Genomic DNA, 288,358 nt, shown 5'->3' with positions numbered 1-288,358 from the left:
TTCTCGATAGCCAAGGGCAAGACAGAGAATCAGTATTAGGGTTCAGTTTTTACTGATTCAGCCTAAGGTGTCAACCATTCTAGTGTGCCTGGGACTCAGGACTTCCAGGACTTCAGGACATGGGAAGGTGGGTGCCAGGAGGGTGCCGGATGAACCAGGACAAGTTGGTCACCCTAGTTCAACCCACTACAAGTGCACCTACTCTGTGCTGGGCTCCTAGGTGCTAAAAAATATGGAGATGAATAAGACACAGTTCCTGCCCTCAAGAATTTCACAGCATAAGGGAAAAACAAACATGTAACCAAAATAAGTCCTGGGCCCACCATGTACCCCTGTTTGATTAAGTGGTGAATTCAAAGAAACAAGCCCAACAACTAAAATTAATTAAAACACAATTCTAATTCCTATTCATATCTCTCACAAAGGATATCACAGGAGATCCAGTTCCTCACCCACATTCCTCTTCTTTTTTAATCCCCCTTTCTCTCATCTCATCTCCAAATCTCTTTAAACCTCAATGTGCCTGAGCCTCTGGGGCCTTCCTCACACTCAGCGCCCTGCCCGAGGTTTCCCTGGCATCCTAATTACAGGGACCTTCTTCCTTCTCCCTTCCCTGGACATGTAACACAATTTCCCAACCAGAAGTGGCTGCTGGGACTCTTTCTGGGTCATTCCAGAAAGGCCAGAGACCCGATGACTCCATAGCCGCAGTCTTCCTCTCGGCCCAGAAAGGAGCAGAGCAGTTGTTTTCTCATGTGGTTGCTTTTCTTGCAAGAAATTCTCCACCTCATTTCTCTCATATAAGCAGATCATTTCCAACTGCTCTGGAAAGGGCCGTGATGAGGGTAATGTGTGTACAGGGAGGTGTGCGGCCACAGAGGTGGGCACTTAGCTCAAGAACAAAGCAGAAACTTTGTCGTTGGAACCAAATCAGGCTTTGTCCTACAGATTGGGGCTTTCTCACTGTTGCAGACCCAGAGGAACTAACTGTGTGTGTGTGTGTGTGTGTGTGTGTGTGTGTGTGTGTGTGTGTGTCCTACAGATTGGGGCTTTCTCACTGTTGCAGACCCAGAGGAACTAACTGTGTGTGTGTGTGTGTGTGTGTGTGTGTGTGTGTGTGTGTGTGTGTGTGTGTGTGTGTGTGTGTGTGTGTGTAGGGGAGCGGAGATGAGGCTTTAAGGCTGCATCCATCCAACCCACAAGCAAAGTCGAAAACAAAGTGAAATGCACAAACCAAGCCCATGGTCCTCTATTTTCCAAATCACTCAAGAAAAAGAGCTTCTTAGAGGGGAGTTAGGGATAGGGGGTAGCTAGGTCTGCCCGGGATCATCTATTTGGTCACTAGAAATGTGGATTAATTCTGTCCTTAAAGGAATAGAGCCTCACTACAGTGAGTGCTAGCGACATATTGTTTTGGGGGAGGGGGCTTTTCCATAATAGTTCATATTTATACCTTCAAGGCCCTTTGTCATTGTCCTTCATGGAGTATCATCGTAACCATGAGGCTGCACAGACTGGTATGGAGCCAAACTGCCTGACTATTTGTGGGATCCTGGACAAGTTATTTCACCTCTCAGTGCCTCAGTTTCTACCCCTGGTAAACAAAGACAATTATATTACCTACCTCATAAGAATATTAAACAAGATAATATCTGCAAAGTACTTAGAACAGTGCCTGGTACATAGTGAGCATCACATGAGTATCTGGTAAATGACTATCATTTTTAGTACCATTTAATTGGTACTCACTGCATGCCAAGCCCTATTCTCACAACTATTCTCTCCAAAAGGCAGGCAGTTTAAAATTATCTCTTGTTTACAGCTAAGGAAACTGAGGCTCTGAAAGTAAAGTAACTCACCCAGATCACATGGTTGATAAATGGCAAAATCAGAAGCTAACTGCATGTCTGCCTGGCTTTGAAGCCCATGCTCTGGGCTCTTTTGCCATCCTAACTCCCCAAACCAAGTTTTGGAGAACTATCCCTCCAAGAGTTTGTTTAAGACCTGCCTCCCCACCACAGTCCCTCAGAAGTCTGGGAATGGGCTTGGAAGAACCTCTGGGAGCTACAGTTTATCCAAGGAGAGGCAGAGACATGGGGCTGGACAGCCTCCACCTGGTTCCAGGCAGGTGGGGTCTCAGGCAGGACTCCATTGCCTAACAATCAGCACACGCCCCCAGCACCCGTGTGGGACCCAGCACCACCATCACTGCTGCTGGAACAATCTGCTCCCCTCCAGCCTCCCCACCGGTTGCTCAGGAAAGTGCCTCCCCGGGAAGCCCTCGCATCTTCAGGGCCAAGTGACTCAAAGAAAACCTTAGCTCCCCGGAGCCTGCTCCGCCTCTGGCCAGTCCTCCTTCCTCAGGGGAGGAGTGCCACCTTTGACTCTGGGGACAACTCAGAGAGGTTCAGGCAGGACAGAGGACAAGGTGATTCCCCAACCTAACGCCACAGCTGTGTCCACAGATCAACAATAAGAATAGTAAATGTAACAACGAATGTAGTGGTTATTACACATGGAAATGGGAGCTAACTGAAGGAGTTACTGTGTGCAGGGAGCTTTTCTGAACAACTTATGACACACATCATCTCATATACTCCTCACAATAACCCTTAAACATCTGTAATATACCCACCTTACAAATGTGAAACTCAGACCCAGAAACAGGAAGTTACTTGCCCAAGGCTCCACAGCTAGTGAGTGGCAAAGCACCCAGGTCATCTGATTCCAGAGTGTGTCAGTCTCTTTCCCCTTCTCCACAAGACCTGGCCAAGTTGAGGTACCACCAGGCCATTTTTCCCATAACTCCGGGGATCTAACTTCTAAGCCATACGTTTCGTTTCTCTGTCCCGCTCCTGCCCCATGTCTTCCTGGACAAGTTGAAAGTGCCAAAGAATTCTTCAGAGCACATCAGACTAAAGTATGGAGTGTCCAAAGCAAATAATGTTTCAGGATAATTTAGTTAAGTAAACGTTCCAAAGTGAAACTGTATCAAATCTTCCCCTGGGGAACATCAGGCCAGCTTTGCAAGCTCAGCAATCAGGTAGGATCCCGCTGCTCTATAACGGCCTCTCCTTCTAAGTGCTTCTGACTATCACCCAAATGGGCCTCATCAGGGCATCTGCACCTTGCTGCGGTCCTGGGCTGAGAGGCACGTCCCTAGGATGGCTTGCACCCTCTGCTTTCTCTCGCACTGCCTTGGCCTATGCCTTAGATACCTTTGCTCTTCTTTTTCTGGTCCACACTGAGAGGTTTCTACCCAAGGCTTTCCTGGGGGTACTGAGGCACACTGCAGCATGAGCAACCCTGACACTGGCGCCCTCTGCCTGGTATCCAGCCCCTTGGTGGTGGCCACAAACTGCTGTCTATGATAGGCCAGATCATTCCTCCAAAACAAGAAGGAGTCCATTAGGTAAGGGAATAAGTCCTCACAAGCAGTTTCTCAGAAGACAGAACCACTACTGGGCCTCTTCCTCTCCCCTGGAGCCAACACCCCAACTCCTCGCTTACTCTCCTGGGATGCCCCAAGGTTGGGTGGCTTATGGTTAGGAACAAAGGCTTTGAAACCAGATAAAGTTAAGTTCTGATTCCAGCGAGGCCATGTGCTGATTGTGACCTCAAACAAGTTGCTTTGCTTAGCTTCTCTAGACCTCAGTTTCTTCACTTATAAAACAGAGGTAATAATAAACCCTACCTCAAAGAGTTGCCACAATGGTTGAATGATTTAATGCACACAAAGAAATGAGCACAAGGTTGGAACAGAGTTAGCACTCAGAAACTGGTGTCTGTCCATTCCATGTTGGTTGCTAACTTCTCAAGGTACCAACCTCCTCATATAGGCTGGTGACTTGAAAGTTTGTATTTTCATTACTCACTGCCTCCTGGGCCTCCATGTGTGAGGGTACAGGTACCTCAGTTTCAAAATATCCACAAAAGAACCCTCCTCTTCTCCCCAAATTAGTATGATACATAAGACCTTCACCACCTCATCCATTCCCATCCTGGACATACACAGCTTTAACTCTCACGTCACAGGACAAGTTACATTTTTCCAGAAAGAAAATACTATGTTTCATGCTATAGGTATATTTCATACCTATTTTACCTACAGAGGTACCTTTGTGTGGCTTCTTCCTCTTCCTGGAATACCGCTGCCTAGTTTCTTGGGCTAACTCACTCCTACTGCTTTCCATTCAAGCATCACCCTCTGAAAGCCTTCCCTGACACCCCCTCCCTCCCACCCCAAGCTGGGTCAGGTGACCTCTTATGAGCTTCCACAGAGCCCTGTCCTTCTCCCATCATTGCCAGTATCACACTGAATCAGAATGGCCTGTGTGGCAGAAAAGTATCTGTCTACAATCTAAATTATGCACAAAAAAACACACCTTTCCTCTGTTGCTTGACAATTGAACTTAATTTCCTTTCAAGCTCCCAAATCATAATCTCAGTCACTTCGGGTAATATTAGTTAATTTAAGATTTTCTCAGCCAATTTGGCCCCTCTCCCAAGCCCCACATTTCCCCAGCTTGAGTATGGGCTCTGAGAGCCTCATAGAGTGCAGAAGCACGGGTGGGGTAGGGAGAGAGATGGATGGGGCATCTGTTCCTCAGCTGCCATCATTAACTCATGTTGACATCTGCTGAGATGAAGCCCAACCCACCTCTGATCCTCTGTTATCAACCTACAAAGGTCTTAGCTCTGCCCAAGATCTGTCTTTCCATGTCCGGTATTATCTGGTTCCTTCTGTGTTTCTTTGGGTACATGGGAATCATTTTCCTGTTCTCCATGCAATGCTGAGCTCTAAGAGGCCGTCTCAAGGCCACCTGCCCCAGACACTGCACATACCCATCTCCACTGCCCCTGTGACCTTGAGTGTTAAGGAACAACGCAGGAGTATTGTCATCCTCCCAGGTTCCACCAAGAAAATTAAGTGCAGATACCCTCCCCGCCAGGTTGTCCCCAAACCAACCTGGATATACTGTCAGTTTTCTCACCCATCCTCCCTAGAACTCAGCGCTGAGAGTCTTGGGCCCCATCTGAGGGAACAGCACCAGTGTTCATTTCTACTGCATTCCCTCCAATTTTCCTCTTTTAGACCAGAAAATCTTTATCTTCTATGGAGGACGGAAAAAAAATCCTAAACTCTGATTGGTTTTATATCTTCTAGCCTCTGAGACTCTTCAAGGCGAAGATTTTTGGAACCCTAAATTCCTAAGCTTTTGGAAGACCCTTTGAAACTTTTGGAAGTTTCCTTTGAAACTACTGTCTGTGCCTTGAGTTTTCAAACAAATTTTGAAACTCAAAAGCCAAGACTTGACTCTTATCTTTCTGTGTTCTGCTATAAAAACCTTTCCCTGAGGCAAAGAATACCTCAAGGTCTAATCTGAATAGGGAATGTGCAGTAGGACCAAAAAAAAAAAAAAAAAAAAAAAAATCCTTTCCCGAGGCAAAGAATGCCTCAAGGTCTAGTTTGAATAGGAAATGTGCCATGACCAAAAAAAAACCCCACTAACCAGACACAGTAGTAAATACACCAAAACAGTATCTCACTCCCCTTAAACTGCCTGATTGTTCAGCAGACTGAGCTCTCTGAAAGCAATTATTTCATTTCGTTCACTAATACCTACCATGTGCTCAATAAATTTTAGTTGAATAAATAATATGTCTATTTCTGTTCACAGTGTTTGGAATTTTAAGAAATAAACAACATACTGGACTATCAACTAGTTTGTGGAAAAGTGAGGCAGAGGGAGCAAAGCTCCCTGTAGCAGAATGGTAAAGCCAACAGAATGGATCTCTTGGCTCTTCCATAGGACTTCTTTTTTTCAGCATTTACTAAACAGTTATGTGATCAGACACTGTTAAATATTTTACATACATTATCTCACTCGACTCTCTCGTAGAAATGAGAATGTGGAATCTTTTAGGCGATAAGTCCTAGCGCTTGGGGCTCAGTTTTTTCACTAGAAAATAGAAGCGCTCTCTTCCCACAGAATAGCCACCAAGCACAAAGGCTTATCAGTACAGGTATAGTGAGATGGGGAACATGGGAAGTTACAGAAAATGAGCATCTTTCCTGGCATCTGTGGCTCTTGCAAGTGAGAAACCAGTGAACATATTTATCATTTCATGTTCTGTATTATCAACCCTCGCACTGAGATAAATTCATGGACGTTAATATGGGGAAACTGGTAATAATTTCAGGAAGGCTCTTGGAAACCTCATATTGCCTTTGCCCTGAGGCTCATAATTCGACTTTCAATCAATGAAGCTGAAATATGTGGCATGAAAATTTTATAACAAAAGGAAAATGTGTGTGCCAAGAGGTAACCTCCTTTATGGGTTAATTATTTACCTTTAAAGGGAAAATATTGCAGCATAAATCACAGGTGCATTGTTCCTCAGTGTCTGGCTGGAGTGTGGAGATAACTGTGCCCTCTAAAATCAAATGGGTCATTTATTCAGATTCATCCTAAAGCTACTGCTGCCCAGCTGTATTGCCAAAGTGGAAATTAGGAAGGAGGCAATCTGGTGCAGGGGAATGACTGCTAGACTTAGACAAAAGGCTTGAGCCCGAGCCAGGACTCTCTTTCTTCACTTGCTAAGTCACTTATGACTCTGACCCTGTTTTCTCATCTTCTGGGAATAATAATATCGACACTATCTATAGCATACGGTTGCTGTGAGGACCAAGTTAGTTGTTACATGTGAAAGAGCTTTGTAAACATTATGCCCTTATGAAAGGAGAGAAGGTAACCTGGCTAACAAGCTTACACTTCCTGTCCCTCTTACAGAAATAACAGCTGGCACCCCTGTAGTGCTCACCGATGTACAGGGACTGTTCTAAGTGTGAACATTAACTCATTTAGTCCTCAAAAACCCAACGTGGTAGGTTCTACTAATATTCCCACTTATAGATAAGGAAACAGAATCAAGGAGAAGCTAAATCACTGGCCCAGGAGAGCAAGCTGTAAAGCTGGGATTCTAAGGAAGGCCATCTGGCTCTAGAATCTCTGCTATTAATACCCTTGGTAAGGATGTCTTTCAGTCCACCTTCAAGCCTCCCCTCAGATATCTTCATCCTTTGATCCTACTGTAAAGCCATACTTCTTTGGGCCAAAAAACAGCTAAAAGGAGTACATCTCTCCAGAAAAGAGTCTGCCTTGGGATCTGGTGCTCCTTCCCCACTTAGTACTATATTTGTGTGTCCTATACAGATGTAACTTCTGCTTTCCAGTCCTCCCTCTGCCCTCTGAGCTCATGCAGAGCAAGGTGAACCCCTTCCACATGGAAGCAGTCCAAATACTGAAGACAATCCTCAAATCTACCACAAGTCTTTTCTAAAAACTAAATGTCTCTTCAATCCTTTATCCCATGGAACAGTCCTGGGAATTTTCCAGATGCTCACTGCCCATTTCTGTATTCCTGATTTTCTCCCCTAGAAATGGGCTGTCTGTGATTGGGACTTTAACCACAAGGGCGGTCTGTCCAGGGCAGAGGCCAGGACTGGCATTTCCTATAGCCAGGACTATACCCCCAACACTAAAGCACAGCTAAAAATCATGCTTAATTTTCACATGCTGCTATATCTGTCTGAGCTCAGCTTCCCTCCAGCCTGGTGTTTGAAAATCCTAAGATATGGAAACTCTTTCTGCAGAGAACAACTTTCCTGACCGAGGAACACTCAGCCAAGTCCCATCACCCAGAGATAGATTATTACTTTTTTAGATTATTCTGCTCCTGGATTATTCTTCTCATTCTCCTTCATTTAGGCCCCCTTTTTTCAACTCTTCTAGTCATTTATTAATTTATTCGTTCAACAAGTATTTAGATCCTATTAAATAACTGGTACTCCAGAAGCTGGGGTCAGAAAATATTAGAACTGTTGAGTAGTTCTGAAGAAGGTGGAGATTCAATACATCTTTTGGAAGTCTTTTGGGAATTTGCACAGATCTCATTCAGACTCCCTCTCTCTGCTTATACAGATATGATTCTACCTTTACTTATAGTAAGTGTTCAATAAGCACTTGCTAAATTGAATTAAAGGTGTATAGAGGTATGATATACATATGTATGAAGATTCATGACATGTCCAAGTGCCTGTTCCAAGGAAGACAATGGAGAGGTATATCCACCTTACTTTGTAGGTTCTAACATTTATGTTTTCATCTTGCAACTGCATTAAGAGAGTAACAAATCGGGTAATTTAAAAGGAAATGTCTAAGTAAAGAAAATCATTTGTAGATTTTCTCAAGGACAACTTTTATTCTGGCTTAGCTGTTGACTTTGGGGAGATTTTAGGTACCAAATGGTTAATTTTAATAATTTCCATAGATTAAGGTCCTCTTTGATTTCCTTGGTATTTATGACATTTCTCTGTGTAATAAATTGTTAACTTTTACTTATAAAGAGTTACGAACAATCATAAACAAGTGTTTTAGGCCTTGACTTTTAATAGAATTTTCCTCTGCCTTTATATACTGCATCACTTATCCCCTGCTGTATCACACAGCACTCCAAGACTCAGTGGTTTAAAACAGCAGCCGTGTTGAGGCTCACAGCGTGGGTTGGCTGGGTTCAGAGTGGATGGCTTGTGTTTGTTCCACATGGAGTCAGCTGGGATGACTCAGCTAGCAATAGAAATCCAAGAAAGCCTCATCCACACATCTGGGAGCTTGGTGCTTGCTTGCTAGCAGTGGGCTGGGGCGCCCCAGTTCCCCTCCAGGTGACCTCCCTCTCCAAGTGGGCTCTCTGGAGCAAGACGGTCTAGATTTCTTTACATGGTGGTTGGGTTTTGAGAGCACAAGCAGAAGCTACAAGGCCTATTAAGGTCTGGGCTGCAAAATTCCAGAACAACACTTCTACTACATTCCTCTTGGACAAAGCAAGCCACAGGGTCAATCCAGAGTCAAGGGGTAGAGAAACAGGCTCCACCTCTTGATAGGTGAGACAGCAAGTCACATTGCAAAGGGGCAGAGACACAAGAAGGCATAACTCACTGCATGTTATCTTAAAGAATCCATTACACGTAGGCTCGCCAAAGAGATGGAATGATATCACTCAGATGACAGTAAGAGGGACTCTTTCTGCCAAATCCCAGTGAGAGGGTGACCTGGAGTGTTTCACTGAGCCCACGTACGCCCACCAGAATCAAAGCAGTCATCAAGGAGGAGTGATGTGACTGAAGAAGGTACTCCTTGAGGTCCACCCTGAGTCTAGTAGATGAAATGAGGACTACTGTTCAAAGCCCAGTGCATGGACTGGGCAGCCTAACAGACATGGGTTCAAATCCCAGTTTTGCCATTTGCCAGTCCTGGCAAGTTCTTGACCTCTATGATCCTTTTTCTCTCAAGCACAAAACAGGCATAACATTATTAGGGGCCTCCCAAAGACGTTTGTGAGAATTAAACAAAGTGTTTCAGATGAAGTGCTTAGCACAGAGCCTGATAAAGAGTGAGTGCTTAATAAACAAACAATAGCTCCCATTTCACCTGGAAGGGAAGCTTTTTCTTCTCATGAAAATGCCCCTCCTATCTCCAGGGAAGAAGGCAAGTCGGGCTTTCCTTGGCCAGGAAACAAGAGTGAGATTCAAAACCCTGAACGACCTGTGTGGCCCTGGACTAGCCATTCAGAACTGAAGCCAGTCTTAGGGCTCTGCCGGTGCTGAGCATTAACCCTTTGGTTGCTGGATTAGGAGAGATTTAAGAGATCCCAGGGGACAGGCCAGGGCAAGCAGGGTGGCAGGGAAGCCCATGAAGGGCTTGGAGCAGTGGCTATTTACCAGTAAATACAGAAAGATTTCAATGTTATGACCCCAAGGACGGACACACAGGCGTGGACCAGCTAAAGCAACAGCCTCATCTAGGACAAGAAGTGCCAAGTCCCCTTTTCTGCAGGTAATTTGATTCGTACAGCCAGCCTGGAAAAGAGGAGCCAAAATCTCACCCTTCCTGCCTGAAGGACTGGGGTTTAAAAAGCAATTGATGCTCAGCAGTGATTCAAAACAGGGAACAAAAGTACAATTCTGCAAATCTGTCCAGTGGCCTGGCAGCCGGTGCTGGAAGCTGGACGGCAGCAAGGAAACAGCACGTGACGCTGAGCATCAGAGGGAGCAGGTGAGGAGGGTGTGAAAGCTCTGATACAAGTAGACGCTAGTAAGGCAGGAACACAAGGTCTGCATCTACAAGTAGCATCACGCCAGGTCAACCAAAGAGGTGGCGCTCTTTAAACTGAGTAAACGGAAGGAGAAGCGCGTTTCGCGGGAAATATTCACACAACTGCTGTTCGTCCAAAGGTCTGCGCTTAGTGCTGTGGGTGCTGAGACAGCGAGACTGTGCCCGCCCTCGCGGGGCCTGTGTGCACAGTGACCAGAGAGCTCACCGCCCCAGCCGGAGGTGGGGGCACCCGGGAAGGCCGGTGACTGTGATGCTGACAAGCAGGAGGCTGAAGGGGGGACTCCAGAGAGAGCGGGCACAGGATGGAGGACACAGATGGACGTGCTCTCGGCAAGAATACGGTAAGTGGGTGATGGAGCCTGCCCTGGCTAGACCTTGGAGCCCTGGGCAACTGGGACGGCCTCGAGAGGGATTCACCAAGCGGCTCGGGTAAAAGTCTCCTAAGCCAACCGAATAAGGCCCTACTTCCCCCCAAGCCTACAGTCAAGACCCTCCATAACTGGCTCCAACTTACTGTACCAGCATTAAGTTCCCCTAAGTGGAACTGCATGGGATGGGGAAATGAATAGCACAGCCTTCATAGGGTAGTTATGAGGAGTCAGAAAGTTATTATATGTGTGAAGCATTCAACACAGAGCTTGGTCCTCACTCATACATGTGATGATTCTTTCTACCACCACGTACACTTCAGCAGTTGTGCACTGCACAAAGTTGTCCAGTTGCTCCAACTCACGTTCCCATAAGGTGTCTGCCATTTTCTCGTTCTCCAGAACTACCGCATAGGCTAGCAGAACCCTGATTTCCTCATAAGGTTTTGTGGGAATGAACTGAGATTAAAACTATCGTGTGTTTAGCTCAGTGTTTGACAAGAATTATACGTTCAGGAAGTGTTCACTGTCACTGCTTTGTTGTTGATGATGATGATGTTTGGTGTCCAATCAAAAAAAATATTTCCTTTCCTATTAGACCAGTTTGCCCATTGCCTGCTGAACACGGAGTGTGCACTGCCCTCCCAAGTTTCTCATCGGCCTGTCTAGTGCACCTCCAACGGTCAAAGCTTTCCCATGCCCCAAATTCCTCTTCAGTTCCTGCATCCTCTGTAAATTCCCTTACAACTTTTGCCTTCCTCTTTTGAACCCCCAGAGCATCAGCCGTCAGCATAATTCCCTTGGCAGTTAATTATTCTGTGCTTTGCCGCAGCTCTCCACTGTGGGTAAGCCGAGGGTGCTGAGCTGTCTTTGTACCTTCCTACTGCCTGTGTCCTCACACACCCCCAACCTTTGGATGTCCCTGAAGCACCTAGTGCAGGATCTGGTTCCTAGGAGGAGCTAGGTAAATTCACTTGGAGAACGAGACGAGACATGGCAGTGACTTGAAGAGTTAAGAGCCAAGTGCCTATGGAAGGTTCTGGGATGATTATAAAGAAACGTGCAAAAAAGAGAATCAGCACTTCAATTGATCAAAATTATCTACTTCAGGGGCTCTGTGTGGACAGAGTCTAAACAGGTGTCTAAACATGCCTATGTGGTGCTCCTCTTCCAGGCTGCTCCCAAATGAAACTCAGAGTCTCAGCGAGCCCCTGTGAACTCAGTGCAGTTCTGAGAAACTGTTTGCTAGTCAAGGGAGGAGGGGAGCCTTGGGACTAACTTAATACTCCTTTTGAAACTGGGGAGAAATGAACTCTTGCTTCATACATTGTGACCCCCTCCCTTACCTGGGACCCTATTCATCAAGTAAGAATGTACTGAGCATCTGGCAAAGCACGGAAGATGACACAGGGCCGAGATGAACGAGTCACAGAGCCTGGCCTGAAGGGGCTAAGGGACCACAGGGAGGAAGTTCACACAGGAACAGTAGATGACTCTTGCTCAGCCAGTACCAAGGGCCAGAACCCACCTACATGAGGCGCCAAATGTGCAGGAGGGCGCAGAGGAGGCAGATGGTCCGTGTGGACCCCACTCCGTACCCATACCTTTCACCAACAATTCCTTCCCCACCTCTGAGACTCATTCCAATACCAACTCCTTCTGGGTTTTTTTCTGGATTTTCCAGTCATAGGAATTGCTCCCCTATTAGGATCATTCACCCCTTTTGGTCAATACCTGTAGCTTCCAAACTATCTCACAAAACATTCTGCATCAATGTTGCCAAAATCCCACCAAGGTTTCCTTCTAGTTTAGTAAGGTGCCGAAGTAAATGTGAGTCTGGGAGCATCACCGTAATGCCCAATTTCAAATATTTATGTTCCTCAAAGTGGCCACACCGATTGACTGTATAAATGTATAAACAAATGGTATAAACATAAAATCAATCGGTATTAATAAAAAGATTTTATCCATCTTAAAATGTATGTGATCTTGTTTGAAAATGGGTCCCACTGCTGAAAACAAAATAAAACACAAGTCTGAAGAAGACTGCTTCCCATCATACATCTGGTAATTAACCCTTAATGTTCTAAAAAAATCTTGGGCATTGTTTTCCTATACTTTCAATATGTGTTGACCACATATTAATTATTAATTGTGGTGGGATTTTTTTAATGTTCTAGAAATTGAGTTCAGTTCCAGAGGCAGCAGGGAGCTGAAGCTAGGCATTCTGTGATTCTGACAGAAGCAGTCCAGCTATTCCTTGCCTTTCTCCAGTCTGAGGAACTGGACTCAAACACTTCAGAGGAGTGTGCACCGAAGACAGGAGAGGTGTTGATACCATTTTCTAAGCTTTTACACAGATGATGTTCATCTGCTCTGCTCTCCAAATCCATCCTAACACTGATAAAATCGGTGATCCCAAAGGGGTCACTGATGTTCCACCTCCCCTGGCTGAGCTAGCTCTTCTTGATCAAACTGGTATTCTAGATCTCCTTCTTCTGAGGAGCCTGCAGTATGTTTCCAGGTTTGCAGAGTCCCATTTGAGGACTGTTGGGATCTGTGGGCTGCCCAGAGTTCTTCCAGTCACAGAGATCAAACACCATGGGGTGCCACGATCTATTGTCATGGATGTTTCAAATCACTTAGAGGAAAGAGTTTAAGTAAGAGTTAAAATACTACAAGGCAGTTTAGCATAGATGATAAGCACATTCTGGAATTCGAGTAATTATTATTCCAGGCTTCCCCACAGATTTGCTGTATGACCTTGGGAAAGTGACTTAACCTCCTTGAGCTACAGTTTCCTCTTTTTTTTTTTTTGGCTTGAGGCATCTTAGATCTTAGTTCTCCAAGCAGGGATTGAACCGGGGGCCCTCGGAAGTGAAAGCGCAGAGGCCTAACCACTGGACCGCCAGGGACTTCCTGAGTTTCCTCATTTTAAAAAATATATAATATTAATACCTGCCTCTTAGGCTTTCCGAGGATAAGCAGGACAATATATATAAAGTGCTCAGAGAGTGTCCGTCATTCAACAAATGTTAGCTGTTATTTTTAATTAGTGAACTTTATACATTATTTGCTTTTAAAAAGTTAAATGAACAAGGCCTCACTCTAACTGATGCACTTCTAAAATGCATTCCTGAATGCCAAGGAAAGGCTGGAGGTGCAGTTAGCCTATGCGAAATTGCTCACAATATCAGGAATATCAAATAGTATGCCATGCACACATAAACATTCATCATGTATTGGGGAGGATTCAGACATGCTTCTATGCCTAAAGCCAAAGGCATTTCTTTAGGTGTGAAATTCTCAAGGCTTAGTGGTGGTGACTCTTTCTTTTTAAAATGTAAGGACTTGGAGATCATGTCTAGAGCCCAAAGATGTCAAGATGCACAGCAGTAAGAAGACACAAACTTTGGAAGCACAGAGATACGGGTTCAGAGCCTAGCTTAACCACAACTCATGTGACGACGGGCAAGTTAGTTAAATTCTATCGTTCTCTGTTTTTTGTTTTTTTCTGTAAAATGGGACAAGGAAAAGATACCCTTGTGAATTGCTATAAGGATTCAGTTAAAATATGCAAAACACATAAGCTGGATTTTTTTTTCCCTTTGTGACATTAAGCAAGATAACTGCTAAACATCAGTTCCTTCATCAATACATTGAGGATGAAAATAATCTCTCCACGTTGGTTTTTTTAATACCTTTATTGAGTCATAATTGACATACAATAAACGGCATTTACTTCAAGAGTACAATTTCATAATTTTTTTAATACAACAGGTTATTATTACTCATCAATTTTATACACATTCATCCCAATCTCCCAATTCATCCCACAAACATGCCCCACCCCACCACTACCTCCCCTTGGTGTCCATGTTTGTTCTCTACATCTGTGTATCAATTACTGCCCTGAAAACCAGTTCATCTGTACCATTCTTCTAGGTTCCACATATATGCGTTAATATACGATATTTGTTTTTCTCTTTCTGACTTACTTCACTCTGTATGACAGTCTCTAGATCCACCAACGTCTCAACAAATGACCCAATTTCGTTCCTTTTTATGGCTGAGTAATATTCCATTGTATATATGTACCACATCTTCTTTATCCATTCGTCTGTCAATGGGCATTTAGGTTGCTTCCATGAACTGGCTATTGTAAGCAGTGCTGCAATGAACATTGGGGTGCAGGTGTCTTTTTGAATTGTGGTTTTCTCTGGGTATATGCCCAGTAGTGGGACTGCTGGGTCATATGGTAATTCTATTTTTAGGTTTTTAAGGAACCTACATACTGTTCTCCATAGAGGCTGTATTAATTTACATTCCCACCAACAGTGCAACAGGGTTCCCTTTTCTCCACACCCTCTCCAGCATTTGTTGTTTGTAGATTTTCTGATGAAGCCCATTTTAAATGGCATGAGGTGATACCTCATGGTAGCTTTGATTTGCATTTCTCTAATAATTAGTGATGTTGAGCAGCTTTTCATGTGCCTCTTGGCCATCTGTATGTCTTTTTTGGAGAAATGTCTATTTAGGTCTTCTGCCCATTTTTGGATGGGGTTGTTTGTTTTATTAATATTGAGCCTGCATGAGCTGTTTATATATTTTGGAGATTAATCCTATGTCCACTGAATCATTTGCAAATATTTTCTCCCATTCTGAGGGTGGTCTTTTCGTCTTGTTTATGGTTTCCTTTGCTATGCAAAAGCTTTTAACTTTCATTAAGTCCCATTTGTTTATTTTTCTTTTTATTTCCATTACTCAAGGTGGTGGATCAAAAAAGACCTTGCTGTGATTTATGTCAAAGAGTGTTCTTCCTAAGTTTTCCTCTAAGAGTTTTATAGTGTCGGGTCTTACATTTAGGTCTCTAATCCATTTTGAGTTTATTTTTGTGTATGGTGCTAGGGAGTGTTCTAATTTCATTCTTTTACATATAGCTGTCCAGTTTTCCCAGCACCACTTATTGAAGAGACTGTCTTTTCTCCATTGTATATCCTTGCCTCCTTTGTCATAGATTAGTTGACCATCGGTGTGTGGGTTTACCTCTGGACTTTCTATCTTGTTCCATTGATCTATGTTTCTGTTTTTGTGCCAGTACCATATTGTGTGGATTACTGTAGCTTTGTAGTAGAGTCTGAAGTCAGGGAGCCTGATTCCTCCAGCTCCGTTTTTTTCCCCCAAGACTGCTTTGGCTATTTGGGGTCTTTTTTGTCTCCATATAAATTTTAAGGTTTTTTGTTCTAGTTCTGTAAAAATTGCCCTTGGTAATTTGATAGGGATTGCATTGAACCTGTAGATTGCTTTGGGTAGTATAGTCATTTTCACAATATTGATTCTTCCAATCCAAGAACATGGTATATCTATCTGTTGGTATCATCTTTAATTTCTTTCATCAGTGTCGTATAGTTTTCTGCATACACGTCTTTTGTCTCCTTAGGTAGGTTTATTCCTAGGTATTTTATTCCTTTTGTTGCAATGGTAAATGGGAGTGTTTCCTTAATTTCTCTTTCAGATTTTTCATCATTAGCATACAGGAATGAAAGAGATTTCTGGGCATTAATCTTGTATCCTGCAACTTTGCCAAATTCATTGATTAGCTCTAGTAGTTTTCTGGTGGCATCTTTAGGATTCTCCCTGTATGGTATCATGTCATCTGCAGTGACAATTTTACTTCTTCTTTTCCAATTTGTATTCCTTTTATTTCTTTTTCTTTTCTGATTGCCATGGCTAGGACTTCCAAAACTTTGTTGAATAATAGTGGTGAGAGTGGACATCCTTGTCTTGTTCCTCATCTTAGAGGAAATGCTTTCAGTTTTTCACCTTTGAGAATGATGTTTGCTGTGGGTTTGTCACATATGGCCTTTATTATGTTGAGGTAGGTTCCCTCTATGCCCACTTTCTGGAGAGTTTTTATCATAAGTGGGTGTTGAATTTTGTCAAAAGCCTTTTCTGCATCTATTGAGAGGATCATATGGTTTTTATTCTTCAATTTGTTAATATGGTATATCACATTGATTGATTTGCATATGTTGAAGAATCCTTGCACCTCTGGGATAAACCCCACTTGATTATGGTGTATGATCCATTTAATGTGTTGCTGGAATTTGTTCGCTACTATTTTGTTGAGGATTTTTGCATCCATATTCATCAGTGATATTGGTCTGTAATATTCTTTTTTTGTAGTATCTTTGTCTGGTTCCAGTATCAGGGTGATGGTGGCCTCATAGAATGAGTTTGGGAGTGTTCCTTCCTTTGCAATTTTTTTGAAGAATTTGAGAAGGATGGATGTTAGCTCTTCTCTAAATGTTTGATAGAATTCACCTGTGAAGCCATCTGGTCCTGGACTTTTGTTTGTTGGAAGATTTTTAATCACAGTTTCAATTTCATTACTTGTGACTGGTCTGGTCATATTTTCTATTTCTTCCTGGTTCAGTCTTGGAAGGTTATACCTTTCTAAGAATTTGTCCATTTCTTCCAGGTTATCCACTTTATTGGCATAGAGTTTCTTGTAGCAGTCTCTTAGGATGCTTTGTATTTCTGCGGTGTCTGTTGTAACTTCTCCTTTTTTGTTTCTAATTTTATTGATTTGAGTCCTCTCCCTTTTTCTTGATGACTCTGGCTAATGGTTTATCCATTTTGTTTATCTTCTCAAAGAACCAGCTTTTAGTTTTATTGATCTTTGCTAATGTTTTCTCTGTTCCTATTTCATTTATTTCTGCTCTGATCTTTATGATTTATTTCCTTCGGCTAACTTTGGATTTTGTTTGTTCTTCTTCCTCTAGGTCCTTTATGTGTAAGGTTAGATTATTTATTTGAGATTTTTCTTGTTTCTTGAGGTAGGCTTGTATAGCTATAAACTTCCCTCTTAGAATTGCTTTTGCTGCATTCCATAGGTTTTGGATTGTTGTGTTTTCATTGTCATTTGTATCTAGGTGTTTTTTGACTTCCTCTTTGATTTCTTCAGTGAGCTCTTGGTTATTTAGTAACATATTGTTTAGCCTCCATGTGTTTGTGTTTTTTACATTTTTTTCTCTGTAATTGATTTCTAATCTCACAGTGTTGTGATCAGAAAAGATGCTTGATATGATTTCAATTTCTTAAAATTACTGAGGCTTGATTTCTGACCCAAGATGTGATCTATCCTGGAGAATGTTCCGTGTGCACTTGAGAAGAAGGTGTAATCTGCTGTTTTTGGATGGAATGTCCTATAAATATCAATTAAATCTATCTGGTCTATTGTGCCATTTAAAGCTTGTGTTTCTTATTAATTTTCTGTTTGGATGATCTGTCCATTGGTGTAAATGAGGTGTTAAAGTCCCCCACTATTATTGTGTTACCGTCGATTTCCTCTTTTATAGTTGTTAGCACTTGCCTTATGTATTGAAGTGCTCCTGTGTTGGGTGCATATATATTTATAATTATTATATCTTCTTCTTGGATTGATCCCTTGATCATTATGTAGTGTCCTTCCTGTCTCTTGTAACATTCTTTATTTTAAAGTCTATTTTATCTGATATGAGTATTGCTACTCCAGCTTTCTTTTGATTTCCATTTGCATGGAATATCACTTTCCATCCCCTCACTTTCATTCTGTATGTGTCCCTGGGTTTGAAGTGGATCTCTTGTAGACAGCATATATATGGGTCTTTTTTTTTATCCATTCAGCAAGCCTGTGTCTTTTGGTTGGAGCAATTAATCCATTCACATTTAAGGTAATTATCGATATGTATGTTCCTATTATCATTTTCTTAATTGTTTTGGTTCTGTTTTTGTAGGTCCTTTTCTTCTCTTGTGTTTCCCACTTAGAGAAGTTCCTTTAGCATTTGTTTTAGAGCTGGTTTGGTGGTGATGAATTCTCTTAGCTTGTGCTTGTCTGTAATGCTTTTGATTTCTCCATCGAATCTGAATGAGATCCTTGCCGGGTAGAGGAATCTTGGTTGTAGGTTCTTCCTGTTCATTACTTTAAGTATATTATGCCACTCCCTTCTGGCTTGTAGAGTTTCTGCTGAGAAATCAGCTGTTAACCTTATGGGAGTTCCCTTGTATGTTATTTGTTGTCTTTCCCTTGCTGCTTTCAATAATTTTTCTTTCTCTTTAATTTTTGCCAATTTGATTACTATGTGTCTCAGCATGTTTCTCCTTGGGTTAATCCTGTACCGGACTCACTGAGCTTCCTGTACATGGGTGGCTATTTCCTTTCCAATGTTAGGGAAGTTTTCGACTATAATCTCTTCAAATATTTTCTCGGGTCCTTTCTCTCTCTCTTCTCCTTCTGGGACCCCTATAATGCGAATGTTGTTGCGTTTACTGTTGTCCCAGGGGTCTCTTAGGCTGTCTTCATTTCGTTTCATTCTTTTTTCTTTATTCTGTTGTGCAGCAGTGAATTCCACCATTCTGTCTTCCAGGTCACTTATCCGTTCTTCTGCCTCAGTTATTCTGCTATTGATTCCTTCTAGTGTAGTTTTCATTTCAGTTATTGTATTGTTCATCTCTGTTTGTTTGTTCTCTAATTCTTCTAGGTCTTTGTTAAACATTTCTTGCATCTTCTCGATCTTTGCCTCCACTGGTTTTCCGAGGTCCTAGATCATCTTCACTATCATTATTCTGAATTCTTTTTCTGGAAGGTTGCCTATCTCCACTTCATTTAGTTGTTTTTTGGGGTTTTATCTTGTTCCTTCATCTGGTACATAGCCCTCTGCCTTTTCATCTTGTCTATCCTTCTGTGAATGTGGTTTTTGTTCCACAGGCTGCAGGACTGTAGTTCTTCTTGCTTCCACTGTCTGTCCTCTGGTGGATGAGGCTATCTGAGAGGCTTGTGCAGGTTTCCTGATGGGAGGAACTGGTGGTGGGTAGAGCTGGCTGTTGCTTTCTTGGGCAGAGCTCAGTAAAACTTTAATCCACTTGACTGCTGATGGGTGGGGCTGGGTTCCCTCCCTTTTGGTTGTTTGGCCTGAGGCAACCGAACACTGAAGCCTACCTGGGCTCTTTGGTGGGGCTAATGGCAGACTCTGGAAGGGCTCACACCAAGGAGTACTTTCCAGAACTTTTGCTGCCAGTGTCCTTGTCTCCACGATGAGCCACAGCTACTCCCTGCCTCTGTAGGAGACCCTCCAACACTAGCAGGTAGGTCTGGTTCAGTCTCATATGCGGTCACTGCTCCTTCCCCTGGGTCCTGATGCACACACTACTTTGTGTGTGCCCTCCTAGAGTGGAGTCTCTGTTTCCCCCAGTCCTGTCAAAGTCCCGCAATCAAATCCCACTAGCCTTCAAAGTCTGATTCTCTAGGAATTCCTCCTTCCATTGCCAGACTCCCAGGTTGGGAAGCCTGACGTGGGGCTCAGAACCTTCACTCCAGTGGGTGGACTTCTGTGATATAAGTGTTCTCCAGTTGTGAGTCACCCACCCAACAGTTATGGGATTTGATTTTGCTGTGATTGTGCCCCTCCTACCATCTCATTGTGGCTTCTCCTTTGTCTTTGGATGTGGGGTATCTTTTTAGGTGAGTTCCAGTGTCTTCCTGTCGATTACTGTCCAGCAGCTAGTTGTGATTCTGGTGTTCTCACAAGAGGGGGTGAGAGCACGTCCTTCTACTCCGCCATCTTGGTTCTGGGAATTTCATAATTTTTGACATATCTATACATCTGCAAAACCATCACCACAATCAAGGTAATGAACACATATTCACCCTCAAATGTTGCCTTATACATCTCTGTAATCCCTCTCTCTTCCCCCTCCCCATTCTACCCCCACCTATGAATTCAGGCAACCAACCATTGGCTTTATTTCTATCATTCTACATTAGGTTGAGTTTCCTAGAATTTTAGATAAATGCAATCATACAGTATGTACTCTATTTTTGTGTGACTTTTTTCACTCAGCATAACTATTTTGAGAGTCATAATAGTGTGAATCTGTAGTTCATTATTTTTATTACTGAGTAGTATTCCATTGGACAGATATAGCATAGTATGTTTATCCTTTTGCTTGTTGACAGACATGTGGGTTGTTTTCATTTTTAGACTCTTCCAAATAAAGTTGTGTGGAACATTTGTACACAGGTCTTCGTATGGACATATGCTTTCATTCCTCTCAGGTATATTCCACTCCTAAGAGCAGAACGGTTGGGTCATACGTTATAGGTAATGTTTAACTTTTGAAGAAACTAAAAAACTGTTTTCCAACGTGCTTTTACCATTTTACATTCCAACAAGCAGTGTATGAGAATTCCAGTTCCTCCACATCCTCACCAACGTTTGATATGGTCAATCTAATATTAGCCATTATAATCAGTGTGTAGAAGTACTTTATTGTGATCCTCACTTGCATTTCCCTAATGACTAGTTATGTTGTTCAGGTTTTCAAGTGCTTATTTGCCATCCATGCATCTTCTTCATTGAGATGTATGATTACATCTTCTGCCCATGTTTTTATTGGATTGTTTTCTTATTTTTGCATTTTCAGAGTTCTTCACCTATTCTGGATACAAGACTTTTATCTGATATCGGTTTTGTAAACAGTTTCTTAGACTCTAGCTTGTGCTTTCAGTCTCCTACAGTGTTGTTCAAAGAGCAGAAGTTTTAATTTTGATAAAGTACAATTTCTCAATTTTTTTCTATTATGGATCATCTTTTTGGTGTCATATCTAAGACATCTTTGCTTATTTCAAGGTTACAAAGGTTTTCTTCCATATTTTCTCCTAGAACTTTTATAGATTTAGGTTTTACATTTAGGTCTATGATCTATTTTGAATTAATTTTTCATATGGTGTGAGGCAGGATCAAAGTCCTTTTTTTGTTGTTTAGTTTTATTTTGCATATGGATGCCCAATTGTTCCAGCACCATTTGTTGAAAAGACTACTGTTTCTCCACTGAATTGCCTTTGCACTTTTATTAAAAATCAGTTCCTCATATATATGTGAGTCTATTTTTGGATTCTCTACTCTGTTCCATTTTTCTCTTTGTCTGTCTTTGCAGTGATACCATACTATATTAACTACAGTGACTTTATAATAAGTCTTAGTTCACCAATTTTGTTCTTGTTTTCAAAATTGTTTTGCCTATTTTAGGTCCTTTGAAATTCCATTAACATTTTAGAATCAGTTTGTCAACATCTACCATTTAAAAAGAAAAAAAGCCTGGTAGGATTTTTATTGGGGATTAAGTCTATGAAATAATTTGGCAGAATAGTCATTTAACAACAGCTGATGACCAATGGTATTATATTAACAATGGTATTATATTTAGTTGCCTAACCCATAAATACAGTATACCTCTCAACATTCTTAAGACTACTTTAGTTTTTCCTGATGTACTGATTTTTTCACCTCTTTTGTCAGACTTCTCCCTAAGTATTTTCCATTTTTTGATGCTATTGCAAACAAAATTTTTTACTTCAATTTCCAAATGGTTTCTTCTAAAATAGAAAAATAATTGACTTTTGCATATTGATTTTGTATTTGCAAACTTGCTAAGCTTACTTGTTAGTTCTAGAAGCTTTTTGTATATTCCACTGCATTTTCTACAAAGACAAAAATGTTATCTGTGAATAAAGACAGCTTTACTTTTCAATATGGATGCCTTTTTACTTTTTCTTGCCTGTTTGCACTGGCTAGAACATCTTGTACAATGCTGAGAAGACACGATAAGAGCAAACATCCTTGTCTTGTTTCTGTTGTTAAGGGGAAAGCTTTCAGCCTTCCATCATTAAGTATTTGTCTCTTGTAGGTATTTTTGTATACATCTTTTCAGTTGAGGAAGTTGTAGTCCATTTCTACTCTGATGAAAGTTTTTATCAGGAATAGATTTGGGATTCTGTCAAATGCTTTTTCTCATATACTGAGTTGATCATATGGCTTTTCAGTTTTAAGATATTAATATGATGAATTACATTGATTTTTAAACATTGAACCAAATTTGAACTCCTAGGATAAAGCCAACTTGGTCTCTTTTTATATATTGTTGAATACAATTTGCTAAAATTTTGTTTAAAATGCTCATATAAGGGATATTGGTCTGTAGTTTTCTTTTCTTGTAATGACTTTCTCTAACAAGATAATTGGTTTTGCTAACAAGTTAAGGGTAGCCTCAAAGAACTAGTTGGGAAGTGTTTCTTCCTCATCAATTTTCTGAAAGAGTTCATATAATATTAGTACAACTTTTTCCTTGAATGTTTAGCAGAATTCACCAGAAAGCCATCTGAGAGCTAACTTTTCTTTATGGGTAAGTTTTTAAGTAAAAATTCAGTATCTTAAGTAGGGTTATTCAAGTTTATTTGCTTCTTATTAAGTGAATGTTGGTATTTTGAGTCTTTCAAGAAATTTGTCCATTTCAACTATGTTGTCAGATTTATGGGCATAAAACTGTTAATAACATTTCCACATTATCCTTTTTAAAATTTTTATTTTATTTAATTTATTTTTGGCTGCACTGGGTCTTCGTTGCTGTGTGCGGCTTTCTCTGGTTGCGGCGAGCGGGGGCTACTCTTCGTTGTGGGGCGTGGGCTTCTCACCGCGGTAGCTTCTCTTGTTGCAGAGCATGGGCTCTAGGTACACAGGCTTCAGTAGTTGTAGCACACAGGCTTCAGTAGTTTTGGCATGTGGGCTCTAGAGCACAGGCTCAGTAGTTGTGGCACACGGGCTTAGTTGCCCTGCAGGATGCAGGATCTTCCCGGACCAGGGCTTGAACCCATGTCCCCTGCATTGGCAGGAGGATTCTTAACCACTGCGCCACCAGGGAAGCCCCCATATTATCTTTTTAATAGCTGTAGAATCTACAGTGATGTCATTTCTCTCATTCTTGATGCTGGTTAACACATGTCTTCTTTTCCTCTGATTAGTCTGGCTACAGGCTTAATTTTATTGATATTCTCAAATACATGTAGTATTATATTTCATTTTGATTTTTCTCTTTTTTTGTTTTCTTTCACTGATTTCTGCTTTAAACTTTATTATTTCTTTTCTTCTCCTTACTTTAGTTTAACTTGCTCTTCTTTTTCTGCTTTTGTTTTTAAGGTGGATATCATTGATTTGTGTTTTTTTCCCTAATATAGATGTTTAGTGCTATAAATAGCACTAAGTAAAATACTGTTTAGCAGCATCCCACAAATTCTCATATAGCGTTTTTTTTTCACTTTAATTCATTTCAAAATATTTTCAAATTTCTCTTTTAATTTATTCCTTGATCCATGTGTCATTTAGAAGTATGTTATTCAGTTTTCAAACATTTGGGGATTTTCCACAGATCTTTCTGTTACTGATTTATAATTTAATTCTATTGTGATCAGAGATCATATTGTAATCCTTCTAAATTTATTGAGACTTATTTTATGGCCCAATAGTCTATCTTGGTAAATGTTCTGTGTGAATTTGAAAATAATGTGTATTCTATTGATATTGAGAGAGCCATATAAATACCAATCAACTTAGGTTGGTTGATAGTGCAGTTCAAGACTACTATGTCCTTGAGGAATTTCTGCCTGTGTGTTTGAGTGGGGGTATTAAAATCTCTGACAATAATTGTGCTTTTGTTCATTCTTCCTGAAGTTTTATCCGTTCTTGCCATGTGTTTTGAAGCTGTGCTGTTAGGCATGTAAACATTTAGGACTGTTGTGTCCTCTTGATGTATTGACCTACTTATCATTATGAAATTACCTTCTTTGTCTTCTATCCCTGGTAATATCCCTGGTTTTCTGAAATATACTGTGTCTGATATTAATATTGCCATTCCAGCTTCCTTTTGACTACTGTTACCAAGATATACATTTTCCCATTCTTTTACTTTTAACCTACTTGTGCCTTTACATTTCTTGTAAGCAGCATATTACTGGGTCTTGCTTTTTTATCCAATATCATAACCTCTGCTTTACTGGAGTAGTTACATTTAATATGAACTATTAGGTTTAAGTTTTTCGTCTTGCTTTTTTATTTCTATTTGTCCCCTTTGTCCTTTGTTCGCTTTTCTTCTTTTTCTGCATCTTTTTGGATTGAGTATTTTTTTATAATGTAGTTTTATCTCCTTTGTTGGCTGATTAGCTGTTACTCTTGCTTTGCTGTTTTAGTGGCTTCTTTGGAGTTTATAGTACATATCTTTAACTTATCGTAGTTTATCTTCAAGCGATATTATACCCCTTCATACGGAGTATAAGAACTTAACAAAAGCACACTTTCATTTCTCACCGCTAGGTTTTTATGCTATTTTTGTCATATATTTGCATATGTGTATATGTATTATAAACTCCCCAATTCATTATTGTTTTTGCTTATGTCATCAATTATCTTTTAAAGAGATTTAAATAATAAAAAATCATATTTACCTATATAATTACCATTTGTTGTGTGCTTTTTCCCTGTATATACATTCCATCTGGTATCATTGTCCTTCTGTCTGAAGGACTTCTTTTAATATCTCTTGTATTGGAGGTCTGCTCATGGTGAATTCTTTCAGCTTCTGTATGCCTGAAAACATCTTTATTTTGCCTTCATTTTTTTCCTTAAATATCGATATTCTCCATAGGATTTACTTATTTATTCATGTCTTTTTTTTTTTTTCTGGCCATGCCACACAGCATGTGGGATCTTAGTTCACCAACCAGGGATCGAACCTGCACCCCTTGCAGTGGAAGCATGGTGTCTTAACCACTGGACCGCCAGGGAAGTCCCTATTTTGCCTTCATTTTTGAAAGATACTTTTACTGGGTATAGAATTCTAGGTTGACAGTATTTTTCTTTCAGTTCTTTAAAGATGCTTTTCCACTTTTTTCTCACTTTCATCGTTCCTGATGAGAAATTTTCTGGTGTCTTTATTTCTCTGTACATAGGGTCTCATTTTCCTCTGACTGCTTTTAACTTTTTATTAATGATTCTGAGAAAACTGATTACGTGCTGTGCTATAATTTTATTTATATTTCTTGTGCTTGCAGCTCATTTATTTTTTTGGATTTGTAATATCAGATGAGGAACATCTAATCTGGAGTTTAAAATGAAGTAGTAGTTTGCATGACCCAAAAGGTCTTAAAGATAAGGCAACTTTTAATATACCAATAGCAAATCTGAAAATTTTTCTTTTTTATCTGTCCTGGATCAAAGGCTAGAATCAGGGATGGTATCTGGCAAATAGACTTTGTGGAGAAAGTGTCTCAAACCTCTTTTTCTGGGGTCATTCAAGTATCATAAGGCTTTCTATTAATGGGAGATACTCCAGGCAGATTCTTGTGTTTTATGAAAAGGAAAGAATGGAGAAAAAAATAGAGACTGGGTATAAGGAAATGAGGGAGTTTCAGCATTTGACACACCAAATTTGGAATGGAATTTCAAATGGAAACAAATATATTGTATCAAAGATATCTCAAAAATGCTTCCCCACAATGACTAAATTTACATAATTCTCAGGTGGATGTGTTCTGTGGTCTATACTTTTCTAAGAGTTTTAGATGTTAGAGTGCAATAAAAAATCTTAATGCAAAAAGAAGAGGAGAAGGAGGTGAAAGAGGAGTATATAGGGGAGGGGAGGGGAGGACAAATGTTCAAGCTTATGACTGCATTCTAAAATCTTGGTTTTGCAGATGTAATTTAAGAATACCTCTGCTGTCATTCCTGGTCTCCTTTCACAACTCTACATTCAGCCCTCTAGAAGAGCTGAAAATAATTCTTCACATGCACCAAGATACCTGATATAAGAAAAGCCTTTTGAAAATGGCTTTATCATGGTAAGTCACCATACAGGCTGGTGTGGAAGAAACAGAACTATGTTTAAAAGAGAGGGGAAATAATTATATTTCTAAACTGTAAACTCTGTATGTCTTTTTGAGTAAGAGGAACAAACTTATAAATAGAATAGAACTCTAAAAGGATTTCATGAAGAACACATTCCTGTCTGCTGGCAGACTGAACAGCCGAACTTGGGCAAAGCAACATGACTTTATAGCAAAGCACTGAATCCCAGAATAGGCAAAGTCAATACAGATGGGTGGCAGTGGCTTCTTGTGACACTGTTGATGCAGAAAAGCCTCCTTCTTCTATAAAATCATAGAAATGCTTGATAAAACATTCTTCACAAAATTTAAAATTCAAAATGTAAAATTCTTTCACAAAGATCAATGTCAAAGACACAAAATGAAATCCCCAAGGTTCAGAAATGAATAAGCAAAGCAGTAAGGGGAAGGAACTGTCATGGTGGATTAAGGGAGTGTAAGACCATACATAAGCTTTAGGGACTGGGAGTTGCGGTTTTAAGATCCCCTCAGGAACCCAGGGTTCCTGAGGGGGACACAGCCCTATATTATAGGGATACAGTATTCCATGGAACAGAGCTGTCACAGGGATATAGAATCCCCGCTACCTAGTATTCCATTGTATAATTACACCAAAATTTATTTGTTCATTCTCAATTGATAGACATTTGGGTTATTTCTGGTCTTTATGAATACAGACATTGCTGCTATGAAAAGCCTTATACAAGTCTTGTGGTGCACTAAAACAAGCATTTTTTAGGGTATATATACATATGCCTAGGAGTGGAATTGCTGGGTCATAAGGTATTGTAAGTTGTTTACAAAATGTGATGTTTTCAGATGTTTTAATTTTTACTAACTGATGGATATAAAATGGTATTACTGTGGTATTAATTTGCAATTGTTTGATTACTAATAAGACTGATCATTTCATATGCTTATTGGCCACTTAAGGTTCCTCTGCTGTGATATATCAGTTTATCTTTTGTCCATTTTTCTACTGAGTTTTTGAGCAGTTATTTATATATTCTAGACATTAATTCTTTGTCAAGTACATGTATTGCAAATATCCTAATTTTGTTTATAGCAGGTTTTGATGAACAAAAAATTTTAATTTATTGTAGTCAAATGTAACAATCTTTCCTTTTTAGTTTGGAATTTTTGCCACCATTTTAAGAAGTCATTTCCTACCCCAAAGTCATAATATATTCTCCAATATTGTCTCCTAAAGTTATACGGTTTGAACTTTCATCTTCACTTATTGTCATATTTTAGGAAGGAAATCAATATGTAAATGAGCCCAGTACCATTTATTGAAAAGCTTATCCTTTCCCCCGCTAATCTGCAATTCCAGTCTGTCTGAAAACAAAGTCTATTTCTGGATTTTCTATTCAGATTCATTGGCCTATTTTTCTATCCATATACTAATAACTCACTAAATTACTTTTTATAACTTTAAAATAAATCTTGCTATCTGCTAGGCCAATCCCCTCCTTTGGGATGTTTTAGCTATCGTTGCCTTTTTGCTGCTCTGCATAAATTTCAGAATTAACTTAATTCCCAAAACCAAGCAAAGCACCCCACCACACACACACACACACACACACACATACATACACACACACACACACACACACATACACACACACACAGACCTGTTTTTATAATATTTTTAAAAGTTTGGTAAAGAAAGATAAAGCAAGAAACTATTAACAGAAACATGATATAATAATACTGATATCAAATTATACTAAGGCAAAATGCATCTTTAGGGATAAAACAGGATCTTACTTAATGATGAAACTTAAAATTCATCAGGAAGATATGACAATCCTGATCCCGTATAAATGAACCACATAGTCACTTATTTTATATAAGAAAAATAAGTAGACTCACAATGAGAAATTGATCAAAGAATCATCATGGGATATTTTACCTCATCTCTCTTGGAAACTGATAGATCAAGCAGGCAAAAATAAATAAATAAGGTGATAAAAGGTTTGAACAGCAAAATAAACCATATTGATCCAGCAGACATATCCTACAAATAAAGTAGATGCATTATTTTCAAGTACATATGGATAATTCAAAAAATTGACCATGTTCTGGACCACAAAAGAAGTTTCTACCAAGCTATCGATACAGAACAGTGAATTCTCTAACTACAAGGCAATAACATTAAAAACCAATAGCAAAAGGACACCTTTTCAAAGTCCATACATACAGGTCTCACAGGTTTTTCACAGCTTACCAAGCTCTTGGAAAGAGAGCCAGTGAATGGCCTCTCCCATGACAGTAAAGAAAAGTCACCTAACAATGTAGACTATGGACTCAACCAGACCCTAATGGGGATTCTAACTCATTATACCAGCCTGTGACCTCGGGCAAGTGAAACAGTCTTTCTGTGCTTCTATTTCCTCATAGTTAGAAGGGAAAAAGTGCCTTTCTCATAGGGCTGTATGAGGATTAAGATAATACACAGTACTATGCATAAAGACTACAAAGAAATATCTAATGTTTGGGGTGTTTTTAGGTTTTATTTAATTTTGTTTAGCTATTATCACTGGTATTATTAATTTAGGAACATTTGCTTCTCAGCATCACAAAGTGAATTTCTCTTATGCTTTCTGTCCTGGCACAGGCACCCTTTTTCAAATCTGAGCCACTGATTAAAGTTCAAACCCAGCATTACAGTAGAACAGGCCAACCAAAGTAATAGCTTCTAGTTTCTCCCACTTGGTTTCTCTGGCAATTCATGGCTCCCAAGGAAACTCTCTCTCCAATTTCCCTATTTAAAACAGCTAAAGAGATCATTCAGATTCGACTACCTTTTACCAAACATATGGACGAATGATTTTTTTTATTATATTTTATACTGCATATCTTATCTTGTAAAAGATACTATTTTTACATGTTATGTTCAAAATGTGAAAATTGGCAGTCTGACACACAGACTGTATAAATCATTCAATGTCTGTATTAGAAATTACCAAAGTAACATCTGCAAAGTTTTGTGATATTTTGTCACCACATTAGGAAAGCCTATCATTATAGCTTGTAATCACTGACGGAGCAAAAACACCATCTTAGAATTAGTCTGATTCAAAGGAGTCAGAATTGAAAATAGACATATTTCCACATACTATACAAGGAAGGAGATCTTAAAGGCCCAGGGACAGAGCCTCATTTCTTACACCCCAGGAAATGGTCATCTTTTACTGAATTGTCCTAGTCACTGAGAGATATCAAGCCTGATCTATGCAGCTCTGATGAAACTCATTACCTGTTATATCTGACAAGGTTCTATTACAGAAGCAAAACCACTATGACAGATCAGATACATTAAAAGATGAATCAGAGATTTGACTTTACACAACTGGTGGAACAGGTTAAAGAGTCTATGTGAAACTATTCTACCTTCTTCTGGTACTAGAGCCTAAATCTGCAGACAAGACCATCAGAAAGAGAAGACAGATGGGAAATGGGGGAAGTAAGGAAAAGTTGGAACCTATGAGGATGAGCAGAAAGGACTAGTACCCACTGCAGTCTCTCACTGCCTCCAAGCTCCTACTCTGATGATGGAGGTATCCTGCAGGGGAAGCTGGCACCCTTCATCAAAGAACTAATCACATGTCTGGGTCCAGGAGTTAGAGAAGCATGAAGGCAGTAGGAGCTGGAGGTGAACCAGATCAGCTACAGCATGTGAGAAGATGCAGCGGGCTATACCAGTACCATGCCCTGCACTGACCTTCTAGGCATAAAGAACATGGCTGCTGCTTCACTTCCACCCACCACACCTCCTGTGAAATGCCTCACACGGCCCAAATGATTTAGAATTATACAGGGAAAGGAATTCTGGGAACTTTAGTTTTAGCTAAATTGACACAATACAAAACTACCACACTTACTTTTGAGGGCAGATCTAGCACAAGAGGGGAGTGATCAGATAGTTCACCTGAGAAAATGTCACCTTCGATCTTCTCAACGCAGTTATTAGCATTCTGTAGGCAGACTTACTTTGTTTTTTCAAAGAAACAGTGATAAGTTAGTAAATATCAATAGTTGACACTGTGGATTTATATCTATCACCTTAGTTAACTCTTATGGTTAAAATTATATATATTAGTCCTATTTTGGAAACAAATGCAATGAAGCTCAGAGAAATTATCAAGCTTACTCAAAGCTACACAGTATGTTGCAAATTCCATAACTCCTGCCCATCACCAATTCACTCTGCTCCTCCTGTGGCATAAGCTGGAGAAAATCTTTTCAACCACTGCCTTTTATGAACATCTGAGAAGAGCTAGACTCTTTATTGCATTGGTATAGCCCTACTTCCTTTTTCCTGAGTGGACCCTGAGAGAAAGTCAGAGACCCATAGAGACTTAGAAATGGAAGGGAGCCAAGAGATGGCCTACCCCCAGAAAGAATGAAGGGGAAGAGGAAAGAAGAGGATTAAAAGTTCAGGAAGAAAGTAAGAGAAGAGAATCATGGGCTTGTAAAGGGATTATCCTCAGGCAGAACTAAGGTGGGAAGAAGAAAGATGTATGAGCAGAGGAAGAGAAGTACTTCTGCATTTTCAAAAGGAGAAGAAGGATTTGTGTAGAGTCATGAGCAGACCAAGGGAAAGTTGGGAATCTGAGTGAGGGCTGGGGTGAGAACACAAGTTGCACAGCTCTCAGTCAGACCCCTGTAAATCTGCATTGTCATGACCAAAATGGCCTTATAATTCCTCCAGCTTAACTAAACTTCAGATAGGCTTCCCTTTTCCTAGAGCATTTACTTTTGAAAACTTATCATTGCAAACCCTTTCTCTGCTTCTTTGAGATGTAAATCTTTTAAAAAGCTTCTTAACCAATTTTACAAGCCTGTACTATCTTTCTCAAGGACCTCGGAGCCATCCCTTTGAAATATAAACATCAGGGGAGACAGCTCCCTTATCTCCTAGTTTCTGTGGGAGGATGGAGTCTAACTTCCCATGGACACCCTGTTCCAAGTTGTAGAACTACTTTCTGCCATGAAGATACAGAAAGTTTACTTTTCCTTTGGGTAAGGTCAATTAGCAAACATGGATGGCCTATGACCCTCCCCACCCACCATCCCAGCTCTTAAAATCTTTCCAGCCCTTTGTTTCAGCGGAGTAGAACTCATTGGGTTCTAGTCTCTCTTTCTTACTGCAGTAACCTTGAATAAAGTCTCTCTTAACTCTTTAATTTTTGCTCTGACAGTCATAAGCCCGATACGGAATGGGCAGAAGTTTAACTTTAGTCTACCTAATGGGGAAAACATTTATTATGCAAAGGAAGGTAACAGTATCAACCAAAAAATTAGGAATTCAAGCACTTGGGAGGTCAAAGTAAGAGAAAGATGGGGTAGAGGTTTAGAGCTCAGGCTTTGGAGTTCATGAGACTCAAGTCTGAGCCCCTGAGCCCCCTCTTACTGCTCTTACTACTCTTGCAATGCTGGAAACATTCTTTAACCTTATTTTTCTCTATGGCACAGCAAAACAGTGATGATAACAATAGTACTGGTCATGCTGAGAACTAAATCAATGTACCTGACGCTTTTATTAGTAGGGTCTAACTAGGAATAATGAAAATTACCCTAATTATTTACACAGAGGGAGGTTTTTTCCCCCAACTTTTCATTCTGAAATATTTCAAACCCAAGGAAAAGTTAAAGAATGGTACAATGAATAACCACATTCTCTTTACGTAGATTCACCAATGTCTATACTTGGCGTCTCTCTCCCTCCCTCTCTCTCTCTCCCCGCCATTTGAAAATAAGTTGCAGACATCATGCCTAAATACTTCACCCCTAAATACTTCAGCATCCATCTCCAGAGAATAAGGATATTCTCTTATAAGTAAAACTGAAATGCATTATCACACCTAAAAAGATTCAATAATATCATCTGTTATTCAGTCCATATTTAAATTTCTTCAACTGTTCCCAAAATGTCTTTCATTGTTTTTTTTACTTTCTGATCCAGGATCCACTCAAGGTTCATATGCTACTCTATACTTCCATTGTTTTTCTACTTTCTGATCCAGGGTCCACTTAAAGTTCATATACTTTACTGTTTTGGCTCTTTAGTCTTTTTAAATCTAGACAAGTCTGAATGTTTTTGTGTATTAACTGTTTTTTTACACCATTAACTTTTGAAGACTCCAGGCCAGTTAGTCTGTAGAATAAACCAGATTCTACATATGCCTATTATTTTCCTCATTTTAGATTTAAGTTTTCAGCAGCTGCAGAATACACATTCTTTTCAAGTACACATGGAACATTTGCCAAGGTAAGTCATATGTGGGGGCCATAAAACAACTCTCGAAAATGTCAAAGGATTGAAATCTTACCCAGGATGTCCTCTGACCACACTGGTATTAAATTAGAAATTAATATCAAAAAGATATTTTAAATTTTCTCAAATATTTGAAAATTAAGCAATACACCTAAACAATCCATAGGTCAAAGACAAAATTCTAAGATAAAATAGAAAATAAACTGAATAACATTGAAAACACATCTCAAAATTTGTGGGATACAGCTAAGCACTGCTTAAAGGGAAATTTATAACTTTGAATAGTTATGTTAGAAAATAAGAAAGGTCTTAGGTCAGTAGTCGAAGGTAAAGTCAAACCCAAAGTAACCAAAAGGGTGAAATAATAAATATGCATAGAAACTGACAAAATTGAAAGAGAGAAAATTATAGTTAAAAATTACTTGAAAAAAAATTGGCAAACATTTACTAAGACTGATCAAGAAAAAAAGAGAACACAAATTACCAATATTATTAATAAGAAGTATTATACATCACTGAAAAATCTACCGATGTTAAAAGGGTGAGAATATTATAACTTTATGACAATAAATTTGACCACTTAGATGAAATGGACAAATCTCTCAAAAAATGCAACTTACCAAAACTGACCTAAGATTTAGATTAAATATTTTTAGCAAATATACTACCTAGATGATGTTTTATACATCTCAGTTCATCACTTCAGGAGGCACATAATGTTAGCTTATTCCATTTTTAGAGATGCCAGGTTTGATTACTTGGTTAAGGTGTGAAACATCAGATATGTCCATTATAAAAGTATATTTTTCCTTTTACCCCAAATAATCTCTGGGATGTACTTTTAGACCACATAAATATCCTATCCCTCAACAATCTCTAACCCAATAGTTTCAGCATTCACTGATCATCCTAGTTGGAATAACTAATAATTAATTGATAACTAATAATTTATTAAATTGGAGTGAAAACACTTATTTCCTAATAGTGTTATCCCACCTACATTTATTAGCTAGCATTCTTTTATAAAAAGAGCTTTTCTTCTCTCTCAGTCTCTCTTTGTATCTCTCTCTTTCTCTCTTCCCAACGTGAGGAACTCATGAATTCAGTTTACTCAACATGTTACAATCAATTATCATCATTCTTTTTGATGTGTAACTTGTCTCAAGCCAGCTTTTGCACTTTTCTTTGTAATGAACCTATTAGTCCTTGTGCACTTACTTGCTTTTTGATATGAGATTTTTCAGTTTTACCTTGTAAATTCCCTGCTCTGGGCCTGGAAATACCCATTTCTCTAGGAAGCACTTTAGTGGTGACTGGTATTTAGAAATCCAGATCTAGGTGCCAGCTGTACTCATTGCTACTGAAGCAGATTTGCTTAAATTCCTTTCAGCAAACAGAACTAGGAAGTGTACAAGTGTCCCTGTTATCTATCAAAAAATATACTACACTATAATACAATACATTTTGTTGGCCAAAAAGTTCATTCATTTGTAAGATGTTACTGAAAAACCTGAATGAACTTTTTGGCCAACCCAATAATATAAATAATGAGCTCATATTGGTATCTCTTATTGAAATCCAACACTAAGTTAGTCCTCACTTATGAAAGTAAAAACTTTGCTTCCCCAAAACATCAATACATTTACTCAATTGCTTTATCCTATTATACACACAAAACAATTTCAGAATTACACAACCAAATACTACCATCAAGAACAAAGCTGCTCTGCATGGCACAGGGATATTGGCTCGGTGCTTTGTGACAGCCTGGAGGGGTGGGATGGGGAGGGTGGGAGGGAGGGAGACGCAACAGGGAAGACATATGGGAACATATGTTTATGTATGACTGATTCACTTTGTTATAAAGCAGAAACTAACACACCATTGTAAAGCAATTATACCCCAATAAAGATGTAAAAAAAATAAAAAAAATAAAAAAAATAAAAAAAATAAAAAAAAAAAAAGAACAAAGCTGCTAAGCAAATGTCAATAGTTCTTTGTATCGATAGTTCTTTTTTACTTTACAATACATTCTGTTTAGGGTATACAGTCAAAGTCTTGTGTTCAGGTTACTTAATTCTTTTCTCTGTGTGATTGTTATCAATTTGACATAAAGTAGGTTATTTCTCACTTATTCAAATTTAATGTCCGCCTTTTCATGTTTTGTTAGATTTTTTAATATTTACTATATTCACATGTTCGAAATTAAAACCACATAAAAATGGTCTACTAAGAGAAATCTCACATTCAGCCCTATACCCTCTCCACACCATCCCAACATACCCTGTAAGTAAATATTGTCATTGATATCTGGTTGATATACCCTGTTTCATTTTGGAAGAATGAAGAATTTCCCCTTCTTTCCTACATGACAGGTAGCCTATTATATGCACTTCATTATATCGTGGATTCAGAGACAGCTTCCTCATTCTTCCTCTTCGGCCACATGGTATACCATTGTCTGGAGCACTGTATTTAATTCGATTACTTTCCTTTGAGTGGTCATTTAGATTAACTGGAATGTTTTGCTATTACAACTCATTCCTGAATGCAAACCTTACACATATGCTCTTTCATATTTGTGGAGGTGTTTCTTCAGGACAAATTTCCAGAGCTGGGATTTCTGGTTCAAAAGGTAAATGCATATATAATTTTGTTAAATATCATCAAATTCCCTTTAGGGGGGTTGTTGTCATTTTGCATTCCCACCAGAAATGTATGAAAGTAACTGAATTTCCACAGCCTTGACAAATGTGTTATCTAGATTTTGACATGTTTTACCATTCTGATAGATGAGAAATGGTCCCTCAATAAAGTTCTAATTTGCATTTTATTATGAGTAATGTTGAATATCTTTTCTTGTATTTAAGGGCCATTTTATATTTTTTGTGAACTGTTTGGGGTTTTTGTCCACTTTATATCATATTTTGTGATTTTTTTATTGATTTTTAAGAATTCTTTATTATTAGAGAAATCAGCCCTTTGGCCATAAATCTTTTGATTTTTTATTAGTCTTTTGATTTTGCATGTGGTATTTTGCCATGTAAAAATTTTTTTATTATTTATTTATTATTTATTAATTAATGGATATTATCAATCTTTTCTTTTATTGTTTCTAGATTTGGGATTATAGTTTGAAAGTTTCTTCATGCCCAGTTCAAGAGATAAATCACCCTTGTTTTCTTCTATTATTATATGGATTCATATTTTACATTTAGATCTCTGATCCATTTGGAATTTGTTTCAGCAATTGGTGTGAGATATAGGCTATTTTTTTTTCCAAATGACTATTCAGTTGTCCCCAAACCATTTATTTTAGAAGTCCATATTTTCCAAAACAGAAGGAATTTGAGAATTAGTTTTATGAGTGATGGATGAGCTGAGAAGTCAAACAGGGGGCAATGAAACGGCTCAGAGATTGGTAACCACAGGAAACCATCATCAGCTCTGGGGTAAAGCATCAAAGGAAAAAGAAAATGTTCCTGAAATCCAGCGTTTAGGGCCACCAAGCAAATATAGAAACCATAGCAGTCAGTCCAATGAGACCTGAAGCCTTCCAAGAGCTGCACTTGCTGCCTAAGCATAGAGACAAGCATAGAAATGTCCCTGAGCTCCTGCCCTCAAATCTCCCACCAGTGATTCTGATTGGCCACACCCAGATGGAAGCCAGCTAATGGGAGCCTGAGAAATGCATCCTGCAGAGATTAAATCCCTTGCAAAATAAAACGGTGATGGAAAAGGGGGAAGAACTGCTCTGAGGGCAAAGTGCCAGCATAATACTCAGTGAAAAATATAAGAATTCTTTATCTTTTCATTAAAATAAATTCCCAGAAGATATCATGTAATTTATTAACATTCCAGCAATATGTAAAGTAAATAAATGTAAAGGCATACATGGGTTTGAAGACAGACTGTAATACAATCTTCTTCTTAGTTCAAACCATTGCTCCTGAAATTAATCTGAATCAGTGAGGTTTTTATTATATATAATTGGCCCTCCATATCCTCGGGTACCAAAATCGCAGATTCAACCAACCAAGGATAGAAAATACTCAACAGAAAAATTCCAGAAAGATCCAAAAAGCAAAACATGAATTTGTTGCATGCAGGTAACTATTTACAAGGATTTATATTGTACTTACAACTATTAACCTAGCATTTACATTGTATTAGGTATTATAAGTAATCTGGAGATGATGTAAAGTACACGGGAAGATTTACGTAAATTATATGCAAATACTACACCATTTCATATGAGGGACTTGAGCATATGTGGATTTTGGTAACCCTGGGAGTTCTAGAACAAATCCCCTATGGATACCAAGGGACAACTGTATATGTTTTGGATAAAGAAGGATCGGGAAAATCAAGAGTGTGGGGATGGAACTAGAAAGATTTAAAAAATAGAATTAGCTCTGCAGAAATCAGAAGCATCCAAGAAACTGAAAATGAGATAAAAAAAGTAATAACTGGAAACAACTGAATAAAAAAGATTTACTTTTCATTTTAAAAGAATTAAAACTGAATTTAAAAAAGAAAAATTATAAGCCATATACAATGAATGCAGGAGTTTAGATACTCAGAGGCAAAAACTTCTTTTTAATCATTTAAAATTTCTCTAGGTGCTGCATTTTAATGTAATGTTTTTAGAAATATGAACTTTAATAAATCTAATGATCTATTTTATACCCCAAGAAACCCATTACACTACTTCTACACCTAATCTAGCAAAATCCAAATATAACCCCAGTTTTGAAGGTTTGTTAGTTGCCATAAAAGAAATACTTTGATTTTTTGAAGGAATGATTTATTCTCAGAATTAGTCCAATGAGATAAGATCACTTTCTTGTAAAGAAACCGGTAATGTATCTCTGTTCAATAGAAAATCAAGGGCTCAAAATCAAACGCTTTGCTGACTTGTGATTCAGGTACTCAAGAAAGAATTCTCCAGCTGTAGGATTCTCTGGGCCTTTCAATGTTCCACTTATTTCTTCTCCTTTTTCTCCTCTTCTTTCCTCCCTTCTCTTACTTGCCTGTGTCCTCCTCTGCACTGAACAGCATCACCATTTGGGGGAAGGAGAATCAAAAGGGTAAATAAGTCAGCTCAAGCAAAAACATTCTGGTGCATAGGAGGATGAAATAAATAATAGTGCATGAGGCACCATTAGTCATCGTGGTTCTGCACACTCCATCTCCAATAAAACCATCTTAATCAAACACCCTTGGATAATTGGTCCCAATGACTAATACATGCCCACTGATCCAGAGCCTGAGGAGCGTGAGTGACAAACCATAAACCTGCTTAGGATAATGTGATTGATTGTAATTCCATTTAAGATAAATGTAACAAATGGGGATGCGCCACCTAGTTAACCATGCAGCACAACTGTAATTGTTAAGGTTGTTCATTTCATTACACAGTGTCCTTTCTCAAGAAAAAAACAAAAATTTCTACCCTTAGGATGAGGAATTGTTGCCCTTCATCTGATCGCATGGTTTCCCCTGGCTACTTGGCTTTTTATTTCACTTTGGCTTCTAGAAGACCTGGAGCCTGTCTATAGCCTGTGAATAGGACTCAGAGAGATATCTGCATGTTAGCTTAAATCAAGCAGTTCATGTCCTATCCTTATTACGTCCTATTCTTTTTCGACTATGTCTAATTTTGATTCGTGATTTATTTATCCCTGTAAATCATCTGTTGCAGGTTCTCTAGAAACAGATCAGAGATAGCGTTTGGGGTCCAAGATGTTTCTTTGTAATAAATACTTGTGATGAGATGAAGGAGGAAGTAGCACTGGGCAGACGGAAAATGCAGGCCTGATCAAACCTTTGCCAGCCTAGCAGGGCTCTGTGAAGTGGTGAAGTGAGTACAGTCCTGTGCCAACCCATAATGGCTGGTAGACTCCCCCCCAGTCAGTCACCAGAAATAGGTCCCCTCCGCCCCCCACAAGGACGGGAGCTCAGGCAAGGTGGGCCTCTAGAGCTGAGGGAGACTCTGATGGAGCTGAAATGTGGAGACTGCTGATTCTAACACTCTCAGCCGGCAGCAAGTCCTTCCTTGGGGAAGCTGCCATCCCCACCTTTTTCTACTCCAATCCCCTACTGCACACAGGATGGAAGAGAAGCTTCTCCAGGGGTCTGGGGTGCCCCTCCTCCTAAAAGAAGCTTAGAAGAGAGATATTAATGCGATAACTACACTGCCTGAAGTAGAAGTGGGTCTCAGAGTCCCAAGAGATACTCATTCTTTCCTCCTTCCACTATCCTTTTTAGATTCTATTAACCATCAACCACCACCTCTGCTTACCTATTAATGTGCTTCAGACCTTCAGCCATAAAGACCGGAACCTACGGTTACCATGCCCTTTGGCTGGGGTCACTGTGCCAGCTCACTTACAGCGCACTAGGCAAGGGAGTACTAATATAGGCCCAAGCGGACCAGTTCAGTTCCACCCATACTGCTCCCTTCCTCCTTTGTGTAATACCAGCCCTATCTCCTCCAAATGATCAGTCAATTACCCCACCAAGACCGGGACTCCTCTTCTTGCTTTTGGTCCCTAAACAGAAGGAAGTCAAAGTGCCCAGGTGAAAACTAAAGCTTATAATTCAATGGGGTTCTTTCTGTGTGCCCCTGAGAAAGTGTGCTCCCTTTGGGAAGCAGGAGCTCTAACCCAGCAGAACCCAGAATTGTGGGGAAAAGAAACACAATGACCCTCAGTAGGTCACTGAGAGTGATAGTAAATGGGGTCACTACTGTTTCCACCCCTTGATTCCTGTGTTCATGTATTCTTCCTACTGGACACAACGCCATATAAAGGTCATTAATTCAAAGCATTCTAAAAGATGGCATCTCACTCCTGTAGAGCATTGCCTCTGAGCTTCCAATGATCTATCAGGCTAGCAGTTTATGAGTGGAGTAGAATGTGATATGGCCAGCGAATCTCACGGTCAGACCCATTCATGAACCTCCTTTGCTAAAAAGGGGGGTCCTTTGGTCTGAGGCTATGTTACACAGGATCCCATGCCAATGAATCAAACCCTCTATAAGCCCTTGGACAGTAGTGCTGGGTGAGACCATACAGGCAGGAAAGGCAAACTCATACCCAAAATACATGTCCATTCCTGTGAGACGTGAAAATAAACAGTGAATCCTTTCAGAATAAAATGAGTTCAACATAGTCTACCTGCCAGCTACAGGATCATTGGTCTTCTTGATTAATGGTGTCATTTTAATATTATTCTCTGTTGCTCGCACACTGGATATTAAGCAGTAGCCATAGCTAGACAAGCCTTGGTAAATGGGGGTCCAGGCTGTTGAGGCCTTGCATATCCTTTGTTACCATGATTTATGTGTCCATTGTGTCAGCACTGAGATGGCTGATGACAGAGGCTGGCTGCTATCAGCTGGACAGGTCATTTTGTTTACTTGTTGTTTAGTATCACTGCCATGGTAAATACTACCTGGTGGACATCAACATGTGGTACGATGACCTTCACAACTCATACTCACTCTCATACGTCCATTCATACCCCTCTACCCCAGACTTTCTTGTCATCAATCTTGCATTCTTTCTCCTTCCAGGCCCCTGATCAGCTGGCCAAGCCACTCCTTACTGTCCATGAGTATGCATACATTTAATCTCAGGTTAGTTCTCTTTCCACGCAAAAGGGGTAACCAGGTCCACCAATCCTCTGTGCACTGAGAGGACTTCCCTTATCTTTCAAGGCCATCTTTGAACGAGATTCTGGTGTAGCTACCATTTTTGACTTGTACCCATATATGAAGCCAACTCATCTGTACACTGAATTCAGGTCTCCTCCTCTTCTTTCAACTGGTATATTAAATTCTCCATATAGCCATTGGTATAAGCTGAGGAAGGATCACTTGTGCCACACTGGGGGATGCCATGGGGATCTGAGCTACTGCTCATGCTCATGCATTTTGCATGTGTCTTCTGGTCCTGATATTACTCAGTCCTGGATATACCACTTTCATTTTTCAATGAATTGTTCCTGGGCCCATCTGACCTTATGATTTGTGGATCTGATAGGACCCAGTTCATGATGGACAGTTCTGGACATAAAGTCAATTAGTTTGGCCATGATCCAAACTAATGGATCCAAATGACCCATCACTGCCAGGACCCAGTAGCATGCCAGAAGTTGTTTTTCAAATGGTATAAAATTTTCCGCTGCAAATGGCAAGGCCATGCTCCAGAACCCGAAAGGTTTACATTATGATTCTCTCACTGGGGCTTAACACAAACTATATATGACATATTTTCCCATCAATGATAACCCCTAATCATATTTGGTCTGCCAGAGTGTGTGGCCCAAGAGTGGGGCTACTTGCACTACAACCTGGTCCTGCTGTAGACTTTTCCTGCTCTGGGATGCACTCAAAGCTGGAAATGTTTCATGGATCCTGGGATATACTGGGTTAGCAAAAAAGTGCCTTTGGTTTTTAAGTAAAAATAAAAGACACATTCTTCATTTTCACCAAGAACTTTATTGAATGATGTATTCATCCTTTTCTTCCATTACCTTCTGACATTTTTCAGGCAACTTCATAATTCCATCTTCCCAAAACTTTTTATCTTTTTGAGCAGAGAACTATGCCAGGTGCCTTTTACAGTCTTACAGGGAATTGAAATTTTCTCCATTAGGAGAATTTGGTAAAGACCTAAATGTATGGAAATCTGAAGGTGCAATGTCTGGTGAATATGGTGGATGAATCACAACTTCCCAGCCAAGCTATAACAGTATTTGCCTGGTCATCAAAGAAACATGCAGTCTTGCGTAATCCTGATAGAAGATTATGTGTTTTCTATTGACTAATTCTGGACGCTCTTCATTGAGTGCTGCTTTCAGGTGATCGAACTGGAGGCAGTACTTGTTGGAATTAATTGTCTGGTTTTCTGGAAGGAGGACTCCCTTCCAATCCCACCATATACACAACATGACCCTACAAGCAACTCTATGCCAATAAAATGGACAACCTGGAAGAAATGGACAAATTCTTAGAAATGCACAACCTGTGAAACTGAACCAGGAAAAAATAGAAAATATGAGCAGACCAATCAAAAGCACTGAAATTGAAACTGTGATTAAAAATCTTCCAACAAACAAAAGTCCAGGACCAGATGACTTCACAGGCGAATTCTATCAAACATTTAGAGAAGAGCTAACACCTATCCTTCTCAAACTCTTCCAAAATATAGCAGAGGGAGGAACACTCCCAAACTTATTCTACGAGGCCACCATCACCCTGATATCAAAACCAGAAAAAGATGTCACAAAGAAAGAAAACTACTGGCCAATATCACTGATGAACATAGATGCAAAAATCCTCAACAAAATACTAGCAAACAGAATCCAACAGCACATTAAAAGGATCATACACCATAATCAAGTGGGGTTTATTCCAGGAATGCAAGGATTCTTCAATATACGCAAATCAATCAATGCAATACACCATATTAAACTGAAGGAGAAAAACCATATGATCATCTCAATAGATGCAGAGAACGCTTTTGACAAAATTCAACACCCATTTATGATTAAAAAAAACCCTGCAGAAAGTAGGCATAGAGGGAATTTTCCTCAACATAATAAAGGCCATATATGACAAACCCACAGCCAACATCGTCCACAATGGTGAAAAACTGAAAGCATTTCCACTAAGATCAGGAACAAGACAAGGTTGCCCACACTCACCACTCTTATTCAACATAGTTTTGGAAGTTTTAGCCACAGCAATCAGAGAAGAAAAAGAAATAAAAGGAATCCAAATCGGAAAAGAAGAAGTAAAGCTGTCACTGTTTGCAGATGACATGATACTATACATAGAGAATCCCAAAGATGCTACCAGAAAACTACTAGAGCTAATCAATGAATTTGGTAAAGTATCAGGATACCAAATTAATGCACAGGAATCTCTGGCATTCCTATACACTAATGATGAAAAATCTGAAAGTGAAATTATTTACCATTGCAACAGAAAGAATAAACTATCTAGGAATAAACCTACCTAAGGAGACAAAAGACCAGTATGAAGAATATTACAAGAAACTGATGAAAGAAATTAAAGATGATACAAATAGATGGAGAGATATACCATGTTCTTGGATTGAAAGAATCAACATTGTGAAAATGACTCTACTACCCAAAGCAATCTACAGATTCAATGCAATCCCTGTCAAACTACCACTGGCATTTTTCACAGAACTAGAACAAAACATTTCACAATTTGTATGGAAACACAAAAGACCCAGAATACCCAAAGCCATCTTGAGAACGAAAAATGGAGCTGGAGGAATCAGGCTCCCTGACTTCAGACTATACTACAAAGCTACAGTAATCAAGACAGTATGGTACTGGCACAAAAACAGAAATACAGATCAATGGAAGAGGATAGAAAGCCCAGTGATAAACCCACGCACATATGGTCACCTTATCTTTGATAAAGGAGGCAAGAATATACAGTGGAGAAAAGACAGCCTCTTCAATAAGTGGTCCTGGGAAAACTGGACAGGTACATGTAAAAGTATGAAATTAGAACACTCCCTAACACCATACACAAAAATAAACTCCAAATGGATTAAAGACCTAAATGTAAGGCCAGACACTATCAAACTCTTAGAGGAAAACATAGGCAGAACACTCTATGACATAAATCACAGCAAGATCCTTTTTGACCCACCTCCTAGAAAAAGGGAAATAAAAACAAAAATAAACAAATGGGACCTAATGAAACTTAAAAGCTTTTGCCCAGCAAAGGAAACCATAAACAAGACCAAAAGACAACCCTCAGAATGGGAGAAAATATTTGCAAATGAAGCAACTGACAAAGGATTAATCTCCAAAATTTACAAGCAGCTTATGCAGCTCAATATCAAAAAAACAAACAACCCAATCCAAAAATGGGCAGAAGACCTAAATAGACATTTCTCCAAAGAAGATATACAGATTGCCAACAAACACATGAAAGGATGCTCAACTTCATTAATCATTAGAGAAATGCAAATCAAAACTGCAATGAGATATCATCTCACACCGGTCAGAACAGCCATCATCAAAAAATCTAGAAACAATAAATGCTGGAGAGGGTGTGGAGAAAAGGGAACACTCTTGCACTGTTGATGGGAATGTAAATTGATACAGCCATTATGGAGAACAGTATGGAGGTTCCTTAAAAAACTAAAAGTAGAACTACCATATGACCCAGCAATCCCACTACTGGGCATATACCCTGAGAAAACTATAATTCAAAAAGAGTCATGTACCAAAATGTTCATTGCAGCTGTATTTACAACAGCCAGGAGATCGAAGCAACCTAAGTGTCCATCAACAGATGAATGGATAAAGAAGATGTGGCACATATATACAATTGAATATTACTCAGCCATAAAAAGAAACAAAATTGAGTTATTTGTAGTGAGGTAGATGGACCTAGGGTCTGTCATACAGAGTGAAGTCAGAAAGAGAAAAACAAATACCGTACGCTAACACATATATATGGAATCTAAGAAAAAAAAAAAGGTCATGAAGAACCTAGGGGCAAGACAGGAATAAAGACACAGACCTACTAGAGAATGGACTTGAGGATATGGGGAGGGGGAAGGGTAAGCTGGGACAAAGTGAGAGAGTGGCATGGACATATATACTCTACCAAACGTAAAATAGATAGCTAGTGGGAAGCAGCCGCATGGCACAGGGAGATCAGCTCGGTGCTTTGTGACCACCTAGAGGGGTGGGATAGGGAGAGTGGGAGGGAGGGAGGGAGGCAGACGCAAGAGGCAAGAGATATGGGAACATATGTATATGTATAACTGATTCACTTTGTTATAAAGCAGAAACTAACACACCATGGTAAAGCAATTATACTCCAATAAAGATGTTAAAAAAAAAATACGTTATAGCAGAATCCTCAGATGTGGAACTTGCTGCCTTCAGAATCCAAAGTGGCCTACCCATCAATGTGCTTCTTTCTTTGGATAGAAGACCGCAAGACACAGTAATTTGTTTTTACTTGAGAAGGAATGTACCAGCATGCTCCTGATTCTGGGACCCCTAAATATGTTATATACATGGAAACCCATAAATCTTCACAGTTTTCATCTTCTACCTTCTGGAATACATGTGTCTTACCAGGACCTCCAACATACTGACCACCTGTGGCTCATCTGGCCCAGTAAACATAATATCTCCAATCCAATAAATCAATATGATGTTCTGCAGTATGCTTAGGGAGTCCAGATTACTTTGTTCTACGTTATGACAGAGAGCAGTAAAGTTAATATAAGTCCTCAAGTAAAACTACAAATATATACTGTTGTCTCTTCAATGTGAATATCTAATCCTCTTTCATGATTTGGGATAGAAAATAATGTATTTTCCAAAACAATGACAACCTATCTGAGGCCTATTAATCTACCCCAATAAAGATACCACATCTAGTACAGAGGCTGTGATCGGGACTACTATTTGCTTGAACTCGCAGTAGCCTACAGTTGTCACCCTGGGACCATGGGCTTCTTCAGGTGCTAGACTGATCAATTAAATGGAGGTACTTTGAGGGCTAACACCTCTGTTTTTTAAATCCTAAGGAGTTCTATTAATCCGCACTACTTTTCTTCTCCAGGATGCCCTATTGCTTTTTACTTTACTATCTGTGTAAGAGGTATGGGGGACAGCTTCAAGAACCTTCCACTTGATTTTCCCTGCTGTGATAGTTCTTACCCCACATGACTACAGCCTAATGTGGAGGTTACATCTGCCAAGTATGCCAAACTCACTTAATATCCTGGGACCAGGGAAATGGCCATCAGGTGGGTTCATGGACCCAGTGGATCTCCTATAAGCTCAGTGTTGGTCAGTACTCCATTTATCGCCTGGTCATTATATACTACCTCTCTAACAAGGGGGCCATGATGAGGCTTTGGGTCCCTGGGTGTTAATGTCAACTCAGACACTGCATCCAGCAGACAAAATGCCTGGGCATTCATTCCCATTTCTCTTTTCCCTAGTGCAAAGCTGTTCAGGTAAATGACCACAGGACCCTTTCGGGAAGGACTAGAGGAATCATTACCATGTAAAGATCCTAGGTGTTCTTTCCCACCTCTTTAATCAGTGGGTTCCAGGCCTGAAAATTGGATCAGATCCAGAAACTGGGTAAGGAATCTTGACCTTGTTTTTTCTTTTTTTTCCTTTCTTTTGCGGTACGCGGGCCTCTCACCGCTGTGGCCTCTCCCGTCGCAGAGCACAGGCTCCGGACGCACAGGCTCAGCGGCCATGGCCCACGGGCCCAGCCGCTCCGCGGCACGTGGGATCCTCCTGGACCGGGGCACGAACCTGCGTCCCCTGAATCGGCAGGCGGACTCTCAACCACTGCGCCACCAGGGAAGCCCTTGACCTTGTTTTTTAAAAAATTATATTTTCTAAAGCAGTTTTAGGTTCACAGCAAAACTGAGCAGAAAGTACCGTGTTCCCATATATGCCCCGCCCCCACACATGTACTGCCTCCCCAACCATCACCATGCCCCACCAGAGTGGTATATTTGTCACCACTGACGAACCTCCACTGGCACATCATTATCACCCAAAGTCTACGGCTTACGTTAGGGTTCACTCTTGGTGTCATGTATTCTATGCATTTTGACAATTGTGTAATGACAAGTATCCACCATTACAGTATCATGAAGAATAGTTTTACTGCCCTAAAAATCGTCTGTGCTTTGGCTATTCATCCCTCCCTCCCTGCTAACCCCTGCAAATCACCGATCCTTTTACTGTCTGTATAGCTTCGTCTTTTAAAGAACATCATATTGCTAGAATCATATAGTGTGTAGCCTTCTCAGTCTGGCTCCTTTCACTAAGTAATATACATTTAGGATCATGACTTTTTATTAAAGTATCATGACTTTTTATTAAAGTAACACACTCAGCCTACTAGTTATCCCTTCTTGATTGTTCAACAGGCACAAACTGAATAGCATCTTAGTCAGCTACCCATCTATTTTGTCCTTACAGGTACTGTTTTCTATTAACAATTTCTATAACTCTATAGGTTATACTCTGGACTGACCCTCCAGTCTTGCTGGTCATTACAATATTGCAACAGCCTGGCTTGGGATGTTTAAGTACACCTGACTCCATTGTTTCAGGGTTCTATTAAGCCCACTGCTATCAGCGAGCCAAGTTCTATAACAACTACCCTACTACCAGCCTTGGTCTACAGAAAAGAACCACACTGAAAATTTTAGTGATACTGGTGCCTTTCTAACAAATGCATTCCTTATGCCCTTAGTAAAAGATGTGTCCTCTAGATCCCATGAACATAATCATATCATGGGCTTTCTATCCAAACAATAGTTACGGCATCCCCACATCTACAAGCTTTTTATTCCCTTCCTCCAACCTCTGACATGGAAATTCTGTCATTTCAACTTTGTGTATTGTGAGCCATTGCTTTTTTCATGTTTCCAGGGACCAGCCTAGTAGTAACTTCATGACATCTCCTGGGATCCTTGCCAGGATGTTAAATCCTGTAATTCAAGAGTCAATAAACTCTTTACTACCCAATTTTTATTTCAGGCCCTCTTGATCAAGCACCCTCAGAATGCAGTCCCACACGTACTCCCCTGAGCCCTTCCAGTATATGTTGGCTAGTTCTTGTACCTCCTTTGGAGCATCATCCCTTTCCTGCTTTATCTACCTCAGAACATCCTCTGCTATATTATGGGTCTCTAGAATTAATGTCAACTCAGATCCTGGGTATAACTTAACCCTAGTTATAGACCTTGTGGGCAATAGGGAAAGTGGTGTGAGTCCTGAGGCAGGCATATGGTACCCTCAGGGGTGAGGCCTATATATGCCTTCCAGTGTGAGATGGTGGGTACTTGCTCTTAACAGGGATGAGTGGGCCACGTCTGCAGTCTCAGAGGGTTCAGAGGTGTATGAGAAGTCACAATCTTCAGAGAAATCTATGCAGACATCTTTATCCCATCAGAGTCCTGGATTTTCACAACCAAGGTGCTAACCTCAGCATGACAGACCTAATTTCGTTGGGCGTTTAATCATCTCTGAAACTTAGTCCTCTAAGTATTAATGCTAGGCTCAGACCTTGACTTTCTCTACCCTCCCACTAGAGTCGATAAGAGCTTCTTTGGTATGCAACCAAGAGGTCCTCTGGCTTTTACACCTGGATTTCAATTGCCTATTATACACCCTCATCCACTCATTATCTTTTTCTTGGGCATCAGTGGCATTTATTAACAGCCATCCAATACCTGTAAGTTTCTCCTGTAAGTTTCAAATACATTACACATCACACCTGTTAATGTATTCTCTTCTACCAGTACAACCTCCCAATTCAGCACAGGTGAAGTTTAGGACCATTACCTTGTTCCAGGAGTTGTATGTGCTTCACATGTGACCCACGATGGGGTCCACACTGACATCTGGATAGTGGTGATACAGCTTCAAAATCCATTTTATCACCTACTTTCTTAAACCACAGTTGTCACCAATTAGTGCAGGTTGTATTCTCTGGGCACTGAGACAGCGTTTGAGGTAAAAGATACTTATTAGAGATCAACATTTATGAAAGGAAGAGAGAGGAAGAATGACTGGGCAGAGGGAGAAATCAAACTATGATAATTTGGCCAATATACCAGTGAGCTATGGAATAAGTATTGCTCAGAAGAGTGTCCCTAAAATGGCCTGTATACTCCCAACTCGCTCAGTCACCAGATAAAGGCTGCTGAAGAAAATATGTGGCCTCAAATAAGATGGCTCTTTGCAGCTGAGGCAGACCCTGAAGGAACTGACAGCTGGACTCTATCAGCTGACTGCTATCTCCACTCAAGTCCTTCCTTAAAAGAGTATTCCTGTGTGTTAACAATCATTTCATACTAGCTTCTGTTTGGTTTTTAAAGAGAACTTTCATAGGCTACTGGTCGATTACTGCTGATATAAATCCTGTAAAGGTACAACCACTGAAATCCAAAAGTTACAGCTCAAACTGGAAGGTCAGTAATTTGCCATAAAATGCATAAATGAATAGGATTAGATCAGCATTATTCTCATCATCACTTTGAGATATTGTGCCATTTCTAGTCACTTCCCACCTGCTTGCAAATAAAGACACAATTTTCATGGCTTGAGAACAGTCTAGAGCATAGGATTTTGACTACATCTTGTGCTCACTCTGCAGAAGTTTTGTAGTGATACTGCCATCAACCAAAACAAGAAAGAGATCCCCTGTTCTTTTTGAATATGAGCTTAACATAGTGACTTCTGGCAATTTCAACCAGGATTTTTTTTCTATGAGACTGATCTGCATCACTTTCTTAAATCAAAAGTATAAGAAGTATGCTTATATTATATAACAGTATATTGCTGTTCCTATCAAGGATAAATAGCCAGGTCTGTCCAACAACCAAAGTAGCATGCACTATTAAGGAACATTCTGAAAGGGGGAAAAAAGAGACAATGTGTGTCTCAAAGAATTCAATCATTTGAAATAGACTTTCATATTCATGGCTGTGGTTTCTGAAACAGCTTAGTCTTCCAACAGACAAGAGCAGTGTTTCCTCAAAGTATGATTTATGAATCACCTGCATCAGAATCACCAGAGGATCTTGGGGAAAAATGCAAATTCTCTGGGGAAGGAGCACCAGACATTTGTATTTTTATATTTTTAACAGGCTGGAGCATACGAAGTCTGACAACCACAGATCAATAGTACATTCACTGCTCAGTTATAGACTGAGCTGTTAAGCAACAATGAAAGCTGACAGGAGGGGTCCAAGATGGAGCTGTAGGAAGACCCTGAGTTCACCTCCTCCCACAGACACACCAAACCTACACCCACATATAGAGCAATTCTTCCTGAAGAAGAACTGAGGGCTGACTGAACAGCTACTGCACACAGAAGAACCACATAGAAATGGGTAGGAAAGGTGGAGGCATGGTATCCAAAGGAACCTCATCCCTAAAGGAGACACCCTGCAGTAGGGAGGAATATTGCTGAGGGGCCTGAGCGCAGAATCACTCACCCTGGAACACAGGAAAAAAAAAATAGGGGTTTAAAAGGCACCTAGACTTCCTGGAAGGTAATCCACTCACTAACCCCAGAGCTTCTGCCAACAGGCAGGGAACTTCTAAAACCCTCTCCAGGGCCAGAGGCACCAGTAAGCACCACTGTTTGAGTGCCCCTGACTCCCCCCAGCCTGTGGCCACTCCAGCTCCATCCATCCCATCAAGGTGGCCTTAGGTGCAGTACTCCCCAGCAACTGCCCCTGGCCCCAGCCCCTAAAAAACTCTATCCAGTAAGATTATCATTCAGAATTGAAGGAGAGATAAGGAGTTTCCCAGACAAGCAAAAACTAAAGGAGTTTATCACCACTAAACCAGCATTACAAGAAATGTTAAAGGGTCTTCTTGGAGTGGAAAAGGCCACAGCTAGAAATCAGAATATATACAAGAAAAAAATCTCACTGGTAAAGGCAAATATATAGTAAAGGCAGTGGATCCACCACTTAAAAAGCTAGATTGAAGGTAAAAAGGCAAAAATAGAACAATCAACTCTAACTACAATAAGTAAAGGATTGACAAAATAAAAAGGTATACAATATTACATCAAAAACAAAGGGAAGGGGCTTCCCTGGTGGCGCAGTGGTTGAGAGTCCGCCTGCTGATGCCGGGGACACAGGTTCATGCCCTGGTCCAGGAAGATCCCACATGCCATGGAGCGGCTGGGCCCGTGAGCCATGGCCGCTGAGCCTGTGTGTCCAGAGCCTGTGCTCCGCAACAGGAGAGGCCACGACAGTGAGAGGCCCACGTACCGCAAAAAAAAAAAAAAAAAAAAAACAAAGGGAAGGGAGTAAAAATGTAGTGCTTTTAGAATGCCTTCAAAGAAGTGACTACCAGCTTAAAATAGATAGCTACCTTTACAGGTCTATACATATGAACCAAGCCAAAAACCTATAATGGGTACAGAAAAAAATAAAGAGAGAGGCATCCAAACACAACATTAAAGGAATCCATCAGACAACAAAGGAGGAAACCAAGAAGACAGGAACAAAGAAGAATGACAAAGACAACCAGAAAACAGTTAACAAAATGGCAATAAGTAGATACCTGTCAATATTAACTATAAATGTAAATGGACTAACTCCTCCAATTGAAAGACAGAGAGTAGCTGAAGGAACAAAAAAAATAAGACCCATCTATATGCTACCTACAAGAGACACCTCAGCTCTAAAAACACAGACTAAAAGTGAAGGAATGAAAAAGACGCTCTATAAAAATGGAAAAGAAAAGAAAGCTAGCAATACTCATATCAGACAAAACAGACTCTAAAACAAAGACTGTAACAAAAGACAAAGAAGGGCATTATATAATGATAAAGAGATCAATCCAACAAGAGGATATAACATTTGTAAACATTTATGAGCCCAGAGGAGAAACATCTAAAAATATAAAGCAAATATTAACAGAAATACAGGGAGAAAGAGAAAGCAATACAATAATTGTAGGGAACTTTAATACCCCTCTTACATCATTGAACAGATCATTCAGACAGAAAATCAACAAGGAAACATTCGCTTTAAATGACACATTAGATCAGATGGACTTAACAGATATATATATAGAACATTCCATCCTAAAGCAGCAGGGTATACATTTTTTTCAATTGCACATGGAAGTTCCACCAGGATTTTTCACATGTTAAGCCAGAAAATGAGTCTTGATAAATTTAAGAAGACTGAGATCACATGAAGCATATTTTCTGACCACAGCAGTATGAAACTAGAAATCAAATATAAGAAGAAAACTGGAAAAAACACAGACATGTGGAGACTAAACAACATGCTATTAAACAATCAATGGATCAAGGAAGAAATCAAAGAGGAAATCAAAAAATACCTTGAGACAAATGAAAATGAAAACACAACTTTCCAAAATCTATGGGATGCAGGAAAAGCAGTTCTAGGAGGGAAGTTCACAGTACTAAAGGTCTACCTCAAGAAATAAGAAAAAACTCAAATAAACAACCTAACTGTACATTTAAAGAAACTAGAAAAAGAACAAGCAAACATAAAAACTAGTAGAAAGAAAGAAATAATAAAGATCAGAGCAGAAATAAATGACATAGAGACTAAAAACCAATAGCAAAGATCAATGAAAGTAAAAGTTGATTCTTTAAAAAGATAAACAAAATTGACAAACCATTAGCCAGGCTTATCGAGAATTAAGAGAGAGCCTAAATAAATGAGATCAGAAATGAAAGAGGAATTACAACTGACACCACAAAAATACAAAAAAAAATCACAAGAGAATACTATGAACAATTATATGCCAACAAATTATACAAACTAGAAGAAATATATAAATTCCTAGAAATATATAATTTTCTAAGACTGAATCATGAAGAAATAGAAATTTGAATAGATGAATTACTATCAACAAAATGAAATCAGTAATCAAAAACTCCCAAAAAATCCAGGTCCAGATGGCTTCACGGGTGAATATACCAAACGTTTATAGAGGAGTTTATACCTCCCCTCAAATTATTCCCAAAAACAACTGAAGAGGGAGGAAGACCTCCAAGGCCAGCATTACCCTGATAACAAAACCAGACAAAGACACAATAAAAAAAGAAAATTACAGGCCAATATCCCTGATGAAAATAAATGCAAAAATTGTCAAAAAAGTATTAGCAAACCAAACTCAACAGTACATTAAAATAATCATAAACCATGATCAAGTGGAATTCATTCCAGGGTTACAAGGATGGTTTAACACCCATAAATCAATCACTGTAACATACCACATTAACAAAGGATAAAAATCATATGAGCATCTCAATAGATGCAGAAAAAGCACTTGACAAAATTCAACATTTCTGTTTGATAAAGACTCTCAACAATGTGGGTATAGAGGGAAATACCTTAACATAATAAAGGCAATAAACGGCAAACCCATAGCTAACATCATACTCAATGGTGAAAAGCTGCAAGTTTTTTCCCCAAGATCAGGAACAAGACAAGGATGTCCACTATCACTACTTTTATTCAACAAATTATTGGAAGTCCTAGCCACAGCAGTTAGGCAAAAAAAAAAAAAGAGAAAGAAATAGGCATCCAAATTGGAAAGGAAGAAGTAAAACTGTCATTTGCAGATAACGTGATACTGTATATAGAAAACTCCAAAGACTCCACCAAAAAACTATTAGAACTAATAAATGAATTCAGTAAAGTTGCAGGATACAAAATTAATACATAGAAGTCTGCTGCATTTCTATATACTAATAATGAAATATTAGAAAGAGAAATGAAGAAAACAATCCCATTTACAACTGCATCAGAAAGAATAAAATACCTAGGAATAAATTCAACCAAGGAGGTTAAAGACCTTTACTCTGAAAACTATAAGACACTAAGGAAGGAAATTGAAGATGACACAATTAAATTGAAAAATATGCCATATTCATGGATTGGAAGAATCAATATCATTAAAATGCCCATATGACCCAAAGCAATCTACAGATACAATACAACCTCTATCAAAACACCAATGGCATTTTTTACAGAACTAGAACAAATAATCCTAAAATGTGTATGGAACCACAAGAGACCCCAAATAGCCAAAGCAATCTTCAGAAAGAAGAACAAGGGTGGAAGTATCATGTCCCCAGACTTGAAATTATACTACAAAGCTACAGTAACCAAAACAGTATGGTACTCACAAAAACAAAGATCAATGGAATAAAGACCCCAGAAATAAACCCATGCTCATATGGTCAATTAATCTACAACAATGGAGTCAAGAATATACAATGGGGAAAAGACAGTATCTTCAATAAATGGTGGTGGAAAACTGGACAGCAACTTCCAAATGAATGAAACTGGCCCACTTTCTTACACCATATACAAAAGTGAACTCAAAATGGATTAAAAGCTTAAAAATAAGACCTGAAGCCATAAAACTACTAGAACAAAACATAGGCAGTAACCTCTTTGACATCTGTCCTAGCAATATTTTTTGGATATGTCTCCTCAGACAAGGGCAACAAAAGTAAAAATAAACAAATAGAAGTACATCAAACTAAAAAGCATTTACACAGCGAAAGAAACCACCAACAAAATGAAAAGGCAACCTACTGAACTGAGAAAGATATTTGAAAATTACATATCTGCTAAGGGGCTAAATTCCAAAATATATAAAGAACTCATAAAACTCAACTATCATAAAAGTAAACAACCTGATTAAAAAATGGGCAGAGAACCTGAATAGACATTTTTCCAAAGGAGACATACAAATAGACAACAGGCACATGATAAGGTGCTCAACATCACTTATCACCAGAGAAATGCAAATCAAAACCACCTCATACCTGCTAGAATGGCTATTATCAAAAAGACAAGAAACAGCAAGTTTTAGTGAGGATGTCATACACTGTTGGTCAGAATGTAAACTGGTGCAGCCACTATGGAAAACAGTACAGAGTTTCCTATAAAAAACAGAGTTTCCTAAAAATAAACTACCATATGGTGCAGTGAGTCCATTTCTGGGTATTTATCCAAAGAAAAGAAAAACACTACTTTGAAAAGATATATGTACCCCTATGTTCACTGCAGCACTGTATACAATATCTAAGATATGGAAGTAATCTAAGTGTCCATCGATAAATGAATGGATAAAGAAGATGTGGTGTGCATACACACACACACGCACACACACACAATTGAATATTACTCAGTCATAAAAAAGAATGAAAAATTGCCATTTGCAACAACATGGAGAAACCTACAGTGTATTACGTAGGTGAAATAAGTCAGAAAGAGAAAGAGAAATACCATATGATTTCACTTATGTGGAATCTAAAAAACAAAATAAACAAAACAGAAACAGACTCATAGATGCAGAGAACTGGTGGTTGTCAGAGAGGATGGGATAGAGGAATGGGTGAAATAGATGAAGAGAACTAAGAGTTATTAAAAAATAAGTCACAGGGATGTACAGCATAGGGAAAATAGTCAAGAACAGTGTATCAACTTTGTATGGCAATGAATGGTCACCAGACTTACTGTGGTGAGCATTTATATAAAAATATCGAATCACTATGTTGTACAGGTGAAACTACTCTAATATTGTATGTTAATTATAACTCAAAAAATTTTTTGTTTTAAAAAAAGAATGGAAGCTGACACATGCTGAGCTCTGACTTTGTGCCAGGCATTGCTATAAGCATTTTATGTGAGTTCTCTCATTTTATCTTCATTGTAACTCTACAAGTGAGGGACTCTTATTACCTTCATTTTATAGGTGATAAAACTAAGGGACACATTGGGGAATGGAATATTTGGAATTAAAACACAAGAAGTTTGACAAGAAGTGCTATGTACTCTGCTATGAGCCTAGGAAAAAACAAAGCTCGAGACCTTACACAGGAACCTTAGACATCTATCATCTTCGGAACTTTCACTGTTGATAGTAAGAACCTAATTACTTCTGCATTTTACATATTGAAAATATTTTGATATGTACATAAGTTTTTTCAGATTACAAGTATTTACCCATTGAACCAAATGTTGTGTATAATATCCTCCAGAAGTGATAAAGCTCTCTAATAATGTGTACACTGCAAGTTAGATTCTTCATAAAACATCATCTTATCCCATCATTTCTGAAGAGCTGATTCTGACCTATCTTCAATTATATATCTATAAAATAATTAGCTCATTTCCTCCATATATATGACTGTTGTACTGTCATTAGCACATTTTTTAAAATATGCGGGGTTTTTTATGAGCTCATCATAAGTGGAAACAAGTACATAGTTCATGTCACAATTTATCTTGGTTATGTATTCAAAACAAATATAATAAGAATTCATCTCCATCATTATCAACTAAAAGCCACAACCTAGTAGTCTTCATTAAGTATTTTATAATTAAGAGTATCTTATTCTGTATTGCTTCACTGATCATGATGAAGAGGATCCCAATCAAAGGAGTATTATCAGTGTCATAGCTAATCTTCTAACTCTGGGATTGTGTAAGACACTTTTGTTGGCTTCACATTTTTTTTCTACAAAAAAATGTAATACTAAATAGCTCTTAATTTATTAACATTTTATTCAAAATGAGTTAAATGTATTTGTTGCTGATTCTAATTAAAAATAACATTCCCTTGCCCTCAAGACTGCAAAATTTTTAAAGAAAAAGTCTTCATGTTAAGGAAATTTCTTTTTAAAATAGTATTTTATCCAATAAACCACAATCATTAACATTGGAGAGCTTGTGTAGAGGCTTATAGGAATCAAATTAGTTTGTTGTCAAGCTTTTTAGAGTTTTAACTAGATAATTAACTTCTCTTGAACAAGGAGGGGAGGAAGAACAGTCAAACTTATTACGCATCTCTTAAATGCATGCATTTGGAAAAAAGCATTGCTACCCATTTTCACCCACCATTTACATACAAGAAGACTGAGATTCAGTAAGGTTATTATGCTCAAGGTGACACAGTTAATAAGTGAATCAAAATTCCGGGGTCTTTTCCCACATACCATGTTATATGCAGAGAAAATGCTAGTAGCATGTTAATGAACCAATGTAATCTGATTTGCATATAAACCTAGAATGACATTGTGCAAAATATATTGAAGCCAACTCTTTAATCCTAAGTATACAGACTGTCAGTTGTTAACCATGAGTTGGTTTCAAACAATAAGCCTTCTGATTCATTGTTCAGTGACCCAGATAGATCCTGGGAGTAATCCTGGTTTCTCTCACACAGGTAATATTTCAATTAAGGAGGTTTCTCTCCATTGAGGCCATCAAAATACCTTGGTGTTTAAAAATCATAGATCATTTGTTAACAAAGCAACTGGTGAGAGGGTGGAATGTGGGGAAATGGGTTTTTGCATTAGGAATTTCCTTTCAAAAAGTGGAAAGTTACAAATGAAAGCTAACCCTTTTAAAGTCTTTTTACTAGTATCAGACTTGCTCTACATCACTGACCTCTTCCTGACCCTAGACAATGGCTAAAAGATCAAGAAACAAAAGGTTACATTTAGAAAATGCATCACTCACAGAAGACAAAGTGGGGTGTGACCTTAAAGCTTATTAAAGTAAACCACTTCTGTTATTCTTAAGGTTCCTCTGGTTTTAGTTTTCTTCTCAACTCCTTCCCTCTGTAAACACACACAGATACAACAGGTAGAAAACCAGTTCATTCCTCATTTTTCATTTAACAGATGAATATTCTGCTTCGGGAGCCAGAACCTGCTACCTTATATAATTGAGGTGTGTGTGTGTGTGTGTGTGTGCATGCGTGCGTGTGTGCGTGTGTGTGTGTGTGTGTGTGTGTGTTATGTGCCGTTCTGGGGCTTGAGTGGGGGCCGGCAGAAATCCTTTGGAGCTGTGGTAGGAAGGCAGAGTTGCTACCTCCCTTTCAAAGCTACTGGAGAGGGGGTGGGGACTATAAGAACCCATCACCACACCGCGTGCCAGTCTCACACACGGATCCCTCTCCGTCATGTTCCCTGGGAAATCTCCCCCAGATTAGGAAAAGAACAGTAAAGCGGGTCTGCCACGGAAGGCAAGTTTTTACTATTACAACACAAAGGACACTGGAGTGCGCTTTCACATCCTCTCAACTCCACTCACTCGACCAGCTTCATACTTCAGCACCACGGAGAGTGGCATCTATTCGGCAAACCACCCATGGGGAGCCAGATTCCCACGACTCAACACCGGATTCCGGTCATCTAGAGAAGGACAAGCCTGCGTATTCCACCCTCAATGTAAGCAGCTATGATGATTCTTTCATAATGATTTTTCCAGTACAGCTTGTTTTCTCGCTGAAATATGGAATTAAACTTTTATTAGCCCTCTCCCTCTTGTGCATTGCTTAGATTTTTAGATGTAAATCTGGATCTAAAGTCTCTTATTTGCTGGGTTGGTAGAGAATTTTTTTGTTTACTTTTTCATTGAAAGTCTAAGTTTACAAAGCCTTTTAGAAATAGGCAACTCATGCTGGTAGCCCAGCCGTTTTGTGCTAGAGTGTAGTTTTATTCCTATAAGAGAGTATGCATGTTGTCTCTTCTCCTCCTACTTCACTACTGAGAGCTTTTTGATTTTTTTGTGGTTGTATTTATCTTAATATAAATACAGGGGTATGAGGAGGAAAAAGCTATATCCTAATAAGTTGCCACCACTAAAGAACTACAGGTGGGAAGGAGACTATTACCTTTCGTTCCTTTTCGTTGTTGAAAGCATGTCCTTTAGACAACCATTTCAGCATAACAAATATGCTTTTCTTAAAAGAGATGTAATCTGTCAGGGCTTTGGCACAAGCTTTGAAACTCTGGAACACAGAACCTCCCTCTTTAACTTTGAAGTTGTAAATTCACTTAAGTATAATTGGGTAGACATAACCAGGATGCTACTGCCATTAATTGCGACTTAAAGGCTTAATGGATTTAGGGTAGATTTGAAAGAGGCAATAATGAATGACCCTGTCTGGTGGCACTCAGTGAATTTTTGCCTCAGAATGCCACCTGCTGGTGGGTCCTATTTCTGAAGCACTGGGCACACATCAGATTTATGAATGAATTCACATTAAATCCAGAATATTCATTATGGATATGATTCAAACTCACTCTCTAAGATCTTTTAAACAATGACATTGGTTCAATTATTTAACAATTTACTAAGGTTCTATGTCACAATTATAAGTTCAAAACAATTATTTCTAAAAACACTTGAGCTAACTCCTTTAGGCAGTAATTAACCCAGAAAAAATTCAAAACTATGTGAAGCCTCATTGAGGCTAATTACACATGCATGTGGTAGCCTGGATGAGAGGATCTCTTGCTTAGGAAACGCAATCAACACTGCCCCCCACCCCCAGATAAATGTTCAGCATGTTACTTTTCTCAGTATTGCATTTCATGATTTAAGAGCCTCTCTTACTTTTTTGGTACTAGATGTTTATTTCAGACTCTTGTCACAGAGGTCAATAAACAATCAAAAGGTTACACATATCTATTGTATTCCAAGACAAATCTTCGAAGGAAAAAAAATATGTAACTATTAGAACTTACTGTTTCAGCTCTACCTGGAGCTATACACAATGAGATATAGATATTCAGTTTCACAACTCCCTAGTTCCAAATAGACCACCGAGGATTTAAAAAGAAAAATGAAATAAAAGAAGCACACACAAAGCACTAGTTATACTTGCACGGCTAATACATAGGGTAGTTTGAAAATACTGAGAATAACCTCTTCTCTAAATGATGGTATTTGGTGAAAGATAAATGGATGATAAAATCATTTATTAACATTCAGGAACACTGGATAATGTTTTTCAATCCAAGATGCAATGGCAAAAAAAAATGCCAGATTAGCAGAAGTGTTTGGAAAGTATGTCTCAATATCATGTATTGTAATGAGTAGCAGAAGGATACTTTGCTTCTTTCCTGTAGGACCTGACTGGCAAGGAATATGAACTCACGTATATTCATGGAGTAAATAAGTGAATATCTTTTTTACTCAAAATATATGTGTTGCACAAGCAAATTATTTTCACTAGCTTAGGTGGGAACTTGAATGCTTTGAATCCACAGTTATTATAAATGTATTAAACTAAAATAGTTAATATTATTCAATTATTACTAGAGCACTTACTAAACTGTAATTTATACGTACTATCTCACCTCAGCTTTGACAAAATAAGGAAGATGATACTTTAGAAATAAGTTGGATGCCTTTAGAAATACATTAAAAAACATTTAGGAGTATTCTGAAGCAGTGGGAACGCCTGCTTCAGTCATCTGCCCAAGTCACCCACAAGACTAAATACAAAAACAAACAAACAAACAAAAAAAAAGACTTAATATACCCTCTGATATGAGCAGTCTCACCTAGCAACTTATGGGCCATTATTTATAGTGCAGCTAATTGGAAACTAATTTTTCCTTTGCAACTCATACCTTATTTTAAAAGTTGTCAGTTACAAATAGGAAACAGTATTTATAGGATTACATGGCTCCTGTATTTCTAAGAAAGAGGACGCTAGTAAACATTAATACCTCTGTTTTATTGGCCTTCTTTAATAACCAACCCAAAGTCAAGTATTTAAGAATTACGTTATTTGACCATGCACCATATGCCAAGCATCGGGTGCCAGGTACATATACCATATAAACAAGTAATTCCCCTGCCCTCAAGGATCCTGCACTCTAGAGGGAAAATTTACAGTCTAAGGAAATTTAGAAAAAATGCATGAGGAAGATGGATGGCAGTGGCATACCAGCTAAAAGCACAGGCTTTGAAATCAGACAGATTAGACTCCTAACAGTAGGTCTACCACTCACAAATCATTCAGCCTCACAAGTTGTATAGGCAAAAGTTAATTTACCTGAGCTTCACTTTATCACCTGTTAAATGGGAATGACAATAGCAAATATATCATACAGTTTATGAGGATTTAAAGTGATAATGCATGTAAAGTACTCAGCATGGTACCTGCAATGTGGTTAATGTGTAATAAGTGTTAATCATTAGGATTAGTCATTAAGGACAATAGCCAAGCTTATCATACGATTTGTGTGAATTTAAAACAACTCATAAAGCAGTTAGCACAGTATCTGGCACATGGCAAATGTGTAATATATGTTACCTCTAGCTATTATTTAGAAAAATAGCTAAGCTTTATATATCAGTGTAGAGTAAAATGTAAGCCAATTTATAATCATTTACTTAAATGTACTGATATGTAAGGTGTTCATCATTATTGTCATGGACATTTGTATAAGGCTTTACAGTATCCAGGGCATTTGATACACATTATTTCATCTTGACTGTAGTCTTGAGGCCCATGGAGGGTGGATTTTAACACTTCCTTTCTACTGGCAAGGGAACTGAGGTTTAGGAGAAAACTCGAAATCACTTGACTATTTCATCACTGTTGCTCTGAACTAAAACTCACAATATGTACACTTGAAAGAGGATATACAGACCAGAACTAGGTTTTCCTGGATGGCTGACCTGACTCCTGGATTTTATCTGGTTCTAAGTTGTGGAATGTTACAGACTAAATTCGTTTCAGGCTTGGATAATTTCTACAAAGACCTACGGTGCATGTAGCAATTTTATAAAAACTACAACAAATATCACTAAAAAGACATTGTGATTAAGTGTGGCCTTTGCTTCATCAGTAATTAACCACAGTCCCTGTCTCCAAAAGGCGCTGTGGTCATGCTCTTTTGCAGCGGGACTTAGGGTGTAGAATTCATACTTTTTATGGATCACTGACATCTGGCTTCCTTCAGACTGGCTGATGCATCTGTAAGAGCAGCTTGATAAAAATAGCAACCAAGGGATCAAGAGGGAGTTTAATAATCAGTCCTCCTCTCAAATATGGTTTTGTTTCCACTGAAACCCTTCTCAATGACATCAAATGTCAATGTATGCATTTATGGAAAATGGAAAAGATACACAGTATCTTAATTGAGGTGTTTGATGAGTTTGATCACTTATCTCAATAATATATGCAAATAAAAAGGCATGTGCATTCAAAGTTCATTTTTAAGAAAAAAATTAAAGAAGGAGCAATTAAATGCTAACTGCATTTTAGGGAGAATCATTTTGCTCATTATTGGCAGTAAAACTGACAGGATCCCCAGAGTCCAACAGAGCAACACATCTGATTCATGAGTGTGAGCTTTGTCCTCCAGCTATTGTGGACCAAATGACTATCTTTCTGACATATCATCTTTTGTGGAGTCTTTCCAACCCATATGAAAAGTATGGCTAAAGCCTGATTATCTATTGTGTCAAGATTAAATGGCAAAGATGCAGTGGCTAAATATTTTCATAGGTATATAAATGTTTAAATGGGGGAAATAGGGAGAGGTTGGTAAAAGGGTACAAACTTTCAGCTATAAGATGAATAAGGTCTGAAGATCTAATGTAAAACATGGTAACTATAGTTGATAACACTGTATTATATAATTGAAATCTGCTAAGAGAGGACTTAAATGTTCTAACCAAAACATATAAATATATATCAAATCACCACAATGTGGACTTTAAATATTTTATAATTTTGTCAATTACACCTTAACAAAGCTGAAAAAATAAAACAAGTGTTTTGAAAGTATCATTAGAATAGAAATCGGAGCTAATAAGACTCCCAGTGAGGTTAAAAGGCCTCCATCAATATCTGAATCAATTCACATAGCTCCAGGGTTTGCTGTGAAACCCCTTATGTTAAGAGTAATCCCATGGAGTAGGAATGTCCCAGTATACTCTTGTATGCATACATGATTTGAAGGCCCATAATGTTTCATCAACACCAGATTCTGTAAGGAAAGGAGCTGAACTGACAATTCTGTGAGCATCCAAATGTAAGTCAAAGCTGAGGTATTTAAGGATGGGAAAGAAAGGCTTGTTTATTTCTTGCTATATCTGAGTGTCTGCTTTCAAAGTCATTCAGGAAAACGCATGGGAAGTAATAAAGACATTTTAACTTCTGACAAATACTAGCCACACACATTTTTTTTTCTTTGATAAAACATGATTATTACAGAAACATCAAGATTTATATGATGTGCAACTCTTGCACAGAACTTATCTGCCCTGAGGTTTAGTCATTTTGCTTCATCTACCTCAGTTTCTCCACCTGAAAATGAGAACGTTAACACCTTGTTTTTTATGTTTGTTTGTTTATTTAATGAAGGGAATTAACAAACGATGCTTTAACATCCTTTAAGTTTGTAGGCTACAGCGTCTATGACATCCATATGGACTCTGAATTTAGATTGGGTACTTATGTGTTCCTTGAGAAATTTTTCTCTGCTCTGACTTGGTTCAGTAGTTATTATATTTCCTTTGAATTAATCGCTCCACGGCTCACTGCTGTGTAATAGTTGTGTACTTTTGACCTTGGCACCTGACCTATTCTCCCTCCTGAGCAGACCTCCAGTGGAAAAGTGATGTGGAATGAAGCTCAAGCTCCGGCTCCTGCTAGGACAGTTACTGTTACGTCTCTGAAACACTGCTCAGGTGCTCTTGAGTCTTTTCTCAGGTTGAGCTGTGACGGCAAGTCCAGAGAGGTGCTCCTGAGAAGGGAGAAGCATCATCACAGGACAGGCTGAGAAATTCCATGACAAAGAGTTTTAGTCTTTTGTGGGCTTAATTCCCACCTGAGTGTGTGTCCCCAGATAACAGACCTTGAAACTGAGTTCACATCCTCTTCTGAAACAAGGCCCTTTGGGGACACAAAAGAGATGACTGCTTAGCTTTCAACTCAGTTACCTCCTCTCCTTCTAAAAGAACTTATAATAATAAACACTGTGCCCAATTTGTGAGTCTTTCCCTCTCCTGTAAAGATCTCCTTTGGAATCTCAATCTACGGTCTGCATTGGCATCAACGAGCACCCTCCCTCCCTGGAATGATGGCATTGTTGAGAGAAATGGGCTCATAAACTTGAATTCTGGGAATCCTCCCTAGCAATTTTTTATCAACGTACAATTTAGAAAAGTGGATGGCAGTTCAGAAGCTCTTCCTAAAGAAGAGAGGAGCACTCTATCAGGATTTATCACCCACAGTTGCCATTTTTTTTTTTTTTTTTTTGTGGTACGCGGGCCTCTCACTGTTGTGGCCTCTCCCATTGCAGAGCGCAGGCTCTGGACGCGCAGGCTCAGCAGCCATGACTCACGGGCCCAGCCACTCCGCGGCATGTGGGATCTTCCTGGACCGGGGCATGAACCCGTGTCCCCTGCATCGGCAGGCAGACTCTCAACCACTGCACCACCAGGGAAGCCCCCACAGTTGCCTTTTGAAGGAGTTGCCCACCATTATTCCTTTTACTTTTTTGCAGATGAAGAAGCTGCTCCACTGAATAGTTTAGCAGCTTCTCCCAAGAAGTGTGACTCAGGCCCAAGCAGGATCAGAGTACAAAGTCTGACCTCCAAGTCTCTGCTTTTTACCAGATTGGGGCCCCAAAAGGAGCTAACACCAGAAGGGTTTGAGCACGTCAGAAGGTAAAATGAGCAGAAAACTAAATAGAGCCCAAATTTTTAAAAATCACAAGACTGAATGACAATACTTTTTTTTTTAATCTCAAAATACCAGGTATATTTTAAAAGCCTTCTTCTGTGATTACTTTTGTTTATCTTTTACAAATGACTTCAGTGAAGTACTCAATGCATGGAGACATGACCAATAACAAAAAGACAACTAGGAAGATGGAAAATAGTTCAAAACCAACCCCCAAGTGCTTACTCTTTAGAACAGATACTTTCTTATTGAAATGTATGCCATTTTAATATTATTTGAATAATATGAGTGTGGGTAGACTAGAAAAAGAGGCTAGAAAATGTGGGTAGGGCCAACCGGAAAATAAAAAAGTTTGTGGGTAGAGACTTAGGGACCTGGTCCAGACTCTCTATTTTACAGTTAAAGCATCTTGAACTGGGAACCTGCTCAAGGAGTCCAAGTGAGCTAGAGATGGGATATCCAGCTCAAGCTCAAATTACACGACAGCTATTATTATCCCCAGTCTGCCATTTTAAAAGCCTGACAAACTAAAAGGTTCAGTAACTTGTCCAGAGTCACAAGGCTGGCAAAAGGTGGAGCCAGGATTCCAACTCTAGACCTTTCAACTTGAAAGCCTGTCTCTCAGCCCCACTTGTCTCAAGATCTTCGTCTGAGATTGCTGTGAGCGGGAGCGGGCAACACGGAGGCTCAGAGCATGGTCGGAGCCCAGACCTGCCAGAGCCGGGCGTGGGGTGGCAGCCTCGGGTCTCCCGGAACCATGGTGAAGGTGGGAAATAATTTCACAGAGAAGGGCACCAAGCAGCCGCTGCTGGAGGATGGCTTCGACACCACCCCCCTGATGACGCCCCTTGATGTCAATCAGCTGCAGTTCCCGCCCCTGGATAAGGTGGTCGTGAAAACTAAGACTGAAAATGAACCTGACTGAAATAAAGGCAAAGCACGTCCTCCCAAGATACCAAGTTCACTGTCAGCATCACTGAGGGTGTTACCAAGAGGTTCAAGGTGTCTGTGCTGGTCTTCTTTGCCCTGGTCTTTCTCACCTGTGTCATCTTCCTGGTCGTCTACAAGTTGTACAACTATGACCGTGCCTGTCCCGATGGCTTCACCCTCAAGAACACCCAGTGCATCCCAGGAGGCTTGGAGAGCTACCATGCGGAGCAAGACTCCAACGTCCGGGAGAAATTTTACACCGTCATCAACCACCACAACCTGGCCAAGCAGAGCATCACCCACTCGGTGTCGCCGTGGATGTCAGTTCTGTCCGAAGAGAAGCTCTCAGAGCAGGAGACTGAGGCTGCTGAGAAATCTGCTTAGCGAGATGGGCAGGTTCCTTACAGTGTCACTGGAAGGTAACAAAGGGACTCTGAGGGACATTTCATTAGATAGAATTACTGATAATTTAGAGGTTACTCAAGTATGGTGCAACTGCTTCTGTTTGCTAATGCTGCTTTGCAAATACAGCTTGCTGCAGACCACCATGGCATAAAATCAAGGGCATATCAGCATTGCTAAAAGAGCTCTGACACCACTTGCCATGTTAAAGAATCTTAATTTAGCGACTTTACTGGGATTTATTGGATGCTGTCAAAAAATAAATTTACACTGGATATGCAAGGGATTCGACTTCAGATAAATATGCACTTTGTGGGATAGATTTTTTTTTTTAACTACCTTGCCGTTTGCAAACCTGACTCCATAGCCATATCTAGAGTGATCCCTTGCTTTGCTAAGACCAAGATGTACTGCACGTTTCTTCCTACCTCCCGCCAATGGCAATAGTGCCAATGGTCAAGACGCACCATAGTGAGCAGCAGAGGGAAGGAAGGAAAGATGCCATCAGGTCGCAGTTGTGCCCTCGCCTGCCCCGTGCTCACTACTGAGTGTGCAGGCGCTGCAGCAGGTCGGCTCGGGCCGTGGTCACTGCTGCGGGCAGAAGGCTCCCTCTCAGTACAGAGGGTGCCCACTGGGCAGGGGAGCCATGTTTCCCTCAGTGCATGTGGACTGGGTCAGAGCATGTGAGGTGGGGACTCTGGGAAGAAGGGATCCGGGGCCACAGGTTGCAGAACCCATCTCCCTGTAGCTAGTCCGTCTGCTCTGTGATGGGCTGAGTAGGAATGAAACCTACTGGCCCTTTTGTTCACATCTATTATGAATAAGTTGGCAACAACAGCCGTATTAGCTACTTAGTTTTAATTAGCTGGGTGAGAAAAGTGAACGTGTAACTGCTGGTAAGCCAAGGCTACTTTAATTTTTATTTTGTGGGACAGATGTTAACTCCTTTGATGTAAGAAACAGGCAGGAAGAGGGGGAAGATGGCGGAAGAGTAAGACGCGGAGATCACCTTCCTCCCCACAGATACATCAGAAATACACCTACACGTGGAACAACTCCTACAGAACACCTACTGAATGCTGGCAGAAGACCTCAGACCTCCCAAAAGGCAAGAAACTCCCCCACGTACCTGAGTAGGGCAAAAGAAAAAACAGAGACAAAAGAATAGGGACAGGACCTGCACCAGTGGGAGGGAGCTGTGAAGGAGGAAAGGTTTCCACACACTTGGAAGCCCCTTCACGGGTGGAGACTGCTGGTGGCGGAGTGGGGAAGCTTCGGAGCCACAGAGGAGAGCACAGCAACAGGGGCGCGGAGGGCAAAGCGGAAAGATTCCTGCACAGAGGACCGGTGCCAACCAGCACTCACCAGCCCGAGAGGCTTGTCTGCTCCCCCGACGGGGTGGGCAGGGGCTGGGAGCTGAGGCTCGGGCTTCGGAGGTTGGAGGTCGGATCTCAGGGAGAGGACTGGGGTTGGCGGCGTGAACACAGCCTGAAGGGTTAGTGCGCCACGGCTAGCCGGGAGAGAGTCCGGGAAAAGGTCTGGACCTGCCGAAGAGGCAAGAGACTTTTTCTTCCCTCTTTGTTTCCTGGTGCGCGAGGAGAGGGGATTCAGAGCGCCGCTTAAAGGAGCTCCAGAGACGGGCGCGAGCCGCGGCTAACAGCGCGGACCCCAGAGACGGGCATGAGACGCCATGGTTGCTGCTGCCGCCACCAAGAAGCCTGTGTGCGAGCACAGGACACTACCGATACCTCCCGTCCCGGGAGCCTGTGCAGCCTGCCACTGTCAGGGTCCTGTGATCCAGGGAAAACTTCCCCGGGAGAACGCACGGAGCGCCTCAGGCTGGTACAACGTCACGCTGACCTCTGCCGCCGCAGGCTCCCCCCTCAATCCGTGCCCCTCCGTCCCCCCCAGCCTGAGTGAGCCAGAGTCCCCGAAGCAACTGCTCCTTTAACCCCATCCTGTCTGAGCAAAGAACAGACACCCACAGGCGACCTAAACGCAGAGCCGGGGCCAAATCCAAAGCTGAACCCCCGTAGCTGTGCGAACGAAGAAGAGAAAGGGAAATCTCTCCCAGCAGCCCCAGGAGCAGCGGATTAAATCTCCACAGTCAACTTGATGCACCCTGCATCTGTGGAACACCTGAACAGACAACGAATCATCCCAAATTGAGGAGGTGGACTTTGGGAACAACGATATATTATTTTTTCCCCTTTTCCGCTATTTGTGAGTGTGTATGTGTATGCTTCTGTGTGAGATTTTGTCTGTATAGCTTTGCTTTCACCATTTGTCCTAGGGTTCTGTCCGTCCAGTTTTTTTTTTTCTTGTTTGTTTTTTTTACTTAAAAAAATTTTTTTTCTTAATAATTATTTTGTATCTTTTATTTTAATAACTATATTTTATTTTATCTTACTTTATTTTATCCTCTTTCTTTCTTTCTTTCTACTTTTTCTCCCTTTTATTCTGAGCCGTGTGGATGAGAGGCACTTGGTGCTGCAGCCAGGAGTCAGTGCTATGCCTCTGAGGTGGGAGAGCCAACTTCAGGACACTGGTCCACAAGAGACCTCCCAACTCCACGTAACTTCAAACGGCGAAACTCTCCCAGAGATCCCATCTCAACACCAACACCCAGCTTCACTCAACGACCAGCAAGCAACAGTGCTGGACACCCTATGTCAAACAACTAGCAAGACAGGAACACAACCCCACCCATAAGAAGAGAGGCTGCCTAAAATCATAATAAGGCCACAGACACCCCAAAACACACCACCAGACGTGGACCTGCCCACCAGAAAGACAAGATCCAGCCTCATCCACCAGAACATAGGCACTAGTCCCCTCCACAAGGAAGCCTACACAACCCACTGAACCAACTTTAGCCACTGGGGACAGACACCAAAAAATATGGGAACTACGAACCGGCAGCCTGCAAAAAGTAGAACCCAAACACAGTAAGATAAGCAAAATGAGAAGACAGAAGAACACACAGCAGATGAAAAAGCAAGGTAAAACCCCACCAGACCTAACAAATGAAGAGGAAATAGGCAGTCTACCTGAAAAAGTATTCAGAATAATGATAGTAAAGATGATCCAAAATCTTGGAAACAGCATAGAGAAAATGCAAGAAACATTTAACAAGGACCTAGAAGAACTAAAGATGAAACAAGCAACGATGAACAACACAATAAAGGAAATTAAAAATACTCTAAAAGGGATCAGTAGCAGAATAACTGAGGCAGAAGAACTGATAAGTGACCTGGAAGATAAAATAGTGGAAATAACTACTGCAGAGCAGAAAAAAGAAAAAAGAATGAAAAGAACTGAGGACAGTCTCAGAGACCTCTGGGACAACAATAAATGCACCAACATTCGAATTATACGGGTTCCAGAAGAAGAAGAGAAAAAGAAAGGGACTGAGAAAATACTTGAAGAGATTATAGTTGAAAACTTCCCTAATATGGGAAAGGAACTAGTTAATCAAGTCCAGGAAGCACAGAGAGTCCCATACAGGATAAATCCAAGGAGAAACACGCCAAGACACATATTAATCAAACTGTCAAAAATTAAATACAAAAAAAACATATTAAAAGCAGCAAGGGAAAAACAACAAATAACACACAAGGGAATCCCCATAAGGTTAACAGCTGATCTTTCAGCAGAACTCTGCAAGCCAGAAGGGACTGGCAGGACATATTTAAAGTGATGAAGGAGAAGAACCTACAACCAAGATTACTCTACCCAGCAAGGAACTCATTCAGATTTGATGGAGAAATTAACACCTTTACAGACAAGCAAAAGCTGAGAGTGTTCAGCACCACCAAACCAGCTTTACAACAAATGTTAAAGGAACTTCTCTAGGCAAGAAACACAAGAGAAGGAGAAGACCTACAATAACAAACCCAAAACAATTAAGACAATGGGGATAGGAACATACATATCAATAATTACCTTAAATATAAATGGATTAAATGCTCCCACCAAAAGACACAGACTGACTGAATGGATACAAAAACAAGACCCATATACATGCTGTCTACAAGAGACCCACTTCAGACCTAGGGACACATACACACTGAAAGTGAGGGGATGGAAAAAGATATTTCATGCAAATGGAAATCAAAAGGAAAGTGGAGCAGCAATTCCCATATCACACAAAATAGACTTTAAAATAAAAACTATTAGAAGAGACAAAGAAGGACACTACATAATGATCAAGGGATCGATCCAAGAAGATATAACAATTGTAAATCTTTCTGCACCCAACATAGGAGCACCTCAATACATAAGGCAAATACTAACAGCCATAAAAGGGGAAATCGACAGTAACACATTCATAGTAGGGGACTTTAACACCCCACTTTCACCAATGGACAGATCATCCAAAATGAAAATAAATAAGGAAACACAAGCTTTAAATGATACATTAAACAAGATGGACTTAATTGATATTTATAGGACATCCATCCAAAAACAACAGAATACACATTTTTCTCAAGTGCTCATGGAACATTCTCCAGGATAGATCATATCTTGGGTCACAAATCAAGCCTGGGTAAATTTAAGAAAATTGAAATTGTATCAAGTATCTTTTCTGACCACAACTCTATAAGACTAGATATCAATTACAGGAAACAATCTGTAAAAAATACAAACACACGGAGACGGCTTCTCTGGTGGCACAGTGGTTGAGAGTCTGCATGCCAATGCAGAGGACGTGGGTTCGTGCCCCGGTCCGGGAAGATCCCATATGCCGCGGAGCGGCTGGGCCCGTGAGCCATGGCCTCTGAGCCTGTGCTCTGGAGCCTGTGCTCCGCAACAAGAGAGAACACAGCAGTGAGAGGCCTGCGTACCGCCAAAAAAACCCAAAAACACATGGAGGCTAAACAATACACTACTTAATAACAAAGTGATCACTGAAGAAATCAAAGAGGAAATCAGAAAATACCTAGAAACAAATGACAAAGCAGACAGGACGACCCAAAACCTATGGGATGCAGCAAAAGCAGTTCTAAGAGGGAAGTTTATAGCAATACAATCCTACCTTAAGAAACAGGAAACATCTCGAATAAACAACCTAACCTTGCACCTAATGCAATTAGAAAAAGAAGAATAAAAAAACCCCAAAGTTAGCAGAAGGAAAGAAATCATAAAGATCAGATCAGGGCTTCCCTGGTGGCGCAGTGGTTGAGAGTCCGCCTGCCGATGCAAGGGGCACTGGTTCATGCCCCAGTCCGGGAAGATTCCACATGCCGCAGAGCGGCTGGGCCCGTGAGCCATGGCTGCTGAGCCTGTGCGTCCGGAGCCTGTGCTCCGCAACAGGAGAGGCCACAACAGTGAGAGGCCCGCATAACACAAAAAAACAAAACAAAACAAAACAAAAGATCAGATCAGAAATAAATGAAAAAGAAATGAAGGAAACAATAGCAAAGATCAATAAAAGTAAAAGCTGGTTCTTTGACAAGATAAACAAAGTTGATAAACCATTAGCCAGACTCATCAAGAAAAAAAGGGAGAAGACTCAAATCAATAGAATTAGAAATGAAAAAGGAGAAGTAACAACTGACACTGCAGGAATACAAAACATCATGAGAGATTACTACAAGCATCTCTATGCCAATAAAATGGACAACCTGGAAGAAATGGATAAATTCTTAGAAATGCACAACCTGCCGAGACTGAATCAGGAAGAAATAGAAAATATGAACAGACCAATCACAAGCTCTGAAATTGAAACTGTGATTAAAAATCTTCCAACAAACAAAAGCCCAGAACCAGATGGCTTCACAGGCGAATTCTATCAAACATTTAGAGAAGAGCTAACACCTATCCTTCTCAAACTCTTCCAAAATATAGCAGAGGGAGGAACACTCCCAAACTCATTCTACAAGGTCACCAACACCCTGATACCAAAACCAGACAAGGATGTCACAAAGAAAGAAAACTACTGGCCAATATCCATGATGAACATAGATGCAAAAATCCTCAACAAAATACTAGCAAACAGAATCCAACAGCACATTAAAAAGGATCACACACCATGATCAAGTGGGGTTTATTCTAGGAATGCAAGGTTCTTCAATATACACAAATCAATCCACATGATACACCATATTAACAAATTGAAGGAGAAAAACCATATGATCATCTCAATAGATGCAGAGAAAGCTTTTGACAAAATTCAACACCCATTTATGATAAAAACCTTCCAGAAAGTAGGCATAGAGGGAACTTTCCTCAACATAATAATGGCCATATATGACAAACCCACAGCCAACATCATCCTCTATGGTGAAAAACTGAAACCATTTCCACTACGATCAGGAACAAGAGAAGGTTGCCCACTCTCACCACCCTTATTCAACATAGTTTTGGAAGTTTTAGCCACAGCAATCAGAGAAGAAAAAGAAATAAAAGGAATGCAAATCGGAAAAGAAGAAGTAAAGCTGTCACTGTTTGCAGCTGACATAATACTGTACATACAGAATCCCAAAGATGCTACCAGAAAACTACCAGATCTAATCAATGAATTTGGTAAAGTAGCAGGATACAATATTAATGTATAGAAATCTCTTGCATTCCTATACACTAATTTGAAAAATCTGAAAATGAAATTAAGAAAACACTCCCATTTACCATTGTAACAAAAAGAATAAAATATCTAGGAATAAACCTACCTAAGGAGACAAAAGACTTGCATGCAGAAAATTATAAGACACTGATGGAAGAAATTAAAGATGATACAAATAGATGGAGAGATATACCATGTTCTTGGATTGGAAAAATCAACATTGTGAAAATGACTCTACTACCCAAAGCAACTACAGATTCAGTGCAATCCCTATCAAACTACCAATGGCATTTTTCACAGAACTAGAACAAAAAATTTCACAATTTGTATGGAAACACAAAATACCCGGAATAGCCAAAGCAATCTTGAGAACGAAAAACAGAGCTGGAGGTATCAGGCTCCCTGACTTCAGACTATACTACAAAGCTACAGTAATCAAGACAGTATGGTACTGGCACAAAAACAGAAATATAGATCAATGGAAGAGGATAGAAAGCCCAGTGATAAACCCACGCACATATGGTCACCTTATCTTTGATAAAGGAGGCAAGAATATACAGTGGAGAAAAGACAGCCTCTTCAATAAGTGGTGCTGGGAAAACTGGACAGGTACATGTAAAAGTATAAGATTAGAACACTCCCTAACACCATACACAAAAATAAGCTCAAAATGGATTAAAGATCTAAATGTAAGGCCAGAAACTATAAAACTCTTAGAGGAAAACATAGGCAGAACACTCTATGACATAAATCACAGCAAGATTCTTTTTGACCCACCTCCTAGAGAAATGGAAATAAAAACAAAAATAAACAAATGGGACCTACTGAAACTTAAAAGCTTTTGCCCAGCAAAGGAAACCATAAACAAGACCAAAAGACAACCCTCAGAATGGGAGAAAATATTTGCAAATGATGCAGCTGACAAAGGATTAATCTCTAAAATTTACAAGCAGCTCATGCAGCTCAATAACAAAACCCATTCCAAAATTGGGCAGAAGACCTAAATAGACATTTCTCCAAAGAAGATATACACATTGTCAACTAATACATGAAAGAATGCTCAACATCATTAATCATTAGAGAAATGCAAATCAAAACTGCAATGAGATATCATCCCACACCTGTCAGAATGGCCATCACCAAAAAATCTAGAAACAGGGCTTCCCTGGTGGTGCAGTGGTTGAGAGTCCACCTGCCGATGCAGGCGACATGTGTTTGTGCCCCGGTCTGGGACAATCCCACATGCGGCGGAGTGGCTAGGCCCGTGAGCCATGGCCGCTAAGCCTGCGTGTCCAGAGCCTGTGCTCTGCAATGGGAGAGGCCACCACAGTGAGAAGCCCACGTACTGCAAAAAAAAAAAAAAAAAAATCTAGAAACAGTAAATGCTGGAGAGGGTGTGGAGAAAAGGGAACACTCTTGCACTACTGTTGGGAATGTAAATTGATACAGCCACTATGAAAAACAGTATGGAGGTTCCTTAAAAAACTACAAATAGAACCACCATACGACCCAGCAATCCCACTACTGGGCATATACACTGAGAAAACTATAATTCAGAAAGAGTCATGTACCAAAATGTTCATTGCAGCTCTATTTATAATAGCCAGGAGATGGAAGCAACCTAAGTGTCCATCAACAGATGAATGGATAAAGAAGATATGGCAAATACATACAATGGAATATTACTCAGCCATAAAAGGAAACGAAATTGAGCTATTTGTAATAAGGTAGATAGACCTAGAGTCTGTCATACAGAGTGAAGTAAGTCAGAAAGAAAAAGACAATTACCATATGCTAACACATATATATGGAATTTAAGAAAAAAAATGTCATGAAGAACCTAGGGGTAAGACAGGAATAAAGACGCAGACCTACTGGAGAACGGACTTGAGGATATGGGGAGGGGGAAGGGTGAGCTGTGACAGAGCGAGAGAGAGTCATGGACATATATACACTAACAAACGTAGTAAGGTAGATAGCTAGTGGGAAGCAGCCGCATGGCACAGGGATATTGGCTTGGTGCTTTGTGACAGCCTGGAGGGGTGGGATAGGGAGGGTGGGAGGGAGGGAGACACAAGAGGGAAGAGATATGGGAACATATGTATATGTATAACTGATTCACTTTGTTATAAAGCAGAAACTAACACACCATTGTAAAGCAATTATACCCCAATAAAGATGTTAAAAAAAAAGATACATTGAAGGAAAAAATAAAAAAAGAAATGAAATTGAGTTATTTGTAGTGAGGTGGATGGACCTAGAGTCTGTCATACAGAGTGAAGTCAGAAAGAGAAAAACAAATACCGTACGCTAACATATATATATGGAATCTAAGGAAAAAAAAAAGAAAGGGTCACTAAGAACCTAGGGATAAGACAGGAATAAAGACACAGACCTACTAGTGAATGGACTTGAGGATATGGGGAGGGGGAAGGGTAAGCTGGGACAAAGTGAGAGAGTGGCATGGACATATATACACTACCAAACGTAAAACAGAGAGCTAGTGGGAAGCAGCCGCATGGCACAGGGAGATCAGCTTGGTGCTTTGTGACCATCTAGAGGGGTGGGATAGGGAGGGTGGGAGGGAGGGAGACGCAAGAGGGAAGAGATATGGGAACATATGTATATGTATAACTGATTCACTTTGTTATAAAGCAGAAAGTAACACACCATTGTAAAGCAATTATACTCCAATAAAGATGTTAAAAAGAAAAAAAAAAAAGAAACAGGCAGGAAAGGCTAGGAGGAGGGCTGGTGTCGCACCTTGCAAGTCCAATTATGACATTTTCATTCACAATCTTTTTAAGATAATTATGTTTCAACCTGAATCTTGACAGTAAAGTATATGTTTACAAAATTGCCAGTTAGATAAACTAAGTGTGTAAGATGATTAAACAGAAAAAAGACATTCATGGACATTTTTTTCCACGTTATTTAAATGTGTTGTTTCTGGTGGACATGTCAAAAGTTTCCCCGGTTTTTTAGATCAAAAATAAATGACAAATAGTGCAAGATCTGTTGCGAACAAGCATGGTGGTCATGGCCAACTCCATTACTGTTTCCTGAAATGTGCTTCCAAAACATACAGTATATATGTGGAATCTAGAAAAATGGTACAGATGAACCAGTTTGCAGGGCAGAAACAGAGACACAGATGTAGAGAACAAACGTATGGACACCAAGGGGGGAAGTGGGGCGTTACGGGGGGGATGGTGGTGGTGGGATGAACTGGGAGATTGGGATTGACATATACACACCAATATGTATAAAACTGATAACTAATAAGGACCTGCTGTATAAAAAAATTAAATTAAATTAAATTTTAAAAAAAAGAAAGAAATGAACCCAGCATATAAATTAACCTGTTTTTCTATCCACATAAAAATCTAGGTTTGATCCTAAGAAACTGTGGCTGAATTTCCTCAGGAAGGCTGCTTCAGCGGCCATCAGTAAGCAGCAATGAGTCTAGGCCTGCTCCGTGCAATACTTGCCCTTTAGTAGGGGCTCAGTCTGCATGGGGACGAGCACGAAAGCACAGTCCCGCTATAGTATAGCACTGAAACAGAGGTGTGTGGCCATGCCTGCATGTTGCTGCAGTTTTGTCATAGTGTGGGAGCTCAGTGGGGTAATACACCTGAAGCAAAGGCAGCAGCATCCATGGTGGCCATTTCTGTGGCAGAACCCCTGAAGAACTAGGCACATCAACAGGCAGGAAGGGACAATAAAACTAACATGGACTGAGTACTTTCTACATGCACGTTACCTCATTTAATCCTCCTACCGACTCTATGGCCCACAAAAGTTATCCACATTGTACAGGTAAAAGCACCGAAAAGCATTGTACTAAAGCACAGGGAAGTTAAGTGACATTCTCAACTTTGCACAAATGGAAATAAAACATACAGCCCTTGGCCTGTTTCCGCCACATCATGACCTCACACTCTCCACGTCCACCATTAGCTTGGCCTAAACCCACATTTCAGCTTTTCGGACACTCCTCCACCCAAGGCGGATAGACTGCTGTGTAACTTAACCAATATTCTTCCATTAGTATAAGAATAGTTTGGGTTATGAAATTTGTCTTAATCTCAGTGACAGGACAATAATTTCTAGCAAGATTTCATAACTTCTCAAAATATACCAATCACGATATTCTTTTTCATCTCAACAATTTTTGTTTGCTCTGCCCCTGGGGAACCTGCAGGATCCTGGGAGAGTAACTAGCATCTTTGCCTTATCACCCCACAGGTTGGGAAGCAGCACCTTCAGAAACATGCAGCGCCGGCACACGACACTGAGGGAAAAGGGCCGCCGTCAGGCCATCCGCGGTCCCGCCTACATGTTCAACGAGAAGGGCACTAGCCTGACGCCCGAAGAGGAGCGCTTTCTGGACTCGGCTGAGTATGGCAACATCCCGGTGGTCAGGAAAATGCTGGAGGAGTCCAAGACCCTCAACTTCAACTGCGTGGACTACATGGGGCAGAACGCGCTGCAGCTGGCAGTGGGCAACGAGCACCTGGAGGTCACTGAGCTGCTGCTCAAGAAGGAGAACCTGGCGCGGGTGGGGGACGCGCTGCTGCTGGCCATCAGCAAGGGCTACGTGCGCATCGTGGAGGCCATCCTCAGCCACCCGGCCTTCGCGCAGGGCCAGCGCCTGACTCTCAGCCCGCTGGAGCAGGAGCTGCGGGACGACGACTTCTACGCCTACGACGAGGACGGCACGCGCTTCTCCCACGACATCACGCCCATCATCCTGGCGGCCCACTGCCAGGAGTATGAGATCGTGCATATCCTCCTTCTAAAGGGCGCGCGCATCGAGCGGCCCCACGACTACTTCTGCAAGTGCAATGAGTGCACTGAGAAGCAGCGGAAGGACTCCTTCAGCCACTCGCGCTCCCGCATGAATGCCTACAAGGGACTGGCAAGTGCTGCCTACTTGTCCCTGTCCAGCGAAGACCCTGTCCTCACCGCGCTGGAGCTAAGCAATGAGCTAGCCAGACTAGCCAACATTGAGACTGAATTCAAGGTAACTCTCCCACTTACCACCCTGCAGGCAGATTGCCCTGTGGGCTCTTCCAGGTGTGTCCAGGAGCCAAATGGGTTGTCTTCTGGTCTAACACTGGGTCTTGCCTATTCAGGCTCACAGGGAGGAAGGGAACTTCCTCAAGGTGTGGCAGATGTAGGCCTGAAGGAAAAGCAGCCCATTAGGTGAAATATTTGAAACCACATAAATGTGGTAAAGAGGTGACGTAAATGCAAATCCATACAGTAAAAGACATGCAGCACACAGGCAAGATTATACTGTGGTTCTAGTATAAATGTCTCAGCTCTGCCCCAGGCAGCTCAGGAATGTCTAGGATACTTCTGGTTGTTTCCTAGTCCAGGTCTTGGACTTCTTGATTGTCTCACCTGTACAGTTTTCACATTTGTTTTGTTCATAGCTCTAACCCATCCTAGACTACTGTGTTGATCCTAGATTCAATAGCAATAGCTTGCTGAATTGAGAAAGGCTTGCAGTTATGTCAAAGGGCTGAGGAGGAGGTACACCAAAATAAAAATAAAACTCTCTGTAGAGTTGGGCTTGTCATCCCAGTAGATGGGCCCAAGGCGACACCCCCTGAGAATGCTTGGAACTACCAGGTTAGTCCAGGAGATGGAGACCCAGCTCCAAAGTCCATTATTCAATAGTGGTCCTGTGCCTTTACTGTCAACTGTCACTCCCCCTGAAAGAGAAAACTGGGACCTAATTCTTTTGACAGTTTAATAATAAATTAAAAGCAAATATTTAGTGGGCACTTACTGTGTACCAAGCACTAAGTTCCTTACCTATATGATGTTTAATCCCCTCAACAACCATTGGTATGGGTACCATTATTGTGTCCATTTTATATGAAGGCACAGAGGTGGAGAGGTATCATGTAGCCAATAAGTAGTAAAACCATTGTTTTAATCTAGGCACTCAGACCCCAGAGCCAGCTCTTAGCCATTCTGGGAAGTTGTGAGTCAGAGGCCTTATTCACACATTGGGCTTCTCAGAGTTTCACTTGTCTCTATCTGAAAGATACCTTCCACTGCAGAAGGTGTGGCTGAAAGAGTAGAAAATACAACTGGGCTCATAATTTCTCATCCTGCCATTCAGTCAGAGCCTATGATGCCATGAAGCATGCAAAAAGGTTTCACATGTTGGGCTGACACAAGATGTCACCGGCAGGAAAGGAGTTCATTGTCCAAATAAGATGTCAGGGCAAGAGTTGCCCCTGCATGGGACACAATTAGGTGGCGAAGGATTGGTACCAACTCACAGCAAAGGAGGCCTCATGGACCATCCTGTTCAGGAAGATCTCAAAGGAGGAAACAGAATTGGGCTAGGCTTTAATGAGCAGAAGGAACTGAATCAGTGGGAAGAGAGATGTAGGCATTCAGAGGAGGCAAGTGAAGGTGAGGTCCAGAATGGCCCACAGCAGGCAGGGGACTGATGAGATACTCCATGTGACTACAATAAAGACTTCCTGTAGGGGCACCAGAAGGAAAGCTGAAGAGATGAGTGGGCAGACCTCAGAGGGCCCTGCATGTCAAGCTGAGCAGTTTGGATATTATCCTCTTAGAAATGGAGAGCCCCTGAAAGTTTGTGATTAGGAGACTAAAATGAAAGCTAGGGTTTTGGAAATTTACTTGACTGGTAGGTAACATGAATTAGAGGATTTGGAGTGTGAGACACTGAGACTGAAGAGGGGGACAATTTAGTTGTGCATGCATGAGGCCACTGAAGCCTCTCTGTAGGAATGGGATCACCCAGAGCCAGGCACTGAAGAACCAGGCTTACAGGAAGCTGCAGGGCACTGCAAATGATGAATAGATGAAAAATCCTGTAATTAAACTAATTTCACTCCATCTGTCCCCTTACCTTGGATCCATCTACTGAACTGGAGCCACTTCCATAAACCCTGTAACATTCATAGCCTCATCTAGAAAAATTGGTGGATGTAGATGTAGAGATTAACCAAAGAAGAAGCGCCCAAGGAATGTGGCTATTGCCTCTCATTTCCTTGTTTCTGTACAATAAACTCCACCTACCAGCAATAAGTCCAGTGATGTCCCAAGGAAGCTTAGTGGAATTTTGCTTGTTCCCTAGGCTTCAGACTGAATATGCACAAGCATATAAAAGAAATGGCTAAGCCAATTAACTTAGATATTTCTGCCCAAGAAAAAAACAATTCAAGCAAAAAAATGTTTTTTGGATCAGATTATCTGGATAATTGCCCAATTCTCTATTTATCTGGAATCTGGGAGCATGCCAGCCTTACTAAATAAAATGATGCTAGACTAACATTTGGAAGTACATCTGAGCCATTTGTTTTCTTTACTAAAACCCAAAGTCTGGCATATTTTAGTATATATAATAATCTAAAACTGGAAGTTTGTTGAAAGCATCTACTATGATATTTTGATTTAAAAAGTAAATTATGGGGCTTCCCTGGTGGCGCAGTGGTTGAGAGTCCACCTGCCGATGCAGGGGACACGGGTTCGTGCCCCGGTCTGGGAAGATCCCACATGCTGCGGAGTGGCTGGGCCCATGAGCCATGGCCGCTGAGCCTGCGCGTGCAGAGCCTGTGCTCCGCAACGGGAGAGGCCACAACAGTGAGAGGCCTGCATACCGCAAAAAAAAAAAAAGTAAATTATGAAAATTATGTACAATTAAGAACATGACTAACATAATGACAAATCTTTTCTACAATGCAATGAATAAGAGTTAGCATAAATACATTTGCTGGCTATTAACATCCCCCTAGTTACCTTTGTTTGAAATAATGTCTTTCAGATTGTCGACAAATGGTGCATTATAAATTAACATAAGCCTTCCTTTAGAACTTTATTATTTATTAAATTGTCCTTACATGTGCATTCCTGGCATTATAAATCTTCCCAGAGAAAAGAGCAGCTTATTAGCAAGAGGGAAGTCGAACTGCGATAAAAGAATAAAGAGCAAGTGATGTGTTCTAAAATGGACTCTCCAGGAGTCTGTTCTGCTTTAGAGGGACTACACATTGATGAGTGCAGCCATGTGGTATGGAGATGACCCAATGCCATCAACTGTATAAAAAGGCTATCAGGTTCTCACTGGAGATGTCATAAGTCGTCCTCCAGATCCTCTAAAACACTCATTCTGGGAGTGACTCTTCCTGACTAGAAAATATCATGCAGGAAAACCTGGATTCAGTTGCCCAAGCTATCGGGTTTTTTTGTTTGTGTGTTTTTTAAAGATGATGTTGGGGGTAGGAGTTTATTAATTTATTTCTTTATCTTTGCTGTGTTGGGTCATCGTTTCTGTGCGAGGGCTTTCTCTAGTTGCGGTGAGCGGGGGCCACTCCTCATCGCGGTGCGCGGGCCTCTCACTGTCGCGGCCTCTCTTGTTGTGGAGCACGGGCTCCAAACGTGCAGGCTCAGTACTTGTGGCTCACGGGCCTAGTTGCTCCGCGGCATGTGGGATCCTCCCAGACCAGGGCTCGAACCCGTGTCCCCTGCATTAGCAGATTCTCAACCACTGCGCCACCAGGGAAGCCCCAAGCTATTGCTTTTAGAGTCTTTTTAATTTACCACCAGAAGAAAGTTTAGTCATTAGCAATAAGTAGAGCCAATGTCAAGGTCTCCAGTAAATTCTGGCTGGAGTCAGGTGCCTGCTAGCAAGCCATTATTTGTAGTGTGGAAATTATGCACATATTTTCTTACGTCTCTCTAATCTTCTTGGGTCTACAAAGATATTAAAACTTGACGTGGCAGTGAGGCCTCCCTAATGCCATGAATGGTGCCCGGTAATCTAGTAAGCACTCCATAAATCCTTGAATAAAGGAAATCCTGGAAAGATAATCGTATCACTGATGAAGCAAGTGATTACTTTTATCTATGATTTAAACTCTTCCAACAACTATGGATTTAACAGAGGTATGTGACGGACCTGGTGAAATGAGGAAGCTCTAAAGATTACAAGGTGGTTGAAAACTAACACACGTTAAATAACTGAAGACCAATCATATGCTGCACCGTCTGGTGTCAATGACCACTCAACTCCTGGAGGGCAGAGAGTGTTTTCCTGGTCTTGCCCACACAGAACAGAACACGTGTCATCTTGGAGCACTGCCCACAAATGGCATTTTGGTTAACTGATTTGTCTACACAGTAGGAGACAAAGGAAGGGAAACTCTATCGGATAGACTTTTCAGAGGTGTTTCATCCTGATGGAACGGGCTTTCTGTGTAGAGGTGCCTGGAGTAGCCTGGAAAAATAAGGAATCTGCCTATCTCAGTTGAGTTACAGCTCTGCCACCATGAACACAATAAGGTCTTTACATTTCTCTTGAATTAGCCTGCATGGTTTTCTTCACTGATCATCCTTCTGATAAAATTGCTCAAGGTCCCCTTTATTTTGCTGGTATCTTCTCAGTCAAATTCCTGGGCATCCTGTCTAGGTGTATTGTTTATCTGTGGAGCTGTTATTTCAAAAGGATTACAGATGTGTTTCAAAAGGATTTCTCTTTCTTCCAACTTAGAGTTATGCCAACAGCAATGTCTGGTGGGAGTGGGGAGGGGATGGGGAAGGAAAGTATGACAAAGGAATACTGTAGAGGGAGGTTTAGGGGTTTGGAAGGAAAGAGAAAGCAGGATCAGGATTGGAGGTATTCCTCTTGCTTTCTCACCTTTTGCTTAAATTGAAAAAGTACCCAGTGTTCCCAAGTCAAGAAACTGTGGAAGCCCAACAAACACTTTACCTTAGTTATTTAAGATTTGGTCATTCTGAATAATAAGCTGCAACTAAGAAGGCTTTTCCTGTTGACAACACATCAGCATGGCGGCTGCAGACTGTGCTTCAGATACAAGCAATTTATTCTTAGAGACCACAGAGGGGAAGAGTAGGGGGGAAAGAAAGCTAAAGCTATAACTTCATCTTGCTTGAAGTGCTGATGATTTTTCTGTTTGTCGATGGGTTGTTAACTACATGCATTACGAAAAACAGATAATGAATTATGTATCAAGGCTTCTGTTGCCATTTTAAGACCCATAAAAAACTCTCTGGGCCTAAAATACCACAAATTAAAAATGCAAATAATGATAAATCGGACCAATTTGCCACCTGCTACGATCTCTAGTGAGATCCCATTGTGAAGGTAAAGATGTTGAGATGACAGTTTGCAATTTGCTTGCAAACTTATCAAAATGGAAAAGGGAAGAGAAGGGGAGAAGGTGAAGGAGTGACTTTGTATTGTGGAACACATCTGAACCCTGGAGTCTGGAGCCATGAAGCTTGAGCAAAGCCCTCTCTGGGCCTCGGGCAGTACTGAAAGCTGAACAAGCCCATTGCCCCCAGCCTCCGGAGGAATCTGTGTTTGCACCTGTTTCTCATATGCTTTGAATATTTTTAGGATTTTTAAATTTTATAGACCAACATCCTGGGAAAATACACTTCCTTGAAGTCTGAAAGCTTGGCTGGTAGTATAAACAAATGCCTGCTTAATATGCAGGAAATGACTTGAAAATTGTTTCCTTTTCCTTTGGGAAATATTTTTAAGCTGTGAAGGCTACAGGTCTTAAAAGCAAGTTGTTTTTGCTGTTGTTTAAGAGAATCAGGCAGAAACCTCCTCAAAGCACTCATTTATATACCATCCAAAAGACCCTCAGGGATCTGACTGTGTCACCCAATCCCTCTGCTTGAGCATCTGAGGATGCAGAATGTAAGCAGAGAAGAGACAGATCACAGATGTCAGGTGATGAGCTATAATGGGACAGCCCCCCCACCAAGCACGCACAGGTAAAATGCGGCCAGAGCATGTGCGCTGGTCTCCATACCTGAGAGAAAGATCCAGGGACTGGCTTATCCCAGGAGAAGAGACAGGTGATTCTGCCCACGTTAGCTTTCTCTTTTTCTATTTTTCTACCTAAGTGTCTGGAGGAGCACTTTCACCAGAGCATTCATTAATGAGTCATCACAGGAAAATGAGCTAATTAATGTGTCCTTTAATGACAGTTTTTCATTGGGTCACAACTAATGCCTTAAATGATTTTTCCTCTTCTACTCTTTATGCCAAGAGTATTAGCCTCTAAAATACAGGGAGACAGTGTAAGTTGGGTGACGGGTATTCAGATGGGAAAAAGGAGGCCACTATGCTAGACGAGGACAAGGACAGGGGACAGGCTTTGGGTGAGCACCCAGTGCAGCCATGCTTCATTTTCTCAAGGCTATGGAGTCGAAAGCACAGAGCTTGGCTCCAGAAGCAGAATGACCTGGGTTCCAGTTCAGAGTCTTCTCCTAGCAACCATACAATCTTGGGCATCTGTTGGAAGTTTGTTTTCTTATTTGCAAAATGGAGATGGGGGAGGGAACAAGTGTTAGGAAAGAACTGCAACGTGTGGGAAATGGAATGTTTGTTTTCCCCACCCAAACACTTGCCCTTACCCTAATCTCTGTAAATGACATCTCGATTCACCCCATTGTTATGAGCTTTCAATGCCTCATCCTATTCAACCTCCAGAATGTCCTGGCACATATTAGGTACTCAGTAAATATTAGTTCAGTAAAAAATGAGTCAGTGAGTGAATTAATGAATAATGACCTCCGAGGGTGTTGGTGAGGATTAAATGAGATGAAGAATATAAAACTCTTTGAAGAGGACCTGACCCATAGTAAGTACATAATTTTCCCCAGAGATCGCAGTGGGGATCCCTTTTTGTTCCCCAAAGCCCACTGGATTTTCAGCACCACAACTTTTCTTCCCAATAAACACAACTTAAATTTCAACACCTCCTCTGTTCAGAGGGTCTTCCTGATTTCTGCTAATCCCTCCCCAATCCCAAAGATATTTCCAGAATAAGAAAAAGTACAGGCTGTACGTATGAGCTCCATGATTAACAATAGGTCAAGGGAGTATTCTCCAATTGGAAAAATGCAGACCACTGAAACTGAAGAAGGCTGGCGTGCTGCTAAAATATTGCTGTGAAAAGAAGCAACATGGGCAGGAAAGACAGAGGCTGCAAAGAGGGGGAGGGAGAAAATGGGCAAGCTGAGCTCCTGCCAAGTACAGACGGAGATTATTTTTTGAAAAATATCTCTGTGTTAAAGATTCATCACTACACACAAAAAAACTGAGAAAAAATCATTTCCTATACAAGTGCAACTATCAGTCTGAAATATCAGAGATATGGAGAAAATGGAGGCAGTTCTTAGAGGATATCAGGCAATGAGTAGTAGCACAAATTATATCAAAAGGAAATGATGAAAATGTAGAGTTTTTCCCTGAAAAAAAGTTACAGTTCTATATATAAATTAATCATAATATACCAACAACAGGGAGGCATGCGTTTTACTAGCAGCAAATTCACATGTAGATTAAATGTGGAAAATATATGTCAGGAGGGTGGATGGAAATATGGTCTGTAGACCTGTAGAATATCAGAACTGGATGGACCCTAGTTACAGAGCTATCTGAAAATTCAGCATTCATGCAAAAAATACTTAATTAAGCCTCTAGTATGAGCCAGGCTCTGGGCTGGGTGCTGGGATGAAATGATGAAAAGATAAGTTCCTGCCCTCAGGACCTTACAGTCTAGTGGGGGAGACAGGCGTTCTTCATATAATCACACAAATAGCTTTACAAATCATGCTGAGTGCTAAGCAGTAGAAGAGCAATTTTAAACGCACTGACTTACTGGGACAGCTGACTCTGTGTGAGTGTGTGCATGTGTTGAACGATTTCTCAGAGATGACAACATTGAAATGAAAATGGAGGGTATGAGACAGCTAGACAGCAGGGAATGGGAAAGATGGTTCCAGGCACAGCAACTGCACGTGAAAAAGCCTAGTGAAGAGAGGGAAAAGAGAGGCCTGTGTAGAGAACTGTGACTAGCTCCCTATCATAGGGAGTAAACAGAAGAGGTGACAGGTGACAGAGGTGCTAAAGAACCACTCAGCCGTGGCCTTACCCCTTGGCAGCCTCGGTAAGAAGTTGGAATTCACTGTAGGGTGAATGGGGAGCTATCTGAAGGTTTCAGCAGGTGAGTGAGTGACTCAGCTTGGGAAGATCCAGTCTGCCTAGGGTACTAAGTGGCTGGGAGGGGACAAGACTGGCAGGAGTTGGACAACTGCTGTAGGAAGGGGCAGTCCTCCCAGGAAGGGGGCGGGGGGAGTGGCAGAAGGACCAGCACATCTCAACCAGCAGGTGACTCACTGCAGTTGGAGTGACAGCACAGTCAGAGAAGGAGACGGCTCCTGGCTGTTTCCAGGACAGCTGTCTTATCTAGGAGTTCCCAGGAACTTCTTCTGTCCCTAGGGCCTCTCAGTGCTCTCCAGAGAGACACAGGGAGGGGAGGGAGCACAGAGCCAGTTCTTTATTTCTTCTCCAAGGTGGAAGCCCAGTGGAGTAGCAGGAGGGCAGGACAGTGACGAGGATTCTGATTTTCTACCTTGAACTTTGGAGGTACAGAAGGGTGTGCCCCAGGCTTGGCCAAACTATTCACGGCATAGCACCGCCAGCAGAAAGGTATCGGAAAGTGGGTTCAGAAGTGATAACCCCAGTATAAAAAGTTTTCCACTAGATTTCAATCTTTCCACTGCGCTTTTGCAGATTCTCAAGACATCTTTCTCCCTGTGCTTGCTGCATGGCCCAAGTAAAGTTTACATTAAAGTAGAGGAAAATATCTAATCTCATCTCTGATTTGTGTTCAACTGGAGCTCATTTTATCACAAATAAAGGCACAAAGGAGACCGCTCCCTCGTCTTCCTCCAAGACTCTGGATGTTGAGAATACCAGACCAGGAGGATACTGCAGGCAGATGAGGCTCTTCTGGGTACCCAGAATCCTCCTTGGTGAAATCCCAGTTGAGTCTAGGTGGATATATTAATTTCCTAGGGCTGCTGAAACAAAGTACCACAAATGTGGTGACTTAAAACAACAGAAATTTATTTTCTCATAGTGCTGGAGGCCAGAAGTCCAAAATCAAGGTGTTACCAGGGCCATGCTGGCTCTGAAGGCTCCAGGGTAGGATACATGCTTCCTTGGCAATCCTTTGCCTATAGATACGTCACTCCAATCTCTGCCTTTGTTGCCACATAGTGATCTCCCTGTGTGTTTGTCTCTTGCCGTCTTCTTGTAAGGACATTCTTAAAAGGACCAGTCATTTTGGATTAAGGGCTCACTCTATCCCAGTAGGACTTTGTTTTAACTAATTATGCCTGCAAAACCTATTTCCAAATAAGGTACCATTCTGGAGTTCTAGGAAGGATGTGAATTCGGCGGGGACACTACTCAACCCTATACAATAGGTAGCAGCAGGTTGAGAAACTGAGGAAGGCTGACACCAGGAATCTAGGCAGACCCACAGAGCAGGGCAGGATAAAAGTGCAAAGGTCAGTTATTCTGGGAACCAAAAACAGTCCTAAAACTAGGAGGTCGTTCTGGAAGAAAGGACAGAGACTACTGATGCGTTCTACTGACCAAGGCACAAGCTGAGACAGGCTAATTCTGTAAAAGACTCTGTGTGTGTGTGTGTGTGTGTGTGTGTGTGTGTGTGTGTGTGTGTGTGTACGTGTGTGTCTCCGTGTGTGTGCACGTGTGTGTGTCTGTGTACGTGTGCACGTACGTGTGTGCGCATGTGTGCATCTTTACGTGTGCATGTACGTGTGTGCTTGTACGTGTGCACGTGTGTGAGCGTGTACATGTGTGTATGTGTCTCCGTGTGTGTACGTGTGTGTGCGTCTGTGTACGTGTGCGTGTACGTTTGTGTGTATGTGTGTGCGTGTTTGTGCGTGTGTGTAGGTTGTGTGTACGTGTGTGTGTGTGTGCGTGTGTGTGTCTAGGAGAGGCAGGGTGGCTAAGAAGTGGGAGGTAGCTGACAGAAGCAATAGGGGAGACAGTAATGGGCCACGACCCCTATCCAGTAGGAGAAAAACATTTTCAAGTGTTGGGTTTGGGGATAATGAAAATAAAACACACGGATTAGAAAACCTTTAGAGAATATAGAAAAGTAGAGGGAACAAAAACGTCAGCATTGGGCTTCCCTGGTGGCACAGTGGTTGAGAGTCCGCCTGCTGATGCAGGGGACACAGGTTCGTGCCCCGGTCCGGGAAGATCCCATATGCTGCGGAGCGGCTGGGCCCATGAGCCATGGCCGCTGAGCCTGCGCGTCTGGAGCCTGTGCTCCGCAACGGGAGAGGCCGCAGCAGCGAGATGCCCGCGTTTCCTCCTAGTGCTCCCTCTACCCCCAGGTACAAAAATTGAATTAATACTACAACTACTTGATGGATCATTACTATCATATTTTTGTTTCCCTTCATACTTCACCCCCTATTCTCCCTCAGCCCCAAGAAAAGCACCCACTTCAATGTATTTAATGTATTTACAACGAATATTGTGGCATTCCCCCATGTGATATCAACACATTACAAATAACAGTTCCTAGAAAATTTTAGTGTCATGTGTCCTGAGGAAAACTTTTCCACTACCATCTTAGGTTGCCATGGTTGGGGGCCTGTGAATTGACTAACAAAAGACAGATTAACGGGAGAAAAGACCGAGTTTATTCACACGCACACAGAAGTGCATAAAAGAAGTGGCTCCCTAAACAGCTAAAGACAGGGGTTTATATACCAACCTAGCAGGGTAAGGAAGAGGAGAAAAGGGTTTAAGGAAAAACAGGATGTTTAGGAAACACATGGGCTTTTAGGGATACAAAGGGAAGGCTTGAGAGTTCGTGAAGTTTGTTCTCATCCAGGTGGTCAGTCTCCTTTCTGGCTGTAAACCACGCCCCCAGCCCCTCCACAGAGGGGATTTATGGCAACTGTATTTTTGGGAGGCTCTCCTCAAGTTAGCAAAAGAAGTTTAGTTACTGTTTGTTCAGATGTTTTTAACTTAAAATAATCTTCATGTCATTTTGATGATTTTGAGAGTGCCTACACGTACTCATGAAAACTAAACCTCTGAGCCCCATCACAGAACTCCTGTGGACCAGTATGAGGTGAAGCTGGGCCCCAGGGACTAAGGAAGGGCCATGTGAAGAAGGGTTTCTGAGTCGTGCCCAGGGAGAGACAGATTTGCCTGTGTAGGGGAGGAATTTTCCCTCCACCTTTCTGAGTGCAGAGCTGAGACCCCTGTGATAAAGACTAACAAAAGAAAAACAAACAGAAGTACAGAGAAGCACATATACCTTGTGTATACATGAGAAATACCCAGGGAAAAATGAGTAACTCTCTGAAGTGGCTTAGAACTCAGGATTAAATACCATCTAATAGGGAAAGGTATGGAGGATGGGGGCAGGGGTGCAGGCCTTTTAGGGGAGAGTAAATGAATTTTAGGAAACACGAATGGGCGCGTAGAAGAATAGATGGGAGGTATGATAGTTTGTGACAAAGTCTGTCTGGGTATAGTACCTCCTCTCCTGTGACAAGAGCCCATCTTCCCTGGTTCAAGAAGCTCCCAGGGAAGGGATTTATGGCCATCAAGTTCCTTCTGGAGGATCTGTCTTGAGGCAGAAAAGGGGCATTCAGAGAAAGCCTCTCTCTGCATTTGCTGTTTTTTCAAGTGTATCATGCAAACAGATGAGAGAACTCAGAGATGAGTAACTCAAAGGGGTAGTTAGAACTTGGGCTTATATAACATCATAACAAAAGGATAAATTTTTAGACACATGACAAGACAACAGAAAAGAACTCTGAGCTTCTAGGGGCATTAAATTGTGGGAAGGTAAATATATGGGGAAACTAATGGTAGATGAGAGCTAGTTTTAACAAGGTTGTTGCGTAGATACCTCTGGTGCTGTCTCTGGGCTGGTAAGGGTCTAGTCTCTGGTGATTAACATCTGCTTTCCTTGTTAGAGAGCGGAGGAGGGACACCCTTTACAAATTTATGCTCTGCTTTTAGCCAAGTAGGAGAGGGCAGAGAGCTTTTCTTGTATCTGCTTCTTCTTAATTGCCTTTAGCTGAGAAGAATCCTTATGACAAAGCAGCCCATTTTAGGGTGGCAGATTCTGCTACCCTTCAAGCCCATGAATTGTAAGAAGCTGGAAAATACCATAGCAGCTCTTGGATTCCAGGTAGAGTTCCATTTAGTACCAATTAGGAAAACGGAGAGAACTGCATTTGATTGCAAAGGGAAAAAAGTTTCCATTGTTCAGAAATCTCGCTAGGCATTGATGAACTAGTGTCTCTCTCTCTCTCTTTCTTTCTCATTTATAAACTATGTGATCAGTACCTACCGTAAGTGTTATACACTCAAACACAGTGTAGGGATAATAAACACTCTTTTAATATCCTGGCACAGGCTTCCTTTCAAAACGTGTATTACCTTAGCACTAGGAGGCCATGGACTTTTCCATCAGCTCTCAGTAAGACAGATCGGGTGGTATGGTACCGTCTGCACTCTTGCCGACCCCAGGAGCCTGGAGGAGTTGGAGTACAGGCTCTGGTCACCGCAGATGCAGAATGGTATAAGGCCCAGGAAAAATAAGGAAACTAATCTTGTGTACCTAGTCCTAAAATTACAGTGATGTAAGAATGACTGAGGCTAAAATTTTCTAAATACTATCAATTCTCAAACAGAAAAGCACTCCCCAAATGCTTGGTAGCATGATTATCTTTCATATTATGATGTTCTTTCCATCTCCCATACCTACAGTGTGAAATTAATAATAATGACCTGTTTTTCTGGGCTACAGAGCAGGTTTACTAATTACTGATGGATACGTGCTTTGAACATTAAGAAGGGCCATGCTGAGATGCTAAGCTTCTCTCTCTCTTCCTCTCTTCACCCACACACACACATCCTGGAAATACAATACACTTCCATTTACAGTAATACAGGTGCTTGGACCTGGGGCATCAGAATTCATGTTTGCATTTTGGGGAAGGATAGCATGCCTTTTACTGATACATGTTGAAGACCAGGGCTTTGCCTGTTGAGTTAATAGCTCTCTCCAGCTTCTCCTACATATACTTTGAAAGCAGTAGCTCAAGAATCTTTCTGATGACAAGTTCTCTTTTCTGGTGATTATTAATTTTGCTTAAAGTTTATTCTCCAAAGAATTCACCTAATACCTTCCCGCAGCACATCAGAAACTTGATTTTTTATGTGCTTAAACCTGATATTTTTAATGTAAGCATGGAGATGAGAGCCAGGAAATGTGGAAAATATGTTTTAATTTGGCTTAAAAAAACTAGGAGCAAGAGTTTATTTCCCCAAATGGTATTCCCTCTAAGATTACAAAAGTAGAAAGCAGATTTTAAACACAGGGTTGGATCTTTTCTTTACCTAAAGCAAATATGTGAGGCATGTGCTCACGGTAGTCAGATTTCAGAGACTACTTGAGGGAACCAAATAGCTTGGAGCCTTGTGGTCATACTCTGCCCAGGGCACAGCATATGTCACACAGGTGATTTGCCACCATAAAAGACGATCCTCGGGGGCAATGCTAGCATGGGGGGCGCTGAGTGAGGAGACCCGGGGCTCCACCAGGAACTGACTTGTGACCTTGGCTCAGTCACTTTACTTCTCTGCAGCTCATCTTCCTCATGCATAAGACCAGGTACTTTTACTAACAATCCCTTGTTGAGTCCCCACTTCTCTAGGCCTTTCTGCTTCTCATTTCTACAGGGCATTTTCATAAACAACATCTAAGTTGAGATTTAAGAAGAGATGATTATTCCCATTTTACAGTTGAGGAAACGGACTGAGAATGGTTAAATGGTTTTCAGCAAATGGTGGTCTTCTTTCTGTGTGCCAGATACTGCACTAGGTACTAGGGCTACAAGTGCGGAAGAGACCTGAACTCTGTCCTCAAAGCAATGGGAGAGACTGGGGTGTTGAGGGATAAACAGAACATAGTAGAGTAGGAGCAATATGCTATGAGAACACGAAGAAGAGCGCAGCAAACTGCCTGGTGATGTGAGATAACGATTCCTGGAAAAGATGATATTCTGAAGTGGTTCTTGAAGGATGAGTTTGGCAAATGGAGAAGGGAAAGAAAGACATAAAGGCAGACAAATACCATGTGCAGAGGCGTGAACGGCCCAGTGTTCTTGGTGGACAGGTGCAGCTGGATGGGTTTAAGGGAAGGGGGCTAATCTTAGGGAAGTATATTGAAATATGGTAATAAAGATGCATGGATTTTATCCTGTAGCTTTTTAACCAAGGGGATAGTGGTTTGGCATCAGGGTAGAAGGAACTGTTGTCGGTAAACAGTCCAATCAGGAGGCTAATTCAAAAGCCTAGAGACCAAATTCTAAGGACTTGAATTAAGATCACGACTGTGAGTGTGGGCAGTAGGGCTCAGACAGTAGAGATTGTTTAGATCAGAATCCACAGATCTTGGTAACTAATTGGCAAAGACAAAGATGAACCCAGGACTTCTACCTCAGGAGGCTGAGTGGATGGGGACTCTATTTCCTGAAGCAGAAAGCAGAACATCGGGTCTGGATGTTTGGAAGACCCATGTGTTCAGCTTGGGGCATGCGGAGTTTGAAGTGTGTGCGGGACTTACCAGTGTAGACGACCACTTGGCAGTTGGATATTGAAATCTGCTCCTTAGAATACAGGTTGGGGTTGGAGGTAAAAACCTGGGACTCATCAGCACATAGGTAACAATGGAAGCTGTAGAGAGAAATGAAAGCATATCAAAGCCTTGGTCTCTCTCTTTTTATATTTTTACAAAACAGCTTTAAGTCCTACTTCCAAGTGTTATTAAGTCATTCTTTGGAGAAATCAGTCAAAAAACTAGAATCTTATTTTCCTGATTAGATTTGAACTTATTTAAATGCAATCACTTACTCATCTTTTACCCGTGTCTTCCGGGACTTTTAGAAAGTCAGTGCAGTTTGCTATGCACAAGATAATGAGCCTTGAACAGGCAAGTCTGGCTCCAAGACCATCTCTGAGAGCCAAGAATAGACCCCCATTCGCACCTCCTAGATCTGTTCCCTGGTAGCCACACACCAGCACTTACTTGTGCCTCAGCTTCCCATAAATAAAATTCTTGAATCAGAGTATATGTATGGTCATTTTATGCAACACTTATCAAGTCCTATAATGTGGCATGCCCTGGGCTGAGATATACAAATGAATGAAGTTAATTAGTCAAGTATGAACATGTCATACCTGTCAAAGAGAGCACTTTGACAGGTCTACTGGACCCCAAGAATAAAATGCAGTGGGTGCCCAAGCATGAAACAGTGGATTTCCCCAGGGATATCAGGAAAGCCATCCTGGAGTTACCTTCCGCCTGGTCTTAAGAAGAGTAGGGTTCTTAGAGGAAGTAAAGAGGAGCATCAGTCCAGACTTGGGAACACAACGGACAAAGGCACTGAGGTGAAAAGAACGGTGTATGCTCTTTTGATCAGAGAAATCATAAGTACTGATGTGCCTAATTTGGTTTTGGGGTTTTGTTTTATAATTAGCAGGGCTCTACGTTTTTTTAATTCCTACCTTGCCATCTAGTCATTAGACCCTCTTAATCAATAGCATTTTTCAGCAATCACAAGTAAATTTTTAAAAAATTACTTCTATACATATGCTGTGCTATAATTACTCTTTAAAAAAAGTTTCCTGAACATTTACTATTCTGAATCTATAATCAGGTGAATCATGACATAATCCTCTGGAAGGGTATGTTATCTGCTAATGCCAATTCTAAATTAGTGTTTCTCTGAAATGTTTTCACAATATACGGTAAGTACAAATAAGATGCATAGGTCATATTTGCTCTGAATCTCATTTTGGATCTCCTTTTAATTTGATATTTAAAAACAACAAAGTTATTAGATATCAAATAGACAAGACTGCAGTCCTGGCCAAGACAGCACCAAAGGTGAATACTCCTCTCCAGCACTGAGATTTAAGGGTTTAGCAAATTCACCCAAAGGAAAACAGGCAGGTTTAAACATTATAACTCACTCAAATTTTTTTGCTTACGTTGGTAAATGTGCAATTAATGTAGAAAATGAAACTGTTTATAAGAAAAAGAAAATTCACCTATAATCCCATCAGATACTACCATGTTATAATCCCATCAGATACTAATTTCCTTCCAGCGTTTGACATCCAAAGCACACCACATACTGAGTTCTTGCTTTCCTTCTGTACCTTAAATCCTGCTGGTACTAAAACTTAAAATATATCCCCAATCCATTTTCATCCCTACATCCTTACCACCACTCTTCTTGATCAGATGATCACAAGAGCTTCCACCACATAGGTGAAGCTGTCCTCCACATAGGGCCAGAAGGATCCCACTGAAGTGCAAATCAGACCGTGTCTTTCTCCCACTTAAAAAGCTTTGGTGCCTCCCCACTGCCTGTGGAATGAAGTTCAAGCTTATTATCATGGAGGACAAAACCTTCCATGGCCCTCCATGGTCCTGTCTACTTCCCCAGACTCATCTTCTGCTGCCCTGTGCCTCTACTTGCATAGTTTCCTGTATATTCATATAGCATGTTTTTTGTGCTTTTGTTTATGCTATGTCCTCAACTTGGAATACGCTTCCTCCACTTCTTGAACTCAGTAACTCTGATTTATCCTTCAAGATCCAGTCACAACTTATTCTCTCCAGGGCAACTTCCCTGAATACCCAGGCAGGGCTAAGAGCCCATCTTTGATGATGATGTCCCGAAGCACTCAGCCTACTTCTGTCCCTTTATCATTCAGTTATTGCCACAATGATGTTGTGTAACAAACCACTCCAAAACGCAGCAGTCTACATGTCAACATTTATTGTCAGGTTCACAAGTCTTTGGGTCAGAGGAGGAGGCTGCTCTACATGTCTTATTCTGGGATCCAGGCTGCATGGACAGTGGAAACCAAGGGCACTCCAAGGGCAGAGGTCAGAACTCCCACAGAGACAACGGAAAATACATGATGCCTCTTAAGCCCTAAGTTTAAGGGTCACACACTGTAATTTCATGAACTAAAGCAAGTCCATGACCAAGTTCCCTACCAATGGGGAAGGAAGTGTGCTCGTCTCAATGAGATGGGGAAGGAGGAAGGAAACATCTGCTAAACAAAGAGCTCATCTAACACAGTGCTCATGTCATAAATGGTAACTATCTTTCCAGTTGCTTGGTCCAAAAACCTCATTCATCCTTAACTCTTCTCTTCCTTTTTCTTGATGTCCAATCCATCAATAAATCCTCTCGGCTCTATCCTTCGAAGACATCTAGAATTGTATACTTCTCTCCCCCTTGAGCACTTACTTTTCTGGTCCAGGCCACCTTCATCTCTCCCTTGGATAATTGCAACAACCTCTTACTGGGTCTTCAGGCTTCTGCTCTTGCCCCTTACAATTCATCCCATCCCAACAGCCAGGGTGATTCCCTTCAAGCATACACCAGAAGATCCTGCTAACGCCACTTCTTGAAACCCTCCAGTGACTCCCTATCTCACCAGAGAAAAAGCCACAGTGCTACAAGTGCCTCTTAGGGCTTTGGCCATCTGTCTCCTGCAGTTGCTCTGGCCTCACCTCTTCCCTCGTTCTCCTCTTCACCCACTCTGCCCCAGTAGTTGGCCTCCTCGCTGGTCCTCAGAAACACCAGATGCTCTCCCTCTTCTGCTTTGCACTCTTCTCCCTCTTTGTACCGGTGACCCTCTGTCTGGAGTGCTCCTTCCTCATATATGTCTACATAGATAGCTCCCTCCTTCACCAACTCTCTGTACAAAATCACCTCTTCAGGGAGTTCCTGCCTAACCACCAATGTAAAACAGAAACCTGAAGTCCCCAGGCCCCCAGTAAAACATAAGCTCCATGAGGGCAGGGAGTCTGTTTTGCTTATGGCTGTATTCAAAGATTGAGAACAGTGCCTGGAACAGGGTGGGAACTCAATGACTATTTGTTGAATGAGCGGCCAGCACTGCCATATAATATTAGAACAACTGAGTTACGTCTAGTCTCACCATGGGTAGGCAGTGACCACATCTCACTTCTCCTTGCATCTCCAGAGCTGGGCACAGCTTCTAGGACACAGAAAGCACAGTAAGCACAGGCTGAACTGGCTGGAACATTTTGTAAGGATGGATTACTGGAAAGCACTCAAGCTTTCCATCTAACAGACTCTTACTGTTTCTACTGCTTGCCAGCGGGGTTTATTTGGAAGGTAATGTTTTTCCAGGAATTACTATGAGGCTGAATGTAAAGAAACGCAGGTCTAATGGGCAGAGACCATGCCTGCCTTGCTCCTCATTTATCTCCAGGATGCTAGCACAGTGCTCGGCATGGGGTAAATGCGCTATTCATTTCTGTTGATTAAATGAATAAATAAATGAATACATGAGTTCTTTTATGAACCAATCCACGGACCAAAGTGGCTTAGGTGTGCTTGTGGACGAAAGCTTTGGAAGGATCGAGGAACAGAGAGTTGTTAACTCAGCATCACTCTGCAGCTATACAGTATGCCTCAGCTCCAACACAGTAAACAGACCCGAAAATCATGCTTGCTAAAAGCCAGTGCACCATGGACAGCAGTCACCGTGCTGCCCACTTTGGAATTCAGATGGCAAAAGCAATGCAGCCTCATCCCGCCACTCTCAGTTTCTCTGTGTATCTGAGGAGTGAGCTGCAAGGTGTCCCAGCCACCGCAGGGGGAAATTCTGCAGACCCTCTGCTTCCCACCCATTCCCATAACTTCTCACCATGAAGACAGTGGTCCTGCATGGGGGAGGGGGGCCTGTTACAGAATAGAGGTGGATGGCCCCTTGGTGAAAGTCATAAGACTGAAAAGGATGTGGGGGGAGTGGACAGACTGGCACTTAAATAAGAGGCTTAGGGCCTTGGGAGCAACAGGAATGGCACATCCCATTAGGGATGGCTTCCCCCAACATTCTGATGCCAACGCACCTGCTGGTAACTTAGAGCGCGGGGCAAACTCAGCTCTCTGGGCTCAGCCAGTCTTACTCCCGGCCTGCCCCTGGGTGTGGATACACAGGGTATTGCCTCACACGGTTTCAGCACCTTTGACTCTTAGCAACAGGCCCTCATCTCTCTCTTCCTCTTCACCAGGAAGGACCCTGAACCCGCCCCTTCAGGGTCGCGCTCAGGGCTTTAGAGCACATGCCAGAGCAGCTGGTATTTTTATCAGATGAGCACTTCCCAGTGTTAGTATTATGGATTTGGAGCCAGCCACACTCAAGTTCAAATCCCAGCTGCCACTGAAGTCTCCCCTTTCTATAAAGAGGAATGATAACTGTATCTACTTCCTAGTTTGTCATGAGAATGCAATGAGCTAAATATGTAAAGCATTCGGCCCAGGGTCTGGCACATAGTAAACATTCAGTAAATAATACCGCAGTAGCAAAAACTCTAAGAGTCATATGCTTTAATACTGTCTCCCATTCTAATGGGTACAGAGACCAACCAATCATGCTTAGGTCGACCCCATGCGGGGGTAGGACAGGAAGGCAGGGGAAAGGTGGGGCTGCTTCTATGTAAGCTAACCATGGAGCTTCCTGAGGGTCCCTCCTTCTCTTTCAACTCACACCTCTTGGCTAATTTCCTGAGTCACAGCTTTGAGCAATCCCTCTACCATGGAGCACTGACCTGTGGTTGACAGAGTGATGTGTGAGAAAGAGAGAGAAAGGGAAAGGAGAAGGAGATAGAGAGACAAAGACAGAGAGTGTGCAGAGCGAGGAAAGAGAGCCCTGGAGCCTCCAGGGAGGCCTGGAGCTGTGAAGCGCTGGGGTGGGGCAAGGTTCACACAGGCAGACCTGCCTTCCTGTGTCTGTTCCCTGTGGTTCCAGCTGAAAAAGCAGAAAGCTGAGGAAGGGCTCTTCTGGGAGCTCAGCAAATGAGAACCAAGCAGCATCTTTAATCTGGATTCCTCTCTGGATACATGAGCGTGTTCGTGTTTATTTAATTATGAGAAGTGTATGTGAATTCCTCTCTGGATACATGAGCGTGTTCGTGTTTATTTAATTATGAGAAGTTATGTAAAACGCTGGATAATGTGCATAACCTATGCGTAACCATCTGTGGGTAAAGTAGCTGATACCCATCACAGTCCACCTGTTGGTGAACGTTCTCTGGCCTCTGGGCCTTTGCACTTGCCAGCCCCTCTTCCTGGAACGTCCATTTCCTGTTACTCTCCTCCCCACACCTGCCTCACCCCTGTTAGCTTCTACCCATCCTCAGGGCTCACACTCTGCCTCCTCTTAGAAGTCCCCCATATTTGTAGTTGGGTGGCATATCCCAAGACACTTACGTCACCCTGTGGTCCTTACCTAGTCACTTGTCATTCTCTCTAGCAAGACCCTGAGTTCCTCAGAGGCAAGGATTGTATTTTATTTAGGTCTCTATCCCCAGTGCCTGGCACACAGTGGGTGCTCAAATATACCTGCTGAATTAGAATAAAATACTCGAGTTGCTCATCTGTTTCCTTGAAAGACAGCCTCTATTCTCCTTAGGCAAGCCTCTGAATCCATCAGAGGGGACTTGTTATAAAACCAACAAGCAGAGCAATCCATGACTTCTGGGACTTCACAGCGTCATGGTGGTGGCTTAAGGAGCCCCTTAACGATGTCAGTAGCTGCCAGTTAAGTAAACCAAAAATCAGGATGGAAGCCAAAGTGTCAACAGAGACACTGTCAACACTGCCTGGCTAAGAAAGGCGGTGCAGTCACCTGCAGATTCAGCTCAGCACCCAGGGGCCTGCACCTTCACTGTGAATTATCAAGGACTCTGCTCCAATGCCCTGCTCCGAGCTTCCGTCCTGCTACCTGCACCTTCCACCTGAGGACTGACACAGGTGAAGCTGCGAAATTAAATCCAACAATGGGTGTGTCTGCTTTGTTAGAAAAGGCACTTGAAGACCAACACCCTGAAAGACAAATTTTCCATGTTTACACTCTCTGCTAACCTACAAGCCACATGTATCTTAATATTGCCTGATACTTGCCACATATTGTGTTAAGCAACTTATATGGATTATCTTATTTAGTTTACAACAACTCCATGAGGCAGAAAACAGTATAATCCCCATTATACAGATTAAGCCAGAACACAGAGGAAGCTTAAGTTATACACGCAAACACAAAGACAGTATGCAGCAGAGCTGGGATTTGAATTCGGACACGCTGATTCTAGAGCCCAACCAAACACTAATCACCCAGTCATCTCCCTCATGCAAAGACTGATCAGCCCCGTCCCAAGAAATTCTAAGATCACCAATGGCTCATACACAATCACCCTTCCCAAATTCTGAAACACTTAGGACACAGAGAACCCATTAGGAAATGCAGGGAGTAAGTCTAGGATGAATAAGGGGAGGGCTCCTGCAGAGAACAGATAATAAAGTCAAGGAGGGAGGGAGTAACCAGTGTCAGAGTTTGAGAGTCACGCCTTTGAGAGGGTCACTGGAGCAGGGAGCCAGCCCTACCCACCCCACCCTGGGGTCAGAACCCTGGATTCTGAGGACCTAGGGGCTGTGTAAAGCCCCCTGGGAAAGCCAAGGCAAGAAATGCTGGCTAGCTGATTCATGTGCTGGACTTGAACCACCTTTCTTGGATCTGAGCTCCTAAATGGAAATTAAATGCTGAAGGATATTTGCCTTTTATGATCCTCCGGAGCCCGGGCTTATTTATATGGTGAAGGTTAATGAAACAATCAAGTGTATGCATGAAAGCTAAAACACGGATTGAAACTCTTCCATTTTCATCTGCAATAATGAGCACTAGGCTCAGGTTCTTACCCTGCATTTCACATCCATTAATTATTTCAGTGACTCCAGTTACAATTAATAAGGATTCAGCCATGTGTGTTAAATCTTAACATTCAGTTTTCTCATCCATCAGCTGAGTGGGAGATGTGCAGAAGGGAGGGCTGGAGGGCAGGATGAGGCTCTGAAGTCCTTTCTCGGCTAAACTGTACTGATCCAGACCTATGTGCCCAACACATGCCACGCACTTCACCTGCTTTACCTCACTAAATCCTCACAATATAATTTCAGTAATTGTTTTAAACTCCCTTATGTCATTGCTGCCTCCCAGGTAACCCCTCAGAACCTGCACTTGATTCTCCACAAGGCTCCTCGTATACCCCGCTCTGTCCTCACACCCCGCTTCTTCATCTCCAGATACGCTCCTACTTCACCCTCCAAAAAGCATAGTCTCCCCTCAGCAAAACCCCCCGTGTCATTGCCCCCTGCTCTTAGAGATGTGTCACCTTCTTGCTCTTTCTGCAGACAGGCTCCCCTAAGGACACACTTCCCCTGCAGTCCTCCCAGGCGGGGGGCTGGCTTTCCTCTCACAGTCCTCATACCACTGGGCCTAGAGAAGGGGGGGAGGGAGCACATATCTCTCTTGCTGTTCCTTATGACTTCCAGACCTTTCTCCTTCTCTCCTCCCTAAGAACACTGAGTTCTGAACCGTATTTCATCAGACTATGTCACCCATAATTCCATATCATTGGAATCTGCAACAATGGGTCAATCCCTGTCATTTCTCCATGGTTTTAGTTACTGCTATTTAAATTCTTGATGCTCTAATATATACATAGACCATCCTTTTAACGCCCTGACTCACTTTTATGAGCTCATCTCCTCCAGTGGTCTTACTTCAGTCACGATGAGCCTACCTGAGCCTATACCTGTCATGATCAATCAATGCAAACTCGCCATAATCTCTGACTACTAGCTCAAATTTTTATATCTCCCTCTAATATCCCAACTCTGTCAATCTTTTGCCTACCCCCAAGACTTCCAACTCACTAATCTAACCATCTTTTTTTCAATAGACCTTATATTTTAGAGCCGTTTTAGGTTCACAGCAATATCAAGCAGAAGGTACAGAGTGTTACTGTATGCTCCCTGCCCTCACACACGCATAGCCTCCCCCATTATCAGCATCCCCCATCAGAGTGGAACACTTGTTACAACTGATGAACCTACACTGACACATCATTAGCAGCCAAAGTCCATACTTTATATTAAGGTTCACTCCAGGTTTTATACATTCTGTGAATGTGGGCAAATGTATAATGACATATATGTACCATTGTGGTATCATGCAGAGTAGTTTCACTGCCCTAAAAACCCTCTATGTTCCACCTATTCATCCTTCTCACTCCCCAACCCCTGGCCACTGTGATCTTTTTACTATCTCCATAGTTTGGCCTTTTCCAGAATGTCATATAGTTGGAATCACACAGTATTTTTTAGCCTTTTAAATTGGCTTCTTTCACTTAGTTATATGCATTTAAGGCTCCCCCATGTCTTTTAATGGCTTGATAGTTCACTTCTTTTTAGCACTGAGTAATATTCCACTGTCTGGATGTACCACAGTTTATTTATCCATTCACCTACTGAAGGACATCTTGCTTGCTTCCAAATTTTGGCAATTACAAACAAAGCTGCTATAAACATCCGTATGCAAGTTTTTGTGTAGACATAGTTTTCAGCTCCTTTGGGTAAATACCAAGGAGCACGACTGTTGGATCATATGGTAAAAGTATATTTCATTTTGTAGGAAACCACCAACTTTATGTTTAAAGTGGGTTTCTTGTAGACAACATATAGTTGGGTCTTTCTACATTCCTTCTCCCCTGGAAGTCCTGTCTCCCTTCATACCAGCCTCAATTCCATGGACTATCATTACAATCTTCCCCACATACAGCTCAGTTCCACTGCCTCTCTCTTGATTTCTTCTATCTTTTGGCAAAAAAATACAATCCTGGTAAAATCTAATTGTCTGCTGGCACCCAGGGAGGTGAATGTGGTTACAGAGAATCAACCACATTAGCTGGTCTCATTTTAAATTTCTAACCATGAATTTCAAATGGGCTCTTACTGTTCTTCAGCAATAATATCCTGTCTCCTTCATCAATTCACTCTTAAATCTCCCTAAAATCTATTTCAGACCTCCTCTCTTCAAACTTCCATCACTTTCTCCCCAATTCTTACTCTCAGCTGATAATTTTTCTTTCTATTTCACTAGAAAAAAAATTGAAACAATAGAAAGAAAATGTCTACAGAGTCCTACCACCAATGCATCCATCTACTAGCATCCTCACTCACATACTTGACCTTCCCTCCCACCACAGATAAACCATATGTGATTCTATCCAAATTCATTCCTCTATTTATACACTATACCTAATCTTCTGTCATATACACTGTTGAATTACTGGATTCATACAATGATATACTGATATCATATACAATGACCAGCATAATTATCTACTGGAAAATTCCCATCAACATAAAAAATATTATGGTTTCTCCCATTAGGAGAAGGAGGGAAAGAAGGAAGGGAGGAAGAGTGAGAGAGAAGAAAAGAGAAAGCTTCTCTTGACTCCACTTCTCACACCAGCTACTTATCCATTTCTCTGCCTTCCTGTTTAATAAAACTCCTCTCTGTCTGTATTACTGGCTTCAATTCTTCTCTCTCTTCCCATTCTTTAATCCTCACCAGTCACACCCTCCACTCAAAACTGCTCCCATCAAGGTGACCAATGACCTCCAAGTTGCTATATCCAATGATCAATTCTCTGTCCTCCTCTTATTTGGGAATAATATTATACTATCAGCTTTATAAGGTAACTGTAGCCATTTAATGAAATACTACAATGCTTAGAAAACTTTTATTGTAATCATTTCTTAAAAACTCAGCCTAAATGTCAAAAACAGAAAACAAAAACACAGGAGGACACATCTGAGACCCTGTGTTAAAAAAGATTTCTTAGCTTATGACACCAAAAGCATAATCATAAAATAAAAAGTGATAAATTTGGACATCATCAAAATTTAAAACTTCTATTTTTTGAATGATACTGTTAAGAGAATGAAAAGATAAGCCATAGACTGAGAGAAAATATTTACAAACCCTATCTCTTACAAAGGAATTATATCCAGAATATATATAAGAACTCTCAAAACTCAATAATAAGAAACTCAGTTTTTTAAAAAAACTAACAAAGGATTTGAACAGACACTTCATCAAAAGGATACAAAGATGGCAAATAAGCACATAAAAAGATGCTCAATATCATTAGCCATTAGGGGATGCAAATCAAAACCACAATGAGATACCACAACACAGAAAATAAATTGACTGTGGAGAGAATACGGAACTCAGCCAGAACTCTCATAATTGGTTGGTGGTAATTGGCAGCTCTTCTAAAATTAAACATATACTTGCTATATACTCAGCAATCCCACACTTAGATATTTACCCTGGAGAACTAAAAACTTATCTTCACACAAGAACCTGTACATGAATGTTTATAGAAACTTCAGTCATAATTGTCAAAAACTGGGAATAACCAAATCCTTCAATGAGTGAACGAATAAACAAACTGATACGTGCATGCAGTAGATGTGAAGTAAAAAGAAATGAACTATTAACATACACAACAATATGGATGAATCTCAAAGGAATTATACTGAGTGAAAGAAGCCAGTCTCAAAAGATTATATACTATATGACTCCACTTATATGGCATTCTGGAAAAGGCAAAACTCTAGGGCCTCTTTGTTCCATGCCCAGCACAGCTACAGCTCACGGTCCCAAGAAGCACTGCAGCATGTAGCAGCTTCAAAGCCCTTAATCTGGACAAACTGACTTGTCTGCTAACTCTGTGTCCATCCAGCAGTCCCCACAAGCTAAGAATGGTGGTCCCTTGTCACTTTCTTTAAGAAGAGACTTGAGTATGCCCTAACAGGAGATTAAGTAAAGAAGATGTGCATAGAGCAATTCACTGAGATGGATGGCAAGGTCCACACTGATATAACCTACTCTGCTGGGTTTCTGGATATCATCAGTATTGACAAGACTAGAGAAAATTTCCATCTGACTATCACACCAAGGGTCACTTTGTTGTTCACTGTATTACTCCTAAAGAGGCCAAGTGTAAGTTGTGCAAAATGAGAAAGATCTTTGTGGGTACAAAGAGAGATCTCTCATTTGGTAAGCCGTGATGCTGACACTACCCACTACTCTGATCTCATCAAGGTGAACATCATTCAGACTGATTTGGGGACGGGCAAGATTACAGATTTAATCAAGTTCAATACTGATAACCTGCATGTGGTAACTGGCGGTGCTACCCTGGGAAGGGCTGATGTGATCACCAGAGATGAAGAGAAGTGAACAAATTCAGAGTATATTTTTAATATATGGATTAGACATGAGTGAGAGAGAGAGAGAAGAATCAAGGGTTTCTCCAGCATTTTGTGTTCTCCTCTCCAAGGGCCAGTCTTGCTCCCAGTCCAGTAACTAAAAACCACAGAAAGCAAGAGGTCTAGAGTTTGAAATCAGTGGTCAAAATAAGGTGGTAACTAATTAAAATTACCATTTACAGGCTTTATTTTTATTATCAATATTTATTTAGGTTTTTATTTATTTTGTTATTTGTGTTATTTCCTGTTAACTACACTAAGTATTTTACATTGTTTTGGTATTGATTCTCCCAATCATTATACGGTATGTATAGTATTACAGATTAAAAACTGAGATGCAGAAGAGTTACATGGCTTGTTCTATTTCCCACAACTGACAAGTAGTAAAAAAAGAAGTTCAAACTCCAGGTCTTTCTGACTTCAAAACCTGTGCACTCATCTACTACACTACAGAATCTGCTGGGTGTTCAAATATCCATATCCCAGCCCACCCTTTATTTCTCCAAGTTAGTTGAGAGTCAGCCCCAATTAAGTCTCTAGTTTTAAGTGTGCTAAGTAGAAGGGAACACGCTGCTCACCAAGAGGAGGAAACATGGTGAGAGGGAAGAGCACAGGATTTGGGTCATACCGACCTGTCTTGAATCTTGGCTCTACCACTTAGTCGCTATGTCATCTTAGACAAGTACACTGCTCCAATAGACTCAACAAGCATTTACTGAGTGCCTATCATGTTCCAGGAAATATCCTAGGCTCTAATGATATATCTGTGAACAAAACAGCAATGATTCCTGCCCTCGAGAAGCTTACATTCTAGTGAAAGATATGGACAATAATTATAATAAATAACATGTATGGACGTCATATAGTCATAAGTACTATGAAGAAAAAAGCAGGAAAGGGTGATTGCAAATGGAGAAGGGTTACAATTTTTTAAAGACAGTCAAGGAAGTCTTCTGAGAAAGTGACATTTGAGCAAAGACTTGAAGGAGTTAAAAAAGTTGTTCATGTAGCTACCTGGCGAAAGAGCATTCCAAGTAAAGAGAATAACTAGTACAAAGGTCTAGTCCATGCCAAGTGTGTTTGAAGAATAGCAGGGGGGTCAGAGTGGCTGGAGTGGACTGAGGGAGGGAGAAAACCGCAGGAAATGAAATCAGTGAGAGAATGGAGAGGCTAGATAATGTATGTCCTTATAGGACAGTATAATGAATCCACTTTTACTCTGAGTGGATGGGGAGCCACTGGAGGGTTTGAGCAGACCAGTGCCATGACCTGACTACTTTTCCTAAATGTCTGACTGATGTATGGAGAATAGACTATAGAAGACCAGGACAGAATCATAGAATCAGGGAGGCCAGTTAAGAGTCTCTTGGTTAGTCCAAGCAAGAAATGATGATGGCTTAGACCAAGGTAGAAATAGTAGAATTGGTGAAAAGAGGTCAGATCTTTTATATATATATAGATAGATAGATAGATAGAGATATATTTTTTTAGAAGGTAGAGCTGGTAGGATCTGCTACTAAATTATATGTCTGTTTTGAGAAGAAGAGAGGAATCAAGGATAAATCCAAGATTTTTTGTCCTGGACAACTGAGAAGTTGGGGAATACTAACAAGGTGGAGAAGACCAGGTCCAGAGTTAGTTTCATTAAGTTTGAAATGCCTATTTGGCATCCAAGTGGAAATACCAAGATGGTAGTTGGATATATTTGACTCAAGTTCAGGAGAGAAGGCCGAGCTAAAGACATAAAATTTGAAGTCCTCAGCATATGGATGGTATCTAATGATCTTAGACAGGATCACTAAGGCAATGAGTGTAAACAGACAGGAGAATTCAAAGGACTGGGCACATCTTTGGGGCATTCTAAAACTAAGACATCAGGGACATGAGAATTAATCAACAAAGATGCAAAAGTACTCATTCAGGAAGAAAAACCACAGAAAAGTATGTTATGCTAGAAGCCAAGTGAAGAATGTGTACCAAGGAGGAGGAAGTGATCAGCTATGTCAAAGCACCTAACAGGTCATGTAAGATGAGGACTGAGAACCAACCACTGGATTTAGCATATGAAAGTCACTTGTGACCTTGGAAGGACAGTCTCAGTGGAGGCAATGGGTAGAGGGTGAAAGCCTTACTGAATGGAATAAGAAAGAGTGTAAGGAGGACAACTGTCAACTATGAGTGTAAACGAGTCTAATGAGGAGTTTTTCTATAAAGTGGAACAGAAAACTAGAGTAGTAATTGGAGAGGTAAGTGGAGTCAAGAGGAGTTCCTTCTTAAGACAAGACAATAGCAACACGGTCGTATACTAAGCCAACAGAGAAAGGGAGAAATTAACAGTGCAGGGGAGAGAAAGGAAGAGCGCAGGAGCCATGTCCTTGAGTGGCGTAGGGGACTGATATCCAACACACAAGTGGAGGAGCTGGCCTTAGATAGGAGCAGCAAGAGTAAGAAGAGGGAAGAGAGTCCATGAGCACAGATGAAAGTAGACTATGTGGATGGTGCGAACATGTGAAGCTTCTCTTCCAATGAGCTCTATTTTCCAAGTAAAATAGGAAACTAGGAGGGGGATGAAGTGTTAGAAAACTGAGACTAGAGAGGTATGAAACGCTTGTTTGGGACAGGGGGGAGGGTAAGTTGCCCAGGAGCGCCGTGGACTGCTTGAGGTTGGAGGTAGTGAGTTTACAGCACGCCTGCTCGGTGCAGGTGTGTGCTCTCCAGCCGTGTTAACTATGCAGAGGCGGGAGCAGAGTAGTGGAGAGCTAGACGCAACCAAGGTCAGGCTTTCATCCAATGAGGAGGACAAAATAGGAGGGTAAGAGAGTTGCTGTGTGCAAGGATGATGATAAAGACTACCCATAAAAGAGAAGCTCTGCAAGGAGGGAGACAGGGACCTGAGGGGGATGAAAACCAGTGAAAAGGTGGTGTGGTCAATGGCTTGTAGGTTTCATGGAATCAAAGGACTGCTAGAATTAGGATCCCAGATGAAGAAAGCTGGACATATAGGAGGTAGTGGTCAGAGAGAGGGAGACCTAAACTTAGGGTCGTGGAGGAGCTGCAGTTACTGGGAATAACTAAGAGAATGAATGGTTGAGGTGGAGTTGAGGATAAGGTCACTGGAAAAGATGGTGTCAAGGAAATGAGAGGGCAGGGTAATGGAAGGGACATCTTCTTGGGTACTGAAACCACCAATAACAACAGCAGTTAATGTTGGGAGAGCGACAGTAAGACAGAAGCTAAAATCTTCAAGGAAGGTGACAGAGTAACCAGAGATGAGTAAGTGACCAATATAAGGAAAAGTGGATTCAGCCTGTTAGTTTCTCTCTCTGAGTCTCAGTTTTCTTGCTTGTGAGCTGGAAATGCTGACAGTCCTTCTAACATGAGGTTTTTATAAGGATTAAGTAAGATGATCGAGGTAGAACAGCTGTCGCCCACTGGGCCTGGCAGACTTCAGTGTGCAGGAATATGGAATTATTTGTAAAAGGGCACCTGTGAAGTCTTAGGTATATGTCTCATCTTTCCAACTCAAGTTGAGGAGTGTGGCTCAAAGGCTCGCTGAGCTCAGGGTTGACCCATTTCTCCTAATCATCACAACTCCGCAGAGATGTGCACCCATAGCTCTCTCTGGGAGGCCTGGGCCTGGCATGACCCTCCCGTCTGCATCTATTCCATGTCCCATCTACCCATGTCCATGTCATCTCTGTCTTCCTGGCAGGCCCAGGCCTGCCTCCTCCAGCCATCTGCAGACACCAGGCATGTTGCCTTGCAGACTGATACAGAAGGCAAAACCAAACCAGCCGTTTGGGTTGCTCTGGTGTGTCTCCCTTTTTTATGGCCCGGCTAGCTGAAAGAGCCCAGGGAAGTGAAAGTCTCTAACGAAGTGGTACCTTCTGTTCTGAACTGCACTGAACCCAGAAATGCGCAGAGGCTCTGGGACGGCACAGTCTGACTTGCCCATGACAGTCTGCCTGAGCTGAGCGTCATTTTTCTACCCAGCATTTCCAAAACACCCTGCTTATCCCTAAATGATATATAGAAATGAAGCGTAGCCACTCTTGTCTGAAAACATTTTCTTGACCCTTTTCCTTTTAGCAAACAAACATTTATCAACACTTACTTCTTTCTCTAACGTAAAGGGACATTTTGAAGCAGCAGTGCTGCAAGGAGAAACGAATCATTAATTTAGAAAAATTGTTGAGCTTCTGCAGTTTTTCAGTCTCCATCTATGTGCTGAGGAATCCAGGTTCTGGAAAAGCAAAACTGAACTCCTATCTACCAACTACTATTTACCACTCTCAGGGCTTACGACATTGATTAACTCTGAAAGTGACATTTGGTTCTTGTGTTGCTTCTGAATAGACTTGTTTCAACTAAGAAACCAATAAGGAAGCCTTTAGGGGAAAATATTTTGGGGGCGTAGTGGTTTGAAGGTGACATGAAACTCTTTTGTCCAACATTTCGGATCATTATCTGGAATTGAAGCAGTGTGTTTTAGGGGAGAGAGAAGTTGGCATGTCACTAGGAAAGGCAGTCAGCCTCTGAAAGATAATTTAGAAACGTATGCCTAGGGAGGAGATGAGAGAAACCCAGAGGCAACTCATTAAAAAAAACCAAAACAAAACAAAAAGGAGGTCAAGGTCTGAAAATGATTATTCAACAGGCAAGTAATTTAAGGTGTCATGATTTGCTGTACAAAAGGATCTGTGGTAGGAAACGATTCTGTTAGATTTAAATTACATTTGATTTTTAAATTTATAATTTACAAGCAGATTTTCCAGCACGTTAAAAGAAAGCACACCTGTGTACATTTTTCCCCCAAATTTAGCCTATCAGCCGTATCTTTCCAGTAAACTTCCTGCGTAGAGCAGTTGCCATTACAGATCGGTAGTAAATGATTTAAGTGATATTTCCATCAGCCTTAAAAGTGCATTTCCTTATCACTCCTCCCTCAGATTTGGCTCAAAATTAGGCAAGGAGAACTGCTGCTTTCAAAGAGCTCAGGGTGGGCTTTGGCAGGCTTCAGAATTACTTAGAGAACGAGGTTAAAAGATTCCTGGGCCTCATCTCCAGGAATTCTAAGTCAGTAAGTCTGCAACAGGGCCTGGAAATCATAGTTATAGCATGCACCCAAGGTCACTCTGATAGAGGTGGCTGAGGAGCACACCTTGACGAATCTTGGCTTAGAGAAGATGCCCTCTAGATTGTTGTGTCAAGAGAAGTTGCCCTGCCTTCTGGATCCAGCATACCCTCTGGTTCCAACGCACTCTAAGCTCGCGCTTGGTGCACAGCTTTGCTGAGCGACACTGCTATGCTAGGCAAGCCCACCTGTGGGGCTCAGTGTGACACACCCCTGATTTCTCTTTATTCTGTTAGAACGATTACAGGAAGTTATCTATGCAATGCAAGGATTTTGTGGTGGGCGTGCTGGACCTGTGCCGAGACACAGAAGAGGTGGAAGCGATTTTAAATGGTGATGTGAACTTCCAAGTCTGGTCCGACCACCACCGTCCAAGTCTGAGCCGGATCAAACTCGCCATTAAATACGAAGTCAAGAAGGTAAGCTTCCCCACCTCCCCCGGCCTTCCCAGCTCCAGGGCTGCTGGCCTACCTTTGTGTTCATGCTTGTTTTCTGTTCCCACAAGGGGATGGTAACAACACTGAGTACCCGACTTGCCTCTAGACAGGGAACTTCCAGAACTTCCAGACTTGCAGGACTGCTCAGAGCTCCTTCCTTCACCCCCAGCCCACCAGGAGAGAGAAATGAATCATGACAGTTACTCCGTGAACAGGCTTCAAGCCTGGAGAACAAAAGAGCAGATTCTCAACCTCCAAGCCACTAGCAAGGACAAGATTACAGTGAACGCTCCCATCAGCTAGCAGGCCGATTCCCAAGCTTTCATGAAAAACATATCACTCAGCTCTGTGAACGGCATTTATTGAGCTTTCCCTGTGTGCCTGGGGACTTGTGTAGAAAATGTCTTAGTGTAGAGGATTTGTGGGATCCACGGTTCTGGGAGGCTCAGAGGAATTTCACTCTCAAGGCTTATGAAAAGCTTTAATAGGAAGCATGACTAGACTTTCAAAAGAGTAAGTCCCAGCTCCTCAATCAACCTCAAGGTGTCTTTAATGGCCACCAGCACCCAGTAGCCCTCACACCCACAGTGGCTGGTCAGACTGAGTCCCTAAGGAGCAAAATTCAATTAGGGTTCCACTTTGGATATACTCTGGATTCTTTAGAATCTGCTCTTATGTTAGACGACATCATTCATCCTGATGAAAACTGCAGAGCTCCAAAGACCCATATGCTTAAATACCAATGTGCTTTCCACATAAGCAAGATGGCTGATCAGTCTTCAAGGGCTTGGTTTTTTTTTTTCCAGCTCTTTTACAGGGTGACTACTGGGGGGGATTTCCAATGCCCCCAAATTGGCCTCTTGGCATTTCTCCTCTTGTCTGATTATCTTAATTTGTGTAGGATGAACCATCCTTCAAGAAACCATGTATATCTGTGGTATTCATCTAGAGAGAGCTTCCAAGTTTGATAAAAATCTTCCTGTCCTTTTACTTTTAATAATAATCAAAACTTCTAGGAAAAAGAGCTTTTTTCAAAGACTCTGAGTCCTGAAGATAAAATTGATAAATCATGGGAAATGTGGCCTTAGATTAATCTTCAGAAGCATAGAATTACAGGAAGGGAGGAGTCGGGCTGCAGTTTAAAGTATGTACAATCCTATTTACTTAGTGTAGGGAAACTCACTTTTTAGCTTATCTCAAGGGCTCACTGAGGCGCTTCAGCAAAGCACAGCAATCCCTTCCTAAAGGTGCTGAGATATCCATGATCTTGGGGTTCAAAGAAACCCTGCGGAAGAGACTGCTTGGTAATGAATGGTAACAAGCCTGAGTTTCTAGCATTTCCTTCCTTCCCCAAGCCACAGTATTCTCCTGCTTCCCAACACAGGGTGAAAGGTGAAGATGTATTTGACACCCCAAAGAAAAGACGATGTTTGGCATTTGCAGATTTACGTTCACAGTTTTGGCTATTCACAAGCAATTCCAACAGCCCATGAAAATGCAAGCATTCACCATTTTTCTGAAACATAAATCCAACTGAGCAACACAGTCACTGAGGGCAAATCACTGAGCAAGTCCAGAGTTTGGCTACCACTTCAGAGCCTGTATGTTCCTTCTCATTGTCAACTACCAAGTACAAAACAGCCCTGGTGATGGATGAGAAGAAAAAGTGAAAACACTCTATGAACATGACAGTTTTGGTCAGAATAAAGAGGTTTTGTGAGGGAAATTATTTACTCTAGTGGTATTTGCTAATTAGGAGAATCATAAAGGTCTCAAGAAACACTCATCATGAATGTCAAGTGTCTGCTGCAATCCATAGGTAGGAAGATGATAAATGACCTGCATAAAATGTCAGCCTTGCTCATTTCAAAAATCTCCAATAGGTAATTCTCTCAAACCACATATGCCATCATAGAGAGCAGACTCACAGTTTTCCTTGACATTTATTCTATCGTGAATTACCAGCGAAAATACATAATATTTTAAAATCTTATTGATATTATAATGAGATTTCATTTTTAATTTATGAACTTTAGAATGCTTGCATGGGCACAATCTAACCCTGGGTCTTTTAATTATGAAACAACTAGCACCAAGGCTTATTTACACCTGACATATATATGTGTCATAAGGCTGGAATATAAAGCCATAAAAAAATTCCTAAGTCTCTGCCACATATCAAATCAAACCATTAATTCAGTGATTAAAACAAACTAGTTGTTCTTGGTAGTTCCATGAGCTGCTAATAGGTGACCTTAAAAGAAGTTTTTGTGTTCAAATAAATTTAGAGACCTTGAGTTAAGCAGAGTCAAAAAGGTTTCTTTGCTTAAAGACATTACAGAACCTTGATCATGCATTGCTACTCTAAAAGAAGAAGGGTACAATGTGTATTACTTGACCACAGAACTCCCTTTCTCATGGAGCATCTGGTAAAACTAGTTTTCCATGTAACAGTATTTGGGAAACTCTAATACAGAATCAGCCTTTATATTTATGAAATGCATAGATCTGAGTGAAATGGGTGCCACTCTGTGGCTGGCACTGCACCCAAGATCATGTCCTTCATTTGAATGTCTGCCTCTCTTCGGGCATCACCCTCATGTCTGGTCCTCTGACTGCCTCAGCCATAATGTCAGTCTCTGTTACATAAAGACAATTACCCCACCATGACACGAGGGACCACCTGGTAAAGAGGAAGGAATGATGAAGGGGATGTCAGGAGATGTCTAGCATGATTCTTACATTTAATGACCACATGGTCTTGGATAAGTCTTTGAAGCTCTATGGGCCTCATTCCCCTTCTGAAAAATAGGCATATATGCTTTTGCTTCACAGGGTTTCTGTGAACTTTCAAATGAACTGATATGAGGGTAAATGCTTTGGAAACTGAAAAGGTCTCTACAGCTCCATAGGAAAGCATCATCACTGTCATTCAGTAATGCTATGCTCCCCCTTCCTTGGGACTAGACGGGTCCTTTTATCCCCAGAGATATTCCCTAGCTTGTCCTTTGTTATCTTCCCAGAGAAGGCTAGAAATGTCCCCCTGGGTAAGGACATCATCCCTATAGCCTAAAACTCCTTCCCCAAAGACCAAAAGGCCTTGTGAGGATATGGCTGTTCTCCATGACTTCTGCCTTAATTAATAGGGTGACTCAGCCTTCCCACTGTGTTTGGAAGGCAGTGTTGGAGAAGTGGCTAAGAAGGTACCCTTAAAAGTTAATCACGGTCCAACCACTTATTAATGGGGTCACTTAAGCAAGTCACTTAGCCTCTCTGTGTCTCACTTCCCTCATCTATAAAGCTTGGTTAATAATGCCTACTTTATTGAATTGTTATAAGGATCAAATGGAATAAAGCATGTGTGCCTCAAATAGCCCCAGGCCTCACCAGCCTGTGGGTATAAATGAGGCAGTATGAATACACACATTGCACTGGCTTAGAGTCAGTGTTCACATTACTTAAGACATTTCTGTTATCCACCTCAGTCCCCCTAAGCCTTTGCAGGCCACAGTCCCTTCAGAAGCCAAGCATGCCTCATGAAGAAGCAAGGATGCTTCTTCCCCATACTGAGTCACAGCTAAGCCCAGAAGCAACTCTACCTACGCTTCACGGATAAAGAAAACAATCCCTCCAGCTTTGGCCCTACAGCCCCAGTATATATACAGGCCTTGGTCTTCTCCCCCAGGGCCAACCTGAGTGACAGACATCTTGCAGACTCCTCCATTTCTAGCTCTGTCTCCAGGGAACATGCATAAATATCCTTCTTAAAGACTCTCCCCTCCCCCTGCATATCAACTCTAAATAAATGCTTGGGGACTCTGAGTCACACCAACTGGGAAGGCCTAACCAGTCTGTGATTCATTCAGGTTCAGCTGGCCCAGTCTGCACCCATAAAGAAAGATCAGTGCAGTGTCTGGCACAAGGTCATTGCTGACTGACTGCTTACAGAGACAAGATGCTTCGTGCCCTTTTCAACTTGTCTAACTGAAGGCTCACCTCGGAGCCCTTCACTCTCATCCCTTCCTCTCTCTCCTCGTTATCGCTTCTTCATTTCTAGGCTTACAGTGAGGCTATTTTCCTTTCTCTCCCCTATGTCATCTCTTCCTCCTTCCTGACTTCAGGTCGGCCTTAATGGGGATTAGGTGCATCTCCATTCACTGAAAGAACTTTGTCGGCGTGTGTCCTCCAGGTTCAAAGCGCCAAAGGAGAGTGAGACAGGAGACCTGGAAGGTCCTATTTGCTACAATAGAAGCCTTAACTCCACCTGTAGAGGAGATGGAGGCCCCTCTGGACATAATTAAGCCAAGGTCTGCTACCAAACAACATGCGAACACATGAATATTTTGTCCAAAATTATATCACTGTCATTGCAGAAAGCATGTCTATTGTTAGGCAATGTCACCAATAAGGGTGGTTAGTTTAATCTGACAAGTTGTTTTAGCCATGGCCTGTAAGCCCTACAGTCACTGACCAGCCTGCAGGGGATCCTGAGGAAAGTAAGACACAGTCTTGCCCTCAGAGAGCCATCAGTGTGGGGGGTAAGGTGCAGACAGACAGGCTCTGACCACAGCAGCAACAGCCTCTGCACTTTGCTAGCTGCGCAAAGCAGAGTTCACAGCAGTTGCCTCTTTCAGACTCCAGGTGGCCCCCAGTTCTAGCGTCTTGACATGTGGCTTGATTTGGAGGATGCAATTATGGTACCAGCTATCTTTCCTTCCAGCTGATGAGACCCACCCACTCTCCTCAAGAAGCAGCACCACTCATCAGAGCCTTCCAGATCCCAGAATTTCAGAGGTGCCCTTTCCTGACTCTGCCAAGCTCCTGGGTGATTCCTGGACCAGAAAGCTAGTATCACATGAAATAAAGACCTGGGACAAGACCATGGGAGGGGGAAGGATGCAGGCGGAACCCTCACTAGCCCTACTTAGTAACACAGTTCCCTTTTTCTTCACACTGCTGTACTCAGGAAATAATATCCCCTGTGATTTTCATTCACTGGCTGACTCATCATTTAACTAACATTCACTGATGTCTACTACATCACCAGCTCTGTGTTCAGCACTGGAGAGACTGAGAAGACCCAGGCCTTGTCCTTGAGGGGGGTTCATGTAGCACTGGAGAGAGATGTGTGAACAAAGGGTCACAATCCTGTCTGAGCAAGGCAAACAGGAATGGGAAGGGGGCAGCACGGGGGTCAGAGGAAGCACTGACCAGCTCAGTCTAGACCTCAGGAAATGTTTCCCAGAAGTGGAAATACTTGAGGTAGGGCTTAAAGGATGAGAGGTTCTGGAAGGGATGGCAATTTAGGTAGAGAGAAGTTAAAGTTAAAAAGCCACAGATATCTTAGGAAGAGTGGCACGTTTATGAAAGGAACATGTTTAGAGGGGGATGTGGCTGAGGCTGTGCTATTGTGGGAAAGAAACAAACTGGAGAGTTTGTCAGCAGCAGATCCTTGAGGGTATCATATGCCACGCACAAGGAACTTGGACTTTATCCTGCCAGCACTATCCTATAGAATTTTCTATGATGATGGAAATGTTCTGTTTTCTACCGTCTAATATGGTAGCCACTAGCCTCATATGGTTAATTAGCACTTGAAATGCAGTTAATGTAATTATGACTCTGAATTCTTAATTTTTTAATTAATTAAAATTTCAATAGGCACATGTGGCCAGTGGTTACTAAACTGGACAGTATGACTATATATCCTCACTCATGCATTTAACAAGCTTTCTCTGAGTGACTACAAAGTGTGCTGTGCTAATCACTGGGGATGTGGTAGTGAATAAAAATGACGTGGTATGAACCATGGTGGGGAAGATGGATATTAATCAGAACATCACACCAATAAATTGTAATGTTCCAACTGAAGTCAGTGTTATGAAGCAGAAAAACATGGTATTACAACTTCTAAAGGCAGATATGACCTAATTGGGGAGGTCAATAAAGGCTTCTCGGAAGAACTCAATGCTTGCTCTGAGAAAAGTTAGCCAGAGGTGGGGAGGGCATTTCTGGCAGGAAAAAACATGTTCAAAGCTGTACAAAGGCCCTGTGGTGAGAAGAAATACAGCCTATAAGAGGAAATGAAAGAATGTGAATGTGGCAGAGTCAGAAGGCATGAGGAAGAGTGGGGTGTGGGATGAGTCTACAGAGGCACCCAGGAACCAGAGGCTTGCAGACCATGCTGAAGGATTTTGGTTTTGTTCTTTTTTAAGGAATAGGAAGCCATCAGAGGAATTTAATCAGGGGTGGTTTTCTCAGGATAGAAAGCCTCTGAGAAAGGCTGAAAAGCAAAAAGGGTGGGTATGGGGCTTCCCTGGTGGCGCAGTGGTTGAGAGTCCGCCTGCCAATGCAGGGGACGCGGGCTCATGCCCCGGTCCGGGAGGATCCCACATGCCGCGGAGCGGAGAGGCTAGGCCCGTGAGCCACGGCCGCTGAGCCTGCGCGTCCGGAGCCTGTGCTCCACAACGGGAGAGGGCACAACAGTGAGAGGCCTGCGTACCGGAAAAAAAAAAAAAAAAAAAAAGGTCGGTATGGATGCAGCAATATTGTTGAGCAAAAGGGACAGACTATTAATCAAGGCAGGTGAAGTTATGCTGCGTTAACAAGCAAAACCAAAGTTGTATTGGCTTTTAACACACACACACACACAAAAACGTTTATTTATTGCTCATTCTATTTCCATCTTGCAACAGAATTCAGAGGAATTCACTCAGGAACCCAGGCTAATAGAAATGCCCCCATCTCAAATGTTTCCACCCTGCCAAAGGGAAATCCAGCCCTGGAGAGTCTCACATCAGCAATTAAATGCTTTCACCTGGAAGTGACACACATTGTTTCTACTTACAACTCACTGTCAACAATTAGTCACATCACCCACCCCACCACAAAAGGGGCCAGGAAGTGAATAATCCTGCCATGTGTTTGAAAGGAGAAAAAAAAATGGAGCTATTTGGTAAACAGCACTAATGACCACCAACAGGAAAAAAAGTTGAGGAAATTAATATTAAAAGCATCAACGTCTCTATAAATCGGAAGCAGAATCACCCTCTGAGGTAGAAGGCAGCCTGAAAAAATTTTCTTTAAAAAGGTTTGAGAAAAATTCTGTGGGAGATGGGAGGAGAGAGAGCTGAACAGTAGACCCAATAGCCCAGCCAATACTACAGACTGTAAATTCTTTGCAACAGCATGTGCTCTCAACAAAAATGGAAAATCTCTACAAAAAATGGTAACATACCAAGTCAGTGTCCTCCATGAACCTCAATTCCCTGCTGTGAACTTCATTTCAAGATTCCTTCATAGAGATGGAGCCCAGAAGTGCACAAAATGTGCCCACAGAGGAGAATACCAAGGAGGGAGGGGCAACCTTAGAGGGGAGGGGTGTGGGGGGAACATTCCCCCAGCATCACCACCCTGTCTAAAGCTGGGCCAGGGCTTCTAACAACAGCGTAAGTCTGTTTGTTCTTTCCTCCAAAAATCACCATCTTGTGCACATTTGACAGTCATGCCATAAGTTGGCCCATTTTTCTACCTGGAAAAACTCCCATAAGAAGAAAACAGAACGTGTTGTGTAGCAGTTTATAGTGTCATGGCCAGGAGCATGCCGGCTCACACTCTCCACTTACTAATATGTGGCTTTAGTAACCTGTCTCAAATTACTTAACCTGCTGGCCTGCAGGAGCCCCTTGGATAAGGCAGATGCTACTCCAACCCTCAAAAGCCTCCTGGCCTAAATCTGTGCTAAGAGAGACAATGAGGCTCAGCAGTAGATGCACAACTGGCTGAAACCCCTCACCCTAGTGTGGTGACCACAGGTAGGGACACTAGAGACAGCAGCTGACCTCTACTGGGGTTCTGTTTCATTTCCTCCGCCTGCAGAGAGCACAGGGCCAGCGAGCAAAGGGAATGTGGGGACACTGGGGCTTTCTAGAGGACGCCTGAGAGGCCAATCAGACGCTCACATGCTCTGAGCAGACATTCTCCCACTGTGTTTTCCTGCTGAGGCATCATTTCAACAGATGCTCAGAGTTAAGAAGACCAGAGCTGTCACAAACACAGTCTGGCTGGTCAGGCACTACCCCAAACTGTGCTGCAGGATGTCCAGGAGCTGCCAAACGCTGCTGGAATCCATCGGTATTGAAAGCATCAATCAGTGTCCTCTTCGGGGATTCCTCTCAGCACTTTCGTGGCCCCAGCTGGCACAAAAATGACCAACGTCCATTAGTCTCTTGGCTCAGAGCGGCTATCTTTTGCCGAGGAAAAGTAGTCTTGTTTTTCTCAAGCAACAGTCCTAAGAAGAACTAACGCAAGTATGTATGTACCCCTTTTCTGCCTGGAAAAACTCTCAGGAGAAGAAAAATAAAACCTGTTGGGCAGCAGCGTACTGTTATGGCTGGAAACCTGACTACACATGTGCAAATCCCAAGTCCTTCATTTACTAGATAGGTGGCTTTAGATAAGTTATTTCATCTCTGGGGCTCAGTTTTCCTATCTGTACGGTGGGGACAAACAATAGTACCTAATAAATGACAATCAATGTTTATTAACACATAATGTAGCTAGAACACAGTTAGTGCATAATGCTAGCTAATGGAAACTATATGCCATGTTGGTTTCACAAGCAGAAACTACCCTTAAGACAAAAGCAGCCTTTTTCAACCTCAGCACTGTTGACATTTGGGGCCAGGTAATTCTTTGCTGTGGGCACTGTCCTGTGCATTAGAGGATATTTAGCAACATCCCTGGCCTCTACCTACTAGGTGTCAGTAGCACCCTCCTCACAAGTTTTGTCAACCGAAAATGTCTCCAAGACACGGTCTCTAATGTCTCCACAGGAAGACGTGGAAACAAAATCACTCCCTGTTGAGAATCTCTGGGATAGTTTTCAGGATCTAGGCTATAACCCCTTAACTGGAAACCACTGAGGACAGGGATTGTAGTTCCCCAAGGATGCACTGCATCTGTCTAGACCAAACCCAACGTTAGATCGAAATCAAACTCAATGTATCTCCCTAGAACAAATTAAGTTCTCATACTTAGCTACATAAAGGAAACCACTTGGGAGCTTTGTAAAAAAAAAAAAAAAAATGTCAGTACCCTACCCACAGAGCTTCTAATCCAATTCTCCTGTGTGGGAGCCCAGGGACTGTGTTTTTAAAAGGCTCTCTAATGATGCTAAATTTTGTAAAGACTGAGTTCCTGGCAGGTGGGACCTCTCCTCATTCATCTTGGTCTCTGGAGACTGAGAAATAGTACTCACCCTACACATCATGTGCAGTCTCCATGGTGAGCAAATGAATAGACAGATGGGTGTAAAATGTGAAGCCATAGGCTTTAATGTACTCTAAACATCTGTAATTCCCCTCACGATCAAAAATCCATACAACAGAATTCAGATGATGTCCCAGGCTGGCCTGAGAGTATGGGGCCATCATCTCCATGCCCTCCATTGCCGACCTGTGTATCCTTTTGGGTTTGTAACTCTGGAAAAGAGCTCTTCCTATGCAGAGATGCTGTTAACAGTGGTTCTGGCCTGGCAGTCTTAGGGATGGCGGAGAGCAGCAGGTGGCTCTCCGGGTGGCCCCGCACGGCAGGGAGAGGCAATGGGGCCTCTGTCCTCCACAGGGGAGCTCAGCTCACTGAGTGTTCCACAGTGAGTCTCAGGAGTGCTCCTCCACTCACTGGCCTGAGTTGCTGATCTGCCCACCCCCCACCCCCCCGCCTGGCTCAGCTTTACGAGGGAAAAGCAGAGCGTCTGATGCCTCCTCTCTGCCCTTCCTCAGGCCTGCTGTTGAATCATCTGACACAATTTTCTCTAAAGAGCAAATACTACTGCACATTTGCAAAAGAGATTTCACTTCCTCAAAGTCCGCACAACCAGACAAAACAACTACTGCCTTTTTGGTTATTCTGCTGCCTTCTGTTCAGCTCTTTGAATATATAAATATTTGCATGGAAGGATAATCCTTTAAAGCATTTTTCTTCTTCTCGGTTATCATGTTTCCTAAGCTGTGCAGCCTTAGTTTACCTATCCTTATATCCATCATGTGATGCATTTGTTAAGGTATTCAGAGGCTGATTATTATTACATTCTGAGTTAGGGACTAACAAGAAGAGAGGAATTTGAGGAGCATTCAACGAAGGAACATAAGTCGCCACTGCCTCCAAGAAATGGACGCAAACCAAATGCAGTTACCAGCCCAAAGTGGAAAGAACAAGAGTCATTTTCAAATTGTCACTTTTATCCCCGTCAAACAGATCTTAGAAATTACAGTCCCCCCAGCCCAAGGACCTGTAACTAACTCCAGCAATTAAGCTAAAGACCAACTACACATTTCCGTCTCATTATTTCGGTACTAAATGCTCATATATGGATTCAGAGTCTTAACGAGCATTTAATCTTTTATATATTCCTCCCATTATGTACCATAATGCATTATTCTTTTATTAACATTCATCTGCCTAAGGTCACCTACAAATTTCTTGATGGAAGGGGAGTCTTGTAAGTGTAACTGTGGATGAAAACCTTTGCTTAATAGAGATGTTTTAATTTATATAATCCAAGCCATAGTCCTGTCTTGCCTGGATTACTACAGTAGCCTCCAACTGATCCATCTGCCTCTGACCTCACCCTCCCCTCCTCCTCACCAACACGCACAAGCAACCGTCAGAGGACTTTCTGAAATAGTCAGATCACATCAGCCTCCCACTTAAACCTTCCACCTAAAAGTGAACAAGAAAGGCACAGTCCCTGACTCCAGGGAGTTCTGAGGCTAGTGATCATCACTTCCAGAAGCAGAGCTGGAGACAAGGGTCCTTGTGCAAGTGAGTGAGAAGCCTGCAATGAAGGGGCAGAAGCAGGACGAGGCAGGAGAAGCTAAGCTAAGGCGTGGTTTCAGTGCAGCCCCACTGAGTAGCACGGCAGACGTGTTGCCCTGTGACTCCCTCCCTCATCAGCCACTCTCTATCCCAGTGCCCTCTTCTGTAGCAAATATCATTTGTCATTCGTCTACTTGTTTATTGTCTATTTCCCTCAACACAGTAAGCTCTGTGGTGGTAGCTCACCACTGTATTCCTAGCCTAGAGCAGACCCAGGCAAGCAGAAGATACTCAAAAATATTTACTGAATAAATGATTGACTGAGTGAATGAATGTACCATACCTGAGTTTTCCTCCAGTTTTCATTTTTCTCAAATACAACAAAATCCCACGTTCAAGGTGAGATGCATTCCTAAAAGCTGTTGAGGAAACTCAGGGTTCTCTTGAGAAACAAAATGAGATAAATAGGAAGTGAGTCCATGATGAGCTACTAGACATTACGCATGGTTTGTCTCATTCTTAAAGTCCTACAACTACTGGCACAAAGTCCACGGAAACTCAGATCATAACTAATAGCCTTATTTTATTTAAAACTAAAGGTCATTTAAATACAAAATACCATTGTTTAATAAAATCAGTAGCAATTTGGCCAGCAAGTTGCATCCTGAAGAAATTACAAATCAATTAATCTTTTTTTTTTTTTTTTGCTGTACGCGGGCCTCTCACTGTTGTGGTCTCTCCCACTGCGGAGCACAGGCTCCAGATGCACAGGCCCAGCGGCCATGGCTCACGGGCCCAGCCACTCTGCGGCACGTGGGATCTTCCCGGACCGCGGCACGAACCCGCGTCCCCTGCATCGGCAGGCGGACTCTCAACCACTGCGCCACCAGGGAAGCCCCAATTAATCTTTTTATATGTATTACTCCAAAATAAAACCATTGGATACATCATCATCTGACTGCTTTGCTTGCTTCCCCTCTGATAGGTGTTAGCTCTTCCTGAACAGGCCGACTTGCAAGCTTGAAGGAGGGAATAATCATGTGACACCTATTATCAGCTAAATCTGTAGATACTAAAAGACCTAGCCCCTAGAAGATGTGGTACATATACAATGCACTATTACTCAGCCATAAAAAGGAACGAAATTGGGTCATTTGTAGAGACGTGGATGGATCTAGAGACTGTCATACTAAGTGAAGTTAAGTCAAAAAGAGAAAAACAAATATCGTATATTAACACATATATGTGGAACCTAGAAAAATGGTACAGATAAACCTGTTGGCAGGGCAGAAATAGACATAGATGTAGAGAACAAACGTATAGACACCAAGCGGGGAAAGTGGCGGGGGGGGGCGCCTGTGATGAATTGGGAGATTCGGACTGACATATATACACTAATATGTATAAAATGGATAACTAATAAGAACCTCCTATAAAAAAAAATTTTTAATAAATAAATAAAATAAAAGACCTAGCCCCTGCCATCAGAAGCTTACATCCTAAAGGGCTACACACTTCTGACTCCAGCCCTCTGTCTAACAAGGAAAGGAAAGATTAATTTAGACAAAAAATGATGTTGGAAACCCTCAGGGAGGCAGAATAGGTAGCTTCTGAGTCAGACCTTGAAAGGTGGGTCAGAGCGCCAAAGAAAAGGGGATTCCCGATGGAGAAAACAGTGGGGCAAAGCACAAAGCTGTGATAATGTTTGGAGAATCAGAGGTGGTCAGGGTAAGGACACATGGGAAGAAAGGCTGGGGTGAAGGGAACAAAAATGAGCGGGGGGGCGGGGGGGGCGTTGTTCAGGAGACTGGGCTTGAAGGAAATACGACCTGCTGGGGAAGCAGGGCCAGCTCTGATGGGCTGTGAAGAAGCCATGCTGAAGTGTTCCGCCTTCATTCCGTAACAGAAAGGGAATCCTTGAGTTGTCTTTGCAGTTTACCTTGATAATTTTACTTATTGTACAAATAGCATTTTAACAATAAGAAAAATATTTAAAAGGAAAGGAATAGACTACATTCATATGCCTCATATGTCAGTTGCTTTCATTTGTTTAACATTCTTCCCATTCTTTCCCATAGTAGGCATGTATTTATAATACATACTTATAGGGTAACTAATTTTGTGGTTGGATTTACCAAGCATTACAAAGTAAACAGTTTCCTATAATTATCACATTTATGCCAGCATAACATTGATGTACCACTGTTTATATCTTCTCTACTGGTAAACATTCACTTTTTTTTTAACATCTTTATTAGAGTATAATTGCTTTACAATGGTGTGTTAGTTTCTGCTATAACAAAGTGAATCAGCTATACATATACATATATCCCCATATCTCCTCCCTCTTGTGTCTCCCTCCCACCCTCCCTATCCCACCCCTCTAGGTGACCACAAAGCACCGAGCTGATCTCCCTGTGTTATGCGGCCACTTCCCACTAGCTATACATTCACTTGTCATTATTTATATTTTACTATCATCTCCATACATGTCACTTTCTTTCCTTCTTTTCTGTTATTTCCTAAAATTGGATTTCTGACAGTGAGGCTACCGGGTCAAAGGACATAAATATTTGTGAAACACACTGAAAAATTATTTTCCCAAAGGGCAATACTATTTCTCAATGTCAACAGTATTATACAACTAAACTGGTTTCATCAATACTTTGCAAGCATGAAGTATTATTAGGATTTTTTCTTCTAATTTAAGAGATGTAAAATACTATCCTATGCAAATTTTTAAATTCATTCCCCTGGTCACTAGGCAGATAAGCATTTCCTACGTGAATTCCCCCTGCCCACAGCCACTCACTACACCACACCACCAATATCCTTTAGCATTTCCATACTGGACCCTTCATCTTCTCCGTGTTGACGTATATGGCTCTTGTGCAATACAGAAACTTTTACACATGTGTGGCCAAGTCAATGGTATGTCAGGACTGTAGGTAGCAAGATGTGATGGTGTATACGAGACGGGGACTACCTAAGATGCTTTTAGATGAACCAGGGGGAGGTGATGAGGGCCTAAATAAAGTAAGGTGGTAGCTATGACCAAGAAAGGAAGGAATCTGTGTAACTGCTCTTTTGGAGGTAAAAAACAGGACTTTGTAACCCAGGGCACAAGTTTAACTTAGAAGCTTCTGTGGGAGTCTGGCCTGCCATAGGATAAATTGCTTTACTCAGATTCTAAGTTGCCCTAACAGAGATTTCATTTAGGTGAGGGATGAAATTGGAGGCTATTTAGGAGCTTGGAGGACTTTGCAGTAGGATGGGGTACCTCAGAGCCCTGGGCCCACACGGATGGAGGGAAGGACTGGGCAGAGGACGGGGAAAAAAGAATCAGGACCCAGAAGACAAGGAGAGAAGATGCTCAGAAAGAAGGCACGTAGAGGGCTTCCCTGGTGGCGCAGGGTTTGAGAGTCTGCCTGCTGATGCAGGGGACGCAGGTTCGTGCCCCGGTTCAGGAAGATCCCACATGCCGTGGAGCGGCTGAGCCCGTGAGCTATGGCCGCTGAGCCTGTGCGTCCCGAGCCTGTGCTCCGCAATGGGAGAGGCCACAACAGTGAGAGGCCCACGTACCGCAGAAAAAAAAAAAAAAAAAAGGGCACGTAGAGTAGCTCTGTGGCATTGAGTGCCAATCCTGTTCCCACTTGTCATTTGCATGCTGCATACTCACAGAAGCCTCAGTCATGTTTTCCCCATTTAAATGATGAAGGAACCAAGGCCCAGAGAGGGAGAGTAAGTCACTGAAAATTAGACAGCTGGTAAGAAGCAGGCAGGGACTTCAACTTACATGCCTGGTCCCAAAGCCTCTGTTCTTAACTACCACACTGTGCTGAGACCCACAGGGCTAAGACCGGCTCTCTCTGCCTAGGAGGTTACCAGTGGGATCCCCAAAGGGGAAGAGTGGGGAGCACTCTTAAACATTAAAAGAAATTTTTTAATGTTTGCTAATTTGGAAGCTGCTTTCAGTGACCATCAGCCTGGCATTTAGTAAAATTAAGACCCATTAGGGAGGATTTATAAAAACAAAATTCCAACAACCAAATCCATTAGCACTAGTTACAAATCCTTAACTGATAACAGACCACTGCCCAGTGAAAACCGACAGGGTGGGAGACATATACATTACATATACATATACGTATATGCAGTGTTCTATTATAATTGTATATTCGTAAACAGTGTACACATATCCTAAAGGTTCTTTACGTGGTTGTTAAAGACTTCTTCCTGAAATAATTGACTCCCTTCCAGATAATTAAAGAATGAATGTTTCTACTGAAAAACAGACCTTTCCACATGATGTGGAAAAAAACATTCTGTGTGGCGCAGTGGTTAGAATCATGAGCTGTGGAGTGAGACAGCCTGGGGTCACCCTGGCAAATCACTTAACCTTGCTCTTCCTTCATCTCTAAAGCAGGCGTAATAATACTTGCCTTATAAAGTTCCAGTACGTAGTAAGTACTGTATAAATGTGGACTAGTATAGCACATTACAAATGTTATCTTTCAGGAGTTATCCTGATCTGTAGCAGGTACTAGTAATTAGGGAGCTGGCTACGTATTACCTGGTTGGCAGACAAGGCACAGCTCACTCCAAGTTGTTATACTCTATTACTAGAAAACAAATTATCTATTTCTAACCATAATCTGTTCTGTCAGAATTATTTTATTATATTACTAAAATTTTACATATAGTATTATACATGTATATACAATATTAAGTTATGTAATTAGTGAAGAAACAAGTATAACCAGTATGAATTTGCTTCATGACTCTCAGGGGTAAGAAATCTCACATCTTAACTGCTACTTGGTATAGAAGAAACTCTGGAGTGAGAGTTCCTGGGTGGTTCACATCCTGGCTGTGTGATCTTAGACAAGTCATTTAGCCTGTCTATGCCTCAGTCTCCTCATTTGAAAAAAAAAGTTAATCATCGTATCTATGTCACAGGATTATTGTGAGGATTAAATTAATTACTTAAAAAATGTCTGGTGCATCATAAATGTTGGCTCTTATCATTTTTAAATTTTTCTAAATCATGTCAGATCTAACCCAGGGTCTCCTACACCCAGGTTGACAGGAAATCCTGCCTCAGTCAGTCTAGGGCATCCTCCTCTGTGTCTTATCACAGTCCTGAAGACTCACCTGTATACCCAAAGAGGGCTCTTAGCCTGTGCCCTTCTCTTTGCGGACACCTGATACCCCTAAGACGCACTGATCACCTCCATCTGTCCACAAGCCGTGGCTCCATCTTATTCATTCAACAGTTTGTTTTTTGAGCACTGTATCCCAATACTATAGCAGGTGCTGGGAATATAATAATAAAAACAAAACAGACAAGAATCCCTGCCCTCATGGAGCTGCCAGTGAAGCAAGATCTCTAGGTCAGACTGATGCCGGGACCCTCTCCTCAACTTCCATTAAAAAAGCCTCTTGGGGGCTTCCCTGGTGGCGCAGTGGTTGAGGGTCCGCCTGCTGATGCAGGGGACAAAGGTTCGTGCCCCAGTCCGGGAAGATCCCACATGCTGCGAAGCGGCTAGGCCCATGAGCCATAGCCGCTGGGCCTGCGCGTCCAGAGCCTGCGCTCCGCAACGGGAGAGGCCACAACAGTGAGAGGCCCGCGTACTGCAAAAAAAAAAAAAAGCCTCTTGGCCACTGTCAATACTAGCACTCTGAAATTACCCCTATTGGGGGTCCTTCTACCTCCAGGGCAGACAGTTCAAGTAGAACCTGATGCCTACACCCCACAGAGAACTCCCAAAGCCCACTCCCCTCTCCTAGTCTCAGGAAGTATCTCTCCACCACCAGGTACCCTCCTCCCCTCTAGCCCTTCCCCTTCACTGGGCCTTGATCCGAAAATAAGGCCAGCATATGGTCTTCAAAGCCATCCCTAAAGCCCCCAGAAACTGTGAATTTCCCCCTGAGCTAGGACCACTTGGTTCACTAGAGCCCTCCTGGCCACCTCCTCTGGAGGTAGAAGGCAAAATGCCACTCATTCTCCCATGATGAGCCTTCAGCCAGGAAAACAAGACAGGCTCGATTCTCCCAGGCAGGTTATATAGACACCCAGTGATACAGAGGGGGTCCCATTTATGATTCAGCAGGCGGTAGGCTACGCCTGGACTACAGAGCTGTCAGAGGGAAGGAAGACACAGAACAGACACGCAGATCGGACAAGGAGAAGAAATTTTGAGAAATCCATTGCAGCAGGGTTCAGGAGCCAGGCTTCAGATGGTCAGGGAGCCATAGGGAAGGTCAGGAACACAGGTGAGAGCACAGCTGTGATTAGGAGAGAGGCTTCTTCCTCAGAGAACGGAGAGGAGCAGAGGATGAGCATCAAGGCAGAGAAGAAGTGAGGACCAAGGAGAGACTGCTTGTCTAACACTCAGTGACCTGAGGATGAGAGTGCAAGAATGATGGTGGATTCTGTAACCTCCCCTCCCCCATCTCCCCAAGAACAAGGAAGAGACATTATCTGGCTAGGAAGGATGGATTTCTGCTAAGAACTGAGCCTCCTTCAGCTGGACAAGAGGCCAGACCAATAGTGCCCACTATGCTTAGACAAACATCACATTTCTTCCCAAGTCTATCAGACTTTGGATAATCTAGCTCTTGCCTACTTCACATCCTGCCACTCTCCTCTTTGTTCATTTTGATCCAGCCCACTGGCAGCCTCATTCTTCCTGAAACACATCAAAGCCTTCCTTGACCACCCTGACCAAACAGAGGTCTTCCCTCTGCTTACCACTCTGTCCCTTCCTGTCCCTTTACCCAGGTCACCTGGCTTCCATTCTAGATTCTCAGACCTTAGGGTAGTGTCTTTGCTATACATTTGACATTACAGTGACTAGAAGCTATCCAAATTTGGTATGGAAAAAATGTAAAAAGTATTCTGCATAGCTCCAGGTGGCTTTGTAAATTAAATTAAACCCACAACTGGCCCAGGAACTTTCCCCATTATTGATCATTAACATTTAAAGAGGTTGCAAAATGAATCCTGGACATTATTTTCATTGTCTATTAGGCAGGTTCCATGAATCAGGTGGCCCTGGAGCCTTTTGAAACTGACGATGTAATTTAAATGACGTTGTTCTGCTCTTTGGTAAATGAGTGGACAGCAGGGGCGTAAGTGGGGGCAAATGTGTGTGCACATACAATCTACACTATGGGCATCTGGCCCATATATCTAAAAATGAAAGTCTATTACAACTCTCTCCAGCTCCCCAGGTACCTGCTTTTCCAAGTCATATTTAGTTTCCATCTTAGCATGAGGCAAGACCCCTTCAGAGGCTCCCATTTCCCATCACTCCCCAGTGGTCTATTCACCCTGAGATACCTACACCTCTCCTGACACACCAGGCTCCAAGGCATCACTAATAATAACAACAACCATAATGTATTAAGTGCTTAATCTGTCCCCTTCACCATGTGAAGTGTTTTGAATGCATTCATTCCATGTAAACCATCAGTACTGCCATCCCCATTTACAGATGAAACAGATTCAGCTCAGAGGCAGAGGTGAGATTTAAATCAAGATCTATCTAATTCCCGAGCCCAAACTCTTTGCAACTGCTTCTCTTCAACATGCCCTTCCTGACTCTCTCAGTGGCCTGGTTATAGCCTTCATGGCTCAGCTCAAGAATCTTTCCTCCAGGAAGCCTTTTCTCACTATCCCTCCATATCCCCTCTTGGGCTGCTATATCACGGCATGCATGGCTAACCCCTGTTATGGCACTGATTGAGCTACACTGAATTTGCCTGCTTACCTGTCTGTTTCCCTAAGTAGACTTTGAGGGTCTTGAGAGCAATACTGAGAGACATTATTTGCAAACTTTGTGTTCCTGCTATCTGGCTCAGTAGGTATTTTCTGGATGGATGGATAGATGAACATAAATTTATGTACACATAGGTGTAACCTTAAATATATCATGATAACTTATAAGACTCAGTTTCCACTTCTAAAGAATATGAACATGCTTAAAGAGATTTTATTTGCCAGAGGTTGATAAAAACCAGCATTCAAAGTACGACCAAAATTAACTCAACCTATCAAGAAATTTTCTATATATATATATATATCACTAGCCCCTGAATGACAAAGGAGACGTCTGTCTCTTCAAATACCAAACATATTGTCAAGGGGACCTTTGCATTGGTTGCTGAATATTCATACCCCTCATTTGACATCTAAGAACACAGAGCCAGCGGTCACCTGCCTGACCAGAATGTGCCTTCACCAGAAATTAACGCTGCATGTTTCCCAGTGTTTGGGGTGTGATGGATTTCCACATTTCCGAGAGAAGGGAAAGGACCAACTGAGGATGTTCAGGCTGGAAGCCTTGGGTGACAGCAGGCACCAAGAGAAAAGAACCCAACATTTACTAATTATCTAGCTAAGGTATGTGCCCGGCTTTTTGTCTACGTACCAATGTCCTTTAAAGTATCAGAGGACAGAAAGAAGCAGTATGACATATGGGATTAGGAGACACCCTTTAAAAGTTCTCTGTGTGCTCTAGATGGGAACAATTACGTTGGTTGTTGGGGAGGGGTGCTCATAACAGACACACCCTATTGTCTGCACAGGGCCCAGAGCCACATGGAAGAGCACTTGAACACTGTCTACACGGGACTTAACTTTGTAGGTCAGGTCAGTGCCAGAAGGTGGAAGAGCAGGAAATAAGGTTAATTTTTAAGGAAGGTCTGAGAGAAAAGTTCCTAGAAGAGAGGAGAAGTCTGGCCAAGACCTGAGTGTGAGGGATAAGCAGGGGTTCTGGGCTCAGCAGACGGTGGTCCTCAGATCGTCCCTGGCCTCCCCACAAGCCAAGATGAGCTGTGTGTAGGGAGCTAAGAGTACTGGCTCAGGATTGACACCTCTCTCCATCCAGCTTTCGGGAGGCTAACTCATATAGCCAGATGGAGGTAAAACGAAATATGACAATGATCCTCCACTTAGGATCTCAGAAGCAGAATCAGGCAGGCCTGAACCCTGAGAAGGAGAAACTGCAGGACAATGGAAGGTATTACTTCACCCTAGGCATCACTTCCAGAGACTCTGTTGGGGTGCTGCCCTCTAGAAAAGATGAGCGTGAGAGGAGACAGACATTTCTAGGGTAAACAGATGGAGATCTGGAGACAGGCATGATGGAGAGCAAGTGGTCATCTCTGCCAAGGAAGCAGATGTCCCATCTGCCAAGGAGACATTCAAAGTCCTGAGGAATTCAGCGCTCACCACCAGGTGGGAGCCCACCAGCCCAGAGGCAGAACTACAGGAGAAAGTCAGCCCCTGAGAGCAGAGAGCGGAAGGATAGACACACTCTTCAGAGGCATGGACCAGCCAGGAGGCTTCAATGCAAACAGAACAGGAGATCAGAGAGCTGATGGTGGGGCAGCCAGAGCAGGGCTGCAGAGGCCCAGGAACAGCTGTGCCTGTGCACTGGACCAGCCACCGAGGAACAGTTCAGAAAACATTTAGTGACGGATAAAGTGACTTGTGTAGGATACTGGAATCAAGCAGAAATATATAGGAAGAGGCAATCAAACAAAATCCCTGCCATCTAGCTTGAAAGGGCTACGAACCATCAAGATCTGGGAATTAACAAGCTTCCCAAAGGCAGAGGCCTTGACCACCTGGCTCACTGCTGTGTCCTCTGTGTCTGAAAATGCTTGGTGCACAGTATCAACTGGCACTTACTATCTGTCTGGTGGATGAATGTAAGCATGCCTACCGATAGGGCTAGGTTTGTGCTCGCCAGCTGCCAATACCTGGAACATGTGGGTCACAAACATGCTACTTCTAATCCTCCAACCAATGGTTATGCCATTATTTCAGCATTTCTCATTATCATCAAAATACTGGTAATACTAACATTCTTTAAGTGTTGAGAATTCATAAATTTAAAAAAGTGACACAAAAATCCTAAGCATGTGTCAAATTTAAAACTATATAGAAATAAAAGCATCAAGTAAAACGAAAACATGGGCAAAATACATGTTACACATACATCAACAATATATTTGTAGGAGAGAAATTAATTTTAAGTGTTATTTTTAAATAATTACATAAGAGTAAAACGTAAAGTGTGATTTTAAAAAGCAAAGTGTATGAAATAAATCATTGCTGAGTTATATGCACATTACTCTGCAAGAGAAACCTGGAAATTTGGGAATCATAATAGAAAGTTATAGGTAAACTCAAGACAGTTCCCTCTGATTCTTTCATCTGCAACTGATCTAATATTTCATTCCATAATTGGAGAAAATTTTCTGGAAAAATGTATGACTACTTCACCCTACCACTTAGCACTAGCTCCATCAACCTAGGACTACAATTTTTTATTGGCTGGAAGCTGTGTTTATAGTTCAAGAAAGCATTTCTGGTCTTTGTCTTCTTTTGTTTAATTGAGTATATAAATGTTGATTTCCTGGATCAATATCAATACCTTTGGATGTATGTTCTCCTAGTTGATGAAGTCTTTGAACTTGAGTTAGAATTATTCTTGCAGGAAAACTTTGCTGTTATTGATAATCAAATTTCTTTCTCTACTTAAGAATCATAAGAAATATATAGATGAATACTCTGTAAGTGACATACTTTTGAATGACTAAAAATTTTAATGCATGACATAACTCTTTGGACAGGGCTTAAGATAAAAATGATTTACATTTCTGACTTTTAATACAGAAATAAAATATTGTATTGACAACAACAACAAAACAGTATTGTGGCACTTGAAAACTGAACCATAAGCCAAAAGCTGGAAGTGCATTTTCTGAACCCTTGAAACCTCCTTTGGGTTAGTCATGCTTATGGTCATTTTATAAATGGAGAAACTGAGGCCTGAAAACTTAAGCTACCCTGTCCCTTATCAGTGGTAAAGCCAAGACTGGCAGCCAGGTGGGCTGACTCCAGACCCTGTGCATGTTCTACGACCTTGCACCTAAGGGACAAGAGTTACGGATCCAACTTGGGAATATTATCAAGTTCTCAGGCTCAAAGAATTATCTGAAACTACAGCTCTTCCTAGTAAAATGTCAGCATCAGGTGGGATATGGCAAGAGGCTGGAGATCCTAAAAAGATCCTTTAGCAAAGCGGGTTTTTGGCTGGAGTCTGTATGTTTCAAGGCTGTAAATCAGGGCTTAGGTGACGTCCACATTAACCTGGTTCCTAGCAAAGTGCTGACCAGGCAGTTGAGCCACGGCTGAATCAGTTGTTGCCACTCTTGTCTGTATGCAGGAGAGAGAGCCCAGGATTTCATCTTTAGCATGATGACTCGCTCCTTTTAGGAAGATGAGGTTGTCGAGGAAGCTGGCTTCAAGCCGTTCCCCTTGCGTATTCCTGATTTTTATCTCTACTGGCCCTTGGCTGGCCCACAGGCAGAAGCACAGAGAGATCAGAGGTCTAGCAACAACTTGAATCAGGAGGTCCCCTGGCCTCTGTAAGCTTGGAGAAATCACTGTGGTTCCTCATGCTTTGGTGTTTAAAATCTGCCTTGTGGAAATACAGGATAATAGTTCAAAACATTGTCTTTGGCTTCAAGTCCATACCCTGTTATATCACCTTCGTGTTTATAGGCAAGTTACTTAATTTCTCTGTGTCTCATGCTCCCATATTTAAAATAGGCATATAACAATATCTATCTCAAGGAATTGATATGAGGGTTAAATAACAGCGATTGTTAAGCAAAGAGCCTGACACAGAATAATCAATAAACATTAGCTACTCTTTATAATGATAATAGTTATTACTATTTTTATTACATAAATATTTTCCAGATTGATGTCAGTTTGGTAATGCCATACATAGAAATTAAACAACCCTCATTCAATCCAAAAGAGAATCCTCGAACCCTATTTCAGCCTCCCATTTCAATCTTCTCCTGCACAAGAAGACAAGAGCCTGGTTTAGTTTTCATCATCTCTCCCTGTCTGCCCTCTACTAAAGATGTGAAGACAGTTAAATGTTCATCAGACCCTGAGAGTAAGAGAGGATGTGTTATATTTAGAAATCATTCTGGGAATATGAGTCACAGAGAAAATGACGGAGCAGATCTTAGAGGCTTCAGAAGAGTACAATTTATCACTCAAAATATGTTTACTGAGTACCTACTATGTGCAAAACATAAGGCTGCACACTCCTGGGGATACAAAGACAGTTGGTTCCCTCAAAGAGCTTAAAAACAGCAGAAGAGATCAGATGTAAACACAATAATACAGCTGTTCACAGCTTGACCCATGACCATGACTGTCAAGTGAGTTGGCTGTACAACAAGACCCAGAAGAGTCCAAGGTATCTCAGGGGGCTGAAGGACTTAGTAGGACTTGAAAGCAAAGAGAAACTTGGATGTTGAAGGTTGATTAGGAACTGAACCAGAGAGAAACTAGATGGACCTTCCTTGAAACAGGCATGAGGGCTACTACACAGGCCATGTTTAGGAACAGTATGTAGAGCAGTTTGGGTGGAAGGGAGTGATCGGGAACGTGAGTAGTTAAAGATAATCCAAGAAGGTTTGCTAGAAGCTGCTTCCATTTCTCCTTTAGTTTCAGGCTAGGGCACAGCCCTAAGTGGGGTCGAGAGAGTCACTGCCCAGGAATGGAGAGTGGCCTCTTTGTGACACTGTGAAAGAGCAGAGGCAGTCATCTGGAGCCAGCTGGAAGCTCACTCTGCGTCCACACACAGTGTGACTCTGGCCATGACAACACAGCCAGACTGGAAACCAAGTCACTTCATCAGCACCCTCAGGGCTCAGTGCTGTGGGAGGACTCCCAGGAGCACTAGAAAATCGCACAGTCAGCATTCACCTCCAGGAGGGCCAGCCAAGGCCCGCTGCCACTGTGTCTGCACTCAGGAAATGGCTCGCTCAGAGCTCTGGGAGAAGCCCAGAACCATTTGTTTGGGTCACTGCACCCCAAAGACTGAAGCACAGGGTGCTTCATGAGAAAATCATGTCACAGATAACAGTCCTCAGAACCTACCAATTTGGGGCATTTGTGTAAGTAATCCCTATTGATCCAGAAAATTCAAGCTTTGACTAATTTGAGGTCGAGGAATTTTCCACGTCCTGCTGACCCTGGGAAACAGGAACAGAGAGTTATCTTTGGGAACAACAAGCAAACTACTCAACTGAAAAGACGGTATCAAATCTCTGTCTCTGTGGGCGCGAAGAGTCTTCAGAAGTGCCCATCTCCTCTTGCTGCCCTGTAGACTTCCAGAATGGCTCAATCAGCAGCTACCTGGCAGGACCCTCCGCTATGTAAATAACCAAGAACACGCCAGGGTTGGCTGGGCTAGCAGATGCACAAGTGGAAGAGAAGGTAGGGGAAGCTGGAATCGAGTGAGAGCCATCTGTGCAGGCATCCAAATGGAATCTCCCAGCGAAGAGGGGAGTGTTTAAAACACACTCAGTTAGCAAATGGGGGATTCTGAAGACAGCGCTGCAGAACAGGTGAGGAGAGGGAGGCAGGTGTGGAGGCAAGGCACGTGAAACACAGCAGCAGAACTCCCCAGGAGCTGAGCTCCAATCCCCGCCTGCCTCCCTGGCTCCACTCTTGGGCACCTCCTGCAGATGATGGTATGAATTTTTTCCTGGTAAGATCTTTGAACTCCTAGCTCAGTTACCTCTGGAAATGAAGAAGTTGTTGTTGCTGCTGTTGTCGTCATTTTCCAATCTCCTGGCACTTCTGCAGTGAGAACAACTTCAGTGGAGACATGAATTCAGTCATCTATCTGCTCATCATGTCTCCTGGATAGCAAGCAAACTTTCAGCCTCTTGTACCCATGTGTGTCTTCCAGATGTGGTCACATGGCCGCAAGTGCTGGACTCTGCCACACCACAGGGACCATGTTTGGAAGGCCACTCTGGTCCTCTAGATGGCGCCAGGTTTGCAGTCTGAACTCGGAGAACTTCTTGCTGCACCATTCACTCGTTCAGATGACACTGTCTGAGTACCCATGCATTGAGCACCACCCTAAGGACCATAAGAGCCCTCCAGAGGGGTTTTCTCTCCAGTAGAGGGTTACACAGGCATTATAACTACGATTAATGAGAGAGACTACAAATGACTTGAGAGGAGAGAAAGAAAGATTCTCACCTGAATGGGCAGGGTAAACTTTCACGGAAGAGACAGTTATTGAGCTGGACAAAACTTGGCTATGGGGGGATGAGAAGGAAAGCACTCCAGGTTGCAGCGATACCTTGACCAGAGGCTCAGAGATGGTCAAGCTTGGGAAGGCTCTGAGAACAGCTTTGCTGGAGTTTGGCCAGAGACTAGGGATGGGGAGGAAATGAGCAGAAGCTGGAACAGCAGCTGGAAGTCAGGTTTTAAACTCTATCTCTTACTCTCCCATCCTTTGCTCTGTTCTTCTGTTTCCTTCCTTTCCCTCCCTTTCACTTGCTTCCTTTCTCCCCAACCAAAATCCCCTCCATCTAACCCTAACCCTCCATCCTCCCATCCAACCCAAACAGTGCAAATGGAGTGGATGTGGGATTATCATAAAACATCTACTGCTCTGGAGAAGGAAGTCAGAGATCAACTGTCCTCCCCAAGAGGACACAGCCCACTGCCACAGGGTGAAAGGAGACACCCAAAACTCTGGCTGGGGGTATGAGCATCTCTGCAGCACATGTGAAATCTGTAGGCTCACAGAGAGGCCCTCCTGCTTGGCAGATAGAATATGCCAGAGACCTGACCCAGAAAAGACGCAGGAAACGTCAGTTGAGAGAGGCGGTATAAGGAAGTGGTTAAGAAATGTCCACTTTGGATCTGACAGTCACAGTGCCATCAGCTCTATAATGGGCATAATGGATTAAATGAGACAATGTTCATAATGTGCTCAAGCAAAGGGCCTGATCCATATGAGTGCTCAATAAGTGTTTGCTTTTACTGTTTTATTTATGGTAAAGAACTAAGACTGGGAAGGGCTAGAGTCCAAGCCAACCAAATCAAGAGAATTTCAGAGGGAGCTTACACATGAAAAGACCTCAGGCTTTGGAATCAGACAGACCTGAGCTGGAACCCTGACTACACCATTCTCTAGCTGTGGGACTTAAATTGACCCAGCCTCAGTTTCGTCAACTGCAAGATGGGTATGATAATACATCCTCATTTGTATATGAGGATGTAGATACTACATCCATTTGGGGAGGGTTATTGTGAAGATTACAGATAACATAACCAAAGTTCCTTCATAGACTAGGTCCTAAATTATTAACAGTAAAAAAACACTCAAGCTGTGATTTTAAAACATTTTACTTTGTCTAGTGCCCATGCTTAGAGGCTACTTGAAAGAGGTATGAATTGTGGGGTTACCCACCCAAAGCTCCAAGCCCCACACCTTTTCCTTCTCATTCTCCACCACCATTTACCCAGAACTATCCTGGATCATACTCTTGTAGTGGCCTCTCAGGAGCTGCATGGCTAAATAAATAGGTTCAGTAGGCATGGTGGCAATGTTGGTTCTATATTAGAATGCTCTATTGATTGAAAACTTAACAATGGCAACTTCTGCTTTCTTTTTTACTGTAATTAAGCATACTAAGTTCTTCAGGAATGTTTAACTCTAAAATCACATGGTCACTCAACACTCTGCTGATGGATAAACTCAGCAAAGGGAAGAGCAAAGAGAACTATTTTAAGCCCTGGAGGGAGAGCAGAAGTGGTAGTAGGAACAGCAGCAGCAGTAACACCAATGTCCACCTTAAAGTGTAAGTACCAGGCCACGTACTGAGCATCCAACACATGTTTTCCTCTCTCGTAGATCACGAAGCTAGGAGAAGTGAGGTGGCTTGCCCAGGGTCACACGGCTAGAAAATGTCGTATCTGGGATTTGAACCAGGATGGTCCAGCCTCAGAGCCTGTGCATGTAACCACTCTGCTAACTGCCTGCACAGAGAAGAAGAGTCTGAAGGTTATCAGTGTAGACAAAGCAACCAGCTGTGCCAAGGATGTGGGGCTCTCAATAGTAGGTCTCACAAGAGGGAGGGACCCAGGAGAAAGCACACTGATGGGATGAGCATTTGGTGTTCACTCATTCATGGAAGGCTTACTCCGTAAACTGGTGGGTGTTACTGCTCAGCCCTATTCCATGCACAGACTCACAGAGCTGAGAGCTCCCTGTGGACAAGGATTGCAACTTCTCTGTATTTCCAGTGCTGAGCACAGTGCCTGGTAAGGGGCAGCAGTGAGGAAAAATATGTTGAATGAATGAATGAATGAATGAATGGACAAACCAACAAACTAAACTAGTCAACAACTGACATTTCCATTCCTCTTCTTCCCTCGTCAACTTCCATGACTTGAGAGCTTTGCCAAGACAAAATGGGAGGGAAGAACATTAGCACCATTGAACCAAATCCCATGAGATGCAGCAGACAGGAAGTGGCACCACAGAACTATACTAATTCAGTCTCACTGTCCACACTAAGAACAGCCACTTGACAACTGGTACAGTATCTGTCTCTTTTTGCCTATGTAGACAGTTTCCAGAGGGAGGAAAAAAAGATTTCTAGATGGAAAGGCTAGTGATGAGCTAAGTGGAAAATCTTGACCACAGTCACATTGGACATCAGCCTTTGATGGTCTATCTGTATAAAATAAGTCATTTTCTCTATAAGCATTGGATTTCATAAATTTTTCTCCAGCTAATTTATTCTTCGGCTTATCAGATCATGCATTGCCACATCTCATTATTCTGTAAATGAGGCCCAGTGTCAGAGGAAAAAATCTGTGTTTAAGGATTATGGAAATCATGCAGCCTCGAAGCCTCAGCTCAAATGTAGCCCTCTTCCCCTCCCCACTAAACGGGAAATGCAGGATTTAACAGCTTTTAAGGTGGAGGAGGGGAGGGGCATCGAGGACGGAGGAGAAGTACTTCTGCAGGTTCAGGAACCTGTACTGCGCCTCACTGATGGAGGGCTCCAGAGTGGAGGGGGAGCATCAACATGGAGCTGAGTAGACTGGATGGTGACCCTGACTGCCCTAGCAGAGACCAGCCCATTTTTACCTAATTGCCTGGATAAAGCGCTTTCATTGGAGGATATGGAGGGAGGTACTGGATAGAGAGGGAGTGGCCTCACGCACCTGTCAGGCTACATGAACCTTTCCAAAGGCAACAACACTTCAAGAAAATCTGCCAAAACAATGTGGAGGTCAGAATAAAGATAAGGAGGGTGGAGTAGAACCTCAGGGAGTGAGGAGGAGGACAGAGAAACAAGAGAAAGAGGGAAAGGAAAAAACAGGAAGGGAAAGGAGAGTCACGGGCTTATTTTTATTTATCAAATACTAATACAGCGCTTACTATTTGTCAGGTACTGTCCTAAGCACTTTACAAATCCTTATTCACTCAATCTTCATCATTAGCCTCATTTTACAGAAAAAGGAAGTTAAGCATGGAAAGAGTCAATGATCGAAGGGCATATGGCCAGGGTGTGGCAGGACCTGGACTTGAACCCAAGCAGCCATGTACCCGTCCACACGCTTAAACACCCCCCATCAGGAAAGTCTTTGCCCTGTTGTAATATGAATGTATGGCCCAAGGGTGTTAATATTCCATGAAACAGCCCTAAAAATACTCAATAGTTACTTAAGGAATGTTGATAGCTCTTCAACAACTATCTATTCTTAAAATATCAGATATTTCCTTATAAATGAATACAAAGCAGGGAAAAGAATGAAGGGGATAATTTTCCTTCAGGCTATAGAAGAAAAATAGTAGCCCATGGACCAACTGAACACAAAGAAAGAGCCAAGATTTGGCCAATATGCCCAAAAGTTCCCATATGCCAGCATTATATTCTCAGTGTCACCAGGGTCTGGGAGGAATAGGAAGTTTAGGTGAGATATTAACAGAAAACCAGCTTTGGGTACAAATGTTGTTATACTAAACATGAAGGCTGGTCAAACATGCCACCAGAATAACTGGCTTGAGATGGACTCAAGAACCGGCAGCCACATGAATTCTAGGCCCTCCTGACCCTCAGGTCCTGTTTTCCAGTCTCCTTCTCCATTACAGGGAATTCTGTCTCAGAGCTCCCTCCTATCCCTCTGCAATTTAACTTCTTAGCTCCCCGCCCCAACCCAGTCCTCTGGAACAGTCCATCCCAGCTGTGGGTCTGGTCTGACGTGTATTCTCTTGATAGGCTGCTCTGCTCCATGTAAGCCTACCTTAACAGTCTCAGCTCCAGGCCACTACTCCCTACTAGGAAGAGTGTGAATCATGTCGATGGGAAAGCTGAGGTGGTCAAACCAGTTCTTCCCTTGAAGAACTTTCATAAATGCGTACCATGCTCTCAGTCCAGAATGGTTTAGGGGCAGGAATGGCCTGGGCAATCCTCTTGTTAGGATCCAGATCATTCCATCCTATTGTGAGGCAGATGCCAAAGAAATCTGGCCCAAGACAACACTGATTTTCTGAGTTCCCACTCTGTTCTATCTAGCTGTGGGCTTTCCTTCCTCTGTTCCTCTCTGACCCTGCTTTTAAAAACCCTCCCCCTGCTCCTGCCTTTGTTCCGTGACTGAGTGCCCTTCTGGTTAGGGTGTTCTTTGTGTCTTGATGGTGTGCCTCGTGTTACTCTCATCTTCCTTGGGTCAGGAATGATGTTTCTTTGTGCTTCAAAAGCACAGTGGAGAAAAATCCTCTGATACACATTGAACTGTGCGTCACGAAGTTATCTTTGAAGTCCTGCTACCAATACAGAAAAGTGCCCACATAAAGATAAATAACAATCTGGGCTTCAGCTATCAGCTGCTGTCAGCTTACTGGGAGTATTATAAAGTCTGTCTACAAATAAATAGCATGTTTGGAGCTAGGTTGCTTTATTATGGAGGAAGAAAGGCCACTGTGGAAACTAACAAAGGTCTAATCAGAGGCCAGAGTCTCAAGAGAGACCCCCCTGTTTTAGTCGGGACCACTGTCCTCTGAGGCAGGTAAGGGCGAGTGGGAATTGTTCCCACTGTGTTCCCTCTCAGAATTCTTCCCCTCCTGCTCTGCTGCCCAATTTGTTGTGCAGATTTGTCTGCAGGAGGCAGCAGAAGAAGCATGGATGGGCTTCTCCCCAGATAAAGACAAAGAGGCCAAAGGCAGGGGTCAGGACGGGAGTCTTTCCAGAGCAGCTACAGTGCAGGGAGCCACAGGGTGAGCCAAGTGGTCTTCCATTCCTTCATGAGACTGTGTGTTTCTCCAGAGCAGGACCATTTCAGCACCGAGGGAAGGCTAACTGTTGAAAAACAAAACTGACTGCCCCCCCTCCAGGCCTGCAAGTTGACCTGCAACGGGTCGACTTGCTGGGATCAGGCTCTGAGAATTACTGAAACATGTGCATGACGTTCTGTTGTTTGCTCCACTTTGTTGTGAGCCAGAAAGGGCACAGGAAAGCATATGAGGGCCTGAGGGTTCCTACCTGGGTTGAGGAGAATCTGTTGCTCTTGTTCTTGAAGGGAAAAGCCACAATGGTTGACATGAATCCAATAATGCTACCCCAAAAAAGCCTCATTTGCAGCTAATGATTGAGTAACAGTATCACCAGGGGCTGCTGCAGGGCCAAATGAAGCTTTGATAGCATCCTCGCAAATCATTTGGTTGCTACTGTGAGTTCCCAGAAACTGGAAACAAGAAGATGTTGCCATCTGCGTTGAGAATTTTTTAAATAGCTCTATTTATATTGTTCTTATAATGAAAAGGGAATGTTTTGCATTTCCCAGAAATTGCTGCATATATCCTCTTAATACCCAATGAGGCAAATGGGATGAAAATTGGGACATTATGATCCAGGGTAATCTACTGAAAATGCAGTCTCTTTGAAGAATGCCCAGTCTGTCTGCTCTAGTCCATGCGTCCCAGCTCCTACGGCATATGGTTATCCTGACGGGGCCAAAGAGCAGGCTGCCTAAAGCAAATAATGGCTTCCCTTTGTCACAGGGAGGAAATAAGCTAATGAGCATAATTTTCTCAAGTGTTAACTTTATTCCCATAAATGTTACTTACATATTGCCTATTACCAGTTTCTACTGGCCAAGACTCAGAATCAACTAAAAACAAATGGCCAAGTAGCACCAAATATTTGCAGAAAAAGGATGTTTGGTTACAGCAACTCAAGTCAACCTGCTGAATCAATCAGAAAAAGGAAGATGCTGTATATGAATCTAGGGGTGTCTCGTGGACCATGTGTGCAGAGTGGAGCTGGACCTCAGAGAGGGTAGGACACTATAGAACCTCTTTCTATACAACTTCATCCTTCTTTCTCTCTTTTTAACTGGCTTGTTTTGCTACTAAGTCTACACAGTGGAAGGGAGCTGCCCAGATCCCTGAAGGTTACATGTTAACTCCTCAGTAAATTAAAAGACTGCCTCTCTCGATCACAGTCTCAAGTAGCCTGGGCATATACCCTGAGAAAACCATAATTCAAAATTATGTGGAGACATGTACCACAATGTTCATTGCAGCACTATTTACAATAGCCAGGACATGGAAGCAACCTAAATGTCCATCAACAGATGAATGGCTAAAGAAGATGTGGCACATATATACAATGGAATATTACTCAGCCATAAAAAGGAATGAAATTGAGTTATTTGTAGTGAGGTGGATGGACCTAGAGTCTGTCATACAGAGTGAAGTAAGACAGAGAAAAAAACAAATACCATATGCTAATGCACATATATGGAATTTTAAAAAAAAATGGTACTGATGAACCTAGTGGCAGGGCAGGAATAAAGATACAGACATAGAGAATGGACTTAAGGACACGCGGGGATGGGGAAGCTGGGGCGAAGTGAGAGTAGCACTGACATATATACACTACCAAATGTAAAATAGCTAGCTAGTGGGAAGCAACCGCATAGCACAGGGAGATCAGCTCAGTGCTTTGGGACAACCTAGAGGGGTGCGATAGGGAGGGTGGGAGGGAGGCTCAAGAGGGAGGGAATATGGGGATATATGTATGCATATGGCTGATTTACTCTGTTGTACAACAGAAACTAACACAACATTGTGAAGCAATTACACTCCAATAAAGATGTATAAAAATGAATAAATAAATAAAAAGAGGAATAAAAAACAAAAATAGCCAGCTGAGAAAACCTAATGGACCCAGTTGAAGTCTGGGTTCCAACCCTAGTCCAACATATATCAAGAAGGGTGAGGTCAACAATACAAAATGTCCACAAAAGGCCCACCTTGTAACCTGGCATGAGGGCAAGGCAGATCCAAGAGAGGGAGGTGGCAGTGAGAAGCTACTGCATGGGGATACGATGTGTCAGCGCTCCAGCATGCTACAATAAGCAACCGGGATGCAAGCCAAATACCACTGAAATCCAGTGCGGAAATACTGAGGAGTTTTAACATGTCCTCTGGAAACTCCACTGCAAGAACTTTTTCTTAGACAACAGAGGAAAAGAGAGAGGAACTTTTCTACAATATCTCATTTAACTCTACAAGACAATGTGACAGGCTCTGTTTTGCAGAGGACAACATTGAGGCTCAGAGAGGTGAAGTAGCTGGCCCAAGGCCACCTGCCTAGTAAATGGTAGAGCAAAATTCAAACGCATGTCGATTCTAAAATCCCATTCACGCTCCATCCATTCCAATATGTTGACTCCCAGATGAACTCTGCCCAGAGATAAGTCTCCTCGGATTGGAGACAAGCATCTACCCAGAAGCTGACTGTCATTTTCTGTGCCTGAGACTTCTCAAGGCCCTCAGCTTACCAAGCCCTGATGCAGCCAGTCCTATGAGGGCCAATCCTATGAGGGCTTATAGCACAGAGACCCCCAGCATCCCCAAGTCAGAAGGGCCCAGCAGGTACCTGACCTAGCTGCTCTGGCTCGAACACCCAGGCCACCCTCCCCAGGGGAACATGTCAGCCCTGAGCTACTCATAGGTCATATACTGTTCAAGTGCTACTGATGCCATTTTCCTGTTTGCATTTTGTTTCTGTTTTTGTTTTGTTTTTACAGTTCGTTGCTCATCCTAACTGTCAACAGCAATTGCTTACCATGTGGTATGAAAATCTCTCAGGCTTACGTCAACAGTCTATCGCTGTGAAATTCCTGGCTGTCTTTGGAGTCTCCCTAGGCCTCCCTTTTCTCGCCATAGCCTATTGGATTGCTCCGTGCAGCAAGGTACAGACTGCTTAAGGTGCATGTCTTTGCGGTTATTTCTTCTCTCTACTTAGCATAACCTAAAGTCCATTTTGTCCAAACATGCAGCTGACCATTTCCCACATTTAAAGAAAATAGCCCTGAGAGACCCAACAAAAGTAGAAAACCACTTAAGAGGGAAAATGCTAAGATTTGCCTTTTAAAATCATTTTCTTAAAAGACAGAGGAGTGATAAAATGGAAACTTTTGTACACACAAGGCATAATCTGATCAATAACAGAATAAAGGGGGAATAAAGGCACTTTTCCTTTTCTGATTATGCAATGTCCTAAACATGGCCTCCAAACCCATAGTAGTAATAATTATAATAACGATAATAGGAAAAGCCAACATTTATTGAGTACTTCCTTTTCGCTAAGCCCTTTTCATGCAACACGTCATTTCACTCTCTCAATTACATTATGATGCACACACTTTCTAAGCAGGTTCAGAAAGGAGAAACAACTAGGAGCTTAGAGTCAAAGGCTTCTCATACTAGGGCACTGCAGACCCATCTCAACATCTTCCTGGTTTCCTGGCTTCCTTGTCTGGGTTCTGGCCCACATGGGCAGCTAAGTAGGTCACTAGAAGGAAAAAAGACAAAGGAAAAAGGAGGAGAGCTGGAAAGGTGCAAAGCTGGGTTCTTTTCTCACAGGAAGGGGGAATGTCTGGTGCCCGCCTGTAATGCAAGGAGTGGAACCTGCAAGAGCCAAGCTGCTGCCCCTCCTGTTCCACCCTCCCTACAGCCCATCTGACCCAAAGCCACAAAAGGCATCAGCAGTCACTCCAGCTTCAGGCAAGAGCTAGCGCCTATAAAAACAAATCATGTCGAAATTCGGAAATATATTTCGTAGGTTAAGTGGTCATTAAAGTTTCCAAAGCTGCATTTACTTTGTGATATAGTAAAAAAAAGCAATTAAGCTTAGGTAATCAACATTCAGTAGAAGAAATATGACTACAGGGAGATTAGTTCCACAGGGAATTTGATCAGCTAAGGCAGTTAATAAAAGTGTCATCAGTGAATGGATCCTCTTGTCAACTCCACCAAGACAAAACTCATGCCAGGACGATGGGCCCAAGACTTCAATCTGCTAACGAGGCCACCTAACCAGGCAGGCAAGGAACTGACTGCCTTAGAGTAGGAGGGGTGTCAGAGAAAGAAATCAGGACTCAAACTCCTTCTTCTGTAGGATAGTGTTAAAAATAAAAGTCCTCATACTGAATATTTGTGGTGTTCAACCTCATATCTATTGAGGATTTTGTTTCTATGGCACTCTACCATGACACAGATTTCTAAATCGGTATTCCCCAAATGATACATATGTAGGGTAAGGCTATTTTTTTCTGTCCTTTATCATGAGCTGGAAAAAGCACAGTGAGTGAAAAAAGACTAACCAGATTGAAAACTGGATTAGCGCTGGTCATTTGTTTTAGGCACTTGTTTTCATAGTAGTATTATCTAGTCTGTACTGCAAGTTAGATCATTGCCTTCATCCAGAGATGGACAGGGATGCTGCCTCCACACTCTCTAAGCCACAAACTGATTCTAGGGCATCAATCATTAAAATAACAGGCAAACACTGCCAATCCTCACTTTTGCTGTAAAACTAAATGTGACAGCTTCCAGGGAACTGGGACTAAGCAACACCAGCAAATTGGTTTGCCTCTACCTGCCTGGGGAAATATTCAGAAAGAGATGATATGCCAGCTGCTGACTAAATTTTTTAGATTTTCAGTGGGTCTGAGAAGAATCTTGGCCAATATCATGCAGATGGGATGCAAAAAGAAGGATGTGTGGACGGGGGAGGAACCCCAGACTTTCTGGGGACCCAGTAAATTCAAGAGACTGATGCCACCATGGAACGTAGGGGTGAGACCTATGGTGTCTTCTGGAATATTCTAGAAGTAATGATTGCAGGAAAGTTTGGCCCCATGGCTGCTGCTTCCTCTCCTCTGTTCAGAGACTATTCTGACATTTTGTGTCCCTGGAATGTCCAGTAAGACAAAAAAACAGCTTGTACACTAAGCCCTTGCTTGTGGCCACTGGCAGCTGGTGGCAAGAGAGGGTGGCATTTGATGAGGAAGACTGGAAGTTCAGACTGGGGAGAGGTGCTGGAAACTCTCTGGGTGCTCTACTGCAGTCATGGCCTACCTTGTGGGCAACTGGCTACCAGGTCCCAGTTAGGTGCTTACACTTGTGGGCTAAGAGCCCAGTGCCACAGAACACAGAGGTGTGTCAACAAGTAAAAGCAGGTGTCCACCCTGAGGGCTTGAGAATGCAGTTCATTTGGAGCTAATTCAGGAGCACTACTCAGTTATCTCATATTCACCTATTTCCCAGAGTAAAAGAATAGTACCCAGGAAGTCTGGGCTTGAGCCAGAGACTGAGTACAGCAAGCCTGGACTTCCCGATATGTTCTCAGCTCATAAGGGCCAAGTAATGACAGAGCTGCTTTAGCCCATGTTTCAGACTCACCAGTTTTGCTCTTCAGGCAGAGGAGGACAAGACCTACGTCTCCCAAAGCTCTACCATCTCTTTTTATACCTAACGCTGTTACCTGACTCAGCGTTAATGATTCCCCAGCTAAGAGCTGCTGGTATATATTGGTTGACTTTTCTCCTTTCTTTTGGTTCACTTGGTGGCCTTGTGAAAGGAGGAAGTTTACCCCAAGCATAATTTGCTTCAAAAAATTGAGATAAATATGGAATGTCACAAAAAAAAAGAAAAAGGAAATCCCTGAAATGATTTGATCTCATCTGACATTTATCAAAGTTTTACCAGTTAAAAAGATGCTTTCAAGCCCAGAAGAAAAATAGGAAAGGTGCATCAATTCCTAACCTCGTTTTTCCTCCCTATGGCTTAAATCAAGTGGGACTGAGCCCAGGTTAACCTTCTACATCACTGCAGGGCCTTATCAGGGATTTTTCTTATCGTCTGCAATAAATACAATAATTTTTACATATGCATCTTCTGCCGGAAGATAACAACTTGAAGGAGGGAACAAAGAGAACATTAAATTCCTCAAAGCAGCTCTTATGGGGAATCCCAGGGCCAGCATGGGCACAGCTGCGTGCAGATTCCTGACATCAGGTGCCTTGCCTAGATGAGAAGATGGAGAGGTGTCCCCAGGTCCTCATCCAGGTAGTCATTGGAAGATGCTACATAGAGCCCATTGATAAAGGGCTGGGGAAACTTGGCCATCAATCCCTTAAGAGCTGTGTCTACCTCCGTGTTCTCCACCTTTTTCTGACATTTCTGGGACCCTGCTGGGACACACAGATCTGGTATCCCTTGCCCTCTCCTCAACCTTTCCTCTCCCCACTCTGCAGTCATTCTCCAACTTACCTCGCCTCTCACCACTACCTCAGCTAGGACACAGTGACAAGAAACAATGCAATGACTATCTAAGGATGTCGTCTGTATACACCAAAGTATCCCAGCATCTTGGTTGGGAATTGGGGCTCCAAGATGCCAACACAGTCAGATAAAATGTGGAAAAATTCAAAGTATGTATTTGACATCACATAGGTCAATATGAGACATTGTTTGATTCCGTTTTTTTGTTTTTTTTTACTGAATTTATGTAAGGTATTTTATTTGTCCTTATATTTAATCTCTACATTCTGAATTAGTACATCTACCTATGGCTAAAAATAATCTACAGTCCCTATTTTGTAAATAATAAGGTTAAACACTACTAAGAAATGTCATTTGTAAGATGTTTGTGGGCCCCTTAGTTTTCAGGTAAACATCTTTTTCAACACTTCTGAAGTTATTCTAGTGCCATATGACAATTTGACAATGCAGGTGAATCCGAACAAGTTCTTTCCAGCACAAATAGGGATTTCCAACGCTCAGACTTGAAACGCAGTCTTTTTTAAAAAAAAGATTAAAATTATCTTTTTAAATTTCAACAGATGGGTTCTATGACATTAGAGCGTTACAATAATTACTGGCACCATTAACGTGGATGATTAGCATACTGAAGCCTACTGAAAGAACATCATCAAGCCATCTGATTTATAAATGTTATGTTGAACATAATGACAGTTAGGGAAATTTTACCAGGAGAAAATCCTATAGCTGATCTTTTGCTGAACCAATACTCTGCATGCTGGGTGACATTTCACTCTAGGACTCCTGAATGAGGCAGAACATGAACATCAATTAACTAGTCACTGGCTATAACTGAACATTTGCCCTGGAGAAGGAACTGAGATCCAGGAAAGACTCCCCTCTTTGCTCTTGCCTTATCAGTATACCTGGTGAGGGGTTAGAGTTGGTGTTTAGGTGAGGGTGACAGCAGTGACCTGGAAGAGACCCAAGTGAATTCATTTACAGGGGTCAGCAAAGACTGACTGTGCAGCCCCCAATTTAGTCCTCAAAAGTCCAAGTGGCCTTTGGATGGCAAGCCAGGGATAAGAAGATGTGACCAATACCTACTCCCTAAAAGGGCATCTTTTGGATCACTTCAGGCTCACATGGAACAGCTGCACAAGTTAATCATGTACTAGGCCACAAAGAAAATCTCAATAGTTTTAGGGTAGTATCACAGAAGCTATGATCTGAACACACGCTGCAATAAAAACAGGATTTTTTAAAGCAAGGGGGGGAAAGTCCTGTATATCTGGAAACTAAATAACCTCTGAGTTAAAAATGAAATCAAACGGGAAATTATAAAAATATTTATAACTGAGTATCAAGGAAAATGCTACATGTCAAAATTTATAGGAACATAGCTAAAGCAGTACCTAGTGGGAAATGCATAGCTTTAAATAAATTTACCAAGATATAAGAAATATGGAAAATAAGTCATCTAAGCTAAAACTCAAGAAAATAGACAAAAGAGCAGCAGAGCATATCCAAAGTGTTTTTTTTAAAAATTCTGAACTCTATTGAAACAGATTTTTTTTCTAGATTCATAAGGCATAAAATTCATACCCACATGGTTGGGGGTAGCTGTGCAGTCAGATTGTAAAATGATGTTGTAAAATGATGTTATATTAGTGTGTTCTACTCCTTTCTCTTACCACTCCCATTAAGTCTTCTAAACAGAAAAAATTAAAGTGAGTAGAAAAATGGATTTGGTCAAGCAGCCTCTCACATAAAAGCTCTAGAGAAAATGTCTGGGTTCAATTAGCAGCTTCTGTCCAAAACTGAGGATTCTCTGGTTCAACTTTCAGCAAAAGCCTTTTAAAGAGAGCCCTGAACTTGCCTGGAGCTGCCAGATTAACATGTCTTGTATATCTTTTGTTTCCAGCTAGGACGAACCCTGAGGAGCCCTTTCATGAAATTTGTAGCACATGCAGTTTCTTTTACCATCTTCTTGGGATTGTTAGTTGTGAATGCATCGGACCGCTTCGAAGGTGTTAAAACCCTGCCCAATGAAACCTTCACAGACTACCCAAAACAGATCTTCAGAGTGAAAACTACACAATTCTCCTGGACAGAAATGCTCATCATGAAGTGGGTCTTGGGTAAGCAAGTCACTCTTTTAATGTCTCCTCCCCTAATTATAACAGGACATTATTAAACCCTAACTTCAGAAGCTCTTCCTCTCCTCTTGAATGCACTCTTGGCAGACAAAATGCTGAGGAGATGACCAGCAAGGAAGCCAAAGTCAACTTCTGTATGTGCTGGTATAAAAGATGCACAGAACTGTAATATAAATCCCAATTTTGAAAGGAGGTGTTTGGGGGAGATTCGTTCTGTACCTTTCCTTATGTGTGTACTGAAAGTGACTGTGAAGCGTGGGGGGGGGGGGCATATGGTTTTGCTCATTTAAATATAGTCTACTAGAAGCCTTAGGAAATCAAGTTCTGCCTCTGAAAAAAAGTATAAGATTGCATAGCTTCCAAGATATTTTTTGTTACCACTGAATACTGATACATAGTAGAATAGTAACAATACAAATCTAAAAAGTTAGGGGAGTAACGTGTTCTCATTATTTGTGTTAGTGAACGTAATGAAACTGTGGAATTCCTCTTTGTGGTGCTATTTTGTGCTGCCAAGGTCTGCCACTGGAATTGCCAAGGAAATCCTTCCAAATTACCTCACTGACTAGTCAAGAAAGGCTATCTCTCTTTTGCCTAACTCACAAGAACTATTACTAGTAGAAATAAGCAAGATAAGATAAAACTGGCAATGGCTAAAATTGTACATGGCCAACTGTGTTACAGATTTTTCTAACACTGAAAACTGCAAAATTTATTGGTAAAAAAATCAGATTTCGTTGGAAACAATAAAAAACTGCAAAAACTATAATCAGTGATATTGTAAATAACCAAAACTTGATCAATAAATTATAAGATTTACATCAAAAAGATCTGAATTTGATGGGAATGTTTTGAGTAAAACAAAACTGAAAATAAAAAAGGCAAAAAATATATGCAGTATCAAGATTTTATCAATTAATTAAACTGTCCTAATGGTATTTGCCCCCAATTGCTTTTCTTAACAAAAATTCAATATTGGCATAATATTCATTATGTTTATGTTCACAAACATTGAGTCAAAATGTATTCAGGGTCAAAGTGTCTGTACTTTCAATCAACAAATTCACAAAAGAACAAATACCTGAAAAGAAAGCCCAGTACATGCCCCGTGCTAATTAAATGATATTGCCTAAGAGAGCCACGAGAGTTGAACCATTGGAGAATATCCCATAGATCCCCAAACTGAGAACAACTGTGAGTATGGTCTCTAACCTGGATCTCTCAATAGGCAGAAGGTAATGAGGAGAAGCATGGTTTGACCCAAAGGGCAGAGACAGGAAAGCACACCATGCTTCCCAGGTGCTTTTTTTTTTTTTTAACATCTTTATTGGAGTATAATTGCTTTACAATGGTATGTTAGTTTCAGCTTCACAACAAAATGAATCAGTTATATATATACATATATTCCCATATCTCTTCCCGCTTGCGTCTCCCTCCCTCCCACCCTCCCTATCCCACCCCTCCAGGCGGTCACAAAGCACCGAGCTGATCTCCCTGTGCTATGCGGCTGCTTCCCAGGTGCTTTTTTAATCAACCGGCAAGTCTGTAGCCAAAGGTTCATTTTGTAGAGTCACTGGTACTCAAGTTGGAAAGGAACATTAAAGCCTGTTGCAGAGTAAGTTCTGTGGCTTCACTTTCACAGTTGAGTCTACCCCAATTCTCCCTAGTATACCGGCCCCACCTTCAATTTAACTAAATTAAGCACTTTAACACTAGGCACTTTACAATGGACTCAATGTTTATATCCCCCAAAATTCATATGTTAAGACCCTAGTTCCAATGTCATGGTATTAGAAGTGGGGCCTCTGGGAGGTGCTTAGGTCATGAGGGTGGAGCCCTCATGAATAGGATTACTGCCCTTTAAAAGATATCCCAGAGAGCTCTCTCGCCCTCCCTGTGCCATGTGAGGACACAACAAGCAGTCTGCAACCTGAAAGAGGGCTCACACCAGAACCCAAACATGCTGGCACCTGATCTTAGACTTACAGCCTCCAGAACTGTGAGAAACAAATTTCTGTTGTGTATAAACCACTCAATCTGTGTAACTTTGTTATAGCAACTCAAACTATGACACGGTTAAAAAAAAAACAAACAACTCACATGTTGGGTTTATGGATAAAACAAAGTATTTATGGCACCAATCGCTCACCCGTCACATTTCCCCACCTGGGCTGCAAATAGAAGACAGGTGAGTCCAAGCATACTCCCCATTCAGTGGGTGCTACCATATGTTAACCACGGTACTCCTACTGACCCACGACTTCTTCCTGCATCCTCATACTTCTCTTCCTGGGTGTCAGAGCATTATCCCAATAAGAGGGAAGCATCTCTAGCTACAGAGGTCCCAGCTTTTGTAGTCTGGTCCCAGCTTCTACCCATCAAAGCAAAGCTGAGTTTTCAAGACCATTACGTAAGAAGTATTGTAAAGGGGAAGACTTATTTTTCATTGACCTACTTCCTGTTACATTTTATACAGAAGAAAGATTCTAACTACTTTTTCTTACTAGATTATATTTTTCCAACTTTTATCATGAATAATTTTAAGAACTGCAAATGTCGAGAGAAGATTATACTGAACCCTTTGGACCTATCGCTCATCATCAACAATTAGCAAATCAAAGCTAATTTTTGTTTCATCCTACTTCCCTTCTCTCAACCCTGTAGAATTTTGAATCCAATCCCAGGTATCATAAAATTTCATCTACAAACATTTTTGTGTGTATCCTAAAAGATAATTTTCCTTTTACTTTTCTCTAATCTTTCTGTGCTGCAAGTTCACTGACATTTTTTCTCCATTATCTGTGACTTTAATGCCCAACCACTGAATTTTTCATTTCAAATATTATATTTTTCAACCCTTTAAGTTCCACTTGGTTCTCTTTTATATCTTTCATTTCCTTCCTCGTGATGTCTGTATTTTCCTTTAAATCCCTGAACATAATGTACATATTTATAGTAAGAACTGTTATAAAGTCCTTAACTCCTAATTTCATCATCTCTATGATTTCTGGGTTACTGACTAAACTTTCTCGTGACATGGATCATATTTTCCCACACCTTGGTGTGTTAGTAATTTTTGATTGAATGATGGGCACATTACATGTTATACTGGTGAGCATCTAGATTTTGTTGTCTTCCTTTAAAAGTTTTTTTGCTTTATTCTGACAGGCTGTTAAATTCTTACGGATGAGTTTGGTCCTTTTCAAACTTTCTTAGAGTGGACCTGGAAAAACTTTACCATAAGGATTGATTATCCTTGTACTATAGAGACACACATCTGGGTCTCTATTAAATGCTCAGGGTAATCAACAAGGATTCTCAGCTGTGGATGGTCAGAGCTCAAACATCTTTCCACTCTGGGTGAGCTCTAGAAGTTCAGCTTGCAGCTCTCTTGCCGTTCAGCTTGCAGTTCAGCTTGCAGCTCTCTTGCCGTTGTTTGTGGCGTTTTACTCTATGCATTCATGACTTAGCATTCAGGGAACATTCAAAAGGACACCTGTGTACATTTCTGGACTATTTTTGTTTGGGTTTGGTTTTGGGTTTTGGTTCTGTATAGTACCTTTCTCTCTGGAACTCTGCCATATAACATCTAATCACTTCAGCCTTCCTGAACTCTAATCTCTGTGTCTTCAACTCATTGGGATCGCCTTCTGTGCTTCTGGAATCCTTCTCCATACCCTGCAGACTGAAATGTGCTTCCAGAAAAAAATAAAAGACAGGGCTATCATGTGGCTTACCTTGCTTGTTTCTCTTAAGGATCACAGTGCTCTGCTATTTCCAACGTCTGAAAATAGTTTCTTTTTTTTTTTCCAGTTTACTGCTCCATCATGACTGGTAATAGAAATCAGGATTCTTTTCCTAAAACAGAACTACAAACATAAAAGAAAACTAATCATTTCTTTTCAAATACCCAGTCAGTATTCAAGTTTCTTTGCCTGAGAAGACAAGTTGAATAAATATCCTAGCTTGCTTTCTCTCTTCCTTAAGGTCTCTGTTCACATTTTACCTTATCAGAGTAGTTGAGCAGGTAAGAGCAAGCTCTCGTACCTCCCTCCTCTGATAAGGTGAAATGTAAACAGAGACCTAAAGGAAAAGGGAAAGCAAGCTTTGCAGACATCTGGGTGAAAAGCATTCCAGAAAGACAGATCAGCGTGTGTTAAAGGCCTGCATTCAGGAGCAAGCTGGACAAGTTCGAGGAACAGCAAAGAAATTAGTGTGGCTGCAGCAGAATAAATAAGGGGGAGATGGCAGAGATGAGGCCACAGGATAGGCAGAGTCAATCATGCAAGGCAGTGGAGGCCATGGTACCGAGTTTAGATTTTGCTCTGAGTATGACTGGAAACAACTGGACAGTTCTGAGCACAGAAGTGACATCCTACAACCTCATTTTCTAATGGATCACCGGCTGCTGTGTAGAGAACAGATGATTCTAGGACAAGAGCAGAAGCAGGGAGACCAGTTAGGAGGCCACTGCAGTAATTCAGACAGGAAATAGCTGGGTTTGAGGAGGTAGTGGACGGTTATTATATTTTGGAGGTAAAATCAATAATATTTACTACTGGATTGCCTGTGGGGTGTGAAAGAAAGAGAGCAGTCGAGGAAAATTCCAAGTTTTTTAGCTCAAGTAATGGTATAATAGAGAGTTCCTCTAAGGCAGGAAAGACCAGGGGAGGAGCAGTTTGGAGAGACAGTAGATATGGAAATCAAGAGTTCGGTTTGAGATTATCTATTAGATCTCCAAGTGGAAGCATCAAGTAGCAACTGGATACAGATGCTGAAGGTCAGAGAGGATGGGGCTGGAAACATAAATTGGGGCATGTCAGTCTACTTAAAGTAAACTGTATGCAATGCCTCAACTGTGAATGTGGACAGATGACCCGAGGACCAAGCCCTCGGGCACAGCAATATTTCAAGGATGGGAAAATGAGAAGTATCTTACCCAGCAAAGGAGACTGAGATAAGAGAGTGGTGTCCCAGAAGCCAACCAAAGTCACTGTGTCAAGACCCAGGCAGTGATCACTTATGTCGAGTGTTGCCGACAGATCAAGTAACATGCGGCCTGAGACTTGACCACTGACTTTGGATGCGAAGTTCCTGAGTAGCAAGAGGGGATGGGATCCACCAGGCAAGCAGAGGACTTGCCCTTAGCAGGAGTGTGGACACTTCATCTACTCTAACAGGAGGAAGGTGGAGTTGAGGGCACAGAGCAGGTAGCTTGGTAAATGCAGTGCTGACTACAACGTGCAAGTTTTCTGATAGTGTTGTTTCTATTTTCTCAATTTTTTTCTCCATATTTTGTAGTTATTAAGCATTGTATTATGTACCAGGCACTGTGCCAGATACTGGGGAAGCAGCTATAAAATAAGACTAATACTATCTTGCCTCTATTTTCTGGAGCTCTTTAATTGTAAAATACTGCTAATTATAATAACAACTTTTAAGAGGAAGACACTGAGCACTGTGCTCACTGTGCTCTTCGTGCTGGCCCACCCTAAGGTCCACAACCTGATATGTTCTGCTCAGACACGGAGAGGCTTGAAATGGTAACAGGCCCTTACTGAACGAGTCCTCACATGCTACTCCCGGGCACTGCCAGGAAGGCCTTGGAGCAGCTAGAAACACAACGCACAGTTCTCTTCCCCCATGACTCACGAATGCAGTCCTTTGGACAGACTGGCTATACAAACCATGACTGCCTTGCCACCAGGAGCAGCCCTAGAGCTGAACAGGACTTTAGGACCCTAACAAGTTCAAACTGGTCCCCCAGTGATGGACAGAGAGGTTGACCTCTAAGAGATGAAGGGCCTTGTCCAGGTGTCCTTGCTTCTGCCCTTCCCACCCTGTGCCTCAGTAGATGCTCAGCATAGGAGCTAGAGATCCATTTAAAATGTAATCAGGTTTTGTCACTCTTTGCCTCAAAACTCTTCAGTGATATCACATTCTCCCTCAGCATGACAGTCAGTGTCACTATAAAGGCCTACAAAGCCCTCCACCTCTCTACCCCACCTCTATGCCCTCATCTCACATCACCTCCCACCTCATTCACTCTCTTTCAGCCCCACTGGCTTCCTTGCTTCAAACGGTTTCTGCCTCAGAAACTTAGCTTAGGCTGTCCACTCTGCCTAAGATTTCTTCCCACAGGCAGCACCATGGCTCACACCCTCACTTACTCAGGTCTGTGTTCAAAAGTCTCCTTCTACCAATCACAAGCACTGAAACTGAAACTGTGATTAAAAATCTTCCAACAAACAAAAGTCCAGGACCAGATGGCTTCACAGGCGAATTCTATCCAACATTTAGAGAAGAGCTAACACCTAACCTTCTCAAACTCTTCCAAAACATAGCAGAGGGAGGAACACTCCCAAACTCATTCTATAAGGCCACCGTCATCCTGATACCAAAACCAGGCAAAGATGTCACAAAGAAAGAAAACTACAAGCCAATATCACTGATAAACACAGATGCAAAAATCCTCAACAAAATACTAGCAAACAGAATCCAACAGCACATTAAAAGGATCATACACCACGATCAAGTGGGGTTTATCCCAGGAATGCAAGGATTCTTCAATGTACGCAAACCAATCAATGTGATACACCATATTAACAAACTGAAGGATAAAAACATATGATCATCTCAATAGATGCAGAAAAAGCTTTTGACAAAATTCAACACAAATTTACGATAAAAACCCTCCAGAAAGTAGGCATAGAGGGAACTTACCTCAACACAATAAAGGCCATATATGACAAACCCACAGCCAACATCATTCTCAACGGTGAAAAACTGAAACCATTTCCTCTAAGATCAGGAACAAGACAAGGTTGCCCACACTCACCACTATTATTCCACATAGTTCTGGAAGTTTTAGCCACAGCAATCAGAGAAGAAAAAGAAATAAAAGGAATCCAAATCAGAAAAGAAGTAAAACTGTCACTGTTTGTAGATGACATGATACTATACATAGAGAATCCTAAAGATGCTACCAGAAAACTACAAGAGCTAATAAATGAATCTGGTAAAGTAGCAGGATACAAAATTAATGCCCAGAAATCTCTGGCATTCCTATACACTAATGACAATAAATCTGAAAGAGAAATTAAGGAAACACTCCCATTTACCATTGCAACAAAAAGAATAAAATATCTAGGAATAAACCTACCTAAGGAGACAAAAGATGTGTATGCAGAAAACTATAAGACACTGATGAAAGAAATCAAAGATGATACAGACAGATGGAGAGATATACCATGTTCTTGGATTGGAAGAATTAACATTGTGAAAATGACTCTATCACCCAAAGCACTCTACAGATTCAATGCAATCCCTATCAAAATACCAATGGCATTTTTCACAGAACTGGAACAAAAAATTTCACAATTTGTATGGAAACACAAAAGACCCCAAATAGCCAAAGCCATCTTGAGAAAGAAAAATGGAGCTGGAGGTATCAGGCTCCCTGACTTCAGACTATACTACAAAGCTGCAGTAATCAATACAGCATCACACAGGCACAAAAACAGAAATATAGATCAATGGAATAGGAGAGAAAGCCCAGAAATAAAACCACGCACATATGGTCACCTTATTTCTGATAAAGGATGCAAGAATATACAATGGAGAAAAGACAGTCTCTTCAATAAGTGGTGCTGGGAAAACTGGACAGCTACATGTAAAAGAATGAAATTAGAACACTCCTTAACACCATACACAAAAATAATCACAAAATGGATTAAAGACCTAAATGTAAGGCCAGACATTATAAAACTCTTAGAGGAAAACATAGGCAGAACACTCTATGAAATAAATCACAGCAAGATCCTTTTTGACCCACCTCCTAGAGAAATGGAAATAAAAACAAAAATAAACAAATGGGACCTAATGAAACTTAAAAGCTTCTGCACAGCAAAGGAAACCATAAACAAGATGAAAAGACGACTCTCAGAATGGGAGAAAATATTTGCAAATGAAGCAACTGACAAAGGATTAATTTCCAAATTCTATAAGCAGCTCATACAGCTCAATATCCAAAAAACAAACAACCCAATCCAAAAATGGGCAGAAGACCTAAAGAGACATTTCTCCGAAGAAGATATACAGATTGCCAACAAACACATGAAAGGATGGTCAACATCACTAATCATTAGGGAAATGCAAATCAAAACTACAATGAGGTATCACCTCATTGGCAGAATGGCCATTATCAAAAAATCTACAAATAATAAATGCTGGTGAGGGTGTGGAGAAAAGGGAACACTCTTGCACTGTTGGTGGGAAAGTAAATTGATACAGCCACTATGCAGAACAGTATGGAAGTTCCTTAAAAAACTAAAAATAGAACTACCATACGACCCATCAATCCCACTACTGGGCATATACCCTGAGAAAACCATAATTCAAAAACAGTCATGTACCACAGGCTTCCCTGGTGGCGCAGTGGTTAAGAATCCACCTGCCAATGCAGGGGACACAAGTTTGAGCCCTGGTCCAGGAAGATCACACATGCCACAGAGCAACTAAGCCCGTGCGCCACAACTACTGAGCCCACATGCCACAACTACTGACGCCCGTGCACCTAGAGCCCATGCTCCTCAACAAGAGAAGCCACCATAATGAGAATCCCACATACTGCAATGAAGAAAGGCCCCTGTTCACCACAACTAGAGAAAGCCCATGAGCAGCAACAAAGACACAACACAGCCAATAATAAATAAATATATATTTTTTTAATTCAAAAAAAAAGGAGTCATGTACCACAATGTTCACTGCAGCACTATTTACAATAGCCAGGACATGGAAGCAACCTAAGTGTCCATCAACAGATGAATGGATAAAGAAGATGTGGCACATATATACAATTGAATATTACTCAGCCATAAAAAGAAACAAAATTGAGTTATTTGTAGTGAGGTGGATGGACCTAGAGTCTGTCATACAGAGTGAAGTAAGTCAGAAAGAGAAAAACAAATACCATATGCTAACACATATATATGAAATCTAAAAAAAATTGGTTCTGAAGAACCTAGGGGCAGGACAAGAATAAAGATGCAGTCATAGAGAATGGACCTGAGGACACGGGGAGGGGGAAGGGTAAGCTGGGACGAAGTGAGAGAGTGGCATGGACATATATACACTACCAAATGTAAAACAGATAGCTAGTGGGAAGCAGCCGCATGGCACAGGGAGATCACCTCCATGCTTTGTGACCACCTAGAGGGGTGGGATAGGGAGGGTGGGAGGGAGGGGGACGCAAGAGAGAGTGGATATGGGGATATATGTATATGTATAGCTGATTCACTTTGTTATACAGCAGAAACTAACACAACATTATAAAGCAATTATACTCCAGTAAAGATGTTAAAAAATAAATTTAAAAAAAAGAAGAAACTGAGAATGAAAAAAAGAAAAAAGAAAAAAGTCTCCTCAAAGTGAAGACTTTTTTAAACAACCTGTTTAAAATTGCAAGTTTGTCCACCCTCACTGTCCTCCCATTCTCCCTTCTCTTTTTCTTCCTAACAGTTAATATCTCTGACAATAAATACTACACACTTTCCTTTGTTTCCAGCCTGTCTCAATTAATATTAATGTTTCTCTAATCATACAAATTGTAGTTGATTGTTTTCATCTTCTGGTAGCTCTTGCTCCATGTAGGTACCTGGTTTTCCCAAGGCCCTCTCTCAATGGCCACATAGTGTGACAATACTCTATTACTTCCCCAAACCCCTACTGGATATGTAGGTTGTTCCTCTTCTGCTGTACAATTCTGTGGAAGGGTCAAACCCAATCAGAAATATATTCTTCCTGAACTCCCGATGCTTTACTTGATTACTAGCAGAATTTTGAGAAGCTTCTAGATTGTAAATGCAGGAGATTTAAAGCAAGGGCAGAGGAGGTGGAAGCCACAAAGAGCCTAAGACCACATGCAAAGGTAGAAGAAAAACCAGGACACAGTATGAAGGAAGCCAAGAGGCACTTCCCCAGTGGCACAGTGGTTAAGACTCCATGCTCCCAATGCAGGGGGCCCGGGTTGGATCCCTGGTCAGGGAACTGGATCCCACATGCATGCCACAACTAAGAGTTCACGTGCCAGAACCAAGAAGCCAATGAGCCACAACTAAGGAGCCTGCCTGCCATAACTAAAGAGTCCACGAGCCGCAACTAAGAAGAAGATGAGCCACAACTAAGACCTGGTGCAAACAAATAAATTTTTAAAATTAATTAATTAATTTTTAAAAAACTTAAAAAAAAGGAAGCCAAGAGAAGAGAGTGACTGAGGAAGGAGGGGTGAATTTGCTAGCAGGCGTCTGTGTTCTCCAGAGCTGTAAGACAACTTGCTTTGGGGAGTACCAAATGAACCAGAGATCACAGATTCTTCTGCCTGGAGAATCTCCAACATCAGTTCATACCACAGGAATATATCTTTCATGCCTGTATCATGAGCAGCCACTCTGGGGTAGAGGAAAGAGCTTATAATACAGCCTGTGACTTGGAGAGTGTGTCTATACAGACACTCACCAGAGGACTGTGACAACATTAGTGGTTCACACAAAGCCATGGAGCTTGGAGGGCAGGAAGCCTCTTCACCACGCATGTCATTTCTCCATCTAGGAAGAGAATTATGTCATGAAGACTCTCTCAACCCAACTCTTACAGAGAACCTGGCAGTGTTTTCTTAAACAGATGCCCCAGTTGAAAGCTCAATTGATGGAGTGAGATGCAAAGGCCTAGCACAGTAGGAAAATACACTTAAAGAGAGGGAGAGAAGGAAAGAGATTGGGACTGATTATCAAGAAGCCCAGTCCTGACTGTGTCCCTTCTGCCTTGGTGGCTCTGCCTCTCTGAATTTCAGCTTTCACATGTGTAACATGTGAGGATCAAGATGCTCGTTCACGTCACCAAGGATTACAGACTCTTCGAGGTCAGTGCTAAGTCTTAGCTCCAGAATCACACATCTAGGTTTGACCAAGAATAAAACTGCAAAATCAAATGGGCTGTGTTCCTCACCTAAATCATTCTTTTGATGGTTTCCTCACTTATCTAGGTAAGATTTCCAAGTAGACTACTGCAGCCGACCTGCCAAAATTTCTCCCCGCAAGTCAGACCACGTTGCTCCTCCACTTACCACCTCTAGGAGCTAACTAGCTTAGGGTGACACACGGCCTGAAGGAGGGCCTTTCAGGATCTACTGGGCCTTCACTAAGCCTCCCTGCTGCCGACCTCCAGCCCCAACCCGAACCCCCACCAACCCGAAACCATACTAAGCCTCTTGCAGTCCCCTCCAACAGCCTGTTCTCCCTCACATCCACAGCCACTATGTGGAACACCTTTCAGCCCCAGCTACCTCCTGGTTCCTCATGCCAGGTGTCTCCTCCTTCATTCAGTCAACAGATATATGTTATGCCAGGCACTCTGCTGGGTCTCATGATTGTAATACTGACTGCTCTTATCACTGTGTATCCACAAACAGTCCCCTGGACGTTTTTATTACAGCATCTGTCACCCTACAGCACTACTGTTTGTGGACACATCTGTCTCTAGCACTAGACCGAGCTTGCTGGGGAAGGGATAGCATCTTCTTGGTTGTGGTATCCCCAGAATGGTGCCTGGCACAAAGTCAGAGCTCAACACTGTCCGTTAAGTGGTAAATGAGTTCCTGACCAGTGAGAGTAAGTCTGTGCCTAGTAGAGGCCATGGTGAGCGACAGCACAGTGGAAAGAAGGTCCTGAACCGCCTGTGTGACTTTGGATAATTTACTTGCCATCTTCATACACGAGCCTGTTCATCTGTAAAGTGGAGATAATGACAGTCGGTACCTATCAAGCTGGAAGGAAGCTTTAGTGTTGGAAAAGTGTTTAGCACAGGGCCTAGCACCTAGCAGGTCCTCAACGATGGTTAGCTACTAAAATTAGAGATGGGGATGAGATTTCTTAGAAAATGTTTGCATCTATTAATATCCTCTTCTTGCCTGGAAAACAAATGAACCCTGAATGTGTGTGAGGCCCAGATCTGTTGCAAAGGACCTGCCACTGAGATGGTGTTTGGATGTTAGGGCCTGAGGATTGAGGGCTTCTAGGGATATTCTCCCACCTGTGAGTTAACAGAACACCTATATCCTGACCCAATGATCAGAAGTTGACCCAAAACAACAGACAAGCCTCCCAAGATGTGGTTAGGGGGCGTTGGGACAGTGTAGAGAAGCCCTATCTAGAGGAAGGGGCTATGACCATTTAAGGAATGCACACAGTTAAGTCTCACAGGACTTTGAAGGGGGATCCCTTCTGAATAGCATCTGAGGCAGGAATGGGAGTGAACCACTTTTGGAACTGTCTCAGCAGCCTGCATGCCGTTACTTAGAACCTGACTAAATAAAGCTACTTATTTCCCTCAAGGCCTCCCAGCATTTCTCAACCTGTTCCTCTGCTAGTCATCCTCATTAATTATCAGTGACCATGCTCTCTGCGCTCCAGGCATCCCTCAGTGAAGGGGAGTTTGCCTGAAGGAGGCTCCACTGCCCAACATCCTTACTCTCTAAGCCCCTGGACTCTATATACTCTTCTGATTGACATGCTAGAGGCAAAAGTCCAGGGGGCTCAGGTTGGATATAAAATGCTGAACTACCCTCAGCACCCTGGAAGCAGGGGACCTAATTTCACTCACTGAAGTACTTAATTTCACACATTTCTTTTTTAATTAAGCATTCCTGCTGCTCAAACCCTTGGGCCCATGCTACTTTTACTCATGGACTTGGAATAATTTAAATTAGTCTGGGTAAGTTAATATGTAAATCTAGGAAGACTGATGTGGGCATTGGACCAGGGAGGAAGTGATTTGCAATGCCCAATGAGGAGCCTCTGTATTGGTCAGAAAAGTCAGTTTACTGTAAATAATTTGCATTTCAGATTCATAGAGCTTTTAGTGCTGGAAATTACCCCAAAGCCTCAAGAAAATCAAGGGACTTATCCAAGGTCACATACCCACTAAGAGTGACCAAGGTAGAACTGAACCCAGGGCTTCCTGAATTAAAATAATTGATAACCTGTAATTCTCCTAGTGCTCAGCAAAAACCAGTTCCACTAAGACATTAGGAATTTTAATTGGGGGGCAGGGGCATAGAGGAAAGCAACAACATTTTTTCCAGCCTGTAATGGTTTTTCCAATAACATATTTTAAATATCTATTTGAACAGGCACAGATGAAAGTACATTTCATTGTTAAGGAAATTTTACTTCACTGAATTACCACAAAAATTTTCAAAGTGTAAGCTTGGGAAGTATGGCTTTGTTAAAGAAAAAAAGGGGGGAGCAAGGTGTGTGTGGTGCGGGTAGTCTTGTAAACAGACCTGCGATGTTTGGGGACACTTCCTGCTGTCCCCCTCCAATTTGATACAGACATGCAGCTCTTAGAATCTGTTTCATCAAACAAAGCCACAACTTCTCTAAACAGCTGTGGAAGAGGCAGGAGGAACCTGGGAAGGCAGGCCATGATGTCTGATGCACGAGAGCCAGGGGAGTGCCGAGGGGCTGGCAGTGTTAACCTTTAGGGGATATGTGGTCAATGAGCTGGAATTGTTTCACTAACCAATCAGTTACTGATTCTTTTACCATATTAACCTTCTAAGTATGCAGGTGAAGTGTAGCACGGCGTAACACAGAATGGGCTAGTTCTGCATCAAATCTTTCCTACGTCTGAGTAGCTGTAAACTCTCTGATGTTAATCAGAAAATATTCAAGAGTCTTTTTTCTTCATTATCTGCTTTCAACTCAATTCTATTTCCTGGAGAAGCAAAGAGCATAGTGGTCAAGAGCATGGGACTCTAGGAGGAGACCTTCTGGACTCAAATTTCAGATCTCCTGCCTCCTATCTGGGCACATTACAATTCACTATGTCTAAGGAAATATTAGCTGTAACACTGGGATAATAAGAGAATGTACTTCATAGGGTTACTGCAAAGATTTGAGGGAGTTAATATGTACACATACATGTACATAATGTGTATATATTATAACAGATATAATATGTACACATAGTAGGTGCTCAAAATGTTACCAACTAATTTTTAATAATCTAAACTAATTTAATAATCAATGAAGATAAAGGTAGAGAATAGCAATATTCAATAGAAATACAAGGCAAGCCACACCATAAGCCACATATTTAATTTAAAATTTTCTAATAGCCATATTATAAAAAGAAAGATGTGAAATTAGTAATAAGAGATTTTATTTGACTCAGTATATCTAAAATATCATTTCAGATTTTAAAATGTTGAGATATTTTACATTTTTTGTAAAAAGTCTTTGAAATCTAGTGTGTATTCTACTTATTCGGCATCCCTCAATTTAACTGGCCACATTTCAATTGCTCAGTATCCACATGTGACTAGTGGCTACGATACTGGATAGTACAGGTATATAAGGATACACACCCAGTTGTTAGTCTCAGCTACCTCAGGAGGCTGGCTTAGGGGTGGGATGGGGGAAATAGCAACATCTCGTTGACTTCTACATCAACATGTAACAGTGAAGACATATGTCTTTAAAATCCAATAAGTTATAAAAGAGTAAGGAAAAGAAAAACTAATAACCCAAAACTAATGTTCACTGAAAAATTCGTAGAAATATAAAGGAAAGCATTCTAATCAGGGAGTTAGGAGAACTGGGTTCTAGGACATATGTGGGACCTTCAGAAAACCCTTTCCCATTCCTGGACCTCAGTTTCGTTATACCTAGTTTAGAACTGGATGATTCCTTATAACCTCCCAGTTCTTAAAATATATAAATGTCAGCCATTACATTTCTCCTATATTTCCTCTAAGAATCTATCAATGGATGAGAACTCTCTCCTCTCACCTGGAGATGGTTTATCTGCAAGCAGAGAGACAGGTGACACGAATTCTTGCCGTCTGTGGGTTTCCTGACTATAAATCTGCCTTTGAAGGCGTGTTTTCGTTTGCTGCTGGCTCTCAACGTTCCCAGCTCCAAAGAACCTACATTTACATCTGTACCCTGGTTCCCTTCGTGCCCCCTATGGTCACACACGCCCGGAAATGCAAAATGAGCCTCACCTTCTCACTCTCCCGCAGGAATGATTTGGTCCGAATGCAAGGAAATCTGGGAGGAGGGGCCGCGGGAGTACGTGCTGCACCTGTGGAACCTGCTGGATTTCGGAATGCTGTCCATCTTCGTGGCCTCCTTCACCGCAAGATTCATGGCCTTCCTGAAGGCCAGCGAGGCCCAGGTGTACGTGGACCAGCACGTGCAGGACGACACGCTCCACAACGTCACACTTCCACCAGAAGTGGCCTACTTCACCTACGGTGAGTCCAGTCGGCGGCTGTTCGGCTACGCCTTCCGCTCCGCGCGCTTCCGGGGCGTGGCCAGGGGCCGTCAGCGTGGCTTGTCCCGCAGCTGGCGGTTTGTAACATGGGTGTGGCCAACTTTGGTGGTTTCTACTGTCAAAGCAGACACCGCCCCGCCACCCTCCAAGAAAGCCCTAGTCCCTGCAATACAACCAGCTGAATAGAACGTGTAATTAGTGACTACGAGAAATGAATCGTTTTGTGTTGGAAAGGATGGATTTGTTTTGAGAAGGTTCTTGGAGCGTTTCGGGGGCGATCCTTTTATTTCTTTTCTTTTTTAAAGAAATCTCATTTCTGATGTGGATCCAGGAGCTTTTCCTTACATATTGGATCCCTGTATTTTCTGCAAAAATAAGTCTTGCTTTCCCAGTTCAAAAGTTATTTTCTCATGGCGAGATAGGTTCTTAGAAGATGCCTTAATTCTTTCAAACCACAAGGCCATACAGTGTGAGATGCTAGATTGAATTTTTAGTAATAAGAGTTAAAGCATCCATTTATCAAGGATCCTCTGGGTGTCAGGAACTGTATAGACATTTTACACCATAAACTCCAATCATTGCAACAGCCCCACAGAAAGGATTTTGTTGTTGTTGTTCCTATTTTATAGAGGAAGAAACAGGTTTTCATGGCATGGCTTACAATGTTCCCAGAAATACATTACTGCCTTGGATAGCAAGGGATCCTGGTCCAACATGAAATGAAAACGATGCAGAATGGCATAGTGTTTATGTTCGCAGGCTTTGGAGTTAGAGAGACCTGGATTCAAATCCTATTTCTGTAGCTTACTGTAAGGACTTGTTTACTAAATTTTTCTGACCCTCTGTTTTCCCATATGTAAAACTGGGATAATACATGTCAGAAAGTTTGTTTCGAGGGTTAAATAAGATAGTGCACATGAAGAATTTTGCACTGTGTTCTGAAATATTAAATGCTCACTAATAGTAACAAGTTATTATCACTACTACCTCTGGGGTCATTTTCTGGCTCAATCACTGTAGCTTCTGTACTAAAAGAAAGATGAGTGGGGAGAAGAAACAATAGATATTTGTTGTTACTGGTAAATTAGCTGGACATTTAATAGGCACTCACTAGTGGCAGGAAAGGTTTGAGTGTCAAATGTCCCTGTTAGATGGAAGACACGAGGTGTGTGTGACCACAGAATCTTCATGATCAGGTACAGCAATGATCTCCAGAAGCTTGGCCACGTAACACAAAACTTGAGTTGCTGCCCATATTCAATGTAGATTGTGTTACACACATTATGTTACATGTAAATGTGGTAGGGAACCCCCCACACACACTAAGAAATGGAGAGCCTTGTAGTATTACAAATCATCCACTCTTCATTTGTTGGTTTAGCAAATCCAGACATTTTAGAAGCATGGGTTTGCATAGTTTCCCCTCTATGCTGCTCAGGGTTCGTTAAGGAAAGATGAGAGAATCTTGATACTGCATTGAATACTTTTCTTAGGGCTGTGATTCAAACCACAGTATTGCCTCTATTCCTTTTCTGGAATAGAATAGGAATTTTCCTATTCCTATTGCTTCTATTGCTTCTAAAAGGACTCCTATTCCTTTTCTGGATTGTATTAAAGTCTCACCCAACCCAAAGCTTTGCAGTTTATTGCCCTTGCATTGTGGTTCACCCGGTACCCTTGAAATCTTTTGCATCTCAAAGGGTTGGCTTGTGCCCCAGTTATGGAGGCAGAGCGCCCTCTAGTGGTCAGCCAGGCAATGGTTCCCTTCCAACCTCTACAGCACCAAGTAGGCAGGTGTTTTCCAGGTTATAATAGGGCAATTTTTCTCCTAGAAACAGCTCCAAGGGGAAGAAAATCCCTTTGTCTGAATCATCAAAGTGCTGTTTGCTTTTACACCCATCAAAATTCTTACAAGCCAGTCAAAGTAGAGTACTTTTCACTAAAAGTCCTGACCGGGTCACCAGGGTTTGACAACAGCTAAATCTATCTTAATATATTGATTATAAGAATGGCTTTTATTATTACGACTGAGGTTTAAGATGATAAATTATAGGGGAGAGAAAAAAGGAATTCCTTTTGGCCTCTGTTTGAAGAATCTGAGTCCTATTTCATGTTATCCAAATGTGTTATTTATCCATGGAGGGCAACAGATATATTGGAAAAATACATTTGTTCCCCTTACTTGTCTTTCTGAGTTTTATGACCTTGATGAGAACATAAAGTCTATAACTTTATATATTTCTGCATATAATTTAGAATGCACTACATGAGAGTCTGTGTCAAATGGAGGCCTGGCTCCCCTTACTAAAGATCTCTCACTGCTCTTTATGATTATAATTGTTTAACAGAGTCTAGCTTTGAAAATAAAGAAGAAAATTATTCTCTTCCATCTCCCTTGGGGTGCCAAGAATCACTATGTAATATCCTTGCTATCTGCATTTACCTGGCTCTGAAAAGGACCACATACCCCAAATCCAGTCTTTAGAATGGCAGTAATAATACCTCCTCTACAGGGCTGTTGTGAAAACTGCAGCTAATATAAGTGTAGGGGCTAATTTAGGTTTCTCTATGTTTCTCAGTTTAAGTTTCACTTAGTATTTCTCAACAGGGGCACAATTGACTTGTTCAGCTGGGCAGTTCTTATGGAACAGGTCTGTCTGGAGCATTGCAGGATATTAGCATCCCAATAAGACTCCTACCCACTCATTGTGACAACCACAGATGCCCACACACACACTCTGCCCCAGGAGGAAGGTTCTACCCGCACTTGAAAATCACTGTATGTCTTGACACATAGAAGGCAGCTTATTAAAGAAAGCTGCTGCTCCTTGCACCATTAAAACTACAATAGAAACACTTTACAGGTTTGCTCTGCTGAAGGAATATACCCAGGGCAGCTCAGGCCCTCACCAGTGACCACAAGCAGAATCTCCCCAGCACGAGACAGGTCCCAGGACTCTTGCCACCTGGAACAGGGATGTCATAGCAAACCTGGACGACTGGTCACCAGTTCTGGGGCCTTAGCTCAGTCAGGGAGCAACTCGCAGACACACACTGCCTGAGGAACCAAACCCAAGAGCATATTCTCAGGCAAGAACCTTCAGATTCCTGGCCCCCGTGTGAGCTCATTTGTTCTGATTTATGGCTAAACTTGTGGTTAGGATTTCATTCGGCCATTTAACCAACATTTATCAGCACCTGCTGTGTGCCAGACCCTTGTCCCCAGGAACCCCTGAGTGGCCTGCAATTTGTCTTCCAGCTAAGCACTTTACATAAATGATTTCATTTCATCCTCACCACATTGATATTATCCCCAATTTGCAGATGGGGAAAATGAGGCTTAAAAAGTTAATTGGACAGTGGTGCTGGGAAAACTGGACAGCTACATGTAAAAGGATGAAATTAGAACATTCTCTAACACCACACACAAAAATAAACTCAAAATGGATTAAAGACCGAAATGTAAGGCCAGACACTATAAAACTCTTAGAGGAAAACATAGGCAGAACACTCTTTGACATAAATCGCAGCAGTATCTTTTGATACACCTCCTAGAGTAATGAAAATAAAAACAAAAATAAACACATTGGACCTAATGAAACTTAAAAGCTTCTGCACAGCAAAGGAAACCATCAACAAAACAAAAAGGCAACCCACAGAATGGGAGAAAATATTTGCAAATGATGCAACCAACAAGGGATTAATCTCCAAAATATATAATACCAACAGCTCATGCAGCTCAATATCAAAAAAACAAACCACCCAATCAAAAAAATGGGCAGAAGATCTAAATAGACAGTTCTCCAAAAAAGACACACAGATGGCCAAAAAGCACATGAAAAGATGCTCAACATCACTAATTATAAGAGAAATGCAAATCAAAACTACGATGAGGTATCACCTCACATAGGTCGGAATGGCCATCATCAAAAAGTCTACAAATAATAAATGCTGGAGAGAGTATGGAGAAAAAGGAACCCTCTTGTTGGTGGGAATGTAAACTGATACAGCCACTATGGAGAACAGTATGGAGTTTCCTTAAAAAACTTAAAATAGAACTACTATATGATCCAGCAATCCCAATCCAAAATATATCCAGAGAAAACCATAATTTGAAATGATATATGCACCCAAATGTTCATTGCAGCACTATTTACAATAGCCAAGACATGGAAGCCACCTAAAAGTCCATGAACAGAGGAATGGATAAAGAAGTGTGGTGTATATATATATATATATATATATATATAGAGAGAGAGAGAGAGAGAGAGAGAGAGAGAGAGACACAATGGAATTTTACTCAGCAATAAAAAAGAATGAAATAATGCCACTTGTAGCAACATGGATGGACCTAGAGATTATCATATTAAGTGAAGTAAGTCAGACAGAGAAAGACAAATATCATATAACACTTATATGTGGAATCTAATTTTTAAAAAAGATACAAATGAACTTATCTATGAAAGAGAAGCAGACTTATAGATATCAAAAACAAACTTACGGTTTCCAAAGGGGAAATGTGGAGGGGAGGTATAAATCAGGAGCTTGGGATGAACATACACATACTACTATTTATAAGATAGATGACTGACGGGGACCTACAGTATAGCACAGGGAACTCTACCCTGTGATAACCTATATGAGAAAAGAACCTAAAACAGAATGAATATCTGTATATGTATAACTACATGAATCACTTGGCTATATACCTGAAACTAACACAACACTGTAAATCAACTATAGTCCAATAAAATTAAAATATTAAAAATTTTCTAAATGACAATAAAATATTTTAAAAGCAAAACAAAAAGGTTAATTGACTTGCCGAGAGTCATATTTTACATACAGCCACTGCGTAGAAAGGCCACTTTCGACCTCAGGTCTGTCTGACTCTAAGTCTGTGTGCCTCCCCACCACCTCCTTGTGAATGGGACAGCCCCTGCTTGTGGAGCTCAGACACTGGGAAGGAAGATAGGATAGCAAGCAGCATGGCGAGTGCATGACAGGAGGGCACACGGGATACTGTGGGAGCAGCAACGGGTACAGGGAGGCTGCCCCAGCCTGTGGGGGGCACAGAAGGCTTCCTGAAAGAGATTACACCTGAGCAGAGTCTTGAAGGGTGACTGGGATTGAAGTGAGAGGAGAGTGTTCCAGGCAGATGGGCCAGCATGTTCCAAGAGGGAGGGTGGCACCTTCAATGTATTAGGATTAATGTAAAGACAAGGGCAGGAATGGCAAGGGATGAGGTTAGAGGCCTCTGAAGATGCCTAACTGGTTTCTCTTCCAGAGCAGATCCTGTTTCCCAGTGAGTAACCCAGATCGTTTTCTTTTAGCCAGGGACAAGTGGTGGCCTTCAGACCCTCAGATCATATCGGAAGGGCTGTATGCGATAGCTGTCGTGCTGAGCTTCTCTCGAATCGCGTACATCCTGCCAGCCAATGAGAGCTTTGGGCCCCTGCAGATCTCCCTGGGGAGAACTGTGAAAGATATCTTCAAGTTCATGGTCATTTTCATCATGGTATTTGTGGCCTTCATGATTGGGATGTTCAATCTGTACTCCTACTACCGAGGTGCAAAGTACAACCCAGCGTTTACAACGTGAGTACCCCTTTGCTCTCTCCTGAGGGGCTCTGCGGGCTTCCCAGGGATCCTTGGCAGCCTCTTGCAAGTGTCTCCTCACAGAGACTCGGGTTTCCTTGGCATTTCTAAAGCTTAAAGGCAACTTTATTCAAGGGTGGTTTCGAGTTCAGGTTCTGGAGTTGGAAAACCAGAAGAGCTGGGTTTAATCCTCACTTTGCCACTTACATGCTGTGTGGCCATGAGCATGTTCCTTAACTTCTCTGAGTCTTAGTTTCCTCATCTTTAAAATGAGGCAACTAATAATACGTGCTTAATAGGGACAGTGTGAGGATTCAATGAGCTGATTTAGCTGCCACAGAGTAAATTAAATAAATGGAAGGAATTATTACTGTTATGATTGTCTTAGCTATGTTACCTAGAAAACAAAGCCCTGGGCAGGTGTTGCATGCCAATATTTCACTGGAGAGAGGGAGCTGTAATCCAAATGAAATAAGATCAAAGGAAAAAAGGAAATGGCGTGTGTGGGGGGAGGGAAAGCACATAGAGGTTGCTGACCTGGCCACCGTCTACCAAGGCATACAACTTGGTCACCACAGACTTCTACGGTGAGACATATAGTACTACGTCTCAGAATAGCCCATCAGGATAGAATTAGATAATTTATCAGCCAGACCTTCTCCATCGGCTGCCTTTTGTCTTTCATTACTCAGATTCACTCCACAGAACGTTAGTGTACCTACACTTCTAGGTCCGCCCCCGGGGAAGCCATATCTGCACAGCATGGGAGGTAGGTCTGCCTGTGGGCACAGGTCAGCAGCTCTCCGTGCCTGGCTGGGCAAACCAGTGCTGTACACGGGCACCGAGCAAGTCCTGCAGGACCACGTGCCTCAGAAGCAGAAGGGAAGGCCCAGGCGAGGGAGGCTAGAGGCACGCGGTGTGACCGAGTGACAAGGCACTGTCAGGCCGACTGACTCCGGGGTCCCGAAGGAGCTGCCGCCTCCCTCACAGGGTGGTGTCGGAGCTCGTTGAGCCTACGTCCACAAAGACCCAGAGCTCCCCCGCTCTGGGGGATGCCAGGGGGTCTCCTGGAGGGCCATCAGGAGCCGTGAGCAGTGGTCTAGTAGAAGGATCTGGCAAATCTGAGTTTACAGTGGCACAGGCATTTCATAGCTAATGACCCTAAGCCAACAAGTCGCCTTGGCAATGCCTAAAATGGGATGCGAAGCTGCGAATAGGATTTGATTGAGCTGAGCCTCCGCGGCCTCACCGGCAAGATGGAAACAAGACTTCCCACCCTTGCGCACAAATACCTTCACACACACACGAAGGGATTCTGGAAAGTGCCTGAAGCTCAGACGCGTTTCCAGTCCAGGTCCTGCCCCAGGCTCACCTGGTCCCAGAACTGCTCCCTGCCTTCATCAGGCTCCGGCCCAGAGTCTCGCGGGAAGGACAGTCAGGTCTCCAGCCACAAGCATGGCAGCTGGAACCCACAGGGCTAAGCACTTGCGGACACTGGTCCCCAAGAACCCCTGAGCGGCCTGGAATTTATTTTCCAGCCAGTGACAGTGGCGGAGCCGTACCGTGCAGGCTCCTTGAGCGGGTCCCACCTTGCAAGGGGCCTCCACTTGACCCTTCTTCCAGAGAAATCACCCTTCAAGGGACGGTCCATGACTCGAAAAACCCAGACCAAGTGCGATGGACCCTGTGCCCCTCAGCTCAGAATCGTGGACAGCGCTGCCCTGCCCGAGGAGAACTGCCCAGAAGGGTGGGCCTCTGATGCTGCTGAAGCACAAAAGCTGTTACTCGCGGAGGCAAAGAAGTAGTTTGTGTTCACAGAGAACAGGTGCCTGGCCAGCGCTGAGAAATGCACCCGAGGGGCGCCTGGCTCTGTGTCTCAGCACACCACACACCCCTGGCTCAGACAGACTAGGTTTCAGTCTGAGCTCTCCTCTTACTGGCTGTGTGACCTTGGGCAAGTGTTTAAGCCCCCTGGGCATTCATGTCCCCAGCTCTGAAGTGAGGATACCAAGATGGCCAGCTTCACAGGATTGTCGTAAGGATGCAAAAGGAAGAAATCAGATTGAATATAGTGCTTGGCATATAATAAGCCTTCAATGAATAATAGTGATCATAATGGAAATGATGAGTAATAAGGAGGAGGGGGCAGGATGAGCTGTAAGAAAGGACACCTGGAGACCGACTGGCTCTATAGGACCTTTCTGGACAGGGACCTAGCCTACCAACTGTCCACCAGATCAGGCCAAGTGCGTGAGTGGATCAGTTGGACTACTTTATAGCACTCCAACACTCAGTGATTAACTGTTGAAGGAATGAAATAAGCTTGAATCACCCCAAAGCAAATTTGCTCTGGATCTGCTAGAGGCAAAGCTAACTGTACACACTCAGTGTGGGATGCATCGTTTATTGATGTCAACATGTCAGTCAATACACAAAGACTCTCACCCTCCGTGGTAAGCCCTGATGTCCCTCCTGTGTTTCCAGTCTAGCACGATGTCTTGTACGTAGCATTGCTCACTAAATGCTTCGTAAACGAGAATGAGGGAATCAACAGGAGAAAGGAAGCCAGATTCGAGGCAGTAGGATAAGCAGTTGACTAGGAATCTGACCATGAGGACCTCTGTCCCATTTCTCCTGCCCTGGGTGTTCTGTGCAATTCCCCTTTGCTCCCCCTACAAGGAGGCTGTACTGTCAGCCCACAGTCCCTCCGAAAGTTGGTAGCGCGACACATGAAAAATGAAAAACGTCATGACTTAAGAGCAGGGCTGTCCAGGCCACAGATCTCAGCTGGACACAGCACAGCCAATCTATAAAGGGAGTCTCTGGGATCAGGAAAAGTCATGGGGAAAGGTAACAGCAGGAGGAAGGGCCAAAGCAATTGGCTTGTCCCATTGCTGGGAACTGAATGGAGCTTTCTAGATGTGAGAAACCCAACCAAAGAGGATTCAGGCTCTCCAGGATGGGCAAGGGAGAGAAAAAGGCGAAAGCAAGCACAGTAAAGAAAGGACAGGATATTTATCGCCTTGGCAACTCCTAAAATGGGATGTGAAGCTGTGAATAGGATTTGATTGAAGAGGAAAACAGTCAACAGAGTGGTGAAGTGGAGAGGAAAGAATGGATTTTTGTAAATGTCATCTCTTACCTTTTGACTGCTCTCTGGAGCGTATCGCCCCCCACCCCCAGCCCCCAGAGATCTTCTCTGATAAGCAAAAAGCCACAGGAGGATAAAGGATGCTCATGCTTGAGGGGGACGCAGAGCTATTCTGAGCGCCAGCAATGTTGATGATGAAGTCCAGTGACTCCCTTGGTGAATGCTTCATAACAGCCCACACCCGGGCCACGCTGCCCAGCTCAGGATCATCCCTTTGGCCCACCCCCAGGGCGCCCTCTGTCTGTGTGTGGAATTTAGAGCTCTAGGGTAAGATGGTCCTCTCAGCTGCTTCTATAGAGTCAGAAGACTCAACGCTCCAGAAAGGAAATCTGGGCTGGAGCACACTGTGGGTACTCTTCCCCTATCTTGGCCCCCCTCACCCCCACCCCAGCCATGTTCAAGGACAGCTTGGGTCCCTAAGGGAGTCCACTTTGAAAGTCAGCTGTTAGGAACCAACAGACAGCTAGCTGTCTCACAAGAGCCCTGTTCACCTAGGGGTGTGGGCCCAGGCCAGCTCACAAAAGCCAGTCCCACCCGAATCCCACTGAGTTATAGTCCTGTCCCAGATGGAAGGGGGGAGACAACCTGGGACAAAAGGAAAGAGAAGAAGAAAGGTTTCTCCACCAGCAACAGACCCACAGCCCTCAGCCAGGCCCTGCCCTAACCTCCAGTGTGTTCCAGTTCCGGAATCACCATACCTCCCTCCCCACCCCCAAATTCCCATCCCGTCCATCTGGCAGACCTCAGTGAGGGGAGGTAGAGGAAAACAGACAGACTGAACTGATTCTGCCCAAGGTATGAATAAACACACAGTATGAACAGTCTTCACTGAGACCAGCGTTTCGCAGGCCACACCGGAATCATCCAGGGAGATGGCTAAACCTGAGTCTTCCCGGACCCCACCCCTAAGAGAGCCTAGTTACCTCCTTTCCAGGTAGGCCTAGAAGTCAGCACAAACAATCCACTGGGGGATTCCGATATAGGTGGTCTTAGGACCACACAGGGAGAAATGCTGACCTGATTCTACCTCATCATTACTCAGATGGGGAGACAGACCACGCTCAGCTCTGCGCACTGAAAAACAAAAAGAGCTTGTTAACCTAAGTGAGTGTGTTATTGATAGGATTTCAAGCTCTGTGCAGTCAGAATACGTAGCCAGATTCCAGCGGAGAGCATGGTCTGCAGTCAAATCCTAGGAGCAGTTAGGAGGCAACTTTCCAGCCTCCTCTCCCTTCAGAACCAAAGGTCTGGTTATGTTTCACAGCTGCTTCAGTGTCGGGGGCTGGCGTGAAGGGAGGAGCAGGAAAAGGGGCACGTGTGCACATGGGTTATTGGGTGGTGAGCTGGGCCTGCCTGCGCGTGACAGATGGGCACCAGCTGGCAGCTCACTGTCTCTAAGTCACTTCTGTTAGAAACTGCAAAATGACCAGAGGTGAGGAGGAGAAGGTGTGCAGACCAGTTTTATGCTCCCAGAGTATAAAATCTAAGTGTCCTGAGACGGGGGTAAGGAAGTGGAGGTGAAATCGCCTGAAAATGCATTTTCTTTCAAAGAGTCTTAAAGTTCTCAATTCCAACTGTTAGAAATTTTGTTCTTATTGGGAACATACCTTTGATTTTTATCATGGAAGTCAGTAGACAAATAGGATTTGCTTTTTGCAGTTTTGTTTTGTAGCCACCTTTGCTGGAATGCACATGTTCCATAGGCAAAGGCTTTCTGCTTAGAGATCATATGGAAACCTTGGGGTCCAGCACTCTAGTTTCAGTGTTGGAAAAACAGAGACAAAAATCCTTGGCTCACTAATGAAATACAGCTGGGTGAGAATGTGTAGGAAAAGGGTGGCCTTCCCTATACTCGGACTGGTGACCATAAGAGGACAGGTACACAAAGAAGAATGGGAGGGGCTGGGGGCAATGAAGGGACCCAGAGCAGGGAAGTGAAGGGCTCTCTAACATAACCCAGGATGGGCTACTGGTCTTCTCTTTGGGTGAACTTGGCCTCCCCCACTTAATTTTGACTGGAGATTAAATGTAGGCCCTGGGCTTCCCTGGTGGCTCAGTGGTTAAGAATCCGCCTGCCAATGCAGGGTACACGGGTTCAAGCCCTGGTCCGGGAAGATCCCACATGCCGCGGAGAAACTAAGCCCGTGCGCCACAACTACTGGGCCTGCACTCTAGAGCCTGCAAGCCACAACTACTGAGCCCGCATGCTACAACTACTGAAGCCCGTGCACCTAGAGCCCGTGCTCCGCAACAAGAGAAGCCACCGCAATGAGAAGCCTGTGCACTGCAACGCTCGTCGCAACTAGAGAAAGCCGGCGTGCAGCAACGAAGACCCTACCCAGCCAAAAATAAATTAAAAAAAAAAAAAATGTAGGCCCTGACCCTCAAAAGATGATCCCAGCCAATCTTTTCTAAAGGCTGTTGTGGAATCAGCTTCATAGCATAGCCGGGTGGAGACATTGCTAATCAAAAAATACCTCTCTTAAGGTTATTCCGTTCCCCAGGGATCATTTTAATGGAAGGAACTTCAGCAGTGCTAGGCAAAATTAGAAGCTTCTATTTTCCATGACAGTCATGGAAAATTTCCATACCCTACAGAGAGACTCATATGCACACCAGGGGCAGAATGCACTGACTCAGCTCCACCCACCTCAGTGGGGCTGCAGGAAAGCCAGTTCCTCCTTCCAGTGAACCTGGAGATGGGCACTGGGGCTGAGGCAGAGGCTCCTTGAGACTCTGCCCACACATACACCACCCCAGGACCACCGCACCACCCTGCTGTTGAACAACTCATGACAGACACATGATCTGCCCTTTCGTTTAATCCACACAACAACGGAATGACATAGATACTACCACCAAGAACCTGAAGCTCCGTGAGATATTGGACTTGCCCAAGACCACAGAGCCAAAAGAGGATTTGAACCCAGATCTGCATGGCTCCAAGCCTGTCGTCCACCTTTTTACCTGAAATTCCCCCACTCCCATACCAGGGCCTATGCTCTAAGGTAGAAGCTGAGTGCCTTTAAAAGTTGCGTCACTTTCCTGTGACACGAAATTCTAAAGAATAGCATACTAAATTCAGATTTTGATTATCATTGAGAACCTGATGACTCTGCATCTCAACTCTCAATAATCAGCCTGTGATTGTCCCCTGGGTAAAGCAGGTTTCTTTTCCAAAGTGTGCTCATTCATTTGACAAACATTATGAAGCAGCAACTCCATGCCAAGTTCTGTTTTGGCCCTGGCGTCATAGAGATTAATAAGACAATCTTCCCATCCCTGAGGAATGCACAGACAAGTAGGGAATTCCAAAAAAAAAGGGGGGGGTGCATCAGTTATTTTACACCATGTGATCATCATCAAAGGGTACTTGGGCAGCACGGTGAGGAGGAAGCACTGAACTCTGCCTGGCAGGGTCAGGGAAGGCTTCATGGAGGGGGTGACCCTAAACGGAGGGTCTTGGAGGAGGGCACTCCAGCCTGTTTAAGGTAAAGGAGAAGGGCATTTTTAAGTGAAGGAGAAAGCAGCTGCCTCATTGCCCAGATGTGGATTTGTTCAGGTGTTTCAATGCCTCATAATACGTGAAAATTTTCTTAACAACAACAAAAGCCGCTTCCAGTGGCAGGGTCTGAGGAAGGGACAACAAACATCATGTCTGGCCACAAAGGTGGCAAGAAGAAGCCCCTAAAGCAGCCCAAGAAACAGACCAAGAAGATGGATGAGATAAGATATTCATGCAGAAACAGAAAGAGGAGCAGAAGAAACTCTAGGAGCTAAAAGCAAAGGCTGAGGGGAAAGCCCCATGGCCAAGGTGCAAGTAAGAAATCTGCCCAAAAGTAAGCTCTTCCTGGGCTTCCCTGGTGGTGCAGTGGTTGAGAATCCGCCTGCCGATGCAGGGGACACGGGTTCATGCCCCGGTCCAGGAAGATCCCACATGCCGCGGAGCGGCTGGGCCCGTGAGCCATGGCCGCTGAGCCTGCGCGTCCGGAGCCTGTGCTCCGCAACGGGAGAGGCCACAACAGTGAGAGGCCCACGTACCGCAAAAAAAAAAAAAAAAAAGAGGAAGCATGGTCGGATCTGCCCTCAGTAAGTGTGCTGTGGCAACGGTGCAAAGGATGGGTTGGAATGGATGGGAGAGGATGGGAGGGGATGCCTGAGCTTGGTGCTGGGGGTTTTACGAGCAGAAGCATAAGAAGTCAGGATTCCTCCCCTCATGGAACTTGCAGACTGGTTGGGAAGACAGGTATTAATCAAATAGTCACAGGAATGAGGGCTCGTTTACAACTGAGCCAATGTTGTGAAGGAAATGCAGCCCCAAAGGGAGCTGATAGATCCATGAAGAGGCTGTGGACAGGGGATGGAGAAGGAGGCTGAGGTTAGAGTGGATGAACCACGGTGACTGCCTGCACGTGGCTGGGGCTGGGGAGGGGGGGAGAAGGAGGACGTTCTCCAGGTTTTGACATCGGTAAGGCCCTAAAAGGATGTGGGGAGGGAATCAAGGAGAGCATGATGGGTAAGAGGGCAAGGTCCCGGTGATTCAGGAAAGATATAGGGGCTTTGACCTTCCCCAGGACCCATACCCAGCAGAGCTGAAGTCAAACACTCAGATCTACCTCCCAAAAGCATGGCTGAAGTGGTCCATATCCTAAAGGACTGCAGGAGCAGTGGGGCCTTAAAGAGGGCCCATCCTCAGCACCAAGGGACAAGCAGAGACTTGCTGAAGGGGTGAATGGGGCCCTTAAGCTAAAAATGCCATGTTGTGTTTTACAAACAGAAGAGCCTGAGACTACCCTGGCCCAAGGAAGGGAAAAAAGGGAGATGGTCAGGCGAGCCATACAGGCCCAGAAACATCCAGAAGGGAGTGATGAGACAGAGGGGCCTTCTGACAGCAAAGGGCCACAGCCCCAACAAGGATTCACCTGCAGAGGAGGTCCCACTAGGGCAGCCAAGGCTGGATTATACTGTCTGCCCTCATAAAACTCATTATAACCAATGGCCAGTTAAGAGAAATCAGCACAGCATCATGGGACCGTGGCCTCTGCATGCTGAATGTGTGTGCAGGTGCGAATGTGGAATGCAGTCAGCCTCCTGGGCTTTAACGAGGAGAGATTTTCCCAGGATCCTGGGCCCGTGTTGAAATATGGGCATCCCTGATACAGAAGCATGATCATCATACTTTATCATATTTGAAAGTTATAATCTCACCTTTCATCTTATGAATTCAAGTTAGGCATAAGGGTTTGGGGGGAATGAGAGAACTCTTTATGCCCATTTTCATGTGGAGAAACTAGCACAGAGAGGTCTGAGACTTGATGGAGGAGATGGCAGTGGTCAATGCTGTGGCCCAGGTCAGGCTCATACAGGCTGGGCATCTGGAAATGACCTTTATGTGTCAAAAAGATAGTTTGAGTCTAATGTAATTTCTTATCTTCACATAATTCTCCAATAAGTGATAAAAATATAGATCTTTCCCTGAGCTACTTTAGAATGATTGTACCTATTACAGCAGACATTCTACTATCATATAATGTTTATTTATACCTTCTCCTCATGTTTATTCATGACATGAATTTTAAAAGCCTGGTACCTTTGCGCTTCCGGAACGGGCTGAAAGCCCACAAAGTTTTGAGGAAAAAGACCTGATGGTCCATAGAAAATGTGCCCTTTTGGATGAGGCCTTCACAGCATATTTGCAGGCACTCCCCTCTATCTTATCCTTAAGGGACTCAAGTCCTCTATCTTATTCTAAGACTGAGTGTAGCATCTTCAACGGGGAAATTCTGACCTTTTATTCACTAAAATTCAATTCTAGGATGGGAATAAGGTTTAAACTGTCATTCTTCAAAGTGACAGGGACAGGAAACTGGACTGTCCAGGGTTCGCTCTAGAATATTAGCAGAAAAACAGCTGTTAAGTGGGTCTGAGGCAAGCTAAGACCACATCACCCCGTGCCTCAGTTTCCCAGCTTCAATCATTCATTGAAAAAAGATGTTTCCTGAGCCCCCACTGTGAGCCACACATTGTTCTGGGCACTGATGGCGGAGCCGTGAGCCAGTTGTGATCTTGTGGAGGTCACAATGCTCTGCGAATGGGAAAAGAGGCAAAATAATAACAATGATGATGATGATAAACAAATAGACAAATAAGAACATCTTAGGTTAAGTGCTGACAGCTAGGAAGGAAATAAAAGTGTCATGCAAAAGAATAATTAGAAAGGGACCTCCTTCAGACATGGTCGGAGAAGGTTGACCTGACCATGTGACAATTAAGTTTAAAGTCAGGGGCACAGCACCCCGAGTGAGGGGCGAGCCAGAGTGAGGTCAGGGGAGCCTTGGCTGGGTGACTAGGTTTGACTGTTAGCCTATGGAAAGCTGCTAAATGACAGAGGCAGGATCTGATTCATATTTTTAAAGGATTATTCTGAGAATTGATTGTAGGGTATAAGAGTCTTTCAGGCACTGTGCCAGGCAGTGTTTTAGGCACCCCTCACAAACATTCTGTTAACTTATTTACAACAACCCTGTGAAGTAGAGATTATTGTTTTCCCATTCCGCAGCTAGAAAAAAAGAGGCACAGCGAGACAAAGTTATTTAGCAAAAAGCTCACAGTTAAACCCAGAACCTGTACTCTGCTTTACAACAGCCTCACCTCAACACTGGGATCAGGAACAGGGAATCAGAATATGCAACGGGGACTCATTCATTCAAAGAACAATGAATTTATTTAGCACCTTCAGTGTGCCAGGTTCGGCACTAGGTTTGGGGTTTCAAGGGGGAAGAAAACATAGCTCTGCCCTCAAGGAGCAACCGGGCTATCAGGGGGAGAGTTGGACCCTCAGTATGAATAAATCCGGGCTTTGTGCATCCCAGTTCCTTGGCCCTGATGCTGGGGCCAGACTCTTCTACTTCTGGACCGTCTAAATCACGCCTCATTTAGGGCCCAGGATAAACCAAGAGGTGATTCAGAGGACCATGGTGGGGGTGAGGTCCAGACTTCCTCAGGCATTGGACACTCTTGCCCTGACTGCCCTCAAGGCCGGTCCAACTGCTCTCAGTCTCCAGGTCTGGGCATTAGAGAAGCACAGCCCTGGTGCGGAGGTCTTTCTAGATTCCAAACACCTTCTAGCAGTCCCCACTGGGATGGCAAGTGAGCATTGCTTCTGCTTCAGCAGAACTCTAGCTCAAGGCCAGCTATTGTCTTCGAACTTGAGAAGACAGCCTTTCAGGAGCTGATTCCTCCTGCTTAATTTGAGGGTGCTACTTGCAGATTTGGGTAGGTAACCCCGAACTGAACTGTTTGGGGTGGGGGGCAGAGTTCCATGACACTGAGGGGAGGGCCTCATGGCACCCCGAAGCAGCAGCAATTTCCATAACAATTGCCCCAAACCCTCACCTTGTTAATCCATTTGTTCTCTGAGGCCCATACACAACTGCCTCTTCAGACAACCTGTTATTAAAGTGCTGTTATCCAGGCGAGACAGACCTGGTAGAGAACGGATTACCTCGCTCCTGCCTTCTGCATGATAAGTCAGCCCCAACCTTCCCACACACACACACACCCCCCACCGGGTAAGAGGAGGGTGAATCACAGGTCTATTCAATATCACTCTCAGGAACTTTTCCCCTTTGACTTCATTAGGAGCAGTTCTTAGGCTAGGGTGGCCTATTGATGAAACCTCAGCCCCTTCCACTGCAAGCCAGAAGTCAAACAATCAAAGACAGCACAGGCTGGAGAAATCAGAAAGAGGATTTGCATGAAATCAAGGGTTGGTGATGATCCTTGCAGATAGGAAGGAAAACGGGCCTTGTTCAGAAAAGTCAGTATGCAGCTGAATTGTTAACTCCATTCAGCCCTATGTGGAGGCACCTGAAGGTTGATGGGGTTGTACGTGTTCCTGGGTAGGGCAAGGCGACCAGAGCATCCTTGCCCACAGCCTTATAGCACTGGCTCACACCAGCGGGCTTGCTTTAGACTGGGACCTCCACAGAGATAAACAAGTTCTGTGCCCCCTGCATCCTGCTCTGTATGGTGCCTGGCACATAGCTGGAGTTCAGTGAATGTCTGGCAAATAAACACATGAATAAAAATAATAGGTACCATTTATTGGACTCTTACTCTACACTTTAAATGGGTTGCTCCATTTAATCTTCACAGCAACTTAATAATAAGGTACTATGATCCCTTTCATAGACAAGCAGACTGAGGCTCAAGCAGGTTTTGTAACATGCCCAAGCTCATACAGCCGGTACATGATGGGGCTGGGATTTGAACCAGGTATGCACCTTTGCTTCCTTACTCCTCCGGCTATCTCTGTGAAGATTCCTGTGACTGACGCAATTGGAGGAATCTGTGGCAAACTTGGCAGAGAGCCAGAGTGGGTGGGAGGAGGATATGGAACGAGCAGCCACCATCTCTATCAGTAAAGAACCTCAAATTTAGCCTAGAGACCAGCTATCTGACAATGGGGACTTTTTGTGAGACAAGTGGCTTCATGGTGAATATCATCTACGTCAACTGCAAGATACTTTCTTCTTGAAAGACAGTCCCAGACCTCTTCAGTGACTGGTCTTCTGCACCATGCCCTGTATCCCATAGCTCCTGAAAATTATGGGCGATGGCTGGAACATGACTCAGAGAGTATCATTACTTCACAAGACATTGGGGCTCACTCCAGTGCCCAAGCTCTTGGGATGAGGAATGTACTACTCACTCCTCTCCAAGGCCAGCCTTCTCTCTAAGCATATATTATTATAGGTTTCCAAGGTCAACATAACACAACGCAGTGAGGACACGTTTCACTTATTTCCCACTACATATTAAACCAGAAGACACCACCAACCTGACCTATCAAGTTACTTGTGGAGCTCTTGTAACCACAAAAATCATCAAGTTTTCCTGAAAGATTTTGTCTTCCTTTTATTTTTCCACAAGGATGTCTATCATTTCATATTGATTTATAAGAGCTCTTTATGTAAGAAAGACATCATCCATTGTCATATGTGTTGCAAATACAAATCCTTTCCTCAGTCTTTTGCCTTATATGTTTACTTAATATGTTTTCAATATCTACAAGTAAAGTTTTACGTGAGCATATCTTTCAAACTTTCCCTCTGTAGTTTTGAAACGTCTCCCAGGCCAAGATTATATAACTACTAATATTTTACTCTGGCTTTGACTATGTAGTTTTTAAACATTAAATGCTTCAATTCCATTTAGAATTTATTTAGTTAGATGGTTTGAGCTATGGATAAAATAGTGTATTGCTTACCACTTAGCCCAGCTAACTGGACATAAACTCAGCCCATAATGTCCCCTCTGAGAAACAACAACAGCAAAAATAGTGTATTCAGTTAGTCCACTGAAAGTTCATGTGACGGGGCGTGAGTACAAATGAAAGTCCCAAGAGACCCCAAAAGTGAATCTAGCCATTGTGGATGATCCAAGACAATGAACCCAGCTTTTCCTTAAAGGAAGTCTTTGTTACTGCAACTCATTTTGCCCCATGATAAGAGGAAGCAAGGGCTATAGACACTCCCTAAAGAACTTAGAAGAGTTTGTTAAAAAGGCATAGTTTGGCTAAGATCCCCTCCTGCCCAGCCTGATGCAGAGGATTACTGCTTTGGAGGGGGGTTACTTCCACTCAGGCAATCCCAGTGAGTCTGGGCCACTTGTAATTAGATTCTCTTGGAGGTCATGACCAAAGACTAGTCCAGAGGTGAGTCCTGAAGCTATAGAATAGAAATGAAACAGGTGTGAAGACTGTCTGACACCCAGACAACAAACTGAACAGATGAGCATTCCAAGCCTTGGGAGTGGAGGTGGGGTGTTAGAGGAGGGGCAAAGGCATAGGTTTAGGGATCTGTAAATATTCTTCTTTTACTGGAACACATACTGCTTAGTGGGCTGGCTCTGTCCCCTCCAGATTATTAACACAGAATGCCTGAGGGAAGGCACCAGGGATAAATCAGAGCTTAGTAACAAAATTCACAGCAAGAAGCAAATGAGAACAAAACGCATGCCGAATCTAGGCCATTTTCCCTCATCAAAATGCAGAAGGTTTTCCCTGGATGCGTTCTAGAATTGCTTAGAATTGCTTGCTTCATTTATGTCAGCCAAAGGTTTGTGGGGTTCTCCAAGTTAAGAAAGGGAAAATGAATTTCTGTTAAATGTCCCTCAGTTGGATGTATCATCCACTTCTTAAGTTGTTCCTGGTAAGTACATTATCCTGCACCAGTACCTGTTTGCCCAGCCCCTCCCTTGGACAGCGTGTCCTCTGGTTTTCACCTGACCCTGCTAGGAAGGGACCAAGTGTCAGAGAAATCATGTCCTGCCATCTCCTTTCAGTTTTGATTTGGGGCTCATTCAGTGGTTTTAGATTCTCTCTGCCACTGTCCCCTTCCACTAGGGTGATAGATGAAAGATTGCTTCTTAATGGAAGGCAATACCTGCAGTGAATCATGCCCACACACGGAACGGCATCTTTTTCACACAAAATAGACGCTGCATCTCAAGTGAGGAAACAGTTTTGCGCCTTTCTCAGAATAGCATCAGGATCTGGAGCTCTAAAATCATAGCTCGATACCCAGTCTTTATTGCTAAATCCCTAACTAAATTCCTTCTTACTAAAACTAAGATAAATTAAATAGTCCAAACTCACAGATTTAAAAGAAAACAAAAACAAATAATGACAACAAAAACTCAGTTCAGTGTTCAGTTTTCAGACTCTGAGATGCACAGGGAATGAGCAAACAGCTGGCTAGACACACACACACACACACGTACACGCACACACTCACACACACATACACACACACATACTCTCTCACACACAGGAGAGCTGAAAATTCATGCAAGTCAGTGTTGGACTTTTAGCCAAAGTGACAAGTACTAGTATTTTTGTACATCTTGTCAAATAAATACCAATCCTTAAAAAACGCTGATTTTTTTTTCCCGAGATCTAGCTAATCCTGGCCATTTGTGGTAAGTGCTAAAAATCTGAAATGTTAAAGAGAAAAAAGAAAGTGCTTTCTCATAATAGGACCCAAACTCTGGATGCAAACTAAAAGACCTGCACTTAACCATTCAGATATTATCACACACAGGCATGTTCTAAACCACCCAACCAAAATCCAGCTTTCTAATTGAATTCTGTGTCACAAACCTGATATAGGGTCAGAGCCACAAAGTATAGACTGTGAGACGTGCTTGGGCCTTACTCTTAAAACCAGTGTATTTGGTGACTTGATAATCTCAAGTGTCAAAGAGCAGTGTCCTAAAAGCCAGCTCTTCCCTGGGCAGCCCTTACAGTACATGCAGTGTCTACCTTGAGTGAGCTGCAGGGTGAGGTTTGGGCAGTTACCTGGTGAATTTGATCAACATGGACACATCAGACTCATCACTCTCATTCCTGAAAATTCATCCCCAGTTTAGAGCACCCGATATATGTGGCTGGCCTCACTACCCAGAGCCAGGATGGTGGTAAAGCATAGTGGTTAGAAGGACCTGCTTTTGAAAACCTCTGACATGCCTGGATTTGCACCCACCTGCCAGCTGAGCGCTCCTGGGAAAGGCATGGAAGGCTCTGAGCGTCAGTACTTCCAGCTGTCAAATGGAGGGAATAAGCCAGCCCACCACAGAGGTGGTCACAGGGCTTAAGCGCGCTGTCCTGTGTCAAATGCCCAGCAAGCCCCAGTCGCCAATGATGCTGGCTCCATTAGCGAACACCATCCTCTTCCCTCTCCTGTGGGGCTGCGTAGTCTGAGAAGAGACACTCAAGAGACTACTGAAGGAAGAGTGTGCTTTCTGAAGCTAATAACCTACAAGGACAAACATTTGCCCTGGTGGTTAATTTTAAATGTTTAAGTAATTGCAACAAGATAAAAACTGATGCTGCAGCCAAGGGTCCCAATAAAAGGGTTGAATGGAAAAGAAAGAGTCTACCCTTTACCATGTTCTTTCAAAGTCTTCTTAGAAACCTGAATATCTCATGACTTCAGAGTACAGATACCAGCTAGCAGCCCCAGCCCTACTCCAGGGTAACCACGGATGTCTGGGTAGTGGCAACTCTCCTGTGAGAAGTGTCAGCAGATGCAAACCTCCTGAGAGGACTGTCTGTTTCCTTGCAGGGTTGAAGAAAGCTTCAAAACCTTATTTTGGTCCATCTTTGGCTTGTCTGAAGTGATCTCGGTGGTGCTGAAATATGACCACAAATTCATCGAGAACATTGGCTATGTTCTCTACGGTGTTTATAATGTCACCATGGTGGTCGTGCTGCTCAACATGCTAATAGCCATGATCAACAACTCGTATCAGGAAATTGAGGTAAGACCAGTTAATTGAAAATGCTCTCTCTCCCTCGGTTTAATTTGCATCACTGTTTTCAGCAATGGGGTAATGATGTCAGAAGCTCATGTGTTATTAAATGTGAAGCCAGAACAGCAAACAACAGACATTTTCCTTGGATGGCTCCAAGAAGCACTTCCAGTTAACCTGCCATGACACACGGCAGGCACCATGCATGCAATGGCCCAATGAGGGCAGAAAGAAACAGGGTCACGAATCTTTCCTCTTTTACATGTGTCCCCTCAGGACAGCATGCAGGTGACCCATGGCAAATGGGAATGACTGTTTCTTCCACCCTACATTCACTTCTGCCTCTCCCGAGTTATTTATTAAGTACCTACTTAATAAAGCCAAGCCCGTGCTAGGCACTGGCGATACAGAGATAACCAAGACATGATCTCTGCCCTTGAAGAGATTCTCACTCAGTCCAGTGAGAGAAAACAGATACATCAATCAACAAATTACAGTGCAGTGGGGCCAGTGCACCCAGAGAAGTCCTAGAAGGTGTAGGAGGTGCAGAATAGAGAGAGTGCATGACGATGGGGGCGCCGAGGCTTGCAGAGGTGATACTTGAAGGCCGTTCAAAGCCTTGTTTTGCTAGACAGACAAAGGAGTCAAGACAGTATATCAGGAGGCAATTTACCAAAATCTAAAATGCACAAACCGTGAACTATTGATTACAGCCTTGTTTGGAACAGCAAGAAATGAAAAACAAACTACATGAGCATTACTAGGAATCTAGTTAAATAGATTATGATGGATCTGAACAGTGGGAAACTGTGCAGCTTTTAAAAAGGATGAGGACTTTCTCTATCTTCTGATGTGGAAAGACCTCCAATTATAATGGTAAGTAGAGAAAAGGCAAGTTGCAGAACAATGTATATATTGTACTCTATGTAGAGAGGAAGAAAAAGGAACACGTATTCCTTTTTGATCACATAATCATTTGAAAAAGAAAACTAACCTGGAAGGGTGCACAAGAAGGGCACAGCAAGGGGCGCCTGTTGAGAGGTAGGGGTTAGAGGTCATGGTGGGTTTACAGGCTTTCTCTTTATACGCTCTGATGCTTAGAAATCATGTCATTGTTCTACCTATTAAAAGTCAAATAAATAAATGCAACATTAAAACAAAATAAAATGCACTGACCCTTTGACTCAGCAAATCCGTGCAGACATATGATTTTACATAGATGTTCATTACAAGAAAAACTTGGAAATAGTCCATCAATATAGGAATATTTAAATAAACTGATATAGCACAGACTTTAAAATACTGTTTATAAACATTGAGAAAGACCTTTCTGTGCTGACAGAGCAAATCTCTATGATATTGTTAAGTGAAAAAATGCAAGCTGTAGAAAAATATCCATAGGCAAGTCTCATGTACGTAATAATACAAATGTGCAGACACAGAAAGCAAAGGTAGAAATAGGGTATCCTCTGGGGAGGGGAGTGAAACAAGAAAGGAGATTTGAAAGGACTTTTGCGTTTGCTTGGTATACCTCTGTACTTAAGTCTTTTATAAGAAACAATTATCTGTGTATAGAAAAAAATTAAGACTTCCATGTATTTGTTTGCTAGGGCTCCCACAACAAAACATCACAGACTGGGTGGCTTAAATAACAAAAAGGTATTTTCTCACAGTTCTGGAACCTAGAAGTCCAAGATCAAGGTACTGGCAGGACTGGTTTCTTCTGAGGCCTCTCTCCTTGGCTTGCCGATGACTGTCTTCTTGCTGTGTCCTCACAGGGCCTCTCCTCTGTGTATCTCTTCCTGTCCTTATGATGACACCAGTCATATTGGATTAGGGCCCCACCCTTACAGCCTCGTTTAACCTTAATTACCTCTTTAAAGGCCCTCTCTCCAAATATAATCACACTCTAAGATACTTGTGGTCAGGGCTTCAACATATGAATTTTAGGGGAAAGCTTTGGTCCATAAAATCCCTCCAAAAGAGTATTCTAAACCGTAGGAACAGCATGTGCCAAGGCAGGGAGGGATAGAACAATGTGGTATACTCAGCACTGCGCTGCAAGAGTGTAGGCTGAGCAAGAAAAAGAGGTAAGAGGAGAAAGGAAGAGGTGAGCCAGCGTGCAGCCTTAGTCTTAGCCCCCAGCCCCACCACCCTGCCACCCCGCCACCTACAGGAGAACGCAGCACTGTGTCAGCAGACAAACAACATATATATATATATACATATATATATATTTAAGTGTTTTACAGACTTGGTCACCTATGTGAATACTGAGCTGTTGCTAACTAACCCTCCCTGCCCTCCTGGGCCTCAGCTTCCCCACATGTAAGAGAAACCAGATGGTCCCCGGAATACATGGGTTTCTGGAGCACTCGCCCCAGATGTTCTGCCCCATCCTATCGAGCACACTGTGCGTTGGTCCAAATGAACATAACATGGGAAGTCACGTGATTAGCATGAGTGATGCCCACTAGTTTGGGGCAGGAGTGAGCAAGCCCACGGCTTATGACGTCAAGTTATCCACCACAGGGCGGTGACAGGTGACAGAGAGAGCCCACTGCAGCCCACTGGGCGCTGGGCTTCTCCTTGTCTGGTGAGAGCAAATGTCCCCACCGTCTCACTGGTGATTCGTGTACAAGAACCCTAAGATCGGCTGCCGGGACGTGCCTAGTGTTCATGGTCATGATGAACCTTAATGAAGCACGTATTTGTAAGTTCTTACAGGAGAACACTTATTTATTCAACAGATCTTGAGCACCTACATCCGAATCCATGGACCTGCCTGCCTCTGTGCCCGCCACACCCCCCCTCCCCCCCGCCCCCGCCATTGTCCTCCTGTAGGCAGACAGGCCTTCTCCCCCTGAGTAGCCCCAGCCATGCGCCCTGGCCCCCTACCCTCTCTCCTCCTCGGGATCAGCCACTGCACATTAGCCCTCCCCACCTACATCCTCACCCTCTCCCCCTCTCTAGCTAATCCTGCCTGTCAGCATTTAAATGCATCTCTTGATCTTTTTTTTTAATAAATGTATTTATTTATTTATGGCTGCATTGGGTCTTCGTTGCTGTGCGCGGGCTTTCTCTAGTTGCGGCGAGCGGGGGTGGGGCTACTCTGTTGCGGTGCGCAGGCTTCTCATTGCGGTGGCTTCTCTTGTTGGGGAGCACGGGCTCTAGGCGCACGGGCTTCAGTAGTTATGGCATGGGAGCTCAGTAGTTGTGGCTCACGGGCCCTAGAGCACAGGCTCAGTAGTTGTGGCACACGGGCTTAGTTGCTCCGCGGCATGTGGGATCTTCCCAGGCCAGGGCTCAAACCAGTATCCCCTGCATTGGCAGGTGGATTCTTGACCACTGTGCCACCAGGGAAGTCCCATCTCTTGATCTTTAAAAAAAAAAAAAGTAACTACAAACAATCCTCCCTCCATTTCACTTTCCAGCTCTGAACCTCTTTGTCTCCTGCTCTTTACTGCCTACCAAGAGTTGTTTACATTTCTCACTGCCTCTCCACTAATTAACTGCTACTCTTCTCCACCCCAGCCCACCCGCACTTGACCTGGTTGAGAACTACTCACCCCTTGGATCTCAGCTCAAATGCTAGCCCTCAGGGCAGCCTTCCCTGACCCCAGGGGCAGGACCCCCAGAACCCAGCGCCTCCCCCAGCTCTTAGCCCAGCTCTAGATACAAAGAGCTGATGAGTTAACATACTCGTGTCATTGGCCAGGCTGCATGTCCCAGGAGGGCAGGATTGCCATCCCCAGTACCTACCTCGCACGGGCCAGGCACACAGTAGGTGAGCGCTAGGTGGGCACACAGTAGGAGGTTTGCTGAATGACTGAAGGTTGAACATCAGGCAATGTATTAAGCTATGGAGATACAAATAATACTTACTGAGGGTTTACTAAGTATCTGACATTGTTTTCCCGCATTAACTTCTTTAACTCCCACAAGAGCCTATGAGGTAGGTATTATTATCCTCATTTTACAGGTGAGGAAACTGAGGCTCAGAGCAGCTAAGTCACCTGCCATGGTTACACAGCTAGTAAGGAACAGAGGCAGGGTTTGAACCCAGCCAGGCTTCGGAGCCTGTGCTCTCTCCAGTGCATCACCCTTCCTCTCAGGTCGGCAGTCCCTCCCACACCTCTCTGCTGTACAGCCGAGACCAGGAACAACCCCAGTCCTCACAAAGCTTCCAGTCTAAACGACCTGTATAGCATGTCCCCATAGAGCAGGCCAGGTGCTGAGGGGGTCTCAGTAAAAACAAGCCTGCTGGTAATGACCTTATACTCTCCTGGCACATCCCAGCAGCCTCATGTGGGCCCCTGCTGGGCTCACAACCCTTTGAAGTGTAGCTCAGGCCCGTGTGGAGAAAAGCCCACTGCCCACAGCACACATATGCAGTGCCGACCTCAGGGCTGCGGGAAGCAGGCTATCACCATGAGCAGAGGAGCGAGCCCAAGACCACTGCCTACATCACACAGCTAGTAGGGGTCTAGCTGATTCCAAACCCCACGCCTCTTTCCTGGCCTCAGACTACCCTCCTAGGACAGGGGCCCAAGGCGCCTCCCTACAGAAAACACACACCTGCTACCTCTCAGGGGGGCCCACTCAGCGTTTCTGGCATTGCCGCCAACTCAGAAGTAACAGATCTGGGCTTTAAATCTACCACCACCACCACCAGGGAAGAGGGCATGGCCAGACGACCTGCTGCCAGCTCATCAGGTTTGCTCCCCTTGAATGACATACACTAGACCTCGTAACATCGTTTGACGGCACTCTGACCCATGAGAAATACACTTTCTAATAGGAAACACATGATGGTGTCTGACATGGTAGCCACGAGCCACACATACTGAGCACTCGAAATGTGGCCAGTCCAAATTGAGATGTGCTCTGAGTGTAGAATACATGCCAATTTCGAGGGCTTGGTATGCCAAGGAAATCTGAGCTATCTCATAAATAATTTTTATAAAGATTACATGTTGAAATGATAACATTTTGGATCTATCAGATTAAATAAAAAAAATCACTGATATTAATTTCACTTGTTTCATTTTACTTTTTATAATGTGGCTCTGAGAACATTTAAATGCCCTTGTGTGGTTCTCCTTTGCGGCTGACGTTACGTGCTGTTGGATAGCACTGCCTCTGATGGTGTGCTGTTATTTTCCTTGCCTCACAGGAGGATGCAGATGTGGAGTGGAAGTTTGCCCGAGCAAAGCTCTGGCTGTCTTATTTTGATGAAGGAAGAACTCTACCTGCTCCTTTTAATCTAGTGCCAAGTCCTAAATCATTTTATTATCTCATAATGAGAATCAAGATGTGCCTCATAAAACTCTGCAAATCTAAGGCCAAAAGCTGTGAAAATGACCTTGAAATGGGCATGCTGAATTCTAAATTCAGGGTAGGTAGCGTGGGACTTACGGGGCTAGAGAGGCAGCAGGAGGGGGAGGGGGAGCTGTGTGTTTGATTCAGATGGTGCCCCTGATACAAAGGAAGTCAGGAGCCCGGAGGGACCCCGTGCTTTCCAGAATCAGCCAGCGCGTCAGCAAAGCTGCAGCCCCAGCAGGGGCAGCCGGCCGGCCGTAGTGCCCCTCCTCCTGCGGGCCGAGCCGGAACTCCACTGAGGGACTCCTTAGTGGACTGGGAAGCAGATTAGCTCTTCCCAGAAAGTATCTGGATCATGATGACTGGGAAGAAAGGTTCCCTGCCCATTATCTCCTGCTCCTGGAGATTCCCAATTATTAGCATATTAAAATCTCTGGGGAGTCTTGGAGGAAGGACACACACATCACTTTAACTGAGTGCTTTCCAAATAAAGCTGACCAAACAGTAATTTGTAACCCACTGACATCCTACAGAACTAGAGGCCCCAGGAACACGTTCTAGAAAGCCAAGCAGCAGTGGGTATAGTGACCTCCTGAGGGTCCTCATTTTAGAGACAGCCCCGTATGCAGGTCCTGTTCGAGTCCTAGCATGTATGTATGTACAATCGTGTATCATGGATTATGTATTATATATTATGTATTTTCTATTTTTTTTTCCCAGAAGACTCGCTACCAGGCTGGCATGAGGAATTCTGAAAACCTGACAGCAAATAACACTTACAGCAAGCCCACCAGATATCAGGTAACCACCCCTTTCCCAGGTATGGGCAGAAGCGGACTCCGTTCAGACACCAATTAAGTCACATGGCTGTGTCACTCCCCCCAGAACACAGCTTCATTCTTTCCTTCATTCGACAAATATTTATTGAGTGCCTACTGTATGCCAGGCACCATGCTGCTTCCTGGGGATACAGACATGGTTCCTATCTTACTGGCACTTCCAGTCCATAGAGGGAGAGATACAATGAGCAAGTAAACGCACAAATAAATATGTAACTTCAAATTGATAAAAGTGCCAAGAAGAAAACAATCAGATGTTAAAATGGAGAAAAATAGGGAGCCCCTGCTTAGATATGGCTGTCAGAGGATGTATCTTCAAGGAGAGGACAGTTAGCTAAAACCTCAGAGATGAGAAGGAGGCAGCCACGTGGGGCCTTCCAGGCAGAGGAAGAGCAGCAGCAAAAGCTAGAGGGGAGAAGCTTGGTGGGTCCACAGCGGCTAGAGCTCTGAGTAGGGGAGAGGGGAGGGCAATGAGGTCAGAGTCCAAATCAGGGGCCTGGAGCAAGGTCAGGAGGTGGATTTCACTCTGATGTACCCAGGAAGGCAGTGGGAGGAGTTTAACTTGGGGGAGGGAGAAGATGATAAAATTGTATTTATGCTTTAAGAAGACTACCTAACTGCTATAATGAGAAGAGACCAGTGAGGACGAGAGTGGAAGCAGGGAGACCAGTGAGGAGGATGTGACAGTCACCCAGGTACAAGGAATGGCGACTTGGAGTGTGAGAAGGGTGAGGGAGAAAGACTGACTGACTCAATATACTGACTGACTTAATATATATTTATATATTTATAAATAAATATACGTTTGGGATGCATCGCCAAAGGGACATGATGCAAACCAGCGGGCACCGGGTAGGGAGAGGCAGGCACGCAGGATGGCTCCCAGGGATCTGTCTTAAGCAACCAGGTGGATATTGATGTTTCCGGTAAGCACCTGACCTTAGACTGCCCGCAGGCAAAGTCTGTTGTTATAAAAATTAGGAGAACTTATGTGCGTACAGATCTTGCTTTGCTTTTGGAAATTAATGCAAAATCTCTGTATCCGTTTGCATCAGCCAGTGATAAATGGTTATTACTAGGTTATTGATTATAAAAGTGCAGACCATTCTTTTCTTGCTTGCCCACTCCCAATGACCAGCAGTTTTACCCATGTTGACCATCTCCTATCAGATGTAAATCTGAAGCTGTCCTGAGTGCTCCTTCAGGCCAAGGTGATATGACCCTGGTGCCACTATCGCCGAGGGAGCCATTACAGACTTAGCATCTTCCAGACACAGGTCTCTAATTGAATCTCCATCCATATTTCAGAAGCCAGCTGTGCAGTTAGGAGGAGTTAAGTGTACAATTAAGAAACAGCTCATCCCTCATAGTACTTATAGTTTTAACAGATGACATGGGCTAAAAATTGGCAAAGGGCAAGTCTTGTCTTTAATTGTGCACAAAATTGGACCTGACCAGTTTGATCTGCTTTGATTTATTTTACAGGACCAAATCCTTTGGTCAGGGGAAGGATTTTTATTTCTTAGCTTCTCGGAGAGAAGTAGAGATTATCTGTGCCACAGAAAAGATAGAAAACCCTAGCAGGGGCTTCCCTGGTGGCGCAGTGGTTAAGAATCCGCCTGCCAATGCAGGGGACACAGGTTTGAGCCCTGGCCCGGGGAAGATCCCACACGCCGCGGAGCAACTAAGCCCGTGCACCACAACTACTGAGCCTGTGCTCTAGAGCCCGCGAGCCACAACTACTGAGCCCATGTGCCACAACTACAGAAGCCCGCGCGCCTAGAGACCGTGCTCCCCAACAAGAGAAGCCACCGCAATGAGAAGCCTGCACGCCGCAACTAGAGAAAGCCCACGTGCCGCAATGAAGACCCAATGTAGCCAAAAATAAAATAAATAAAATAAATTATTTTAAAAAAAGAAAAGAAGAGAAAAGAAAACCCTAATGGATTAGGGCCAGATCTCTCCTGGGTTTTGAGCAGAATCAGCAGCTGATATCAAGGAAGGCAGCTGATGTGGTGAGTGTCTATACCCAGGATGAATCCCTTATGAACGAGGCCCTATTCCACAGCAGTCTTGAGCAATCCCATTTCTGTCTTTCATCATCACTGGCTGAGTCCCTGCAGCCTTCAGTCTCCCGGAGAGCTTCCTGCTATGATTACACAGATTAGCCGGTTTGCAGCTTCAGGCTACTGATGGCCTGGGAAAGCAGGCTCACCCTGTATTTTGTGAATCCAGCAAGAAAAGCCTCGGGCGACTTATTCAAATCGTTATCACCAGAAAGAAGACAGAAAAACTGGGCCAGTGGGCGTCAGAGGGAGAGGGCTGAGAGGACAGTGGATGGAGCAGAAAGCATCTTGCATTTGTACATTGGCACCTTGCTCAGTCCTTCAAGGTCAAGTCTGGGCATCTTCCTGAGCTATCATCTGCTCAAATAGGAGTAAACGTTGAGTTGACACAGACAGGCAGCTGGATCAGACTAGACACTAGGGCATGTGAGAGAGGCAGGGTCTGTAACCCCCACTGAACAGATGAGGGAATTCAGGCTTCGTGGCAAAGGTCACACCGATGGTTGAAGTGAGATCTGTCTGACTCAGAAGGGCACCCCTCTTGCACCCCATCACGCTGCCAGGGCACTGGCCCCTTACTCCTCTTCACAGTGTCAGAACCTGCCCTGTCTGTGTCTGACAGGCCCTGGGAAGAGCTCTATCTGAGCCTGTGGGGAGGAAGCTAGGAACGGAGGGTGCTTTTGCTATCACGGGGCAGCAACCGGTACAGAACGAAGGATTTGGGCAGGGATCTAAAAATGGCTCAACCGATTTCTTGGGCCCACTGGTGGCCTTCCACGCTGTATTGCTTTCCTCTCAAAGCAACTTCCAAAAGTGCCAAGAATGTGAGGAACCCAGTTCACGCCCTCTTTCTTACCATCCAGGCTGCACCCACAGCCTTCAACTCTCAGAGCCCGTATGCTGTCAGCCTCTCACTATCGAGGTTCTGAGACACTCTGCAGCAATCCCGATAAGATAAAAGCCCCGCCGTTGATATGTGTGTAGTTGTTAAGCTTGTTTCCTTTGTGTCTCTAGTGCATCTGCTTGACTGCTCACCCTTAGCAGGTTGGGTGTTTATTTTAAGCTTGTCATTCCTTCAACTTTTTAGGGCTCTCTGTTACAAGGGGAGGCAGTTCCTGCAAACTCCAGAGGCTCTCTGTGCTTTGCTTTTCTTAGGCTTCCAGGGGTCTGAATTGTCATTTTTCACAAAATTGCTTCCTTGCTTTTGTAATTTTTTTTTTCCAATCTGGGCTCTGTGGACATGAGACCAAACAATGGAACAAAACCATGATACCAGCAAAATGGCCAAAGTGTGCTTCCTATCAAAGCTACCCTTGACCTGTTCCAAGACATCTGGCATGTCCACCTGTTGGGGTGTGTACAGACTTCATATACTCAGTCTCTGAGGATACATTTCATTCATGGGCAAAGCAGACGAGCTGCATCACAAACGCATCGTAGAATCTAGGCACAGTCCATCACTGAAAACAGCCCCAACTTTTATGATGCAATCCCTTCCCCAAAGCCCAGTGGGGAGTCCTCTTTTTTGCCTTCTAGATGACCTTTTCTGTAGAGATTAAAGCCAACAGGATAGCCAGCTTGCCAGTGCTGATTTCTTCCATTCTGGGGTCTGATAAACCCCAGTTTAACAGATGACTTGTCCTGTGATCCATTTTGTCCATTCTCTTCCAAATGTTCCTCAATTTCTCTGTTCCTAGGTGGCAGCATTGCCTTCCTCGGGATGCTACTTTGTTTGCCATGTTCAGCATGTGTATTCTCTTCCTTGTCTCTTCAGCTGCCCTGGCTGCACAGAGCGGTCCCTTCCATTCCCTCCTCACCAGCAGCAGCCAGAGGCCACCTGGCTCTTGGAGTCTGGGCAGAGCAACTGTGTGCCTCCCTCCCTGGATGTGGGTCTCGGTGTCACAACCATTCTTACCCATCGGGTACCTCAGTATTAGTTATTTTTCCTGAGTAAGATCACTGAATATTCTCATCTCCAATACTTGCTAAATGCCTCAGGGCAAAGTGGGCCAAGTTGGCACTGACGAGGGCGTGTTAACTTGGGAAAAGTTTATTATCTCCATGAAGTGAAAACTCTGTGGAAGATGGCCAGGAAGGGTCGCAAACTCATCACAAAGGACCATGCTTTTTTTCCACATAGTGAAGTAGGGGAGGCTTTTGATGTCCATCTTTTCTGCAAACAGAGATCCTCTGTAGCATCCACGTTAAGAGAACTTTGGTCATTTTCTAACCATTTCAGACTTGCTGGGGACGAGACTGGCATCTTGCTCCCACAGATCCTAAGTGGTCTAACATGCACATGCCAGAGGGGAAGCTAGGTCATCATCAGAGCATGAAGTCTCTGAGCAACCAACAGGTGGTCACACTGTTCTCGCTTAAGGTACATGTCACTCCTGGGGTGCGGAGGAAGGTTAGAGGGTCCCTGCATGTTTGCTGTGCTCACGCGATTCTGCTTCCACATTAAGCCTCTAAAATCCTAATCTGTGGTGAGAGGCTTAAAAGCAAACCCTTGCTGCTCTCCCCTTTGGAGCTGCAGATCTGCAGAAACCACAGCTCAGATCAAGCATGCCAGGGTTCAAGAGCAAGCCTCGGGCATTTAGGACAATGACATACCAGTGACCCTCTTCTGCGGGCTAGCAATCCATCCTCTGAAATCTAGCTGAGGCTTCTTCTTGCATAAAAGACCTTGTGCTTTGTAAAGGACAGACTGGTACCCAGAAGTAGTCCAAGCCCCCTGGGACCAACAGGAGCCAGTTTCCTGCACCTCATCTCCAAAACCATCGTGCACTTAACCTTTTTCTGAAGCTTGGACGAAGCCCCAGCTTTGGTTTCCATTTTGGTTAAATCCCAGATCTGCCACTTTCTGGCTGTGTGACCCTGGAGAAGTCACCTCGCTCTCTGAGCCTCAGGGACCTCATCTGTAAATGGAGACGACAACCCCTATCTCACCTGGTTTCTGGGAGGATTCCATGAGGTCATTTTGTCAAGGAGGATAACACAACTCCTGGGCTGCAGGAAGTACTCAACAAATTTGTCTTAATAATAAACACATACTATGAAATCTTTTAAAGTCATCAGTTTAATCATGTTGCACTAAAACACAATGTGTGCGTGAAGCCAGGAGGATGACAGCTGCTGCCGTAGCTGTGAAAGGAATCTGCTCAGCTCCATCACAGAAAAGGGAGCTCTCCACTTCCATTCTCTGGTTTATAATTTTATGTCGTAAATATACAGTCTGTTTAATTGACGGATCCAGAAATGGAAGGACCTCTAATTCTTGACGTTTTCCTTTAAAAAGGCAACAACCTTTAACTAGATCCCTTTGTCTTATGTCGGCCTGAAAGTTTGCAGTAGAATACTTCCAAATTTCTTATTCAGTAAGAATGTCAGATACTTGGGTATCTGGTTTGTTGGGGTTTTTCCCCCATGAGAACTGGTTCAGGACAAAGTTGATTTTGTTTTGTTCTTCCAATTCAAAGTGAAAAGAGCATCGAGTCCCACAAAAGGCACAGATTCTTAAAACTCAGGTGACCTGCCTTATTGACTACGAGACCATTGGTGAGAAATCTAGCGTTGCAGTTTAACCACCAACAGGACAAGACCCAGGCCTCTCAGAGAAGCAGCAGCATGAAGGCAACTCGCTAATGAACTGTTCAGCCTGAAATTAGAGCACGACCCAAACCACAGAGCCAAGCGGACCACCAGCAGGGGCTGAGGAGGGGCAGAAGTGGCCCACGGGAGCTGGCTCAGAGCTCAGTGTCCCGGGACACCAAATCATGGAATCACAGGGCTGGAGACGCCTCCTTGGCAAGGCTGTCACCATTAAAGGCCCTGTGGGGACCACCAGTTGGTGATAATAATGAGATCCATCCTCCAGCCCTCTGCATCCCGGCAGCTCACTTCTCTTCTACTTGCAAGAAGCTTTTCCTGAGCCCAGGTAGTCAGAGAGAACTTAGCCACCTGCTTGACCTCACACAGCAAAGCTGGGGACAGAATTCGGGGCCCTTCAACCTAGCAAATGCCACCTCTGTCCCCTCGGTCCTCAGAGCGAGCAGGCCAGTCGGTCACCAGAAGGGATGCCGAGGAGCAGGGAAGCCCCCCCTTCACGGTGCTGCTTGGCTCCTAACAGATTCAGAAGGCTCGGCCACCAGAACATTTTTAAATCCTGCGATATCGCAGGAACCCTGGGCCGACCAGCTGGCGAAATCCAAAGTTCACCGCCTGCGGTCTTTCTTACACTTGGCTCTATTCTTGGTGGCTCTCAACTGCGTGTTCCTGCCTCCTTGGCTCATAGAATCTGCATAATAAGTGGGACCTCCAGCGTGACTGACAGTGTGACAGGGTTGGGCATGTGGTGAGACTTCAGGGAAGCGGTATCTTGGCCAACCCTCCCAAGGCTGTATCTGTCTCTACCTCTGGTAGGAATTTTCCAAAGTACAGTGGACTGGTCCTCCGTGCCTGGTCCTGACTGTGGGCTAAGCGAACCTCCCCTCCTGCCCAGCAGCTTGACGGAGGCGGCTCCACCGGCACTGGCCTGCTAAGGTTTCCTTACTGCCCCGTGATCGCATCAGTTGTTGAAATACAAGAAAGTGTTTCGGAGCTCAGGCCCCGAGAAGAGGGCATGATGGGCTAAGGTCACAAAGGCCAGGGTACAGGCAGGCCTAAGGACCCTCAAGCAGTGCCCGTGGATCTCAGGTGATTCTGTCTCTCTCCGTGGCTGGCCCTTCTGCCACTGAGAGTACCCTGTTTTCACAACCCGGGCTCAGGTGGTATTGAATCCAGAGATACTGGAAGCTTCCCCACTAGGCAGGGCACCCCTCGAAAGTGAGGCATCAGACAAGGGAGGACCCCCGTGCTGACAGGGGCCCTGCAGGAGGGAAGGCACTCACACCTACAGCACAGGAGCTGGGCTGGTTTGATCCCTTCCTTATGTTCACATTTCAGAAAATCATGAAACGGCTCATAAAAAGATATGTCCTGAAGGCCCAGGTGGATAGAGAAAATGACGAAGTCAATGAAGGTAAGCGATTGGATCCATCTGCTGCAGGGCGGAAGCCAGACGTGGTCTCACCAGGCTAAAGTCAAGGTGTTGGCGGTGGGGCTACGTCCCTGCCTGGAGGCCCTGGGGAGGCTCGTTGGGCTGTTGGCAGAATTCAGGTCCACGGAGTTGTAGGACTGGGGTCTCTGTCCCCTGGCTGACCATCAGCTGGGCCTGCCCTTAGCTCTGACCTTAAAGCCGCCCCCCAGTCTTGGCGTGTAGCGCCTCCATCTCAGCACCAGCAACAGGGCGTGGAGCCCCGCTCACAACAGCTGTTCTGCCTTGTGCAGTCATGGCTGCCGTGAGTCGGCCTCATGTCCCTGGAGCTCAGGATGGCCCCGAATTCTTCATCCCCTGAGCACACATACAGACAGCAGCAGACTGTACACCTCTTTCAGATTCTGCGGCAGCCCCGGTTCTAGCTAGCTCTGTCCTGTCTCACTTCCTGGCTCTAAGAAGCTACCAACCAGCAGTTTCTCAAAGAATCCCCCACCTCAGAAGCACTTGATAAAAATGCGGATCTAGAGCCCACCGAGACCTAATGCATCGGCGTGGCCTGGGGGTCTGCATCGTGATAAGGATGCCAGGTCATCCTGATGCGCACTGAAGTTTGCAAACTACATTATTTTCCCCGTGTGGGTTATCTTCCAGTCTATTTTAAGCAGTTACTCTTAAACGAAAAGCAAATTACCATACACCAGGTAATTAATCTTCATGAGACACCTGGGACAAGTATTTGCCACCTAGAAAGAGCCTCCCGCAAGAGTGAAGTCATGAAGTCTCTCCCTTGCCAGGGCCCCAGGGGCCTCCGGAAGGAGCCTAGTCATTGAGTGACCCTCTGCTTCATCCTGGGACATCCACAGTGCGGCCTCAAGGTCAGCAATGACCGAATGGCCCCGGGGGCTGACACTGTCTAGGAGCCGAGCAGCAGCCCACCTACCCACCCCTACTGTTGGGTCTCAGATACAAAACTGCCGGGTGTCATGGCAGCCAGCTCCCCACAGCGTGTAACGTGATTGACAGGAAGGTACCTGATCATAGAAGGTGGGGCTGCCCAGGTTCACGCCACTAGAATCACACCATGAAACTGGGGCCCAAAGAAGCCCCCATGGAAAGAAAATAGGGGATGTATGCCTTTGTCAAAACTGGCCAAACTGTACCTTTAAGACCTCTGCATCTTCTGTGTATAAGGCATACTTAAAAAACACGCATGGCTAATGTGACACTTGAGCCAAGTCCAGTATCTCTCAAACCAGGAGAGAACCTTTCGACTCCCTTTGTGCTTAATAAGAAGATTCCCACAGCCCAGGCCCATGTGGATTTCTAACCACACGGTTCGCTGTGGAAAGAAGCGGAAGACCCTACCTGTGGTCCCTTGCTAGAGAAAGAGGAGAAGGCAGGCCTACCGTGGTGCACCGGTGAGGGATGCTGATTGCGTGGTGCGGACAGACTCTGCCCCTGTGAGGAGGCCTGGCTCCACAGCCGCAGCCACTGTGCTGAGCTGATCCCCTCAGACACTTGGGAGTTTCTCCTCCCTGAGACGACAGAACAAAACATGGAGCATAATGAGAAAAAAATGTTTCAGTTAACAAGGGTGTTGCCTAGAGTCTTGAAATCTGCTTCTAATGGCTCCAAAACCAGCATTCTAACAACCGTGATAAATCGGTGTTAGCAGGTCACAACCTGATCTTGATTCTTCCATCTACCCCAAACCCCTAATGGAGAGCGTGACCAGGAATGGGAGAGGGGTCTTAAGCAGATGAATGAATGGTCCTTTGTCGGTAGAAGCTGAGTGGGATTTAGGTCAAAACAGAGCTCCCGTCCCCTCACCTCCACCCTTGGTGGGCTGGACCAGTAGCCTGACGTTCTGTGGGAAGGATGCACGCCCCAAATGCCTATGGGCTGAGCCCCTTCAGCAGGCTCATCTCACCAAAATCTCATCTGTCCTTGCAGGCGAACTGAAGGAAATCAAGCAAGATATCTCCAGCCTGCGCTATGAGCTTCTTGAAGAGAAATCTCAAGCTACCGGCGAGCTGGCAGACCTCATCCAACAGCTCAGCGAGAAGTTTGGAAAGAACTTAAACAAAGACCACCTGAGGGCGAACAAGGGCAAAGACATTTAACAGCCTGCATCGGCACCTGTGACTTCTACCAGCATTCCAAGGCCAGGTGGGAAGCCCTGGCCACCAGCCCTGGTCGGGAGGGCCCTGGGCCACTCCTCTAGGACTCTAAGGGACCAACTGGCTCTGTCCTGATCAGCCTTGCTGACATCTGCAGCCCAGTGGCCTGCCTGGACCCAGAACTGTTGTGAATCTAGGCTGTTGGGTGAGAAACTAGACCACAGGAGGAGGGGAGGAAGTGCCCCCCCGATGCATGTGACACCTTCAGGCCAGTCACAGTGACATATGTCCCTGTGGCCAGCGCAGGAAAAGGCCATCTCGGATGCACACTCGTGCCCTCCCACTGCACACGGACTGCAGCGCTGTCTGCATCCAGGAAGCCATCCTGGATGGCTCATGGCTCATGAGGCCATCATGCCTCATCCCATGCAGCCCTGCTCACTCCCTCCCCGCCACCCACATACATCCAAAGGAACTGGGAGGTGACCTGTGATCTATTCTTAAGTGCCAGATGAGAACACAGATAGCCTAATAGCAAAAGCGCTCTATTTGTTTATATTAAAAAAAGGTTTAAAAATCCTAAATCAAAAATTGTACTGTAGGTAGCACTGTTCAGAGAACAACGACAAAATCCAAATGATGTATTTTTACCTTTATTAAAATTATCTTGTATTTACTATTTTTACCTGAAATGGAAAGAAATAAAATTACCTCATAATAGCCTGGGAAGCCTCTGTGGATGCGCTGCCCTCCTGTTGTCCTGCGTCCTCTCTGGAGGTGGCCTTGGGCATCTGCTGCTCTGGGAGGAGAATGAGCAAGTGGGAGGGGGCAGGTACCACCCATGGGAGTCACGCAGCCAGGACCCCCACCTCCAAGCGTCTCCTCCTGTCTCCAGACCTAGTGACCCCCAACCTCCCCAAGGTCAGGAAGGAGGCAAAGGAAATGGTGAGGGAAGCGGAACATTTTCTCCCATCCCACCTCTCCCGCTCTCCCCTTGAGTGGCAGGGGAAGGGGAGCCTGATGAAAGGAGCCTAAAATCTTTCCGGCGGGGCCTAGGTGTGAGTAGGGAGAGCAGCCACAAGAGGGCGCCCCAGTCCCGAGCAACGCCCATTCTGAGCAGGCTAGAGGAGATGCCACTGGGCCCCAAGGATCACTTACTAGTAACACCAGCTGGATGTGCTGAGTGAGCACTTGCTGTGTACCAGGCACTGTGCTGAGGGCTCTGCATGCATCAGTCCACTGAACCCTCACAGGAACCCTATGAGGAGGAAGAGTATCAGGTCACAAATTCAGATGCCTTGCAGACAACCTGGATGGGCCAAACAGGTATGTGCGTGTACATGTGCATATATGAGTGTTTTCTATATGCATACGTATGAGACTTGTGTTTTGTGATATGCAGTATATCTTCAGAGATAAAACTGTTTACTTAACTCTGCTCTAAGAAAAGTGAAGATCAACTGGGGTGATAAACAGAACTGAATTGGTCCCAGCATTGAGGTGGCGGGAAGAGGCCCAGACAACCCAGACAGCCATGCCCTACCTAAAGCAGGCACAGACACCAAGCCCAGCTAATTGTTGCCATAAGGAATGCAGGCCCAGTGTTGCCAAATCTTCCCCATTTCTAGGGGGAAAAAAGCCCACATTTGTTGGGCCTTGGCAGCCAAGATGGGTGACTGGAGAAGTTGCCCTGAAATGGGACTCCAACCCAGGCCTTCCTGGCACCAGTACCCAGTGCTCAGCAAGAAGGTAGCAGAGGCGTCCGACAGGGATCGGGGGCACGTGTATGTGCAGGGGGCCTTACAGATGTAAACTCTGGTCCAGGAGTTTTTCACCTGGGGTCTATGTGAGGGTCCATGGATGGATTTCAAAGAACCTGCGAATCCTGAAGTGCCCATCAAGTTGTGAGCTTGTCTTTGTGAGGGTGCGTTGTTATGGAGAGAATACCTGCAGCTTTTCTCAAAGGCTCATCCATGCTCCACCACCCCCACCCCCCAAAAGCCTGCAGATGATGACTGAATCCCTTCAGCAGAATCTCCCGGGTCCCTTGCTAAGTATCGGGGATGAGACACATATGTGTCCAGTGGGGGATACATCAACTACTCTTCCCACAAAGCACACCAGCCTCCCTAACCAGGGGACAAATGACCAACGCTTGTGGAAGATTTCCTTTCAGATCCCTCACTTATCATCATCAGAATGCTAATAAACATTTCTAAGATGCATTATTCAATTTCCCTATCTGCCTTTTCTACCAGAGGCAGCTGGCAACCCTATTTTTCAAGTCCTGGGGTGATCTTTTCCTATCAAACCCAAGTCTCCAATTTGCCCCTTAAGGAGATAAAGGAAAACAAGTCCCACTAAGTAACTGAAAACTGGGAACGAAAACTAGCAGCGCCCGTTAGGCCCTGGCTGCCACATCTAGTGGGGGGTGACGGTAGTCCAGGAATGGATTCATGGCTGCCAGAGGGAGGTGGAGGCGGGGAGGGACGTCTCTTTCATGGAAAGCTGCTGGAGAGGCCTTGGGACCGAGGGCTGGCAGAGCTGGCAGCCTGGAGGCAGGGGCTTAGTGGTTTTCCAGGCACTGACAACCTCCCTTACTTTCCCCCATTTCCTTGGCTCCTGTGGAATTAGCCAGGCAGGAGAAGCAGTTCTTGGAGAGACGAAACAGGAGACAGAGGAACGGAGTCTGGGAAAGGCACAAGTACAGAGAGGGGGAGGAGAAAGGGCCCAGGCCCCCCCCAGACTCACACTTCCCAAAGCACCCGATCCGACCCCTCGCAGCCCTCTACACAACAGTCATTATTTAGTCTGTAACTTTAGTGTGTGCTTGTAACCTGTCTCCCAGTGCTGTGGGGCTCCGGAGAGGCGGCCCTGTCCAGGTTTCTGGGTAACCAGCGGTTAAGCGTCAAGGTCTCCAGCGACTTGTCACCTTCCGATGGTTCCTAGTAGGACCTGACAGATCCTAGTAACACTTCCTGGGCAAAAACCCCCAATTAGTACCCAGAGCTATTTCTGAAGCAGGAGAGCTCACACACTTGAGAAAGCACAGCCGGCCTCCTCTGCCCATCACAGAGCACCTCCCTCCGTCCCAAGGAGGCCCAGGAGACAAAACACTGGCCAAAGCAGCCCAGGCCGAAGGAGATCCCCTAACCTGGGTGCGACTCTGCAAATGTTCCTCCCAGCGGCTGCAGGCCTGGGAAGCCCGGGACAGACACCTCCAGGTCTGCTTGCCTCAGGGAGATTGAGACACCTTGTCCCACTCAGGAGCTCAGCCTCCGTTGTCTGGTTAAAAATAAGCAGCCTCACGGCCTGTCACTCCTGAAAGCACTCATTAATGCTTCTGTAAAGGGTAGAGCCTGAGGCTCTGGGGGGCTGACAGGAATTAGGAGTTTTGATCCCGCTGTGGCAGGCAGGCCACGCCCCATTCTATGTTTATCCCATCCCTTCCTCTTATCCCTTGAAGGGTGATCTACTAGCGAGAAGGGACTCCAGGAGAAGCTCGGGACCTCAATCAACCCAGGCTGGTTAACCAGGCAGCAAACCCCCTTCCGCCCTCTCTGCAGACACAGCAAGCTTCCGAGGTTCCCCAGCCTCGAAGCAGAGGCCGCCTGGCTGGCTCTTCCTAGGTAAATGAGCCGGGTTTCTCCCTCTGCTTTCCCACCGCGGTCAAGCCACAGGGATGTCCCAGGCCCTTTACCTCAGGGAAAAAATGACAGAGACGCAGGGAAAAAAGAAAGGTGTCTAGGTCTTAGGTTCCCAAAGGCCTGAGTCTTTAAAGAAGAGAGAGCATTGAGGAAAGAATCAAAACGTTTGAGAGAAGCGGTGTTTGAGGAGCTAGGGCTCTCCCCTACCCAGCCCTGCTTCCCTCAGAGGGGGCAGGAGAGGGATGGAGGGGAGGGCCTGAGAGCTGAGAGGCCAAGGCAGCCTGGTCCTGCCTGTGGAGGAACAGTGCTCAGGGCCATAGAGTTGGGACCACAGCTGGAAGGCCAGGTCCTCACCCAGCCGCCCTCCGTAGGCATCCAGGGAGGCAGGGGCAGGAGGGGGAAGGATGGGGCTCCCCGGAGCAAGCGGGACAGGCGTGGAGGGCACTCTCATTACAGTACGATTAAAAAGTGCGGATTCCACGTCCTCAGAGTGTCTGCATCAGGAATAACTGGGCCCAACGAGCCCATCAGCTGTGCCCACTGACAGACGAGGCCGTGGGTCCCGTGGCACTGACCCCACACGCTCCCAGGCCAGCGGCCTGCCGTCCCAGCAGTGCGCTGGGGAAGCAGAAGGCCAGAGAAGGCCTCGTATATGCAAATAAAAGCATGCCAGGACCCGTTCAGGTGTCTGAGTGCAGACTCAACACTCACAGGGTAGATAGCACTGCTAACTGTGCCTCTTCCACCCAACCACCTCCAGGGCCCTGTGTGCTCGTGGATAAAGCAGAGGAAGGCAGGGCAGGCAGGAGTGGAGTGGGGGAGGGCACGGGCGTGCAGGCTTTGTAGTGGCTGCGACCCCTCTTTGGCTGGAAACAGATCTCACCCCAACCGCAACACAACCTACCAGAGTACCCCATGCCCCTGAAACCAACACAGCCCCAAGCCGGGTGATCACATGCCTGCCCTGAGATATCTATGCGCACACTGAGAAAGAGAGATCTTTTTTTCCAGTAGGGTTGCTGCACAGGGGAATGTGAATCTGGGACACCAGTAGACCCCTCCCTGCCACACAGACAGGCTGTCTGCAAATGAGGTCACAGATGAGAAATTAAGGAGAGGGAAGAAGTAAAGGTTGGAGGGGAGTGGGGAGAGGAGAACAAAAGAGGGAGAGGGAAGAGAGGAAAGGTGGAGAGGGGAGCTGTGCCACATTCTCACCCCTGATACCCTTCTTCCTGAAGCTCTTCCTACATCTGAGGAACTGTTCCAGAAGCCTTCTCAGCTTTGCTGCCAGATAAAGTCTCATGTTTGTTGATTCCAGTTTCCACTGGGTTTCTGGATGTCATTTACATCCTCAGAATCCTGATGAACACAGAAATGACTCCAGGACTTATTTGCCCCATCCTCCCCCTGGGGCTGTTTTGCATTTCTGTAGTTAGAGGAGCAAGGGCCAGAAACTGTCAGGGTTATTCTTCTTGAGACTCTAAAGAAGACACGGTGGGTGATGGTATCAATCTGGTTAAACTGTTCGAGAGTGAATCCACAAGACGCTGGACATACTGGCTGCTCTGGGGCCCAGGTGATGGGTGCAGCTCAGGACCGGGAGAGGATCCAGAACTGGCACCCTGGGCACTTCTGTGATGGACAGTGGCCCCAGTGAGGCACCTCTCAACAGCTTTGCTGGCAGTTAGTAGTGGGGAGACCAAGGGGGGCCAAAGCAGAAAGCGGGACGAGGCAGCGGGCATAGTGACTACAGTTATCACCGTTGTTTGGGGGGCTAACCACTCAGAAACCCCCAAAATAACCAGCAAAGAGTTTGAGGATAACCAATTTCTGGCTGACGAGGTTCCTGCTCTAAGGAGGAAATGTAGCCTTACTTGCAGGTGCAGGCTGGTGAAGTGGACTATTCAGGTTACATAAGTAACGATACAACTCAATACTGGATTTGGGGGACTTGTGCTGCTATCGGTGAGCTTAGGTCGTTGAGAGTAGCATGAATCCCAGCAGCTGTACCAGTGACTCATAGGGTTTTCAGACTGGTGGTGCTGGGGGAGCAGTGACCACCCCAGACCAGAGCTGGGTCAGTCTCCTCGAGGGAGGAAGCAACTCCTGATCACTTCAAGGGTACAACAGAACAGAGCCCCAGGGTTTCACTCTCAGCTCCAATCAATCACAAGACAGACATCCCCGCAAACCACAGCCTCTGGTGGCTCCCCAGCCTGCAGAACTAAATTAGAAGCCCCCAAGGCCTGTGGAGCCCGGCTGAAGGTGAATGTTCTGAGAGCCTAGCTGCTTTTTCAGACACGTCTTCGCGTAAAGATGCTCACAGCATCATCACTGTCTGTCACAAGAAGCATGAACAGAATGTGTATTCTGAGCCTCAGCAAAGGCCATGGGGCTGGGGGGCCAGAGTGTCTCATGATGTCCCCCTCCAAAGACACACGGACGTGGTTCCTGCGCCCTGGGACTTCCGAGCCTCCAGGTGAATGGCAGCGACTCAGAGGTGAGTGATTCCCATTGTGCTGAGGCTGCAGCGAGAGGCTGGTACAGATCAGTATTCTAGTCACTCTGGACACATCCTCAATTTTTCTCCCAAAGGGTAGAAATACCATTTTGCTGATTCTTAAAGACCCTCCAGTCTGTCCTCTCCCTGCATACATACATATGACATGAAAGATTCAGCCTGAGGTGAAACAGAAGGGACCTCTTCCAGAAAACGGAGCCGAAGGTTTGAGACAAAAGCCCAGATGTGTGAGGAAACCAAGGGAACTGTCACTCCCCACACAGCCCAGGTGCACATCTACCCACAGGGTCCCGGGCCAGGTGCCCGCAGCTCTGAAGAGACCCGAGGCACGCCAAGACCCCGCTGGTCACCCCCGGCGCCCACCACTTGGTCAGAGACATGAGGAGAGGGGTTTGGAGGTGAGAATGAGATCTGGCTCCCAGCACTCTCCAGCCAGAGGAGGCAGGGCCCCCCACAGGCTGTCACACGGGTCCCCTGGCGGCAGAGACCTGAGGCAACCCAAGCAAATGTGAAGAGTGACAAGGTCTGTGGCACCATCTTCATGGAGCCTGTGCAGGGGCTCCCACAGGCCTCTGCTGAGGCCACCCCCTGAAAGAGAAGACGAGAACTGACATGCAAGAGGCAGCATGCGTGTGCAGCTGTGCTACTGCAGAAAGTAACAGAGAAACTGCTTACCTGTCAGGCCTCTGAGTCTCCTCTGTACAGGCTGTGGTCGCCCAGGGACAGAAGCCACCGTTGGCACAGAGCATAGGAGCGGGGGTCTCTGGAACTTCCCCAAGTCACACCCCAGGCCTCCAAGCCCAGCAACACTGGTGCCAGTGGAAAGAGAGCAGGTAAACACAAGCCTGGCTGCTGCCCTCTTCTATGATGTACGGGGGTGACTTCCCAAGAAAGAAAGTGAGGTTGTGGGGAATTAGCACATCAGGGGCCCCCAGGATGCATGCCTCTGCAGCCGCCTGCCTTTGCTTCTTCCCCTCCCACGTGGACGCTAGGCTTGGTCCTGTGACTCGGGGGGTCCGGCTGAGCACCAGCAGCGGCTCCGTAAGCAGGGGCTCGTCCTCGTGGTAGGTGGCTGCTATGTCGTGGAGGAGCTCGGCTGCACAACTCACTGTGCAGACGCCGTGGAGAGAAACCTGGGAGGGTGAGAAGCCTCTGGTCCTTTCCAGTGGAGCCAAGCTCTCAACTGAGAGCAGGCTCAGCAGCGGGTCAGCCACGGGGAGCAGAACCGCCCAGCTGAAGCCTGTCAACCACGGAATCACGGGAAACATTAGAGTGTTGTTTTAAGACTAAGTTTGGAGGTGGCGTCTCACCCAAGCGGTAGATAACTCAAACAAAGGCACCGAAGCATGGTCCCCCCACCAGAGGAGAGGAATCTTACCCATTCACCCCAAGAGAATGACTTACTCCTGGGGCCTCAATCAACAGCCCAAGAACACAAGTCAGCAAGTGTTAATGAAGCCACAGTGTGGGCTCCCATCTACCCAGGTCAGCTTTGCTCCACCTGGGAAGAAATCCTGTTTCTGTCCACCAGCAGAAACCAACAACACCGCTCTGGCCATCTTGTGGAAGGAGGCAGGCTTTGCTGAACAAGCTGAATGCAGCCAGTCAACGAAGCCAAGCCCTCGGCTGGGAGTGGTTAAGTAGATCTGTGAGATTTTTAATAAGCGTGGTGGACAGTACAGAGGCGATGTCACAAGACACTCAGTGAATCGTTGCCTAGCGGGCACAGATAACCTTCCCTTCGATTCCCAGCCTTACAGCTCTCAGAGCACTTTCACATCCCTTATCTCACTTAATTCAACCTCCCACCCAGCCAGGTGGGCAGGGCAGGATTTGTTATCCTCTTTGCATAGAAAAGAGCTTATGCGATGCAAGGGTCCCATTGAGTGGAAGTTCAACCCCCGGGGCCCCTGAGCCTGGTGAACGGGACTGGGTGCAGGGTGGGTGCCCATGAACACAGGTGAATGGGAGGGGTGCCCTTCGGCTGAACAACATGTGTAGAAGCCCTGTCCTGGGAGGCAGCCTGGGGCAGGAGGGACAAGTCTTTCAGGGCATTTCTCAGTGCAGTCCTAGGACTCCCTGCCTCAGAATCCCTGGGGACACTTGCTGATACTGTAGATTGCCAGACAGGGAGTGAGCCTAGGAATCTATATTTTAAGATGCTCCTGAGGGTCGACTGTATTTGGACACCATTGCTACAGAAGCCCCGTTGCCAAACAGTATAGTTATCAAGTTGCTTGACTGATGGGCACTCGTGGTCTAGCACTCTTGCTAGCTCTCTTGTCTTCACCAAGGTGAAGTTTTGGAAGGATGTGTAACATTTGGACATGTAGAAAAGATGGGGCATAAAGAATTGGAGGCACTAAGAAAAAAAGTAGGGATGGGCAGTTCAACCCCACTCTATCCTATGTTGCATAACCATTATCAAACAGCATCATTAATGAAGTGAATACACAGTAAAGGGACTGGAAACACTAACAGGGGCTGGGTAATAACATTCTCCAGGGATGGCCTTGTTTGGATTTGGTGTCCTGTTCTTGGAGGTGAGGAAATGTCATGCCTGCACAGGGGCACAGGCAGAGAGATGCCTCTGTCCTGCGACCTTAGGGCTCACCTGGAGTCAGAGAGCAGAGCCCTGAGCAGACAACCTGCCCCAGTGAGGACAGCAAGCTTCCTGGATGTCCTGGCATTGGATCACCTGGGAGGGACCCCTCATCCCTCCATCTCCTCCATCCGCATGCAGGCGGGTTCTGCCAACAGAAATGGCAGGGAGAACGCTCCAAGCTCCCACCAGGCTGAGCAAGTTGGTTGGGGGCTGGGGGGAGGTCCACTTCTCTTCCCACCACAACTAATTGGGGGAGGGAGGGAGAGCGGGGAAAGACACACGGCTGAGATCCAGTTTTTATTTTTATCACCCTTTCCGACTCTTTGTGATAGAATCTGAGCCACTTCTGTTGTGTATCAGGAATAAATGTGCTGCTTAAGTGTGTTTGTAATTAGACCCAGGTAATTCGGTCTTTAATAATCAGCACGTTTCTCCCTCCAGCTCACTAAACCCTGCTCCGGCCACCGCTCTATTTTCATCCCGGCCCCCCTCCCAGGCAGGGATGCCTTAAAGGGGCCCACTGGCTTGTCATCTTCTCCCCTTCTCTCCAAATGGCCTGACTGGCCCACATGGGCCTTCTCGAGCAAGGGCTCTGAGGGGCCCGAGGAGCAGATTCTGGGAAAGGGTGTCATTTGGGAGTCTGGACAGTGGAAAGGCCCAGCCCACTCACCCTCTGGCTCAGCAGAGCCCAGCCTAGACCCTCCTACCTGGGGGGGAGGAGAGACAATCTCCCCAACGCCAAAAATGATAAGAGTATCTCTTCCACCCTGGCTGTCCTCTCAAGTGGGTGCAGAGAGGACAGGAAAGTGTCCTTGGTGACGGTGTTGTCGGTGTCATCGTTGACTCCAGGACTCCTGACTATGGCCGCTACCTTCCTGGGCTCCAGCCCCACCTTCAGCCAGTGCCTGCCAGGTCGGGGCAGGGAGGAGGCTCAGAGGGGCTGAAGGAAGCGTGACGGATGAGGCACTTAAGGAACGAGGACCCCAGAGAGGGGAGAGAGATAAAAAAGCAAATTACAGTTTTTAAAACATTAGTATTCTCATTTAAATAAGCAAACATGGTCACTGGAAAAATTTTTAAAACCCTCAGCACTCAAAAAGGAAAAAAAAGACTTCCGGGAAGATGGCGGAAGAGTAAGACGCGGAGATCACCTTCCTCTCCACAGATACACCAGAAGTACATCTACGCGTGGAACAACTCCTACGGAGCACCTACTGAACGCTGGCAGAAGACCTCAGACCTCCCAAAAGGCAAGGAACCCCCCACGTACCTGGTTAGGGCAAAAGAAAAAACTAAACAGAGACAAAAGGATAGGGACGGGTCCTGCACCAGCGGGAGAGAGCTGTGAAGGAGGAAAAGTGTCCACACACTAGGAAGCCCCTTCGCGGGTGGAGACTTCGGGAGGCGGAGTGGGGGAGCTTGGGAGCCGCGGAGGAGAACACAGCAACAGGGGTGCGGAGGGCAAAGCGGACAGATTCCAGCGCAGAGGATCGGGCCGACCGGCACTCACCAGCCGAGAGGCTTGTCTGCTCGCCCGCCGGGGCGGGCGGGACTGGGAGCTGAGGCTCCGGCTTTTGTCAGAGCGCCGGGAGAGGACTGAGGTTGGCGGCGTGAACACAGCCTGCAGGGCGTTGGTGCGCCGCGGCTGGCCGGGAGAGAGTCCGGGGAGGGGTCTGGACCTGCCGAAGAGGCAAGAGACTTTTACGTCCCTCTTTGTTTCCTGGTGCACGAGGAGAGGGGATTAAGAGCGCTGCTTGAGAGGGCTCCAGGGACGGGCGCGAGCCGCGGCTAAGATTGCGGAGCCCAGAGACGACATGGGACGCTGAGGCCGCTGCTGCCGCCGTCAGGAGGCCTGTGTGCGAGCACAGGTCACTAGCCACACGCCCTTCCGGGGAGCCTGTGCAGCCCGCCACTGCCAGGGTCCCGGGATCCAGGGACGGCTCCCCCGGGAGAGCGCACGGCGCCCTCAGGCTGCAGCGTCACGCCGGCCTCTGCCGCTGCAGGCCCGCCCCGCACTCCGTGACCCTCCCTACCCTCCGGCCTGGGTGAGCCAGAGCCTCCGAATCAGCGGCTCCTTTAACCACGTCCTGTCTGAGCAAAGAACAGACGCCCTCCGGCGACCTACACGCACAGGCGGGGCCAAATCCAAAGCTGAGCCCCTGGGAACTGTCAGAACAAAGAAGAGAAAGGGAAATCTCTCCCAGCAGCCTCAGAAGCAGCGGATTAAAGCTCCACAATCAACTTGATATACCCTGCATCTGTGGAATACCTGAATAGACAACGAATCATCCCAAATTAAGGAGCCCTGTGGATGAAAGGCTCTTGGTGCTGCAGCCAGGAGTCAGTGCTGTGCCTCTGAGGTGGGAGAGCCAACTTCAGGACACTGGTCCACAAGAGGCCTCCCAGCTGCACATAATATCAAACAGCAAAAATCTCCGAGAGATCTCCATCTCAACGCCAGCACCCAGCTTCACTCAACGACCAGCAAGCTACAGTGCTAGACATCCTATGCCAAACAACTAGCAAGACAGGAACACAACCCCACCCATTAGCAGAGAGGCTGCCCAAAATCATAGTAAGTCTACAGACACCCCAAAACACACCACCAGACGTGGACCTGCCCACCAGAAAGACAAGATCCAGCCTCATCCACCAGAACACAGGCACTAGTACCCTCCACCAGGAAGCCTACACAACCCACTGAACCAAACTTAGCCACTGGGGACAGACACAAAAAACAACTGGAACTACGAACCTTCAGCCTGCAAAAAAGGAGACCCCAAACACAGTAAGATAAGCAAAATGAAAAGACAGAAAAACACACAGCAGATGAAGGAGCAAGATAAAAACCCACCAGACCTAACAAATGAAGAGGAAATAGGCAGTCTACCTGAAAAAGAATTCAGAATAATGATAGTAAGGTTGATCCGAAATCTTGGAGATAGAATGGACAATAGAATGGACAAATTGCAAGAATCAGTTAACAAGGACCTAGAAGAACTAAAGATGAAACAAGCAACGATGAACAACACAATAAATGAAATTAAAAATACTCTAGATGGGATCAATAGCAGAATAACTGAGGCAGAAGAACGGATAAGTGACCTGGAAGATAAAATAGTGGAAATAACTACTGCAGAGCAGAAAAAAGAAAAAAGAATGAAAAGAACTGAGGACAGTCTCAGAGACCTCTGGGACAACATTAAACGCACCAACATTCGAATTATAGGGGTTCCAGAAGAAGAAGAGAAAAAGAAAGGGACTGAGAAAATATTTGAAGAGATTATAGTTGAAAACTTCCCTAATATGGGAAAAGAAATAGTTAATCAAGTCCAGGAAGCACAGAGAGTCCCATACAGGATAAATCCAAGGAGAAATACGCCAAGACACATATTAATCAAACTGTCAAAAATTAAATACAAAGAAAACATATTAAAAGCAGCAAGGGAAAAACAACAAATAACACACAAGGGAATCCCCATAAGGTTAACAGCTGATCTTTCAGCAGAAACTCTGCAAGCCAGAAGGGAGTGGCAGGACATATTGAAAGTGTTGAAGGAGAAAAACCTGCAACCAAGATTACTTTACCCAGCAAGGATCTCATTCAGATTTGATGGAGAAATTAAAACCTTTACAGACAAGCAAAAGCTGAGAGAGTTCAGCACCACCAAACCAGCTCTACAACAACTGCTAAAGGAACTTCTCTAGGCAAGAAACACAAAAGAAGAAAAGGACCTACAATAATGAACCCAAAACAATTAAGACAATGGGAATAGGAACACACATATCGATAATTACCTTAAATGTAAATGGACTAAATGCTCCCACCAAAAGTCACAGATTGGCTGAATGGATACAAAAACAAGACCCATATATTTGCTGTCTACAAGAGACCCACTTCAGACCTAGAGACACATACAGACTGAAAGTAAGGGGATGGAAAAAGGTATTTCATGCAAATGGAAACCAAAAGAAAGCTGGAGTAGCAATTCTCATATCAGACAAAATAGACTTTAAAACAAAGACTATTAGAAGAGACAAAGAAGGACACTACATAATGATCAAGGGATCGATCCAAGAGGAAGATATAACAATTGTAAATATTTATGCACCCAACTTAGGTGCACCTCAATACATAAGGCAAATACTGACAACCATAAAAGGGGAAATCGACAGTAACACATTCATAGTAGGGGACTTTAACACCCCACTTTCACCAATGGACAGATCATCCAAAATGAAAATAAATAAGGAAACACAAGCTTTAAATGATACATTAAACAAGATGCACTTAATTGATATTTATAGGACATTCCATCCAAAAACAACAGAATACACATTTTTCTCAAGTGCTCATGGAACATTCTCCAGGATAGATCATATCTTGGGTCACAAATCAAGCCTTGGTAAATTTAAGAAAATTGAAATTGTATCAAGTATCTTTTCTGACCACAACGCCATGAGACTAGATATCAATTACAGGAAAAGATCTGTAAAAAATACAAACACATGGAGGCTAAACAATACACTACTTAATAATGAAGTGACCACTGAAGAAATCAAAGAGGAAATCAAAAAATACCTAGAAACAAACGACAATGGAGACACAACGACCCAAAACCTGTGGGATGCAGCAAAAGCAGTTCTAAGGGGGAAGTTTATAGCAATACAAGCCCACCTTAAGAAGCAGGAAACATCTCGAATAAACAACCTAACCTTGCACCTCAAGCAATTAGAGAAAGAAGAACAAAAAAAACCCAAAGCTAGCAGAAGGAAAGAAATCATAAAAATCAGATCAGAAATAAATGAAAAAGAAATGAAGGAAACAATAGCAAAGATCAATAAAACTAAAAGCTGGTTCTTTGAGAAGATAAACAAAATAGATAAACCACTAGCCAGACTCATCAAGAAAAAAAGGGAGAAGACTCAAATCAATAGAATTAGAAATGAAAAAGGAGAGGTAACAACTGACACTGCAGAAATAAAAGAGATCATGAGAGATTACTACAAGCAACTCTATGCCAATAAAATGGACAATCTGGAAGAAATGGACAAATTCTTGGAAATGCACAACCTGCCAAGACTGAATCAGGAAGAAATAGAAAATATGAACAGACCAATCACAAGCACTGAAATTGAAACTGTGATTAAAAATCTTCCAACAAAGAAAAACCCAGGGCCAGATGGCTTCACAGGCGAATTCTATCAAACATTTAGAGAAGAGCTAACACCTATCCTTCTCAAACTCTTCCAAAATATAGCAGAGGGAGGAACACTCCCAAACTCCTTCTACGAGGCCACCATCACCTTGATACCAAAACCAGACAAGGATGTCACAAAGAAAGAAAACTACAGGCCAATATCACTGATGAACATAGATGCAAAAATCCTCAACAAAATACTAGCAAACAGAATCCAACAGCACATTAAAAGGATCATACACCATGATCAAGTGGGGTTTATTCCAGGAATGCAAGGATTCTTCAATATACGCAAATCTATCAATGTGATAAACCATATTAACAAACTGAAGGAGAAAAACCATATGATCATCTCAATAGATACAGAGAAAGCTTTTGACAAAATTCAACACCCATTTATGATAAAAACCCTGCAGAAAGTAGGCATAGAGGGAACTTTCCTCAACATAATAAAGGCCATGTATGACAAACCCACAGCCAACATCGTCCTCAATGGTGAAAAACTGAAAGCATTTCCACTAAGATCAGGAACAAGACAAGGTTGCCCACTCTCACCACTCTTATTCAACATAGTTTTGGAAGTTTTAGCCACAGCAATCAGAGAAGGAAAGGAAATAAAAGGAATCCAAATCGGAAAAGAAGAAGTAAAGCTGTCACTGTTTGCAGATGACATGATCCTATACATAGAGAACCCTAAAGATGCTACCAGAAAACTACTAGAGCTAATCAATGAATTTGGTAAAGTGGCAGGATACAAAATTAATGCACAGAAATCTCTGGCATTCCTATATACTAATGATGAAAAATCTGAAAGTGAAATCAAGAAAACACTCCCATTTACCATTGCAACAAAAAGAATAAAATATCTAGGAATAAACCTACCTAAGGAGACAAAAGATCTGTATGCAGAAAATTATAAGACACTGATGAAAGAAATTAAAGACGATACAAATAGATGGAGAGATATACCATGTTCTTGGATTGGAAGAATCAACATTGTGAAAATGACTCTACTACCGAAAGCAATCTATAGATTCAATGCAATCCCTATCAAACTACCACTGGCATTTTTCACAGAACTAGAACAAAAAATTTTGCAATTTGTATGGAAACACAAAAGACCCCGAATAGCCAAAGCAATTTTGAGAACGAAAGAAGGAACTGGAGGTATCAGGCTCCCAGACTTCAGACTATACTACAAAGCTACAGTTATCAAGACGGTATGGTACTGGCACAAAAACAGAAAGATAGATCAATGGAACAGGATAGAAAGCCCAGAGATAAACCCACGCACATATGGTCACCTTATCTTTGACAAAGGAGGCAGAAATGTACAGTGGAGAAAGGACAGCCTATTCAATAAGTGGTGCTGGGAAAACTGGACAGCTACATGTAAAGGTATGAAATTAGATCACTCCCTAACACCATACACAAAAATAAGCTCAAAATGGATTAAAGACCTAAATGGAAGGCCAGAAACTATCAAACTCTTAGAGGAAAACATAGGCAGAACACTCTATGACATAAATCACAGCAAGGTCCTTTTTGACCCACCTCCTAGAGAAAAGGAAATAAAAACAAGAGTAAACAAATGGGACCTAATGAAACTTAAAAGCTTTTGCGCAGCAAAGGAAACCATAAAGAAGACCAAAAGACAACCCTCAGAATGGGAGAAAATATTTGCAAATGAAGCAACTGACAAAGGATTGATCTCCAAAATTTATAAGCAGCTCATGCAGCTTAATAACAAAAAACAAACAACCCAATCCAAAAATGGGCAGAAGACCTAAATAGACATTTCTCCAAAGAAGATATACAGACTGCCAACAAACACATGAAAGAATGCTCAACATCACTAATCATGAGAGAAATGCAAATCAAAACTACAATGAGATATCATCTCACACCAGTCAGAATGGCCATCATCAAAAAATCTAGAAACAATAAATGCTGGAGAGGGTGTGGAGAAAAGGGAACCCTCTTACACTGTTGGTGGGAATGTAAATTGATACAGCCACTGTGGAGAACAGTATGGAGGTTCCTTAAAAAGCTACAAATAGAACTACCATATGACCCAGCAATCCCACTACTGGGCATATACCCTGAGAAAACCATAATTCAAAAAGAGTCATGTACCAAAATGTTCACTGCAGCTCTATTTACAATAGCCCGGAGATGGAAACAACCTAAGTGTCCATCATCGGATGAATGGATAAAGAAGATGTGGCACATATATACAATGGAATATTACTCAGCCATAAAAAGAGACGAAATTGAGCTATTTGTAATGAGGTGGATAGACCTAGAGTCTGTCATACAGAGTGAAGTAAGTCAGAAAGAGAGAGACAAATACCGTATGCTAACACATATATATGGAATTTAAAAAAAAAATGTCATGAAAAACCTAGGGGTGAAACAGGAATAAAGACACAGACTTACTAGAGAATGGACTTGAGGTTATGGGGAGGGGGAAGGGTAAACGGTGACAAAGCGATAAAGAGGCATGGACATATATACACTACCAAACGTAAGGTAAATAGCTAGTGGGAAGCAGCCGCATAGCACAGGGAGATCAGCTCGGTGCTTTGTGACCGCCTGGAGGGGTGGGATAGGGAGGGTGGGAGGGAGGGAGACGCAAGCGGGAAGAGATATGGGAATATATGTATGTATATAACTGATTCATTTTGTTGTGAAGCTGAAGCTAACATACCATTGTAAAGCAATTATACTCCAATAAAGATGTTAAAAAAAAAAAAAAAGGAAAAAAAGAAAATTGCCCTTAATCCCACCATGCAGAGATCATTATTAGGAGGTATTTACTTATGGTTTTCTTTGCATATTATATCAGTCTTAATCCACAACCTGAAGTGGGTAAGAAATGTCCCGCTACTTTTCCATGAGTCGATTTCTGCAAGGATCCTGCCCCTGAAGTGGTAGAAATCTCAGTTCCGAGTCCCCACACCTACTTTCCTGGCCCTGAGCTAAATTCTGCGGACTGAAGGTAGGTGGTCCTCCCTGCACCGGCGTCCACCACCGCTGTTCCCTCTGCTTCTGAAAGGTCAGCCCTGCAAGCCCCTGCCACACAGACCCTCATTCCCATCCCGAAGACCTGAGGCGCGTCCTGCCACTCTCATGGCCTCCTTGGAGCACTGGCACAGAAGCCCTTCTCTGTCTCCCAACCGCTGTAGAGCCGGAGGAAGCTAGCTGTGCCCCCTCCCCTGGCACTTCCACATATGCTAAGCTGAGCTTGCAGGAGTTATTCTGCCACCTCGCACCCGGTGGGGCTGGGGGAGCCATCCACACTCTGGGGGCTTCTGCCTCCCTAGGGCTCTACCCAAGAAAGCTATCTATTATCTCCCTCCGCACCCTGTTCCCCAAAACCCTCTGCGTTTCTGTTCTCCGTTCCAAGGCAGAGAGCCCCTGCACTCCCTTCTCAGGGACCCACCAGCATCTAAGGTCGCCTCGTCTTCCCACCAGCTCTCTTCTCCTCACCTCCCTCCCGGCCCTGCCCCCAAATCAGGGAGATCTCTTCTAAGGGCTACCACATAAGGTTAAGCAGTGTGTGCACTGCACAAATGTGGCCTGCTATGGGGTAGGGCACAACCAGAGGCTAAAATCTGCCCTTGCCCTGGCAAGCAGAAAGGCACCTTCTCACAATTCACCCACAGGTGCCATATGGGCCAGCCACGGCCCTGCCCTCACTCATCATGTCTTGTTCCAAACTTTATACCAAGGCCTAGACTTTTGGTACTCAAAAACCAGTAATTTGACTCCTTTGTTAAATCTGTCATCCCTTCCCTGAGGCAGTTAATGTTGGGCAGTCTGACTGCCGTCTGCCTGCAAGCAAGGATCACAGGTGTCAGGGCACGCAGGAGGATGCCTTGGTCAGTGCTTGAGGACATATCTCACACACACACACACACACACACACACACACACACACACACACACACACACACACACAAACACGCATGTGCACTCCCAGCTCCAAATGCTAGATTCAAATCTTCAGGGTTGAGACAGAACCTGCATTTTAAAATCTCCCAGGTGATTGTGAAGGGGTTTGCGGAGAACGGGTACCATAAGGGGAAACAGACCCAGTCCCTGGAGAACACTACCCCACGGCTCAGCAACCCTTGTGGGGCAGTGCAGGACACTCCCTTGCTTGCCCGGGCCGGTGAACTCAGGACCCCACCGGGCTGGATGGGGGACTGTCATTTCTCAAATGCCCTTAACACCCCCATGCATCTTCCTGTTTTCCCTCTTTGGTTGCAGTTGAGATGTTGAGAAAATCCACTCAACACCGTATCTGGGGGAGTGTCATTTTAAAGGCTTTCTCAAAGAAGGACCAGATGATTCCCAGTCATCCAGCCCACTTCTCCCAACCAGCAGAGACAGCCTGCAGGCAGCCTCCTTCGGGAGTGGTGGGAAAAGCCCCTTCCCCAGCAGTGCTGAGGTGCAGGGACCACACATGACTCTCCAGAAGAAACCTTCTCAGATAGAGACCCCCTAACTTCTGACCTGGGAGCCTGAGCCCCAGGGGAGGAACAGGCCAAACTTCTTGTGCCTCAGCATCAAATGGCAATGCTAATGTAGTTTCTAATTTAGGTTTGAAAATGCCACTTAAAGGACAGCTTCAGTTCTCTCACTTAAAACTTTTTTTTAAATAATCACATTTCCTCATGAATCAGGCCATGGGCATATTTGTCCCTCCCTCCCTGTGAAGAACTGACAGAGCAAAAAGGACATTCTCTCAGGTTTCTTCATGTGAATCAGCACATTCTTTAGCACCAATGTGCTGCTTCTTCAGTCAGGGGGTCTTTCTCCGGCCTGTCCCCACATCCATGGTCCCGTCTGCTTGTAGCCTCTGACCAGGATCCGGACCCTGTCACTCCCCGTGCTACATAACCAGCCAGGCTGAAAGGGGGAGCACAATGCGAGCCCACGTGCTGACGTCTGGACATTCCAACCTGTCTCAATGTCCTGTCAAACCCCTAGCAGAGGATGGAAGACTGAAACTAAATTGTTACTGCTTGCCTGCAGGGTTTGCTCCAGGATGACGTTCATTGTCTCCTTTACCCTTGTTTATAGTTTCTCAGTAACGACCAAATACTACTTTTACAACCAGAATAAAAATCAAGGGGAATGAGTTTCATTTTAGAAAGGCCAGTGGGAGCCACTGTAGGTCACTGACTCGGACAGTGACCTAAGGATAACAGGTTCCCTCTGGCAGAGGAACGTGTTCAGGATGGATCCAGCTGGGTTTACGGTGAGGCAATGAAGCTTAAGCTTCAGCCCCCCCCCCCCCCAGTTCACATTGACCTGTCATGTGTTTATAAAATTTGCAAAAGCAACAGCTAAGACTATTGTTTTCCACTACAAATTCCCCCATCACACTTTTCCTCAGGTTGGGTGGCACTGAAGGAAACGTGGAAACTCGGGCAATCCAACTGAGAGGAGGCCAAGTTGGAGATACATTTCCTCCAAGTGTTAGTGCATGTAACTAAGTGGTTTCCAGTTACTTTAGAGGTAAGGTACCGCCAGCCCTCCACTGGGGATCCCAGGAGAACTCCCACCACTTCAGCTCACAGGTGTCAGGACACGAAGGTGCAGGGTCAGAGGGGGGACCAGATATGGAGTTGTCACCAAACACCGGGTACCGAGGAATGTGATGATGGAAGGGAACTGTGGTTTGAGTCGTATGGCCCCAGAAGCCAGTCTGGATTGTTTTCCTGGACAATTGTTTTCCTGGATCTTGGTCAGCTTTTTCGTTTATTTTGATTCTTTCTCATTCTAAATAATTATTTACTTTAAAACCTAATTTGGGGGCTTGCCTGGTGGCGCAGTGGTTGAGAGTCCGCCTGCCGATGCAGGGGACACGGGTTCGTGCCCCGGTCCGGGAAGATCCCACATGCCGCAGAGCGGCTGGGCCCATGAGCCATGGCCGCTGAGCCTGCGCGTCCGGAGCCTGTGCTCCGCAACGGGAGAGGCCACAACAGTGAGAGGCCCGCGTACCGCAAAAAAAACAAAAAAAACAAAAAAACCTAATATTGTGCTGTTGTTCTCAGAGAGGGCCCCTTAGATGCAGGAGCTGCAGGCTCCACAAAACCTGCATCTGCCCCTAAGGATGGACCACAGAGCACAGGGCAGGGCAGCGGGCTCAGCACCTGGGCCGTAGGAGCCCCCGCGGCAATGCCGACGGCAATGAGAGGACACACGTGAACTTTATACCACTGACCACAAAAACAAAGCACTGGCTTTGAGGGGGTCTGGCTGGGACCCAGGGCTCTGACCTTAGCCCAGACTCAGAACCCAAGGGTGCAACTCTCACCCTTGGAAGACTCTGAATCTGAGGTACCCAGTCAAAGCCATCAGTAAATAGCTGGAGACTGTCGGGGGGCGAGGCCAGAGAGGAAAGGTTACCAGGGGCTAGGGGCGAGGAGGGGGGCTTCTGAGGAGAGGTGAGTCTGGCTAGGATTTCAACCCCTGGCAGCTGTCCCTTCCTTCAGGCCTCAAGAGCCCCATGTGAAAGGTCACCAGTCCCAGCAGGGGACAGATGATGCTACTCTTGACCACGCTCTGAGCCCAACTCCGCAAAGCTGCATACATCCTGCCTGATGGGGCTCTTCTGACAGGCCGCCCACTGGCCTGCATGAGACATTTTTAGCTTGTGGTGCTTCCTACCAAGTCCTTCCTACCCCTCTCCTCTTAGAGGTGTCAGACCCGCACTGTTACCTGGAGGCTCTCCCAGTGTACTCCAGCTCCCACACCTTTTATCCTCAACAGGCATTTCTACCAGTAAATCTCTTGCATGTGCTTCTCAGAGGATCCAAACTGACACAGGGCCAAACTGGATTTTTCCTCTTGCCATCATCAGAATAATTAAAGCTGATTATGAGACATTAACTTTCGCATTGTGTGATTCGATGATGTTTAATGCCGTACCCACGTGCCATCTAAAATAATCTTGCATCCCACTTGATGTATGCGTACCAAACCTTAGGCAATTCAATCCAAAAAGAGCCAGCTCTTCCTGAGTTCCTTTGCCCTGGCCTCACCACCAAGCCCCAGACCTTTGCATGAAGTAGTTCTCCAACATGCCACAGATGGGGTGGGTTGGGGGGCCTCTTAATTGACTGAACGTACCCCCACCCTGCCTTGCTGCCGGTCACCACTTCTGGGCCCCAGGCATCCCCTCTGGCTCTCAGTGTCCCTCCAAGTGTAACCTCACAGGCCAGGTACCCCCTGCCTTGATACAGGGACCAGAGGGCCCCAGCCAGAAGGCCAGGTACCCCTGAGCCTGGCTACTAATCTCAAACAACAGTCCTGTTCCTTTTGGCATCGGCTGGCTCCATCCCAGCTTCAGCCTACATCCCACTCTTGGCCAGAGCAGTGGCCTGTTCCTTAGTGTGCAATGACCCCACTCTGACTCCACCCAACACCCGGTCAGGCCCAGGCAGCAGCAGGAGTGCAGGCTCACCTTCATGCAAACCCCTGTCCTTCCCACAGGAGGCTAGGTGATGGCGCCCGGGGGTGGCAATATGTCTCAGCAGCCTGCAAGCCTTGTGTCACTGGAACCCACTTGGCTGGAGGCCACGCAGCCAGAGGGACTCAGAAAGGCAGGCGAGGTCACATGTCACTGAAACCAAAGAGAAGGATGTTGAGGCACTGACCAGTGAGACTTTGTCCAAAAAATGTCCAGAGTCACCCCATCACCAGAGTCAGAGCCAGCACCCACAGCCTGCACACCCAGGGCCCAGGCAGCCCGTGAATCATGTCACTGACTCTCCATCTCACCCCCTGACCTTAAGAGACCCACAGGCCCGTGGGATCAGAGGACAGAGGTGGAGACGCCCTTTCTGGGATTGGAGACCTTTTGTGAGCTCTTTCCTTCCAGAACCGTCTCTCCCTCATACCCCACCCTTTCTCCAGTTTTCCTGTTTCACAAACCAGACTGCAACCCCTCGAAAGCCCTGGCATGACCATTCTCCAAACCCACTGCTGTCTGCTTCCACTTGGAAAATCACTTCATTTCAGAGCCTGGGCTTGGCCTACTTGCTATTCAGTTCTTAAAATGGACATTCTAAAATGCAACCTTCAGTCACAAATCACTATGGTTGCCAAAGCCATCTGTACCAAACAAAAACGAAAACAAACAACACAAAACCAAAAACACACACAAACCCAAACAAAACAAAACAAAAACATTGCCAAGGGTGATGGTTAAAATAAAAGTCTGCAAGCAAGGGCATCACCAGCGTTCACAGAGGATGCGGAGACCACTCCACTCCAGCGGTTAAATACTCACAGGACGCAGGGAAACCAATACCAGCAGCAATGAACTCCAACCTCAGACAGCAACACTTCACCCTTGATCTTCACCCCAGCCTCTTGGTGATGCTGAGTGCTTTAATAATAATTCCCCTAGTGAGCAGAAGAAATAAAAATAGCTTTACCAGGCACCAAGGGCCGGTGCAGCAGTTTATGAAATCCTGGGGCTGTAATGCTTGCAGTCTCCCAAGTTTCCATTTAACAGCTAACGAATGGCCCCATCGCAGCAGGAAAGGCACCCTTGCCTCGCCTCTCTTGGTCTCTCCGAAGACAGGCCAGCAGGGAGGGAGCGTGTGTCACTCAGCGACCACGTAATGGGGAAGAGGTCCCGCAGGGATCCCAGCCCTGTGACCTCTGCCTGTCAAAGCCAACCTCCAAGGCCCTTTATAATCTTTCCCGAGACTTAAATGTATGGGTACACAAAGCTTCCTAATGGAAGGTCGCTCTGGCTTGTGTAAAGAGCTGTGTAAACTTCATCTCTGCATTTACTCAGCACCAACCTTGTTTAATTTCCTGCCTGGGGATGTTCAGGGAACGTGACCATCCTCTCTGAACATCTTTTGGAAAAGAAACAGTGCCCTCCCACTTTGGGACCAAAGGACCCCCTAAAAAGGGCAAGATACCTCCTCCAACTTTACCAACAGGAAAGACGGTTTGACCACACTCTCTGTTAAGTTTCTCACTAGCAAAAGCAGCTTAAGACTGAGTAGATGAGAACAGACTGCCAAGTCTGAGGCTCCAGGGCACCGTGACCCAGCCGTGTGACCTTGGCAGGTGACACCAGTCCTCGGGGTTGCAGCTTCCTCCTTGGGAAAATGGAGGTGCTAGCGTGTCTGTCTCACAGGTTGTTGTGAGCAGCAAGTGCTTGGCCTATGGAAAGAGGTGTGAACCGTGGCTACTAGAACTGCTCTAAATTGGAGGTGGCCCACGGTAGTGGTTCATTGCAGACTCTGGAACCCAATGCCCAGGTTCAAGTCCCAGTTCCTCCATTCACAGGCTGCAAGGCCTGCAAAATGCAAAATGATGATGAAAAGCAGCAGCTCTGAGGAAGGAATGCGCATTGCCAGGGACCCCAGGTGCAGAGATTTCCCTGCCCCACCAGGAGCAATGGAGCTGCAGAGACCCTCCATCCACACCAAGCCCTCTGCAGACACCCCCTACTCTTTGCCCACTTCCTGAATGATCACAGCACAATTTTGGAACCCGAAATCACTTACCATAAACCCTTACTTTATAGCCCAAAAGGCTGAGGCCTGGCCCAGATTCCACTTAGGACCTCCCAGCTGAGGCACCCAGCCTTCCTGCCACTGCCTGGTTGTCTTACATGACCTCATGAGCAGGGTGGAGAGGAAGCCGGGGGTCGGCAGGGCTACCATGACTCCCCACACAAACATATGGAGGAAGTTCCAGGCCAAACCACAAACTAAGCTACAAACCAAAAATATGTTGATGTTTTTCTTCATTTTATATTTTTCAGATGGGCACAATCTTTAATGAAAAAGAAAATTTTAATTTTGTTGTACCTTAAAAAACAAACAAAAAACCCAAGACCCAGAGAGTTACTGACAGCAGCGGCTTCACCTGGATAAAATCCCCTCCATCCAATCCACATGCTGCCTCTCCCCTTGGCTGACAGTGTCCCTGAGGAAGCTTCTTCCGGTTTCACATAATGTCCCTGGGATCCTGCTGGCTGAGTAAAATGCTATCCCAAATAGCTCAGGCCTTCAGAGAAAGGGCCTCTGCTCCTTGCCCGAGCAGCCCACATCCACAGCTGCTGCATCACTGTTACGTGGAGGCTGTCCTGTGCTAACATGGATGAACCTTGCCCCTCTCGGAGCCGGCTTTCCCATCTGGAAGATGAGAAGTTGGCCTAAGCAGCGGCCGGGCACAGGGGCTCAGGGCCCTATGCCCTTGGAGCACATTGGGCAGCACCCCAGGACCAAGTTGGGCAGATGGGGTCATGCTAAGTCCTGCCAGGTCCCGCTCTCCACCTCACACCCACACCCACCCCCATGCTCAGGGAGGCTCCCCACAGGCCTTGTCCATGGAACTGCAGGAAAACACTGAGGAGGGTCTCCGGAGCATTTCTGCACCTCACTTAGCAAGCAGTCAAACCCTCTGTAGGGTCAGGACAGGCCCACAATTCAGTGTTATACAAAGAGCTCACAGAGGTGTTTCTCCTGGGCTGAGCTGGGCATTGTGGGAATGCGCTCTGGCCGATGATGGCCTTGCACACCTTGCTTGCTCTTGTTAAGCCTGTGGGCAGGTGCGAGGTGCAGTGGGGAAGAGGCAAATAACGAACTCATCTTCCCACAGGTTCCTGCAGCCGATGCTCACCAAGCTCTCCCACATCCTGTACCCCTTGATGGGGGAAGGAGGTGTGGGGGAGGGAGACAAGGCTGTGACCTTGGCTGACCCTGTAGGGGTCTCAGAGCTGGGACTAGGGTGAGGACTGAGGTGCCCAGGGTGCAAAATGGAAGGAGGCACACTCCCTCCTGACCCTACACTTGCAGAACCTTGAGGGTGATTGCCTCCTTCAGCTTCGTGCCAGACCATGACAGTCCAGGGCAGTCAGCGCTTCTTGAAGAGTGCAGGGGCTGCGGTGGCCAGGCCACTGGTTCCCATTCTAATCTGGGGGGCTTGGAAAACTTCGCAAAGGAAGTGAAGAGTGTGGACTCCTGGAAAGGAGACACCCCTTGGTTCTGCTGACTGCTCACCCCTGTCCTGGCCACCAAGCCTTTGCCAGGGCTGCCAAGGGCAGGTGGGCCATTGCCAGCATCACATCTTCCTCCTGCCCTCTGTGCCTGAGCAGAACAGGCCAAGGGCGCTGATAAAGTGAGCTCATGGTGGGGAAGCACATGTGTCCTCAGCTAGAGAGGAGCCTGGGCCCACGGAACCAGCCCCAGCTTGTCTGGGAGCCCTCTGCCCTTACCCAGGGCCTCCCTGCCCTCCCCAAACTACCCAGTCTTGGGACTCGGAGCCAACCAGGCTGTGCCTGGAAGGAGAATGTCCGCGGGAACAAAAACAGGTATCCATGCCTATCTGAGCCTGGTCTCTGAACCGGTTGGCTGTCCATATTGTCTCTATTTTGCGTGTGTCTCTATTCTCAGGTCTGTAATCGTCTCTTTGTCTGTCTTTCCATGACCCTGTGTTTTTCCTCCCTCCCTCTCTGTGTGTCCTTCTGTCCGAGAATGATGTGAGGCCAGGCGCGGCGGGGGGGGGGGGGGGGGGGGTGCATACCTGTCCTCTCTCGCTCTCATTGGTTCGCAGCCGCTCCCCGGGGACAGCCGCCGCCAGTCCCGCCCCCCTCCAACCCCCCCACCCCCCGCCCTGGACCTGAGCGCGCGGGGCGCCTCAGAGCTCAGTCTCCAGCTCGAGACAGGAGCGCAGCAGCCGAAGCCAGCGGGGACAGGTTCTCCGCACACCCGGCATCTCAACAGGGGCTCGAGGCTGCAGAATTGCTCTGAGACTCAGCGGCGGCAGCGCAGGAGGACGCGGAGGACTCCGGGTCTGCGCCCTCTGTGCACTCGGCTTCTGGCGGCGCCCAGCAGGGATCCCGAGCTGCGGCCACACTCACCACTCAGCTTTCGCCGCCGCTGTAGCCCAGGGGCGCCCCGGAGCCCGGAGCTCACCGGAACTGGGGTCCGAGCTGAGAGGGCGGCCGTAAACCCGGGTTGCTGATTCGGGACCGCGGGTTGCGACGGCGAGAAACCCGAAAAGTCCGGGGGTCGCGGGCGCCGAGCCGTCCAGCTCCGAACCGTGGGGTCCACCACCCCACGGGGAGGGCAGCTGAGCGCGGCAGGCTACGGAGCGGCGGCGGCCCGGGGGCTCCGCGGTTCCGGCGACCCCGCAGGCACCTGGCTCACGGTCAGTCACCCGTAGCGGGAAGAGCAGGGCACGCCATGGAAGCGCGGGGCGGCGCCGGGCGGCGCAAAGCGAAGTGAGGCGGTCGGGCCGGGGTCGGCGGCCCCGCGGGCCATGTACGGCGACGTGTTCAACGCCACGGGCGGCCCCGAAGCGGCGGTAGGCGGCGCGCTGGCCCTGGCAACCACGGTCAAGGCGGAGGGCGCTTTGCCGCTGGAGCTAGCTACCGCGCGCGGGATGCGGGACGGCGCGGCCGCCAAGCCCGACCTGCCTACCTACCTGCTGCTCTTCTTCCTGCTGCTGCTCTCCGTGGCGCTCGTCGTCCTCTTCATCGGCTGCCAGCTGCGCCACTCGGCCTTCGCCGCGCTGCCCCACGACCGCTCGCTGCGGGACGCCCGCGCGCCCTGGAAGATGAGGCCGGTGTAGCGGCGGAGCCAGCCACGCCGGCAGGCGCCCGGTGCCGGTCTCGCCACCAGCAGTCGGTGTGAGCCAGGCAGGGTGCATCTGACGCCCCTGGGAACACTGCGCCCTGACCCCAACACCCTTCCTGCCCTCGAGCAGCACCCTGGGCGTCAAGGGAGTAGGAGGCGTTAGGAGGCTGTAGAAGGTCCCGATCCTCGTGGCCGCAGGGAACTAAGGTTCTGCTTCCCTGGAGGACTCTGTCTTCCCTGGAGGACTCTCTCTTCCCTGGACAGCGGGCCCAGATGAAGGGCGGGGGGGGCGGGCAGGGGGTGCCTTCCTGCAAGACGGCGCTCCTGCCCGTACAAGGGAGCCTTTCTCGCCGCCCGCTGACTTCCCTACTTTGCATACCCAACGGGCAGGCGCTGTGAGCGCGCAACTACCCGAGCGCGCAGCCAGCCCGGAGCTGCCTGTCCGGAGTCCCCGGCCCTGCAGCCGTCTTCTTACGGCTATTACCACCTCTCCCACTCTTTGCACCGAGAGTCCCACTAGGATCTGAGTGTGAACTCAGCCGGACTTGGGAATGATGGCTCTCGGAAGCTTCGTCCCCTGGGGAAGGAGGGGACTCGAGTTTCAATGGGTCCCGCCCGGGTCTGAGGACCCAGTTTCTCTGCCCGCACGCGCAAAGGGGAAGCCGGTCTAGAGGCGCAGGGTCCCACCTGCAGCACCCTGTGGTCAGGAAATAGTGTCCTCCATCTCCAGAGGCCGCATTTCTACAATAAAACCTCACCGAATTAGACCCAGTGCTGACGACGCTCTGGTCATTGGTTGCGCCACTTGGGAAAGGGGGATAAAGGGCAGGGCGATCCTGAGCTGAGGCTGAGACCCAAGCGCAGCGCGCCTCCCACCTCCCTGTGGCCCAGGTCAGTTTTAATGATGCTTGCTCCTCTCCAGCTCCACCTTTCCCCAGGGTCAGTCAGTTACTTGCTCTGGCAAGTGTCTTCCGAGTGGGTCTCAAAGAGGAATTGCTGCCTCATCTGCTGGAAAAAAAAAAAAATTCCCTCTAATAGGGCTCCATGGAGACCTTCCCTGTGGGGTGGTTCCTCCCACCTGGCATCCACTCCGTCGCTCTCAGAGCCTCTCTGGGCCTGAGCCCTTCCAGGAGCCTTTTCTGGACCAGAACCACCTGGTGAAGGAAGGGCCTGAGGGTCAGGCAATGGGGGCAGCTGCTCAGCACTTCTGCCCAAGGTAGACAGGGAGGCCAGCTCTGGAAAACACAGCAGGAAAGCAATGGATGAATAAGCCCAGCTTGGAGGAGCAGATTTCAAAGAACCTGAGAGGGAATAGAATTGTGATAACCTTGACCATTTTCAAAGTTAATCTAATTCTAGGGAGAATTCTTTATGGTGGTTTAAAAGTTTCAGGAGTCACCTGGCTCATTAGGACACCAGAGCTTAGAGAATGTTTGACTTAAAGGAGATTTGGTAGATTATCTAATCGAGTAGTTTTAAACCATTTAGGGGTCACTCCGATTTTGAGAATCTGAAGAATACTAAGGATGCCTGTCAGGCAAAATGCATACAGGCACACAGTGCTACAAACTTTTTGTGAGGGTTGATACTGAAACCCATCTAAGGACCCCAGCTGAGGCTGGGAAAAGACTTGCTACGGCTCCAGTCTCAGGCTAGGGCTCCTCACCACCACTTCTCCTCAGCCAGTGCCCAAGATCCCCTCCTGCTCCTATCCCATGAAGCAGCAGAGATGAGCAGCTGACAGTTCATCTTGGGCTTGATTACCCATGTCTTGGAGAGCTAACACCAACCAAGCCCTAATGGAGCTAATTCTATGATAACCTCACAGAACAGTTTGGTTTTTGGAAATGTAGCCAAACGTTTCTAGCCTATAGTAATGGTAACTCAGCTAATCCATGTGACCCTTGGTTGCAGAGAAGACAAAATGGAATAAATTTTAAGGAGGTATGAGAGCCCTGGCTGGCATAATGAAATCACACACTGCTGATATGCGGACCCTCCAGCTTTAGTCTGGGGTCTGTGAGGGGTAAGAGACTAATGTAGAGACAGCGTATTCCGCCTCCACATCTCCCCATGGATAGATCTCAAGGCAGTATGCAGAGTGGTCAGAAGCACAAGCTCTGGAGTCTGTCTGGCTTTAAACCCCAGCTCCACCGCTCACTGGTTGTGTGACCTGTGCAAATTACTTAATCTATCCTAGCCTGTTTCCTTATCTGTGAAATGAGTAGTATATCACCTAGCTCTACAGGGTTGAATGTCAAATGATATAATCAGTGTAACATGCTAGCACTCAAATATGAGCTGTTATTGTAACTGAGCCTTAGGCTTGAGGCAGCACTGCCGAAGGGAGAAGCTGACCCACAAACAGGATGTGCTCTCACCACAGCTCTACTGTGACCACAAAAAAATGCGAGGGTGGGGGGGGATTATCAGTGGACTTCTGGCTTAGAGGTCATCTGAAGTTCCTGGACCAGAACCAGTTGAAGCCAGAGTGATCCAGGAGGCTCTTGGGATCCCTTAATACAACACTGTCCCAAGGCATCAAGAGGTTAAAGCTAAAAAATGCTAAGATGGAGATAACTTGGAAACCATCTTTCTGATGTCTCTACAGGGTTTCAGTGGTCTTAGCCACCTCAGCCAAAGGTTTGCCCTCTTCAAATGAACAGGTACTTCTGGAAGAAATTCCTAAGGAATTGCGCCGTGTAGATCTGGAATCTAGAAACCAAGCAGGGTCAGTATGAAGAACTGGACTAGAGTTCTGCTTTTTGCCAGGACTGTGACCCTAAATAATTTCATTCTCATCTCTAGGCTAGTGTTAGACTAGTTGAGCAGTAATGGGTCCTTTGTCATGTGGGACCTAGACCCAGATTCTCCTCTGGAAAGGATGTAGCTGAGTTCATGTCTGTCTTCTGCTGATATGCAGGGTAAGTGGACTATAACGTGGTAACTGGACATTTAGATGGATATCAGGAAGGTCGGTCTATGCACACACATCCTCCTGCCCTTTGTTCTTCCACCAAGCCCATGATGTCTTGGAATTACCTTGGAAGGGCTGGGCCTGCAAGCTAAATTGAGGAATAGGACCTATGACACACATTTTTGGGCTGCTCTTCCATAACCAGTCACTGGGGCAGGAGAGAGGGTTGAGAAGACATTTCTGATGGGGGGTAAGAGGGTGGGTAGGGTGGAAATTAGGGAAGTGGTTAAAGATGCCAGGAACCAGGAGAAGCAGCATAATGTAGAGACCAAGAGCCAGAGTCCTGGAGCCCGGTAACCTGACCTTGGCCATCCACTCCATGCCATGCTCATGCTTCTCGATTTCCGAAAACCTGCTTCCTCATCTGTAAAATGGAGACAATAACAGTACCTGGCTCACGGGATTTTCACCATTGTGGGAGACATTGGAGGTAAGGCGTTCAGCTCATGTTTGACATGTGGTAAGTGCTCGAATGTGAGCTATCCTTATTATTCGCCATCAGGGTGACCATTTCAGAAGTGTTTGCAGCGGCAAAAATAGCAACTGCTTTCCCTCAGTGACTAAAATTCATCACCTTTCCATATAAATTAGACCTTCCTCCAGTCTTCTCCATCTCAGTAAACTGAGCCATCATCTGGTTGCCCAAAGTAAAAAGCACATGGTGGTCATCCTGACCCCGAACTCTTCTTCATCTTCCCATGTGCAGTCCATCCTAGACACCACTCTGCTCCATCTACTCCCCTCCATCTCCACCAACGTGACCTGAATTCAAAGTCCAGCATTCACTTCTGCCTCTCTCCAAAGCACGCGTCCGATCCCAGTATCTGCCTCCAGCCCCAGCTTACACTCCAGTGGCTTCTCCTTGTTCTCAGGATTTAAAACAAAACTCTAACCTTGGCCTACAAGATGCAGCATCCTCTGGCCCCCACCAACCTCTCCAGCCTCATCCCCTCACACTCCTCTTGCACTCCAGGCTCAAGACACAGTGGCCTGTTGATCCCTAAAGCCTCTCTGCCTAAGCTGCTTGTCCCCCTTCCTTCATCCAGCTAATGCCTCCTCATCCCTCAGGTCTCAATATCTCTTCCTCAAAATGGATCTGCCTGAGTTCTCAGAGGAGGTCAGTTACATTCATTCACAGCCACCGATCAGGTCCCGTACTGCAGCCATCAAGTAACTGTGTGGTAGTTCGTGGCCTAATGTCTCCCCTCTACTGCCGTGTAAGCTGTAGGAGGTCAGGGACAGCATGTGCCTGCTCTGCTCACTGCTGCTTTCCTAAGGCCCAGCATAGCGTTAAGCACAAAACAGACACTGAATAAGTATTTGTTGACTGGAATATAATGGAAAGACAGCTAGAGGTTAAGGTAAACTCTTGCCTGTGGGTTCTTCATCCCAACACTTCACCTTTGATTTGCTGCCTTAAGCTAAACTTGCATCAGATGAAATATTGAGTTGAACGCTCCTCATTGATCGGGCCTCCAACTGGCCTGTTTCCTGGAGGTAGTAATCCACCAAGTTGTTAGCAACTGACATTTCTTGTCTCCTTCTATGTAACACTTCAGTTATTATTGTATCCTGCAGAGACTAAAGAATGTGCAATTTAAAAGTCTGTACCTTTAGCTATTTCTGCTTGAATTACTCCTTTTCCTGCAGGGAAGCTGAGTTCTTTACCATGTCATTCATATGCTTTCTGAATTGCCTTGACTAAGAATCAACTAAATCACTACTTCACATACTGACTCCCTCACCTCTTCTTGGACTTTGATCAGAGATTTCCTTCTCAATGAGACCGTCTCTGGTTTCTGGATCTAAACCTTCAACCACCTTCCTTCTCCCACCCCTGACATTTCAAATCTTCCTTTCCTACTTTTTCTCCTTAGAACTTACCACTACCCTATATATTTTTTGTCTTATTTTGTCTCCATCAGCCGGAATGAAGATGCTTGAGAGAAAGTATTTTTGTTTTATTCAGTTTTTCCTCAGCCTGACATCTAATAGGCCCTCAAATATTAAACAAATGAACAAACAACCTGATACTGCTCACGTAGGACCAGAAAAAGATCCAGATATTTGGAAAAACAGGAGTAGAGCCTGTTTTTTAAAGTCTCCTTGATTCTCCATTTCTGCCCCTCCTCCACCCTCCAAAATTGATCAAATAACCCTAACTAGATAGAGACTGAAACCACTAAACTATGTTATAGTTTCGCTTTCCATGAGGGCAGGAATGACTCCCTGCGACAGCTCTGCTGCCGAGCCTGGAGCCTGACTTGCAGTAAGCACGCAATAAAGGTCTGGTGAGAGTAAGTGAAGAAGCAAGTAAGGACTCACCAGGTTACAGCCTGACTGTTACAACAAAGTGCACTCTCCACCTCCAAGTTTCTTTTCCACATAACCTTCCAAGAGTAGCACAACTCTGTCACCCTCGTCCCTTGGCTCCCGTGTCCACCTTGGGGTGGCTACTCTAGTTCCTGCCATCCTATCTGCATTCTAGCCACAGGGAAGGGGGGAAAAAGCAAGAGGGCTCCTCTGTGGAGCATTATGCCAAAATGACACGTATCATTTCTGCTATTATGCCAATGGTCATAGCTTAGTCGCATGACTGGCCACAGCTGAAAGGGAGGCTGGGAAATGTGGTATGCAGCTGGACAGAGGTGTTCAACGATTAAGGAGAGAAAATGGGTATGGTAAACGTCTAGGAGTTTATTAAACAGACAGTAAAAGGACAGCACCTTTCTTTTCATATGAAGATCATCTTTGCAGGCTCCCTGTTCATACATAACGAGTTTGTGCTTGCGTTCATCATCTTCACCTTCACTGCCATCACTAACTTGGCCTAAACAAATTCTGTAAAATTCACAGAATTTTATGTAAAGAAAAGACAATCAAGGGATGTTTACCATTAATCTTAACTAATGTCTGCATAGCCCTTCAAACCCTCCTCTGCTTTCTCTCCCCCCACAATCACACACGCACTCTCTTTAGCAAAATTAATCTTTTATTCTGAAGTACAAACACAGGTCACTGTTCTGTTTCTCAAAGGCACTGCATAGGGTGCCCCACCTGAATGCAATTAAAGGCCTGACCCTCAGGCACAACAGTTGGGGGTGATATTATGGAATCTAAACCAGGGCACTAAAATCAAACTACCGGGTTCTTAACACTGCCGCCCCTGCCCCTGTAAGCCATGAACTAAAAAGCACACTTTTTTTGTTGTTGTTGTTATTTTCTCTTGTCAAATACATCAAGGAAACTGTGCCCTTTTGATTCTCTGGGAAAATATTAAATGTCAACAGGTTAAAGCTCCAAGTTGCCTGTTAATTTTGTAGGTTCTCTAAGCAACAATCCAGGAGCCTGATAACTTTGGGGCAAAGGTCCAAAAGCTCAAAGAGAAAGAATAAATATGAACGTTCTTAGTTGAGTTTCCCCCTTTCTTCTCCTATGAGGTGGGTAATAAAGAGATCTAATAAAGTACTGAGCTCCAATCCATTCAATTAAGTATTGTCTTATTACATAGTTTAAAGCTAAATTCTAGTATAAAAAATCATATCTGGTTTCAGTACTCTCATTCATTCAACAAATATTCGACTGCTTACAATATATCAAAAACTGTTCTAGCAGTGGGAACACATATCTGGCCACAGCTTACATTCCCATGAGATGACACAGTCTATAAACAGGGTAGAGAAATAAAACATGTAGGATGTTGGACGGTGATAAATGCTATGGAGAATGAAAAACTTTTTTTTCTTTCACCTTCTTTTCCAAAGTCTTATTTTCCTTCTTTCTGAAAGCCTTCCCAGATTAATCCCAATTGGCTTCTTCTGTCACTTCAGCAGTCTCATTAAAATATCTGGAGAGCTAAGCTTGATGTAATATGTTTTGGAAAGGTCTGCCATTCAACAAAACAAGAGACAGCTCAGAGGACAATGCTCTCTTGGGGATACAGAATTCAAGAAACACTTTGGAACCAAACCAATTTCTCCTAGAACCCTTTCAAAAAAGGAGCTATAGCTTCACCCATAATCAGCTAAATTCTTGTCAAAGAAAGGAAAGGACTGATGTAGAATGACTACCTGAATAGTTTAGAAGGATACATGCACAGATGTTTAGTGGTTCACTATTGGTTTGGGATTTTTAGTTCAGACTTTTCTGTACTATTAAAATTCTCAGCATTTATCTCAGATAAAACTATTATTTAAAATGAAACAAAAGGTGACAGGAAAGGGGTAAGAGATTAAGAAAAAGTGTAAGAAGGCTTTCAAAATCCATCCCAAACATCAAAAACCTGCCTCACGAAACACCCCTCACAGCAACTATAACACACGTCCACTTGAAACAATATTGATAATAATCTTAACCACCAACCTAAATCCTCCTTCCACCCCCATGCAACATACTTTAAGATGGAGATAGTTAAGCAAGGTGCCAAAAACTCTTCCTTATATTTTCCCTACAGCCCCTTTAAAATACAACCACAAAAAGTGATTTAGACGGAAAGAACACAGGACTTTTTTTTTTTTTTTACAAAAGTCAGTTTATTAAGACAGGCTTACAAATTCAACAACAAAAAACAGTAATATTTAAAATGTTAAATGGGAGGGGGAAATACTTTCTTATAGCCCGCTGATAGCCTTCTTATAAATATTTATAAAATGTGAATTGCATCAAAACTGCTGTAATATGGAATAGCATTAGCCATTGAGTTCTCGTGTCTAAAAGAAAATTGAAGCCGATGTCACAATTGATCCCTGTCACCTGAACTGTTTTGGCTATTGCAATTTGAAAACTAATTATCTTAAATCTGAGAGAAGCCAACACCACCTCTCACTGTTCACTGAAATCTTTTGCCAGAACAAATGTTTTTAAAGTATGCTTCTAAAACAGTGAACTTGCTACTAAACGCCTTACACTTGAAATAAAAAAAAAGAAAGAAAAAAAAAAGCATAAGAAGAAACTGATTTGCAGTTTGCAGACACGGATTCTTTTGATGAAGCCTTTTCTCTAAAGAGAATAATAAGAGCTTTTATATTTATTCTTTCAGGTTAAAATATTTAGTTTGGGTTTTTCTAGTGGGGACACATGGATTTTCACCATCCCCTTCTAATTAGAATAAGTTTATACTTCTTGTATATACAACACAGAAGGTAGTAAAAGTAGGCAGGCATTTGGTGGGGATGACAAAACTAATCTGTGATTTTGAACTTCTTTTAAAAGGAGAAAATTAAGAAAAACAAGGCTAATTCGCAAAGTGGGTAATCAAGGATTAATCTACTAAGGTCAAGTAGCATCAGAAATAATTCCTCTGATTCAAAGAAGTAGCAGAAATGTTAAGAGATGATGGTTATGATAATAATAATAACAAAAGAGTTCTGATGTGGCGGGCACTAAGTACTATATTTGTATTACTTTATTTAAACTTCCCCCAAATCCTACGAGTAGACTTTTACTTTACAGATCAGGAAACTGAGGCACAGACTGGTTAAGCCTAAGGGCACAGAGTTAAGGAAGCTCTGAGGTCCAGGACTCAAATGCAGGCAAGCAGACTCCAAAGCCAGCTCTGCTAACAACTATTCTGTCTCTCAATCATCTGGTCAAGACCTCTAATTTTAGATAGAGCTAGGGAAGGGAAATTAGTGGTTAAACTAAAAACCTCCAGACTCTAGATTCAAATCCTTTTTCAAAACAAAACTAAACTAACAAAGAAAAACACATCAACTCTCTTATAAACAGAATAGAAACATACTGATCCTTCTGAGGAAACCTCATGCTGGGTGGAAAGGCCTAGTATATTCAATTTCTATCGCTAGTGCACAAACAGATAACACAGCCGGTCACAGCAACTGATAATCTCATCCTTTTTTATAACTTCACTCAATGAAACATGTTAAATCAAAAAAGAATAGCCCCCAAAACAAACAAAAACACACATTAAGCAGATTTTGAGATTTATTAAAATAAAGTATTAGCAAACAATATCCAAAAACAAAGTTCTTAAGAGTTATGGCTTTGAAAAGCACAATATAGTAAAACCTAATACATTTTTATAAGTATCAAAAAGATAACAGAATTGAAGCATGTTGCTAGAATTTCATTTTCTACAACATAAACAGAAGGAGAACAAGTACGAGTAAGAAGCAGACCTAGAGTGCAGCCAGTGATTTGGTCTTTATCATCTGCATATGAAATATCTTTTTAAGAGAACATGGGCAGGATTACATACAAATACCCAGTTTTCATGATTACAGTCCTACCCAATTTTAGCATAAGTGATTTTCAAAATGCAACTTTAACCAACCACGTTGAAAAGAAAAGCACTTGCCCAACTATTATCTCCAAGAGTCCCTACAGTTAAAATACTTTATGAATAAATCAAAGCAACATCATCTCCAATGGTATTAGAAGGGAAAATCTGACTCTAAAAGACTTCTTCTTTACTTGGGATTGTTTGGCCTCACTGGAGTTCTGTTATAGCTAACAACAGCTAGTATTAAGAAGGTACTACCTATCAACGGGGTAAAACAAAATCTACCTCTACACAAAATTTCAAACTTTTAAAAAACAGTTATCTTCAAATAAATCCTTAAAGGACAATGGTTTATGACGAATTTAGGAATTTTAAGAACTGAATTATTTGGACACAAACCTTTTTCACTCTGTCATAAATAACAGAAGAATCCTGCTCTGAGACTAGATCTTTTCAACAAAACAACTCACCACATGTTTTACAGCAATTGCTACAGCAAATATTACAGCATAAGCTCTTATTTTTTAAAAAATTTGATATGTAAAATCCTTCTCATTGGTTTTTGTAAATCATCCAATTTTAGGGTAACACCTCAATCATAATAACTGCATTTTAGAAGAGAAGTTTCTATTATGAAAAATCCAATATAACAAAGGCTTGACAAATACTCTTACCTCTTGTAATTAGGACATGCTAAACTTCAATCCAGTGAATTACAAAGAACTAAGTTTCTGTTTAGCAGGTATTGACTAGAATTGTTTACGTAGAAGAAATGCTCAAATTCTCTCTCCATACATGCATCTTCTGTGAGAAGTAAACCTCCCCAGTCCCACCTGTTTTAATGAGGAAACTGCTACTCTCCAGGGGTTGAAACAGGCATCAAACCTGAGATTACCACCCAAAAACTGCGCTACTGAATATCTGAGGAGATGCCCATAAACCAATACTTAGGAAAACTACTGCCAATGAAAATCACCAACCACTTCTAAAACCAGCAGGCTATCTACTACCTTAAAAGATTCTTGCTTATCTAGCTGATGGGTATAATGAGGACACACATTCATAATTCCTACCAGAGAGATTAAGTGAGGATTTAACTAATAAGACAAGGAAGAGCTCTGAGCCTCTTAAAAGTTAATAGGTCCAAAATTTAAATCATCATCGGAAGCTGAATTTAATAATTATCAAAAGATTTTTCCTTCTTCAGAAAGTATAAAAGATATTAATATATTTTAAGTAGGAGAATGATAATGATCCAAAGTAATATTAAGCAAGCAACTAGAAAAAGTATAAAGAAATGGAACTAAAATGGTATATTAGATGCTCTCTGTAATAGAAATACAACACTTAAACAGGTACTATCAAAGTTGAATTTAGAGTTTCTCTGCTACTGGCATGATTTCATTTTTGTATAAACTTTCTCCTTTAAAAGAACATTATTACAGGGGAACTGTTTCCCACAGGTACTCTAAGATAATACTGAAGGTTATATAATGTGAGCCCCAGTCCTTATCTTAACAATAGATTCCAAATCTGAATACTTACTGATCATTTTACATCCTAAAAGAATGTCTTACTCTCAAATGTTATGAAAAGTATAAAATAGCTACACCCTCTTTCCATACTATTAAGTATAACTTATTGAACTACCTATTGACAGTAATCTTACTGTGGATTTCACCTCAGAAACCCAGACAATTCTATTATCATACTGATAGTTTACTTACATAACAAGAAAATGTAAAAAGTGATTTATAGTCTGATATATATATTTGACATTTAGATTGCTGTCTTCCTTAAATTTTCTCTAAAGAAAAAACGTTCACTTCAGTAGATCAGTAACATGCCTACTAGTTTATATTCCATAACGTAAGCCAGGTAATTATGTAGAGATGTTAGTCAAATGCACCTCTTAAATTATTTTTTCCAGTCAGCATCTTTTTGTTGCTTTAATACATTACTGAGATTAATTTCGATTCTATTCCTCTTTTTGCATTTACCAAACTGGCTGTAGTTTTATTATTCCCAGACTCTGTCTTTTCAGCTGGCATGTATTTATTTCAATGTTGTACATGCTATAAAATGTGATTTTTCTGGTTGTGATGATGTTTTCATAAATTTGACTATAAACCATTCTGGAGATTAAATGAAAGCTTAAAACTGTAATTTTATGAAATGGTTTCTTTCAGAGGTGCTTTTTTCATTGGTAGAATTTTACTTAGTTTTTTTAATCTCACTGGCTAATTTTTATTTCCCATCCATTCCTGTACTGAGCAGCCTCAGGAATTATAGGACCAGCTGGATTGAATGAAGTTTTCATATAAAACTCAGGGATGTGGAGTTAACAACTTTTAGGAAATACAACAGGCTTAATTATACTTCTATATGAAACTCTTACCAGTTAATTGCTTCAGTACTGTCATTCGAGACACAGCTCCTTAGAGAAAACACAGAGAAAGCCAATCACATAAAATCTTGCTAACTCTAAAGGCTGTTACATGAATAAAAACAATTTTTAATTAACTCAGTTGTAAGCATCAATAAAACAATTCAATAGTTTCCACCAGCTCAAGCCCACTGAAGTTGATTACATGTATCTGCCAGTCAACCTAGGTAGTTATTCTACAAATTTGTTCCAAAGATTGTGCCATGAGCCTGTTAAGTAGAAGAATGATGTAAGTAGCTAAGTTCTATCACTAAGCAAACAAACCTCTTTCGTGTGGCTGACACAATTCTGGAAGATTGCGAATGCATGTCATGTAAAACTTACGTTTAAGGCTCAGGTGACTGTCAGAAAGTTTCCTTTTACTTAGCAAAGGACTGTGAGCTGGAACACATATGGCACTTCATCTGAGAGAACTAAAACCATCCATTGGCTGCACTTTATAAAAGCAATAAATAATGTTATGGAAAACAAAAGGAACTGCATTCTCCTTTACTCAAAAAATGCATTTTTTTCCTCATAAGAGCACAAAGGGCAAAGTAGAAAGTCAAATGAAACTAACATTTTAAACAGAAGACTGACATGGCTCCACATATTTTTAAAAGGCACTGGAAAATAAGCTTCTTCTAATAGGTAAGTTAGGTGATTTTTTTTTCCAAAATAATGTATTTGTTCTTCATGCCATAACTAAGTGTCCATCTGACTGCTCCCTAGAAAAAGAGGTTAAGAGTCCTTTACTCAAAGCCCTTAAGCATGACTGATTAAATGAATATTTTAGAGTTTTCATGTCTTTCCTCTCTGAGGATTGTGGAGACTGGTATCCACATAGGTGCTAAAAAAAATGGAAAAAGAGCACCCATGGTAACTGAGAGAATAGTCTGTATTCTTTGAGATGTGAATGTTTTCAAATCAGCTAGCTCAATTCATTTAAGCATCAGACAGGTGGCCTCATCCTTGGGGCCAGACTGAAGAGGCTCCTATGGCTACAGGACACAGGTCCTTGCATGGGGAAACAGACGCAAGTAAGAGCAATGGGATGAAGTACATGATTTTCCAACATTAATATCATCCTGCAGGGAATTAAAAAGGCACCTTCAATTGGAGCTACAGAATAACAGTCTTATAATCTAGGTTGAAAATACAACAAAAGCTAGAAAAAGCATAACTTCCTATAACTGTAATCTATAAATTGCAGTGTTTAATACAAAAGGGGTACCAAGGAAGCAAGGATGAACATGTAAGTCCAAGTCACTTGAGTGTGTTTCACAAAAGGTTACTCTAAAAACTATCACCCATCAAAGTGCAAAATAAAAGATTAATGCATGTCAAAATTAGAGTTCTTGCAACATTGGCCAAAAGCAGCAAACACAACTGAACAAGGCCGTGCATGCACTGTCACTAGCTATAAAGTAGTACTTATGACAGATTTGAGTAAATGACATATACTGGAGATCCGTTGTTTGCAGTAAGTTTTTTTAAAAAAAGGAAATATTTTACAAAAGATAATATTGAATGAAGTCACAATACACTGACAAACATTTAGCTGTATTAAATGTAAATTTTAATGTCACTTAGAAAACTATCACTTGGCTTTTACTGAACACTACCTGTTAGAGCAGTGCATAGTGTTCCTTCAAATAAAAGACTTTTTTTTATAGTTTCCTTTAAGCCCCTACCATATGCTTTTATAAAACAATGAATTACACTTTTTTAAAGTTGGTAGGACTAAGAAACTGGTAAAAGTACAGCTTCTGGAGAATCAAGAATAGAACGGAAGACTCTCATTGAACACCTTCTTATACTGTTATAATTTTCATCATGTGATCTATTACTTTTCCAAAAAAATTTAACAAATAAAAAAACTGCTGGGACAATAAGGCAAAAGTATGTTCCAGTTTAAGATCAATGCCAAACTTCTGAACTGGGGCACAATACTCACTTTGCATCTTTCACAACACTTTTGAGAGTTAATCACATGAACATGAATACAAACAGATGTTGATTCATCACAAAAACAAATGTATTGGTCACAATTATGTAGAAAAAAAATAAGCTGTAATATCTGTTTTCCATGTAAGCTCACAGTATCTGTACTGAAATTTTCCCTAAAATTAAAACAAGTCCACTAATAATATAACTGAAAAAGAATACTTCTACACTATGAAACAGAAGAAATGGGGTTTAGAGGGGAGCCCATCTGAGTGAGGACTTTATCCAGCCACTGAAGAGGCCCATGAAGATGAATCTCAATCCAACATGGGGTGCTGGTAACATCTTGCCGGTGATATTCTGCTCCCCAGCCCTATGAAAATGAACAGATAACATGGCAAGCCACGTTTTAAATTGTCAACCAGTCGAAACCAATTTCAACACACTAACAAAAATAAACTTTAACAGTAGAGATATACAGACATACCTAAAGGAAAAACTATCACAAAACCAATCTTAGCATTCACCATGAAATTAAAAGCAACACAATAGCTGCATCATTATAATAACATATAATCCCTTAATAGAAACCCTTGGAACAAGATATGTTTCAGAATTCTTTTTTTTTTTACTTTTAGGAAGTTAATAATGGTAAAATACCTCATAATTAAAATATTAATATTCCTGCAGTGAGCTATATTCTCTCTTAATGGGATAAATAAAACTCAAATATAACCTCATGTAAGTTCACATCAGATTTTGTAAACAAAAAGTTTTTGATTTTCAGGGTTTTTTTTAAACATCAGATAAGGCGTTGTAAATCTGATCAATGCATACAAATGTAATTAAAGTGGCAGTCACATATCATTATCCTTTAAGATGGGAAATTACTGGGATGAATTGAGCTGGACCACTTTAGCCTAAAACTCCAAAGAGTAACACAGAATTTTTCCACTTCTATTTGCCTGAATTTAACTAGCTCTCTGCTTTACTGCTTACGGTAGTCCTGGCCCAGGAAAAGTAAGCAGCTGTGATGAGGGTGGATTGGGAGACTAAATTGAATATGCAAAAGCCATGTTTCTATAGAAGGCAAGGGAAATGCCTTCAGGGCTATTGATAAACTGCTGCATAAACAGGCCTATAACAAAGCCTATAGCAAGAAAACACTGGGCTGTGGGGCTGTGGGGCTGTGGGGCTGTGGGGCTGTGGGCCAAAAAGAAAAAAAACGTACACAGAGCATTTGACAATTGCTCTTCTTTGGCTAAATCCTTAAGGAACAAGCAGGTACAGGACAGGTTGCTGAAATATAACACCAAAATTCTTTCTAAATTTTGCTTATGCACCATCATTTGGAATACCAATAAAATTAGGCCAAGAGCAAATGATAAATTTGAAAAGTTCTTTGAACTTTTCAAATCCTTAATAACAGAGCTTAAAACAAGGAAAATAATTTTAGTATGGTAAAGAATTCTTTACATCAACCTAATGGGATCCAATAATGATTGAAACTGCTGAAGCTAAGGAACTTAAAAAGCAATTTTAATATTAAATGCTTTCTAGCAATTTAGCCTTTAACTGAAATTCTTTTATAAACTCAGCCCCTATTCAATATCAATATCAATACTGAGCACTTTATAATGTCTGGATTATAAAATAAAATCTTAGACCAATCATGTGGTTTAAGTTATAAATTCAAGAATTTTATTTAAAAACCTATTAAATCAGGTAAAAAATAGTTACTACCTTTCACTTAACAAAGACTTTTTAAAATTATAACCTACAGACATATAATATACATATTTACAGTGACTCAAATTAAGCCACAGGTCACAACCCACTCACCTTGACAAAACTCATTCGAATGGTACACATTTTGGTAAGCTCATATACTGCCTCAAATCCATGGTTGACAGACTGAGCCAGAAGCTGGGCAAACTCCTGATTGTTAAAAATTTTGAGGCTGCAGCTGCTGGGAATCTTACAGACAGTGGTAGGATGAAAGCCATGATGAAAGTTGCAGTTCCTACTCTGTACAAATATGCTGCTGTCACTGAGGCACTCTGCATACACCTCTCCACCAACATAGTACAGATGAACACCTTAAAAAGACAGGCATTACAAGAGTAAACTTAACAAAGCAGTATAATGAAATCGAGGAAGTTGTATGAGGTGCAACCAAGAATAACCACTACACTATGGCAAGTCTTCAGACAGGAGCTACCACTAGATGGCCTTATGCTGCCAAAGATAATCAAGAGGTTAATGTGCCTAAATCTAAAATGATCCTCAAATAACTAAGACTTAAGCCTCAAGTTGGCAGCATATTAGGTTATCAGTTCTCAGGTTTTTTTTTTCCTTTTCCAACAATCATTTATCATCTCTATGAAAGAAAGCAATGGCAAAAAAAAAATCCCCAAAAAGCACCTTATGATGAGTCCTTTCAAAGGAATTCTTAGTGCTATCAACTATCATGAATAGCTGTTTGGCAAAACGTTTTGCACTCTTTTTGCTAATGGAAAGGTCTGCAGCATTTAAAAAAAAAAAAAGCTAAGTCACATATGTAATTTCAGGTCATAGGAAAAGCCTTTAAATGGCAGATGTATTTTACTTTCCTTTAAAAAAAATGTTTTGGGTATTTAAAAAATATATAAATAATATATGAATGTTCAATATTTAAAAATTCAAATTATATAGCTAGAGCTGAAGTTGTTCCCAACTTTTCTCTACTGCAAATAGTACTAAAAAGACCATCATAGTACACACATGTGAGTCACAGACTAGTTTCAGGCTATGACATTAAAAACTAGTTTTGCTTCTGGGCAAATAAAAATGAGCCGTGGAAGAAAGGATCCTAGAACTGTATACTGGGAAAAAAGAGGAAAATGATTCTAGAATTTAAGAATTCACCAAGTAGATTTCTCTTAAATTATTCTACTGCAGAATGAAAAATCAATGCATAGAAGTGAGGCATTTTACCTAAAAAAATCATGGCAAGTTGACAGTTCTGTCAAAAAAGAATGGAAACTTTCTTTCCAACTTATTTTTGGACATAGTATTTTTCTGAATCTCTTCTATAAGAAATCATTTTACAATTAAAGTTATTTATCTTTTGTTCCTAATTTGGACCAAGACTTCCTCAAGTCAAAGAAGCAAAAAGTAGCAAGTGGTAAAAACAAAACTTCTTAAAAGAGAGGCAAACAGCTCTACCTGGGATAGGTTTCCTTTCTGACCACTTGATGCATGAGACATTTCACTGCAATGTGAAAAGTTCCTTGTTTGCTGTGGCAACTATCTTGCAGGATGAATTATAAATAAAACCCTGTTACCTGAATTTAAAAGGTGGGAGAAGTGGCAGTGAAGCCATTGAAGACTTACATCATTCAAACTGGATATCCTACCAGTAACCCTGCTCCTCTAACATAATGGAAATTCTTTCAAGTCTTCAACCCAAAATATTCCACAAATACCATAATTTTAAAATTTTAATCCTTCACTAGCATTCATATATTCTACAAATATTTCTTGTGTATGTACTATGAGCCAGGTAGCATTCTAGTTGCTGAAGATATTGTTGTGAACAATGCAAATTTCTGTACAGCTTGTATTTCAGTCAAAAAGACTGAAAATTAAAAAAATAAACACAGAATAGTATGATTTCAGACCCTAAGTACTATGAAGAAAAAATAGGTAGGATAAAGAAAAGAAGTCTGTCTTTACTTAATACATTCTTCAACATCTCCAACTTGAGGGCAGGACCATGCCTTAAGCTTCTTTGTATGCCCCAGAACCTTACACAATGCAGACTACATAGCAAGCACAACAAATGACTGAATTCAACTGAATGCAGGAAAATGACAAAAGTACCTTTTCCAATATGTCGCCTGGTGTTTTCAATTGTTGAATTACGATTAACATTTGACAACAATCCCAAGCAGAATCTACTTTTGTTATTTGAAGGGTCTGTGAATCCATCTACTAACACACTAGTAGAAGATGCATGAAAAGCTTCCCCAACACGATTGTTTAATTCATAGTAGACAATTGAACACCAATGTTTGGGCTCTTCATAGGCAACAGGCTGAACATCTGTGAACAAACCAGACAGAAGAAATGTTTAATGATTATCAGAAACTCCAGACTCTGTGTTTCCTTTAACCCACACCAAGCACTATATGAAAAAGAAAATTTTCAGATATTTCACTTAAGTCTCACTGTCCTTCCTGACTTTCAGTCTGTTTGTATGTTTGTTTTCAAAAAAACAAACATCAGAAATGCCTTGATCATAACAATTTTCAAAATTATACATATACACGGATAGGCAACATCACATTTTAGGTTATTTTTCTAGCAGAATCTAATCCAGGTTTAAATTTGAGATGACAAACCTCTGTTTCAGCAAACTAAAAGACTTAACTATACCAGTATTTTAAACAAATTATTTTAAACAAAAGTTTGAACTAAAAAACTAAGTAAGCCTCTTAGCAAACTAGGAATAGAGGGGAACTTCTTCAACTTGAGATAAAGAACATTTACAAAAAACTTACAGCTAACGTCATACTTAATGGTGAAAAACTAGAAGCTTTTCTGCTAAGATCAGTAACAAGGCAAGGATGTGCTCACCACTCCTTTACAACAACACACTGGAAATCCTAGCTGAGGCACTAAGACAAGAAAAGGAAATAAAAGGTATACAGATTGAGAAGGAAGATATAAAACTGTCTGTTCTCAAACGACAAGATTGTCTATGCAGAAAATCTGAAATGACTGACAAAAAAACTCCCAGAACTGATAAGCACTTATAGCAAGGCTGCAAGTTGTAAGGTTAATATACTAAAGTCAATCACTTTCCTATACCAGCAATGAACAAGTAGAATTTGAAATGAAAAATTCATTACCATTTATATCAGCACTCAAAAAATGAAATATTTAGGTAAAAACCAAACAAAATAGATATAAAATCTATATGAGGAAACTATGAAACTCTAAAGAAAGAATTCAAAGAAAAACTAAACAGAGATATAGTCCATGTTCATGTATAGGAAGCCTCTATATTCTTAAGATGTCAGTTCTTCCCAACATGATCTACAGAGTCAATGAAATCCCAATAAAAATCCCAACAAATCATCTTGTGGATATTGATAAACTGATCCTAAAGTTTACATGAGGAGGCAAAAGACCCATAACAACCAACACAATACTGAAAAACAAAACTGGAAGACTAACACTATCCAACTTAAAGACTCACTATAAAGCTATAGGAATCAAGACAGTGTGGTATCGGCAAAAGAAGAGAGATCAAAGGAACAGAATAGAGAGCCCAGAAATAGATCCACATAAATATAGTTAACTGATCTTTGATGAAGGATCTTGGTTACTTCCCCAATAATAGATACAAGATAGTCTTTCCAACAAATAGTATAAGAACAACTGACATTCACAGGCAAAAAAATGAATCTAGACACAACATCTTACACTATTCATGAAAATTACCTCAAAAATGGATCACAGACCTATGATACAAAACTATAAAACTCTAGAAGATAGCAGAGGAGAATATCTAGATGACCTTGAATAGGATGATGGCTTTTTAGATACAACACCACGGCACCATCAAAAGAATGAGAAGACAAGCCACAGAATGGGAAAATATATTTGCAAAAGACACGTTTGGTTAAAGGACTGTGACACAAAATATACAAAGAACTCTTAAAACTCAACAAGAAAATGAACAAGGTAATGAGAAAAACTGGTCAAAGACATGAACAGACACCTCACTGAAGAAGATATACACATGGCAAATAAACATATAAAAAGATGCTCCACATTACATGTCATCAGGAAAATGCAAATTAAAATTGCAAAGAGACACTACTACACAACCATTAGAATGACCAAAATCCAAAGCACTGACAACACCAAATGCTGGTGAAGAAGAGGAGCAACAGAAACTCTCATTCACTGCCGGTGAGAATGTAAAATGGTACAGCCCCTTTGGAAGACAGTCTGTTGACCTCTTACAAAACTAAACAAACTTTTACCATACAATCCAGCACATGTGTTCCTCGGTATTTACCTAAAGGAGTCAAAAACTTATGTCCACACAAAAACTGCAGAGAGATGTTTATAGAAGCTTTATTCATAACTGCTAAAACTTGAAAGCAACCAAGATATCCTTCAAGAGGTGAATGGATAAATGAACTGTGGTACACCAGACAATGGAATATTATTCAACACTAAAAAGAAATGAGCTATCAAGCCACGAAAAGACATGGTTGGTGGGGGACTTAAATGTATATTACTAAGTGAAGAAGCCAATCTGAAAAGGCTACATACTGTAAGATTCCGATTACAAGACATCTGGAAAAGGCAAAACTATGGAGACAATAAAAAGATCAGTGGTTGCCAGGGGTTAGGAGACAGGGAGGGATGAACAGGCAGAGCACAGAGGATTTTTAGGGAAGTGAAACTATTCTATATGATAATATAATGATGGCTACATGTCATTATTCATTTGTTACAACCCAAAGAATGTTAGTACAAAAAATGAATCCTAATGTAAATTACAGAATGGTAGTTACCAAGGGGGTAAGGTGAGGGGGAATGGGGAGTCATTATTTAATAGGTACAGAGTTCTATTTGAAATGATGAAAAAGTTCTGAAAATGGATAGGAGTGATGGTTTGCTGAATACTGTGGATGTACTCAATGCTACTGAAGTGTACACAACAGAGCCCCCAAAGTACAAGAAGCAAAAACTAACAGAACTAGAAGTGGAAATAAATATTCAACGGTAGTAGCTGGGGACTTCAATCTCCCACTCTCAATAATTGATAGAACAATTAGAAAGAAAATAAGCAAGGATACAGATGATCTGAACACTACTGACCAGCTTCATCTAACTGAAATCCAGAGATCCTATGACACCCTACGACATCAGAATATACAATTTTTTCAAAGGCACATGGAGTATTGTCTAAAAGAGACTATATGTTTTGCCAAGGGTTGGCAAACCTTTTCTACCCACCCAAATGGGCAAATCCAGCAACATATAAAAAGGATTATACACCATGACCAAGTGGGATGCAATACCTTAGGTTTTGCAGGCCACGTACTATCTGTCATATATTCTTCTTCTTCTTAACAATTCTTTAATAATCTAGAAACCATTCTTAGGTCACAGGCTATACAAAAACAAGCATAAAACAAGTCTCAACAAATTTAAAGAACTGAAATCATACCAAATATGTTCAAAGCACACAACAGAATTAAATTAGGAATCAACAACAAAAAGAAATTTGGGAAATCTTGAAATATTTGGAAATTGATAAACATGCTACTAAATAATCCATGGGTCAAAGAAGAAACCACAACGGAAATTTTAAAATATTTTCAACTGAATAAAAATAAAGACAAACAAAAATAAAAATTTATGGGATGCAGTTAGAAGTGTGATTAGAGGGAAAGAAATAGTTTTTAACACCCATATTAGAAAAGAAACAACTCAAATTAATAATGTAAGATTCAGAAACTACAAAAAGAAAAGTAAACTAAAAGTAAACTTGCATTCTTCAAAGCAAGAAAAAATGAAGGAAATAAAGATTAGAGTGGAATTCAATGGAAGAGGGAAAAGTTGTCATTCAAAAGATAAACAAAGGGCTTCCCTGGTGGCGCAGTGGTTGAGAGTCTGCCTGCCGATGCAGGGGACACGGGTTCGTGCCCCGGTCCGGGAAGATCCCACATGCCGCAGAGCGGCTGGGCCCGTGAGCCGTGGCCGCTGAGCCTGCACATCCGGAGCCTGTGCTCCGCAACAGGAGAGGCCACAACAGTGAGGCCCGCGTACCACAAAAAAAATAAATAAATAAGGTAAACAAAATTGACAATCCCTTAACTAAACCAACGAGAAAAAAATAACATGACACAAACTACCAAAATCAGGAATTAATACATCACTACCAACTCCTACAGAAATTAGAGAGATTATAAAGGATACTACCAAAAACTTTATGTCAAATTAGATAATTTAGATGAAATGGACAAATTCCCAGAAAGACACAAATTACCAAAATTGACTCAAGAAAAAACAAACTCTGAATAGACCAATATAATAACTAAAGAAACTGAATCGATTATTTAAAATCTTCCCACAAATAGAAGTCCAAGCCGAAATGGCTTCACTGGTAAATTCTACCACATATTTAAAGAAGAAATAATACTAATACTTCAAAAACTCTTCCAAAAATTGGAGGGAACACTTCCCAACTCATTCCGTGAGGCCATTATTACCTGACAGCAATACCAAACAAAGACATCACAAGAAAATTACAGACCAATATCCTTCATGAATATACAAGCAAAAATACTCAACAAAATATTAGTAAACCTAGCCAAGCAATATGTAAAAAAGGATTATACACCATGACCACATGGGTTTTATCCTAGGAATACAAGGTTGGTTTAACATCAGAAAATCAATTCATGTAATACACCTTATTACTAGAAAAAAAGAACAAAAAACGCACATGATCATCTCAGTAGATGCAGAAAAAGCTTTTGACAAAATCCAACATTCATTCATGATAAAAATTCTCAATCTAGGAATAGAAGAGAACTAACAATTTGCTGGCTAGACTCTCTAGAACAATACTGAACAGAAGTAATAAAAGCCGACATCATTGTCTTACTCCCAATTATAGATGGAAAGTAATTCAGTTTTTTATCATTAATTATGATAGCTATAGGGTTTTCATATATGCCCTTTAATAATAAGAGAGAAGGAGAAGTTAAACGCATTCAGATTGGATAGGAAAAAAAAATACTATTTTTTATTCATGGATGACATGCTCCTATATTTAAAAGACCTTAAGGAATCCACAGATGCACACACAAAAAACCTACCACTAGAACTAATAAATGAATTCAGCAAGATTTCAGGTTACAAGATTAATATACAAAAATCAACTGTATGTTTTTAATTAAAAAAAATTTTTTTTTATAGTGACCAATAGAAATTTATTTCATTAGTTAGACCTGAAACCACTGCATTAATGCCATTTTGAAACTAAACTTTCAGGGATTTAATACAGTTGTTCTTTAACAACAGAACTTGGTTCATTCACTACTTAAGACATGATTATTTAAATTAAAGTTAATTGGTTTCCTTACTCTCCTTTAGGGCTTTAGGCTCAGGATATTTCTATTAGAAAAATCTAATTTGTCTCAAGTTCCTATTTCTAAATTTCAGAGTGGTTAAAATGCTCTTATATTTTAAATCTTTGTAGCAAAAATTATGTCTAAAATTACAGCTCAAACTGGCAAAGCAATTAAAGATGCAGGTGACGCAAGTCTTCTTTTAAGTCTTTTTCATACAGTTTTACTGAGATACAATTGACATATGGCACTGTACAAGTTTAAGGTATACAGCATAATGATCTGTCTTACATACATCATGAAACGATTATCATGATCAATTTAGTGAACACCCATCATCTCATATAGACACAAAATTAAAGAAACAGAAAAAAACTTTTTCCTAGTGATGAGAACTCTTAGGATTTACTCTCTTAACAGCTTCGTATATAACATACAGCAGTGTTAACTACATTTATCATGTTGTATGTTATATCCCTAGTACTTCTTTATCTTATAACTGGAAGTATGTGCCTTTTGACTGCCTTCATCCAATCAATTTTATTTCTATCTACCAATGAAGAATCCAAACTCGAAATTAAAAAATTCTTCCACACACCTCGCAATAAATTTAAAAAGAAAAGAGAAACATTCCATGTCTGTGTACTAGAAGGGGACAGCAAATCTCCCCAAGTTGATTTAAAGAGTCAATGTGACCTCTATCAAAGTCCAAGGAAGAGTTTTGGTGGGGGACAGAAATTGACAAACTGATACTAAAATGATATGAAAATATGCAAAGAATGCAGAATTGCCAAACAATTTTTAAAAAGAAGAACAAAGTTGGAGGACTAACACTTCTTGTTTTCAAAACTTACTATAAAACTTTAGTAATCAAGATGGTGAGTACAGACATACAGATCAATGAACAAAATTGAGAGTCCTGAAATAAACTCTTAAATTTATAGTCAACTGATTTCTGAAAAAGATGCCAAGACAATTCAGTAGAGAAATGATATTCTTTTCAACAAATAGTGCTAGAACCAACTGGATGTCTACTTGTGCAAAGATGAATTTAGACCGTTAACATACAAAAACCTTAACTCAAAATGAATCATAGACATAAATATAAGAGCTAAAGAACTTCTAGGAGAACACACAGGAGAATAATTTTTATGACCTTGGGATAGACATAGATTTTTTAGATGTAACACCAAAAGCATAATCCAGAAAAAAATTGATAACTTCATCAAAATTAAAAACTTTTGTGCTTCAAAAGACACCATTAAGAAAATGAAAAGACAATCCAGAGATTGAGAGAAAATATTTGCAAATCACATATCTGAAAAAGGACTTCTATTCAAAATATATACAGAACTCTTAAAACTCAATAATAAGACAAACAAAGGACTTCTATCTAAGATATATACAGCACTCTTACAACTCAACAATAAGACAAACAACCCAATTAAAAAAATAAGGCAAAAGATTTAAATAAGCCAAAGAAGATACATGAATGGCTAGGTACATTAAAAATGTTCAAAATCATTACTCATTAGGGAAACACAAATTAAAACAAATGAGACACCACTTCACACCCATCAGAATAACTATAATCAAAAAGATAAATAATAACAAGTCTTAGGAGGATATGGAGAAACTAGAACCCTTATATGGTACTGGTAAAAATGTAAAATGGTGCTTTCACTTTACAGTAATTTTGTAGTTTCTCGTAAATACTTAAATTTACCCTGTGACGCAGAAAAATAAAAAAAAGACCTATCTGCAAATGTTGATTACAGCATTGTTCATGCTAGCCAAAAACTAGAGACAATTCAAATGTCCATCGACAGATAAATGGGTAAACAAAATGTGGTATATCCATAAAATAAAATACTGTTCAGCAATAAAAAAGAACATTATTGATACATGGTGCAACATGGATGAATCTTGAAAACAACACAATTTGTGATTCTATTTATATGAAAAGTTCGGAAAAGGCAAATCTACAGGTACAGAAAACAGATTAGAACGTTCCTGGAGCTGGGGACAGGAGGGGATAGACTGCAAATAGGCACAAGGGATATTTTTAAAGGGTTATGAAAATGTTCCAAAACTAGATTGCGGTGATGGTGTAAAATTTTACACATTTACTAAAAATCATCGAATCATACAGTTAAAATGGATAAATTTTATGGTATATAAATTATTACTGGTTCAATATGGCGGAGTAGAAGGACGTGCGCTCACTCCCTCTTGCGAGAGCACCAGAATCACAACTAACTGCTGAACAATCATCGACAGGAAGACACTGGAACTCACCAAAAAAGATACCCCACATCCAAAGACAAAGGAGAAGCCACAATGAGAAGGTAGGAGGGGCGCAATCACAGTAAAATCAAATCCCATAACTCCTGGGTGGGTGACTCACAAACTGGAAAACACTTATACCACAGAAGTCCACCCACTGGAGTGAAGGTTCTGAGCCCCATGTCAGGCTTCCCAACCTGGGGGTCCGACAACGGGAGGAGGAATTCCTAGAGAATCAGACTTTGATGGCTAGTGGGATTTGATTGCAGGACTTCGACAGGACTGGGGGAAACAGAGACTCCACTCTTGGAGGGCACACACAAAGTAGTGTGCGCATCGGGACCCAGGGGAAGGAGCAGTGACCCCAGGGGAGACTGAACCAGACCTGCCTGCTAGTGTTGGAGGGTCTCCTGCAGAGGCAGGGGGTGGCTGTGGTTCACCTTGGGGACAAGGACACTGGTAGCAGAAGTTCTGGGAAGTACTCGTTGGTGTGAGCCCTCCTAGAGTCCGCCATTAGCCCCACCAAAGACCCAGGTAGGCTACAGTGCTGGGTCACCTCAGGCTAAATAACCAACGGAGGGAACCCAGCCCCACCCATCAGTAGACAAGCAGATTAAAGTGTTACTGAGCTCTGCCCACCAGAGCAACACCCAGCTCTACCCACCACCAGTCCCTCCCATCAGGAAACTTGCACAAGCCTCTTTGATAGCCTCATCCACCAGAAGGCAGACAGCAGAAGCAAGAAGCACTACAATTCTTCAGCCTGTGGAAGGAAAACCACACTCACAGAAAGACAGACAAAATGAAAAGGCAAAGACTTTGTACCAGATGAAGGAACAAGATAAAACCTCAGAAAAACAACTAAATGAAGTGGAGATAGGCAACCTTCCAGAGAAAGAATTCAGAATAATGATAGTGAAGATGATCCAGGACCTGGGAAAAAGAATGGAGGCAAAGATCGAGAAGATGCAAGAAATGTTTAACAAAGACCTAGAAGAATTAAAGAACAAACAAACATAGATGAACAATAACTGAAATGAAAAATACACTAGAAGGAATCAATAAGACACTGATGAAAGATATTAAAGATGATATAAACAGATGGAGAGATATACCATGTTCTTGGATTGGAAGAATCAACATTGTGAAAATGACTCTACCACCCAAAGCAATCAACAGATTCAATGCAATCCCTATCAAACTACCAATGGCATTTTTCACAGAACTAGAACAAAAAATTTCACAATTTGTATGGAAACACAAAAGACCCCGAATAGCCAAAGCAATCTTGAGAAAGAAAAACGGAGCTGGAGGAATAAGGCTCCCTGACTTCAGACTATACTACAAAGCTACAGTAATCAAGAGAGTATGGTACTGGCACAAAAACAGAAATATAGATCAATGGAACAGGAAAGCAAGCCCAGAGATAAACCCACATACATATGGTCACCTTATTTCTGATAAAGGAGGCAAGAATATACAATGGAGAAAAGACAGCCTCTTCAATAAGTGGTGCTGGGAAAACTGGACAGCTACATGTAAAAGAAGGAAATTAGAACACTCCCTAACACAATACACAAAAATAAACTCAAAATGGATTAAAGACCTAAATGTAAGGCCAGACACTAAAACTCTTAGAGGAAAACATCGGCAGAACACTCTATGACATAAATCACAGCAAGATCTTTTTTGACCCACCTCCTAGAGGAATGGAAATAAAAACAAAAATAAACAAATGGGACCTAATGAAACGTAAAAGGTTTTGCACAGCAAAGGAAACCATAAACATGATGAAAAGACAACCCTCAGAATGGGAGAAAATATTTGCAAATGAAGCAACTGACAAAGGATTAATCTCCAAAATTTACAAGCAGCTCATGCAGCTCAATATCAAAAAAACAAACAACCCAATCCAAAAATGGGCAGAAGACCTAAATAGACATTTCTCCAAAGAAGATATACAGACTGCCAACAAACACATGAAAGAATGTTCAACGTCACTAATTATTAGAGAAATGCAAATCAAAACTACAATGAGGTATCACCTCACACCAGTCAGAATGGCCATCACCAGAAAATCTACAAACAGTAAATGCTGGGGAGGGTGTGGAGAAAGGGAACCCTCTTGCACTGTTGGTGGGAATGTAAATTGATACAACCACTATGGAGAACAGTATGGAGATTCCTTAAAAAACTAAAAATAGAATTACCATATGACCCAGCAATCCCACTACTGGGCATATACACTGAGAAAACCATAATTCAAAGAGTCATGTACCACAATGTTCACTGCAGATCTATTTACAACAGCCAGGACATGGAAGTGTCCATCGACAGATAAATGGATAAAGAAGAGTGCCACATATATACAATGGAATATTACTCAGCCAAAAAAAGAAACAAAATTGAATTATTTGTAGTGAGGTGGATGGACCTAGAGTCTGTCATACAGAGTGAAGTAAGTCAGAAAGAGAAAAACAAATATAGTATGATAACCCATATATATGGAATTAAAAAAAAATGGTTCTGAAGAACCTAGGGGCAGGACAGGAATAAAGACGCAGACGTAAAGAATGGACTTGAGGACAAGCGGAGGGGGAAGGGTAAGCTGGGACGAAGTGAGGGAGTGGCATGGACATATATACACTACCAAATGTAAGATAGCTAGCTAGTGGGAAGCAGCCACATAGCACAGGGAGATCAGCTCGGTGCTTTGTGACCACCTAGAGGGGTGGGATAGGGAGAGAGGGAGGGAGGGAGACACAAGAGGAGGGGATATGGGGATATATGTATAGCTGATTCACTTTGTTATAAAGCAGAAACTAACACACCATTGTAAAGCAATTATACTGCAATAAAGATGTTCAAAAATTTTTTTAATTTAAAAAATAAAAGAAAAACAAAGAAGACATACAGCCAAGAAGCACATGAAAAGCTTCTCAACATCACTTATTATCAGAGAAATGCAAATCAAAACTACAGTGAGGTATCACCTCACACCAGTTAGAATGGGCATCATCAGAAAATCTACAAACAACAAATGCTGGAGAGGGTATGGAGAAAAGGGAACCCTTTTGTACTGTTGGTGGGAATATAAATTGGTACAGCCACTATGGAGAACAGTATGGAGATTCCTTAAAAAACTAAAAATAGAATTACCATATGACGCAGCAATCCCATTACTGGGCACATACCCAGAGAAAACCATAATTCAAAAAGACACATGAGTGCTTCCCTGGTGGCGCAGTGGTTGAGAGTCTGCCTGCCGATGCAGGGGACACGGGTTCGTGCCCCGGTGTGGGAAGATCCCACATGCCGCGGAGCAGCTGGGCCCATGAGCCGTGGCCGCTGAGCGTGCACATCCGGAGCCTGTGCTCCACAACGGGAGAGGCCACAACAGTGACAGGCCCGCGTACCACACACACACACACAAAAAAACAGACACATGAACCCCAATGTTCAGTGCAGCACTATTGACAATAGCCAGGTCATGGAAGCAATCTAAATCCCCATCGACAGATGAATGGATAAAGAAGATGTGGTATGCATATACAATGGAATATTACTCAGTCATGAAAAGGAACGAAATTGGGTAATTTGTAGAGACGTGGATGGATCTAGAGACTGTCATACAGAGTGAAGTAAGTCAGAAAGAGAAAAACAAATATCGTATATTATCGCATGTATGTGGAACCTAGAAAAATGGTACAGATGAACCAGTTTGCAGGGCAGAAATTGAGACACTGATGTAGAGAACAAACATATGGACACCAAGGGAGGAAAGCGGCGGGGGTGTGTGTGTGGGGGTGGTGGGATGAACTGGGAGACTGGGATTGACATGTATACACTAATATGTATAAAATAGATAACTTATAAGAACCTGCTGTATAAAAAATAAATTAAAAAAATAAATTACTGCACCTCAATAAAGCTGGTTGTTCAAAGTGGCTAAGAAGTTAAAAAAGAAAAGAGCAACAACAAAGTATTGTATTTCTCTTACCTCTGCTGGATATACTGGGCATAATCTGAGGAATCAAATTATTGCTTGTATCCATGGGCTGGGAATTATCTTGACCCATCTGATCATCTGGTGGCATATATGCAGGAGGAGGAGTATCAGCTAAGAGGAAGAAAATGAGACAAGTTAAGTCCCAAAAGAATAGTTAAAATCTTCATCCTGCTCAAAGTTAATCTAAACGCATCTGTAAATTCTTAAGATTACCAGCAGGATTCATTACTAAACATCAGAGACACACAAAAATGTAGGATGCTACCTTAGGGCAAGGGAAAAGGAGAAAAGACAGCACACCCATTAGCTACCAGAAACCTACTGCAGGTCCACATGAATTTGTTCCAATCCAGGATAGTAAGATCAGTGCTAAAATTCACTAAAATAGAATTCAGGGTCAAGAATTTTGCCTCCATTTGCTTAGAATCATATGCTTATAGAAACTGCAACTACTGCAGGTCAATCTGAAGGCCACAGATTATCCTTGTTTAGATAGATATCTACAGAGACATTTCTGAATTATCAAGATCATCACATACTGTATGGTTATTTAAAACTGGAAAATAAAACCATGCTCTTTCAAAATTTGCCAACACTAACAGCAGCTGTCTAATTCTTCTGCAATGTCCTAAAATGGTTGCTCTGTCCTATTAAATGGCTAAATCCTATTAAGTGGCTCTTAGGAAACTGAAAGTTAACTAGAATATCTTTTGAGTTCCAACATTTGTGGTTGAAAACCTTTATAAAAGCTACAGCTATACTTATTTGTCTCATAATGTAAATACTGAATATAACTTGTTTTTCACCTCAACGTTTGTATAAGATGTATTTTGAGACAGAGCTACAGTCAGCAGTGAATCTAGGCCAAAGGATGAAAATTAGTTTTTGAACAAACACCTAACAGCAAGTTAAACAGTTGGAACTGAAATCCTCTTCAAAGAAACACAACACAACAAAATACAACTTCATCAATTGCTACTTCACTGCAGTAAAGAAACTACAAAGTATATATTTACTTATGACCCTACTTACAACAGTAGGCATCCCAATATTTCTTGACACAGTGACCTCACGATTTACTCACATAAGACAGGCATGCCATTAACAAAATTTAGCAACTTTAAAAATCCACTTATGATCCTTCTTCAGGCAAATCGGTGCATCAGTTACCTAGTTAAAGATAACTGGGGTTCATTTTAACCTACCGAAGTACAAAATGATTTGACAAGCAATGTAGCACAGTTAAAAAAGCACACACTTTAGAGTCAGAGAAACCTGGGCCTGAACCCCACTTACTAGCTGTGCGACCTTACGCAAGGTATTTAAGCTCTTGGGGTTAATACCAGTTTTGTTTTCCATCCATAAAACAAAAAAAATCTATCTCACTTGGTTGTTCTGAAGATTAAATTTAATGTGGTATCTTTCATCACAGTATGTTACATAAAAGGCACCTGATAAATGGTACTTGGTATTATAAATTATACAAAAATATTTAACTTTTCGTCAAATATAGCTACTTCCTTTGTTGTTGCTCTTGTTTTGGCAGAACTTAATTTTAATGCCTGATGGTATATATGGATTTAGTAATTTGGTCCAATAAATGGTCAGTTGACATCTAACAACATTTTGTTTCCAGATTAGCTACTTTACTTCACATTCATCATTTTGTCTTTATGTTTTTGATAAGCTTTTACTACACGCTGCCTTTACTGTATATAGGACTCCTCTCTATGAAACCTTTCAAATTAACACCATTTGGCTTCAATCTCTCAAGCTGCACTGGCAACCACTTGACACATGGTTATATCTATAGTTAGCAGTAAATGTATTTATGTGTTGCTATAACTTTGTCTATTCATTTAACAAATATTTATTGAGAATCTACTGCATACTAGATTCTGATATAGGTACTGGGTATGTAGCAATAAACAAAAGATGCTATAAAATCCCTGTTTTCATGGAGTTTATAGTCAAGACGGGGGAGGCTGGGGAAAGGCAGACTGTAAATAAAGACAATATATACTATACTGGATTGTAATACATGCTATAGAGAAAGATCAAGCAATGAGAGAGGGAAGGTGGGTTGGGAGGAGGGAGTGCAATTTTTAAATTCTATCTTATTTTATTGTCATTATTCTTAAAGGGTAATCTCTGATCTCCCCCAAATTGTGTTTGCTTTTTTAAAAAATTCAATTTATTTAAACTAAAAAAAATAAAAACAGTTCATCCACTTCCCCCACCACCTCTGGCAACCACCAATCTGTCCTCTGTACCTGTGAGCTTAGTTTCTTATTTATTTTTTAAGATTCCACATATCTTATTTGAGAGAGACCATATAGTATTTGTCTTTCTCAGTCTTATTTCATCTAGCATAATGCTGTCAAGGTTCACCCATGTTGTCACAAATGGCAAGATTTCATTCTTTTTTTATGGCTGGATAATATTCCACTGCGTGTGTATGTGTGTTATCATATCTTCTTTATCCATTCATCTATCAGTGAACACTTAGGTTGCTTCCAAATCATGTCTACTGTAAATAATGCTGCAATGAACATGGTGGGGGTAGATATCTTTCTGAGTTAGTGTTTTTGTTTTCTTTGGATAAATATCCAGAAGTAGAACTGCAGAATCACATGGTAGTTCTATTTCTGATTTTTTGAGGAAACTCCATACTGTTTTCAAAAGTGGCTGTACTAATTTACATTCCCACCAACAGTGCACAAGAGTTCCCATATCTCCAGATCCTCACCAACACTTGTTACTTCCAACACGTTGCAGTTGCATTTCTACCTATCTCGAAATAATAAAGCATAATATGCTGAAAATGTTGCTTTTTTCCTTCCATCTTCAATATTAAAATGACTGCACAAAAATTGACCAATTTTGATAAGTCTCTTTTTAAATGAATGCTGATATGACGGCTGTCAAATACAATCTAACAAAACTGTTCCAACTGAAGTTAAAGACAACTAAGTGCTACTAGAGCCATCTTATGGAAAAAACTGAACAAATCTTTTGGCCCACCCAGTAATTGACCATTTTTGCATGAGTTTATTTCTGGACTCTCTATTCTGTTCCAATGATCTATGTGTCTGTTTTTATGCCAATATTATATTATTTTGATTATTACAGCTTTGTAATGCAGTTTGAAATCAGGGAGTGTGATGCCATCTGCTTTGTCCTTCTTTCTGAAAACTGCTTTGGCTGTTCGGGGTCTTTTATGGTTCTATACAAATTTCAGGATTGTTTCTATATTTTGTGAAAAATATGTCTACTTACATTTTTTTAAACTTATGGTACTTGGCAAAATAAAATTCCAAACTCTTCTGGAAATCAAACAATTACCAAAGAATAGTCAAAAATAGTTGGCTCTTGGCATATTAACAGTTCACCCAAGGATCAGTAGTATTAGAACAACTGCTAACTCTTAGGAATTACTTTTTTGTATCAATAAAATAAATAATCTTACCTGGGAGCTGAAATGGACTTCCTGGTCCAGAACTTGCTGGGGAGTTGGGATATGTGCTGCTAGCAGGGGAAGGAGGGTAGGGACTATTTGGAGATAAGGGAAAAGGAGTGTTGTTGGGCTGATGGAAAGAATCTGGAAACGTTGCATTTTGTGGCATGTGAGGTTCATTGTGGCTTAAGTTTCTAAACTGAACCAGAAGGCTGTGTTGTGGGTTGAATTCATTATGACGAGGCACTAATACTGGAGGTAAGACTGAAAGACAAAAATCAAAAGTCATCTGTCAGCAACGACTAAAACATCTCATACACATGAAGGGAAAGACAGAAAGGATTCAGGGAAGACTGTAAACCTTTTAAAACAATATATTTTTAGGAAGGGCTGCTTTGTAGAACCTTGAATCTATATTTACAAAATAACTAAACCAAAAATTCTCTAAGCACTCAGCCTATATAAAATACTCTAGAAGACAGAACATCCAAATCAGAGAAGATATCACTCCTATTCTATAAGAGATCAAGCACATTTAAGAACAACCATAATTACAACACAGGGAATATAGCCAATAATTTATAAAAACTATAAATGGAGTATAACCTTTAAAAATTGTGAATCACCATGTTGTACACCTGAAACTTATATAATACTGTACATCAACTATACCTATTTAAAAAAAGGGGGCTTCCCTGGTGGCACAGTGGTTGAGAGTCCGCCTGCCAATGCAGGGGACACGGGTTCGTGCCCCGGCCCAGGAAGATCCCACATGCCACAGAGCGGCTAGGCCCGTGAGCCATGGCCGCTGAGCCTGCGCGTCCGGAGCCTGTGCCCCGCAACGGGAGAGGCCATAACAGTGAGAGGCCCGCATACCGCAAAAAAAAAAAAAAAAAAAAGGTAAATATGTCATCATCTCCTTAGATGTTACTGCTGTTGGTCTTGCTTTGTCTACATGCAACAGGGAACACATCCTGAACCATGTGCACAAAAGTATCATCCCTTAGTTTGCAACCAAGGTAGCTATTTCCATGACATTACTGCTTTGCATGTTTGCTCTTTACCATTCAAGACTGTGGATGCTTTTAATGAAATAAGAAGCTAATATTAATTTGAAATAAAATAATGGATTAATATAACTTAAAAATTTTTTTTAATTAAAAAATAGATAAAAACAACAATAATACAGAGAATTTAATGCACTGGGAGTTGAACAGAGGTAAGTATTCCCAGCTAGCAAGGAATCAAACAAAATACCATGGAAAAGACAACATCTGATTGGACCTTAAAGACCTGGAAGCATTTCACACGGAAGTGCTAGGGGTGGAGAGTGTAAAGAATGTAAAGGAGGAGATGGATAAAGATAAGAAAAAACAGTCAGGTGGCCTAAGCACTGAACTGGGAGGTAAGACTAGAGAATAAAGTTGAGATCAGCTATGCACATGCCCTGAAAGCCTCCATGTTTCCAATTTTGGACATTTTACCTTTCTTTCTTTGAGAGATCTTGCATTTTATGTTCTTCAGTAAAGTTTTCCCAACTGAAAACAGTAAAAATTCCTAGGTAGAGGTCTTCCATTCAAAATAATTTTTCTAAACACGACCATAATGAAAATATATACAAGAAAGCCTAAACATCTTAAGAGATACACTTTTTCTTAGCACATTCACTTTATTCAAATATTCAATTTCTCTAAAGACCCAAGTGTCAACCACATACAAATATCTGATCACCTTTCCCTACAGGAAATTGAAACAAACCTGATTTCTCTAAACTCTTACGGTACTAATTCATCTCTTTTATAACTTTCCTATATTTGTCAGTGTAATTTCACTTCCGAAAATCTCACTTTGACTCTGACATCAGTCAGCAGGAACAAAATCAATCTGTTTTTAAGTTAACTGGGTCACACTTCCCCTCCCTGAAGTAAGAATGAACCTGAGGAATCAGAAGCTCTGTAATTTGTACTGTTTTTTTATCTCTTTTCATTTTACTGAATTAGTGTTGTGATTATGTAGTTAACATCTGATTACAATCGCTTTGTTCTACAGTGTATTACTAACTGCTGTTCCCCTTACAAAATGATGGGACAGATGCCACTGGACAGTAGGGCATGAGACAGTAAGAATGTCTATGTGTAGCTGGCTAGAATCTGAAAGACTTAGTGAAATAACAACTTAGGAGTTCAATCCAGTAAGGATTTCTTTACATTTTTTTTTTTTGAGGCAGAACTAAAATCACTGATTTCTCTCTTACTTGTATATTATCTATACACATCTTTTTTTTAGAAATTATTTAATTTTCATTCAAAAATAATACATGGATAGTTTAAAAAAATAGATGCTATAAGAGATTATAAACAAAAAGAACAATTTCTAAGCCTCCTCCCATACTGCTTCCAGAGACAACAAATTTAAACTCTTAGCCATTTCTTCTAACATTTACTTTGTGCACTACTAAGTAATATGCTTATACTGTTGTTATTGGTTGGTCAAGACATTATTCGTAGACTTGCTTTTATGGCAAATGAAGTAGCTTTCTTAAACCATTCTATCCCACTCCCCTTGCCCTTCCCCACAATAAAGTCACATAAAAAATTTTGGTTAAATCAATATCCAGGGTTTATATTTTATATGTTATACAAATTACATAAATACAATTCACTGCTGAACTGTATTTATTATGTATAAATAATAAATACAAGTATATATCATGATTATATTTTTCCTTGAACAATGTTTTTATTAATTATTGCCCTGGTCCTTCATTTGCTTAATCTCAAGTCTGTACCACTAATTTCCAGAAGTCCAACAGATCTCTCAAATTCCCATCAATATTATTTTCCAGATCCCACAAATATACAAATAATCTATTGATTCCACTTTCTCCCCTGATCCTCCATCCTTTGCTATAATCTAGACTGGCTGCTACTTAAGTCTCCTACAAATCTGAGGTCCTTGGACTTCCCCTTCTCTTCTCTCCTGTTGGATCCCATTTCCTGGACCTCATTCTCTATTAGCTTCCTACGGAAGGATGTAAGGAAGAGAAATTTTGAGCCCTGGCCTATATGAAAATATCTTGTCTTATGTTTATCTGCAGACAGATTCCAGAATAGATAACTTTTTCTCTCTGAATTTGGGGGGCACTGCTTCATTTTCTTCTAGAATCTAAAACTGCATTGAGAAATCCAGTATTCTCATTCCCAGTCTTTTCTATGTGCCCTGACTTTTCTCTCTGAGAGCTTTCAAAATCTTCTTTTTATCCATGATACGCTAAAATTTCATGTGTGGGTCTTTTTTCTGCCCCTTGTTCTGGTTACTCAGTCACTGGGCCCTTTCGATTTTCAGTTCTGGGAACTGTTCTAGTATGATTTCTTTGATAATTTTCTCCTTCCCATTTTCTCCAATGCTTGATTTCTAGAATATATTATTTTATTGGAATATTTAATTTGAAACTTATTCTGAGCCAGTTAATGTTTTATCTAAGCACTTTTCATGCATTAACTCATCTAATTCTCGTAACTAACCTGAAGTACATATTATTATTCCCACTTTACAGATGAGGAAACGAAGTCACAGAAAGGCTAATTAATTTGCCTGTGGTCACACTGATAGCATTGGTAAAGTCAGGATTCAAATCCAGAAAGTCTGGTTCCAGACCATAGTCTTAACCAGTAGACAATACTGCCTATTAAACACTGGATCACTTGGGTTGGCCCTCTATTTTTCTTTTATCACTTTCCAACTATTTTCCATCCTTTTTTTTTTTTTTTTTTACCATTCTGCAGTACTTTCTGGCTCCACTATATGTGATCTTATATAAGTTACTTCCCTATAAGTAACTATGTGATCTTATATAAGGTACTTCCCTATTAAGTTTTGGTTTCCTTGTCTGTAAACTTACTGGTAAACTTAGAGTGCTGTAAAATGTTAGTACCATTTTCTAACCCTATGAAGGAATAACCTCATAGTATTAGGAAAGTGTCTCGTCCTTAAGTGCTCAATAAATGTTCATTACTATTACTATTACTGTTACTGTTACTGTTATTATGACTTTATTAATACTGATACTATAAAGTGATCCATCCTGTGCCACAGCTGCTTAACTTGCTTAAGCATACCAGGCCTAAGCCCCAGTCTTTTCTACAGAATGAATCACAGCTGAGAAAAACATATTACAAAAATAAGACATTTCTATTGACTGATTATTGGACACACCCTAGCTATGGGGGAATACACTAAATTCCTTGACTTTCTTTCCAACAACTTCTAGCAAATAGCAAGCCTGGGAATTTTTCAAACTACACTTCTCTATTAAATCCTCACATCTTCCTTTCCTCATCAATTCCTCAGGCTACAGCTCTCCTTGGATTCAACAAGAAACTGAGAATCACCTCAAATACCACCTGGCAGCTCTAAAGCCCTTAAAATGAACTTTCCCTGACAGCACCATTACTACTTTTTTTTTTTTTTTTTTTGGCTAGTCTCCACAATCAATGTTATTTTTATGGTTTTTTTTACCATACTGGGCTCTTATATTATCTTCAGTGAAATCCAGCGAGGCCCGCAGACTAAGGTGGCTACCATGATTCCTGCCTCTGGGTATTTACCCCTGGAGTAATCCCCCACCCTCTGAGTATATTATCTGTGACTTGCTTCTAACCAAGAGCATATGGCAAAAGTGACAGGATGTACGCGATAACATTCCACAAGAATACAATGTTCCTTCTGGCAAGAAGACACTTTCTTACTGGCTTTGAAGAAGTAAGTGGCCATGAATGTGAGCTACTTATGAAGAAGGTCCCATGGCAAGCAAATGAAGGCAGCCTCCAGTCAACAACCAGACAGAGTCCAACAGCCTGCAAGGAACTGAATCCTGATAATAATCACATGAGCTGGGAAGGAGATCCTTTCTCAGGTGAGCCTCCGGTAAGACCCAAGCCCTGACCAATACCTAGAGTACAGCCTTGCAAAGGACCCAGTTAAGCCGTGCCTGGACTCCTGACTGACAGAAACTGTGAGATAATTAATGTGTATTAAGCCACTTACCTTGTGGTACTTTGTTATGCAGCAATAGATAACTAATGTACCCAGCTAGTATCTCAGCTTACATAATTCAGTCAATACAAAAAAATATTTACTGAGCACTCCCTACTAAATTCAAGTTAATAATACTATTCTAGGCACTGGGAATGCAGTACAGAATGAGCCAGAGGAAGGTACTTCTCACATCAGTCAATAAAAAAAATAAACACCTAATAGAGTCAAGAAGTGATGGGGGCATTTGAGCAAGGACTAAATGAAATGAGAAAATGTGACACGAAAAGATCCTGGGGGGAGAGTACTCTAAGTAGAGGAAACAGCATTGGAAAAAAGCCTGGATGCAGGAATATGGCAAGTCCAAGGAACAGAGGAAGTTTGAGGATAGTTTATGTAAGCCCTTGTAGAAATCTGCTCTAAATGTGACAGAAAGCCTTTAAAGTGTTTTGGGCAGGGACTGACATGATTTGATATATATTTTCTAAAGATCACTCTGGATGCTATAATAGAAAACAGAATGGGTTGAGGGAAAGAAAAAAGACAGAGAGACCAATTAGGAGACTACTTAAGGTGAAAGATGATGATGGTCTGTACTAGTGTAGTGGTGTTAGAGATGGTGAGATGATATGCTCAAGATATATTCTGAAGGTACAGCAAACAGCATTTGCTCATAGCTCAAACACAGAACCTAAGAGAGAAATAAAAGATGACTTCTAGGGAGCAATTACATGAATGCTAGTGCCATGTACTTCAACTGGGAAAACTGGAGGAAATAAAAGACTTGGTGGGAAAAACAAATCCAAAGTCCTATCTAGACATATTAAATCTGATGTTTATTAGACATTCGGGTGGAGATGTTAAGTAGGCAACTGGATACAGAGTCAGGAGAAGCTGACTCTGGAGTTCAAAATGTGCACATAAGCTTATAGATAGTTTTAGGACATGTGATAAGAGTACACAGAGGAAAAATATAGATGGAGAAAAAGTCCAGGGACTGACTCCTGTAAAAACAGGAAAACAGCCAACAAAGAGACTAAGCAAAAACAGCCAGTGAGGTAGGAGAACTAGGAGAGTGTAATGTTTCAGAAGCCAATATAAAAAAGTTTTGAGTGGGAGGGAAAAAGAGCAACTGTATCAAATGATGTTGATGGGGCAGGTAAGATGAGGACTGAGAAGGAGTGACCCCTCTATCTGTAACAAGGCAGTCATTAGTGAATTTGACAAGTCAAATGGTAGGGAAGGAAGACTAACTAGAGGGGTATCAAGAAAGAACAGGAAGAAAGTAATGTGGAGATAATAAACATGGAGACTACCATAAAAGGTAGACTGAAGGTGGGGGCATATTCTTGAGGTCAAGACAGAAATTCTTTCTTAACTTTTATTTGAAGTTGGGCTGTATCATGACATGCTTGTATGCTTTCAGAAAAAGTCTAGCAGAGAGGGAAAATACAATGCTGGAATAAATAAAAAATAAACAAAAAGGAGTGGGATGTAGTACACACATAGAACTTAGACTTCAGATAAAACAGAGGAATGGCAGAGTGTATATACGACTGGCTGCTTACAGCGAACAATGAATTAGAACAAGCCACTTGGGAGCTGTATCATCCATATATTAAGCTCAATTTAAAATCCAGTACTCCTCCCAAGATTAAAATCTTTAAGAAGGAAACATAAAGCTAAAACAACCTTCTTAATTACTAAATTCAGTCAAATGCAAATCAGAAAGAGAAAAGTTTTTATAATTTTTCCCAGAGGAGTTAAAACCTACCTGGACTCTCCACTCTCTTATAGTGGTATGGGTTGATACAAACTTCCTTTTGCTTAGATCCAAAAGGAAATTCACAAATATCCAATGGCTTTAGCTCGTGATGACTCTGCAAATCAGGCCAGCGCCAAACACGACAATATATAACATGGGGCAAGCCTTTTCTGTGAGAAACCTGCAGGCGTCCATCTAAAGATCTGGGAATAGTGACACATTTGCTTGGCTGTCCTGGACTGCTCAAGGCTTTCTCCAGTTCCTCCATGGCACCCTTTTTCTTTTTTAGCTTTTTTACCAAAGCATCGACTGCCTTTTCTGCCCATTTCTCCTCTTCATCACCTTGCTTCCAGCCCAACAATCGCTTTACTGCTGGACTAGTAAAAGAAAACAAGCTGGCCATTGACGTCATTTGATTTAAATCTTCAGAAACCTTCCTGCAACTCAAAGTCAGATCACAAGTGAAAAGTCATATACAAGTCCTAAAGAAAAGTTCCAATTAAAAAGGGAGGAGTGACATTTATCTTCATAAGTGCCATAAGCTTCTTTCATTGGTTCAAGTCCTGAAAGAGAAAGGGGGAAAATTTAAATGAATGCAATTAACATACATTTAAATCAATATAATTTGAAAAGCATATTACTTTTAAATAACAGCAGAAAAGGATTACAAAGTAAAACAAAAAACCTACGTCTAGAAAGAGAAATTTTCTTAGTCTTGTGACCACTCACTTCCTTCTTCATAATATGAACAAATAATTCACTGGCAATGCCAAATGATAACCAAAAGCAAAGTAGGGTGCTCTACTTTCTATGTATTATCCCCCCACCAAAAAAAAAACAGCCCCTAGACCTTTATTTCTTTCGGTCAGAAGCCCCCAAATCTAAGGTTTGATTCTAATGTACTTTTCTTCATTGATATCCAGGTTATGTGCTGTGTCAGTTTCGAACATGATATTATCCTGATTTGAACAAAAGTCTTAAGAGAAATCTAGCTCTTCCCTAGGGTCATTATTCTCTTTAAAATGTTCCACAGACTTGTAAGATTTGGGCAAAAGTCATAGTAGTACTCAAGTCGCATTATTATTATAGATGCAAATTTTATTAGAAGTTGTCGTAAGATGTACCAAACCCTCAACTAAATTATAACATACTTAACTGCCAGAAAAATGGGAGGTATCTACTTTTAAAATGAAGAATGCTAGATTTAAAGAGAATAAATTCAAAGTTTAATCCCAAAAAAGACAGTTTATAATTTCATAATTCCTATTGCCTTCTCTGATATTTTAAGCATGTTAAGTTAATGAACCTGCTCCAGACAGACCACCATTCTACACCCTGAAGAAGCCCTTGGTGATGGTGACAAGAGGAAGCAATATGCAGTGGTACTCCACCGATAAGAGTGGTACAATCCCCTGTGGTCACTATACAGCCAACCACAGACAATGAGTAGCTAGTGAAATAGCAGGAGTAATGTTTGGAAAAAGGATGTCAGTAACAAAAGATGCTTCCTTTCTTATGCCTAAAATTGCCAAATAATGCTGAAGCTCTGTCTTTGACAAATACTAGCAAATTCTAGCATCAAGCCTATTCTGGATTGGGGTGCATCTTCCCACGAAAGAACACATGTGCTCAGTTAAAACTCAGGTAAACATAAAGTAAAATAAAACAGAGTTAAATTCAACAAATATGTATTGATTGCTTGTCGCCATGTACTGTGAACAGCCACGATGGTACTTTAGGGAAAAAAAAAAGAAGTCATATACCAAATAATTTCATCTTAAGAGCCAACTGATTCATTCTTTCAATATGTGCTTAGTAAGAGCCTACTAAGTGCCAGGCACTGTTATAGGTGCTGATCCAGAAAAGGAAAAGTATAGGAGCACTGACTGGCTCCTCTTTAGGAGAAAAGGGTTACACGTAGAGCTATGGAACATTACGGTTCCTCCTTTAAAAAGTGCTTAATTGATCAAAAAGGGCTAAGAGCTGCAAGCATTTATTCACACTGTACACCACACCCAAGAAACCTGTATCATAACCTCTTGGCACCTGTCACTAGGAACTGCACAATCTTCAATTAGACTGACTTCTCCCTACTTGCAAGGCCAGACTATACAGAGTGCAGAGAACAACTTATACCCCGTTTCCCTAAACTCAAATTCCACTCAACCTGCTGCCACTGGGAAGTCACATGTGCTCAGATGCTCAGTAGTGGCTATCCAGACTGCCATGCTGGAACCATGGGAGGAAGGGTACAGGGAAGTGAAGGTATACTCCTTATGTATGGATGGATATGCCTAACCCTATGCAGGACATCTTTCCCAATGCTACACAGGATAATTTTCATCAGGTAAGCAAAACTGCCTACCTTAAACCAAAGAAATACAACAAAAAGATGAAAGCACGTTTTTCAGTAACAGGTCACAGAGTATAAAGTGTTATGAGTTAAACAAACCGTAAGAAAGGCTTACTTCAGTTGTAGCAACATTAAGGATATAGGATAAGCCATCTGGGTCCGAAAGTAAAGGCATGGTTTGGTTGTCTGAGATGAGAAGGAAAATTTCAAAGGAAAAGGGGCACAAGCAAAAAAATCCATAGGCAGATATGAAGAGAGCATTTCCTAGGATAGAGAGCAGATAGGCCTGGCTGACTGAGACCTTATTCTGTAATACTAGAGTATAACAGAAGCTAAACAGAGTAGTGCATGTGTATGAGAGAGAGCATGTATGAGCAATGATATGTTGAAGAACGGAGAGACAAAAGCAGAGGAGCTTGAAGACCAGATACTAGATTAGTAGTTAACCACCAGAAAGTGCTTAATAAATGTTAACTACTAACCTAGTATCACTATTACTATTAAATACTAACCATATTATGTACTAACAAGAAAAAAGGGGAAAGTTATTTGTGTATATAAACCCAAAACAAGGACTAAAAGGCTACATACTAAATTATTCATTGCAGTTACCTCTGGGGAGAGGCATGGAATGGAAGACAAGCAAAATAGAAAGGGGTCCTGCATGATTTGTTCTATATGCTTCTGTATTTTTTTAACCTTTTAACAAAGGCATAATGCTAAGATAAAAATAGTAGAAGGACTTCCCTGGTGGTCCAGGGGTTAAGAATCCGCCTTCCAATGCAGGAGACGCGGGTTCGATCCCTGGTCAGGGAACTAAGATCCCACATGCTGCGGGGCAACTAAGCCCACACACTCTAGAGCCCGTGAGCCACAACTACTGAGCCTGCGTGCTCTGGAGCCCACGTGCCACAACTAGAGAGCCTGTGCCCCGCAGGGAAAGATCCCACGTGCCGCAACAAATATCCCAAGTGCCACAGCTAAGACCCGATGCAGCCAAATAAATTAAATAATAAATAAAATAGGAGAGAATCTATTATCTACTATAGAACAGAATGGAGTTAAGAGTGCTAGTACAAAAAAACAGGTGAAACTCATGCATGCTACTAGAACTCAGGATGGTGGTTACCCTTTAAAGGGAAGGGTGGGGGTATTGACTGGAAGGGAGCTTGAGGATTTTTGCCATCCTGGTAAAGTTCATCTTGCTCTGGGTGATTTTATGAGAGAGTCACTTTGTGAAAATTTGGCTGGCTGAATACTGAAGATGTACACACTTTCTGTTAACAATTTAAAAATATTTTCCTGTTATGTAAAGTGCAGAGTGGTCAGCTTCCTTCCTATGTTTTGCCCATCTTCAGGTCCCCTTCTCACAGGCAATCCCTCTTGTATTGTCTTTTATGTCTTTCCAGAGAAATTTTACACAAATACAGATATATAAATAATCATAACCTTTTTTTCACACAAATAGTGGTATATTGAAAAGAAAAAAAGCAAGGTACAGAAAAATGTATAAACAATGTTATCTTCAAGATCTTTCCATACCTATATAGAAACAGCTTCCATATTCTTTTCTAATACACAGAATTCCAGTGTAAAAGTAATCTTTTAAGAGTATATCAAACTATGTCATTTCTCTGCTCAAAGATCATCCAGCAGTTTCCCATTACACTCAATATCCAAATTCTTTAACATTACTTTATAGGACCTACATGATCCAGCCTCTGGCTTCTCCTCCAAACTCATTTTTAGCATTCTCCTAGCTAACTTTGCACACAACCACACTTGAAGGCTTTCCATTTCTCAAATGCTCCAAAGTCATTTCTACCTCAAGGCCTTTGCACTTGATGTTCCCTCCCGTGGAATTCTTCACTCCCAGATCTTAACATGGCTTTCTCTCTCAATTAATTCAGCTGCTCAAAAGTCACCTTCTGAAAAAGGACTTCCCTGACCACTTTATCTAAAATAGCATACATCCCACTCCTGCATCATTCTCTATCCCCTGGTCCTGCTCAATTTTCTTTCATGACATTTATAATAATCTGATATCATATCAATTTTATTTATTAACTACATGCCTTCCCCACAGAAATGTTAGAAGGCAGGTAGCCTTGTCTTCTTTATCCATCATCATATTCCCTTGGACCTAGAATAGTGCTTATTTATTAAATAAGTGAGTGAGTAGAGTTGAAAAAAAGCAATTTGTAAAAACATACATACCTTTATAAGAGCAACTGTGTAAAATTTAAAACAAAAAAAAGGAGTTCTTTATGGACATGCACAGATATAGTAAGAGAATAAAAGTATGCATGGAAATGATACATACCAACCTCACGATACTGAATACTGACTATCTCTGGTGAAAGAAGAAAGAAGGTGGAAGAACAAATGGAAAAGCTTTAGCTGTGTTTCTTTTAAAACTAGATTTGAAGAAAATCTGACAAATCATCACATATATTATTTTCTCTACTTTTCTACATTTAAATATTTTATAACTCAAAAATGCACTATTTTTAATTGTTTTAAGTATTATCAATGTAATGAAAAGAGAAGAGGATCAGATTCTGTCCTTTACTAGGTGTATGACCATGACCAGGTATCACTCTTTCTAAGCCTATTAATTTTTCTATAAAATAGGGATGATGGTTCCCAAGTCATTAAAATGATAAAGTAATAAAATAATGTGTGCCTGAAGTATTGAAAACACACATATACATATACATACATGTAATAGATGCTTTATAAACTCAAACATGCTATTCACACATGAACTTCTAGCACTGGGAAAGGGGAAGGGACAAACTTTGCACTCACTTCTTTAAATATGGAATGATTAAAAATTTTAAACATGTTTAATTGAATTCTTTCTAAAAATGTTTTATAACTTTCCAAACTGCATAACTGGTATGCGCAAGTAATCCAAGTACTTGTTATCTAAAGTTAAAAAAGGGAGCAAAATTGATCATAAAAATTCACTAATGAATAAGTAAAAGACCTGATCAGGCACTTCACAAAAGATATCAAAATTGCCATTAGATGGTAAAATGGACTCAACAGCATTAGTTATCAAAGAAATGTAAAAAACAAAGACAGTGAGATATCACACATCTACCAGAATAGCTAGACTTAAATAAAAAAAAAAAAAAGAGAGAGAGAGAAGGTGTTCATGACAATCAGAACAATTCTTACATATTGCTAGCAAAAATATAAACTAGCCCAACCACTTTGGAAAATTGTTTGACAACATCTACTAATGCTAAACATAGGTCCCTATGACCCAGCAATTCCATTCCTAGGTATATATCCAACAGAAACAAGTGCTATGTCAACCCAAAGGCAAGTACATGTTCATAACAACTTTATTTGTAATAGTCCCAAATTGGAAATAACCCAAATATTCATCAACAGTAGAGTGGGTAGATAAACCACAGTAATAAATTCATACAACAGAATACTTCACAGCAATGAAAAAGAACACACACATGTTAAACATGCATGAATCTCACTGATATACTGAAGAAGTCAGATACAAAAGATTACACATTTTATCATTCCAACTACATGACATTCAAAAACAGGCAAAACTAACCTATGGCATCAGAGGCAAGAATATTACTAAGAGGGGACAAGACAGCCTTCTGGGGAGCTAGAAAATTTCTATATCTTGATCTGGGTGATGGTGGTATAGATGTACACATACATAAAAGTTCACTGAGCTATACACATAAGATTTGTGCACTTTAAGATATACTTCAATTTAAAAAATCTTTTAAAAATTTACTAGTGTACTGATCACTTATAATTAGTTCTTGTTCACTAGCATCTCCCTTACTGTAACAGCTTCTAAACCACAAATGAAACTGCAAATTCTGCAAAAATTGTAACATTTCATAAAGTTTATTAAAATGAGAGCAAAAGATGCAAGGTCTGGGATTTAATTTTACCTTACTATCCTATAAACAAATAAGTCTATTGTTGTTTCATGCATACTGTCAAAGAACATGAGACTGCTTTATTAATCATGGCCCATCAAGCAACGTAAGCGTCAGATGTGCAGTTCCCTTTGCCACTGAGACCCACAGGAATATTGCAATATGACCCAGATGGACGGTACTCCTGCAGTGGTTTGCACTTATGATGAACAGTGAGTTTGGGAAATTCACCACTTTTATAGTTATCAGTAAGCAATAATAACTTCACTGTCAACGGATTAACAGAAGTCCATGGGAAAATCCATAAATATTTTAATGAATATTTTCACAAAAATAAAAATGCTCTTAATATTAGTACCGCAAATGTCAAACATGAAGGATGTCATATCATGCTACTAAATTGTTTTGTGAGAAAAATTAAGCCTATCCATACTCAATTCAGTCTTTGTTCGTTATAAAACTTAATGCATGTTTACAATTATAACCTAACGATTTTCCAAAATTTTAAGTTTTTAAGATAAAGTCCGAATCAGACCTTTTATTCACAATTCAGTATGAAATACTGGTCTGAATTTTAAGTGGTTTCATTTTGAATGGGTGTTTTCCTGAACCAATTATCATTGGCTCATGAAGACCTAAATATAGCATAAGCTTTTCTTTTTTTTTTTAATTTTAAATTTTATTTATTTATTTATGGCTGCATTGAGTCTTCATTGCTGCACATGGGCTTTCTCTAGTTGCGACGAGCGGGGGCTGCTCTCTGTTGCAATGCGTGGGCTTCTCACTGTGGTGGCTTCTCTTGTTGTGGAGCATGGGCTCTAGGTGCATGGTCTTCAGGAGTTGTGGCACGCAGGCTCAGTAGTTGTGGCGCACGGGCTTACTTGCTCCGCGGCATGTGGGATCTTCCCGGACCAGGGCTCGAACCCATGTACCCTGCATTGGCAGGCGGATTCTTAACCACTGTGCCACCAGGGAAGTCCCGGTAAAACTGTTTTATGGTACCCATGTGATAGATCAATTTTCTCCTGTCATCTTTTCTGTAAAATATATATTTAAAATCAGATATTGGTCCACAAATTGAAATAAAAGTATCAGAGTGCTTGGGATAGAGCAATCGATTTATTTTACTACCCTCACAAAAGTCCTCCATTACGATAGAATTTTTTCATTACGTATACAAAAAATAGAGTAAAATAATAATTTTTTTGATTTGCAAATACTAGCATATGTAATATGAGTCCCAAGTGAACTTGCAATACCTTTGAAAATAAGAGTATGATTAGGTTTTCGAGTACCCAAAAGGTTTAATTTTAAATCTCTTATTGAAAAGTTGGTTCAATTTTTCGCACCCCCTTCGCCTTTCACTAAATAAAATGAATTTAGAAACACTGAGAACACCCACCCTCAATTCAAACAGCTGATTGTGTTCACAACCAACAACAATACTCTTCTATATTATCTCTAAACTTATCCCAGTAATAGAGAAAAGTCCAAAAAGGCTATATTCACTAACTTCAGCCTTTAAAGGTTACAGATTGCTGGGTAGTTAAATTTGGTCCTCTGTACTCCCTTTCTACAATGCTTTCAGGGTCTACTGAGGCACAAGTATATACCACCCATGCTAAACTCAAGAGCAGACTTATACTCTTATTTATACAACACACACTTACTGAGAGTACCTAAAAAGGGCAAGCCACTAAACTAGATGCTAAAGGGTTAAAAGATAAATCAGGTCCAGACCTTAACTGTTAAGAATTACAAATTAATAATCAACTAAGATGTGCCCATTCCTATCTGCAATACACCATGGAGAATGGCAGATCCCCTAGGGTGTATAGGATGCTAAAAGAAATTCAGGGGATAGCCCTTGGGGGAAGGGAGTGGAGGGAGACAAAAAGCATGAAGTAGCTATATCTTAGGCATAAATGCTATTCTGATAAAGACATAAAATCAGAGTTTTTATCTACCAGGATGGGGAAAAATGACAGTTCAGTTTGCTGGATCATAGGTGGTAGAACAAGAAAACTGACTAGATACATACAATAAGGCTAATCTACACAGGGATATTAACATACGTATTGTAACACACAGAAACACCAGATTTGAAGTCTAATGAACTAGGGTTCAAATTCTGAATCTAACACACCTAAATATTCATTTTTCCTATTTTGTATAATGAGTATCAGTTCTGAGAATTAAATGAGATACACACTTAATGCCTGGCATAGTACATATTGAGCAAAGGGAAACTGCAGTCATTATTATTGCAATAATCATGAAATTTTTTGACATCAGGCTCAGGATTTTAAATACACAGCTGAGCTACTTTTTTTTTTTTTTTTTTCTTTTTCGGTACGCGGGCCTCTCACTGTTGTGGCCTCTCCCGTTGCGGAGCACAGGCTCCGGACGCGCAGGCTCAGCTGCCATGGCTCAGGGGCCCAGCTGCTCCGTGGCATGCAGGATCTTCCCGGACCAGGGCACCAATCCGCGTCCCCTGCATCAGCAGGCGGACTCTCAACCACTGCGCCACCAGGGAAGCCCTGGGCTACTTTATTTCATCAAATATACAAAGCCATCTACTTAAGAAGTTCCATTATTTTATGAACCTTGAAGGAAGAAAAGGTTGCAAATTAAACTATCACACCATGCTTTCTCATCACTTAGATTTTTTTCTTCATAATATCATCCTTCTGCCAACAAGACTGTAGGTCTGAAGAGTGTTCCAATATTACTCCAGGATTGTTGTTCAAGCCACTGACACCCATCCTGCAAGTTTTGATACTGCTGCTTCCTTGATCTTCCCAGAGGGTGTAAATGAAAGAAATGACAGCAATGAAAACAGCAAAGGCAGACATCATGCACGTGCAATGACAACATCAAAACTGCCACCTAGCCGAAACCAATATTCAGATGTCATCGGCTATAAGACACATACCAATTTCAGAGATATTATGAGCTGGGAAAAATGCATATCTAGAAGAAATAAGGCAGCTTTTTCTTTCCTCCTGTCCCAAAGTCTTTTCTGATGTTCCCCATCACTTCCCACCAGTACTACTGCTCTCCCTTCTTTCTTGTTCTCATTCTCCTTTCTTGCCTCCCCTTTCTCCATTCCTCACAGCTTCTCCCACATTCCTGAGTGTTGATTTTGGAGAAGCTTGGTTACTACCTAATGATGTATAAACTACCTAAGGAAAATGAACTTTTCTTCTAACTCCAAAAGGACCTACTTAGCACAGAGTACGTATTTTGTACCTCTGGTACTTTCAAGTGCTCCAGGGCTTGCTTACCTCCGAGTTTTCTTCTAAGTAGAAGAGAAGATGCATTTAACAGCCCAGATATGTAAGACAATACCCTACATGAAAACCTGGCTTCTGAGCAAATTCTATTTGTGCCTCTGTCATCCTCATCCTGGGCCACCTAATACATTGAAGCTTTCCTAAAGTACACCATTGGGAGTAAAATATTTGTTATTACTCTTTAAAGGTGACTTATTTCGTTCCTACAAAAACCAAAATATCAGTAGGCTTCAAGGAACTTAAATCATGGAATTATTTTCTTTTGCAATAAACCTCCACGAGAAGTTCTTTCAAAATAGTTATTATTTATAAATGTTAAAGCCATATTTCAATAGCATAATTGGGCACAGAAGACAAATTCTGTTTTCTTTTTGCTCTTCTGGAGTCATACTAACCCAACCTTTTTGAATGCTAACTATTAACTGAGCCTTCTTAAAAGCCAAGTCTTCTTAAAACAATGCACAGGAGGCTAACAAAGAAGTCAATAAAACAAACAAACAAATTTCACAAACTAAATTGAACAATGCCCAAGATATCTTTCAGAGAATTTCTATTTCTAGCTTAAAACCCAGAGAATCCCCCAAAATCTAATATACCATTAGGAAATACACAGGATAATCTGTGTAAAGTAAGTCAATTGCAGTTTGAGTGAATATAATGATATCTAGTGATCAAACACTTTCAAACTTCTACCTATTTAGGGGAACCATAAAAACAGAAAGGAAGAGGAATTATGCCAATATAACTGGAAAACAAGGGAGGAAAAGGTGAAAATATTACACACTTATGAATACGATTGCTTAAGAAGGAATTAACTGTGCTTCAAATGGCTGGTGACAGCAAAAAGGGGAGCGCTCAGCAAATGTACAATAACCTAGCTCTGACAGGCTCCCTGTTCCCCCCCCCCACACACACACACACACAGCACTTAAGTGAATAAAAGCCTTAATGTGCTTCCCTAGTGGCGCAGTGGTTGAGAGTCAGCCTGCCGATGCAGGGGACGCGGGTTCGTGCCCCGGTCCGGGAGGATCCCACATGCCGTGGAGCGGCTGGGCCCGTGAGCCATGGCCGCTGAGCCTGCACGTCCGGAGCCTGTGCTCCACAACGGGAGAGGCCACAACAGTGAGAGGCCCGCGTATCGCAAAAAAAAAAAAAAAAAAAAAAAAAAAAAAAAAAGCCTTAATGATTAGGTGTGGATAATTGCTCATGATATTAGCACAGATTTTAGGAATGACTATCACAAGATCCAAAAAGGAATATGACAATCTGTAATTCATGATCCAGTTGGTAATAAAGGAAAAGAATAAGGAAAACCAAGTATCATTAAGCCAAATGAGGCAAGAAAGACTAGGAGGAGACAATCAGCTAGATCATGAAGCTAAAGGGAAAGATACTACCACAGAATGAGAGCCAAACAAAGAAAGACAATATAAGGCAAAGGAGTCAGGCTGCTAGAAGTAATCCTATATACAGTACAGAGTTCCATCTAAGCAGAAAGACATATTCAAAGAGCCATTTTGAGAAGACAAAAATGGCAATAGCACATAGCCAAGTAAAGACTTAACCAAAAGGGGCAGAGAGGGTAAATGGAAAACATGTAACCCAACTATGAGAGGAAGCAGCACCAGGGTGGTGGTACACAGACCAGGTAGTGACGGTAGTAGAGATAGAAAAGGAAGAGTTATGAGGGACATTACAGATAAACAATCCATAGGACTTGCTGACCACCAAGAAGAGAAACGGGGCAGTCAAGAAAGGTAAAGGTTGAGGACTTTCCTGGCAGTCCAGCGGTAAGACTGCGCTTCCAATGTAAGGGGTGCGGATTCGATCCCTGGTCGGGGAACTAAGACTCCACATACACAGCCAAAAAAAAAAAGCAAGTAAAGGTTTAAAAGCTGAAAGAATTAGACACCGCTCACCCAAAAAGGGGACTTCTAGTTATTGCCAAGATGAAGCAAAAAGGTGATGGTGGAGGGGTATAAGGAAGCAAGTACTGATCCAAGTCCAAGCAGATGTGACACTTAAAGCTCAAGACAGGAGGAATGAATATAAAAATTTGGAGGATGATACAAAGAGAAGAGTTGAATTTGATTTATTCAAATTTATTGGGTGCCTAATAAGCCAGGAATACTCTGTGCTAGGAACTGAGGCTTAAAAGATACTATCTGTAATCTCAATGATCATAAAGAATAATGGGAAAAAGAGAAGATGTTATGAAGAGCTTCATATGCTGTTTAGCACATCACTTAGTTTTACTATAGATTTCCATACGATACTCAATAGAGATGGGGTATTAAAACAGAGTAAAAAATAACATACAGCAAGCACAGAAGGCCAGTAACTGAGTAGATAGGAATGTGTGCTACTTCGTACATCAGAACTTGGAGGGACTTAAGAAAACTGTGAACACATTATCTGCTATTACCTTGGCTTTTTTTTTTTTTGCGGTACGCGGGCCTCTCACTGTTGTGGCCTCTCCCGTTGCGGAGCACAGGCTCCCGACGCGCAGGCTCAGTGGCTATGGCTCACGGGCCCAGCCGCTCCGCGGCACGTGGGATCTTCCCGGACCAGGGCACGAACCCGCGTCGCCTGCATCGGCAGGTGGACTCTCAACCACTGCGCCACCAGGGAAGCCCTACCTTGGCTTTTTATAGTTCACCTCTGGTTTACGAAGACCTAACTAGATGACTCTTTCACTAATGGGTTTTGTCATTTCAGACAGCTAGAAAGAAAACTGGGATTTAATTATGAGCTTCAGAAACCACTGTGTGTATTAGGTTCCCTGAAATTCTTCTAAAAAACTGCAACTATCAACTGGACAATAACAATACAGAGCAGTACCTTGGAAATCCAAAGAAAAAGAGTGGCATCTCAACCATAAATGAAAATCTTATAAAATTAAGAGATATCATTCATTACAAAAGAATCTATCACATTACAAAACATACACACACTACACACACACACACACACACACACACACACACACACACACACACACACACACACACACACACACACACACACACACACCCCTTACTTCTTTTTCAGCTCAAGCATCCCTTCTTCAGGGAAGCCTTCCCAGACTACCTTGCCTAGGTGAAATTCCCCTATTATACACACTTACTCCTTCACATACCTCTATTTCGTAGCACTTAACATATCTATGTTTTTACATTTACCTGTACAACCTGGCAAGAATGTAAATGAGAAGAGCCATATCTGTTTCACTCATCACTGTAAGCCTAGTGATACATATGCTCAATAAATATTTGTCTAATGAATGAAAGAGAATGTGAATACAAAGCATTTGAAAAGATATTAGCCATGGGGGTAGGGTGGGGTTCAGGGTACTTTTTACTTTCTGCTTCATGCGATTCTGTACATCTTAAAATAAACATGAACTAAATTTGGAGGCTGAAATTTAAGAGTCAATCAAAAACTAGGGGCAAATACTTTCTGCTTCCAATAAATAATAGTAAGAATTCATTTTTCAAAAGCATTTATCTTCCTATACTGGAATCTGTATGGCATTTGTACCATACAGATTCCTCACAGATTTTACAAATGCCATTCTCTGCCTGGACCACTTTCCTCAACATCAACCACTAATTTCTAGCTCTCTCATCACTGAGGCTTCAGCTTTAGCTATCATCCCAGAGACCTTCCCTGATCATCTAACTCTATATAAAGTAGGTTTTCCCTAATCTCTAATCCAATACTATATTCATTTCCTTCACTGTACTACCAATTTGTAATTATTTGTTGGTTTACTTGATTTTTGTCTCTCCCACTAGAATGTAATTTTTAAAAAACAGTACTAAGCATATTCAGAGAACTTGTTAAATTGATTCAAGTTATTCATTCAAAAGTCTATTTATTGAAGTAGAATTCTAGGAGCTGGGAATATACAAGTGAATAAAGGGGGCCAAAATCCTTGTCCTCATGTAGCTTACATTCTAGTGGAGGGAGACAGACAAAAGACAATAAATAAGTGATACAGTATAGTTTGTTAGGTGGAAAATGGTATGGAGAAAAATAAATTAGAGGAAGGTGGATGGGCAGCACTGTGGGGGAGGTGTAATTTTAAGGTGGCTGGGCTGAGCCTCTCTGAGAAGGTACCAACTGAGTCAATACTTTAAGGAAATAAGAGTAAGCCAGGCAGATACCTAGGGGAAAACTAGTACAGGCAAAGGCAACAGGCAATGTGAAAAACCCAAGAAGGGAGCATGCCTGGCACACTCAAGTTAACTGCAAGACCATGAAGCCTGAGAATAAGTAAACAAGAAGGGGAAAACAAGGAATGGGATCAAATAGGTAAGAGAGCCATGCTGGATATGATAAGAGCTTTGGCTTTTATGGTAAGTGAAATGTGGACCCATTTGAGAACTCTGAGTGAAGACATGACATTTTCAGACTTTTATTATTTTAAAGAATCACTCTGGGGCTTCCCTGGTGGCGCAGTGGTTGAGAGTCCGCCTGCCGATGCAGGGGACACGGGTTCGTGCCCCGGTCCGGGAAGATCCCACATGCCGTGGAGCGGCTGGGCCCGTGAGCCATGGCTGCTGAGCCTGCACGTCCGGAGCCTGTTTTCCGCAACGGGAGAGGCCACAACAGTGAGAGGCCCGCGTACCGCAAAAAAAAAAAAAAAAAAAAAAAAAAAGAATCACTCTGGCCCACATGTTAAGAATAATGGGGGCGGGGTGGGCAGCAGGGGTAAAAAGCGGGGAGATCAGTTCAGAGTTGAAGCAATTTAGGTAAGAGATGATCATGGCTCAGAACAGGGTGACAGCAGTGGGGTGGTAAGAAATGGACAATTTCACATGTTTTGGGAGACAAAAGGTTTCCTGATGGAAGAGAACGGGGAATGTGAGAACGGAGGAGTCAATAATGATCACAAGGCGTCAGCCTGGGCTACCCAAAGAATAGGATTTGTCATCAAATGGTTTGGGAAAGGCTGATAGGGAAGCTAAAGGATGATCTGGAGTTACATTTTACATACATTAAGTGTATGAATAAAATGTTGTTAAACTTTACCAGGCTTCCATTCAAATGAATTTTTATTAAAGTCAAAAAACCAAAAGTCTTGTTCTTACTTCAAACTACCTGAGTAGAACCTCCGACCTGCCATAAACACACACACAAACTTCCCTCAACAGTCTCCCCCAAACAGGTAGACAGACACATAGACACACACTGCTCATGCCCAGACTTCAGTGGTAAATTCATAGAAACAGCTCCTTCACTTTCTGCTCCGACATCTCTCTAATTGCTTCAATCCAAAATAAAAGGCAAGCAAACCAATCCAAAAATTTCACCCAACACTGTTAGCCAAAAGGCAATCTCCTGAGCACATCAACCCATGCAAATAGATGTGCATATGGGTCACAAGCCACCATCGTCTCAGGCAAACCTACACAGAAGAATTACAGGTGGGGGCTTTAAAGAAGCAAATTCCTCATAACCATTCCACAGAATTCAGATTCATTAGGTTTGAGAGTAGGGCCCTACCTCCCATATTTTTAACAAGCGTCCCAGGTTCTGCAGTAGGTTTGAGAACCAAGGCCCTTAGGACCATCTGCAATGGGAGAAAGTCAAAGATATACATTCAAAGATAACATTTACATTCAAAGATATATATACATTCAAAGATAACATTTTGTGGTTGCCTATATACATTCAAAGATAACATTTTGTGGTTGGCAGGGGTAAAGCTTTAAAAATGTCTTACCCCTGTGGTTCTAACATCCTTAGTCACCAAGTATCAGCAAAAGTAGACATCTCACCACCACTGTCAAACCAACCCTAGATCTAGGTATACAATTACTATAAAGCACGTAAGCCACATCCATGACTACACTCAAGTAACAGAAAGAAACCAAGAGCACGTTGGCTCCAAAACTCCCCTAGATTCAGAAATCCTATTCTTTATTGGAACATCTACAAAGAGGAGGAAATACAATCACAATCGTAAAATCAAAATCATTTTCCTAGAGAAACACTTAAATCACCACTTTTCCCAATTGTGGCTCCCAATTTCCAAAGACATCCAAAGTTCTCACAGTGGATTTCAAAGCCATTCAGGAGCTGAACTCATGATCCCTGACACTTCTCACACCATAATACTCTCGCCTAGTCTCTCTCTGTGACTACACAAGTCTCTACTTTTTTATCTCCTACATCCAGACTTTTGTTTCCCAGTTTTTAATCACTCCTTAAACCTCGCCTGCTCCTCTAAGTCCTCTAATTAAGCAGAGCCTGATCTAGATATATCACTCACCGCCAGAGCCTGCAAGATTTCTGACATTGCTGCCAGATGTGTCTGAGTATACCTGTAGAGGCTTGTAGGCACAGGAATAGACACAGAGCTGGTGAATCTTTATAGTGCTTTCCTTTAAATTATAAAATCATGAAGGGCAGATACCAAATCATTACATTATAAAATATGTCTCTGGAGTACAAAGTGCTAACTTGTGTACATAACATATATTCCAATGCTTTATGAAGATGTTTTCCAGATACCTCATGTGTACCCCAGAGGTCAAGTCACCTACTCACCTAAGTGGGCAGAATGATGTGAAGAAGGGGAAAGACAACAAAAGACTAGCTTTGAAAAAGTTCTGCAGCACCCCCCTTTTCCTGGAAATACACAAACCAGAATAACTAGATCTGAAGTTATACAGTCTACCAGATAGGATGCTAGGCAAATCCTAACACATCATGAAAACAGAAGTGAACAGAACAAAACTTGCCTTGAAAGTACCAGCCATATTCTGAGATCATAGTTAAATTTGAAAAGTGTAAGACTGTTCACAGGACTCCAGCTGCTATGCTCAAAGAAAGGTGGGAAGGTGACACTAGTTTTTTTCTTACTATTATTTTCAGTAATAACAAAACAACATAAACGGAAACCAAAAAGAAAAATCCAGTTAAATCTCACAACAGATAAGGCCATTTTCAAATTTCCAAAGTATACCAGTCTGTAAATTTTATATATATATACACGTATATATATGAATATATATATACATATATATATGAATATATATATGTATATACATATGTATATATATACGTGTATATATATATAAAATAAGCAGAGACTGGTGTACCAAAGAATTCAAGAGCAAACCCTATTTACAATATGTACTTTAACAACCATCTTCCAATAGTGAATTACAATTATAGTATTGCACACACAGAACCATCTAATAAAGAATTCCTTCTTCTAAAATACTATCATAACCAAGTTAGGGATACAATAAGAAAAGTCACTAAAACCACCTCTCTACTAGAAAAGGAACAAAAATCTCCCACCTAGGTGCCCAAGGCAAAAAAGTATCAAAACTACACAGCCTAGAACTAGCTGATTATGAAAAACCTAGTAACTCTGTAATTATGCCATCTTTTCAAAGTTGTGAAACAATAAAAGCTGTTAGAATATGAGACTGAAAAACTAGCTGGTCCTAACAACAATCTAGTTTTTAACAATTCTTCAAAGAGAATTTTATATCTTAACCTTCCAAGTAGTAAACGCACCTCTCAGATTCAGAGATCTAGGTAATGGCAATGAACTGGATAATCCAGCACTAAGAATTTCAATTACTTTTATTCTATTAACTTTGGAAGTAGAAAAACAAGGTGTAAAAAAACATGGAGAGACTTTGTGAGGTCATTCATCATTATCTTTGGTGGAGAATGCGTACTATCTCTGTACAGTCTTCTTGGGTCCTATCCTCCCAGATATTCTTTTCTCCAAAATATCCAGACCGGTAGAAATAAGAATCATCCCCCAGGCTGTTTATAAGATTTCCTTTTATAAGACTGTCCCTAACAAAAGGAAATCTTCTCCAACGTCTTTGACCTTATCCATACACTGGCAAACCCATAGGGTATACAGCACCTGTAACATTTGAAGTAAAGACACTATTTCAGGCTCTTTTTTGTGCTTAGTATGAAGCACAAAAAAAGAGAGACAAAGAACATAGACCCTCTAGAAGTAAAGCGAACAGGGAAGACTGATAAACCAGGGGAATAAAGGCAGCTATATCCTGAAGAGTACTCAAGTCAGCTATGAAATTCACCCAAATGCGTGGCTCACTGCCTGAATCAACATATACATCTGGTTAATAATAAACACTGGTAAGTCATAAACAAAAAGGGCTTTCTTACTCAAAGACTCTACAAACTACTAGTAACATTAAAATTTACAATTAAACAATATGTGTGAAACAGATTTTTTAAGATAGTATTTCAAGTTACAAAGAAATTAAAAACTTTGATATTTTACTGCCTAGTCTTCAAAACACTAAGAAGCCAGTATCTCTGATTTGACCAAGTTACAAATCTGTTTTCAGAAGCAGGCGAAAACATACTGCCTCTGCTTAATGCAAGGGACAAAAAAGATCATCACTGCAAATCATGTTTGGGTTCATGATGAAAACAGGAAACAGACAGGCTGACCAGGTATAATTATGGTTATAGTCTAATGTGCCTTCAGGTTCAGCCAAGAATTAAAACCCAGGGAAGAGGGTAAGCAGAATTTACTTGCCTCTCTACCTTGCTACAGAAGGCAACTTTTAATAATACTCCCAGCAACATGTTACATAACCAGTCAATCTGATTCAAACCTCATTAGTAACAACATTCTGCCACTGTCTCCCTCTGAAATTAATAACTGACTTTGCCAGAGGGGAAAGAAATGCAACACACATCAATAGACCCATTTTTGTGGCGCCTATCTCAGTGAACCAGACAAGTAGATAATTCCATCAAATCTGCACAGAACCTACAAAAATATTTTATTCTTTTCTCTTCCCGTTCACTGTTCTCTTCTTTTAACTAGACCGTATCATATGGATGCATTTAAAAATCTAAGAGGAAAGTTAGTTGGGAAGGTTCATCAAACTTTTATTGCCTATTTCAGCTGTGATCGGAAAGGAATGGAAGCATAAATGACAAATCGATTTTATTAACAAAAATAAAGGGGTAAAGTGTATGCGATAACAGCAGCTATGTGAAAAGGAAAGGCACACTGACTAAGGGAGCAGCAAGGTAGAGAGGGAAGAACGGAGGATGCTATAGAGACAATTATGCAAAGGTTAAATTTTAAAAATCTAAATATAATAAATACAACCTTTACGAAGGTTACACCTTCTTAACTTGTTTCTTAAGAACTGTTTCATATTCTTGTAACCTCTGATTCATCTTAGAGGAAAAAAGTTACCAAAGTAGCGGTAAAAGGAAGAATATAAAATAATTTGTTCAGATCTATAAATAATTCCTATTTACTGAATCTGGAACACACTAATTGCATAGAAATATTCAGATCAATAAATGTTCACATCATGTCTAGGTACTTCCCCACAAAACTGGCATCTAGCAGCAACTTTAAACTGCTTGGAAAGTTACTAATCTATTGGGATTAAGGTTTTCAACCTTTCAGCTTTCAAATTAAAGTTAAAAACTAATCCATTCTGGGCAATTCAGGTACTCTAAGGAAATTTAACTACTCCCGTTTAAAAACAGAATTTAAAAAAGAATTTATAACAACTCACCTGCCGAATCAACAAATAAATAAATAAATAAATAAATAAGAATTTAAAAAACAGCAACTCAAGTACCCCTTCCCCTCAACTTCTGTGAGGCCAACCCACAACCTTCCACCTATCCAGTCTTCGTTGTTAGATAAGAACACTTTTGGTGGTGCTAGGCAACAGGCATGATGTGACAAACCCAACCAGACTTCAAAACTTTTTCCACAGAAAGATAAGGTAAACAAGATACAGGGAGTGCCACACCCATATAAGCTCACAGGCAGCCAGGAATGCTTCCCCCGGCCCCCCAGTCTCTCTCTAAACCTCCAGCTGGTCAGGAAACAATGTCTCTACAATCAAGATAGAGATCTGGCCCAGGGTGTTCAGGCATTCCTCACCTCTAGGCTGGCCTACAGCTCCACTCTCCAATGCCATCCAAACCAGAATTGGAACATTTTGTTAGGAAGCGGGCAAACGTCCAAATAACCGACTATCCTCGCCCCAGTTCTTTTTGCAACCAAAATCTGTTTTGGCTACTGAGCATGCTCCGACTTAAGACAGGCGCCACATGGGAGTTTTCAAAGCTTAGGCTCCAAACTCCACGTAATAACAGCAGCTGAAAGGGGAAGGCAGGAAAGAGGGAGGGGGAGGGGGACAAACCGGAATATGAGTACAGACACTGAAGTAAAGGACCCCGGTAGGGGGTGAATATGGTGAAGGCAAACAGACCTCGCCAGTCGTTTTCCTTGCAGCTAAAGTTTACATAAAGTAGAAGAAATCTTTGCAATAATGAAAACTGGCATGGCAAGTGGCAGAAACCGGGTCTAACTACCAGCTGAGCGCAGCAGCAGGTCACAACTGCCCAGAGTGTAATTTCCACCGATAAGCGTAGATCCTTATCTTTGAAACACAAAGCGACGGCGGCACGGATTCATCAAGCCACTGGACGGCTTTGCAATGTAGCCGACCAGGCTGCTCCGCCGAGCTCGGCAATTCTACCAGGGGTGTGTACTGAGGGTGGCGCTTGGATGAGGGAGAACAAACCGCTCCTCCGGACACAAGGGGGGCCGGGGATCCCCGCGAGGGCGTCCCGAACGCCTCCCGCCACAGTCCGGGGACGCCCCGGGGCAGGCGAGGCCTCCGCAGCCAGACGGGCCGCACCACCGCCGCCCGCCTGGACCCCGGCAGGCCGGGACTCGGCCTACCTCCCGCCCCTCAGGCGGGTGGTTTCCGCTCCGCCCGCGGCCGCACGCCCCCGCCTCGGCCCGAGTCCGGCCGCTAGGGCAGAGCCGCGTCCGGGTACAGCCTGCAACCCCGGTCCCCCTCGCCCGCCCCTCCCGGGACCCCACGTTCACTCACGGGCCGGCGACGCGCGCTCTCCCGGCGCCGTAGCTGCGCTTGCCCACAGCGCAACTTTATTAGCAGCTCGGCCGCGGGACACGCGCACGGCGCCCGCTCGCCCAGGACCCGGATGAAGGAGGGAAGGAGCCGGGGAGGACGCCGCGGGGTCGGCGCATGCGCGCAAGCCGCCGAGTGACCGCCGTGGGACCCACCGAGGGAAGGGCCTCCTAGCTACAGGGGCTGAAGGAAGCCACCGCGCTTGGCTCGGTGCCCGCAAACTCTGGCTTCCGATCTGCCGGAGGCTTCTCTCGTCCATGGCCAGCCCCAGAAATGGCAGTCGGCTAGTTCCCACCGTCCTGATAGCCACTAGTAGTCTCCACTAACCAAATCAACCCACATTATAAAATAATTGTCCTCGACATGGACAGTTGGAGATTTTCCCAGTCACGTATAAAGTGTAAATAAAAACATCTTCGGATGCAACTTTGCTACTCTTAATGATTTGTAATATAAATCTGAGAGAAGAGAGTCCTCTTTTTGTGAAAAAGTAGCTTCAAAACAAGCTTCTGAACATCTTGCAGCTTCTTACTGGATGCCCTAAGCCCCCTCCCACGTGGAAATCTTGGAGCCTCTACCACCCTCCATTGCTCTTGCAGTGCCAGACCTTGTAGCTCCCTGAAGTAGGCCTGCCCACGTACTGACACCCCAGTAGTTCAAGATACACCGTCCTGGACAGGTGGGGACACTGAGGTGCACAGAGGCCATCCATAGACTGATGTCCCTCTACTCCGTCTCTGGGGGCAAGAGCCGAATTCTCTTTTTGTAGTTACTGGGGCTCTTCTCAATGCTCTCCCCTTCCCCAATTCCCCAAAGTGTCAGCATTTCCCAGAAAAGGGTAATAGTACCATCTAGGGCACCCAATTCGGAGAGTACTAGTGAAGAAAAACTTTTAAATAATTTTGTTTTCATTTTAAAAGTTCAATCCTGGTTTTCCAATATTCCACTGTAGGTTTGCTTTTGAAATAAATTAATCTAAATAAAAATCAAAATTGGAGTCATTTTCAAATCCTCTCTCTCATTCCCTAAACCAAACTATCACGAAATCTTACGAATGCCATGTTCAAAATATATCCCAAATCTGACCGCTGCTCACTGCCTCTAGTGCCACCAAGGTGGCCTGAGCCAGGGTCATCTCTCCTGAAACAAATGGGAATCTGCCATTTTGCTCCAGGCTTTAGCAGTTTGTTTCCACAGTGAAGAGGCGTGGTGAATGTTGTCCGAGTCTCTGCATTAAGGGTAGTCATCTCAGATAGGGACAGAGGCCTGGTGAGGGAATGTAGTGCGCCAGGGTGGGGAACTAGAGAGAGCAGCTGCTATTTCACTCCAGCCAAATGTCACCATGGGGAAATGTGGGAATAAGGACCCAGTGTTGGCAGATCTTCTGATTTTTCAAAAACAGCTGGAAATCCAGATTTTAATACAAAAATCTCAGTTTAGCAACTTCTTTCACTCTTTTTTCTTTCTTAGGCATTCAAGAGGCCAACCCTGTACAAGCCAAGTAAAACAAATCCATGGTCCCAATTTAGCCTGCTGGCCATCAGTTTGCAATCTCAGGTCTACGTCTTAAAACTCTTTACTACATCATAAACTTTGTGAAAGTAAAGTCTGTGTACTTTAACTCTTTGTCACACTCACTGATTACTTGTTGTTAATTCAGAAGTTTCCAGCCCTTGGAAAGCACATATTTCTGGAGCCTGCATGGCTTTACAACTCCCAAAAGTGCCCACAACCCTGCCTTGGAGGATGCCTTTTTTATTTTTTTCCCAGAACTGATGTTTGCAGAGAGCTTTGTTGAACATTATAAGACATAAAAATTTGGTTTAAATATTTTGTATGTTTCAGCCACTCCTGCCTTCAAACAGCCAGTAAAATCCTTCCCAAAACAAACTGTTTGCTGTTTTGCAGTCACTGCACCCACATATGGAGAGAACAATTTGTGATTACGGGATTCCTTCTGACAATCACATGTTGATCTCAAAGCCAACAGTTTTGCTTCCTGAACTATGTGTCCAAATACTGATCAAATCAACCAGAGACACCAACTTCTCCAAGTTGCTGTGTAGGCTCAGCTTAGGTCTTAAATCGGAACAGATGATAACATAGAAGACAGGAAGGCAAACTCCTTCCAAAGAACTGAGACATTACCCAGACCTCAAAGGGCATAAAAAAATCAGACAGCTCATTAAAGATCTGTATAGTGAAAAAGATTATCAAACAGCAAATGAACAGGCCTGTCAGAGCCATAGGAAAGGAGTAAGGAAGTCCCTGTTTTGGGCAATCAAATGGGATCTAAAAGCAAATGCAGAACAGGATGACCTGAACAGATACATATAGTTAGTGCGGCATCAAAACAGACAATCTGCTTTTTCAGTTTAGCATTCACCTGATCAGAAAGGTCAAACAGAAGCAGCTTCAGTACTCAATTTTATATTACTTTCAGAGAAACCTAATTCTGGATAATTTAGGCCAAGGCTTCTCAAGCAGGGGTGACTGTGGCCCCCAAGGAACATATGACGATATTTGAAAACAATCTTGGTTGTCACATCTAGGAGGGTGGTGCTAGTGACATCTACTGGGTAGAGGCCAGGGATGCTGCTAAACGTTCTACGATACACAGGACAGCCTCCTTCTACCAAGAATTATCCAGCCCAGAATATCAATCGTGCTGAGGTTCACAAACCCTGATTTAAGCCCAAAACAGTTTCTCTCTAGTTGAGTTGATGTTTAGGGAGAAAATGAGCCCTTTCTTTGAATTTTTCCAATAACTGTGTTATTTATTCATTTGATGTAAAGAACCAGCCTAAATGTTTGGTCAATGACCTACTCCCACCCTGAATTTTGCAGATCCAATATGGAGATAATTTTCAGGAAATGTGGGAGTATATATGGAAAAAGAAGAACTGGAATAATTAACTCAGTCTTTCCATATTTTTAAACTTTTATTTTTAAATGTAGGGTAATTGAGGCGAATTGGGTTTGGTTTCCATATATTTAATATAGATCTCACTCCGACCCTTTGCTAATAGCTCAGAAGATTCTCCCTAAATGACCAGTGCACACCCAGTAGAAGTGGAAGGACGTGGTGATGTTCAGAGGGGTCACCCAGTGTGGAAGTATCAGTGAATGACATCACAGAGATCCATAAAGGGTCCTGGTAGCCACTTAAGAAACCTCTCACTTCCTCACACAGTCGTGGCAAGTGGACATCAAAAGAAGAAATGTCTAAGTTTGTGTGACTCCTCTGGACATTGTCCAGGAAACAATAAAGCCACCTTTCCAAGTTCTGAAAATTCTATGCTCTTCAACTGACAAACTAGCCCCACCCCACATCCTTAATATTGGAAACGGTGTAGAAGGCAGAGCTAAACTGAGAAAAGTTCTGAGAAGAGTGAAGTCCCAAAGAAATGATCTGCAAAGACATATCCCATGATCCCAGAGAGAAAAAAATCATGTTACAATTTTCAAA

The 288,358-nt window shown here is 42.7% G+C and overlaps 3 protein-coding genes and 2 pseudogenes across 10 annotated transcripts; 4 read left to right on the top strand and 1 right to left on the bottom strand.

Annotated features, from left to right (window-relative positions):
• Positions 1–64,396: 64,396 nt before the first annotated feature.
• On the top strand, positions 64,397–74,647 carry LOC132518259 (neuronal vesicle trafficking-associated protein 1-like; annotated as a pseudogene).
• A 1,162-nt stretch (positions 74,648–75,809) lies between these two features.
• On the top strand, positions 75,810–198,493 carry TRPC7 (transient receptor potential cation channel subfamily C member 7). Of its 5 annotated transcripts, none has more exons than XM_060146265.1 (11): positions 75,810–76,580; positions 108,050–108,232; positions 141,027–141,191; positions 146,471–146,687; positions 161,788–162,021; positions 167,375–167,639; positions 182,919–183,114; positions 188,282–188,503; positions 189,148–189,228; positions 196,277–196,352; positions 198,324–198,493. In XM_060146265.1, the coding sequence occupies exons 1-11, from the start codon at positions 75,828–75,830 to the stop codon at positions 198,491–198,493; spliced, it is 2,562 nt and encodes an 853-aa protein (XP_060002248.1). In that variant the 5' UTR covers positions 75,810–75,827. The 5 variants fall into 5 exon arrangements, with proteins under 5 accessions (XP_060002248.1, XP_060002249.1, XP_060002251.1 ...); XM_060146266.1 differs by having other exon boundaries at positions 75,816–76,580; positions 189,151–189,228; XM_060146268.1 differs by lacking the exon at positions 108,050–108,232 and having other exon boundaries at positions 75,816–76,580.
• LOC132517899 (small ribosomal subunit protein eS4, X isoform-like) lies at positions 102,040–102,650 on the top strand (annotated as a pseudogene).
• Positions 198,494–224,773: 26,280 nt separating the features above from the next.
• SMIM32 (small integral membrane protein 32) lies at positions 224,774–225,085 on the top strand. The gene has a single exon (XM_060146262.1). The coding sequence runs from the start codon at positions 224,774–224,776 to the stop codon at positions 225,083–225,085; it is 312 nt and encodes a 103-aa protein (XP_060002245.1).
• Positions 225,086–229,421: 4,336 nt separating this feature from the next.
• Positions 229,422–284,990, bottom strand: SMAD5 (SMAD family member 5). Of its 4 annotated transcripts, XM_060143660.1 has the most exons (10): positions 284,851–284,990; positions 264,387–264,940; positions 257,591–257,842; positions 254,113–254,232; positions 242,545–242,766; positions 240,523–240,779; positions 238,691–239,053; positions 236,707–236,745; positions 230,794–230,908; positions 229,422–229,648 (listed from the first exon to the last, which is right to left on the bottom strand). In XM_060143660.1, exons 2-7 carry the CDS (start codon positions 264,787–264,789, stop codon positions 238,910–238,912), a joined length of 1,398 nt encoding a protein of 465 aa, XP_059999643.1. In that variant the 5' UTR covers positions 264,790–264,940; positions 284,851–284,990; the 3' UTR covers positions 229,422–229,648; positions 230,794–230,908; positions 236,707–236,745; positions 238,691–238,909. The 4 variants fall into 4 exon arrangements, with proteins under 4 accessions (XP_059999643.1, XP_059999642.1, XP_059999644.1 ...); XM_060143659.1 differs by lacking the exon at positions 229,422–229,648 and having other exon boundaries at positions 230,750–230,908; XM_060143661.1 differs by lacking the exons at positions 229,422–229,648; positions 230,794–230,908 and adding an exon at positions 233,998–234,159.
• Positions 284,991–288,358: the final 3,368 nt, after the last annotated feature.

Source organism: Lagenorhynchus albirostris, chromosome 3 (assembly GCF_949774975.1).
Source record: "Lagenorhynchus albirostris chromosome 3, mLagAlb1.1, whole genome shotgun sequence".
NCBI lineage: Eukaryota > Metazoa > Chordata > Mammalia > Artiodactyla > Delphinidae > Lagenorhynchus > Lagenorhynchus albirostris.
Note: the sequence above shows the minus strand (reverse complement) of the source record. Positions and strands in the feature narration are given on the sequence as shown.

Bases quoted from the DNA above. Each gene is read 5' to 3' on its own strand.
- TRPC7 (XM_060146265.1), top strand. From the start codon at position 75,828: ATGCAGCGCCGGCACACGACACTGAGGGAAAAGGGCCGCCGTCAGGCC. The intron at 146,688-161,787 runs GTAAGCAAGTCA...ACTCTCCCGCAG, and splicing joins CATCATGAAGTGGGTCTTGG to GAATGATTTGGTCCGAATGC. The intron at 189,229-196,276 runs GTAACCACCCCT...TTCACATTTCAG, and splicing joins GCAAGCCCACCAGATATCAG to AAAATCATGAAACGGCTCAT.
- SMIM32 (XM_060146262.1), top strand. From the start codon at position 224,774: ATGTACGGCGACGTGTTCAACGCCACGGGCGGCCCCGAAGCGGCGGTA.
- SMAD5 (XM_060143660.1), bottom strand. From the start codon at position 264,789: ATGACGTCAATGGCCAGCTTGTTTTCTTTTACTAGTCCAGCAGTAAAG. The intron at 257,843-264,386 runs GTAGGTTTTAAC...TTTGTCTTTCAG, and splicing joins TAAGAGAGTGGAGAGTCCAG to TCTTACCTCCAGTATTAGTG. The intron at 240,780-242,544 runs GTACTTTTGTCA...TGTCTTTTTAAG, and splicing joins CAGGCGACATATTGGAAAAG to GTGTTCATCTGTACTATGTT.